This window comes from Rhinolophus sinicus, linkage group LG03, assembly GCF_036562045.2.
Source record: "Rhinolophus sinicus isolate RSC01 linkage group LG03, ASM3656204v1, whole genome shotgun sequence".
Taxonomy (NCBI): domain Eukaryota; kingdom Metazoa; phylum Chordata; class Mammalia; order Chiroptera; family Rhinolophidae; genus Rhinolophus; species Rhinolophus sinicus.
In genome coordinates this window covers 39,473,837-39,762,194 of record NC_133753.1, presented here as the reverse complement: position 1 = coordinate 39,762,194, position 288,358 = coordinate 39,473,837, and the positions used below count along the sequence as shown (strand labels likewise).

The following is a 288,358-nucleotide window of genomic DNA, read 5'->3' as shown; positions in this document are numbered from 1 at the left end:
CGATGAAAACGACCTCAACTTTTTGCCAACAATTCATGGCTCTTGCATCACAACAGTGCAACAGCTCACATGGCACTGTCAGTGAGGGAGTTTTTAGCCAGTAAACAAATAACTGTATTGGAACACCCTCCCTGCTCACCTGGTCTGACCCCCAAAGACTTCCTTCTTTACCCGAAGACAAAGGAAATATTGTAAGGAAGACATTTTGATGATATTCAGGATGTCAAGGGTAATACAACAGCTCTGATGGCCATTCCAGAAAAAGAGTTCCAAAACTGCTTTGAAGGGTGGACTCGGTGCTGGTATCGGTGCATAGCTTCCCAAAGGAAGTTCTTCAAAGGTGACGATAGTGATATTCAACAATGAGGTATGTAGCACTTTTTCCAGGATGAGTTCGCAAGCTTAATTGTCCAATCCTATATCTTTTTAAATTAGTGTTTTGGATTTCTTTGGATAAATACCCAGGAGTAGAATTCCTGGGTCCTTAGGTAGTTCCATTTTTAATTTTTTGAGGAGACTCCATACTGTTTTCCATAGCTGCTGCAACAATTTGCAATCCTATCAACATTGCACAAGGGTTCCCTTTCTTCCACATCCTTGCCAACACTGTTGTTTGTTGATTTATTGATGATGGCCATTTTGACAGATATGAGGTGGTATCTCATTATAGTTTTGATTTGTATTTCCCTAATGATTAGTGATGTTGAGCTTTTTATGTGCTTATTGACCATATCTACATCTTCTTTGGAGAAATGTCTAAAATATCTACTCAAGTCCTTTGCCCATTTCTTAATCAGGTTTTTTTGTTTGTTTGTTAGTTGCTGTTGAGTTGTAGGAGTTCTTTATATATTCTGAATATTAATCCGTTTTTAGATAATGGTTTGCTGGCTAACCTTTTTAATTTTCTCTTTTTTGTATTTTAGTTTTAGTGATTTTGTATTTAGAGAAGAGTATATTGAAGTGTGAATTCACTGAATTATCTTAACTGGAAGTCCTTACTACTTTTTTAATTAAAAAATTCACTATATATATATGTATATATATATATATATACATATATATATGCCTTTATTTTATAATTACAATTACTTTTACTAGCAAAAAGGCTATACTTGAATGCAATAAGGTATTAACAGTACATTTAACTATGAGTGATTTTTTTCTACTTATCTGTATTCTTCATATAAAAATAATAAGAATGAATTTCTATTATGATGACATAAATAAGCATTATTTCAAGAATAAGTAGTTTTTGTATGAAGGGGAAAGTGAGAGGGACAGGACAAAGGTTAAAACAGATTTCCTAGGTTGCATGAGTGTTTTATTGTAGGGTTCGTTTTTGTTTTGTATTAGTTTTATTATTTTTTGTCAGATGGGAGATCATTGAACATGTTAACAAGTAGAGGAGAAGAAATTAACAGCGAGGCAGGCTGAAGAAGTGAGAGGGATAACACAATGGCGGCCAACTGCTGGCGACCCCGTTGTTTAGGAAATAGGAGATAAGAATCCGGAACATTGACAAGGGAATTGACCTCAATCAGGAGGATCAACAGTGTCAATCGAGGAGAGTATGTAAGTCAGTACACCTGTAGGTTGGGCAGCCTTGAGCCGAGAGATGGCCTCTGCTTTGGTAAGTGGGGGAAGTGTCGTCTGTTCAGAGAGTGTGTGGGACAGTGAGCAGGAGTGGGGAGGTTATTTTGACAGCCACAGTGTGAGTGGGAGCGTGAGAAGAACAGGGGTAGGGAAAAGGTATTTCTGAGTGGCACTTACAAGGCTGCAGTAGGAGATCATGCATATATTCTGGCAGCAATCCACCTGGCTGCCGCACGTAGGAGCATATAGGGTAAATAATTGGTTTTATCTATGGGTGAAGAAAAGTGGGGCTGAGAATTCTGTCAAGGGCATGGCTGAACTGAAGAACCATTGGGTCCATCTAGGCGGATGTGAAAGTAGACAGCTGATAAATTAGTTCAAAGGAGTGGGGCTGTGGGATTGGAACTCTCTGTGGGAGGGAAGATGTAATGAGGTCAGAATAAAGGAGTGTAGAACTGGAAGAATAGTGGTCAGAGAGAGGGAGATGAAGGATTTGATCAGAGTTGGATAAGAATTCTGAAATTATAAATCTTTTCAAAGTAATAATCAGAAATAGCAGTGTTAGATTATAGGAGAATTGCTATCTTTTCTCATTTCTGCTTCTGTAGAGAAACATCTTAATTCATTTCTTTCTCCTTAGGGATTTCTGTGTTTTGAATTGACAAAATTAATTATTTATTTTCTAATTCTGGTGATGAAAACTGGAAGATACTAAATTTTACATTACTGAATTGAAAATGTGAAATAGATCTTCTCGTTACACTGCTAATGCTAATTACAGCAAATGTTCTACTCGACATTTTATTATTAATACTTTATTTCTTTTATCCTTTATAGCATTTAAAATGACTTATGTCATTTTATATCATTTATCAGCATTTTGATAATTAGAATGACACACTAAGTATTTTCACAAACTAGATTAAAATTGGCTAATATACCTGTATTATAAAGGGGAATTTTGGCAAATATTTGACTGTCATTAAATCATCTGAATTTGGTTGTTTATCTTGATCAAATAGGTATGATTGCTCTGTACTTCCTTTCACCCTGAATTTTATGTATGTTGGCAGAGCCACATTTCTTCAGAAAAGGACTCTGGATTAAATCTCCTAAAGCTGTTTGGTAGGCAGACTTTCCATGTTTACTCCCCATCTTCTCTCCCTACCAACAATGAGAAAATGGTTATTCTACTGGCTGCCAACTAATGCTAGACTGACCAACCATTGAACTCGTTCTACCACTGCCACCTTGGAGTCTCTCTAAAGCAGTGCCATTTAATAAACACCTTATAGTCTATAAATACTTAGCCATTCTTTCCCCCTTATTTCAAAAGCTCCTGAAAACAAAGCATATTGTTGAGGCCTTCCCTGATGACCTCATCCCATTTGACCTATCCAAAGTATCTTGCTATCCAGTTAAGGGTTGACTTAATGTTCCTATTCTGCCTCTCATGTGACATTTTAAGTTCCATGATGATAGGGACTAAGTCTATTCAACTTTTTAAGAAACTATAATCCTTAAGTATGTTGACTTTTGCAATTAGGCACTTGCTTTTTCATAAAGTTGATGACAGCAATATGGTATCAGAGAAACAAAATCCTTATTTATTTTCTATTGCTCACCTCATTCAATTATACCAGTAGACTGTTAGTAAAACTGGGGTTCTAAAATTTATATTTAGAATGCAATATATGTTCCTACTATTATTCGCTTTTGGAAGTGAGATACATAATTCTAACTTTCCCTTGAAAATGAAGAAGATGGAGAGAAAATTAAAGGCTGTTTTTATTTCAGTTATAGTGGCTTAATTACATGCTTTTTATTCTAAGATGCCTCAGAAATGTACATTTATATATAAAAAGTTTAAATAAATTCATGAGGGAAATGATATGTTTTTCTCCCCTGTATCTCTGAGATTCTAATCCCTTATGCCTCAAGTCTTAGAAATCTTATATCCTGATTTTTTCTCTTTTGCAGAATGGGCAACAGTTTAGACCAGGGGAGTGATAAAACTTGCTAACTTATTTCATTTTATCATATTTGTGTGTCTTAAGAGGATGATGAGTAAAAGGAGAAAACATATTTGTAATAGTAGCTGATTATGCAGCACAGTTCAATTCATAGCAGGATTTTCTTTTGAGATGATAAAATGCTTGTGATGAAATAGTAGACGAAAAAAATTAAACAAAAAAATCTTTTAATCAAAGTGCTTAAGATATCTTTCACTAGGGAAAAAGAGTAATTTACTGAAATCAAAATAATTCCTTATTTCATAAAATAAAAATCTTATTTGAAGGCATTCAACAATTCCTTCTATAGTGTCCGGAACTTGTCATTTCTCTCTTCTTTCGATGTAATTACATAGCCTTTTCTTCTATTTCTGTGTGTTTTCTTATCCTCATTTCACTTCTATGGCCTTTGTACTAAGAATCAAATAGACAAGAATAAGAAAGAAAAAAAAAAAAAAACACAAAACAAGGACTTATCTCTGTATAGATGCATAAATAATTTAATTTTACTTTCTTGGAATTTTTATTATAACATCATAGGTTTTGAATCACATTGGGGATCTTCCTGCTTAAAGGGCTTAGCAGAAAGGCCATTGATTTTAGACATAGAAAACTACATTTGAATATCATCTTATAAGTTAGCAGTTATATGAACTTTAGCCAAGTCATTTAAACTCTTAGTTCCTTATCTCTAAAATGGGCATATTTATCTAACCCACTTCCTTTTATATATAGGATTGTTATATATAAAAGAACCTTGTAACCATGAAGTGCAGTATGAATAAGTTATTGTCAGCACCATCATTTTACATGTGAGAAGACCAAGACTAGTCAGAAAGGCAAACTATTTTCCCTAAGAACACAAGCTTGTTAGTAGATCAGGAACTAAAAGATGGGTGTCCAAATTCTTAGTTTGAATTCTTTTCCATTGACTCTTTCACTTGTTGGAGTTGTGTTTTTCTTTCTCATTCTGTATGATTGGGATTCTTGACCAGTAAATATGGTAAAAATTTAAATTGTATCTTTCGACTTTACAATTCCAGAATTGGACTTAAGGTGCATATTAACTCTGAATTCAAAGGAAAGAGACAGAGAGTTCACAGGTGCCATTTCTGTTTTGCAGATTATTTATTTGGTTGCAGGAGCTTGATCGCCCTTCTCAGCAATCTGAGGGGCATGTCTTTGTATCTGGGAAATTCACCTTCACCATGGCTTCTTCTCTATAATAGGTGGTGGTAGAGGATATGTAGAAGCCTGTCACATAGTGTTTGATTACATATCTCCAAAATACCCAACAGAATTCTTAATTTGAAAGATCATCACAGATGAGGCCTTCCAAAGTATCTCCTTGAGGTTAAAACATTGGATTTAAACACCAATGTGTCCGTTTTTTTTCCAGATGAGCAAGATAATTTCCTCTCTCCATGATGTTCTGGCCTCTCATGTGCTTATTAAGTGAGAGTAGAAATTAAATGGGAACAAAAGATATGTGTGCCACAGAGCCCTGTGACCAGAGGGAAAAAGTTTGTTTTATGTAGTCATAAACTGAAAAAAAAGTGAAAAATGTGTTACATGGACACAAAGTGGGTAGGGATCGGAAGGTGATTTTGGCAATACAGACAGTATTTCAACTGTACTTCTTGTTGCCATTTTAGATTTATATCAGCTTGTTTCCTTTTTTAAGGAAACAGCTGGAGGATTTCAAATGGGAAATAAAGGGCTGCGTTGGAGAAAGTGTAGTTTCAAAACCAAAAGTATATAGTGATATAATATGTTGAATAAAGTGAAGGTTCAAGTAGAATATGTTGAACCTCATGAAACCAAGTGATTTTTGACTCAGTCAGAAACAAGCCCAGAAAAAGTTACATTTTGGGGGATACCACTCCTTTCTCAAACATCTACCTACAAGATTGCTGTCTCAAGAGCAATGCCAAGAAGGAATAATATTTACAGACATTTTGGAAACACCTGCAGCAGAACACTTCTGTCAAATTAATAAGAGAAGTTGATAGGCATCTAAGAGTAACAAGGAGAGAAAAATGATTCTGTTGGCTATGGCTGCTGAAAGTGTGTGTGTGTGTGTGTGTGTGTGTGTAGCATGTAGGAAACAACTTGCAGGAAGAGCACAAGTTTTCTTTTTCCTACACTACTGTGTGTGTGGGGAGGGGAGAATGCCTTGATTTCACGGTAGTGGTGGAGTAGAGCCAGAGCAACCTGGGTTTCTATCTCAGTTCTGCTTCTTATTAGCTGGCTGTGAGGCCTGTAAAGTAAGGACAAAGTATCATTTGGGAATATCTTCAGCTAAAAATACAGAACTCCCAGTCAAATGTGTCTTAAGTAGTAAAGACATTAAATTATATCATTTTAAAAGAAATCTGAAGGTGAGCTACTGTGGGACTGACACAGCAGCTTGATAATGTCTTTCTATGTTATTTTATTTTATTTGCTATCCTGAGAATATTGGCTTTTCATTATCAGACTGGTTAAGTCATGGCCCCAAAATGGACACCTTAGCTCAAAAATAATGCCTCACACAATCATATCCATAGCAGAAAGGCTATGCATGGAGCGGCAACAGGAATCTCTCCTTACAAGCTTTTATTTTTCACATGGGAAGAAACTCTTTCCTCAAAGCTCTCTGGCTCACTTCCCTTTATGTCTCATGGTCCAGAATTGGATCATATCTGGCCCTATCAACCAATGATTTAGTGTGGGAATGGGGTTGGGGCCTGTCTTCTCTACTGAGATCTGTTAGCAACTAACTCTGTCTGCTACAGGTAATATCTGCCTTACAGTGTAGTAGTAAGCATTGAAGATAATATGTGTAAAGCGGTTAGGACTTTGCTTAGCCCATCTCAGGCATGTGTTAAACGACCATTATTATTATTATAACTTTTTTAGTTATTAGGACTTTTTCTATAATCTTTTATTTTCCTGTGAACATTTGAATATAGTTTATAATCAGTATATAAAATTTTGGACCTTGTTTTTATTTCACTATGTTTATACTATAAACTTTCCCAGTGTTTCTACATAGTTTCAGTAATACCACTTTTAAAATATAACCAAAAGGTGAAGACCTATACACTGAAATGATAAAACATTGATGAAAGGAAGTAAAAAAGATACATGTAAATGGAAAGATAATTTGTAATCATGAATGAGAAGAATTAATATTGTTAAAATGTCCATATCACTCAAAGCAAGCAATGCAATCTGTATTAAAATTCCAATGGCTTTTTTTCACAGAACTAGAACAAATAATTCTAAAATTTGTTTGGAACCACAAAAGACTGACTAGCCAAAGCAATCTTGAGAAAGAATTACAGAGTTGGAGATATCCTGCGCCCTAACTGCAAACTATACTATAAGGCTATAGTAATCAAAACAGTATGGTATTGGCATATAAAAAGACACAACAGTCAATGCAACAGGAAAGAGACCCCAGAGATATATGGTCAATTAATGCATATATAGTCTATTAATTTACAGCAAAGAAGTCAAGAATATGTAATGGAAAAAAGAAAGTCTCTTTAGTAAATTGTGTTGGAAAAACTGAACAGCCACATGCAAAAGAATGAAACTGGATCACTATCTTACACCAGACACAAAATTAACTCAAATGGATTAAAGACTTGAATATAGACCTGAAACTATAAAACTAGAAGAAAACATAGGCAGTCAGCTCCTTGACAATGGTCTTGGTGTTGAATTTTTGGATCTGACTCCAAAAGCAAAAATAAACAAGTGGGACTACATCAGACTAAAATGTTTCTGCACAACAAAGAAAACCATCAATAAAATGAAAAGGCAACCTACTGAATGATAGAATATATTTGCAAATCAGGTATCAGATAAGGAGTAAAGATCTAAAATATACGAAGAACTCAACAACTTAGTAGTAAAAAAGCAATCTGATTTAAAAAAATGGGCAGATGGCTTACACAAACACTTTTTTTCCAAAGAAGATGTATAGATGACCAATAGGCACATGAAAAGATGTTCAACATCAACTAATGATCAGGTAAATGTAAATCAAAACCACAATGAGATATCACCGCACACCTGTTAGAAAGGCTATTATCAAAAAGACAAGAAATAGCAAGTTTTGGAGAGGATGTGGAGAAAAGGGAAACTTCGTACACCATTGGTGAAAATATAAATTGGTATTGGTGTAGTCACTATGGAAAACAGTATGGAGAGATCTCAAAAAATAAACATAGAACTACCAGATATCCACTTCTGGGTATTTGTCTGAAGAAAATAAAAACACTAAATCAAAAAGATATATGAACCCCTGTTTTCATTGCAGTATTATTTACAATAGCCAAAATATGGCAACAGCCTGAGCATACATTGATGGATAAATGAATAAAGAAGATGTGGGGTGTGTGTGTGTGTGTGTGTGTGTGCGTGTGTGTATAGTGCCAAAAAAATGTATACACACTTTAAGAAAGGAAAAAACTGTATTGAAATTGTAATACTCAATATGTACTGATAACAAAAGATGAATACAAGTCATGTGTAAACATTTTTGTCATCCTCAGTGTGTGTGTGTGTGTATGAATATTAGCCATAAAAGAAGAAAATTTTGCCATTTGTGATAACATGATGGCCCGTGAGTGTATTATGCTAAGTAAAATAAGTTAGATAAACAAAAATACCATATGATTTCACTTACATGTGGAATCTAAAAAAACAAAACAAATGAACAAACAAAACAAAAGAAAACCAAACAAAACCAAACTCATAGATACAGAGAATAGACTGGTATTTATCAGAAGGGAAGGAGGTTGTGGGGTGGGTGAAATGGGTGAAGGGAGTCAATTGTATGGTGACCGATGATAACTAGACTTACTGTGATTATCACTTTGTAGTGTATACAAAGATCAAATTAATATGTTGTACAATTGAAGTAATATGTTATATATCAGTTTTACCTCAATAAAAAATAGTATGCGTACAGGAAGAAAGTAAACTCACAAATGCAAATTGCTTGGAATGATCCATAATTAATGTTACTAAAATAAATTAATAAAAAGTACTTACCACAATAACTTCTAAGCAATGCGTAGTCAATCATTTTAGTTTGAACTTATCAATTAAGTAATGAATTAATAAAATACTTTTAAATCCTGCTGGATGTTTCTTATTTAAAACATTGTAGTGCCCGATGACTGGGGCATATTATAGTCACTTGGGCAGGTCATCCAGGATATATGAGGCTATTTAGTAACCCTGGTGTGCATCTCCATAGGTAACACCCTGCAGCTGTAGTTTGGGCCCATTCCAGCAGAGGAGATTGCTTTAATATAGACCATTGGGCAATCTGGAGGGCCTGGGGAGACTGGTTAGATTCTGGGTCCATTAGGCAGCTAGGGTAAGAAACAATGGCAGAGATTGATACATTGACTATTTTTCCCTGTGGGAGGCATAGCCTGAGAAGGATAGCTGGGGAGACTCAGGTTGTCTGGAAACTCATTTTGGTAGAGAGTTTGCCTGAGTCTCTTGGCCTATAATTAACTAACCATGCTCAATAGCTCTGAGCCAGCCAGGTATTTCCCAATCATTCAGTGAGGAAATATACATCAAGGTATAATTCCATGCCTGGTGCACCATTGTGACATGATAATAACTAGGCCACTGGACTTTTCTGGTAGCTTTGACTTTCAACTGCTGGTAGCAGGGAGTCAATCCTGAGTTTAAGCTGTGTTCCTTGCTAGGGCAGGTATGGTGGGCCCTGCCCTAGTCTCAGTGGGGAACTGAGATGATAGCTGGGGAAGTTGGGGGAAGAGAACCAGGCACTTGAGTCTGATGTAGTAACAGTGCTTTACAAGGGTGTGAATTGCAGCTCTATGTGTTTTGGAATACAACTGAACTCTCTTTTCCTAGAGTGCTAGTTAAATAAATTGTTATATTGAATGGAATGTCATTTGGTAGGTAGAAAGAATGAGGGAGATCTATGTGTACTGACTTGGAATGTCTCTTGGATGTGGTCTCAAGTAAAATAAGCAAATCTCAAGCAATATATAAAGTAAGATAATTACTTATGAAAAAATTGAGTACGAGAAAAAAACACAATTCAGTCAACTTAGCCCAATGTAATAACTTAAGGACTTCCTTCCTTCCTTCCTTCCTTCCTTCCTTCCTTCCTTCCTTCCTTCCTTCCTTTTCTTCTTCTTCTTCTTCTTCTTCTTCTTCTTCTTCTTCTTCTTCTTCTTCTTCTCCTCCTCCTCCTCCTCCTCCTCCTCCTCCTCCTCCTCCTCCTCCTCCTCCTCCTTCCTCATAAATTGCTGGTCTTTCAGATTTCCTCTGCTTTCCCTTCTCCCTCCCCAGGTGGTGATTGTGTGTATACAGGCACTTGACAGGTTCTTGTGAGGAAGAGAGACAGTGGTCCTGGAGTCCACATGGTGCCCATGGACCTCTCCTTAGTCCTTGCTGATCTATGTAGAGAAAACCTCTCTTATGTTCCTGGTCACTGCTCATCCTAACTGATGAGCAGTGTGGCCAAACTCGACAGCTGGGGAACTCTGGATCTGTTCTTCTTGCTTACACAGTGCCCTATGGTTCTCCCTACTGTGTTGAGTGCTGAATGTCCCTTGAAGTCTGGCTGTGACTCGTAATTGGTCTGCAGTCAGGGATATCTACCCTTCTGCTCCAAGCTACAGGGTCACTTGGTCCTGTTAAGACAATTACGATAGTCCTGCCAGCTGGCACCTTTACTCTTCAAGGGCAAATGGAAACTTTTGAACTTTTGGGTAGCTTCCATATCACATGGCAGCAGAGTGAGACACTGAACTCAGGACTTCCTTCGGCTTTAACCATACTGCACCCACTAAGGGGGTTTCCTTTCAGAGTCCTGTTTTAGGAAGTGGGGAAAAGGTCCTCATACTCTGTTCACAGCTTCTTTCTCAAGCTAATACATCTCTCTCTTTTCTAGGATTTTTACTACGAGTGAAATGGTCATCATACACGTTTTAACCACCTGTTCTTCCTATAGCCACACCTTTCTCCTTTTTACAATCTTTTGGCAAGAAGGGACAGGATTTCTGTTTCCTCTACATTGTGAGTTTGTTTCAGTAAAAAATGTAAAAAGCTCATGATTTAGTGCACCAAGGTTGAATTTTGAACTACTAAAGGAGGCTAAAACAATTTAAAGTTCTTTTCTTTTGTGAATAATAAATTCTAGCTTTAAGACTACTGTATTTTATCAATTTAAAAATGCCCTGATTATAAGATGCACTATTATTTTGTATATCATTAAGACGGTGGCACAATGCCTTAATGAAGTTCTGTGGAAGGCATGAATTGATCATACCAGCCTCCTGTTGAAGTGAAGTCTTTTATCTACACTGAGGGACTTGAATTCTCTTGCCTCACTTTAATCATAGTGTTTGGCAAGTGATGGGCAATCCTGTAGCAAGTATGTTAGTAAAATAATGTAACCTAGTTTCAATGACAAGTGAGTATATTCCTTTCATAGCTCCATTACAGCATTTTGTTTTTGTTTTGCAACAAAATAAGGATAGCAATCATTTATACAATTATAAAGTATTTGCTTTCCTTATGTCAAATTTACATTCTGTTGCTTTCTTTCTGTGCCTTTCTGTATATGCAATGACAAATCACAGTGTAATCTTTTTGAAGACAATTAAGTTTCAGTCAAACTCAACCTGGAATAAGATAATTAGATTTGGGAAGGAAGGAGGTCATGAGTGGAGTCTTGATATTCTCTTGCGGGTGGCCATTGGGAGCAGAGACCAGACTGAGGCATCCTACCAGGCTTGTTGGACAGCAGAAACCCTGAAAGTTAACACACCTAAAAACAGACTGAAGAAGAGGAAAACCTGGCCCTGCCTGGACCGGTCTCACTTCTGTCTTCCTTTAAGGCTTAGCTTGATTGTCCTGTCTGCCGTAAACCTTTCCCTGGTCAAATTGAGATTAGGTCAGGTCTGCTGTCACATTCTTCTATCATGCCTGTAGTATAGTTTTTGTTTTGTTTTTTTAAGAATGACTGGTTTAACTGTATATCTTCTTAATAGAAAGGAAACTCCATGAGGGTATATCTTGTTCACCATTGGATCTCTCTGCCTAGCACAGTGCCTGGTATGTAGTAGGCATTTAGTATATATGTATTGGAAGGAAGGAAGAAAAGGAAGGAAGGAAGAAAGGAAGGAAAGAAAGAAAAGAAAAGAAAAGAAAAGAAAATGTAATTATTGAAGCTGCCAATAAATAATGGGTGGGGTTAGAGACATAGAATGAGACTTTTCAAGTTCCGGAGTCCTGCAATAGCAGAGGAGGACTAAATTTTTTTCTTGGAGTTTTCGGATACTGACTGTGTCCAGATGACAAATCAGAATTACTCATATTCTCTAATGATATATCTATACTGGGACAGTTAGGCTTGTCCCTATGACCCATTAGTGTGTCTAGAGGTCCTTTGGTTGGGATGGAAGAATTAGGAAGGGACAGGCGTGGCTTTGGCAGAGATGTGCTTAAATAGTCGTCCTCCTGCCAGGGAGGGTAGATTGTCTCCATGCATACAGCAATCTAAACCCAAAACAGATAAATGCACAGCAAAAGTTGTTCATATATTCTTATACTTATCAAATCAATTAATAAAAATTAATAAGGATACTGCAAATATTCTTACACAGTTGTAGTAAGCAGAATAATGGCTCCCCAAAGATGTCCATGCCTAATCCCCAGAACCTGTGAATATGTTACCTTTCATGGAAAAAGGGACTTTGCAGATGTGATTAAAGTGAAGGACCTTGAGATGAGAGATTATCCTGGATTATCCAGGTGGGGCCAATCTAACCACAGGGGTCCTTAAAAGAGGAGAAATTTTCCTGGCTGTGGCAGGAGACAAGACTATAGAAGAAGGGTCAGAGACATGCAATATTGTTGGCTTTACAGATAGAGAAAGGGGCCCATGAGACAAGGATTGTGGACAGCTTCTAGAAGCTGAAAAAGACAAAGAATCATGCCCTAGAGCCTCCAGGAAGGAATGCATCCTTGTCGACACATTGATTTTAGCCCAGTGAGACCTGTGTTGGAGTTCTAAACTATAGACCCATAAGATAATAAATTTGTGTTATTTAACCACTAAATGTGTAGTAATTTATTACAGCAGCAGTAGAATACAAATACGATAATGATCTATAATTTATAATTTTATTCTAAGGTACTCTATATAAAGACAGATGCTTCAACAATCTTGTATCTGCTAAGTCTTTCTTGTTAAAGACCAAAGGTTCTATCAGGGTCACTCAAGAGCTAACTCTTAGACCTGGTGTAAACTAGCTGCTCAGGGAAGTTAATACCCCAAATGCTGACCCTTCACCAAAGGGGAATACGAATAGGTAGATTAAAGCCTCACCTTTCCTGTCTTCTGCTGGGATAGTCTGAGGCATGTTTCACATGGTTTCTCAGAGGGTACCTCCTGGGGTTGAGCCTCAGTTGCCCACCGCAGTAAGTCTTTCCCGTTTTTCCCAATTTCCTCCTTTGAGTAGTAAGTGGAATTAGGCAGAACTGAGCTGAGATTGGGAAGCCATGACAGAAGGAAGGAGAACCACAGACCAGAATGCTGTGTTCTGAAAGGCCAGGTATCCCCTGGTCTGGGGAGAATAATTGGTAACCCCGGGGGGAGAGGCTTTTGTGAGTAATCCTGATGATGGTGATGCATTTGGTTGCCGGGTAGTGGCTATCGACCAAGGTCCTCAACCGTAATCAGCATGGACACTAGCAGCAGGCCTAGGCTGTGACCTCTGCCTATGAGAGGCTGGGGTTCCCTGGGAGCTCCAACTCTCACTCACATACTTTGGGAATCAGCTGGGAGAGAAAAGGAGGAAGGGAGAGTGAACAGTATATGCAAAGGCATGGAGGCCTGCAGTGACTGGGGAAAGACTTCTCATTCTACTTGACTGGAGAAGGGTGTTTAGGATGAGGAGTGGGAAATGAAGCTGGGAAATCCACGCTACACATATTCATAACTACAGTTTACTGAGTATTTATACAGGCCCTGGGCCAAAGGTTTTAAGGGTGATTCCATGTTGTTCTCTGACCACATTGTTGGTTATTTGCTTTTTTGCTCTTAGATCCATTCCTCTCCTCTCCCCACCTCTGTTCAGTATCACAGGAGATTACAGTTCCCAGGTTTCATTGCCAACTCGTTGCCAGTGCAATTGGTCGTAAGGAAACACTGGGAATTAAAAGGAGGGAGAGAGGAGAGGTCAGGGTATTTCTCCTTCTCTCCCTTTGTCTCTCATTGTGGACAGCAGCTCATCTCCTCTCTGTCCCCAGCTTCAGCTCACAGCCTGCTCCTCTCTTCTGCTTGCTGGTTCAGCTCCTGCCCAGGACTCTTAGCAGGATCTGAGCAGGTGGATCCTGTACTCCGGAACTGTTTCTCCAGTCCTAGGAGTGGTGGTGGCTTTCAATTGTTACAAACCTCTGGGTTGCCTTACTGTCCCCTGTTTGACTTCTTGGCCCTTCCCTCACCTGTTTACCCCAAGTGCTGAATTAAATTTTCCGTTTGAAATACTGGAGTGGTGTTTGTCTTCCTGATTGGACCCTGACTGACACACCCTCCAAAGGAGGCTGGCAAGATGCTGTTTCCATGCGCCCCTAGTGGCCTCTACGTGGCTAAATCCAATGGGTGGTTGTCAGTCCTCATTTTACAGTTGATTATTCTCTCCTCATTGATAAACTTTCTTTGTTCGGCTACCAGAACACTGAACACTCACTAATTGCTCCCTCTCTTTCTTCTTTATTGCTTTTCTTCTTTTATTCCCCCCCTTTTTTCCCTCCCTCCCTTCCTTCCTTCCTATCTTGGATTGACCCAGTGCTAAATTCTTGATCTTCTCTTTTTTAGCTGCACTTACTACCTTGGTGATCTCCATCATAGTTTTAAATTCCGTCTATATATTATAACGCCAAAATTTATATCTGCAGCCCAGATCTTTCTTCTAAACTCTAGACTTATATATTCAACTCTCTACTGGATGTCTGTACTTGATTGTAACATAGGCACCTCAAACTTTACCTGCTTAAAGCTACGTACCTCCTTTTCTTCACCCAGACTTGTCTTCCCCTACAGATTTCTCCGTCTGAGTTTACGATCTTCACTATTCCTGTGTCTTGGGCCAACATGTTCAGTCATTCTCCTCATTCCCTTTAGTTAATTATTTTTTAAAAGAACTTTATTAAGGTATAATTTATAACTAAAGTTCACCGGTTTAAAGTGAACAATTTAATGATTTTCAGTGTATTTACAGTGTTGTATAGCCATCGCTGCAATCTAATTTTAGGGCATTTTCATCATCCCCTCCAAAATCTTGTATTCATTAGCAGTCACTCCCCATTCTCTGCAACTCCTCCACTCCAGTCTGTTTCTTTTACCTGTTTTTTTTTTCCCTTCTTGGGTTTCAGTTATGTTGTATTTTTGTATGCTTATAAGAACATGAATGTCAAAAGTTGTATATGAAAACTCACTAAAGATAATTTCAGATTCTATGTAATGATATCTTACTCCAGAGAGAATTTACTTTTCTTTCTGGCATTCAGCTAGCTATAGCACTACTAATCAGTCCCAGTTCACCACACTCTAATCAGCACCGAATGATTCAAATCTGGTTTACAGTTCCTGTGAGGACTGGTCTATTTATGGTTTATTCTTACCCTGGAGTATAGTTCTTTGGTGTCACTCATGATAATCCATTGTTCTTATCAGGATCTCTCTTCTTTGTGGCCTCTGACCCCTTCTTTTGTCTTCTTGCTCCTATTAATTTATTTAGGTTGTGGGGGAGAGAAAAAAACAAAACTTTTCCTCTACCCTGTAAGGTTAAGTTCCTGGGGGCCTGTGAATTAACTGACAAAAGACAGATTAGCAGGATAAAAAGTATATTTAGGTGTGCAGCGTGCGTGCATATATGCAGGAGTGCTCAGTGATAAGTAACTCAAAGGGGTAGTTAGAATTTGTGGCTTACACACTTAGCGTAGTAGAAGAAAGGGAGTGGGGAGAAAAGGTTCCTATAGAAAGAACAAATAGGAGTTTAGAAGATAAAAGTTGGTGGTGTTTGTTTATGCAGGTGCAAGTGGTCCTTCTGTCTCCTTCATAGCCATTAATCTCTCCTGGAGAGGGGATTTATGATAGGTTTACTCTTGGTCTTTCTCCTGGGAATAGACCCTTCCTGAAAAGGGAATTTATAGCAGCCTCATTTCTCAGAAGTTTCTGTTTTCAGTCCGATAAATGAAACTCCAAGAAAGCTTTTTTCTGCATCTGTTGAATCTCAAATGTATTCATCTTAGAATAATCTATACATCAGTTCTGGGGTTCTGAGTCAGTCCCCACAGAGTTTTTATTCAGCTACTCAGACTCTCAGATGCTGCTTTTAGAATCAAAAAATTTGGAGAAGCATCCCCAGTTCTATACTACTCTCCCTTGGCTTCCCTCCCTTCTTGGATTTTCGTTTTACAATTCTCACTGTCTAGAGAGGTCTCCAATGCCTTTCAGCAAATTAAAAAAAAAAGAAAAAATCATTTAGCTTTTTTAGTTGCTCTTTGCAGGAGGGTAAGTTTAAAAATGGCCTATGCTGCTATTGCAAAAAGTAAAAATTTTAGGTATCGTTCCAAAGACTTAAAAAAAAAAACACACCCAATAAATATGCAACAGTTTTCAGTCCTGCTATGCCACTTTATACCCCCAAGTAGGTGTTAGCAATCCCTTAAAGTCTACAACCTCTAATGGTTAAATATGTTGTTTGAATTCTGACAAGCTTTGTCAACTGGAGGTAGTATAGCTAATCAATATCTCCTCCTCTGGTTAACCTCCCAGTGTAGGGTTACAAGACAGGGGATGGGACTTGTGAAACTTCTTTGTCGTACTTATCGCAGATGAACAAGACAGTCAGGCAATAGAATGAAGGTTAGAATGTGGGAGGTTATCACACACTTCTCTCCATCCTCTTTTTTATTTTTTTTTATTTTTTTATTTATTTATTAAATTTATTGGGGTGACAATTGTTAGTAAAATTACATAGATTTCAGGTGTACAATTCTGTATTACATCATCTATAAATCCCATTGTGTGTTCATCACCCAGAGTCAGTTCTCCTTCCATCACCATATATTCGATCCCCCTTACCCTCATCTCCCACCCCCCCCCCGCTCCCCCTTACCCCCTGGGAAGCCCTAAACTATTGTCTGTGTCTATGAGTTTCTGTTTCTCATTTGTTTGTCTTGTTCTTTTTTTGTTTTTTGTTTATATACCACGTGTCAGTGGAATCACATGATTCTTTTGTATATATACCACAACTTCTTTATCCATTCATCTATCGAAGGACATTTTGGTTGTTTCCATGTCTTGGCCACCGTAAACAAAGCTGCAATGAACATTGGAGCACACGTGTCTTTATCTCTAAATGTTTTCAGATTTTTTGGGTAGATACCCAGAAGAGGGATTGCTGTGTCATATGGCAATTCTATTCGTAATTCTTTGAGAAACCTCCACACTGCCTTCCATAATGGCTGTACCAGTCTGCATTCCCACCAACAGTGTATGAGGGTTCCTTTTTCTCCACAGCCTCTCCAACATTTGTTGCTATTTGTCTTGTTGATGATAGCCATTCTCCATCCTCTTATAAGACAAACTTTACTCCACTTACGTCTCTGCTTTCCTCTTATTCTTCTTGATCTTTGTTGTCTACCAGGATTTGGATGCTTAATATATTTGAGTTCTATAATACATTCCCCTTTAATTTAACCATTTTCTTAACATCTTCTTTCCTCTTAAATATGGGCCACTTATCATGGACCTATTTTGTATATTATTAATAAGTCATTTTGGAAGTTATTATTTTTATAATATCATCAGAAGATCTATTTTATCACTTAACCCCATTTGTTGCTTTTTCATTCCTATTGGAAGCTGATTGCTTTGAAAAATCTACCTTTTCTCCTGCTATTTTACTATTTTTTAATGACATTTGTCCAGGCAATCTAATTCCATTTTAATTGCTCGGAATAACTTACCTTTTGATATTGCCAGATACATTGTTTAAAATTAAGTAGGTTAATACAAGTATCTAAGTATGTCTGACCTTTTCAGTATCTTTTCCATCAGATTTTTTACACATCACACAAACGATTTTAGATTTCAAAGTTATAGATCTAACAGTTGCTAAACATTAAGCAATTCATGTTATAACATATTCCCTTGAAGAAAAATGTGAAGTCTTCTGTTATATTGCAGAAAACTTTATTTCAAGAAACAATAACAACTACCATTTGTTGCTGGCCATGTTTCATGTTTTACCCTTGATTATGCCTCTGGTTTCAACACATTCCTTGTGGGTTAAGGGTGTCCTCTAGGACCTAAAATGATCCTGTGCATGTGTGTCCATAGGTGTAACGATGCTTCAAATAAAGTATGTCTTAAATGTATTCTGCTTATTACTGACCTTTCATTTTCTTAAGTTTATGATGAATTCGTTTAAATTTATCACTGTGTTAAATGTTTTACCTACATCATCCTGTTTCATTCTAATCATTATTTACTTCATTTTACAAATGAAGAAACTGATAAAAGGTCATGTTGTTTCAACAAGATAAAAGGTCATAATTGGAAAATAGTGGAAAAGGGATTTAAAGTCCAGGTCTTTTCATCTCTACAGCCTTAGTATCTCTGCTATATTGCAAATTTTTAAAAATAAAACTTCACCTTTGTGTTTTGCTACCACCAGTTTCATCGCACATCCCTCTCCCCATAGTAAGTTGCAAAAACAGTGAAGGAATCTTAAATAAAACACAGATCCAAACCAGAAGTATTACACTATCCAAGGGAAAGAGAAGTGGCAGAAAGATTGAGGATACACCTATAATTTCAGAAAGTCCAAAAGAATCTGAAGATTTCAACCAGATTAGTATTAACCTCAAAAGAGAAAAAGTAAGTAGTTACTATCTATAGCACAATAAAGTTGGAAAATAAAAGAAGTAGTTCCTATGAGAAATGTATATTCTATAAGGCTCAAAGAATATTCAAAGCTTGAAAGCACAATAGAGGAATAAAAATGTGATTGAATGCTATAAAGAACATGCTTTATTCAGAACAAAGATGAAGTTATAATAAAAATATATCTATAAAGAAATATTAAGTCATAACTAAGGAATCCAAAGATAATGCAAAGAAATTGATTTATTCATATAAATGAATACTTTATTTTAATGAATACTCTTTATTGAGTGCTTACTATACTAAGTTCTGGGTGCTGAGGCTATCACAATAATCAAAACAGCTAAAGCTGTTTCCCTTATGGATCTTATATCTTAAAGAGTGAAGATAGATGTTAAATAATTTAAATATACATACAAGTATGTCAAATATTGGGTGATAATGAGTGATTTGTGAAAAAAGATCATGAAAAGGAAAACTTTTTCTTTGGGGTGGAGATGAGGTCATATTTTATACAGGTTGGTCACAAAAGGCCTTGTTGATACCCCCTTTGAACAAAGAGCTGAAGGAAGTGAGGGAGGAACCCTGAGGATAATGAGGGAAGAATATTTTAGCTGAAGAGATCAGTATGTGCAAAGCATGTGATCTGGGGTCATGTGACCTTTTTTCTGGAACGACAAGGGGAACTAACTCCTATAAATTACAAGAAGTGAGATCAGATACCAGCAACACCTCATGTAGGGCCCTGAGGTCATTGTAAGGCTTTTACTACGAGGAAGATGGGAAGCTTTGAAAGGTTTTTAAGCAGAGGAATGGCACACTCTGATTTATGCTTTTATAGCATTATTCTGGCTGCTATATGAAGATTGAAAATAGAGGGCAAGGGAGGAAGCAGGAAGATCATCTAAAAGGGTATTGTAAAACTTTGGGGAGATTGTGTTTTGTGACTGATGGAAATAGGGAAAAACTGTGATCTGTGATTGAATTTTAGAAATATTTGAGATTAGAATAGACAGATTGCATGTAGATTGTGAGAGCAAGAGAAGGGCATAGGAATATTCCAAGTTTTTAAACAAGATCCTACTAAAAGAACAGATTTTCCATTTACCAACATTGGGAAGACAATGGGAAGAGCAGTTTTGGGTGTTGGACACCCAAAGACGAGATGGCTCTGCAAGCTGGGAACCCAAAGTAAAAGCCTGGGATTGAGGGAAAATGGGAGAATTGTCAATATGCACAAACTATAAGATTATGGAACTATGTGAGATCATTGAGTGATAAGTGTAGAGAAGGAAGGAAGTCCACGGGATGAGTCTGGGAATTCTAACATCTACAGGTCAAAGAGAAGAAGTTTCCAGCAAAGGAAACTGATACATAGCCATCAGTGAGGTAGGAAGAGAACTGAGAGAGTGGTGTCCTAGAAACCAAGAGAAGAAAGCAGCTATAGAAGGAAGGCATGACCAACAGGTCAAATGTTATTGTGAGGTTGAATAAAATTAGGTCTGAGAATTGACCATTTGATTTTGCAATCACTGTTGACCTTGACAAAAGCAGTTGCAGAGGAGGTGGGGAAAGAAGTCCTGACTGGAATGGTTTCAAGAGAGGAGGTGGAGAAAATGAGTGCAGATAACTTCTTAAGAAGTTTTTATGTAAAGGAGAACCTAGAAATGGGGTGGCAACTAGAGGGGAAAGTGGGGTCAATTTTTTTTCTTTTTACGATACGAGATATTATAGTATATTTATGGGAGTGATCCAGTAATGAAGAAACCTTTGATGATTTAGGAGTGAGAGGGGACATTTCCTAGTATGATATTCTTGAATAGGTGAAAGGGGATTTGAAGTGGTGCACAAATTAAGTTTAGCTAGGAGCTAAGGTGGATTAGGAGCATGTATAATCCATCCACAGTAACAAGAGGACAGAGTACAACGATGGGGGGATGGGGTCGTGAAATTGTATGGAAATTCTCACAGTGAAGTTTTTCACTGAAATAGGTATCAAGGTCATGAACAGATTATGTAGAGAGGGAAGGAAGTTTAAAGTAATAGGATTAAAGTGTGACCACTAGTCGGGAAATGCAGTATTGTTGCCCAGAAGCACTAATTATCTACTTGAGGTTCAAGTATCAAGAACTTAAATTGAGACTAGTGAACATATTTATGTGCTCTTCTCCACCCACATTCAGCTGAAGGTGCATAGTGGGTAGAGAGTTAGATACACTCATAGTTGGAGTTTACTAGGTGTGATGGTTAATTTTGTGTTAGTTATCCCTTGATTGGGCTAAGGGATAAAGAGATAGCTGGTGAAACATTTCTGGGTGTGTCTGTGAGGGTGTTTCCAGAAGAGACTAGCATATGAATTGGTGAACCCCAACATGGGTAGGGGTCATCTAATCTGTTGAGGGTCTGAACAGAACAAAAAGGCAGAGGAAGGGTGAATTCACACTTTCTCTGCTTGAGCTGAGAGATCCACCTTCTTCTGATCTTAGACATCAATGCTCCTGGTTCTTGGGCTTTTGGACTCAGATGTGGACTTGCACTCTCAGTGCCCCGATTCCCAGGTCTTTGGACTTGGACTGAATTACATCACCAGCTTTCAGGGTTCTCCAGTTTGCCGATGGCAAAGAATGGGGTTTGTTGGTTTCCGTAACCATATGAGACAATACCTTGAATAAATCTCCTTCTATATCTATCTATATATAACCTATTGGTTCTGCTTCTCTGGAGAACCCTGACTAATACACTAGGGGAGTGTAATGGGGGCAGAGAGAGCCAAGGAGGTTGAGGTTGTTTGATAGGGAGTGATTACAATAATGATGGTCCATGGCAGCTAAGCTAAGCAAGGGCAAAAGAAGCAATGCAATTATGGATAAAAACATGGTCTAAGGTATTTCTGCAGGAGTGCGTGACTGAGGTAGAGTGGAGAATAAGATTGGAAAGTGGAATCTAAGGACTTGAAAAGCTGGAGATTGGACAAATTATCAACATGGATATTGAAATTGCCAAGTAATATGTCAGGAATAGTATAGAAGAAAGTGATAGTGGCCCGGTACTTATATTCTTTAAAGCATGCGAGGAATGGTCTAGGTCTGTAGATGCCTAGAACAAGGAGGAATAGGATGTAATGGAGTCTGAGGATAAACTTTCAAGAGGAGATTTTTTTTTTTTTTTTTGAGGAAAGTAAGGACAATATTATAGAAGTGGCACTGAGGAGAAAGCAGTGCTCCTCTATCTGTATTCCAGTACAGACCCAGACAATCTAGGCTTCAATATAGTTTGTGCTCTACCTGTACTCCAGACTCTGGAACAAGGACTGTGGGAAAGGAAACAGCCACCACATGAGAGGGCTGAAGGGTAAAAGGTGTCCTCAGGAAAGAGCGAATTTTAACTAGAGCAACAAGATGAAAGGATTATTCAGAGAAGAGGTTGTGTTTATGGTGGTTCAGTTGATGGTGAACTGAGTTCCACAGGGCACAGGTGAAGGTTTTTGAAAGTTGGAGAAAGGTAGGAAATGGAATTCTATTAAGGAATGTACAGAGCTATGTGGAGATGAGGGTGGTGGGAGATGATCTTGGGCCTTAGGTGGTGACTCACATAAATAGAGATATTGGGAATGATGGCATTGGTCCTTGTGGTCTCACAGCAAACAGAGCATGATGGCGAGGATCTGAGAACTGAGGTGAAAGGAGGATAGAGAATGTGGCTGGCTTGTGTGGAACTCTGGGCCTATTTGGAAAATTCACAAGCAAATCTATTGCACCTTGGAGTTTCTTTGTTACAAGAGCTTAATTATGGATTTAACTTCTACAAGATTTAATAGATACAGGACTATTCAAATTTTAAAAAATTTCTTCTTGTGTCAGTTTAGGTAAGTTGTATTTTTCAGGGGATTTGTCTATGCCATCTAATTTTTCAGATGAAATTACTGAATATTATTTGATATTGGCATAAATTATTCATAATAGTCTCTTTTCAGTGCCTGTAGATTTAATAGTGATGTTTTCTTTTTCATTTATTTTCTTGGTAATTTGTGCTCTTTCTTTACTTGATCAATCTTGTTGGCAGTTTATTAATTTGATTAATTTTTTCAAAGAACCAACATTTGTCTTTGTTGATTGTCTCAACAAAGTATATTACATGTACTTATCACTTTCATTGAGGTTTTCTCTTATTTTATTATTTCCTTTTTATCTACTTTGGGTTTAATTTGTTATTCTTTTTTTTATTTGGGAGCTATTATACAGATTTTCAACTTTCCTTCTTTTTTCATAAATGTATTTAGAGTTATACATTTTCCCCTAGGCACTGAGTTAGCTGCATTCCACAGGTGTGGATATATTGTGTTTCCATTGTTTTTCTGGTCAAAATATTTTCTAATTTCACTCATGATTTCTTGTTTAACTCATTGGCTATTTAGAAATATGTCACTTAATTTCTGAACATGGCATATTTTCTAGGTATCTTTCTGTTACTGAGTTCTAATTTAATTTAATGAAGTCAAAGAACGTATACTATATAATATAAATCCTTTGGTTATTTTGCCTGGATTGGTTAGTGAAGAGTGAGGCACATGAAGAAGTCAACTTCATAAAAGTCATGGCTTTGGGTTTATATGGTCCTTGGAACTTTTTATCATTTATTAGAATTACTTATGACTCTCTGGGCCAAAAGTTATTTGGCTGTGAAATTTTCAGAATACTTTGGAAAACTCTATGCTAGACTTTCTCTTATACATATAGGAATAGTATCCTGTATTAAGAGTAGTTCATATATTAAATTCCATAGTTATGAAAACCTCCCTTTAAAACAATTTGCTTTTTCCTTTAGGGGAGAGTGTGTATTTTTAAAATAATTCTTCACTTATATATAGCACTTACATAAAATCAAAAAAATATTTGAATTGCCATTAAGTAGAGTTTAATGTTTAGAATTTAGGGGTACCTTGTAAAGTTGCTTAGATCCATACAAAAGCAAATAAGAAACACAAAATATGGATTGTAATTTCTATTTAATGTAACAGAACTTATAGATCTTAATATCTACTAATTTGTTTACATATTTCAGTTATATGAAATAAATACAGAAAACCCTTAATACTTAAAGATTCAAGATATATTTTTTTATAAACTTTTATTTTTTAAAGATTTTATTGCGGAAGGGGAACAGGACTTTATTGAGGTACAGTATGTACTTCAAGGACTTTTTTCCAAGTCAAGTTGTTGCCCTTTCAATCTTAGTTGTGGAGGGTGCTGTTCAGCTTCAAGTTGTTATCCTTTTAGTCTTAGTTGTGGAGGGCGCAGCTCAGCTCCAGGTCCAGTTGCCATTGCTAGTAGCAGGGGGCACAGCCCGCCATCACTTGCGGGAGTTGAACCAGCAACCTTGTGGTTGAGAGGACACGCTCCAACCAACTGAGCCATCCAGGAGCTCAGCAGCAGCTCAGCTCAAGGTGCCATGTTCAATCTTAGTTGCAGTGGGCAGAGCCCACCATCCCTTGTGAGACTCGAGGAGTTGAACCGGTAAGCTTGTGGTCGAGAGCCCACTGGCCCATATGGGAATCAAACCGGCAGCCCTCAGAGTTAGGAGCATGGAGCTCAAACCGCCTGAGCCACCGGGCTGACCCAAAGATTCAAGATATTTAAATGGAATTTTCAGAAAACATTTTGGGAAGTGCTGTCCTCAAATTTGGGGAGAGTGTCCTACATTTAGAATAGGTCAAAAAGTTAAAGACCACAGTATGGAAACATCCTTTTAAGGCAATTTGTTGTTTCCTTCAGCTGTTCTCTTTACATTTTATCTAAATTACTTTCTTGAATCTTATATTTTATTTTTTAAGATTTTTATTACAAATATAGCTAGCATACAATATTATATTAGTTTCAGGGGGCACACCATAGTTATTCAACATTTATATACCTAAAGAAGTGATCACCATGATAAGTCCAGCAACCATCTGATGCTGTACTATGCTATCAAGTATGTTGGTTCCGGGGCCCCTTGGGAGGGGCTCTGGTGCAGGCTCAGGTCAGCCACTGCCTGTGACTGGCTGGGAGCTACCCAGTAGGAGCTACAAAGTGATCCAAGGTTGTTTGCTGCCTGTGTTAAACCTGGAGGCACATGGGAGAGGCCATGCTATGAACTGAGGACAGCTGCCACCAGTTCCACACTTGGGGTAACTCCACATAAAAACAGGACACCCAGAGGCCTGCTGCCACCTGCCAGCTCCCTTAAGGTTCATTCAGCCATTGATAAAGCCTTGTGCGGTGCATGAGTTCGGTGAGGTGGGGTCTCAGGATGTCACTAGACTGGGAAAAGTTGTGGTCACCAGGTTAATGTAGACTCTGGTTTGATAATAGTATTGAGCCTGACGTGACTAGCAAAAGTCTCAGAGCACAGTGAGGCCAGCCACCACTTGCCTAGGACCCATGGACTCTGATAGTTTTCTAAGTAAGACTGCAATGTGGGAGGGGCTGGCTGCTCAAGGAGCAAGTGCCTCCGGCTGTGTGCGAGTTGGGTGGGGCGGGGTCCCAGCTGAGTCAGCAGGGAGGAGCAGCAGAGACCAGGCCAATAGGATTCAGAATTGGCCTGTGGGGGCGGGATCAACATAGGAAAGATGGCGACTGCCTGCCGGCTGCTCAATTGAGGATCCTTCATGGGGAAAATGCGGACTGTCCTCCAGTCCTCCCCCTGCAGCCACACACCTCAGTCTACCCTCCATATGTCTCCAAGACCCCCGGAGCCACCGTCTATCTGCTAGAGCCCAACGGGCATGCCTGGAAATAAGTGAGTCTGTGCGCGGGCAGTTTAATAGGTGGTCTGGGTTTCCCTCAGCCTCTCATCCCACCTGAATGGTTGGAATCCCCACTGGTTTTCACAGTCAAATGTTGTGGGGGTTCCTCTTCCTGGCACCAGTAATCAGGGCTGGGGAGCCTGGTGTGGGTAGCTGGGGTCCCTGGCTCCTGGTGGGGGGGTGCGGAAACATCCATGGGCAAAAGATTTCTCCTGATTCTCAACTGCCACAGGGAGGTTTGGGGCCCGTTCCACGTCTCCACCCATCCTACCTGTCTCAACATGGTTTCTTCTTTATGTTTTTAGTTATAGGACTTCTGTTTGGCTAGACTTCAGCTGGTTCTTCAGGTTGACTATTCTGTAATTTAGTTGTAATTTTAATGTGTTCATAGAAAGACGCAGGCACAGTGTTTATCTGCTTTGCCATCTTGGATCTCCTAAACTCTCATATATTAAATAAAATTTTAGAAAGTAGGCTTCTGTTGCCAAATAACATTTTTTTCTCACCCACAAGCATCATCATTAATGGAATATACATGTGTATTTCTAATGCTGTACTTATGATGCTTGTTTTTGGAGAAAAGCCACTTATTTGGCAATAGAATTCTACAGTGATAGCTATCTTTCAGTACATAATGGACAAACAGTGCTTTTGTGTTTCAAGATTAAAATGTCTCTGTTTCCCTGAAGTAAGTTTCCTTTTTCATTTTAATGACATGATCCAATTGTTTTAATAATTAAGGTAAAAAAAATAAACTTTTTTGTGTATATCCTATCAAATGTAAACCTTCATTGTCTGCATTTTAAAATGTAATGCCACCATTAAATTTTTCTTTTAAGCCACTCAAGTACACTAGCTAATAAAAAGTATGATGGTTAGGCTCATGGTAGAGCAGTCACGGGCAGTTGAATTGGAAATCAATTGGTTTTGTAAATTACTTCTTTATCAAATAAATCTTTATAGTTTTCATATATCCGGTAGTGAGAAGACACAGGAAACATCCTGAGGTCTCTGAAAGATGGGAACTTCTATACAATTATTTAGGGTATATAATATATGGTTCTATGTTTTTATATATTGCATGATTTAATTTTATTACCCAATATATGATAATGGTCCTGTTGTGGCTTGGCTTCTTCTGGGCACTTACTTTACACTTCAGCTTTAGAACCCAATATGCCAGGATTAGATTCTAAAGGCAACATGTAGGGCAAAAGTAAAAGGGGTTGAAAGAAATCCCTTAAAACAGTTCTCAAAATGTGACCCACAGACAGGCAACATCAGCATCACCTGAGAGCTGCAAATTCTCAAGCCTACTGAGTCAGAATTGTGGTAGGGCCTAAAAGATCTGGTTTTAATAAGCTTTCTGGGTGATTCTGATGTACGCTCAAGTTTGGGATTCTGCGGCACTCTCCATCCACCTCTTCCCACCTTGAATAGGGTTTGATGGTTATCTTTATGAAAAATTGGTTTGCAGGCTCAGAAATCCAGACATTTCATAGTATTGCAGAATCTCAAGCTTGAGTGAGCATAAGAATATATGTGAAAACAAGATCATATTCATGAAATCATACTTACTGTATTTTATGGACAATTTAAGGGATTTTCTCCAACGGTTCATTTCTTTTGCCATCTATGTTGCCTTTGCAATCGAATCCTAATTTAATCTATAATCTCTCTCAATCTGTATCATTCTTAAAGCAACATCATGATTTACTAAATGATTAAAGCTTTCTGGTACATTGAAATATTTCTAGTTAAACTGAGGAGTGAACTGAAGATGCTTTTAATGTCAACCATAATTGTTGAAAATTTTCCTAAAATGTTTTCTCCTGATTTATTCAGTAGACTGTAGCAAAAATGACTATTTTAGATCTTTGACAATTTGAAATCTTAAAATATTTTAGGATGATTATTATGGGTTTCATTGTGCACAATTGATAAAAAATATTTACATTAACAAACTGAATCTGTACAGATTAGGAAATATATCAAGGATACAGCAAGTGGCTTCCCAGGGCAGAGACTGGGAGGGGTGAGAGCTGTTTGCTTAGCTGGGAAGAGTCTTTTATTACTGATACTGTTAAAATTGCTAGCTGGAGGGGATATTAAAAACCAGAAGAATTTCTGGTTTGTTTTATTATTGTTTTTAAATTCTCTACAGAAAATATACCCTCTTTTATTGCCTATACCCATAAGAAACCACTCCTACTGGCTCACTGTTTGTACAGCACTGGGATACAGAAAAGCAGACAAAACAATATAACAAATAGCTATCTACTGTCCAGCTTGGTCAAATCTTAATATTTTATGATATTCACTTCAGATTGCTTTTATTATGTGAAAAAGAACATTACAGATATAACTGAAGCCATTTGCATAATCCTCTTTCCTCTGTTCTTTTCACACAGGCAGTTGCTATATTAAACTTAGTTTTCTTCATTCCAATGCATATTTTTAATCTTGTACCACATATATGTGTTCCCCAAAACAATGTGGTTTGTACATATCCATAAACAATATATTATTTTTACATGTTTGAAAACTTAATATAAATGGTATTATATGTTCATATCTTGTTTTTCTGCCACTCAGATTTACAGTTGTGATATTTGTTCATCTGGAGAGAAGTAGCTCTATTTCACTAATATTCACTGCTATGTAGTATCCCATTGTTTAAATATACCACAAATTCTCCTCCTGAGATATGTAGGCTGCTTTTAATTTTTTTTAAATCACAAACAATGCTGCTATGAATACTTTTGTTCATGTGTTTTTGATACAATGGCAAGAGTTTCGCACTTGAGTGTATACTAGGAAGGGAGCTGCTGTGTCAAAGATATGAATACAGGTATTTAATTTGAAAGACATTACCAAAATCTGAAAGATGCTCCATGGTGGTGGGACATCCATCACGGCATGATGACTATGACTTGCTCTACCGGGTGATGAGCACAATAATGTATACAGATGTCATATTATGAAGTTGTACACTTGAAATTTATATAATGTTATTAACCAATGTTATCCCAATAAGTTCAATAAAAAATTTTAAAAAGGATTTACATATCATCTGGGACAAGACTCATTTATAGACTTGAAAAGATGTTTCCTCCTGTGGTTCTTTGAGTGTTCCTGCATCTTGTAGGAACAACTTCTTTCCTTCTACCTTGGCCCACCTCCTAAACATTTTGAGCTCTTTGTAATTATCCATCATCACCATCATAGCAGCTAATACTTACTAACCCTTACTATTTTCCAGGCATTGTGTGGAGTACTTTAAATGCATTATTTGACTTATTCCTCATAACAATCTCATAGGGTGCTATAAATTATTTCCATTTTTACACTTAAGGAAATGAAAGCCTAAAACAAATTAAATACTTGTCGAGAGCAACTAGCCAGGTTTCAAACTCAGGCTGTTACCTAGCTTCCAAGTTCTTAACCACTGTGTGATATTGCATTTCTCTATCACTTCATGAATAATACTGCATGCTTATTACTTCATTTCCTAATTTACTAAAGGAAGAGATAGAAGTCTATTATGAGAAAATTACTTATATAGCATCACAGAAAAATCAGGAAAGTTTTCAATAAAAATCACTATATTGTGATTTGAAATACTCATTGATTTGGGCTCAGGACAGTGTACACATCCATTTATCTTTCTTCTTACCTTTAAAAAAATTATTAATATGGAAACATTCTTAAAAGGGTGGAAACACACCATAATATACCTCACATTATTTTTGCACATTCCCATCTTTGTTCTTATGAATGTCTTTTACATTTTACATGTTACAGTTTTAGTGTATATGTAATTAATCTTTCTTTTCAAAGATTAGCATTATATCATAAGAATTTTTCCATACCATAAAATCTTCATAATGACTATTTGAATAGTTGTGTTATAATTTATTTATCTATTCTCTTATTATTTTCAAAGAACATTTTCATATGTATTACTTTTTCCTTCATCTGGATTGTTTTCTCAAGATAAATTCCTTGGGGGGAAATTACTAGGCCAATGGGCCGGACATTGCTGTGCTTTCTGAGACTGTTGAATGTTAGGTGCATGCTTACAAATGGGAGAGCTGACTAAATTGGAACCAGATGAGGTCATCATCGCAGCATGATCTCTGTGGAGATACCTTCCTGACATTATCAATTCATTGCTTACAATTGATGTTAATTAGAGGTTTATTTGCCTAATGTCTTAACTACTTGACATTTTCTCTGGTTGTTCTATTGGTCATTGTGGTTAAGTCTGGTGCATGAACCTGCATTCATCTGAAATTTATGGTCTTTGAGTTGTTGTTATATACTGTTCAGTGTGCATTTTAACCATTGAAATAATCATAGGTTTGTTTATTCCTCTGGCAAACAATCATTTGTTAGGATTCAAAAAAATTGAGAGGACAAAATCCTATTAAATGGCAGAAAAATCTAATACAGAGGCATGGACAAAGGGAAGTGGCATAGCCTGCTTGGAATTTTTGTCTCATTGTGCCCACCCTACTATGCTGCTGACCTAATCCATGAGCTCTGCACAGTTGAGCTCTAAGTGAGGTATTCATGATTTACCAAAATGATTTCCAGGAGAGTTTGGATAACGTACAACTCCATTAATAGTATATGCTTGTGCCAAATTATTCAAACCTTCTCTGGTTTTAATTGGAAAGTCCAACCTACCTATGTCATTTTTTTTCTCCTGCCCTTCTTCAGCTTAACCAGCAGGCCTTGAACCCAGATGCAGCACCCTAAAATGAGCTGCCCTCTGGATGCTGCAGTGGTGGCTTGTGCTGAGGCCCTCCCACTTCTCATCACTTATCCTCTTGCCCCAGAACCTTGATAGGCACTTCTGGTTCATTGGGGGAAAGGATGCATCACTAAGCTTTTGGTGGGGACTGAAGCCAATATCCCATTACATATTTATACAGTTAACCCTTGATCGAGATGGATTTGAACTGTGCAAGTCCACCAAAGGGCCTTTTGACCCTTTGTATTTGCAGGTTTGCATTGGGGGATTCAACGAACCATTGCCGAAAAAAGTATTTTTGCATTCACAAACGTGGATTTCTAACCGGGCATCCAAAGTACTGTTTTCCATCTGTGGTTGGTGGAATCTGCTGATGGTAAAGGACTGATTGTAGTTAGGTTTTTGGAGAGTCAAAAGTTCTATGTGGATTTTTGCCTGAGTAGAGCTTGGAACTCCTAACCCAACCCCCACCATTGGAGTTGTTTAAGTGTCAACTACAGTTTTAGAAATACCAAACTTAAGATGTTAATCAGTGATTTGAAGACTTGGAATTTCTGGCCCAATATCAGATTTCTCCGGGAGACATTTTGAGTGTGGGTGTTTGGCTATTTCCTCATATTGTACGATGTGAAGGTAAGTGTCACATGTTGCCCATGCTTTACCTTAAGCCCAGTGCCCCTTTTCACTGCTGGTTTGTGGCTTCACCCAGCCTCCATCAGGTGGGGCTGAAAAGCAGTGGCCCTTGCTGGGCAGGACATGGGCTTGATTGCCAGTTCACCTCAGGTACCGCTCAGCCCACATTGCTCATTTACGATACTAGTTTGGCCACAGGTATTTAAAATTGCAATGCTTGGACAAGCTCCTTAGCCTCCACCTGCATGCCTGCAGGCTCTCTGTCTACTTGTATTTTCCAGAGTCCCCAGGACTGTGTATCTCACATTTGCTAAACTGTGGCTGTTCTTGTTTTGCCACTCTGAGCTAGGTGTTGCCTACTGTGTGATCCAGAGCCAATCATTTAACTTCCTTATTGTTAGCTTCCTAATTTTTAAACTGATATATAATAAGGCCAACTTGATATGGTTCTTGTGAGGATTAACTGAGGTAATATAAGTCACAAAAAATATATGCTGTTGGCCTATAATAAGTATTCAATACATACAAGCATGTTTGCTGATAAGTTGACTATTATCAATTTATCACAAGATACTATCTTAGGCATTATTTCATTCCCTTTATGTCTTTCTTTCACTTATTCATTTAATAAACTTTATGACATGGATGAGAAAACAGCCCCAGAGTGTTTAAGTTACTGGCCCATGATAAAAAAACTGATAATAAAAAAAAGCTAGAGCTGAGATTTGAACCAGTATCAATCTGATCTGAATATTTCCTCCAGTAGCTCAATATTTCACAGGAGTAAGTATTAATAAAGTATTGATTGTAATTATTTATTTTTGGTAATTACCAATGATGTAGTTTGACTAAGTTCTCAGTAACTGATTCAACTATGATAGGAAATATATTTATATGACCACCAGGTGGCGCTTGATCAAGGTTCTCCAATTATATTCACCACTCAGAACCCCTCACGCAGCTACATTCTACAGTGAAATAATTTGCCAGGTTCCATGTAGGTGAAATAGCAAAAGGCAGCAGTCCATAAAATGATGTAAATACGTTTATTTTTGAAATGGAGCCTATTTTATGTAGTCTGTGTGGAAAAATACGGGAATAACCCTTTGTACTAATTGGGACTTCTGTCGTTAGGCACACAATTTATTCAATGAATGTAATCCACAGTGATATGTATTAAAATAGCATCTGGTTAATACTTTTCATGGTAACTTTCAGTTTAATATGATTTTCATGTACTTAGTTATAACACTTGAAACTTGAGATTTATGGTAGACATGGAAGGTAGCCATTAATTCTGGTTACAAAGTGGAGCAAGGCATCTATTTTATTGTCCCTGAAGGAATTGAACAGGCACGCACCTATGTTCCATAAAGACAAAGTGTGATTAAATAAAAGCAAGTATGTTGTCATTTAACATGCAGTTTACAACTGAGCATTTGTAGGGAGTATTTTCACTGTCAGTCTTGATAATTTCTGCAGTTTATAAGTCTACAAAATCTGTTCTATGCACTTAATTAACCCAGAACACTTTGTGTCAATTGTAGTTACAAGAACATGCAGGGTCATCCCATTTTTGCAACCTGTTTAGAACATTTGAGGTTTAAATTTGGCCCTGGGGAAATTATAACAAAGAGTAAATCTGAAACGAAAAGGATAAATTCTGAGTTATTAAGAATTGAATTATTCAGTTTTTAGATTATGTGAGTTATTTTGCTTCTTATTCTCACAACAATTTTGAATTGGCACATATGTAGTTTAACAGATAAATGCTAGAGAGTTTAATAAATAAATGCTGAATGGATAAGTAGTAAATGAATGAGTGCGTCTCACGTGCAAGGCACAGATCTAGGTGCTGTGGGGGGATACAAAATAATCGCTTCCATGGCCTTTGATCTCTAGGAAGTTTATGATATGTTTGGAAGACCAGAGGTATATAACAAACAAGCAAACAAACAAATGAGGAATACCATAAGAATTAAGTAACAGTGAAAGGTATCACATGGTAGCTATAATTATATTCCAAATGAATGTGATATATGATGAGTGCCATGAATTTGAAAGAAGGATTTCTTTGGACAGCTGTGGTCAGGGAAGGCTTTATGGAGGAGGAGGGACATAGTTGTCCTTCAAAGGTGGGAAAATTGGAGGAAGAAGAAGGCACTTCCAAATGGTGAAGGAAATAGAAGATGAAAAAATGAAGTGAACCAAAGCAGTGAAGATGAGACTGTACAGCACATGGGTTCCTGTGGTGTTTGAGATAGCAGGGATGCTAGCAAGTTTATATAGGTCGGTGCTTTGCACACTAGGGCACTCACCTCCCTGATGGAATACTTGACCCCAGAGTATAAATGAGGAGTGTTTCCTCCAGTGCCAATTTCAACTTGAAAATGTGAAGAAGAAATATTAAACAATTTAACAGGCAGGTAAATTAAGTGTTTAATGTTAGAAAAAATGTGGAAGTATTATAGAGGAGAATTGTAGAGACAGAAGCTTGTCCAAGGTTGTCTAACTTGTTCAGAGGACAAGTCCAGCTGGAATAGACCATGGAGGAGGTTGTTCTTAGCTGTTGAATATCATGGTTAAGTGTTTATTTTGCTTTTCCCCACTATTATTTCTTTTTATATTATATGACTGCTCTGCCAAAAGGTGGTCAGGGAAAACAATAAAATAAATTTGAATAAACTTACCATTTTCCCCTTGTTGACAGCTGTCGTATAAGGATTAAGAGAAATTATATAAAAGCCAAAATGAAGTTTGGAAATCATTTATTCGTTGTGGTCTTTTGTGTGTTCCCTGATCTCTATTCTTATCAGAGATAATAGAGTCGGATATAAGTAAAATGTAAAATAATGGCTACTAATAAATAGGAAGACTATGTACTTTGGATCTAGGGCCATATTTGATTTTTGAGAAGTGACAACTGATCCATTTGGCAGAAAGTATTGGATGAGTACAGCCAATTCAAATACTTTTCTGAAAAGCAGCCCTCAACCTTTAATGATAATCTGGCTGAAAAGAGAGTCTTGAATCTCATGTGGGTAGTTTGGATTTCTTTTATAGTCATAGGGCAAACTTCTGAAGACATTTCTAGAATGTCTCATTAGCAGAATGCTTTTAATGGTTGTACTAAAATCTAGAGCGAGTGCCTGAGAAATATTATGTTAACAGTATCCAGAAGATATGTATGGGCTTTGCTCTCCGGATTTCAAATGACTTGTGAACTCATTTATGGACATCTGTGGTATTCTTGAGGTTCTCATGGCATAACTTGCCTCTCAGTTCTTGAAGGGAAAGGAGGAGAGCAAAGTAATGCATGCTTTGGTTTGGGATCTTAGAATGTTGCAGAAAACAGATGCTGATGGTTTGAATGAAGGTTCAAGGTGAGATCTAAGATAAAGTGTTCTGCTAAGGAAACTTGGAATGTAAAGCAGACCTGTGGCTCTAGTCTACCCTACTCTAACCTGTATCCCTCTATTCACACAAACTATGAATGAGAATGACTCCCAAACCTTTTGGCTCTGCTTTCCCTTGTTCTGTGGGAATTTGAGCCTCCTTATCCTCACAAATGACTGTGAAAGCTTTTGAAGGAGAGTATATTATCAGTGTATTATTTTTCCCATTGCTGCTTTAACAAATTACCGCACACTTAATGGCTTAAAACCACATACATTTATTATCTTATAGTTCTGGAGGTCAGAAGTCTAAAATAGGATGGCAGTGCTCTAGAGGAGAACCCATTTCCTAGTTTGTAAACGCCACCTGCATTCCTTGGCTCGGGGGCCCTGTTCTCTATCTTCAAAGCCAGAAGAGCAGCACCTTCAGGTCTCTCTTTATGACCTCTGCTTCTGTTGTCACATCTCCTTCTTTGATTATGACTCTTAAGCCCTCCCCTTGTAAGTACCCTGTGGTTACATGGACCCACCCAAACAATCCAGGATAATCTTCCCATCTCAAGATCCTTTACTTAATCACATCTGCAAGGTCCCTTCTGCCACGTAAGGTAATGTATTCACATGTTCTGGGGATTAGGACACGGACATCTTTAGTGGCTCACTGTTCAGCCTCCCACAACCAGTTCTCTGAGAACTAGTCTTTTGGTTACAACATGAGGTTTGTTATTTTCTTCTTCCTACACTGGGCCATTGGAATGTGGCTTCACTTGCTGCTGATGCCTCTTTCCCACCAATGACAAAAGCAGCTGTGGTACCACAGATGTCTTTCTACCCCCTAAGGCACTGTGTCTCTATGGGTACTGCCAATCCTCAAGACTGTGGTGATGGTGTCAGCCCTGACATTGCCTAAGGCCACTGCTGCCCTTATTATTGCCACCACCATCCACATAGCCCTACTGCAAAGGGGACCAATAATGTCAATGTGTTTCAGGGTCTTCTCCATCCCCTGGGGAATCAGATGTGAGTCTTGGGAGGGGGGCTACAAAGTAAGCTGAGTGACAGGCACTGTGCTCTGTCAACAATCACACTCCCCATTTGTCTTGAACCAGCTTCTTTCTTTCCCCTTGGGGTCAGTCTGTCCCAGCACGCTTCTCTGTCCCTCCTGCCAGTTCTCCTTCCAGGCCCAGATATTTTGGAATCCTAGTATAAACACAGCTGGGACTCAGGCTGCTACATAACACATGCTTCTCTTAGGCTACCTTCCCAAGTGTTTACATTCCATGTTTGAAGAACTCTCACTCCTTCAAGAAACTCAGGGAAAAAATCAGTACAGTTCTTAATTTTACACCCTTTCTACCTAGTCGAGGGTTAACCATCTGGATCCCATTGGAAGCCATTTGTCCTAATTTAGCACTTCCTATTAATTGTGTAAGGGATTACTATTGCAATACATAATTTAGTAACTTCAGATTTTACAAGCCATGTCAAGTGCCATACCAAATAGGGTTTGACTGGATTTATTACTGCTGAAAAGGAAATCTTTGATTTCGCTCCTCCTAGCTACTATTGATTCATTTCATACTAGAGTGTGTGAAATTGGAGCTATAGAAAACATTTTTTTCTCCCTTGATCTGGTTGGAATAAATGTTTTCACTTCATGAAATAAACAGTGACTTTTTATGAATGTCTGTGTATTTTAATGAGTTTTGTTTCTCACGATGGACTGTATTAATATTTCACATGTCCTCCCAGGAAATTGAGGAATCTGAGATCCTACACCAGGTTCAATTTGTCCAACAGGAATCAATATTCATAATGTTCAGGGTGGTGGATAGACCTCAGGTCATGGAGGTTGACCTGACGGAGGAGGCAGGCTGAGGAGAGGTTATGAGTCCTTAAGCAGAGTATGTCCCTGTACATCTCCCAGCTCCTTCAGCTTAGTGGGGAGGCCGCAGGTTACTGATGACTCAGGAATGAGTGTGAAAAGTTTCAGGAGTAATGAAGGTAAGGAAAAGGAAGGGTAGGCGTGCTGCAAGAGTGGAGGGTCATGGAAGCTCTGCAAGTACATGAACAGGGTACAACTCCTTGAGCTGTAGTTCTATCAGCCATTTCATTGATGGCCAAGATTCGTTTTTTAATTCTTATTTCTTCCTTCAAAAAGTGATTGCCAATTGAGGTTTGGCTTATCCATGTTTGAATATAATTCCTGATCTCCTGAAAAGGTATATTTACATTCATATATCTAGTTCTACTCCGATATACTTACATTAATTTTGAGGGTGGAGCTGTAGCTGTGTCCCATACACTGAAATAAAGAACGCTTCTGCCACCTCCTGGACACTCCGAGGAACTCAAAGGATTTTTCCACAGGAAGGGGGGAATTTGATGAATTTCGTTTTAAATTTACTTCAACAGCTGAGAATTTAGCCAAGTATTAAACAGATTAATTTTTGCCTTTGTGAAGGCTTGCACGCCTTTGATCATTCAGTCGTTTTAATGAGCTCAATGTGGTTGTTTCCGATTTGGCCTTGCGTCTTGGCACGTCGCCGTGGTCTGAGTGGTGGAGCCTCGCTGCCTCCAGCTTGGGTTCTCAGTTTTGGCAGGGTTTGCCTTCCCACTGATGGAAAGTTTACAAAGAAAAAAAAAATCATTATATCTGAAATTCTGCCAGGACACATCAGTATATTTCCAGGCTGCCATCTATCGTGTAACTCTCTGAAGACTAAATATTAGAGAGAAAAAAATTGCAATGCACCTGCTCCTAAGGAAGCTACCTTATCATGTGACAGCATGCTTTTATTAAGTGACAAATTTAAAATTTTATTTATTAGGTTTACAATGTGGGTTTCTTCCCTTAGGTTTCCTGATCTCTGTGTTAAGTACAACTTGCTTGCACGGTCACCCTCTCACCCTCCATAATTAGCACAGAGATTTACCAGGGGCTTCTGATACCAGCTTTACCCAGCGCAGAGTGCAGCACTATTTGTGGTCATACTCTAAGTGATTCAGCAGCTCTGCTATCTTTAGAATCTTGTCTCATCCCACACAAAGCTCTTTTGAGACCGGTTTGACATTATTATATTGTACCGTGGCCCCCGCAGGGTCTGAGAGTATAATGTAGCGATTCATTGTCTGTCTCATAACAGAAAAAGGGCGTTCAATGGTCGGCTAAAGGATAGTCTGATGACAAGCAGCGTGCAAAAGCAACATTCAGTGGATTATGTCACTTTGTTTGAATAGGAGTAAAACACCTCACCCTGAAAAAAAGTGGCTCCAGAAGCACATGAATTCTTTTCTGTTGTTTTTTAGCTTTTTGGTTTCAGAACCTCAGACCTAAGGTGGTTTTGTATGGCTGTAGAAGAGGCTTTCTCTGTAGCATTTCTCCCTTGGTGTACTGTTTTGTGGCAAGTCAGCTGAAGCAGGATTTGTTTAAGTCAACTTAAGACGTTGAGAAGTCTGCTTAAGTTGTTGAATATTAAAGTCTTGGTGGTGTGCTTGGAAGCTTAAATCTATGTCAGGCTTTTCCAAATTTTATCCTCTACTCTTGTTTTCTTTGATTAATTTCTGTACCTGGTCCAGTTTCAAAAAGCTATTTGTGGCCATCTCGGAAGTGAGAATAATAGAACACCCAAGAAAAGTGGGATACTGAGTTTGCTCCCTGGAATATTTCATACCTAGAGTAGCCATTCATTTCAGAGCTATTTTAAAGCTGAATCCTCACTTAGACAGCAAACTGATGGGTAGTGACTGTGAAAAACAGTAAGTTCTTGTGGACATGATTTTCATGTTAATGATTTACTTTTCAGGGAAAAAAAGAAATGACAGCTATAATTTGTTCCTTGCTGATTAACATACCATTTCTCACTATTATTGACAAGCAACAACAACTATAATAAACCCCACTTCTTGCCATGTTTCTCAGACTTGGGAAACTTGTGTTAAGTAAAACTTTCTTCCAACTTGACTGTCTCACTGAGGACAACTTGAAGGGATGATGATGTCTACATTATCTGGGTTTTCCTAATTCCAAAATTGTGATTATTTACTTGGGGTAGGTTGAGAAGAAGTTTATCTTTGCATCATTTGTGAAGGTCTTGTTTGTTAAACCATTTAATATCAAGGGAGGTGGGATTGTATTGTGGAGAGATGCTTTCCTGGATGTCAGGACGTTTGAGATCTGGTTTCATTTTGCTGCTCACCAGTTCATGATCCTGGCTAAGGAATCACTTTAGCCTGTATTTCCTTATCTGGAAAGTGGTTGGTGTAATGATTTCTATAGTCTCTTCCAGTTTTAGAATTCTATAATCTGCCTTTGAGGAAGATGAGTCATTCTTGAGACACTTATAGCATATACATAACATTTTAACATATTAATATATCTGCATTAAGTAGTCTTTGAAATATTATGTGAGCAGTTAAAATATATCCTCTATCCATTTATATCTTTCTTTTCTTCCATCTATGCACACATTATGTTGGGTTATCAAGTACACAGCTTAATCTGTTCTTGAGCAGTGGTACCAAAAGTGTTTCAGAAAGAATTTGATATTTGATATATGGAAAAACTTGATTAAAATGATCATCCTGAGAAAAATTAGCTTTATTAAATGTCCTTATACTTATTTTAGTTAATAGTGTATATATTGGAGGCTGGGGTCCTATAACTCTAGTTGTTAGGGCTTCTATGGGTCTTAAATTGGAGATAATACCTCTATCTTGAGTTCTGTCTCTGGGTCTCTGGTCACACACACACACACACACACACACACACACTTATTTGACATTTATCTGCCAGGGAGCTACTGAGCATTTTACATACTTTACATATGCAGAGTCCTCAGATTAACTTTAGGATATAATACGATGACCTTGGGAATTGTGGTTGTCTTCTCAATATCTGCTCTGCCCCTCTCCCCTTATGTTTTGCTCTGATTCTCAGATCCATCACTCTTGCTAAAATGACTGTGGTCATTTGAACAAATACAGTCCAATTAAAGGAAAGTCCAAAATTTTTGTTAGATGGCTTTTTATTGAATCACTTTTTATTGAATACGAATGAGAAAACATAACGTTCCAGAAATTCCTCGCAGCCATGTTGTCATCACAATGTACCCAACTTTAGAATGATATGGATGCTCCAAAGCACAGAGCAGACAATGGGAAGAAGCTGGGTATTTTGTGAATTTGTTGAGCCACTGAAGCCTTCTCTACCACTGGCCTTTTCAGTTATATAAGACATGAAATTCCATTATTTATTTGGGTTTGAGACATCCTAACTGACACAGGTCAACATTCTCCGCATTTTACTGATGAAGACCCTGAAGCTCAGAAAGGTTGAGCATGGCTAGATACACCAACCCTTCAGAAAACATTCATGGTCACTAAATGCTCCAGTCAAAAGAGATAGCGTAACTGAATGAATAAGAAAGTAAGACCCATACGTATGCTGTCTATAAGAGACCCACTTCAGATCTAAAGACACACACTGACTGAAAGATATTTCATGCAAATGGAAACAAAAAAAAGCTGGGGTGACAAGACTTATGTCAGACAAAATACTTTAAAACAGCCTACAATAAGAGACAAAGAACAACATTTCCTAATGATAAAGGGATCAATCCAACAAGAAGATATAACCCTTGTACACATTTATGCATCCAACATAGGAGCACCTGAATACATAAAGCAAATATTAACTGACATAAAGGGAGAGATTGACCGTAATACAGTCATAGTAGGGGACTTTAACACCCCATTAACATCAAGGGATAGATCTCCCAAACAGAAAATCAACAAGGAAACTTGGCCTTAAATGACACTTTAGATCAGACGGATTTAACTGATATTTTTAGAGCATTTCACCCCAAAGCAGAAGAATATACATTCTTTTCAAGTGCACATGGAAAAATTTCCAAGATAGACCACATGTTAGGCCACAAAACAAGTCTAAATAAATGTAATAAGATTGAAATCATACCAAGCATTTTCTTCAAACACAATGATATAAAACTAGAAATTAATTACAAGAAAAAAAAAACCCTGAAAAACACACAAACACATGGAGCCTAAATAATATGCCACTAAACAATGAATAGGTTAACAATGAGATCAAGGAAGAAATCAAAAGACATCTTGAGACCAACAAAAATGAAAACACAACCCAAAATGTATGGGACACAGAGAAAGCAGTCCTAAGAGGGAAATTCATGGCAACACAGGCTTACCTCAAGAAACAAGAAAAATCTCAAATAAACAATCTAACTTTACACCTAAAGGAACTAGAAGAAAGAACAGCAAACAAAACCCAAAGTGAGTAGAAGGAAGGAAATAATACAGATTAGAGTGGAAATGAACAAAATAGAGTCTAAAAAAGAACACAAAAGATTAATGAAACTAAGAACCAGCTCTTTGAAAAGATACACAAAATTGATAAAACTTGAACAGGTTCATCAGAAAAAAAGAAAGAGGACCCAAATAAGTAAAATCAGAAATGAAAGAGAAATGATAACTGACACCACAGAAATAAAAAGGATTTTAAGAAAATATATGAACAATTATATGCCAACAAATTCAACAATCTAGAAGAAATAGATAAATTTCTAGAAACATACAATCTTCCAAGACTGAATCAAGAAGTAACAGAAAATCTGAACAGATCGATTACTACTAATGAAATTGAATCAGTAATCAAAAACTCCCAACAAATAAAACTCCTGGACCAGATGGCTTCGCAGGTGAATTTTACCAAACATGCAAAGAAGAATTAACACCTATCCTTCTCAAACTATTCCAAAAAATTCAGGAGGATGAAAGACTCCAAACCTCATTTTACAAGGCCACACTTACCCTGATTCCAAAGCCAGATGAAGACATTATAAAAAAAGAAAATTATGGGCCAATATCCCTGATGAACATTTATGGAAAAATCCTCAACAAAATATTAACAAATCGAATTTAGCAATACATTAAAATGATCATACACCATGATCAAGTGGGATTTATTCCTGGAGTTCAAGGTTGGTTCTATATTCACACATCAATTAACATGATACACCGCATAAAAAAAATGAAAGATAAAAAATCATATGATCATATCAATAAATGCAGAAAAGCATTTGACAAAATCCGGTACCCATTTATGGTAACTCTCAGCAAAGTGGAAATAGAGGGAGCATGCCTCAACATAATAAAGACCATATACAACAAACCCACAACTAACATCATACTCGATGGTGAGAAGCTTAAAGTGTTTTCCTTAAGGATTGGAACATGGTAAGGATGTCCACTTTCACCACTTTTATTCAACATAGTATTGGAAGTCCTAGCCACAGCAACCAGACAAGAAAAAGCAATGAAAGACATCCAAATTGGAAAGGAAAATGTAAAACTGTCATTATTTGTAGATGACATGATACTTATATAGAGAATCTTGAAGATTCCACCAAAAAATTATTCAAACTAATAAATAAATTCAGTAAAGTAGCAGGATACAAAGTTAATATTCAGCAATCAGTTGTATTTCTATACACCAATAACAAATTATCAGAAAAAGAAATTAAGAAAACAATCCCATTTATGAATGCATAAAAAAAAGTATGTAGGAATAAATTTAACCAAAGAGGTAAAAGACTTGTACTTGGAAAATTATAAGACATTGAAGAAAGAAATTGAAGAAGATACAAATAAATGGAAGCATATACCACGTTCATAGGTAGGAAGACTTGACATCATTAAAATGTCCATACCCTGTTTCCCCGAAAATAAGACCTAGCCAGACAATCAGCTCTAATGTGTCTTTTGGAGCAAAATTAATAAAAGACTCGCTATTATTATATTATATTATATTATATTATATTATATTATATTATATTATATTATATTATATTATATTATACCAGGTCTTATAGCAAAATAAGAACAGGTCTGATATTAATTTTTGCTCCAAAAGATGCATTGGAGATGATTGTCCAGCTAGGTCTTATTTTCCGGGAAACACTGTACTATCCAAAGCAATCTATAGAGTCAATGCAATCTCTATTAAATACCAATGGCATTTTTCATAGAACTAGGACAAATAATCCTAAAATTTATGTGGAACCATATTGAACCCCGAATAGCCACAACAATCTTGAGGATGAAGAAGAAAGTTGGAGGTATCACAATACCTGATGTCAAACTATACTACAAAGCTATAGAAATCAAAACAGCATGGTGCTGGCATAAAAACAGACACATAGATCAGTGGAACAGAGTAGAGAGTCCAGAAATAAACCCACACCTATATGGTAAACTAGTTTATGACAAAGGGGGCAAGACTATACAACGGGATAAAGGCATTCTATTGAATAAATGATGTTGAGAAAACTGGATGGATACATGCAAAACAATAAAATTAGACCACCTTCTTACACTATACTTGTATACAAGAATAAACTCAAAATGGATTAAACACTTAATGTAAGACCTGGTTAAAATCCTTAGAAGAAAACATAGGCAATAAACTCTCTGACATTGCTCTTAGTGATATTTTTTCTGAATTGTCACCTCAGGCAAGGGAAACATAAGAAAAAGTAAAGAAATGGGACTACATCAAACTAAAAATTTTTTGCTCAGCAAAGGAAACAGCCGACAAAACAAAAAAGCAGCCTACTGAATAGGAGAAGATATTCACCAATGATACATTTGATAAGGGGTTAATATCCAAAATTTATAAAGAACTCACACAACTTAACACCAAAAAACCCCCCTAACAATTCAACTAAAAAAATGGGGAGAGCACCTGAATAGACATTTCTCCAAAGAGGGCATACAGATGGCCAATAGATATATGAAAAGATGCTCAATGTCACTAATCAACAGAGAACTGTGAATAAAAACCACAGTGAGATATCACCTCATACCTGTCAGAATGGCCATCATTAATAAATCAACAAACAAGTGTTGATGAGGATGTAGAGAAAAGGGCACCTTTGTGCACTGTTGGTAGAATTTCAAATTGGTGCAGCCATTATGAAAAACAGTATGGAATTTCCTCAAAAAGTTAAAAATAAAACTACTTTATGACCCAGCAATTCCACTTCTGGGTATTTGAAGAAATCCAAAACATTAATTCAAAAAGATACATGCACCCCTATGTTCATTGCAGCATTACTTACTATAAGCAAGATATGGAAACAACCTAAGTGCCCATCATTAGACTTTTGGATAAAGAAGATATACTCATATGCAATGGAATACTACTCAGTCCTAAAAAAGAATGAAATCTTATCATTTGCGACAACATGGGGGTACCTAGAGGGTATTATGTTAAATGAAATAAGTCAGACTGAGAGAGACAAATACCATATGATCTCACTTATATGTGGAATCTAAAGAACAAAATAAATGAACAAACAAAACAGAAACAGACTCATATATTCAGGGAACAAGCTGATGGTTGCCAGATGGGAGGAGGGTTGGGTGCAAAAGGTAAAGGGATTAAGAAGTACAAATTGGTAGCTACAAATAATCACGGGGATGTGAGGTAAAGCAGGGAATATACTCAATAATATGGTAGTATAGTGCCAGGTGGCACTTTATGTATGGCTAGTCAGGTGTATTACTTCCTAAATTATATAAATGTCTAACCCCTATGCTGTACACATGAAACTAATATAATATATTGAATGTTAACTGTAATTGAAAAATTTAAAGGGAGGAAAATAGGTGAAGGGGAATAAGAGGTTCAAATTTCCAGGTATAAAACAAGTCATGGGGATGTAATGTACAGCATAGGGAATATAGTCAATAATATTGTGATAGCGTGATACAGTGTTAGATGGTTGTTGGACTTATCATGGTGATCACTTCTTTAGGTATATAAATGTTGAATAACTATGGTGTACCCCTGAAACTAATATAATGTATGTTAGATATATTTTAATAAAAATCTTTAAAAAGAAAATATCCATGGTCACACAGCTAATGAGGGTGACACAGGGATTGGCAGCCAGGCTGTCTGATTCCAAAGCCGATACACTGAACTGCTACATTCTATTTCCACTTCAAGAAAAGCATTGTATAATTCAGACAGCAGCCATTTAACATTGGTTTACTCTCTACTTGGGGACTAAATCTAGAATCTTAAAAGTGAAGCCAGACAGTGTTTGGGAAAGAATGAGACTTGGGTTGCATGGTACAGGAGCTATCTTTCTGCCTACCCAACACTTATTCTTTCCCTCCTTTCTGCTCACAATCCTCCCACCTTCCACTCTCCCTGACCACATACCCTTGGCCATTTGGCTCCGCTGCCTGATCAGATTCCTGGCCCCAGTACCCTCTAATCTTAAGCTTCCCTGCAGGCAGAGAATGGATGTAGCTGTCATCTGGGGCCGGTACCTCAGAGAGAACACCCATAAGCTCCTGCAGGAGCGCCCAGGTGCCTGCTCTTCCTAAGGCCTGGTTGTTCATCTGTTCTTACAATCCTGTGAGCTTCTGCTATGCCTTCACACATCTCTTTTGGCCTTCAGTTAGCCACACTTGGTTCCTACTGCTTGTAACAATATGTCCTAAGTTATATTTATGGCAATATTCAGGGCTCCGTTCCCAAGGCTTCCTATATATTTGTTATTTGGCTAATGGGTGAACTAAAGGGGCATGCAGTTACTTCTATGCACCCACCAACAAGAGGATGGTCTCAGATGGTTAGTTCAGCCTGCCTATCTCAGGAGTTTCCATTTTAGCAACATTCAAAAGGATTCTTTTAAGAGAGACTGTGAAAAGTTCCAATTTATTGAAAAAATATCAAATCATAATGAGTAAATTATATTCTTTTACTTAATTAACCTAGGTGTACTGTAACAAATTATAGTATTAGGAGTATTCTTATTTAATTACCTGTCCCCAGTCCCACTCAATTAAGGACTGGTAAAATCTTCTTACTGCTGGTTAAAGGCAAAGAACTCTAATCTTCATCCTGATCTTGGGCTTTTCTTCACATTGCTCTCCTTGAGTTTCATGGTAAAGATATCAATGATTCCTTTGCTTTCTGCCCTCAGAATGCTTGGAGGGATCATTAATTCTGCCCCTGGAGTTTGGGACCAAAAGAACCATTTCTGGGCAAAGCATAGCTATGTATGCTGAGCCCTTGGAAAACAGCAGGATTCTTTCTCTGAGACATTCTCCCTTTACTTCTCTCCCCCACCTTTTTTTCATATTTCCCTCATTCCTCAAATTTAAGATGGATGTCAAACTTGCCCTAGTGTTTCTCAGATGCCCATAATGTAACCCACTGATGCTCAGTTCTTGAGAAGTTCAGGATGTGTAGCAAGAGCATCAGCTGCCGCAAGGGAGGAGGTAAGGATTCAGGATGAAAGTGTACTAGCTGCTACCAGGCTAGATACCCGGTGAGCAGGGATGAGCTCGGACAGCCTGTTGAGTCTTCTTATTCGCAGCATTTCTTTGCTGCTTTGTTCAATCTGTTCTAACCTCCTACTCTCATAGAGGATTCTTTTTCCAGGAAGCTTGGTGTCCTTTACTGCCATCTAGCTTCCCTAAGGGGTCACTGTGGTCCCCCAGAGAGATTTTAACCACTTTAGACCTCAGAGTGAAGTGGAGTCTCTGTTTTCTTTCTCTTTCAAAAGGTCCCTCTAATTCTACATAAGTTCTTGGATGCAAACTAAAACCTAGGTGGTGCAGCTCTGTTAAACTTACCCCAGCAGCATTGATGCTCTAAACTGGATCAAAAACTCCTCTTATACCAACACCTTACAGGATTAAGTGAACAAATTAATCTTTACTATACAATTCAATGATACAATTTCCTATAACATACATGCCTAGACTCACATAAAAGAGCTAAATCCTATTTTTTTTAATGTAAAGAGATCAGTAGATGAGATCTAAAACTGACATATCAAGAAATATTAGTATAATCATATTAGGTAGAAATATGGAGGTAACTATCATAAAAATAGTTATTTTTATGTGTCTTATAGAATTATATTAGTTTTTAACCTTAAACTATATACCTTTGAGGAAAATTAACTTTTTAAAGAAAGAACATCTTTTCTTCCTTGGATGACTACAAAGTTTGTTTTGTTTCCAAGGATTGTGTATGTGGTATTAAAGTCCTAATTTCTTTTTATTTGTTTTGATCTCATTCTTTCATGTTAGTACCTTTCCTCAAATATATGATATCCATGGCTATTGGGCTCCTATTGTAGCATATGACACTGAATGTTAAAAAAAAATAAAGCTGAATGTATGGGAAGGGTTTATTGAAAGGTATTTATTGAATTGTTATTTTTTTGTTTTTTAAGATTTTTATTAAAAATATAGCTAACATACAATATTATATTAGTTGTGTATGCTATAGTTATTCAACATGTATAGACCTAAATAAATGATGACCATGATAACTCCAGCAAACACCTGGCACCGTACCACGCTATCACAATATTATTGACCATATTCCCTATGCTGTGTATTACATCACCATGACTTATGTGTTTCATACTTGGAAATTTGGACCTCTTATTACCTTTCACCTCTCCCTCCTTTTTAATTTTTCATTTGCAGTTGACATTCAATATTATTTTATATTTCAGGTATACAGCATAGTGGTTAGACATTTACAGATTTTAAGAAGTGATCCCTCGGACTAGTCAGTCTAGTACCCACCTGGCACCATGCATAGTTATTATCATATCATTGACTATATTCCCCATGCTTTACTTTACATCCCCATGACTACTTTGTAACAACCAATTTGTACTTCTTAATCCCTTTCCCCTTTTCTCCCACCCCTAACCCACCTCCCGTCTGGCAATCATCAAAATGTACCTTGTATATATGAGTTTGTTTCTGTTTTATTTGTTTAGTTTGTTCTTTAGACTCCACATATAAGTGGAATCATATTTCATCTGTCTTTCTCTGTCTGGCACTCCACTCAGCACAATACCCTCCAGGTCCATCCCCCCTTCCATTCATGGCCAAACAGTATTCAATTGTATATGTGCACCATCTCCTCTATCCATTTATCCATTGATGGACACCCAGGCTGCCTCCACATCTTAGCCATTGTAAACAATGCTGCAATGAACATATGGATGCATACGTCCCCTCAAATAGCATTTTGGGTTTCTTCAGATAAATACTCAGAAGTGGGAATACTGGGTCCTTCTTTGTCTCTTATTATATAGCCTTTGTTTTAAAGCCTATTTTGTCTGTCTGTATTGCTACTGTAACTCTTTGTTTATTTGTTTGTTTCCATTTTCATGAAATACCTTTTTCCATCCCTTTACTTTCCGTCTGTGTGTGTCTTTCAATCCAAAGTGAGTCTCCTGTAGGTAGCATATGGAAGGGTTTTGTTTCCTTATCCATTTAGCCCTCCTATGTCTTTTGATTGGGCCATTTAATCCATTTACATAGAAAGTAATTGTTGATAGATATGTAGCTGTTGCCATTTTATTATTCATAATTTTGATTTTTTTTTTTTAATCTTGAAGAAGTCCCTCTAACAGTCCTTGTAATACTGGTTTGGTACTGATGAACACCTTAGGTATTTCTTGTCTGGGAAGCTCTTTATCTGTCCTTTGATTTTCAATGATAACGCTGCTGGGTAGAGTACCCTGGTTGTAGGTCCTTGCTTTTCATCACTTTGAATATTTTGTGCTAGTCCCTTCTGGCCTGCAAAGTTTCTGTTGAAAAATAAGTTGACAATCTTATGGGAGCTCCCTTGTAGGTAACTAACTGCCTGTATCTTGCTGCTTTTAGAATTCTCTTTGTCTATAACCTTTGCCAATTTAATGATAATGTGTCTTGGTGTGGGCCTGTTTGGGTTCTTTCTGTTTGGGACTCTGCACTTCCTGGACTTGTATGTCTATTTCCTTTGCAGATTAAAGAAATTTCAGTCAATATTTCTTCAGATAGGTTCTCAATCTCTTGCTTTCTCTCTTTTCCTTCTGGTACCCCTATGATGCAAATGTTGTTACACTTGATGTCCCAGAGGTCTCTTAAACTATTCTCTCTTTTTTTTTAAGATTCTTTTTTCTTTTTGCTGTTCCAATTGGGTGTTTTCTGCTACCTTGTCTTCCAAATCTCTGATTTGATCCTCTGCTTCATCTAGTCTGCTGGGTATTCCTTCTAGTGCATTCTTCATTTCAGTTATTGTAGTCTTCACTTCTGACTGGTTCTTTTTTATGGTTTCTATGTCCTTTTTTGTACTTGCTATCTCTTTGTTGAAGTTCTTACTAAGGTCCTTGAATATCCTTGTAACCATTGTTTTGAACTCTTTCTCTGGTAGATTTTTTGCCTCCATTTATTTTAGATCTTTTTCTGAAAATTTCTCCTGTTCTTCGTTTGGGATGCATTTCTAAGTGTCCTCATTTTGGCTGCCTCTCTATGTTTATTTCTATGTATTAGGTAGATCTGCTATGTCTTCTAGTCTTGGCTGGGTGGTCTTATGTAATTGGTGACTTGTAAAGCTCTGGCACAGTCTCCCAGGTCACCTGCTCCAGGACTGTTCCTTGAGTGGGTTGTGTGTGCTCTCCTGTTATAGTTGAGCCTTGATTGTTATTGGCACATCAGGAGGTGGAATTGACTCTCTGGCTGATTGGTTGTGGGGTTTGGCCACATCCAATGCTTATGGACTGCTATGTGGAGAGCTTACTCCATGGAGTGGGATTCACCCAAGTGGCTCTGGTGCCTGTTGAAACTTCCCTTTGGGTATGCTGCTTGTAGGGCTAGTTGGGTGGTGCTCTGCTGTGATCTGAAGTCAATGTCCAAGTATGTTGGTTCTGAGGCCTGTTGGGAGGGGTTCTGTTGCAGGCCCAGGTCACCCACTGCCTGTGACTGTCTGGGGATTACCTTGTAGGAGTTAGAAAGCAATCCACATTTGTTTGCTGCCTGTGCTAAACCTGGAGATGTGTGGGAGAAGCTATGCTGTGAACTGAGGATGGCTGCAACAAGGACTGGACCTGGGGTAGCTTCACAAAAGACCAGGACACCCTGATGCTTACTGCTGCCTGCTGCTCCCTTAAGGTTCAGTCACTGATAAAGACTTGTGTGGTAGGCAAGTTGGGTGAGGCAGGGTCTCAGGCGGTCTCTAGAGTAGGAAGAACTATGGTCGCCAGGTTAATGTAGATTCTGGTTAGGGGCCAGTGCTGAGCCTAGAGCTACTCAGCAAAATGCTCTGAGTACACTGAGGCCAGCTGCCACTCATCTGGGGCCTGTGGACTCTTATAGTTTTTCAAGAAAGAGTGCAATGCAGACAGGGCTGGTTGCTGGTGGAGAAAGTGTTTCTGGCTTTGGGGGAGTCAGATGGTATGGGGTCCCAGGAAGTCAGCAGGGTGGAGCAGTGGAGCTCACCATACCAATCATATTTATATTTGTCCATGTGGGGGTGGGCTTAACACAGGAAAGATGGTGTCTGTCTTTTGGCTGCACAAGAGAAGGACCACACACAGGGGAAAATGGCAACTTTCAGGCCTTACCTGAAAGCCTGTCTGACCCCTCTATGCCTCCTATGCCCCCTGAGTCACTGTCCCTCTGCCAGAGCCACAGGTGAGTTCCTGTGAACAAGTGAGTCTGTGCACCATGCCTTTAAGAGGACATGTGGATTTCTTGCAGCCTTCCATCCCACCCACATTGTTGGAATCCCCACTGTTTTTCACAGCCAGATGTTGTGGGGGCTCCTCTTCCTGACACTTGTATTCCAGGCTGGGAAGCTAGGTGTGGGGCTGGCGTCTTTTGCTCCTCCCGGGGAATCTCCATGGTCGTAATAGCCCTCCGAAGTCTCAACTGCCACACTCAGGTGTAGGGCCCATTTTGCATCTCCACCCCTCTTACCAGTCTTGATGTGGCTTCTTCTTTATATCCTTAATTATAACACTTCTGTTCAGCTAGACTTTAGATGGTTCTCCAGGTTGATTGTTCTATAATTTAGTTGTAATTTTAATGTATTCATGGAAGAAAGTAGGCACAGTGTTTATCTACTCTGCCCTGTTGGATATCTACTGAAAGGTAGCCTGAATTATTGTGTCACTGGAGTGGGCTTCTTCATTAGGTTCCTCAAAATGATAGTATCTGTAAATTTTCTTTCCCTTTGGGCTTGTCACTTGTTTTTCAGAGAGGTTTTTCTCTACTGTCTCTCCTGAGGGATGTAAGCCTAACTGCTAGTATTCTGGGAACTGAGAAGAAAAAGGGGCTATGGGTTCTCCTGTTCAGTATATAAACTTTGTTTAATTTTTGTCTTCATCATTGCAGTTCTGTCTTCAGCTGAGTCCACTGTCCCAAATGCAAAGACTCTTTCCAGAGAGTATCTCCCATCCTTTCCTTGGATGAATGAGAGGTAATTTCCTCACTACAGGGGAGGGCTCTAACTGCCTGTGGCATATGGTCTTTTCCAAAGATCATCCAACTATATTTCTCATTCTACATACTGTGCATTGCATGTTGGGCATTTGTGGGGGAAGAATTCTTATCTCTTTAGTTCACAAATCTTCAGGTTAAGAGGAACTGAACTTGAGGAGCTATATATGAGGAATTGTGTCCAAAGAACATCTGCACCTGGACCTCATTTAGATGATGAGATCCTAGATTTGAGCTGATGCTATAATGGGATGTGACTTTATATCTTTTGCATGGGGTGAATGTATTTTGTATGTGGGAAGTATGTGAACTATTGTGGCTAAAGGGGAAACCATGGTACATTGCGTTTTCCAAAGATGGCCACAATTATATTCCTCATCCCACCTGCTCTTCTTCTAATGTGACCTTGCCCTCTCTCATCAGGAGGTGAGTCTGTTATTTCTCCACTCCCTGAATCTGACGGGTCCTGGGGTTGCTTTGACCAACAGCATGCAGTGGAAGTGGTGCTGGGCCAGTTCTGGGAATGGTCTTTAGTCTGGTAGCTTCTGCTTCCTACATCTTAGAAGCCAGTCTCCATGTAAGAAGTTCATCTATCCTGAGACCACTCTTCTATGAGAAACCCAAGTCACACTGAGAAGCTCTGGAGAATGGAGAATCCTTGAAGAGAAAGAGAGAATAAGAGCAAGGGCGAGAGTGAGAGTGAGGCTAAAGGTCATTTAAGAGCCAGAATGTGAGTGATGAAGCCATCTTGGAAGTGGATCTTCCTGCTTCAACTGTTCTAGCTGGTGCTCCAAGAATCGGAGGTGGTGTGACCAGCTGAGCCCTTCCTTAATTTCTGACCCATAAAACCGTGACCAAAACAACATGGCTATTTTAAACCACCAATATTTGGAGTAGGTTTTTATGGAGCAGTAGATAATAGAAACACCATGTTATATAGACTTTGCAAAAATCCTTTAGTTTTCAGGCATGTGCAGATACCTTCTTTAAGAGGGGCCGGGTATCTCTAGTTCTTGAACTCTCTATAGTCCAGATCAGCTTGCTTCTGGCTTTTCCCCACTGCCTGCTTAGGTTTTATTTTCATCAGGTCTGCTAAGTCAGTTATCATCAGTCCATTTTAGCTACCAAATTTAATTAATTTCTCTTATTGTCCTCTTCCTTATGGGTTTATGTATTTTATTCTCTCCTTACTATAATTTTTGTAGCATTTGGCAAGGACTGGAGATAAATAAACCCATTTAATCTGCCATGTATAACTAAATGTCTCTTAAAAGTTTTGTTGACTACTTAGAATGACAATGGTAATTTGGGGCTTTGGGAACAGAGAAGTAATAGTTTTTGTGAATTTTCTTGGCCCAGGCAAATTCCTCCACAAAGGTGGGAACTCAGTAAGGCTGATTCAGCCTGATTCTGATTCTGGTCAGAAATTATTATTATGGGAACATAGTAGGTGCTACAGATGGCTCTGGGAAATAGATTCTTGGTTGTCAAGGAGAGAAAGGAGACACACACACACACACACACACACACACACACACACACGCTCCATTATGCTTTTGCATTGGGTAATTTCATGAAGATTCTTGAAGAAGAAAGCTGTATGATGAGATTTTTCCAGTATGAAGATCACTTACCTTTCATAAGTCAGCTCACTAAAAGGGGAGGGTGACATGGCATATGAAATATTTCTGTAGGAAAGAAGAAAAGCCATTCTCAGTTAAAAGAGGGGGAAAAAGACAAACGAAATTAAAATGGGATTTTCAGATCATAGAAAATCTTAAAACAAAGACTCTGTCACCTGGAGATTTCCAAGTTCTCAGGTGAGGATATAAGAAATTCTCTGACAATATGGGTTAGAGTTCTGAGAGAAAAAGAATGAATCAGGCTTTTGTTATTGTAATGAACAACTAAAGATCTAAAATTAGTCCCCTCTCAAGCACCCCGCCCTTTTAACTTCAAAAAGCGAGACTGAATCTTCCATTGAATTTATGTCAGAAAGTACTTGACATTGCCTGGTTGAATTACCCCAGATTAAAAAACAAATCTGCCAAAATGAAGACACTTGCAGCCCCATTGTTATTAATTTTTCCCTGATTTGACTCAGTCTTGTCTCCAACATGGAAGCTGTCTAGCCCTTACTTGGACTAGAACAATTTTAAACCTAAGTATTAAGTTTCGAAGGTGTCATTTCTCAAGGGGGGAACAAAAGTAACAGATTGCAAAACAAAGCCTGAAAACAGAGTTTGAGGGAAAAAGTGAAAGGAGAGATTTGTGACATCTGAGGGTTGAGGAGAGGAGTATGAAAAGCAACAGGACATTTTTGGAGAAACCTTCTTGTTGGAAGAGCTCCAAGGGCAACAAAAAGTACATTCAATGACTTGAAGCAAATTCATTAGGAAAAACTTGGGTGTGAGAAATAGCCCCAGGGAGCTGACCTAGGAATGTGCATCCAAGAAATGAGAGAGCCCAGTTCATGGAGATTTTGGTGAGTGGGAGATCCAGGGGTCATTAAATAGAAAGGAAGAATTAGCTTCAAAGAGCAAAGGAATTTTATAGATCCTAGACAATTCCCTAACTCATGAGGAGTTCCAAGTTTTGTGGTGAGTAGGAACTTCTCTGGCAATAAGATAAACAACTCAAAGAGGAAAAAGCTAATCAAATAACTAGAGCCAAACTTATGGGAAACAGTATGAAGATGGTGCTTAAGATCACACACTTTATGGTCAGATGTTCTGGGATTTTAGTCCTTGTTTCTCCCTGGTTAGTCATGTATTTTTAGAAAAGTAACTTATTTTTGCTGAGCCTCAGCTTTCTTATCTTTAAAAGTGGATTAATAAAATATATTTCATAGGGTTTGTCTGAGGATTCAATGAGAAACTATTTGTTAAGCATTTAGCAGGGGCTTGGTGTAAATGGTAGCAGCTGCAGCCACCACTACCATCACCACCGCTATCATCTTCCTTGTAGCAGAGCTGGGTTGCTGTCAACAAATGATTCATGCTTCTCTTCCATAGACAACTGTTTCTGGGAAGTGGCTACCCAATCACTTGTTTTCTCCTTGGGACTATATTTCTCAACCACTCTTGCATTCAAGTGGGAGCGATATGACTGAGTTTTGGTCAATGGAATGACAGGCTTGGCGCATAAACACTTCCTAGGCGATTTGCCTTCACTCTTCCCCCTCTGTTGTCTGTCTGTCAGTGGCCAGAGTGACCTTGGAAACCATGTGCTGAAGATGGCAGAGCCTTTTTTCATTTGGTTCCTGAATGACTATGTGGAACAAAGATTTCAGGGTTTATCTATTATAGCAGTTAGCATTACCTTAGCAACACAAATGCCATCATGTGGCTCAGGATTCCAGTAAACTGGTCAAATCTTAGAGAAACAGACTGGGAAGAATCCTACCATAACCATGGCTGGGATGGCAAAGAAGGGGCTGCGGCTCAGTTGGAAAGATAAACTATGGCTGATTTGTGTACGTGTAAATTACTCATCACATTCAGTGTTTCATCATGAAATATATTTACACTTTGTCCTAAACTGCTGACGGGACATTTGTCTGGTTGATCTGTCACTACAGACAACCCACCACCCCTTACCCCCCACTTGCAGAGGATAGTGAGAGGAAAGGCCATGGCCTTTGCAGGAGAAAGCCCAATTTCCTTAGGTGTTGGAGCACAGATTATTAGTGACTAATGCCGGAGAGACTTTGGTTTCTGGATTTCTCTTTGGCTGGTTTAATCCCAGGGCACTGCAAGTCTTTCTGCTACTCTGCTGAAGGTTCAGCTTCTCTCAAAAATTAAGCAACTTTTAAAAGTTGTTGAGTGTGCAGATTCTATATCCAGGATCTAGCTAGGTCAGATTATCTCAAGGAAAACATAGTGGCTGGGAAGACTGAGCCATTCAAAGTATTGTATTGCTTTTTTTTTCTCTTGTTATTTCTAACAGCTATTCTCTCCTCATTACATTCTGAGAAAAAGTCGGAAAAAACCACCAAAAGTATAGGTCACTTCACAGAGTCAAGTGCCCAATTACCCTCTTGTATAGTCTGAACTATGTAGCAGAACAATTTGAAATTGTTCTCTAGGTGGGAGTAGGTGGCATTCCCTAGCCTTCATTTGGGAAATGGTGGTGAGGATGTGGGGAGTGGGTGGTAAGACATGGAATGCCTGAAACTGTGCCAAAGAATTGTGTCATGGCTGGAAGTCTTGGCGTGTTTTCCGAGTCCATTGTTACTTGTTTCTCATCTTCCCGTCACTCTCACCCAAATCTACTCCACCTTTTTGTTTTCTCCTTGGGCTTGTGTAATGCTGGTCTCAATGGCAAAGAAGTAGAGGTGGGAGGGAGGGAAGCAATGGCATGGGCATCTTGGGCAAGGGCTCCCACTAGCTGGGTCTAAACTTAGTCAGTTAGAAGGGGGCAGAGTGTCCCAAGAGTGGTGGTCAGGATCTTGGAAGATCGATGAATCAGGAAGTGAGCCTGTGATGCCCTGACTCAAGACTCCAGAGGCCTGAACATCAGAAAAGCCAACTCTATTCTTTGATCTAACCCGGAGGCAAGAGGTATTTTTACAGCTGTGAGTGCTGCACCACAGTCTTCACCAGAACCTGAACCTTTAACTGGGCTTTTAGTTGGGAGTCAGCGATTTGAGGTGTCTGGTAGAAAAAAACTTCAGACGTATTTAGCATCTTTTCGTGAGGTCACTGCTAATGCAGACTTTGCTTATGGACTCTGAGTGAAGATGGTGAGGGAGAAAACCCCTTTTAGTGCTTTTAGAAAACAATTATTGTCAGCTCTTTTGATTTACGTGACTTGGAAAAAAGTAAAAAGTACTGGGGGCTATTTGGGAAATAACCAGAAGTGCATGATACTTGAATACTGTTGTATATCATGGTGGAATAACAACAAGATGGTACTGCTTTGGATTTCTTCCTTCTAGTCAGTCATATTGATTCAGGGTGAGACTCACAGCCTGGCAGGTCCAAGCAGTCAAGGTAGCTGATTCTATGTGGAAGGCAGAATTTCAAGATGACCGTTAATGACCCCCACCTTGTATAATGCCCTCTCCTTGAGTGTGGGATCGACCTGTGAATGTGATGGGATATCACCCTTGTGATTAGGTTTCTAATCAGCTTTGAGTTCATCAAAAGGGAGATTATCCTGTGTGGGTCTGACCTAATCAGATGCACACCTAAAAGAAGATGAAGCATCAAAAAGCTTCTCCTGATGGCTGGGAAGAAGCAGGTTGTGAACTACCTGTGGAGGGCCACAGGGTAAGGATCCAAAAGACCTCACAGACAGCAGCCTCTAGGACCTGAGGGTGACCCCTGGCCAACAGCCAGCAAGAAAATGGGGAACTTCCTGCCAACAAATTGGATGAGCTTGGAAGAAGACTTTGAACTCTAGATGATTATGTGGACACAGTCACACCTTGAATTCAGCCTTGTGAATCCTGAGCAGAGAACCCAGTTACACTATGTCCAGACCTTGGATTTGTAGAAACTGTGAGATAATAAGTACTGTTTTAAGCCAATGAATTTGTGGTAATTTGTTATACAGCAATAGAAAGATAGAAAACTAGCACACTCTGTGATCAGCATGTATATATTTTTTAATTTGGAAAGTCAGCATTTGATTTATATAGGGCTATAAGTCATTTCACTGCCAAGACTACACTGTGGGACATCACAAAAAGAATAATACACTTAAAAAAAGAATACTAACTTGTTTATCTCTGAAGAACTCACCAAAGTTCTGCATGTCTTATTTAATTATACACATACAAACACAAGGAATTGCCTTATGCAACTTCTGAGAGCTGGCTAAGCAAGTCTGAAGGGCACTCAGTCGGGGAGGGAGTGAGACAAGCAGGCTGGACACCAGTGGGCATGGGCTGAAGCTTTGTGTCCATAGGCTGTAGCCAGGAAGGCAGGTCCAGGGGGAAGGGAAACAATTGAAAGGCAGATCCTGCTTTTATCAGGACAGGCCTGAGCTGCCTTATTATTATTATTATTATTTTAATTAATAAACTTTGTTTTTCATAGCATATTTAGGTTCACAGCAAAATTGTGCAGAAAGTGGAGACAGTCCCCATATGTCCCTGTCCCCACACATAGACAGCCTTTCCCACCATCAACATCCAACACTAGAGTGATTCATCTGTTACAACTGATGAACCTATATTCATGCATCATTATAATCCCAAGTTCATAATTTACATTAGGGTTCACTCTGGTTGTTGTACATTCTATGGGTTTGGACAAATGTATAATGACATGTATCCATCACTGTAATATTATACAGAATAGTTTTATTGCCCTAAAAATCCTGTGCTTTGCATATTCATCACTCTCCATGCTCCCTACCCATAGCAACCACTGATCCTGTCTCTATAGTTTTACTGTCTCCATAGTTTTGCCTGTTCCAGAATGTCATGTGCAGTCATGCACCACATAGTGACGTTTTGGTCAACAATGGACCATATGTGCTATGGTGGTCTCATAAGATTATATGGTGCTGAAAAATTTCTATTGCCCAATGATGTCATAACCATCATGACATCATAACACAGCACATTACTCTCATGTTTGTGTTGATACTGATGTAAACAAACCTGCTGCGCTGTCAGTCGTATAAAAGTATAGCACGTACAATTTGTACAGTACGTAAGACTTGATAGTAAACAACTATGTTACTGGTTTGTGTATTTACTATACTAAACTTTTTATCATTACTTTAAAGTGTGCTCTTTCTGTTTGTTAAAAAAAAATTTGCTGTAAAACAGTAGGCTGTGTTACACTAGGAGTTGCCTCATACATCTTGTGTTTACTGGGCCTTTTGATTACCTCATTTTCCCTTGTGCTTGATTTAATCTCGTGTTGTATGGTAACATGCTGTACAGACTTGTAGACTAGGAGCAATAGGTTAGGTTATATGATATAGCCTAGGTGTGTAGTTGGCTATATCATCTAGGTTTGTGTAAGTGCCCTCTGTGGCATTCACACAATGACAAAATTGCCTGATGATGCATTTCTCAGAAACATCCCTGTCAGTAAGTGGTGCATGACTGTCATTGGAATCATACAGCATGTAGCCTTTTCACATTGGCTTCTTTCACTTAGTAATATCTTAAGCCCTCACTTAAAAGCTGTCCAGTTGATTAAGTCAGGCCCTCCCAGAATAATCTCCTTTTTGATGAACTTAAAGTCAACTGATTAGGGACTTTAATCACATTTGAAAAATTCCTTTACAGAGGACTCTCAATATAACCTCTGCACACACACTTCATTCATTTCCACTTGCCTCTCCTCACTGTCTTGCTTCCTAGGCTGCACTCTTCAATGCCTCTTCCTTGGATGCTGAGATCTTTGCACACAGAAAGGAAGGAGAAGAAATGAAAGATGTCATGGGAAGGAAGGATACGAAGGGAAGGGAGAATGGGGAGGGATGTAAGGATATTACTTTAAAAATATTTTAAATGTATTTTCTTTTTCACACTTCCTTGTGTTTGATCTCACCCTTATTCAATCAGAGGCATCCATTACCTCAGGGAGACTTTAGATAAAGCAGGATTGCAGAGGGAAAAAGCAAGTCCATATTCTGCTTTTGACTTCCAACACAAAAAGTTCTCAGTAACACAACAAGTCTTTACACTTTGGCTTTAAAAACCTAGAGCAGTGTTTTCTAAATTCCAAATATTCTTAAAATAGTAAGAGCCCAGCTTGGTGGACTATGTTAACGTGTGGAGGAGACAGTTGAGATCACATAAGGGGTGCTCCTGTCCAGCAGAAAGAGAAAGTGGAAAGCCCTCTTCTATGGGAAGGCAGGAGTTGTAAAAGAATGGAGAGTGGGGTGAAGATGCTGCCTTGGGCCTCAGGCTGGGAGGGGCGGGGAGTTGCTGGAAAGAAAGCAGAACCATCAGATAGTTGAGGGAATAGCTAGAAGCAGAAGTTAACTGTGCCCTGTTTCCCATTTATAACTTTAAGAGGAGATTTCATTTTGGGGTTCCCCCTGGCTCTTAATGGGCAAATGCAGTAGAGCAATAATGGCAGCATGGCATGCTTAAGCAGAAGGAGGCCTGAGACTGAGCCCCATGTTCTCTGGCTTGTGTGTGGCACATAAGGATACAGATGTTCTTATGTTCCCTCACTGTGTCCCCTACCCCCTCTATGAGGCATGCAGGAAGCAACTAAAAGTGCTTGCTGGTAACCTTGCCAAATAGATGGCTGAAGCAAAGGAAGAAGGGAATGTGTAGAAGAGGACAGCAGGTGGCCTTCCCAGGGTGGGGACTGCGTGTGAGTGACAGCCACACCATAAGGATGCCATGTGCCAGAAAGAGTGGAGAGGGGGCCTGTGAGCACTCGAGGAGCAATCCCCACCCACTGCCTGTGCTGAGAGTCCAGGGCCTGAGTGACACCAGCTGAGGGTGTCTGCACAGGGGCAAGAGTGCAGACAGAGTCCCAGACCCAGAGACCTTGAACACTGAGAGGGCAGGGGGTACATCAGGGTATCCTTTAGCCAGCATCATGAGGATAGTTAAGCTTAGCTCTGCTCTAAGATGTCATCTTGGTGTGATTGGGACAGGGTGAGGGAAATCCTTTAAGGCTCAGGGAATCTAGTCTGTTAGGGGGTTTAGGCATGGAAAAGCCATGGGCTAAAAGGGATTGAATTGACTAAAGAGTCTTTTATATGAGAGAAGATGATTAAGTTACCTTTAATGGGTAATTTTAAAATCTCCTGTTGCTACCTCCTTTCCTTAACACCAGCACCACTCCACCCCCATCGTAAGAAATCAGGGAATGGATTTGCTGGAGCACTTTGAGATTGGTAACAGAAAATAAAAGAAGGTACGCTTTAGTTGTGTGTACATTTGGACCACAATACATTGCTGAACAGCTGCATACCCCAGGCCCTGCCTCGGGGAGTGAAAGCCATATGGACACCATGTTGTTCTGTGCTGGAAACACACACTTAAGCGCACCAATTGGAATTCTTTTGGCCTGGCTTTTGTTGATTCAGCAAATTATTTAGGAGAAGATGATCCATTGTCAAAGAGATGATTCTTGTAGGGAATGCATGTCTGGCAAACATAGCCCTCAATTTGCAGATTGTTGCGGTACCTGTGGTAATGAGGATTCTGTATCTTTTTCCAATTTAAGAAAATTTCTTGCAGTTCTATGTGATGATGATGTGTGGTTCTTGACATCCAAATAAACTGATCTAATTCTAACAGTGTGCTACATATTCCTGTGGCACTGGCGGGTGTTTTGTGCTATATTGCTTCGTAGTTTTCAAGATGAACTTGATATTGTGGGGTTACTAGTAAATCTGCTTTATATACCAGGAAACTTTTCCTAATATAGATGAAAGTTTTGGTTACTTCCTGGTTGTTCCTACAATGGCAGTTTACAAGCATAAAATCTGAAGTATCCCTCTAGAGGTGGTACTTCAAGCATCTGCCCGTATCTTGTGATGGTTTGTGAAGAATGTGATCCTTACCATGGGCATCTAGATCAATTCCATGGATATTTCCTTACCATTCCCAAAGCCACAGAGAGCAGGGACCTTTTAATAACTGAAAGTCCCTAGTACATTAGGAATGCCTAATAATAAGAAAAAACAATGAGACAGGTGAACATTGCCCAATACTTAAGAAAACTCAGTTCTGCTACCCCACCAAATTCACTGCCAAAGTCTAAATGGAAGATGTAGAAAAATCGAAGAGGAAAATTGTTATGGAGTGCTTCTCTCCCAGACCTATAATGGAAATGCTTCTTTGGAATTTGTTTTTGAATTAACCACTAAAATGCTGTCAGTTTAATGTCTTAATAAAATAGGCACTGTTACTGGGAGATGTCTTAGTAGGTACATCACCTGAAACTTAAATTGTATCTGTGAGGAAAAAAAAAGGGGAGGAAATAGATCTATTAACTTCTGTTGTGTTTGTTTCTCGACAAGTCCAAGCCCTCTTACCAATCCAGTTTCAATGACTATGAGCTCATTTTTCTTTCTGATATTTTCCTTAAAGTCTTTAATTTTCATAGCTGAAATCACCTTGAAGAAGATAAAGCAAGTATTGGATAAAAAAAAGATTGTGAAGGCTTTAAGAGGGAGGGGGAGAAGCTTCATTTCCCTGGAGCAGACATTGTTAAGAGTGTTTATGAAGGAATGATAAACACCGCGGCAATAAAACAAGTAATGATTTGTACCCCAAAGGCTGTTCCACGTAGTCATGGTTTAAGCCATAAAAGAAAAAGAAGAAAAAAAGAATCAACTAAACTTTCCCTTGGAAAAGTTCAAGAGGCAGACAGAGTAAGATCAGAATCTATTATATAGCTCAATGGAAAAAAAAACAGAAGGTATGAAAATTTCTGAATTTTATTACATACCATTAAATCCATAGAGGAGAATGCAGAGTGAGGGCTTCCATGTGTCTCCGTGTCCAGGTCTGTGAGGAAGGAATGGTATGTGCTAGTCTATGGTGGACAAGGTCATGCTTAGCTGGAAGGAGTTTGATTCTCTCTGCAATAGAGTGAAAAAGTGGAAACAATGTAGTCTCAGAGGGTTATGGTTCTTGGCTCCTACTCTTCACTGTCCTGTAGCTGCTCTTTCACCTCAGATTTTCACCCGTCACTAAAGAAAAATAATCACTACTTTTTGTTGAGCATTTAATACCCATCAGACACACTGTTCTAAGTGTTTCACATGTTTTTCTTTAATAAGATATTAGGCTACTAAGATATGGACATGTTAAATAGTAATTGAAGACAAACTTTGAAATCGTGTAGGGTCTTTTCTCTATTGGTTATTGCATGAAGAAAATGGGATGATCAATGAGAGTAAGCTTCAGATCTTGAATTGTTTAAATCTGAAGTTGTTAATCAACTTTATTTCCTAAGGGACTTGAATTCAAGGGCTTACTACTTATTTGTGTGGTAAAGTCATTGGACAGAGGGCAAAGAAATGAAACATCTGAATATATGGCCACAACACTTTTGGGAAGGTGGGGCAGAGATGGCTAGCTGTCCGCAGTTGCTAGAAGCAGCTGTTCAGCCAGAGTCCACCTAGACTTCCTAGGCCACTATGCATCTGGGTGGGGCCATGTGTCCAATGGAACATCAGTGTAAGTGACATGTGTCACTTTCAGATTGATGTGGTTAAAAAGCATGTGTATTTTCTTTATCCTCTCTCTTCCTATCTGCCCTTTTTCTCCCTATTTGCCAACTGGATTTTGATGCCCAGACTCACTTTGGGGCCCTGTGTTGAAAATGGCAGATATTCTGGAGCCCACGTTCCCAAAAAACTGTAGAGCAGAGACCCCTCTTCCCCCTTTTCCCACTTCATATGCCCTTGGACACTGAATAGGAGCAGGTGATTTGTTTTATACATGAAATAAACTCACATAGATAAAATTTATGAAGCCCCTGAGATTTGGGTTTGCCTGTTACAGCAGCTACTCTCACTAATAAGCAAGACTACCTTGCACTGTTGAAATTATAAAGGTTTATGTTAGTTTCCTAAACAACAGAAAATTTGGTTGCAAAAGAGACAAGTTGGAAAGAGTTCCTTTTTCGATGAATATAAGGCAAATTTTAGAAATCACAGCAAACAATCAAAAACCCAACAATAATCTTCATTTTTTTCCCTTGGAAAACCAGTATTTAAATATTTAATCATTTCAAAGAAAAACAGTATAGTATGGAGTAACACAATTTGAGACTGAAAACCAATGGACAAAAATAATTTTCATTTCCATAGTGCTTTATAGTTTTTCTGTTCCTCAATTTTTATAATCTTCACAATAATTCTGGAGAGTCACATGACATAATAATATTTGTAAAAAATATCAGTAAAGGTTGTTGAATGCTGTGTTCCTGGCTCTGGGTTAAGAGCTTTACATGTATCTTATTTAATTATGACAGCAAAGTCCCAGAGGTTGGCACAATAATTATTCCTATTTTAAAAATGAGGACTTTGAGACCTAGGGAATTTACAGAACAGTTAAAGCTGCACTCTAGTAAGTGGTAAAGTCAGGAATCACACCTGAGGCTGTTAAGCTCATGGCTCTTCCTGCCGTGCCATGTGGCCTTTTGTTTCACGCATGGCATCGTCGCCACTTGTGGATGAAGCTTTCAGGGCTCAGTGATGAAATGAGTAGCTCAGGTTCAAACTGCCAGGGTTTGTCAAAGTCAGATTTTCTGACTCTGACTTCAGTACTCTTTCAACTTGAAATACCATAAATTAAAGCAAACACTAACTTGGTTATGGGGCAGACAGTCAATATTTTTAGAGTGTTTATAGAAAGGAAGTAATTTTGGCCTGGCAAAAGAGCAAACTGAAGGTAGTTTTACATTCCTATTTCAAAAGGAATCATTCAAATTGGGAAAATTCCCATGGTGCTGGATCACTCTGTGGGATATTCAGGGAGAACAAGCCCCTTCTGCTCCAGTTCCAGCCCTTTTAAAAGCAAATTTTATAGATTATCTCACTGGGCTTGTTGCCTTGAGTTGGAGGCACAAAATTGCTTGGTGTTTGGCAAGACTTGACTGGCAAAAAAGCATCTGTGTGGTTAGCTTTTGTGTCTGACCCTTGCTGGGAGGTTAAGGCCAGTTTTTACGTCTGCACCCCTGTAGCTCATTCACCTCCATTGTCCCTGGTGCAACAGGAAATGCAGCCAGGAGGAGAGGAAGCAAGGTGAGTTGGACTGTACAATTAGAAGAGTTCCAGGTTCAAGTGCCATCTACATCATGCTCTGGTAAGTGACTTTGGACTCCATGCTTACTTTCCTCCTCTGTAAAATGGATGTCTTAAGTTTGGGCTGCTGTAACATAGTACCAGAGACTGGGTAACTTAGAAGCAACAGAAATTTATTTCTCACCGTTCTGGAGGATAGAAGCCTTAAGATCAGGATGCTACCATGGTCAGGTACGGGTGAGGACCATCTTTCGGGTTGCAGATTGCCATCTTTCTGTTGTACCCTCACATGATTGAAAGAGGGTGAGAGAGTCCTCAGGAGTCTCTTTTATAAAGGCACAAGCCCCTGTCATGAAGACTCCACCCTCCTGACCTATTTACTTCCCCAAGACTCTGCCTCCTAATACCACCACAGTTAGGGATTTGGATTTCAACATACAAATTTTTGGGGGATGCAAAAAGTCAGTCCATTGCAATGGGGCAAAAGGGTTTTGCTTTTATGTGGATTGACAAGATAATGCATGTCAAGTGCATAGCCTTAGAACTTCAAACTTAAGTGCTTGATAGAATTTAGCTATCGTTATTAAAGAAAATGTCTGAAGGACGGAGTGTCTAAGCAAAGAAAAGAAACACAGTCTTGTTTGTTGTGAATTATTTAGTCATATTTTCATCAGTGCCTGCTAACACTCAATTTGGCCTAGCAACAATGGCTTGAAGAAACTAGTCAGCAATAAGGTTTTGAAGAAATAGGTCCAAGTCTAAGATGCAGACTTTGGCTCCAGATTTCCTGGGAAGCAGCAGAATCCTTGGATGGGACAGCTCATTAAAAGTGTAGTTACAATCATTCCCCCCCCCCCCCCCATTGTTGGAAAAAGCCACAGGTGGTTCTTGGGGAATGTTTCACACCAAGTTGTTCTTTCTTTCTTTCTTTCTTTCTTTCTTTCTTTCTTTCTTTCTTTCTTTCTTTCTTTCTTTCTTTCTTTCTTTCTTTCTTTCTTTCTTTCTTTCTTGTTTCTCCTCACTCTCAGGTTTTTCTGCTCAGAATTAAAAACAAACAAACAAGAAAACATACAAACAACAAAAAAAAACCATGCTGCAGTTATTTTGATTTCACCACATTATTTTTGGGTGGGGTTGTCAAGCTAGTTCATTCAATATTGTTACTGGTGAGAAGCCAGCTGCTTCTCTAGGGAAGGGGTGCCTTCTCAAGGCTCTGTGTGCACCTCCCTCTCCCCCCAATTATGTGGTCCTTTATCCCATGACTGCCCTGGAGGAATGTGGCTGTAGGCACTGAGAGTCTCTAGGAATCAGGGTGCTCAGGGGGCCTGACAGGCTGAAGGCAGGAACTAATAGGTCAGACAAGGCTGAGAAGGCTGGTGAGAGAAGGTGGGTGGAGGCAAGTGAGTGATGAGGCCAAACGGTTTTGTCTGAGAGGTGGGTGAAATGCTAAGCTACTGATGGGCCTAGGAGAGCATTTCTTCTCGGAAAGAACTGGCAAGAGTAACATGGTGAAAAGTCAGCACTGGAGCTTTACTAGGCAGGAATGCAGCTGAATCCCAACAGGTCTTCTCTTTTCCCTGTTCCCCTTCCCACATCTATTTCTGGAAATGCAAATCCTTGTGCCTTCCTTCAATTTCCCCTTGGCTGATGAATTTTAATAGAAGTTTAGAGTCTCTGAGCCCTCTTCTCTGGCTTCTTTCTGAGCTCATCATTGTGGTCTGACTCGGTCTGTTATTCTTGCTTTTCAAGTGTGTAAATTATAAATAGCCTTCCTGAGAACAGAGCATTGGGCTGGGAGGCAGGAGCTCTGGCATTGTCTCCAGTTGTGTGATCTTGTCATCCCTGTAGTGGAAGCTGTAGTATGTCACCCAGACCACCTCCCAACTGAGACCCCATTGCCTCAACTGTTGGGAGTATTGGATGCTGATGGCTTATAGCTGAATCCATCTATCAGAATTGCCCTTGGCCTAAGGTAGTGATACTCAATGGGGGCGATTTTACCCCACAGGGAACAATTGGCAATGTCTGCAGACATTTACATAGATAGATAAATAGATAGATTTTTAAATAATTGTTTATAATTGTTTTATTTTTCAGGTAGAGTTGAGATACAATATTGTGTTAGTTTCAGGTATACAACATAGTGATTAGACATTTATATAACTTATGAAGTGATCACCCTGATAAATCTAGTACCCACGTGATACCATACATAGTTATTACAATATTATTGACTATTCCTGATGCTATACCCTACACCCCCATGACTATTTTGTAATTACCAATTTTTACTTCTTAATCCCTTCCCCTTTTTCGACCCCCTCAACCCCAATCCCAGATGGCAACTATCAAAATGTTCTGTATCTTTGATTTTGTTTCTGTTTTGTTTACTTCGTTCTTTAGATTCCACATATAAGTGAAATCATATGTCATTTGTCTTTCTCTGTTTGTCTTAATCCACTCAGCACAATAACCTTTAGGTCCCTTCATGTTGTTGCAAATGGCAAGATTTCATTCTTTTATATGGCTGGGTAATATTCCATTATATATATGTACCACCTCTTCTTTATTAATTCATCCACTAATGGAAAACCAGGCTGCCTCCATATCTTAGCTATTGTACATAATGCTACAATGAACATATGGATGCACATGTCCCTTTGAAGTAGTGTTTTTGTGTTCTTTGGATAAATACCCAGAAGTAGGATAAGTGGGATTACTGGGTCCTTCTTTGTCTTTTGTTATAGCCTTTTTTTTTTAAAGTCTATTTTCTCTGGTATAGATATTGCTACCCAAATTGTTTTCTTTTTTCATTCTATTTTCATAAAATATCTTTTTCCATCCCTTTACTTTCAGTCTGTGTGTGTCTTTCAATCTGAAGTGATTCTCTTATAGGCAACATATGTAAGGGTCTTGTTTTCTTATCCTTATTCAGCCTCCCTATCTTTTGATTGGAGCATTTAATTCATTAACATTGAAAGTAATTGTTGAGAGATACGTAGTTATTTCACTTTTATTATTCATATTTTGATCTTATTTATTTTCCATCTTAAAGAAGTGCCTCTAACATCATTTGTAATACTAGTTTGGTGTTAATGAACTCCTTTAGCTTTTTCTTGTCTGGGAAACTCTTTATCTGTCCTTCAATTCTGAATGATAGCTTTGCTGGGTAGAGTAATCTTTGTTGTAGGTCCATGCTTTTTATTACTGTGTATTTCATGCCAATCCTTTCTGACCTGTAAAGTTTCTGTTGAGAAATCAACTGACAGTCTTATGGAAGCTTCCTTACAGGTAACTACTTTTTTCTTGTTGCTTTTAAGATTCTCTTTGTCTTTAACCTTTGGCATTTTAATTATGACATATCTTGGTGTGGGACTCTTTGAGTTCATCTTGTTTGGGACTTTCTGCACTTCCTGGACTTGTATGTTGATTTCATTTACCAGGTTAGGAATGTTTTCTATTATTTCTTCAAATAGCTTTTTCATTCCTTGCTCTCTCTTTTCTCCTTCTGGTACCTTTATGATGCAAATGTTGGTATGCTTAATGTTGTTCCAGAGGCCCTTTAAACTATCCTCATTTTTTGGGATTCTTTTTCTTTTTGCTGTTCTGATTGGGTATTTTCTGTGACCTTATCTACCAAACCACAGATTCAATCCTCTGCTTTACATAATCTGTTGATTTACTCTAATACATTCTTCATTTCCGTTATTGTAGTCTTCATTTCTAACTAGTTCTTTTTTATGTTTTGTATCTCCACTTTTATGTTTCCTATCTATTTGTTAAAGTTCTCACTGAGTTCATCTACTCTTCCCCTAAGTTCACAGAGCATCCTTATAACCAGTGTTTTGAACTTTGCATCTGGTAGATTGGTTGTCTCCATTTTGTTTACTTCTTTTTCTGGAGCTTTATTCGTTCTTTCATTTGGGACATGTTTCTTTGTCTCCCCCATTTTGGCTGCCTCCTTGTATTAGGTAGGGCTATGTATTAGGTAGGGCTGCTGTGTCGTCCTGTCTTAGTAGAGTATATTAGCCCTATGTATTAGGTAGGGCTGCTGTGTTGTCCTGTCTTAGTAGAGTTGGCCTTGTGTAATAAGTGTCCTATGGAGCTCAGTGGTGCAGTCTTCCTAATCACCTGAGCCAGGAGCTCCAGGTGTGTCGCTTTTTTGAGTTGTGTGTGACCTCCTATTATAGCTGGGGCTTGATTGCTGTTTGCACATCAGTAAGAGGGATTGACCCTGAGGTTGATTGGTTGTGAGGATTGGCTGTGACTATAGTAGAGGAGCTGTGGTGCAAGGGCTGACTCTAAAGAGCAGGACCAGTTTAGCAGGGCTCTGCCCAGTCTGCCCTTTGGGTGTGTCATCCTCAGAGGCAACTAGGTGGTGCTCCAGCTTGATCTGCAGTTGGGCATCAAGCATGCCAGTCCCAGGATCTTCTGTGAGGGGTCAGCCCCAGGCCAAGTTCAGCCACAGCCTGTGCCCTGCCCAGGGCCACCTGGCATGATCCACAAAGCAATCTGCAGATGGCAGCCACTGCGCTGGGCTTGGAGGTACCTGGGAGTGACCAAGCAGAGAACCAAGGTGGGCTGCCACTAATTCTGGGCTTGAGGCTGCTCAGAAGAGTTACGGGGCTCATCAAGGCCAGATGCTACTTGTTTGAGTTTTGTGAACCTTTGAGAAATTTTTGGAAAGTCCGCAGCATGAGCCAAGACCAGCCATTTGTATGGAAAAGCCACTGGAAGAAGCTTGGGTGAGCCCACAAGTTGTGGGGTGGGGTCTCAGGGAACCTCCAGGGTGGGACAAATAGTGTTAGCCAGATTGATGGAGACTCAGATACGGTGGCTACCTGCATCTGCAGGGGAAGCGGGGAAGGCTCAACAAAGGAATGATGGATTCTTCCAGCAGTTCTGTCTGGGAGAAAGCTGCCCCTCAAGTTCTTGCCCTGAAGCTGGACAATTCAGTTCCTCCCTGTATATCCCTGGCACTTTTTGAGCTGCAGCACCAGAGCTAGAGCTCAGAGCGAGTGAGTCAATTTGTGAGTAAGTCCCTGCATGGGTTGTGTAAGAGGAACACCTAGGGTTCCAGCAGCCCTTTGTCTCACTCAAGCACAATCTCTGCTGGTTTCCACAGCTGGAAACTATGGGGATTTCTCTTCCCAGCATGGGAACCCTCATCTGGGGCATCTGGTGGAGGGCTGGGGCTCCTTGCTCCTCTGTGGGGACCTCTGCATCTGAGCTATCCCTTCCAATTTTTAATTGTGACATGTGGGTGTGGGATGAGCTCATTCCATATCTCTGCCCCCTTACCAGTCTCAAAGTGGCTTCTTCTATATGTCCGTAGGACTTCTGTCTAGCTAAACATCAGGTGATTCTCAATGATGGTTATTTTGTAGTTTAGTTGTAATTTTGATGTGGTCATGAGAGGAGGTATGCCTAGCATTTACGTACTCTGTCGTGTTGACCGGAAGCATCTGGAGACATTTTTGACTGTCACAGCTGAGGGGTGGGGTGCTATGGATGCTGCTAAACATCCTACAGTGCACAGGAAAGTGTCCTACAATAAAGAATCAACTAACCCAGAATGTCAGTAGTGTTCAGGTTAAGAAATGCTGCCCTAAGGGAGCCACTTACCCAAGATTAAACTCCCTAACCAGAGGCAGCCTGCATCCTATAACAGGTCTATGGTACAAAATTCTGGCCCCTTGTTTCAATTTAGGGCCAATTCAGAAAGGCCTTCCCAGCTTTAGAGCTCTCTGTGGGATTGGCTGAGGTCTCTGCTATGACTGCATTACAATTTAACATCTCCCTCTGCCCAGACCTGCTGATTCCCTTGTGGCTATAGACTTAATATTTATGTGCCACCCCATATGAATATATGTTGAAACCTAAAGCCCGAGGTGATGATATTAAGAGGTTGGGCCTTTGGGAGTTGCTCAGGTCATGAGGGTGGCGCCCTTGTGGATGGGATTAGTGCCCTTATAAAAGAAACCCCACAGAGCTCCTTAGTCCCTCTCAGAGAATTCAGTGTTAGGGCTCCACTACTATTTCACTGTACTGAGATGCAAGGTGCCTCAGACTGCAGCTGTGGGAGAGGAAAAAATCTTTTTACTCTATCCTTTTAGGTTCAGTGACTGAGGTCCTGGAACTTAAATGGACACAAGACAGATCCATAAGAGAAAAGAAAAGAGTTTATTTACATGTGCAGTACACATATACATGGGAGAAACTCAGTGATGAGTAATTCAGTGGGGTGGTTATACCCCAGTGGGGGTTTATATACCATTTTAACACAGAGAAATAAAATTGTAGAGAAGTGATAAGACAAAGGAAAGGGGGTTTAGGCTCTCATGGGAGGCAAATATGGGAAGGTAAATATGTGGGGGAAACAAATCGAAAATAAGGGTTGTTTCGTACGTTTTGTTGTGTAGATTCCTCTCGGTGCTGTCTCTGGGAGGATAAGAGCCTAGGATCTCCTGTGAGTAAGAGTGCAAGGAGGGGAGGACAGGGTGTTTGTATGTGTGTGTGTGTATGCATGTATGCCATTTCTCAATTGCTCTCAGCTCAGTATAATTCCCGTGCCAGAGTGACACATCTTGGGGTGGCATATGCCAGGGGGCAGGAGATGGATGGGAGCTCAGGACTTTGAGTTTGTCCTTTGTGATGAAGCCCTCTTCTTCTTCTTAACATCATCCCGCTAATTTCTTAGGCTTTTTCATGATCCTACTGGATCCTCTAGGCTGTTGCTCATTAATATTTAGCTTCATCTTCTCTTCCTAAAAGCCCAAATCTTTTAGTGTTTGAATAAGTTCAAAATCTTAAGAGAGGGAAATTAGCTCATCTTTGTGTGCCAGACTAAGGCAGGAAACATAACACCCTGATGGATTAACTGCACTGCATCAGGGATCACCTGGCTTGTGCTTTCTCCCCCATCCCGACTGCTATTTCCCTGAGAACAGGCCAAAGGAAGGGCAGTATTAGTTTGGAGGGGAAGTTGGGCACTTCTAATGATATGTGCAGTTCCCACAGACAGGCATTCCTATTTTTCAGAAATCAAATTCCTTTGTGTCATGAAGAAAACTATTTATTAAAGAGTCTGCCTTTGAAAGTTATAGCAGTTCTGTAAGAGGTCTGTAAAAGTTGTTCTTTAGTTTAGTTGAAGATGGTCTTTGTCGATTTTGCATGTATTTATTGACTTCAGAGTAGATTTAGATATAAATTCCAGACCTCTGTTATGTATGAAGAAATCCTAAGAGGGAAAGCAGAGTCAGTCAGCGTTTTAGAATTTTAAGAATGTGGAATGTTGATTGGGAAAGGTATCAGTTTAAGAAATTCCACATTTTAGGGATAGTAAGAGTAGTCCCATGGGGTTGTTGTGATTAATGAAGCAAACCGTATAATACACCTGGCATTTAATAGATATTAATGCATAATGGTGGTTATTATTCTTTGTGGGATCAAAAGTCTTGAAATTTTGAACACATTTATCCTTGAATAGTTTGGTTTTTCTGTTTTCGTTGTTTTATCTGGTCAATTTCTACCATGAAAAGTATAATATAATTTCTATCATTGAGATGTAAATATTCAATATCCAAATCCAATAACCAAAGGAAGCTGAGCATTCCCAAAGCTTTTAAGTTGCCCTTAGGTGCTTTGCCTTTACTGCTGGAAGCTTCCACTAGATGATTAGTGATGCCTCATCAAATTACTTTAAGTATAGGGAGTATGTGCCAACTTGAATACAACTGGGGATAAACACACTTATATGTTTTATCAAAAAAATTAAGTGGGCGTAAGTCAATCTCACTTTCTATTTTGAAATTGCAAAATGCATAATATCATGTGGCCATTCAAAGGAATGAAGTTGTAGGGGAGGGAAAATATATTTTCCTCTACCCTTGTAGGTTTAATAACTGAAGCCTGTGAATTAAATTCACAAAAGACAGATTAACAGGAGAAAAGTTACACAAAGATTTTTTTTTTTTAATTTACATGTACAGGGTCTCCACAGAAAAGAAGTGAAACCCAAAGAGGTAGTTCAACTTGAGGGTTTATTTTAACAAAGAACAATACATTGTGGAAAAGTGACTAGGCAAAGGAAAAGGGATTTGGGCTTCTAGGGGCAAGGTAAATATATGGGAAAAACTAGTGGTGGATAAGGGTTTTTAAATAACATTTGTTTATACAGACTCTTCTCAGTGCTATCTCCATCCTTTTGGTATGGGAGAGGAGGACATCTTCACAAGGAAATTTACATCACCTTTACAACGGGAAATTTATGCCCTGATTTTAGGCAGATAGGGGGAGGGCAGAAAGCCTTCTTTGCCTGCTATTTCTAAGTTGCCTTGGGCTCATAATTATTCTTATTTCAAAGTGGCATATTTTGGGGTGGCAAATTCTGATTCCTTTCAAGGTGTAACTGCTATGTATTGACATGGAAAGATGTCCATGAAGTATTGTTAAGTTAAAAAGCAAATTACCTAACAGTTTTATAGTATGTTCCCATTTTTATGAAATTGTAATAAGTATAATAAAATACATTGTTTGTGTACTGTAGAAAAATACTCAAACTTCATGGTAGTTTTCTCTGAGGGCATTATGAAAGACTTCCACTTTGTATTAAAATAGTGAATATGATTTAATTTTTGCAATGAGAAGATGTTTTTGAAATTATAAAAATGACAAATATTAAAAAGTAAGTGAAAAACATACAAAACAATCTATTTGAAGCAAATCTTATAAAGTGTATAAGATGATTCAACATAAATAGGGCGTTTTTGTTACTGACTTAAGTTATCTCTTCTACCTCTAGGCTTAGTGTTTCCAATATTTTGGCTGCCTCAGGCAATTTTTATTGCTTATTACCAGCTTTTCTGTTTCAGTTTATCCTTAGTTTCTAGAACACAATTGTTAAATACCACATTATTGCTCTTTTGGCTACTCATTCTCCACATGGGTGCTCTCAAGTTAGCACTTAATTTCCTCTTAAGCCATCTACTTCTCATCTCTGGGCTCTCCTCTCCCTCAGGACAGTTTTGAGAGGACTTTAAAGGGTTGTAAGGAACTCCTTTCTTGTGAAGCTATGGTTAATTCCTTGATTCTAGATTGCTGCTCTCCTTTACAGATGGTGCTTCTCAGAGCTCAAGACAGTGTTGTAATTCTCAAACTTTAGTGTGCATGGATATTAATTGGGACGTTGTTAAAATGCAGACTTCAGAGCCTAGCTCCAGTGATTCTACTTCTGAAGGTATGGGATGGAGCCCAGGAATCTGCATTTTAATCATCTTGGATGATTTTGTTCTGTCCCAGAGGTTCTGTGGAGATGTTTCAGGCACTACACTCGGAGAGGGCTCCAGGGTCCATTTGTTGTCAATCAAAATATCTCTGCTTTTATCTGTTTTATAATTAGGCATCTGGCAAAATTTTATTTGAGGAAATCTGTCTACCCACATCTACAGATTCCAATCTACCAACCATCCCCTTTGTATCATCATTTGAAAGTCCTTCCCCAACCCATGATTCCAAAAATAAAAAAGCAACAAGCAATAAGCTTTCCACAAAAATTCACTTACACTCTTTTCTAGCTTTGTTATGGCTTCCTTTTTTTATACTTAAAAGTATGTCTAGGATTTTTTTGTTTTGTTTTGTTTTTGTATTAGGTGTAAGGTAAGGTTCCACCTTAATTCTTATCCTAAATAATTTACTAATAAAGTTAGCAATATTTATTGCAAAGTCTGTCTATTTTCCCACAGATTTGAAATGCAGCCTTTGTAATATACCACACACTTTTCTGGGTCTATTTCTGGGTGTCTTATTCCCTTGATGTAGCTTCTATTCTTTTCCTGCTATCATTCTTTCTTAATTATGATACCTTTATAGCACAGTTCATTATCTGGTAGAGCAGATTGTCTTCTATTATTCTTTTCTTTGAATATTTTTTTTATATGTTGACTTCTATATTGAAAATAATAATTTTTGCTTGCTTCTAGAGAACTCTGTGACATCTTAATTGGGTTTGATTCAATTTACAAATTAATCTGGTAGAGGTAGGAAGGAAGAAAAATTAGCATTGAGTATTGAGTACTCCCTTCCGGGAGTATAGTGTGGTTTTCAGTATAATCAACCTTCTCTTATGTCCCTCAGTTAAGCTTTGTTATTGTCTTCCTATAGGACCTGTGCATTTCTTGTCAAGAATTCATTATAGAAGTAGCACAAGTGCATGGTAAAGCATGTGGGCTCTGAAGTCAGATGCCTGGGTTTGAAGCCTGACTCCTCTTACCACCTATGAGGCTTTGGAAAAGTTGCTTACCCTTGCTTGCCTCAGTTTTCTCTTCTGTAAAAGGGGAATGATATAATAATAATAATAATAATAATAATACCTCATAAAGGTGCTTAAGAAATAAATGAATATATAACATTAGAAGCACTTAACACATTAAGTACACTATAAATTTCAAGTTAAGTGCTCTTTTCGTAGCTGCAGCTTTCGTCCAGAAGTTACTTATGTAGTGGCTATAAGTATGTAGAACATAAGTGAAGACCTTGAAACGAGAAATACACCAGCATGTAAAATAGATAGTCAAAGAATATTTGAGACAACCGCTTAAAGCACTGAGGATTTGTTGGTATGTACAAGAGGGAACAGCCTCTGCGAATGCTGTCTCCTTGAGCAAAGGCAAGGACAGGGTTTATAAAAAGCCAAACACTGATCATTTCACAAGAAAAAGGCAGCAGCTGATTCAGGCAAGTCTAGTTCAGGATTGGTTAGTCTACAAAGAAACAGGCTGATGAGTGTGTATTAAGTTGTGGTTTCTCTGGGAATTATGTGTTCCCACTAAAGCTCATCCTCTTTATTCAGGCTCTCTCCCAGAACTAATTTTCTTTTATTTTAGACAGTCTTTAGTCACTCTCTTCTCTGTACCCCACTGTATAAATAATTATCATCACATATTTAACTGTAATTTTATTTTGCTGTTTTAACCCTGTAGACTCCGAACTGCCCACCACTAAATACCATGTTTTGTTCACCTTTGTCGCTGAGGTGCCTTAACCAGATTCTAGCACATACCAGGAACCCAACAAATGTTCCAGTGAATGAAGTAATTTCCCAGCCTGGGAAATTTGGGGACTGGGGTCTTTTAAACAGGCACAGTAAACTGACTCCTGGAAATTAAGTGATTTTAGTTCATCTAACCTCTGTGAATCCATGTTTCCTCATCTTAAATGGAAGAGTTTGGGCCGTATCAATGGTGCTCATCCCTACTAGCACATTAGAATCACCAGCAGAACTTAACACTCTCTAATGCCCAGGCCCCACCCCACACTAATTAGATCAGAATCTCTGGTGTCTTGGCACTAGTACTTTTATCCCCCACCCTCTGTAATTTGATTATACAGCCAAGATAAGATTCTCTGGGCCAAGTGTTCGCTCACGTCTGTGACTATGAGGAATATCTGATAATCTTAAAATGAGGAAGAAACAAATTAAAAACCTCTGGTCACCTGGGATTATCTTGTGTAGTAGCAAATATTCATATTCATTTTGCTAGTCCTTGAAAGGATATCATTATACTATGTAGTCTAGACTGTCATTGCTGTCCCTAATATAATTCCGCAAGTAGAGAGTTGGTTAGTATATTTTAATAAGATTTACCCAAAAAGCATGAAAATTTTTAAAAAGATATGATGCTTAATAGAATAGAATAAATTGTCTGGCAAAGCCAACTATGTGACATACTTCATGTTTTATGAATGCCTGGTCATTGAGCTTTACTCTGGTTGCTTTCACATTTAAAGTAGCCTGTTATGTTGTGAGGCTTTGTGATTTCTTGTTAAAGGATGAAGATTAAACAGCAAACAAACAAAAAACAACCAAAACCATATATCACCAAGATGGCAAAATAGATCATTCTAGGTATTCCTGACTTTTCTCTCCCTCACAAGAAAAATTAACTACTCAAGAATAAGACACCTCTGAGAGAATCCTAGCATACAGAGGTGAGGCGGAAGCACCCCCTGAACCACAGAGACCAAGACAGACTGCATTAGAAGGGTAAGAGAAGTGGCTACACATTGACTGCATTACCTCTCCTCCAGGCCAGCACAGCTCCACATGGAGAGGTCTCCCTTGAGCTTCTGGCTCCTCCAGAAGAAAAGGAGAACCCAGAGGCGACAACCAGCAACCCCCAAAGTATTGAGGTTGCTTTGTGGGAGCCCCTCTTCTGATCTGGCATCATACAGATTCCAGGAAAATTTGCAGGGCTCAACCACTGGGAATCTGACTATGATGGAGAAGGGAGGAGGGGCTTGCAATAACCAGCATATGATCTCGGCAGACCAAATTTATACCTGCAGTACCCAAGTGGTAAGCCAAACCAGCAGCTTTACTCATCTGCAGAACCAAGCTGGGCTTTGTTCTGACTAGGGAGCTTGGTGGGTGCAGATCTACCTGGTTCTGATCCTCAAAAGAGTAGTTCTACTGGTCCAAGGGCCCGGTTTGTCCACAGCCAGGCAAAAAATGGAGTCACAGCTCCAAACTGTGGAGAGTATCTTCTGGACCCAACTCACCAGAAGGACTGGTGACAACTCCTGGAAGCTGTGCAGCCCAGTTGTGCTTGAGTCCAGGAAGGGGCAGGAAGAGTTGATAATTTGCAAAGCAAAGCCACTGGCCTTTTCAAACTCTTTCAGAAAATGAAAGAGAAGGTGGTACTCCCAGCCTTGCTTTGCAAGTCCAGCATTCTCCTGATACCAAAACCAGAAAAGGGCACTACTAGAAAAGAAAACTACAGACCAATAACCATGATGAATATAGGTACAAAAATTCTCAATAAAATACTGGGAAACTGAGTTCAGCAGCACATTATTAATGAATTCAGTTAAGTTGCAAGATACAGTATTAACATATTATAAAAATTAGTAGCATCTCTATATACTAATGACAAACTTTCTGAAAAAGAAAGAAAGAAATCAATCCCAATACAATAATATAAAAAAAAAGATAGTTGGGAATAAATTTACTAAGGAGATGAAAGACCTCCACTCTGAAAACTACAAGACAGTGGTGAAAGAAATTGAAGAAGACACAAACGGAAAGGCGTCTCATGTTCATGGGTTGGAAGAATTAATATTATTACAATTTCAGTACTACCAAAAGCCATCTAGAGATTCAATGCAATCCCTATCAAGATTTTAGTGGTATTTTTTACAGAAGCAGAAAAAACACCCCTAAAATTTACATGGAACCACAAAAGACCCCAAATAGCCAAAGAAGTCCTGACTGAAAAAGAACAAAACAGGAGGCATCACACTTTCTGATTTCAAGCTATATTATAGAGCTATAGTCATCAAAACACTTTGGAATTGACATGAAAAACAAAGAAATAGACTAATGGAACAGAATTGAGAGCCCAGAAATAAATCCGAGCATATACAGTCAACTAATATTTGACAAGGGAGCCAAGAATATTCAATGGAGAAAAGACATTCTCATGAATAAATGGTGCTGGGATCATTGGATATTCACATGAAAAAGAACAAAACTGGACCCATATCTTACACTACTCACAAAAATTAACTTGAAATGAATTAAAGACTTAAATGTAAGACCTGAAATCATTAAATTCCTAGAAGAAAACAGGAATAAAGTATTTGACATAGGTCTTGGTAATTTTTTGTTTGTTTTGAATATGATACCTAAAACATAAGCAACAAAAACAGAAAATAAACAAGTGGGATTACACCAAACTGAAAAGCTTCTGCATTCTGCACAGAAAAAGAAACCATCAACATAGTAAAAAGACAGCCTACAGAATGGGAAAAAAATATTTGCAAACCATATATCTGATAAGGGGTTAATATCCAAAATATATAAAGAACTTATACAAGTCAATAGCAAAAAAGAAAAAAGAAAAAAGAAAAAAGCAAACAACAAAAAAATACCCAACCCAATTAACAAATAGGCAAAGGACCTGAATAGACCTTTCTCCAAAGAAATTTACTAAAGGCCAATAGTTGCATGAAAAGATGCTCAACGTCATTAGTCATTAGGGATATGCAAATTAAAACCACAATGAGATATTGCCTCACATCTGTTAGAATGGCCATCATCAAAAAGACAAGAGATAACAAATACTGGCATGGATGTGGAGAAAATGGAACACTTGTGCACTGTTGGTGGGATTGTAAATTGGTACAGCTATTATGAAAAACATATGGAGGATCCTTAAGAAATTAAAAATAGAATTATCATATGATACAGCAATTCCACATCAGGGCATATATCCAAAGAAAACGAAAACACTAACTTTAAAAAATGCCTGCACCCCCATGTTCATAGCAGCCTTATTTACAATAGCCAAGACACGGAAACAACCTAAGTGTCCATTGACAGATGAACAGATAAAGAAGTTGTGAGATACACACACACACACACACACACACACACACACACACACAAACAATGGAATCTTATTCAGGCATAAAAAGCGAGGAAATCCCGCCATTTGCAACAACATGGATGGACCTTGAAGGCATTATGCTAAGTGAAATAAATTAGGCAGAGAAAGACAAATATTGTATGACCTCACTTAAATGTGAAATCTGAAAACAAAAGAAAACAAACTCATAGAAAAAGAGATCAGGATTGTGGTTAACAGAGGAGGAGGTTGGGAGAGGGGAAATGTAGGAAGGTGGTCAAAAGGTACAAATTTCCAGTTATGAAATAAATAAGTACTAAGGATGTAATGGACAACATAATGACCGTCGCTAACACTGATGTATGATACATAGGAAAGTTGTTAAGAGAGGAAATCCTAAGAGTTCTTCTCTCAAGGAGAAAATTCTTTTCCTTTTTTCTTTTCTTCTTTCTTTTCTTTTTATTGTATCAATATTGATGGATGGTAGCTGGACCTACTGTGATAATCATTTAAATATATATAAATTGAACCATAAAAAACCAAAAACTTCCTTGTTTCTATGACCTCCTCTGTCTGTGGCTCCGTTTCTTTCCTCTTTACAGATAAACATCTCAACTGAGATTTCTGCCCTTCCTATTTCCACTCACTGTTTCACTTACTTTAATTTGGCTTCTTGCCTATCATAAGATGGTAACTGCACTTGCAAGGTCATTACCAATGACCTCCAAACCAGCAGATACTTTTAGTGAGCTTACCTGACATTTTAGCAACATTTAAGTTCCTTTAACACTCCTCTCTTCTGGTTTTCCTCCCACCACTGGCTGCTCCCCTAAGTCTATTTGTTGGCTTCTCCTTCTCTACCTGATGACTAAATGTTGGAGTGCTTTGGGGCACCACCCTGGATGTTGGTTCTCTGAATTTTTATTAGAAATTTTGTTAGAAAAAAGCTGAGTATCCTGACTTGCCCTACCACCCAGTAGTTCAAAGGCTTAGCAATGGCATGGTTTTATTTCAGTTTTACAAATTGTAATTGAAATTTTTCTGAATGAGAAGTGTCTTCAACGACTATTATTGAGCACTGAACGGCTTTGAAAATTTTGTTGCTGACACAATAATGTTTGTTAAGTAATTCAACCTAAAATTACAATATAAAACAATGATTACATGTGAAACTTATATGTGGAATAGCCATTCTGATGACAACTGATGCTGTTTGAATCACAAGTAATGTCAAAAGCTAAAACAAGAAGCAAAGTTTCCATTCTCACACAAATTTGTGGCAGATTTCTGAACTCAAACTACCATTCCAGCAACATTTTTTTCAGACCTCAATGTAAGTATGAAGGAAATTTCCATATTCTGAAATCCACTTAACTGTGAATTTGAGGGGCTTCCACCTAACCTTCTATTGGAAATGATTAATCTGCAATGCAATGACATGCCGAAAGGCAAATATCAAAAGAACAGAATTCCATAAATGCCTTTCGAGTGATGAATATGCTCAATGAAAATCATATGCTGGTGAATTGATGTCAGTATTTGTCAGTATCTATCTCTGTGAAAGGCATTTTCAAAGATGAACTACATAACATATTTTTACCGGTCAGTATGAACATAAACATTTCAACTGATTTTGATAAGGAACACAAATTTTGAACCCCAATTAAGCAAACTGTTGTCCTTCCTGAAGTAATTCTATTCTTGTTAGACCTGTATTATAAAGATTATTTTTTTATATTTTGAATTTTATCAATAGAAAATTTGTGGAACTCTTCCCTCTCTTGCTGTATAAGTACATGCATAATGTTCTTAATTTTGCCTCTTGGTCCTTTACAGTAAACGTTTGCCTGACACATCATCACAACTTCCATGCACAGATTTCAGGCCATGAGAGATCTAGCTTCTGCCTGCTTCTTCTACCACCCTTACCTCTCTTCCTCACACACATCAGAGTCTTCCCTTCCTCAGGACTTTTATACTTGCTGCATCCTTTGCCTGGAATGCCTTTAAAGCTTCATTCATTTGGGATTGAAGCCTTAACCTGTGGGGTCTGCACTCGCTCTAGGCAGTTGGTGTCAGAATTGCTTAGTGTGGAAAATCCACACATCTGGTGTCAGAATGTGAGTGTGGTAATAGCGTGAGACAAAATGAAACTACAGTGAGTTTTTCCTAAACAAGCCTTTGCACAGTCTAGCAAGTAAGTCTTAAAAGATGATAATTTTCCCTCTCCTCTGCTTTTGAGATGCTTAGATATTTATAAGTGTAGATATGCCCATTGTTTAGCCTGGGGTTGAAAACTCCCCACCAAACGTTTGTTCTCCAAAGTACAGCAAGTTAGAGTTGTTTCCCTAATCAATAAGGACCCTTGCTAGTCTTCCCCTGAGCCCCTCTCCATATGAATAATAGCCATAGTCGTCCTTTCAGTCCTGGTTGTCCTTCTGCTTGCTGATGCAGCAGCTTCTCAGACATGCGTGTCAAGGTGAAAAGGCTAGACCTTTGTTACTTACAGGTGTGGGGAGGACTAGCAGCATTGGCTCTGGGAGCTTGCTAGAAATATAGAATCTTGGATGTTACTCTAGACCTTCTCAATCACAACCTATTTAACAAGATCCCCAGGTCAATCTTATGTCACATCCAGGCCTGGATTCTGATTGTGGTTGCTGCCACCATCATCTCTGAGAATCCTCCAGAGATCTTTGTCATACACTGCAGCTGACTCCTGATGCTGACTGCTACATCACTGTCAGATGAGAATCGGGGACAATGCCATATCTCTTCCTAGTCCAAGGTATTCCACAGGTGCAACGTAGCTCAGTAGAGTCTGAATGCTAACTTTTAGCAAAACCTAACCATTGATTGGGGCATATTATAATATCATAGAACTTTCCTGCCTCTCTCTTGGCTTGTCTCTACCATGGCCTGCAACGGTTGATGCCTGTTGCTGGAACAGTCCCGGCAGCTCCCTGCCCCAGAATCCTGATCAAACCAAATCCTGGATTCAGAGACAGAAGAAAGTTTTCCCTTACTTCATTCTTGGGACTGCTTGTCAAACCCTCATTTCCTGACCCAGTATTGACCCTTCTCCAGGATGATTGACAGTGGGAACATCCATTCCCTTTAGGGGAAACCCCACCCCCACCCACAGGGGTGTGGTCTGACATAGCACAGTTTGACATAAGCACATTCCCCAAAGTCCAGGTTATTTGGTCTTAAATAACACCACATGTGGGATATCAACAGTCCTGGAAACGTTCTTTTCAGTTTCTTCTCATAAAGGTTCTAAAACCTGGGAGTCTAGCCTCATCCTGAGTTAGCTGGTCATAAAAGGATTCACTTGACATGTAGTTTAAAGCTTACGGAGAACAGTTAATATACTTACATAAAGATCTAAGGAGGAAAAGTTGTGATTAAGAACTGGCCGAGATGAATAGCAGTAGTGGTGAAATTTTCCCTGATCTTTGTAAATAAAGTTTTAGAAAGTATTAGAAAAACTATCTCCCATTTTTGAATTACATATATCCTGACTCTAAAGAGATTGGCTATTGTTGATATAGCTGAACAGAGCTTCTAGAATGACTTTGGATTGCTGAATGCTGTGTTGAAAACCCTACTGAATGGCAAGTTTTAGCTTTGCTTTTCCATTTTAGAGTTTTTATATGAGCTTTAAAAATAACCCAGTTATACTGGCTGGAAAGCAGTTTTCGTGCAAAAGATTTTTTTAGGGGTTGGAAAGTAGAAAGAACAATGAATAAGAAACACTTGCTGTTTATTGAATTGAATAAAAACACCTTATATTTGATTAAGCTGCAAAGTGTTTTCTCATATACTATCTCATTTTATCCTCATAGCAGCCCTGGACTTATACAGAGCAGCGTTATGACTCCCCTTTTAAGGATTTGGAAAACTGGAGCCCAGAGAAGTTCCTGGAAAGTACTGAAGTCAGGTCTCATACCTGACTCTTGACTCTAAATTCAATCCTCTATGGTTAAGAAAAAGTCTGAGTTCAAGTTAAGGGTATAGGAGTCAAGCAGGTAATGTGCTTGAGCTGCCCAGGCCTTCTATGGAACCATCAGTTTATTTTAATAGGTCATTTCTGACTCCGTCTTCATAAGACACTGAGGAAAGTATCTAGAGCAGAGCTCCTTCCCAAACTTTTTTTCTTTTTTCCACTTGCTTTTTTCTCCTTTCTCCTCTCTCTCTTTCATTTATTCCTCAAGTAATAGCTTTTTTTCCACTTCACTCCCTCTGGCTTAACTTGATTTTTAAAGGACTTTACTATTAACATCCGAGAATGACTCAGTGTGAAGGAAACCGCAGCAGATGCAGAGAAGGAAGCGGAGGAGGGGGTGTGGAAGGAAGGGGGAGCTGAGGGCGACGGCAGGTGTGGAGAGCAGCTTAGCGTAGATACACGAATTTCTACGTCCAGACTGGTATTCCGAGATGTTCCCTGCTGCTCTGGAATCTCTGTAAACACAGAGATTTGTCTGGAATGACTTTACAGCTCAGCAGGAAGCTTGCTAAGCGCCAGGATTCTCAAACTGCGAGCGGAGCGCTGCTCAGAAATCAAGGGAGGAGGTACTCTCAGCCTGGCATGCGCCCCCTTCCCTGGGCCTGCCAGTGCCGGTTGAAGCTGGGAGACGGCCACGGAGGCTTGTGCAGTCTCCCGATTTCCTGTGGCGCCTGCCGCACCAGCAGGGCGGTAGGGCCGAAATGAACCTTGCAAAGACATCAACTACATCTTTGTGCTGTTATGGTGAGCCACACCTAAAATGTCCCAGAAAGCCATTAAAAAAAATAGCTCTGTTCTTACTTTTCTTTTTCAGCGTAGGAACATTCATGATTTTACTTAGCAATACGTTTTCTTCTCAAAAAAAATCTTTTTTATGAGTAGAGTTCAAATCTTTCCTGCTGCAATTTAATTCTCTTTCCTTTTTCTTTAATCGTACATGTTCTTCAGGAGCCACAGGGAGCGTGTCTATCTCACCATCGTGATGGAGACCTAGGGCTTTTGAGGAAGAGGAGCTTTTGAGAGGGCAAGAGAAGGAAAGTGTCAGTGACTGGTGTCTCTGGGAAATGACATGCAGAGAATTCCACTTTAGTCTCTATTCCTTGTGGAAAAGGGCACTGGACAGGGATTATGAACCCAGGGTTAAGCCACAAGGAAGCACTGTTGTGCCGAGGGAATCTCAGGGAAGGCCATGCTGAGCTTCCTGCTGTTCAACAATGCCAGGCGCACACTGGCCTGTCCTTTTCTCGCCAGATGGCCTCTCTGTAGGTGAGCTCTTAGATACACCTTGGTCATCTGTCTTGTTTTGGTAATAGTTCTGAGTAGTGGCTTTACAGGATTCAAATCCTGGTAACACTAATTACTAATTAGGGTTTTTTAGAGAAACAGAACCAGTAGGTTATCTATGTCTCTATCTCTATATCTATGCCTAATTAGAATACCAGTCTGTATATCTATCTATTGACTGATCAATCAATTTATTTTTAGAAATTGACTGATTGTGGGGCTGACTAATTGTGGGGCTGGCAAGTTTATAATCCATAGGGCAAGCTGGCAAGCTGGAGGTTCAGGTGAGTTGATGCTGCACTCTTGAGTCAGAAGGCTGAAAACTCAGGCAGAATTTCTCTTTTAGTCTAGAGGCAGAATTCTGTCTTCTTTGGGAAACTTCAGTCTTTGCTCTGAAGGCCTTCAATTGATTGGATGAGGCCCACCCATATTATGGAGAGTAATCTGCTTTACTTCAAGTCAACTGATTATACATGGTAATCACATTTAATAAAACCTTTAGAGCTACATCTAGACTAGTGTTAGACCAAACAACTGGTCACGTGGTCTAGCCAAATTGACACTTAAAATCAACCATCACTCTAGCTTTTAACTTATTAGCAAGTTTAATCTCTTTAAACTGAGTTTTTTTCTTTTGTAAAATGTAGATAAGGTAAAGCTTAAAGAAAAGAATAAGATAAAGAAAATAATAATAAGATAAAGTGCCTAGACGTAGTGGTCAATACATGTTGGCTTTATTATTAAGATTAATTGCAAGTTCATAAGTAAATTTACATCATCAGTCTCATGGGAGCTCTATGTATTGGAAATCAGATAGAGCACTTAGTTCCACCTCTTATGTTTATTGATTTCCCATCAGACCCAATATTTAAGTTGATATATAGACATCAACTGCCTAATGTGAAAAATATGTATGAATTATCACGAACAATAGTATGATAACAATAAAGATAAAGTAACAAAAGGTTAAAAATTATCTATGACCCTATCACTCTGACAGAGCAACTGGGTTCTAATTTCCATTATATCTGCCAGTCCATCATTACGTATTCATGCATAAACATTCGAGTGTTCTTTACAGAGTTATAGTCAGGGTGGATCAATTTTTGCATTTTGCTATTTTTTCAATGAACACAATAGATATTAAGATATTAAATGAGTCAACTAAATTGTATGCTGGTTAAAAAATACAGTTATCCTCTCTCATCCTACCAAGGAGCCTGAACTGCTGGGTGAGCATGTTTTCTCTTGCTGTGCCAACTTGGCAGGTAAACTGTCTAGATATTTTAGATCCCATTGTTTCCTACAAAAAAGGCCAATGAAGAACAAAAGCTCATTAACAGATTGTAAGTGTGATGTATTAAACTTGAGAAAAGGTTAATCCAGCTCTGCATTATTGTAGTTTTTATTTTTGCCATTCTTTCCTGTATTTGAAATGTATAGAGTTCCTTCACTGTGAGGTGTGCCACACGCTGGGGATATATGCAAGCACAAAGCAGACTACAGATCTGTTTTCCCAGAGTTGCAGAATAGAAAGTGAGACAGGTGGTTAGAAGACACGGAAGGCCCACAACAGGGTGGAACATCTCACCCAGGCTTGGGGCTGGGGGTTGGGGAAGCTAGAGGGAGGCATCCTAGAGGATGTTCTAAGCTGATCTCTGCAGGATGAATAGGATTTAGCCAGGTGAAGAGGGAAGAAGAGGTTAATGGCATTCCTTTAAAAGATTTGATTTGGCCAGAAAACTGAGTCCAAGTGTTTTTCTATTTATTTAGGCAAACCTCTGAACCTTAGGTAAGGCTGTGGGAACAGCATGTGCAAAGACCCATTGTCTGCACACTATGGTTTGGGGAGCTGGATGTAGTCTATTCTGCCTGTAGGAAGAATATGAAGGTGAAAGAGGTCTATATTAAGGAGATAAATTTCACTCTGTATTCAGAGTGAGCCCCTGGGGAGCCAGCAAAATGTTTTAAAGAGGAGAGTGACATGACATGATTCATCCTTTAGGAAAACCACTTAGAGTACAGCATAGAGAATCAGTGGTTAGGGCAACACTGGTTGCATGGAGACCAGTGTATCATCATTGGGATAATCCAGGTAAGAGATGATGGGTAACAGCAGTGCAGATGGAGAGAAATGGATGGACTCAAAGCTATTTAGACGATAGAAGGGCTGGAACTTGATTATTAATTAGGTGTATGGGAGAGAAAGCAGTAAAGGATAAAGCCCAGGGTTCTTCTATATTTCCATGTTCTTGAAAATGAAGTTTTTTAATCTGAAAAATTTTTTTTGCTTCTAAGGGCAATTGCTGTCATGTCCTTTATTGAAATATTTTATCATGTCACAGAAAGCACCATGCATGGGGAAAAGAGCATTTGCCTGGAAGCCAGGTACAGGTTTACCAGAAACCCAAGCGTGACCCTGGCCAATCATTTCCTTGCAGAGAGTGTGAACAGCTGCAATATAAGAGAATGTGATTACAAACTGGGGTGGGGTTTTGAGTTATGGCACATATACAAAATAAACACATTTATATGGCACTTAGGGTAAACTGCTGAGGCTACTCATGTCTTGAAGATACTGGCCTGGGGTTCTGCTTGCTCTAGGTTCTATCTGGTTATACCAGAGAGTGAGAAGAACCCCTATTTTGCCACATTTCTAACAAACTCAGTACACTGAAGAACACCTTTTGAGAAGCTCTGGCACAGTGGTTTAACTCTTGAGTCAGATAGTCTGAACTAGGGTCCTTATTCTACCATTTACTAGCTGTGCGACTTAGAGAAATGAGTTAATGTTTCTAAACTTCAGGTTTCTCATTTATAAAATGGGAATGACAGGACCTATCCAAGCAGGTTGTTGTGAAGGTTGAGTAAGAGAACACGTGTAAATACTTTATTAGAGCTCTTGAATGCAGAGTAAATGCTTAATACATGGGAGGCTTTATTGTTTTTATATAATCTTTTCTTTAAACTGTACATTCCAATGGTTTTTAAAGTAAATTTACAGAGTTGGGCAAGCATCACCACAATCCAAATTTGGAACATCTTTACCACCTCAAAAAGATGTGCCCACCTATGGTCATACCCTGTTCCTACTCAACCCCAGGCACCCATAAGTCTACTTTCTATTTCTATAGATTTGTCTTTTCTGAACATTTTTTATAGAGTCATATAGTATGCAGTCTTTTGTATCTGGCTTTTTTAATTGAGTATAATGTTTTTGAAGTTCACCTATAGTATAGCATGGATCAGTACTTTTGTCTCTTTTCATTGTTGAATAGTAGTCCATTGCATGGGCATACCACATGTAGTCTTTCTGTTTGTCTGTTGGTGGACATTTGGATTGTTTCCACTTTTTGGCTGTTAGGAAAATGCGGTTATGAACACTTGTGTATAACTCTTTATGTGAACATATTAATATATAATCTTCCAGTTCTAAATAAAAGTACAAAATTCTAAGAAACATTGAACTTGTGAGGAGGATGACTATTGAAACAGGCCTTTATTCTTATCCTTATACAATAAATATTTTGCCAGGATATTTTGAAGAAGCATGACATTTTATGTCCGTTATAGAAATTTAACTTTTCAGTTAACAAGGGAAAATGAAAAAGTTAATTTTAATAAAATATTTAGTCAAAAGGTGATGAGAAATTAGGTTTGAATTTTAATTAAAATTTCAATAACAGTTAGACTTTGTCATGCTGCACAACCACAAGGGGCATCATTTCATTGGAGTTTTGTGTCTGGGTGAGCCAGTCACTGGGATATAATGAGAATGGTGCTGTCTGGAGCTGTTGGACCAAGTGTCCAGACTGCTAGTCCTTTTGACTTTGGGTCAACTGCATTCTGCCCTGGAGATGTGGCCTGTTCTGATTGTGGAGGGCAGTGCCACATCAGAAATGTAGCTGAGGCCCAGGATGCCACTCTGCAGAGGGCTGTAGCTCCAGACTGTAGGGAGACCTAGGAAGGGGGCTTGTTTGAAGCCTAGGAAATCTCAGACTAGAATTGCCAATGGTGCCCTTGAATTGCTGATGGGATATGCCACAAGCTCTGACAGACTCACAGCTGAGGCAATATCCTGCATCTTCCTTTCCGGAGAGATCTTGAGTTAAATGTTCTTAGGTTAGTTGAGAACTTAAAGGTTTGTTCTAGAATGGTTTAGATCTGTGGTAAAGTTTGGGGGTAAAGGAAGCCAACTGGGATATATGTCTTACTAGGACCTGTGCTTAGTCCTATGCTTCCCCTAAAAGTACTGGGCTGAACCCTCTCAGCAGAAAGTTGTGGAAAATTAGAGACGTTCTGTGGAAACACCAAGTTAACGTTCAAGTCTCAGAATCTGATCTTAGGTCAAATATCTCTTGCTTTTGCCAGTAAAAAGAGCCCAGATGTTTTTCTATTTACTTAGGCAAACCCTTGAAACACAAGTTAGTGATATAAAACTTTACATTTGCAATGTTAAGAACCCATATTTGGAAAGTCACAAGCATAAAATATATGCTGTGAAATGGGAGGTCAGGATGGTGAACTCATTTTAGAACCATAGTTTTGACTCAAGAATTTTGATGGGGTCTTCACATTGGTTGAGCTTCTTGGTCCTAATATCATTGAGAGAATTAAATCATGATATTAAAACATTGAAACACTAATGCTTTGTTTTTATTGGCAAGAACCAAAATGATCTAATACTAATGCCATGAAACATCAGTCACTTTTTTCCTGATGAATAAGATGAACTTTGGCTGCTTATGATAGTAAATTTAATAATGTCAGTGATTTGAACTGTTTCAATTCTAAATGTGCAGAAATGTGTTTTATTGCATCTCTCTCCCCCCTCTTCTTTCTTTCTCGTACAACTACTGTCAGGAACTTTTGTGGCAAATAAACCCAAATACATAGATTAGAGCATATCATTCACATGTGCCACGTGTGTGCCAAAGTTTGAGTACCCACGGCAAGGCTTCCTCTCACAGGTGGTCTGAATTTGCTTCTAGCTGGTTCTGTAAGCAGATTCAATATTTCATAAGCACTGCTCCATCTCATGCCTCCATTATTGACACCACATGGAAGTCAGGAAATTGGTTCTTTCTGGGAACAGTTTGCAGAAATATGCAGCCTGTCAGCCCCTTTCTCATGGGTGCATTAACAGAGCGGCTCACGATTACAAGTAACGAACCTTCTCCAGATGTGTGTAGCAACTCAGCTCCAACTTTATCTTCAGTCCCGAAGATGGACTTGACAAGATGGATTATTTGTGGCCGTATTGTAATAACTTTGTGAAATTGGAATTCCCAACGATTGTAATAGAGAGTGAGGAATCAGCAGCAGAGGAGCAGAGAATTTCTCCTTGCAGTAAACAATACAATAGGACAACAATAAAGAGAGCAAATCAGCTATAGCATTTTCCTGCCTTGGACACTGACTCTTCCAGACTTTTCTAATTCTTTCCCTTTTATGATTCTGTTTATGCTACACACATTAAAGTTAAGTCATGTCTTTAATAAGATGGAAACTGGAAGTGAGATTTGGAAATGACTGAATCAGGCTTCTTAACTTTTTTCTTTTCTTGGAGAGCTCAAAAACAACTGACAGAAAGGGATATACCAAAGAAAACAATTTTAATTGTCGGCTTCCATGGAAAATTCAATCCAGTCTTTCATTCATTCCCTCACCAGTACAGTGCCAGCACACTTCTCTCTGTATGGCTAGGGACTTAATTTAGCTGACAAATTTTTGAAGATACAACTAAATTTCTAAAAGGAATAGTCTAACTATAAATGATGCATACACTCACTCTCAGTCTCAAAAGACAGAAGGATTGTTCCAGGATAAAGTAATTGGGAGTGAATTTCTCTTGCATTGTATTAGCAGTGATGATTTTAAGTGAGTATTCTCTTAAAAACAAGGCTGTACTTAAATCTTTTTTTAAAAGTACAAGTCCCCTGAGTGGATAGTTATAAAACTGTTCATTTGGGAGTTATTTGTCCATCTTCAAGGTTGGCATTCTTAATTGTTTGATGTAGATGTTCTAGATAAAATTCCTCAAGTCCAGCTGCTATGATTTAGCTTAATGTTTGTACAGAGGGATTTCCTTTGTCATCGAAGAGATGGAATCAAAACAGAATTAGTCATTCTTGCATCTTCTATTTATAGCCCAGCTCTTATTCAGATGCATTGTAGAAGAATGATGTGAACAAGAAATTTTTCTTTCTCTCTCTCTTTTTTTGTAAACAAAACTCTTTTTTTTTTTTTTCAACCCGGGGGATTTAACTTTGGTTGCTAACTTAAACAGACAGCACTTAACAAACATATTCCTATTTAAGTGAAAAATAACCTAAATCATCCCATCTCCATTTGCAAATTAAATGTTTGCCAGTACAAAATATGTGGGATGACCGGAAGTCATGGATGACTTACATGGAAGTAGCAGGAGTAGAAAAGGTCAATTTGAAAAGTTGTTTGTATGTATGGGTTGCTCGTGACTAATAGTTCAAATCATGAGAGTATTAAAATAAAATTCTACTCTATTTTTTCAGTTTAATGTCAACATTAAAGCTGCCCCCCAAATTTAGTGAGAATCATGATTTAAGGCATTGTTATTTAGGGGAAATTTTAATGTATTAATTTGTTTGTTTGGAGGTTGTGGGATGGAGATAGGAGCCTTGGGGGGCTGCATTGACATGAATAGAGCAGTTAGATAAATTGGTTATATAAACTGATAGAAAGCTGACTTGGGAATGACCTATAATAGCTTGCTGGGTTGCTGGGTAGGAGGAGGTAAGAAGCAAGACTACTAGATTTTTCCTGACATGATCTATATGGTAATTAGGCACATGTAATTATATGAGATGAACCATGGGAAAAGTGCTTTGTAAATTCTCAAATCCTCTACTATTATTGATTACTGTGGCATCTGAAGCAGCCTCTGGTATGTAATAGCACTCAAATCAGTGTTTGCTTATTGATATTAAATTGAATCAAAGAGTAGTTGGACAAAGTCAGGTCATAAGTACAAGTAGAAGGTTGAGGAAGTTGACAACTAGTGTTCTTCATCTAAAACTTTTCTAATAGCAGTGTTGGGTCAGCAGATGGCTTATTTTTTTGGCAACAACATGGAAAAAAATTGCTAGATTCAAGAACAGGGTATTCTAGAAACACGGTCTATTTTTTTTTTTTTCTTCCTCTTCTTCCTATTTCTAGAATTTAATGATTTTCTTTTTTCTTTCTTTTTTTAATTAAAGTTTATTGGGGCAGCAATTGTTAGTAAAGTTACATAGATTTCAGGTGTACAATTCCGTAATACATTATCTATGTCTCACATTGTGTGTTCACCACCCAGGGTCCGTTCTCTTTCCATCACCATATATTAGACCCCGTTTACCCACTTCTAGAGCCCCGCTTCCCCCTCTCCCCTTACTCTCTGGTAACTCCTGAATTATTGTCTGTGTCTATGACTTTTTGTTCTTTCAGTTGTTTGTCTTGTTCTTTTGTTGTTTTCAGTTTTATATACCACATATCAGTGAAATCATATGGTTCTCTGCTTTTTCTGTCTGACTTATTTCACTTAGCATTATGATCTCAAGATCCATCTATGTTGTCACAAATGGTCCTATTTCATCTTTTCTTATGGTCGAATAGTATTCCATTGTGTATATATACAACAACTTCTTTATCCATTCATCTATCGAAGGACATTTTGGTTGTTTCCATGTCCTGGCCCCGTAAATAAAGCTGCAATGAACATTGGAGCACACTTGTCTTTATGGATAAATGTTTTCAGATTTTTTGGGTAGATATCCAGGAGAGGGATTGCTGGGTCATATGGTAATTCTATTTGTAATTTTTTGAGGAACCTCCACACTGCCTTCCATAGCGGCTGCACCAGTCTGCATTCCCACCAACAGTGTATGAGGGTTCCTTTTTCTCCACAGCCTCTCCAACACTTGTTACTATTTGTCTTGTTGATGATAGCCATTCTAACCGGGGTGAGGTGATATCTCATTGTGGTTTTTATTTGCATTTCTCTGATGATTAGTGATGTTGAGCATTTTTTCATCTGTCTATTTGCCATTTGTATGTCCTCTTTGGAGAAATGTCTCTTCAGGTCGTCTGCCCATTTTTCAATTGGGTTGTTTGTTTTATTGTTGTTGAGTTATATGAGTTCCTTGTATATTTTGAATATTAACCCCTTATTGGAGGCACTGTTTGCAAAATCTTCTCCCATTCAGTTGGTGGCCTCTTTATTTTGTCGATGGTTTCTTTTGCTGGGCAGAAGCTTTAAAATTCGATATCATCCCATTCATTTATTTTAGCTTTTACTTCCTTTGCCTTTGTAGTCAAATTCATAAAATGCTCTTTGAACCCAAGATCTATAAGTTTAGTACCTATGTTTTCTTCTGTGCAGTTTATTGTTTCAGGTCTTATGCTTAGGTCTTTGATCCATTTTGAATTAATTTTGGTACATGGTGACAGATAGCAGTCCAGTTTCGTTCTTTTGCAAGTGGCTTTCCAATTCTGCGAGCACCATTTGTGGAAGAGGCTGTCTTTTCCCCATTGCATGTTGAAAATTATCTGTTCTTATTTATGTGGGTTTATTTCTGGGTTCTCAATTCTGATCCATTGGTCTATGTGTCTATTTTTCTGCCAATATCATGCTGTTTTGATTTTTGTTGTCCTGTAGTACAAGCTAAAGTCAGAGAGTGTGATACCGCCAGCACTGTTCTTTTTTTTTTAAGATTGCTTTGGCTATTCGGGGTCTTTTGTGGTTCCAAACAGATCTGATGATTTTTTGTTCTATTTCTTAAAAAATGCCATTGGGATTTTGATGGGGATTGCATTAAATCTGTATATTGCTTTGGGTAATATGGCCATTTTAACTATGTTGATTCTTCTAGTCCATGAGCACGGAGTGTCTTTCTATTTCTTTGTGTCTTCAATTTCTTTTAAAAATGTCTTATAGTTTTCAGCATATAGGTCTTTCACATCCTTGGTTAAGTTTATTCCTAGGTATTTTATTCTTTTTCTTGCAACTGCAAAGGAATTGTTTTTTCATTTTATTTTATTTCTTTTTCTGAGATTTCATTGTTAGGAATGCAATGGACTTTTGTACGTTGATTTTGTAGCTGGCAACTTTACTGTATTCGTTTTTTGTTTCTAATAACTTTTCGATGGAATCTTTAGGGTTTTCTATATATATAGCATCGTGTCATCTGCAAAGAGTGACAGTTTAACTTCTTCATTCCCAATTTGGATGCCTTTTATTTCTTTCTCTTGCCTGATTGCTCTGGCGAGGACTTCCAACACTATGTTGAAAAGCAGAGGTGATAGAGGACAGCCCTTTCGTGTTCCTGAACATAGAACAAAGGGCTTCAGTTTTTCACTGTTAATTATGATATTAGCTGACGGTTTGTCATATATGGCCTTTATTATGTTAAGTTATTTTCCTTCTATACCTATTTTAATAAGTGTTTTAATCATAAATGGATGTTGTATCTTGTCAAATGCTTTTTCTGCATCAATTGATATAATCATATGATTTTTGTCCTTTATTTTGTTTATGTGATGTATCACATTGATGGATTTGCATATGTTGAGCCATCCTTGTGCCCCTGGGACGAACCCCACTTGGTCGTGATGAATAATCTTTCTAATGCATTGTTGCATTCGATTTGCTAGAATTTTATTTAGGATTTTTGCATCTCCATTCATCAGAGATATTGGTCTGTAGTTTTCTTTTTTTGTGTTATCTTTGCCAGGTTTTGGTATCAGGGTAATGTTGGCCTCATGAAGTGAGTTAGGGAATATTGTCTCTTCTTCAATTTTTGGAAGAGTTTGAGTAGGACAGGTATTAGATTCTCTTTGAAGATGTGGTAGAATTCACTAGTCATCTGGTCCTGGACTTTTGCTTTTAGGAAGGTTTTGGGTGACTAATTCAATTTCGTTACTGGTGATCGGTCTGTTTAGGTTTTCCAATTCTTCATGATTCAGCCTAGGAAGGCTATATGTTTCTAAGAACTTGTCCATTTCTTCTAGGTTATTGAATTTGGTGGCATATAGTCCTTCATAGTATTCTTGGATGATCCTTTGTAAGAAATATGGTCTTAAACAAATGAGAAACAAAAACTCATAGACACAGACAATAGTTTAGTGGTTACCAGAGGGTAAGGGGGGAGGAGTGTGGGAGATGAGGGTAAGGAGGATCAAATATATGGTGATGGAAGGAGAACTGACTCAGGGTGGTGAACACACAATGGGATGTATAGATGATGTAATACAGAATTGTACACCTGAAATCTATGTAATTTTACTAACAATTGTCACCCCAATAAAGTTAAAAAAAAAAAGAAATATGGTCTTGAAGGTTTATTCTTTTCAAGATGTTGACGACCAATCAAATTATTGAACGGTAACCAGTTGTTGAATTTGAATGTCAATCCTGGTGATTATAAGGTGAGTGTGTTTTTGTTTCCTAGGTGTGCTAAACATGCATAGAAGTTCCATTATTTTGAGGAGCTATTTAAGTGGCCTTCAGGCCAATCTGAAAATCATACAAATCCAGTATATAAACATGAGAAGTTTGAGCTGGAAACAACAAGTACCTTCCCTACAACTCTTCAGGCATCTGGCCCAACCTTAGGCATTGGGGCTTCTTGATAGTCACGGGTAGGTGTTCAGTGTTTGGTACCGAGAGGGTGGGTGAAAATTTCAGAGCAAGAATTCTCAGGTTTTGGGATACCCCAAGAAGGTGAGACCAAGATTTTTTCCCTCTCCCATAACCTAATCTTTCTAATTATTCTGAAGCTTTTGGGGAGGAGAGTAGAATCACAGGGAGACATACATCACCTTGATGAGCGGATAAGCGTCTAGGCAGGAGGAAGCTCTCAGAGAGCTTGCCCTCTGTGACTGGTGTGGTGTCTCATTCCTCATGCGTTGGTAGCTAGGCTAGAACTAGAGGGGATAGATTAGTGATGATTAAGGTCCAATGGGAAGAACATAGTACTAGTGAGACATTTCTCAACTTAGTGCAGAGGGAGACCCAAAGGACCCAGGGCCAGGGGATGCCATGAGAGGTGAGTCAATGGCAGCCATCCAGGACTTGGGGTTCTTGGAAGGATGATGTCATGTGGACCACTATCATTAGGCAGAAGAATGTGGCCCTGAGGCTCTGACGCATTACATCTAAGGAATCCTCAGAAATGCTGGGTAGGTTTTAATTTGGTGAGTAGAGGTCAAAAGCAGAGATCCCTGGGTAGCAACAATACTCATTGAAGCTAGCACCCTTGTCAAGGGAGGGGGAGGGACGTATCTAGAGGCCTGGAGGAATAGTGACATCATCCAGGCCCTTATGGCGAGGTGCCTGGTGAGGACTAAGTCATTTGTAGACACCCAATTAAAAATGTGACTCAGGGCAGGAAGAACTAGAATGCAAACTGGGAACTGGGGAAGAAAGCAAAATCATATAAATTGGGTAGAGTTCTAGTAGGGTGTGGTAAGGAGACTATAGTCAGCAGACTGGTGGGCCCCAGTGCCTCCCTTCAGTGTACAGGATAGCATGTTTACGACAGCAGATCTAATCCTGGGCCCTACATATTGTTGGGAGTAGGATAGTTGATAGACCACCATGCTGAACGGTTAGCATTAGCTCAAGGTCTAGTTGGGGCTGAATGTGCAGATTAAATCTTTTAAGACATTTAGCTGGATGGAGTTGGGGCGGGTACTCTTTTCTTGGAGGTAATAAAAGGTCTTTGTGATATAGAATAGTTAGTGCTAATACAGAAAGCATTAGATTATTATTAAAGGTATATTTGTGATATTTCTGGGTGGTTCTTATACCAAAAGAAGTATGATAATATCCCAGAATAAATCATGGTTTATTTATTTTAGGAAATGTTATGGTCTGGATCAAAAATTAGAAAAAATGGTTTGACAAATATGAGTAGACTGATGAGGACAATTGGATTAAGATATCTACAATCATTATTGTTTTGGAAAATAGGAGACCATGTGGTCACCAAGATATGCCTTGTAGTTAGGGGCTTACCTCAGAACAGGAGGGAGAAGGGTTGCACATAGGAGAGTAATAGAGGCTACACATGATAGGTGCTTCCAAGAGGAGTTCAGGAAAGCGAGAGAGCTTGTCGAGTTGGGGCAATCAGGGAAGACTTCCTAAAGGTGTCAGTGCATAATTAGATTTTGGTGATTGTATAGGATTTGAACACGGAGCTATAGATATAAGGCCTTTCAGATGGAAGCACTGGATGAATGAAACCCACAAGTTTGGAAGCAAAACCTGTAGGAAATACAACTGTCAGTACGTAATTCATTTGGAAGAATGGGGTAAGGCAAGACTAGTAAGGTAGATTCCACTGTCTTGTGGATCCTGTTGAATGGGAGATTTGAAGTCAGAAATGAAGACATGTATTTGGGAGATGCAGATTTAATAGGAATTAATGTGGTTACTGAAGGCATTTATGGAAATAGGTAAGGTAAATTATGTCCAGAAAGAGAGAACTAGGACCAAATCTTAAGTTTCTATGGATGTAAGGAGATAATGAAGATTTATTTAGGAGGAAACTAGTTGGTTCAACATTAAGACAGCTAAGGGAGGAGTAAGTATCAAAATGAAATACTGTTGAGAGGCTAGGGAGAATAGAGATGGAGAGAAGACACTAGAGTTGCTTTTGTAGACTTCAGAGACCTTAGGAATGTGGTTTCAGGTGAGCAGGGGTTAGGTATAAGAGTGAGGATGGAATCAGGAGTAGAACAGATTGTAGCAGTGGTTCTCAAAGTGTGGTCCCTGGACTGGCAGGGTCATCATCACTTGAGAACTTATTTCTGCAAATGCTTGGGCCCCAGCTACAACTAACTGTATTAGAAAATGTGAGTATGGGGCTCAGCCATTGGTGTTGTATCAAGCCCTCCAGGTGATTCTGATGGCTGCTAAACCACTGTGTTACTGGGGAGGCATGGTGAGGCTGTTGAAACTTACAGCCCCTAACTGTTAAATTCGATTGTTAAAGAGTCTCTAAACCTAGGGTACAGTATTCTCAAAGGGTTCCTTATTTTATCTTGGCCAACAGAAACTGCCTCTGCATTAAAATGGTTTGATTTGAGGGGAGATGTGTCAACCTTGCCACTTGTTATTTTGCATATTGTCCAAGTCTGTTGAGTCACTGGAGACTTTTGGGATTCAAATTTTCCTGCCCAGCCAATTCTTTTGGTTTGTGATGATACATTAACCAGGGATGGCAAACAGATTTTATCTTGTGTGCTATGTTTGATTAAGAATGATTGTTTGGAATTCTGTATTGGGATAAACTGGGAGGATACATCCATTGGGGAAAGGATCATGATTAGCAATGTCTGCCATAGGCACAGCAGGCAAGGAGTAGGGCCACACACGGCATATATTTACCATCCATAACATAAACCTGTATCAGGATCCCCAGGACACGAGCTACTTTTGGAGGAAACAGAAGCCTGGAGGAAGGAGAAATGCATTGAGGAGGTGCTGAGGTGTGGGAACGCATCTCACAGTTTTTCCTGGGGACTACCATGTTTGTTTCTTGTCTACGTTCCTGATACTTGACACCAACGTGAATACCCACACTTTGGCGAAATTCTAGGAAATGTAGGAAACCTTGGCATTTAGGACTAGAGAGGAAAAACTTGCTATTGTTCATTAGAAATGTGAGAAATTGTATAGCGAGGGTCTGCTGTTCTCTTCTGGAATCTACTTCTGGCCTTTTGTTTTGCGTGCTGCACAGACAGACATAGCATCCAGATGAGACTGTGGCCAGGAACAAGAGTAACTTTCTCCTGCAGGTCCTCTGGGCTCCCCAAGACACAGCAGAGCCCTGTACCTGGGAAGCTTTGTATATTTATCCACTTACATAAACAGTTGAACTGGCTCACTGAGGGTCTTCCTTCATAGATAGCCTGTTATCCTACTTACTGTCCTAGTCAGGGCAGTTAAGTTATTTTACATATATTTCCTTGCCATATAGTAGCATAATGACAATTTTAAAACAAAAATAGTAGAGGCTATCATGAAGAGTAATTAACTATGACACCTGGCATAGGGAAGAACCAAAAAATGTTATGTAAAGCATAAGGTTTAGTTGTCCTTTGAGCTAGATATGAACAAATGTTTTTCCTATTTAAGCTTAAAAATCTGAGTCAGTGACAAGTCTTTGGGTTTATATAGAAGATCATCCACTCAACTGGCAATATAAATAATGAACCTGGGACATAACTGGAAGAACATGGTATTGGGGGGGGGACAGGAAAAGTGTATTTTAGTTTTGGCTTTAGTACTACTTTTGTGTTATTGGGCAATTTTTTTAACCTTTCCTGGTCTGAATATCTAGATATGGAAAATAAAGCTTTGAGCAAAATAATCTATAAGGTCCCCTCTAGTTCTAGGGTATTAGTTGTAGATCTAGGATTATCATTTATCTGACCTGAACATGCATGCCACTGTCCTGGGCTCATTTGGTTGAGTATCTAATCTTGCTGCTGATTCTACTTTGCTTTTTTCCGGGGAATGCTTATTCTTTAGGTCCAGTTATCTGAGCCAATGTCTGGCTCCATATTCTCCTAAACACTGCTCTGTGATACCCTACCTGTTAGGAGAGCAAAGACAAATTCTTTGTAGTGTAATTTAAAACAAAATGAAAAGTCCCACTCATTTCAAAAGGTCACCGAGAATGCCTGAACTTTCTATTATTTACTCCTTTGGTTTAAAGCATTCAAGTCTTTCCTGTACATTAACTTAACCTTTCTTGAGGCCATAGTATAAGAAATGCATTGTGTTAGGAAGCACAGACTCAATCTATGCTCTTAGGGGCTCACAATCTAACAAATACATTATCTGAAAGGAGCCACATGATGATAATACCTCTAGAGTAATTTTCGAGCAAAGGAATGACCACTGAAGGCAAAATGTTGAATGAATGTAAACCAGTATAGTAGGAGATGGATTCCATTTTAGGATCCTGGCTTTGTATCTGTGGTTGGAACGTAAATGAATGACACACATACAATTTTTCCAATGCTGTAGGAAGTAAAAAAAATCTCAATTTCCACTTGAAAAGAAGCAGTCTTCTCTGTTTCATACATAACTCTCATTTTTTAACTCTTTCAAGGGGAGATGCTACCAAGCCTTCTTGAGTGAACATGTAAGATGCATTCATGGAGAAAATACCCAATGATTTGTGTGTTATAGCTCTCAGGCCACATTATTTCTTTAGATGTTCCATTGTACCAACCCTGACCACATACTACTTATTTGCTTAGGGAATATTTGTCCATAGGGCAATTTCGCCCATAAAAATCACTAGGTAGAAGCAGGTGCAAAATGCTCAGTCATCAATAGTTTTGAGAGGGTGCCTATGCGACTCTTACACCCTGTGTTAGTACTAGTACTTACTGTGTCCTAGTACATTCTTGTACTTGTACTTACTCACCATCGGAATCCGAGAACTATTGTCCTTTCTAGAGAACAGCATTTTAAAACTTAGATAGAGATTATCTATATTTTCAGCTGTGTTTTTAAAAGCATACAAAATAATCAGACTTGGTGCTTGTAAATCTGCTAAGCCATTGGGAAGCACCTAAAGGTATAGATTGGCCTCAGGATTTCAGAAATAGGCAGAGAACACTAGCGGGACTCGGAAAGAACTTGTGCACTTGTAAACTTGGCAGGTCAGAGCTGTGAATGGTTGAACCAGACTAGATGAACTGTTGGGAATGTTGAGAGAGCCAGAGAAAGAACTTGCTTATTTCTGCCGCCCAAAAGAGGGAAAAAAATAATCCAACTGACAGACATCCAACAGGATGGTGGTTCAGTACTTGGAAAGCAGTGAGACTGAAAACCACCTGTGGTTGGTAATGGAAAGCAAACGTCTTTATTTCTTTTTATTTTTAAGTACTATTTTGGGCTTCATAGCTCAAATAAAATGGCAGGGACACAGAGGTGGACAGTTGCTTATATGACATCAAGAGAGAGTCCTTATGACACAGTTCAGGGTCCCCATGAATTAGAAAGAGTGAATGTATTGGTCTAAATTCAAAGAGCAGAAATTCAAAAGTATAATCTCTGGCTTAAGAAGACAGATTAAGAGGCCTAAATATGTTTGACTTGGATGAAGAATGAAAAAAGGGGATATAATAGCTTTCTGCAGGTCCTTGAGGAGCTGAAACTCAAACTAAATAAGGAGAGGAATTGTTTGGGGTAGCGTACAGAGGCACAGCTATGCTTGACATGATGAAATTGAGAAAAGGAAAACTCAGCCTGAATGTCAGGAAAATATTTCTTATACAAGTTCCATAAATCTGCCAAGGGAAGTGGTAGAAGTCTTGTTATTTGAAATCACTTAAGACTAGATTGGAGAAACCACTCATATTTTTTAGTTCTCTCCCACCCCACCACCTCTCTACCTAAAAATTTATGATTTCTTTGTTCTTACTGGTATTTGTGAGTTCTCTTACTGGTATTTGCAAGTCCTCTAAATTAAGTGTTCTCTATGAAAATCTTGAAGGCATTTTATATCTATTTTTAATTTTATAATAAGTAATAAGGGTTACAGTCGCCAGAGAATAAAACATCACCAGGGTAGTTATTATATTTTTCCTGTTTCCAGAGTCCATTCCTTAAATTGCTTTGTTTAAGCTTTTTTGGGTACAGGATTTAGTTGCTTGTTTTTACATTTAGAATGAAATTGCAACAAGTGTAATTTTGTTTTTTTAATTACAGTTGATAATCTTTTTTATATAAAGATTTTATTGGGGAAGGGGAACAGGACTTTATTGGGGAACAGTGTGTACTGCCAGGACTTTTTTTTTCCAAGTCAAGTTGTCCTTTTCAGTCTTAGTTGTGGCAGGCGCAGCTCAGCTCCAGGTCCAGTTGCCGTTGCTAGTTGCAGGGGGCGCAGCCCACCATCCCTTGCAGGACTCAAGGAGTTGAACTGGCAACCTTGTGGTTGAGAACCCACTGGCCCATGTGGGAATCGAACCGGCAGCCTTTGGAGTTAGGAGCATTAACCGCCTGAGCCACCGGGCCGGCCCCGCAACAAGTGTAATTTTGATTGGATACTTCAAAGTACTTAAAATTAAAGAACTCCTGTGGAATTATTAGTTTGGTGCAAACGTAATTGCAGTTTTTGCAATGATTTTTTAACCTTTTAAACCGCAATAACTTTTGCACCAACCTAATAAATCAGGACTCAATTACAGAAACTTGAAATGAACAATAGGAACTTGAAAATTCACCAATATGTGGAAACTAAAAACAGACTCCTAAATAATTAATGGGCCAAAAAAGAAATATCAAGAGAAATTAGAAAATACTTGGAGATAAATGAAAATGGAAACAGCAAAATGTATTGAATGCAGCTAACATAGTACCCAGGAAAATTTATATGTGTAAATGCCCATGTGTAAAAAAGAAGAAAGATCTCAAGTCAATACCTAACTTCTCCCTTAAGAAACTGAAAAAAAGGAAGAACAAACTAAACCAAAAGCAAGAGGAAAAAAGGAAATAACAAAGACTTGAGTGAAAATAAGTAAAACAGAGAATAGAAAAATCAACAAAACCAAAAGTTGGATCTTCAAAAAGATCCAAAAAATTGATAAACTTTTGGTAGATGGGTTAAGGACAAAAAGAGAGAGAAGACTAAAATTACTAAAATCAGAAATGAAAGAGGGAAATCACTACTGAACATACAGAAATGAACAGGATCAAAAGGAATACTATGAAAAACCAAATGCCAACAATTAGGTCATTTAGATAAAATGGACAAATTCTCTGATAGACACAGTTACTGAAACTGCCTTAAGAAGAAACAAAAATTTAAATAACCAATAATAAAATAAAAGAGATTGAATTAGTAATAATAATAATAATAATAATAATAATAATAAAAACTTCCCACAAAGTAAAACCAAGAATTGGATGGCTTCACTGGTGAATTCTACCAAACTTTTAAAGAATAATTAACACCAATCCTTCACAAACACTTCCAAAAAGTAGAGGAGAAGGGAGCATTCATAACTCATTCTAAGAGACAGGCATTATGGACCAGACAAAGAGACTACAAGAAAAAAATAACTGCATATGAATAGAGATGTAAAAATCCTTCCCCCAAGATCAGGAACAAAACAGAGATGTCCACTTTCATCACGTTTTTAAAACTGAAATATAATTGTCAATAATATCCTATTTGTTTTAGGTGTACATCCCAGTGATTCAATATTTATATACATTACAATCACCACAATAAGTCTTGTCACCACACAGTGTTATTATAATATTATTGACTATATTCTCTATGTTGTACACTACATCCTCATGACTTACTTATTTTTCTTATCACTTCCATTTAACGTTTTACTAGAGGACAATTAGGCAAGAAAGACAAATAAAAGGTATCCAGATGATAAAGAAAAAAGTAAAACTATTTCTATTTGTAGCTATTATGATCTTGTATATAGAAAGTCCTAAGCAATCCATTAAACAAAAAAAGACTATTAGAAATAATAAGCAAGTTCAACAAGGTTGCAAGATATAAAATCAATATGCAAAAATCAATTGTATTTCTATACACTAGCAAAAAACATTCCAAAAATGAGATGAAGAAAACAATTCCATTTACAATAGCATCAAGAAATAAAATACTTAGGTATAAATTTTTAAAAAATATAACATTTGTGCACTGAAAACTATAAAATGTTACAAGAAATTAAAGAACTAAACAAATGAAAAGATAACCCATAATCATGGATTGGAATATTTAATATTGTCAAGACAAAAGTAACTCCCAAATATGGATTACATTTACAGATGCAATGTAATCCATATCAAAATTGTAGCTTACGTGTTTTTTTGGCAGAAATTGATAAGCTGACCCTAAAATTCATATGGAACTGAGACCCACAAAAACTAAAACAATCATGAAAAAGAAGAGCAAAATTGGAGAACTCACACTTCCCAATTTCAATGCTTACTACAAAGAATTACGGTAACCTAGACAGTGTAATACTAATTAGGATAGACAGGTCAATGAAACAGGATTAAGAGACCAGAAAAATACCCTTATGTTTATAGTGAATTGATATTTGACAAGGTGCTAAGACAATTGGATAGGGAAAAAATAGTCGTTTCAACAAATGATATTGAGACATCTGGATATCTACATACAAATGAATGAAGTTGGATGCCTGTCTTATACCATATACAAAAATGAGCTCAGAATGGGTCATAGATATTCATATAAGAGCTAAAACTATAAAACTATTAAAAGAAAGCATAGAAACATGATAAATCTTTGTGATCTTGGGTCCTTAAAATAAGACACAAAAAGCACAGGCAACTATAGAAAAAAAATAGATAAATTGGACTACAATAATATTAAAAACTTGTGTTACAAATAATACCATCAGTAAATTAAAAGAGAACCCACAGAATGGAAGAAAATATTCGCAAATCATATGTGTGATAATGGACTTGTGTCCAGAATATTGAAAGCATTCTTGCAACTCTATTATAAAAAGACAAATAGCTCAATTAAAAATGAACAAAGGATCCAAATTGACATTTCTCCAAAGAAGATATACAAATGGTCAATAACCACATGAGAAAATGCTCAACATCATTAATCATTAAGGAAATGAAAATCAAAATTACAATGCGATACAACTCACTTGGATGGCTATAATAAAACACACAGATAAAACTGTTGGTGGGGATGTGGAAAAATTGAAACCCTCATACATTGTTAGTGGGAATGTAAAGTGGTGCAGCTGCTGTGGAAACAGTCTGGCACTTCCTTTAATGTTAAATATTGCGCTAGCATATGACTCAGCAACTCCACTCCTAGATATATACTCTAGAGAATTAAAAACATACAGCCACACAAAAACTTATATACAAATATTTATAGCAGCATAGTTTATAAGAGCTAAGAGTGGAAACACCTAAATGTCCACCAATTGACAAATAAAGAAAATGTGCATATATATGTATGTATGTATATATATGTATGTATATGGATGTATACATACATATATGTGCACATTTTGTTTATATATGCATGTGCGCACCTGCCTGTGTGTGTATAAAATGAAATATTATTTGGCAATAAAAAAGAATGACATATTGATACATGCTACAATGTACATGAATCTTGAAAACATGCTAAACGAAAGAAATGCTCATGAAAGACCACCTATTGTATAATTACATTTATGTGAAATGTCCCAAATAGGCAAATCTATAGAGACGAGTTGATTAGTGGTTGCCAGGGGATGCAGAGTAGGAGGTATGAGAATGTTGTACAGTTAGATTGTGGTTGCACAACCCTGTGAATATACTACAAACTGTTGAATTGTACACTTTAAATGGTGAAATGCATGGTATGTAAATTATATCTCAATAAAGCTGTTTTTTAAAAAAGACTCAATGATACTGGGCATCGCTAAAGCTAATTTTGAAAATATTCTCTGGATCTTAAAACAAAAGAACTTCTCTCTGTCTCTCAATCTCTGTCTCTCTCTGTCTCTGTTATGACTTATTCCACAAAAAACATAATTTATGACTCATAAGTGGCTGACGTTTAGATGAGTGACTTGATGAAACTGAGAAGAGGAAAACTCAACCTAAAAGTCAGGAAAAATATTTCTTACACAATTTCCATGAATATGCCAAGAGAAGTGGCTGAAGTCCTGATAGCTAAATTCATTTGGAACTAGACTGGATAAACCACTCACCTACTTTGGTGGGTGGGATGGGGCGAAGGATGACAACATGATCCATTACCTTGAAATGGGGTGGGAGGCTCAGACTGGGCCATTGGTCCAGAGGTTGGTCCAGGGATAAGACACTGCCACCCCTATCAAGAATAGATTCTGAGTTCCTTTCTGTGAGGCAGGGTGTCAGGATGGAATTCAGTATAGTGGCAGCTCAATCCCCAGTATTACCATGAGACATTCGAAATGACATCCCAGTGTTCCAGAAATGGGGGGAAGCTTTTTTGTTACTACCCAGAATATAACACTACATAAAAAATAATGATTTATTTAAAAAAATAACTCTGTAAATTATGAAATGCAAAATGACAACGGGGAGGGAGGTCAGGACATAAACTAAATAAAGGGCCATCTCCTCCCTCCGTGGCTCAAACTGTGCTTCACTAGGCAATTTTTATACCACATATGAGGTCACAAAGTCAGAGAGAAGCTTTGCTGTCACAAAATCTTTCCTATCTACTTGCTGATGCCTGACATTCCTTTGATAAAAAAAAAAAAAAATAAAAGTAAGGTCATTCACTCCATAATTAGAGCTAATAAACCTGAATGAGTGATATACTTGGGCATGAATATTCAAGAGTATTTTTTCATCAACAGATATAAAAGGTGGTACAGTTACTTCTTCCCTGCTGTGCCTGAATGGTTGAGAAAGCATGAAAACATTAAGGGCTGAAGGGGCAGAGGTGGGAAAAGAAGATGGTGGTTGGCCTTGAATGTTAGGACAGGAAATTTGTTCACAGATAAGAAAAGAGGAGCATTCTTGAGCAGGATAGCAACATGATGAAATCCATGGCTGAGGTCATTTTGATAGCATATTTAACAGATGAGACTGGGCAAAGTGACAAGGCAACCACTTTGAAAGAGGCTGCCACAATCTAGACATGAGGGGGTTAGGAATGTTGGAACAGGATTGGTTCTGCAGAAGTAGAAAGAGAGGGACACGTTTAGGAGAGCTGGTGGGAAAAGAATCTCCAGTTTGAAGGTGGTTCTGTCTGAGTAGCACAGACCCATAATAATGGGGAGAAGGAATCACTCTGCTCATTTAGTTCTCTTCCCGCCTTCCTTAAAAAGCCTTCAGTATTTCCTCAGTGTCTTCAAGATAAGGTCCAAATTCTACAATAATGTAAGGTCTTTACAGCCTGGTTTCTGAGTACCTCCCCAACCAACCTCTCCCTCCCGCGTAACTTGAACTCAATGTTTTAGCCACCCTGAATGGCTCTTTCCACTGCAGGGTGTTGTAAGAAATGCCTCTCCTTGGGGTATTCCTTCTTGTTTTGCACATATCCTCCACCTTTACCCCCCTAAATCAGGAGAATTCCTTTGCACACTTGAGATCTCAATGTAGACATTACTCTGTGCAGGAAATCTCTCCTGACAACCCTCTTTTCCCTCTATCTGGGCTGTCTTTCTCCTGTAACATTAGCTTCCTACTTTAGCACAAACTACTCTATACTGAATGGCTCTCCAAATTCTGGTGGGCACAGAAGTCACCTCCAGTGCTTACTAAATGTGCCCTTCCAGGCCCCAGACCAAAGGTTCTGGTTTAATAAAGCTTGGTTGAACCCACATTTTTAGAAAGTCTGATCTGATATAATTGATTGTTTACTTATTAGAATCCTAGACTGCCCTGTGGTTCTCGGAGGGCAGAGACTATTATAATCCTAACACCCAGCACAAGGTATGATATGATACAGACAGTCATTAGGCAATTGTCAAATAAGTGAATAAATGATGTGAAAACAGGACGAGTGAAAATGACTCCAGACAGCAAGCTTAGGGAACAGGGAGGTAATGGAAAAAAATGGGAAGGGGTGTCTATTTGTGGGAGAAAATGATGAATGCCTCCATGCTAATTTCAGACAACAGGTGGGGACTCTGAAGTGGTACCCCGCCTTCCATGCCTCCTGTCTGGCACGGACTATGAAGTGGAAAATGGCCCAGCCCTGTTTACACTACCTATGTACTCCCAAGGACTCAGATGTATGTTTTCCCCAAAGGCAGCATATAATTTTGAGAATGGCAATCATTTTTTCCATGTCCTTTTGAGGGCTATAAAATAATTTTAGATGCAATAGTAATTCTAGGTCCTGGTTTACCCTTGACCTTTGAAGTTTGATTCAAAACATCACACACCTCCCAGCCCAGATGTTGGCAAGTTAATGATATATTGCTGTAAGAAATTGCACTGTCTCATTTGCACAAGGAGCTGGAAATTTTTGGTAATGTTATCTTATCTCGATTTTTTTGTGGGGGGATACAACTGAAATATAGTTTTGTCAGTATAGAGGCAAAAGATGAAGAATTAGGAAAAATAATGAAGCTGCCTAGTGTTTATGAACTGGGCATTGTCATGTATGAACTCTTCAAAACCCATAGTGACTTTTCTAGCCCAAGAATAAAGAGGATAATTTCCAGCTAAGAGAGTCCAAAGGCTTTTTTTAGAGCGTGAGCTCTTTTTACTCATTTCCTACATCCAGTCCTCATCCTTGGTTTCTAAATGATAGGATTCACACAGAACTAATTACTAAACCTGCTCCGCCAACCACTCTTAAAAACCCTTTAGCCTTGTAACTGGCAAAATTGACTTTAAGAAGAATAATGTCTTTATAAGGTAAGCAGTCAACAAATCCAGCTATGCCCTCTCACAGTAGTGTCCGTGATTTGAGTATATTTCCTAAGATTCCCTACAGGGTTGTAAGCATCTGGAGGATAAGGGGCAGGTATTCTTCTCAGCACCTACTACAATGTTTGTACATTGTTTAAGTGCTTAACAATTACCTGTGAAATTGCTCATCTGTAGCACCTTTCTGATTCTGATTAGCTAGTTAGTGTGCAGTGCAGGGCATGTAGCCCAGGGGACACTGGTGGATTAAATGTCAAGGCATACTCTCCTAACACCTTCCTAGTATTTATTTTTCTGGGGAAGAGCAGCTAATCATGGCCAGAGTCTTAGGCACCTTCTCCTGGCAGGCGTGTTGTCTTCAAGCATGGACAAGGCTGGTCCTGGAAGTGTTATTAGCTTTTCTGAGTAAGTGGAGAATCTCCGGTTCAAAGAGGCTGAGACGACTACTCCTGAGATTCCATGACATGCTGGTGGCAGAGTGGAGGCCAGAAAGTTTCCTGAACAAATAGATGACTTCTTGGAAGCAATTACAAGCCGCCAGCTTTTTAAGGAGCAGACATTTTCTTACATGAAACTTGGCCTTTATCTTCTTTTTCAGTTTTCTGAATTGGAAGATTTCTTTTTTTCTGTCTTCTTTCCTTTCACTGGCTTCATATGGGAACCTCTGCTTACGAACCCTCCGTTTTTTTTTAATAATAGTTTTCCAGTAAGGTTTCTTCATGTGCTCTTTTTAGACTCTTGCCATCGCCCCTACCTTCTCCCTGCCACACATTGCTCAATGTTAACACTAACTGCAGGTTCCCAGCCAGAGGGAGGTGCTGTTTCATCTGTGTGTTTGAAGATATCTTTTCTTCCCATAATAGCTTAATGTTTTCTCCTTCCCACTGTAATTCTTTATGTATGACCTCCTCAAACTCAGAAAGTTTTTCTGCTGATTCTACAACATATTTATTTAATGTGTGTGTGTGTGTTCTCAGTGATGTTTTCTTGACTGAGAACCATTATGAGAAAGGCATTCCCCAACCCTGATTAGGATTGATGCTTAAAAGAAGCTCACAATATCATCATAACCTAGCTCTTCTATATAATAACAAAATGACAAGACACATTGGTGTAATTGCTGTCCTAAGTTGAAAATATGTCCGTGTAATGTTCTTTTGCACTCTCCTATTCCCCAGAGTACTGGGGCAGCAGCCAGTGCAGCAGCCAGCAATTGCAGTCACTGGCAAGGTGTGCTTGGCAGCTCTACCAGCCAGACGTCAAGTTTTATCCTGTTCCAATAATAGGGTCTGGGTGGCAAACTGGCTTCCTGCTGACACATAAATCTGCCACTGCCCCTTGGAGTGTTCCTGGAAGCCTGGACTAGGGCTGACTGCTAACCACTCACCTCTAGGGAGGGGAGTGAACTAGCCCTGACCCTTCCCTAGGATGTAGTAACTCGGTGGTAGAACTCTCTATTAGGATTGGAGAGATTTTCTGAAGGCTGAATACCTGCTCCTTTTGGTGACTTCTGTGTCCATCCAGAGCACCTCGATTCTTCTCTCGGTGTCATTCCATCATCTTACACAGAAGTATCCTCCAAATCCAAGCCAATCCTCCCATATCTCTTGTAATGAGATCAGTTGGAGCCCGTATTCTACCATCCAAGTGGCTTTGGGAGGGCAGGTGGTTCTACTTCACTTTGGGTACAGAATGTGCTGAAGGGTCTAAACCAGCTCCTGTGCAAGCCAAATCAGCGTGAACAGTTTAAAATTTTCATTTCAACTAGAGTAATTTCCCCTGCTTAGTAGATACTCAAAAGAAGTATTCTTATTGAGTTCCTTTGCAGGTAGATACTTGTCAAGGCAAGAAGGTCCTCTTTAAATAGAAAGTGAATGAGGTTATCTCAAATTCTACTATGGCTATACTTTTGGGAGATTGGGCAGATAATAAGGGAAGTCTAGCCCTTTAGTAGAGAAATGTAAGGCTTTGGAATCAAGAGGAATCTTGTGTCTATATTTACTAGAAATAATATAGGTAATAATATCATTATGATATAATGATAATAAAAATAATCATAATAATAATAATCATAACTTTTGAAAGCATTACTTTTGAAGATCAAATGTGCAAATGCATGAAACTCACTTAACACAGCACCTGACATGAAATTTGTACTAGTCAATGCTTTAAGAATATTTTTTCTGGTCCCTTTGCAAGTCATCAGCACAGATGTATGTCTAAACTCTTCCGTGCCACTGGCCATTAGCATGGATGATAGAAGTGCCGTAAGTAAATTGGTTTGAGATTGAACTCCCTTGCTTGAGTGGCTGCACAGGCCTATCTTACTGTTGTGTAACTTAACATTTTTCAGCTTCAGCCTCGATGACAGGTTTGTGTAACATGCCACAAGGCCCCCTGTAATTGTGGTTGGACGAAGAGAATATATGGGATAATGATATGACTTTTCCCCACCCTTTGCTCAACACTGTGGTATGGAAGGAAGAGGCCTCTCAGAAACCACTTTCAGAATGGCAGGAGCACGTGTGTTGGTTTGTCTTAGAACACAGCGTTCTTGGCTTCTGCTCCTGGTGGACTTGGTCAGGCCTGTGGGGCTGAGGTTCACTATGGGAGATGGTTAGAACTCGGTGCTCTGCAAGCAAGTGCGATTCACGGCCACTGAAGATTTTGCAGAGATGTTAATGTTTGTGGAGTCCTCTAAAGTTCATATTTTCCATGCATCTGGAAATTCCAGTTACCAAAATTGATTTGTCGCTCTTTGACTATAATTTCCATTCCTTTAGTGATAGCTAGTCTGGGACTGCATTTAATTAAGATCTCATACCTTCTTTCCAAATTCCTCCTTCACCAGTCTTCATTTGCCTAACAAGCTGAGGAGCTTCTTGGTTTTTTTCATTGAAGTCTAAGAAGAGAGTTTAGGTGTCTGTGAATTCTGTCATAGTCTGGTAGTGACCTAGTCACCATTTCCTTTCCTTTCACCGACTTCATCACTGATACTATTAAGAACAACAACAACAAAAAGAGCCCACATTAGAGCTTCTCAAACTTTAATATGCATACAGTTCACTTGGGGTCTTTATTAAATTGCTTTCTGATTCAGGAGGTCTAGAGTTGGCCTGAGACTCTACATTTCTAATAAGTTTCCAGGTGATTTCCATGCTGCTGGTAGGCAGATCGGAGCTCAAGTATAACTTCCTTCCAAGTTATACACAAAGTTCTGTAGAGATTTCAATTCTCCAAACATTTACTGAGCCTTTCAGCAAATCCAGCTATTTTTTCCTCTGAATCCTCATGTGGAAGTTTCTGATCATTTTATATTTCAGCAGTACTAAACACTGTAGATTTATGCAGCCTTAACGTAGCTCCATTTTTTTTTCAGTTAGTTTATTTTATGTCAATATTTATCATCCACTTAGAATTTCAATCCTTGCATATGTAGTTGTTGCTGTAACAAGCAGTATATACATAAATAGAAATGTATAGTCAGCTGCAGTGACTCTCTTGGGGTTGTTTGGCTTTTGCTGGCCTTTGGATTTTGAGTTTCCTTTGGTTGATTTCACCATCAGATTTGGCTTTGTCAAACTCACTGATAGAGTCCCTTTCTAGGGTGTCTGCTAATGGCACTTTCCTCAATAACCCTAACCTGCATGAAAATTACTCTTAATTTTTTCTGTCATCTGTTCCATTGTAAAATAGGCACACAGAAGCAAGCTAGGATTTCTTTGGCCACCTTGTGTGATAAAACAATGAACAGACAAACTCAGACAACATGGTTAAAAACATCTTCCCAACTTCCTCTGTTTGAAGACTAGGAACATATCTAAGACCATGTGAGAGATGAAAATTTAGGATATACCTATTTTTTGGAATTGAATGAAGTGATCTAAAGTGTAGCAAACATTAGGTCTTTCGGTTAGAAGCACAAACTATAGCATTGGCCATGCTTTCCTGACTCTTCCTCTTTTCCTGGTTGTCTATTCATAATTCCCATCTCATAGGCACATTATTAGATGATTTAAAATTAATAAATCAAGCAATTAAAAGTAGTTTACTACATTATTAGATTGTTTATTTGAGATCTTTCTTTTTTCTTAATATAGGCATTTATTTTATACTCCCCCTTAGAACTGTGTTTTCTGTATTCCATGTTTTGGTGTGTTGCATTTCAGTTTTCGTTTGTTTTAAGATATTTTTTTATTTCCCTTTTGATTTCTTCTCTGACTCATTAGTTATCCATGAGTGTATTGTTTAATTTCCACATATTTATGATTTTTCCAGTTTTTCTTCTGTTATCACTTTCTAGTTTCATAACATGGTCAGAAAAGATACTTGGTATGATTTCAATTTTTGTAAATTTGCTAAGACTTTTTTGTGACCTAACATATGATCTATCCTGGAGAATATTCAAAGTGCACCTGAGAAGAATGTATATTCTGCTGCTATTGAATGGAATGTTCTGTATATATCTGTTGATTGAAAGTATTGTTCAAGTCCAACATTTCCTAATTGATTTTGTCTGGATGATGTATCTGTTGTTGAAGTTGGGATATTGATGTCCTTTACTATTATTGTATTGTTTATTTCTCCCTTCAGATCTGTTGTTATTTGCTTAATATGTCTGGGTGCTATAATGTTGGATACATATATATTTGTAATTATTATATACTCTTGATTAATTGAACCCTTCTTTGTTTCTTGTTACAGTTTTAGACTTAGAGTCTATTTTGTCTGATAAAGTATAGCTGCCTCTGCTCTCTTTTATTTTCCACTTGCATGAAATATCTTTTGCATCCCTTCCCTTTGTGCTTAAATGTGTCTTAAAGCTGAAATGAATCTACTGTAGGCAGCATATAATTAGGTCGTGTGTGTGTGTGTGTGTGTGTGTGTGTGTATGTGTTTAATTCATTTGCCACTCTATCTCTTTTGATTGTATAATTTAATAATTTACATTTAAAGTAAAAATCATTACTAATGCCATCTCATTAGGTGTTTTCTGCCTGTTTTGTAGTTTCCTTGTTCTGTTCTTCCTCTCTTGCTGTCTTCCTTTGTGAATTGATGAGTGATCTTTTTTAAAAAACAAGTCAGATCATATCTCTTCTGCTCCTCTGGTTCTCCATTTAACTCAGAGTAAATGTCAGACTTTTTAAAAAGACCCACAAGACCCTACAAAATCTCATCTCTCTTACATCTCCAAACCCATCTCCTACTCCTGCTATTTATTCCCTGTACTCACTCCACTCTAACCACAGTGGGCTTCTTGCAGGTCCTGGATCATGTCATCATGAGTGTCCAGCCCCGGGACCTTTGCACTTGCTATTTCCTGTGACTGTAATGCTCATTCCTAAAATATTTTAACACTCACATTCTCATGTCAGATCTTTGCTCAAAGGTCATCCTTACAAAAAACATCTTCCTTGGACTGCTTGTAATAAATTTCAATGCTCCCACCCTAGAAAGACACATGAACTTTCCCTACATTATTATTTTTTCTATAACTACACATGATCATTGGACAAACTATATATTTTACTTATTTGTTTATCACTCCAGATTAGACTATAAGCTCCATAGGACAGGGATTTTTGTTTATTTTGTTCTCTGCTCTATCCCCGATGCCTGGCATATACTAGGTAATCAATAAATGTTTATTAAAGGAATAGATGAATTAAAAAATGAATAAATGAGGGAAAAGGGATGGATTAGGGGAGGTCTGAGTATCCAGGTGGGAGTGTGAATTGGAAGGAAGCAGGGACAAAGTTAAAATCCAACATCTGCTTCTGTGTTCTCAGACTTGGCTGGTCAGAGGTGGCTCAACTCTTATCACCTGGCCACTGACATCTGACAACATCATAAAACAATATGTTGGAATGAATCAGGTTCTGGAATGACGGAAAGCCTCCACATGTCAGGGTGACCTTGAAATGGGGATCAATGATCCCTTGTTGCATATTCCCCCAAATGCTTAACTCAAGGCTGCCAGAGACTCTCTCTGGTATTATCCCCAGGTCTCAAAGAATACATATGAAAAAGGGTGGCTTTCCAGAAACATCTCACTGTAGAGCAGAGTTGATTTCTCTGTTTCCTGTCTTTCTGGATTATGCTTTTGCTCGCTTGAAGGAGGCAATCGACTGTGTAGGTTTAAAATGTTCTTTTGAGGTTCTATTCTATGTCAGAGAGTGAAGAAAGGATTAATTAAGCAAAGTAGAACTTGGAAGGTGGTTTGACTGCAGTTAGTCATCATCTTTAACCTTGGTGTTTTTATTATGCTCAGGAAGTGCACTTCTCTGGGTCACTTTGTCTTGTGATGGCTCACTCCTCATGCCATTATTCTTAACCCCAAAGGATATGGGCAGTTGGCTCAGATCAGCATTGTTGGACTACTTCCTTCCTTTGGAGAGTGGGCTGGAAAAGTTCTCTCCTCTCAGAAGTGCCTCTAGGGGTGAGGAATATGAATCAGATTGCACGCAAAAACCAGAAAGAGAGAGATGGGGTGAAATTGGGGAAGAGTCACTTCTTAATTTAACTTGACTTACCCTTACCCTGAAAGAAAGTCTTTTGTGTTTTTTTGGAAGGAGTAATGACTGATTCTCCTCCAGAATTTAAGACCCACTGGGCAGACTTTCCCTCTGTGGACCCAGCTTCTGCTGGAAACCCCCTTTCTGTTCTAGTTCCCACTGGATAGACTCTGGGAATACCATCTCCTCCTGTTATCCCTTTAGCCCAAGGAGTGGTGGGTCTTCCTGCTTTTGCTCATCTTGGGGAAGTCTCGCCGTTCTTTGTTTGGATTCTCAGCTTTTCCATCATCTATGTAACCAATTCTCTGTTCCAATTTTATTTCGTTTTGAAGATACAGAATGTTTTTGGGGTGTTTTTTTTGACTGCACACTCACTGGTCTGCTGAGCTTAAACGATTTTTAAGTTTTATAAATATAAGACCATTTGTCACATTGTTTCTGAGAGTTTTTCACTGTATAAAGCTGAAAATATTGACTTTGATTTGTGTAGATGTATATACCTATCCAATCATGTCTTTGTTTAGTATTTTTATACCACTCTGTGGGGTTCACGAACATGGGCTTTGGGACATTGATTTTCTGTTGTAGGCTGAAAACTCCTAGAGAATGTATGAATGTTTTTTTTACTTAGACTCCTATTGTGTCATCAAATATCTGCCACCAATGAAAGGTATAGTGTTTGGAATTTTGTTTAACTTCTGTGGGCCTCAATTTCTTCATCTGTAAAAGAAGGAAGTTGTATTTAGCAGGTCATTAAAAATTTTGAATTTAGCCTCAAAGCCTCTTTTTTTCCAAGTAAAATTTGACCTGAAACTCAGCATATAAAGTGAGAGACCCTAAGTTCACTTTCCTGACCTTCAGATGACCTCTCCTTGTCTCTTGCAGCAGCCCTGAATCACCACTGCCCAAACCTGGAATATAAAATGAGTAAATCACAAGTGCTCAGATTCTGGTCTAACAACTTTTGATTTTATGCTTCTTGAAGGAAGCCAGTGACACTGTTTTGGCAGAGTTTTAGTTTTCAGTTTTAAGTCTAAGTTGTAAGAAAGCAAACATTTTTAATCCTGATTTTTTTATCTTAATTATTTTTCTTAGTGAAAACATTTTTCAGCCTGATTTTATTTATCATTACTTATCTTACAGTGAAGGAAAAAAATTCATATTTCCTTAAAATAGCTAAGGTTTCATTAGAAAAAGAACCAGCAGAAAGTATCTTATTAAAAGAAATAAAATTGGGCCTGCACTCATAAGAGTATGTTCAAGTTTCCAAAATGCAGTATTGCATAGACTGTCAGGGCCTGCCCAAGTCCATGGCCACACTTAGTCTTCCTCACACTAAGATAGCATCTTAGCCTTACCCTGTTCTCCCTAAAACTCTGGGTCAGTGCCCTCCTCAGTGGGCTCTAATGCAATATGCCATGCCTTACTTCAGGACATTATTGCTGGAACTCTGCCTTTGGTTTTGCTCCCAGTTTAGCTGTGTCCCTGACACCAAACTCCCCTGAGCCTGGATATTGAAGCAAAAGCCACCTTATTTCCCTGTGCCTGGTTCCCAGTCCTGATAACTTGCTAAGAGTCCCAACCCCACCAGGAAAGGATGCTTTCAGGGAGTCTGGAGCTGAGCCTTGAAGGATCAATAGAAGCTTATTGCTGGTGGATATCACGGAGGGAAATTCAAGCAGAGGCATTAAGGCATATTTGAGGAAGATCAAGTTAGTGGATATGGCTGTGACACCAAAGAGATGAAGGTGAAGGCCTTATATGCCAGGCCAAGGACCTTGGGCTATATTTTTTAGCAATTTCAGTTATGGAAGAGTTTAAAGTAGTAGAATATCACAATCAGATTTGCATTTTAGGAAAATTTTTGGGAGGAAGTGTTGGTTGGAAGGAGGTGAGACTGGAAACAAGAAGGCCAGTGGAGAGGTTCTAACACAAGAGTTTAGGCAAGAAATGACAAGTGTTTGAATAAAGACAATATCAGTGGAGATGCACTAGGGTGGAGGAAGATCTGAAAGTGTTTTTGAAGCAGAGCAGACAGTATCAATGATCAGGTGAAAAGACAAGTGGTGGAGAAAATGGAACTACTGAGGGTAACTTTCAGAAAACTGGGAGGTAACTCCTGGGTTTGTGTTTTGGGAGTTGGGTAAGAATGGGGATGCCATTCCCTAAAATGGAAAATGCAAGATGAGATGATATTGGACATGTCATGTAAGAAGTGTTTGGGGGATGCCAAGTAGAGATGTGCCATAGTCAATTCATAGTCTGAAAATCACATCTAGCTCAAGAAGGACTTCTTGGCTTGAGATTAATTTGGAAACCATAAATATACACAGGATGACTATAAATTTTGAAAACATAGATAATAATATTTTGTCATGTGTTATAATATAGTACCAATAAATCATTTCTTATGTATTCGCCTATGTTTCCAGACTTTATAACCATCCTGTAGAAATGTGTTAGAGCCAAACAGAATATATAAAGTGAGAAGAGAAAGGGACTGGACATGGAATCCTAGAAACTATAATATTTATGGGGCAAAAGAGACTGAGAAGAAATAGGGAGGAGGTAAGATTTAAAGCCCAGAGAAAGCCCAGAGGAAAGCAATACTTTTTTGAGATGGAAGGAAAAATGGTAAGGATGAATAAGAATGTGCAAATGTCAGCCCACTGGCCATCAAAAGTCATTTAAACCTCTTCCCCCCTCTGGTCAAAAGTATTACTCTCTCTAGAACAGTGGTTCTTGACTTTTATACGGTAACAAGTTCTTTGAGAATCTTATGGAAGCCATAGGCCCGCTTCCACACATGACTAGCAGGAATAGAATGAAGTATGTGGGTAACAGTCCCGAAACCTAACACCTAAGAATTCCAGGTTAATACTCCTAGTATTTTGTAAAACAACTTCTAAATATTCACAGGGTAAGTCTTAGTTTCCCCGCACCTTGGAGAAACGCTGGTTTATTTTCCTCTGAGAAAGCAGAGGAAAAAGAATAAATGTTATACAGTAGCATGATGTCATTACATTTATCAAAACCCAAATCTCTTTTTTTCCATTAGAGGGACATTTTTCTTTCTTTTCTGTATGTTGTCCCTTACTTAACAACTTAAAAATGTTTTTCTTAGCTAAAATTGGCTTTAGCTTTATTTACATAGTTGTTGTTGATTGTCGTTACCATAAATTGCTTTAGCTTATGAGTCTCAGCCATAGTTTTCAGACCATATTAAGGATCATATTCCTTTCAGAGAACATTTTCCCCCAACAGATATAACCTAGTGTCCTATATTGCTTCTTTTCATTTGATACTGGGACCATGTCTTTTAAGTATTCCTTTTTTATCTTTATTTTCTCTCATATCTTTAGTATTCCACTTTTAGTCCTGCTGTTTTTCTGTTTTCTATTATTTTCTTTTGTTTCTTTCCCTCTTTACTTCTTACTTTTTGCTTCTTGTGTTGCAGATTCTTCTGTGTCATTATTCTATGCTGCTGGGTCTCGCATTGCTCTCCCTTATATACTTTTGTACAAACATATTATATGTGTGGACTGTGCCCAATAGATGTCAATCTTTCTATTATTTTGCACATGTTTCACATGTTGATAATTTAATATCAGGCATTGAAATTCTCTGTTCACTGTTGAAATTTTTTTTATCCAACCGCTCTTCAATACCATCTGGTAAAGCTTGGAAAATTTCAGATGGGAAAATTAAAAAGGTCTATGATATCTAACTGCAGATTTGCTTGCCAGGTCATAGGTTTTAGAAGTTTTATGTCACAAATCCATTTCTCTTCTTCTTGGTTCTATGATTCTCACTCTTGGAGTATGGCAAAGTTGAGATCAGAATCAGATTGTGAATCTTCTAGGCCAAACTGAGATACTCTGACAGAAAGCACACCCACTCTCAGCATCCTAGTCAGCACAGTAAGGGTTTGATAGCCTGAGGAAGGGCAACCTTAGAAAAAGTGATCAATGGTCTAGAGGTGACTGTGGTTCCATCACTTAGTTTGGCTCTGGCTTTTCACTAAACTTTTTTTTTTTCCCCCTGTAAGGGTATTTATCATAATAGACATATGTTTTTAATGCATCAGTCAGGAGGATGTGTGGTCTTGTTTATTCTTGATTAAAAAGCCTATGTCAAATAAGAATTATTTCAAAGTTGCAGTAATAATTGGAGCAATAAGATGGTAAGGGGTAATTAAAGGATGCGGATTTCTTTCAGAAATAAAAAGGAATCTGGTGACCACATGTATTCATCTTCTCTTCCTTAATGAGTGTGATGAAAGATGTCAGGGTAAGAAACTATACAGATTGGAGATACACCACCTCCATGCTAACGTGTCAGATTCGAGCCCAGATTCCCTCTTTGACTACATTCAGGAATGTGCACCTTTAAGACTGTACACTGACCGGCAATGTGCACATTTCATACCGTGATGATGCTTGGCCATAGTGACACCGGGAGTGCAGATGTCAGGTCCCTCCTTAGTCCCCCAGCCCCACACACATTTTGGATGGGAAGTAGAGTTGCTTACCCTTTCCATTTTGAACTCTTGGACTACAAACCATAAACTACCCAGGTTATTGCTCATGAAGTATAGCTATCTAAGGATTTTCTATTTCAGCTGGTTTGACTTGGAAAACTCAGACAATTGAGAATGAGAAATTATCCTGGGGAAAAACTGTTTTTACTATACATAGAACTGTTTTCTTCTTTTTGCAAAACTCTTGTTGGGTGTATTGTCCAGCAAGAAAAAGACATTCAATCCTTTTGGTCATTATTGAACAATTGGACCCATGTCTTCGTGTCTTTTGAGAGTTGTCCATGGGTCCATCACAGCACGTTAAACATCTGTCCTATTTTGTGCTTTACTGGGCCAATTCCCATTGGTTTCAATAGTTTCTGTACCTTTAATGGGACACTCTCAGTGGATTAATATTCATGAACACAGTCATATGATAAGGACCATCTTCTATTTAAAATTCAGTTCATGTCAGTTGCACTTGAAAAATGTGCTCTGAGATCTAATTTAAGGAAAAAGGAAAAATAATGTGATAGTCTACATATTGTGTCACTCATTAAGGAAATAAAATATGTAAACAGAAAAGTAATTCAACAAAAATTTAAACCATGCTGTATGTGTAGCATAGGAAATAAATGCTGTGAGGACAGCAAGAGTAGATTATAAGCAGTAAGTCTGTATTTTTCCTGAGAGCCTTATAGGAAGGGTTGGAAGTAAACTGCCACTGCACAGATGGGAAAGAATTAAGGGAACCTTAGTTTCCTCTTCAGAATAGAGCGTTTTGCCTCTGACCAATTGCTTAAGAGGCAAATGATTCTCGTTAATTATTCTGCTAGTGACTAGAGTACACTTTTAACTAGGTTTTAACATTTATGTCATCTAAAAAATTGTAAAAATTCACCTAAGCATTTAATGAGGCCAGTGCATGCTTTTGTTAGAGATGTTTCAAGATGAGTTATCTGACTCATGAGAGAATAAATATGAATATTCTTAGTGGGATGTAAGAACTGTGTTCTAAGATTTTAGATGTTGCCTTTTTTTACAATCCTGCTTCATTTTGGTATTTTGTGTAGAGAACATTATGATTCTTTTCTTAAATGTATGAAGAGAAGGATGAAGGGTCATGCTGCTAGAGTGGTAAAGTAGACAGAGCTCAGGCTCCAATGTTAGATTCTAATTATGGGATATCCATTGATTCCATTTTATAGATAAAGGCACAAGTCAGGCTTTGTCTAGATTGACCTGTCCTTGAACAAGTTATTTCAACTCTTAAGCTCATTTTTCCCATCTATAAAGTGGAGATAACACACCACTTTGCAGAGTTTAAGAAAATTGAAATAGGTTAGTGCTTGGAAAATAGTAGATACTCCAAGAACTATAGCTACTATTAAGACAACAGCAACAATAACAATAATAGCTAACACTTTCAGAGTCTTCTATTTAAAGTCTCACTATAATCAAGCTATAGTTTTAAGAGCTTTCCATGTGCTACCTCATTTAATCCTTACAACAACTTTATGGGATATCCATTGACTCTGTTTTATAGATAAGGCACAAAGAGTTTAATATAACTTTCCCCATAGTTATTTGCCCCATTGTGAAGCATAACAGCAAAAGTATCAAAAACACTATACTATACTGATTCCAAAGGTCTGCATTGAAAGCAGTCTAATGAAACATTTTAGAAAATGGTGCCTATTAACAGGACTCAAAAACTCAAGAAGATTTTCAATTCTTTACCTTTGTTCAGCTCATCAATTTTCAGTACACGCACTTTGAGAAGACTGATGGTTTAACATTTGTGGACATGTTTTAAACTCAGTTGCTATATTCCTTTGGTGAACTGTCTCTTTCTAGGTAGCACACTATTTGTCTTCATAAAACCTAACAATATCTGAAGCTAATTGTTATTAAAGAATTTGTTTAGAATTTGAGGAGAGGCAAATAGGTAACTATTGACTGATATTACAATTTGAAAATAATTTTATATTTTATGCTCATTATTATACACAAATGTCATTTAAACCCATGGGACAATGCTCTTATCTGCTTCTTTTCTTACTACAAACAAAACAAAACAAAACAAAACCACAAAAAAACTCAAAATTACAAAACCTGGCTTAGAAGTGAAGTCATAAAGCTATCACGTAGTTGCACTTTTTTGTTTGTATTTTATTTATTGTTGAAATAGCAGAATTAAAAGCACACAGACCATTATGCATTTGTCAAAAAGCTACTTTAGTTAGGTAATGATCACAGCTTCTTTTTGTTCTTCAGAATCAATTTATAGTCTGAAACATCTAAAATTTCTTACCATAAAATTTATATAAGTTCTATTTTTGGAAGAGTTTGAGAAGGATTGGTATTAATTCTTCTTCAAATATTTGGTGGAATTCACCAGTGAAGCTGTCTGTTCCTAGACTGTTATTTTTTTTGGAAGGTTTTTAATTGCTGATTCAATTTCATTACTAGTAATCTCTTTGCTCAGGGAAATTAAGAAAACAATTCCATGTATATATTATTATAAAGAATAAAAAACCTAGGAATAAATTTACCCAAGGTGGTGAAAGACCTGTATATTGAAAACTGTAAGACATTAATGAAAGAAATTGAAGAAGACACAAATTAAGGGAAAGATATTCTGTGCTCATGGTTTGGAAGAATTAATATTGTTAAAATTTCCATACTATGTAAAGCAATATATAGATTCAATGCAATACATATCAAAATTCAATGACATTTTTCACAGAAATAGAATAAACAATTCTAAAATTTGTATGGAACCATAAAAGATTAGAAATAGCCACAGCAATCTTGAGAAAGAAGAACAAAGCTGGAGGAATTACACGCTCTGATTTCAGACTATATTACAAAGCTACAATAATTAAAACAGCATGGTATTGGCATAAAACCAGACACCTAGATCAATGGAACAGAATGGAGAGCCCAGAAATAAACCCACACATATATGGTCAATTAATTTACAACAAAGGAGCCAAAATATACAATGGGGAAAGGACAGTCTCTTCAATAAATGCTATTGGGAAAATTGGACAGCACATACAAAAAAAAAAAAAAAAAAAAAAAAACCAAGCTGGATCACTCTTATACCATACACAAAAATTAACTCAAAATGGATTAAAAACTTGAATATAAGACCTATAACTATAAAACTCCTAAAGGAAAACATAGTCAATAAGCTTCTTGACATAGGTCTTGGTGATGACTTTTTAAATATGACACCAAAAGCAAAAGCAACAAAATCAGAACAAGTGAGACTACATTAAACTAAAAAGCTTCTACACAGCAAAGGGAAACATCAGCAGATTGAAAAGGCACTCTACTGAATGGCAGAAATTATTTGCAAATCATATATCTGATAAGGGGCTAACATCTAAAATATATAATGAACCCATACAACTCAATGGCAAAAAAACCCCAAACGCCCTGATTTAAAAATGGGCAGAAGCTTCTGAATAGACATTTTTCCAAAGAAGATGTACAGATGGTCAACAGGTACATGAAAAGATGCTCTACATCATTAATCATCAGGAAAATGCAAACAAAAACTACAATGATATATCACCCTACACCTGTTAGAATGACTACTGTGAAAAAGACTAGAAATAACAAGTTTGCTGAGGATGTGGAGAACAGGGAACCCTTGTGTACTGCTAGTTGGATTGTAAATTGGTGCAGCCAGTATGGAAAAGAGTATGGAGGTTCTTCAAAAAATTAAACCTAGAGCTATCATATGATGCACGAATTTCACTTCTGGGTGTTTATCCAAAGAAAACAAAAACACTAACTCGAAAGCTATATACAGCCCCATGTTCATTGCAGCGTTGCTTATAATAGCCAAGATATGAAAACAACCTGAGTGTCCATCAATGGATAAATGAATAAAGAAGGTGTGATATATATATATATATATATAATATATATATATATATATATATATATATATATATATATATATATTATATGATTATAATTGTATATAATTATATATATATATATATATATAAAATGGAATATTATTCAGCCATAGAAAAGAACAAAATCTTGCCATTTGTGAAAATATGGCAAGGGTATTGGCATAAAAACTAATACATATATCAATGGAACAGAACAGAGAGCCCAGAAATAAACCCACACATATATGTTCAAATTATTTACAACAAAGAAACCAAGAATATACAATGGGGAAAGTACAGGGAAAAAAGTCCAACAGAGAAAGACAAATACCATATCATGTGTCTTATATGTGGAATCTTAAAAACAAAACAAAACAAAAACCAAGCTTACGAAAGAACCCCAAACTGATTAAAAAACAAAAAAAGGCTCATAAAAAACCCAAACAACCCCCCCACCCCAGAGAAAAAACCACAAACCATTTACAAAGTCAGATAATCCTACATGTGACAAGGAGCTATTTTAATTAGGTAATGATCACAATTTCTTTCTGTTATTCAGAATCAATATATAGTCTCTAATACTTAAAATTTCCTACCATAAAATTTAGATAGGTTAATATAACTCACAGTTTTATAGTGACTAAGCAGATAAACATGATTAAAATTACAAAAAGGATAATGGAATTCCAAAGGAGGAATTTGTCTAAAAATATATTGAGCAATTAAGTGTACTTTCATAAAATTTATTAGTAGGTATAGAGGGTTATTATTATTAACAATGTGTACATTTTTAACACATAAGCATTTTAAAATCTTACTGGAAGTGAAGAAAATGAAAAGTTTGATTTCACTTTTCTCTTTCTGAACATTCTGGGTAATATAACCACTAGAAATGGTAATATTATAATACTATCATGTTAAATGAAGTTAACAAAAAATTTGTTTCTGATAGTGTACTAATGATAGCTTGCAATATTTGGTCCTTTGTTTCCTTATTTTGACGGATCAGAAGTTTAATGATTTTTAAGTGGGTTATTAGGTTTGTAGTTTTTTGGGGGATGGTGTAAAGGACTCCTGGATGCATTGTTTCCTGAAACTTGGAAGACTAGGTTGAGAGAACTCATCTGTCTTGTTAATTACAAAGGTATTGCAATTGGAAGAGGTGTTGGCAGAGGCCAACTCCTCTAAGAAGAATTTATCATACAAACATTTTACTGACATTCCAACTAGTGGTTTTACTGCAGGGGAAAAGGTTCAGGCTGTGTGATCTTGACTTCTTTGAGGGAAACCCTCTCAATTCCATAAAAGCTTGTGTCAGTCTAATGTAAATGTTCTTGCCACTTAAATTCTTTGAGGGAAAATACAACAGCCATAAATATGCTAGATTTCTATCTGAACTTAGATACATATTACTACAGGCCAATTACGTGTATTCACGTGCAAGCAAAATCCATATTCTCTTGTTACTGTTAGAGTTTATGTTTCAAATTATTCAGGAGTTTTTAATTTTATTTTTAAACCAGCTTTAGTGAGGTATAATTATGTAGAGTGAAATTCATCCATTTTAGGCATACACTTCAATGAGTTTTGACAAATGAATACAGGTGTGTAACCACATCCACAGTGAAGATACAGGTAACCCCCATATAACACAGCACTTCTATAACACAGTTTTGCTCTAAAACGGTTCGAGAATTGGGGAAAACCCTCATACAACATGGCATCCTAGAACATGGTTTCACTCTACCACAGTTTGAGAATTAGAGAAATCTCTGAACAACGTGGAGTATAATAAGAGCATTTAAGAGTAAAAGATATCTCATTTGAAATTTTTTATTCGAGCATGGATGTCGTATCAGATTTGACTGCAGAATTTTAAAATTTATTAGTATTTTAAATCCATTTTGTTCATGGAGTATTAAGTTTGGAGGATGACGATATCTTGTCAAAAAGAAAACACCCTCGATTAATAGTGCTTAGTAATGATGACAAAATGTTTAATACATATTAATATATTATACTTTCAGTGAAAGTTGCTTTAATACAGATATTTCTCTTAATTATAAAAATATAATAGTATTTTTTTTTAAAGTTTTAGAACCTAACCCCCTTTTTTGTACTAGTTCTTTGTTTTGTATAACATGGATTATCATAACACTGGCATTTTTTAGGAACCTAACAACTGTGTTATACGGGGGTTACCTGTACAGAATATTTCCATCACCCCACGAAGTTCCTTCAAGCCCTTCTGTGGTCAATCTTCTCCTTCTACCCTGGCCCCTGGCAACCATTGATTTGACCTCTCTTCTTATAGGTTTTCACTTCCAAAACAAATCTTATATAAATAAAATCATTCAGTATGGGAGGCTTTTTAGTTTCATCAATGAAAACTAATCTAAATCCTTACTTCTCCTTCTGCTTGTGAATATGTTCATCTTCATTTCTTAACTATTTTTGTTTTGGGTGCCAAGAGAGCATGAGAAAGGCAATAAAAAGGAGATTTTAAAAAAGAATTTTTTACGTGAGACTTGAGAAGAGTGATAATTGATATGAGAAGTGAGTAGGTGGAAAAAATTCATTCAGTCTGCTTCCACCTGTGGAAAAAAAGTAGATGCTCATTTTTTGCAGTGTCCACCTAAATAGCATTAGCTTTTTCTCTAGTGAGTTTACAATAAAGTAATGGGATAACATATTTTCTTCTCTTGTTTATATAGAAAGGGGGTTCTTAGTTAACTGAGGATTCCAAAATATTTGGATCTTGCAATATCCTGGACCTCTCTAGTTGAACTAAGTTCTTTCTTCTGTAATAAATGGCATTCACCTTCTTTGAACTTTGTTAAAGAGGAGAAAATGAGGGACAACAGAAAGACTGTGTTATTAGCTGTGTAACTTGAGTATGTCTCTTGCTCCCTTTGAGCCTTAATTTTCTCACCTGGAAAATGTGGATTAATAATAATAATATCTTCCTCATTGGGCTGTTATAAGAACTGAATGAGGTAATGAAAATAAGACCCTGTGTCTGAGCATAGAAATAACAGACAAAATATTATTATCCTTTGTTCTTTTCTTTTTTTCCATATAATGCAAGGGAAAATATAATATTTTAAAATAATGTGTGACTCTTGTTGGTATATCATAATAGCAATAAGATGTCACAGTATTTATTCAAATAAGAAACATTAGCTGGGGGTGAGGAAAATTAGAAAATATGGTACCTATTGTTATGGTGCAGCCGTTTTAACAGAAAAGAGAAAAAAAACCTTCTTGAGATAATCAAAGAACGGTTATAAATCAACATAAAATAAGAGGAGGATAAGTCAGTATAAATATGTAACATAAGAGTGAAGAAATGGGGCTAAAAGAGGCATCAGAAATTTACCTGTCACAAAAGGTTTTTGGATGTTAAGCCTGAGTTTTTGAGGAGGGGACTGGCTCAGACTGGCAAGCAGGCAGGCCAAGGAGAAAGGATGGCATGAGTAAGGCAAGGAGGTGGGAATAGTTCAGGCCACTAGAGCAGCAATGAGGAGATCTAACGTCTCATGGGGAGGGGTTATATTGTAGGCAGCAATGGAAAAGAAACTGAGAACCTAATTGGGAAGGTGAGAAAGGGAAGAGGTAGGGCAGTTAGAAAATGTAATGAATTCACATAAGACTTTAAATAATGCTTATAGTTGATCTGAAGTGCAATCTGGAGCTACTTTAAATTCTGGAAGGGGATAGTGACGTGATGAAACCTGTGAGAGGAAGCCTGTGCTTCCATCACCATGCATAGTGGTTCAGGATACAGACGTCTGTGGAGATGTGTCAAGACGCGCAGCACGCTGCAGCCACTCCAGCCTGCCTCTCCTATGGTAGACATCAACAATCAATCAGTACTCAGGTTCTGGGTGGAGCTTCAGCTCCTTCTCAACACAGCGTTCGCGAGCTTACTGTTTGTTGGTCAGAACTAGCGAAAGAGATGAAACTTATTGCCATCTCACTGTGTTAAAGTCCATAACAGTTGTTAATGAGGCATCACTGGGTGAGTATGTTTTGCAGGTCTTAGAGTCAGTCACTATTTTGAATTTATTCAGTAGCAAGATCTCCATCAGGACGTTGGCAGTCTATCACCAGAAATGCGTTTGAAGGGCATTATTTGAAGTATGACATGACATTGCTGCCTCTAAATATTTTATAAGCTTTGCAAACTTAGAGGATAAATTTACTAAATCCTGTAACTTTTGTTTCTCATTATTTATGTGTTTTTTTTCACAGTCATTAAACATTCATTTGTTAAGGGCTTAACACATTCCATTACTCTACAGAATTTATATTTGCACCAGAACTATGTTTCAGAGCAATTCAGGATTAAATTAATGTGACAGGTCCTATTTATCAATACGGCAGTCCAACTGCTGGAGGACATAGGATGATTTACATCCACTGCATGTGTGTGTGTGTGTGCATGTGTCTGTGTGTGTGTGTACATAAGTGTGTATGTGTATATGTGCCTGTGTGCATACACATCTTGCATAAACTTGTGGGCTCTGCCCTGGTGTTTCCTTCAAACTAGAGTTTTCCTGATAAAATAATCCTCTAAATACCTCAACATATGGTTTAAATCATCAAAGAGAAAAAACACTTGTAAAAGCACACAGAGGGCACCCAAAAACACGTACATCTTACCAGTTAACTCCCTGTGTAGTGAGTGTAAACCATAAAAGTCAGTTATTTTGATTCAAATTCCAACATATGTGTATTTTCAAACTATCTTACGAGTTTGAATTATGGGAGGTGCCCCAAGAAAGGACAACATGGGAAAAGCATTGTACTTATACTGTGTGCGTACAATGAGAATGTTTTCTGGTAAAAGGTCAAAATTATTTTGAATGCCTCTGTTGTTATGGATTTTGTTTGTCTTCAGACCTGGTAAAATGAAATAAGAGTGGCCAATCATTTCAGATGCTTGCATGTTCCTATGACATTCCAGTGGCCCGGAGACACACAAAATAATAAGAATTCCAAGTTCAGTAGATGGTGACAGACAAAGTTGTTAGTACTTTTAGCATTTTTTGTAAGAGAAACATGAAATCACCGAATGTTAGACCTGGAGAGGCCGCAGAGTTGATCAGTTACCGTCCTCACTTTACCGGTGTGCACACCAAGCAGCAGAGAGGGTGTGGGAGTTGCCTAGTTACTAATTTAGTTAGATTAGAGTTGGTACTGGCATCCTTGTCTGTGGACTTATCATTCTATGAGTTTAAATATTTACTTATTTTTGGTGTTTCCCCCCTTGTTTTTATCCTATTTTTAAGCTTTTTTTGGGGGATGCTTTTTAAAAAGCTTTGCACTTGAAAATTCTGCAGCCATTGGGAGATTGCACCTGTGTTGGTGGTACTCCTCCACGGGCCGGCAAGAAGAGCTAAGAGGAGGTGAAGAACTCTTTTCCAGACCTCTGTGGTGAACTGGCATATGGGGACATGGAATGGGGGGGTCCCTTTGCTGAGATCAGAGCCACGGAGGTTGGAGAAGGCAGGTGACTTTTCCTTTCTCTGAATGTATCATTCATTGTTCATTTGGAATTCAATCATGCAATGACTAACCTTGTTCTATTACTTGACATTATTAATAAATGTTGTGATTTCCTTTTTTATGAGTGTTGTTTTGTTTATGCAGCACAGCAGGGACAATCAAGGCAGAGCCAAAAGGGGAGCTGTAAGACCTCCCTTGACATTCCCAGAATAGGTTGATGGACTCAGCGTCTGGTAGGCTGAGGTAGAGCAGACCCAGGGAGATACTCTTTTGACACTGTTATTGTGATGTTTTTACCTGCCTATCTCCTCCTTGTTCACCTGGTGAACACTTATAGATCTTTCAAGACTGAGTCCTAATGCCTCCTCCTCCTTGTATTATCGCAAGACGTTCTCCCTCCTGCTTGTTTTCTGTTCCCAGAAAGATATATTTGAAATAAGGTATTTGGGCTGGATGGTTTCTGAGATCATCTCTGGTATTTAACATTTCCTAGTCCTTTTGACTCTTTTAAGCATTTGAGGATACTTGACTTGGTATCCATACTGGGTTTTTGGGTGGATAAGTCATTGGAACAACTTGCGTGTCTCCTTGGTTGGCCTAGCACTACCTGTTTCCAGTGACCAAGTCCTTCAGCTGGTGGCCAGTCTGGCACTGATTTGAATCAGGATTGGGGGGGGGGGGAGCGGCTTGAAGATGCTGTGACCTGCACATCCAGAGCACTGCCTACTGAGCGCTCTTACTACTCACAGCTGGTGTGAGAGGAGTCGTGTCACTGCTGCTGCCAGCTGTGTTCCTTCTTTGCCAACTGGACTGCCAGCTTCAGAGCCATTCTTCTCTCTTCCTTCTTATTTTCATGAGATGTGTACTAAGTATAACTGCTGCTAAATCTGGGAGCCAACCCTGCATCATTTGTTTCTCTGGAGAGAAGGGTTTCTTAGGTTTCTAATCTTCAGATCCCTTTCTCCCTCAACACTCCCCACCCCCAACACACACACACACACACACACACACACACACACACACACACACACACACACACGGGGCATCTGAGGTGTCTATAGTTCTTTGTACATTCTAACTATTCACTAGAGAATTGCTGAAGAGTCTTCAGTTTAATTTTTTTGTGAGCACTCTGACTAAAATATACCTCTGTCACTCTATATACCCTTTTTGGCTTTGCTTTTTCTTCTTGGTGCTTATGCCAAGCTGACCATGATATATATATTTTTTGTATATAGGCTTCTTAACTCTCCACCAAGACTAGAATGTAAACTCCAGGAGAACAAGGACTCGAATAGTTTTATTTACTGCTGTACCCGCCGACCCTAGAAGTGTGTCTGGGATATAGTAGGCTGTTCAATAAGATGTTGAACACACCATCAGTTCCCCTGAGCTAATTATTTTGTACCCACCATCTCATTCCTCTGTGCCTTGGCTCAGGGTCAGGGGGTGGGAAGAAGAAGTGGCAAAAAGGAGGCAAAACTCCAGATAGGTGGTGGGTGGAACTGAAGCAGAAGGAATTTGCCTCTTACTTCCTGTCTGGAACTCAGTGAGAAGACCATCTTGCTGAGACTCTCAGGTTCGCACAGCCACTGCAGCTAGAACTGGCTGCTTGGGGTGTACAGAAAGCATCCTGATGAGTCAGGGCCTCTTAGTTTTCTTTGTTCTAAGTGTGGAAAGCACATGGAAGGGACCTCAATGTTCTTGCCTGCCTCGGTGAGATGCAAAAGTCTTGAGAGCAGAAGAGCTAGCGTTAGGAGGCCATAAATGGTGGAGACTTCCATCTGGAGTGTGACTTCAGCAAAGGGGGCCAGGCTGGGGGTCCAAGAGCCATGGAACCCGCTGCACCTCCAGGCACAAGACGAGCCTCTCCTCTGTGGACAAGGTCCAAGCCCTGCGGTCCTCCCAGCAACCCCGCACCAAAGTTATATAACTTTTCCTGTACAGATACAACCTTGAGGGAAGAAGGATGAAGGAAGACATCCTGAGAAAAAATAATCAGCCCTGCTAAAGAGTTTGAACTTTGAATTGAATAAATATTTAATTCAGTAGAGACTGAATGAAACCAAACAAGGCTGTGATTGCTTTAATTGACAAATGTAAGTTGTTTAATTTTTTTTTCTTTTGCCGTCATTGGGCATGCGAATTTAAGGGTGAGAGGAACACCACTGGAGGTGATAAAGATAATGCCCATTTATAAGTCTAAATATGGGGTAAACTTAAGCTGTCCCGCCTCCTTCCCTACCACATCAGCCCCAAATGATGTTTCAGAAACAGATTTAATGAATAGAAAATACGATTGATAAGCCTAGACCTGCAGATTGCATCGGGAGACAGAGTTTCACAAAGTCTCAGAAGCTTGATTGTCACTTTTATTCCCTAAGTAGGGACAGGGGCTCTTTCTTTCTGTCTTTGGAGGTCTTGAGTGTCTAGCATCTCCTCTGTGTCAGCACTTCTGGACTGGGTACCCCCCTTCCTGGCCCTCCCCTGCTGCACTCTTCGCAGTCTTGGCTCCCCAGACCAGACGGCCTCCACATCTCTAGAAAACATTCCATTGATTAGAGACACAGAGAAAATGCCCTCTTCTGGGGACACTTCCACTCTCTTTGGTTCTTTGTATATCATGGTGACAAACTTTCTTAGCCTAGCACTTGAACCCCAAATTCCTCTTGGTTGCTTTATGTAGGCAAACGTTTGATAAACTCTTGAGGGTAAATACTGAGAAGTGCAGGTTAGCTGTAGACAAGTCAATGAAATAAATAGATGGCTGGCTCTGTACTGAATGGGGCCATGGCTGAAGAGATGGGGTGAGGGGTAAGGGGAAGGGGGAGCAAATCGGGGGATTGACAAAGGACTTTAAAGAACAACTATGTGCATTTTATGCTTACAAATTGCCACACTCCCACAGCTTTTTGTGAGTGTTTTTGCTTTTGCTTGTTTGTTTGGTGTGGAAATCATGAAAAGTGGCTAATATCCCTATCTTGATTGGAAGAGGAGAAGATGATCCAAAACTGAAAGGAATTCTGCAGGTGAACTTGAGAACATAAGGGAGCCAGAAATTCACAGAAATTTGGGGGACAGCATTCGACTGCACAAATGATAGAGTGGGGGTTTCAAGACAATCTTATCTAGATTTTAGACCAACATCTGGATTACATTAATTGGAAATCTTGGCCAAACCTAATACCTCTCCCTCCTCTCTCTTCGCCAATCTCAGTGAGCTCTTGTTTCAGAGGCATTTTAAGTTTTCATTCCTTAGGTGGAGCTGTTTTCTATTCTCTTCGGAAAACATGGAGTGAAGGAGGAGGGCCCACATTCTCTATTTGGGTTTCCCAATTCCAGGGTGGAACCACTGACCGGTTCAAAGAAGGGTACATGAGAACCAGAAAATTCTCCACACAAGTCCACATCTAAAAATCACATTTTATTGATTTGGCAGTGCAGATATTATGTGTACAAATATTGAAACAATTCTCTAATTGTGATTTTAAATCTGGCTGTCCTTTTCTCATTAAAGATATGTGTCTGCTGCACACCCTCACCAATTGCTCAGCACCCAGATTGCTACAGATTTGATTTTTCTCTGTAACAAAAATGCAGTTGTTTCTGTGACTCTTGCAAGCCTCTGAAGCTAATGTGTTGTATTCCACAAAACTTTCACTGTGTCACACTGCATCCAATAGTCGTTAGTGACACTGTACTAAAGTAAGGACTTTTTAAAACTAAAAACCCCACAAAATTTAGATACCTTAGGAAAAGAAGGAACATTTTTTGACTTGTGTAATTGGGATAGAGCCCTGTTTCATGTATAGCGGTATCCAATAATTCACATTACTTCAATTTTAAGTTAGTCCTCCATATACTTAGAGTTAACATGAGAATGTGCATTAAAAGTCCCATCAAAACATTCTCTCTCCCTCTTTCTCCCATTTGATTATGTACGAGTATGTATCTTCCTATTTCTTCATGATCTGCCTATAATTTTTCTATTGTGTAGCAATAGGTCTCTCCCTCTCCCTCTCCCTCTCCCTCTCCCTCTCCCTCTCTCTCTTCCTCTCCCTTCCTCCTGCTTGGTGGAGTTATTCAGGAACCTGCTCACAGATCTGTGAATTACCCAGTTGGCCCAACTGGTTTAGAGTTTGATATAAATTAACTCTCCCACCTGATAAAATGCAATAGATACTTGTGCTGGTGCACACAGGTGCTGGTGGAAAGTTGTCTTCCCAGGAGTTGTGCAATTGTAGCAAAGAACCAAGGCAGAAGATGAGACAGACAGAACACTTTATTAGTCAAGTTCAGCTGTGTGCCTTCAGGCTTCATAAATGAATTTCTTGTGGCAGATAAAGAAAATCTGTTACTTAAATAACAAAAGCAGATAACACATGCAAAATCACTCATCCAGCTAGTCCGATATCTGAGGCTTAGAGCCTGCCTGCTTTGGTTTTGATTTCCAAGAGATACAAGTTTAAAATGTTAAAGATTTCATCTGGCTAACCTTCCAGGAGAAGGGAGCCCCAAATGAAACTTCCACTACAATACTTTCCTTTTGATTTTTAATTGTAGCAGATATCATACACACATGTGTTTAAAGTGTGTATGTACAATTTAAAATGAACAGTAGTGTACCCAACACCTAGATAAAGACATAGAATATTAGCAGTAACAGAAGCTTACTACGTGCCCCTTGCCAAATACATCTTCCACTCTCTTCACCAAGAGGTAACTACTATCCTCTACTTTGTGTTAATTATTCTCTTGCTTTTCTTCATATTTTATCACCTTACTTATGCATCCCTAAACAATGTATCACTTAATTTTGCCTATTTAGGAGCTCTAAATAAGTTGAAAGAATGGTGAATATATTCTTTTTAGACTTGTTTTTTTGTTTGTCATTGAGTTGAAATTCATCAGTATTGATGTAGGTAGCTGTAATTCTTTCATCTTTCACTGCTATGTAGTAACCCATTGTTTGAATACACAACAATATGTTTATCAATACTATTGTTGATGGATATTTTGCCATTTGAGACAGTGGTGTTGTGAACATTCTTGTCTCCTGGTACATATGTTTAAGTGTTTTACTTGGAGTTGCTAAGTCATAGAAATATATGTTCTTTTATAAAAAAGATTTTTATTAAAAATATAGCTGATATACAATATTAGTTTCAGGGGCACACCATAGTTACCATAGTTATTCAACATTTATATACCTAAAGAAGTGATCACCATGATAAGTCCATCAACCGTCTAACACTGTACCACGCTATCACAATATTATTGACTATATTCCATATGCTGTACACCCTGAGTCACCATCCCTCTGCTGGAGCCTAGTGTGAGTACCTGCAAGTGAGTGAGTCTGTGCATAGGCTGTTTAAGAGGACATCTGGGTTTCCTGCAGCCTTCAATCCCACCCAGATATTTGGAATACCCGCTGTTTTTCACAGCCAGATGTTGTGGGGTCTCCTCTTCCCAGCAGCAGTACTCTACTGGCTGGGGTCTCTTGCTCCTCCCAGGGGATCCTCCGTGGTTGAAATATCCCTCCTGATTCTTAACTGCCACACAAAGGTTTGGGGCCCACTTTGCATCTCTGCCCCTCCTACATGTCTCAACATGGCTTCTTCTTCTTCTTTATATTTTTGGTTATAGGACTTCTGTTCAGTTCCACTTCAGTTGGTTCTCTAGGTTGATTATTCTATAATTTAGTTGTAATTTTAACGTGCTCATGGAAGGAAGCAGGCATAGTGTTTATATACTCTGCCATCTTGGATCTTTCTCTGTGTTCTTTGCGAGGTAATCCCAATCTGCTTTCCCATGTAATTGTTTGATATTAACCAACTTAAAAATGGATTAGAAAGCACAATTGGTAACCACAGGGATACAAAAGTCAATTTGGGAAATATAATAAAAAATGTTGTAAATATTTTGTAGGGTATCCGATAGACACTTGTCTCATTAGGGAGACCACCTCAGGGATGCTGTAGATGCCTGATCACTGTGCTGTACACCTGAAGCTGAATAATAATGAATGTCAACTATAATTTATATATATATTCACAAGAAGTGGAGTACAGCATAAGGAATAGAGGCAGTGGCAATGTAATGATTGTATGTGATGTCAGAGGGGTAGTAGATTGGGGGAGTGGGGTTATCATTTTGTGAGGGTTATAAATGATAAATGTCTAACTATTACAGTGTTTTGCCGGTCCAGTATGTGTGAGATAGTATTACATTGTAGTTTTAATTTGCCATTGCCTGATTTCTAATGATGCCGTTATTCCTCTCTCTCTCTCTCTCTCTCTCTCTCTCTCTCTCTCTCTCTCTCTCTCTCTCTCCCCCTCCTTCCCTTTCTCTCCCTCTCCCTCCCTCCCTCTCTGTCTCCAATTTCTTTTTCTTTGTTGTTAGGGTTTATGAGGCATTTGGATTTCTTGTTCATGTCTTTGATGCATTCGTCAATTGAGTTGTCTTTGTAGGACTTCTTTATACAGTCAAGATATTTGCCTTTTCACAGTTACATGTACTAGATATATCTTTTCCCAGTATGTGGCTTATATTTTTAACCTTTATGTGGTGTCTTGGGATGAACTAAGAATTTTAATTTTAGGATAGTTAAATTTATCATTTTTTCTTCTGCATCTTTATATATTTTGTGTTTTAAGAAATCCAAGCTGAGGTCATAAGAATTTTTCCTTATTATCTTTTAAAAATTTTACAGCTTTTCTAATCATATGTAAGATTTAATCCACCTGGAATAGATTTTTGGGTTGTGAGGGGTAAATAATCAATTTTTTTCCTATATTAACAGCCAATAGTAATCCATCTTTCCTCTACTTATCTGCCATGCTTAAACATAGATGGAATTTCCATTATTTTAATAATGTTTCATTGGTCTACTTGTCTATCCTTGCACCAAAATCCTTCTGTCTTAATTAGTACAGCTTTATATTAAGCCTTGATATCTGATAATATAAGACCATCTTCTGTGTTATTATTCAGGAGTATCTTAGTATTTTTTTTTTGTCCTTTGTTTTCCATATACACATTAAAATCAGATTTTCAAGTTCCATGAAAAACCCTGTTAAGAATTTGATTGGGATTTCATTGAAAATATGAATATGAATACATCTGGCAATCATTGAAATCTCTATTATATATGGTTTATCTGTCCAATTATTTAATGTTTTTCAATGAGTTTTATCTATAAAGAAATATCTTTTGTTAGATTTATCCCTAGATACTTAATATTTTGTGTTTTGTAGCTAATGAGCATGGTAGATTTTTAAAATTTATATGTTCTAATTGATTGTTGCTGGTGAGTAAAAATGCAATCAATTTTATATGTATGTATTTTAAATCCAGGAAGCTTGCCAAACTCTTAACATTTCTAATAATTTATAATGTATAGACATTATGTAAGTAGCATAGTATTAAATGTTTTTGCTGTTTCACCACCTTTGTTTTTTAATTGAAGTGTTTAGTCCATTTGCATGTATTGTGATTAATGATATTTTTATATCTTATGCTTTGAATTTGTATTACCATTTTTGTGTTCTCTCTCTCTCTCTCCTTGGCTTCTTTTGCATTGAGGCTTTCTCTGCATCTCCTTTTCACTCCTTCCATACTTAACAACTATAAAATTAATCATCTTTATCCTCCTTCAAAATAAGGGCAGGTATCCTTATAATTAGTCTTTTTGAATCAAATTTCCTAGGTACATGGTGAGTCCTTTCAATATGTTATGTACATTTTCTCTTATTTCTACAAAGTGTTGTTTTTCTTCTTCAGGGGCTCCAATTATATATATGTTGGATCTTATTGGCCAGTGTTCTATTTCAACTACTTTTTCTCTGATCATTTTTCCTTCTCTCTTTATCTTATCGTCATCCTCATTTTTTGTTTTCCTGCCTTTCTTCATTTGAAAATATTCTTCTGTAATTTATTCTCCATTTCTTAGTTTTCTTTTTTTCTTCAACCCCTTTTGTATTCAATAAACTTTTGTTTTATTTCTTCCCCTTTTGTACCTTTCTGTTCATGGTTTTCAGATTTCAGAAACTAGTTCTTTTTTTTAATTACAAATAAATGAGAACATTTAGTTCCATTTATAGTGTTGTGTTGCAATTTTCTTCTGCTTTGTAGTTTTGGGGAGGGTTTTCATCAGGTGAAATATTTTGATTTGCATATTCTGTTTTCTTATTATTTTGTAGCTTTGAATAGATTTGTTCTGATTTCTCCTATTTTTAGGTGTTTCATAGAGAGTTCCTAGTTCAAGGCCATCCTCTTCTGTCAGTATAGTAAAGTGCTATGTTTAAATGGATGACATTGTGATCGTGGTTGGGAAATGGAGCTGTGAGATGTCTTGTGATTCTCTTTTATTTATGAAAAATCATTATTTTTCTTCTCTTACTTCTTTTCCTTCACTTCTACATATCAGAAGGGTACTTTCTCCCTATATGTATCTTTTTTCTTCCACAATTTATGCTTCTTCAAGACTATCACCTCCAGTTTTGCTAAATTCACTGTAACTTGCTGTGATCCACTAAGTTACAGATGTATGTTTGCCACTTTTGAGCTTAGTGTTGAACATTCTTTTTGTGAGAATGATTTCATTTTTGTCTTATTTATGTTCTCCATTTACCTTTTCTCTTTTCTATGGAGTGTCTTAACACTGCCTTCCCACTGCTTTCCATACCAATAGGCTTGTAGTGGCAGCAGGAGAGCTAGTAGTATCTCCATTGGAATTTAGTATTTATTTCTTTACTTGTAAGTAATTTGAAGTATTCTCTCTCTCCTGGGATGTGTGTGGATTATTTGTTCTCCTTTTTGATTTTATGATTTTTGGTAGGATGTGTGAAGAGATTTAGATTCAGACAGCTGCCATTATCTTAGTATCGATAAGAATTCCTGTGAATATTTTATTGTGAAAAAAACTCTCATTTATATATAATATCAACACTCATATAGAAAACTGGGCAAAGTCAAGTTATAAAGGAAAAAATTCCAATGGCCACTAAATATATGAAAAATATTCAATCTCACTAATAAAAACAATATCATTTTCTCATTCTCAAAATAGAAAAATATCTATTTAAAAAAAGATCTACTCTTGACAAGGACGTAGAACAGCTGACTGTCTTATATACCACTATTGATAGTATAAGTTGGCACAATCTTTCTAGAGGGCAATTTTTCATATAAACAAAACAAAAATCTTTAAAAAAGATACATGTTCTTTTGTCTAACTATTTCACTTCCAGATATTTTATTTTGCAAATGAAATAATTATCAAGCTACTAATAGCATAAATCAGTTATTTATTAGATAATACTTTTAATTTATAAAAATCAGTTATCAACTTAAATAGCCATCTACAAAGCCTTCTCCAAGATTAAAAATGATGTGAATCTGTGTGTATTGACATGAAAATGAGTTTGTGTGAGTCTATTGTTAAGTTAAAAGCATAATTACAAATTAGGATTATTTGTTAATTTTGTATTTAAGTAAGTGTTTGCAAATTCACACCAAATGCACACACATATATATACAGAAAAAAGTCTGGAAGGGAATATACCAAATTATAACTGTGGTTATCTTGGCATGGTGAGATTACGGGTTATTTTAATTTTCTTTTTTCTAAATACTTTTATGAATCATTTTCTTGTTAAAAAAAAACAACACTTGGCATATATTACTTCTGTATAAAACATTATTTTCATTTGAAAATTATGCTGAATGTCTTGAGACCAGCACCAAATTATGCTGATCCAATTCAAGAACAATCTCTGAGGCATGGTTATCTATGCTCCATTTATCTTTGAAATGATCTTAAATGGATCTTTAAGGCAACTTCTTGAACCTAATAAATCCCATAAGATTCTTGACACATTTAGGATTAGTTGTATGTCTGCCCTTCTTCCCCCACTCCCATTTCTCTTATTATGTAAGCCAACTTGTTGACTGAAAATATTGCTAGAGAGTGGCTACAAGCACAGCAGTATAATTTATCAACACTAGTACTTCTGGAATGTACCAGAAGTAACACTGTGCTTACTCAATAGTGAAATACAATCTACCAAACGTACCCCCCCAAAAGAAACATCATCTTCTGTGACACTTTACAAGCCAAGATTTCTCTCCTAGTTCAAAAACATGAGTCAACTAAAGTCAACATTAATAAAAATAACCTTGTCTTTCAGCTAACACATAGAAAAGTAGAGAGTGCTATCAGGCTCTCTATGACACAACTCATTTCTCCATTGTGCCCTGTGGCTTCTTCCCTCTCTGATGGTGCTCTGGAAGGGGTCCTATGTGGGAATCAGGAGACCTGCAGTCTAGTGGTTCTCTCATGGTATGAGACTTGGGACAAAGCACTTAATTTCCCTGGGCAACTGTTTTTTGTTTTTGCTTTTTAAAATTTTTTAATAAAACAATGTATAGGAGGTTGATGAGTAGATGTTTTATATTTCCTAACAATTCTAATATTCTCTGAGTCAATGAATCTCCTTTATTTACCAATGTCAATTCTATAATCCAGGCAGTTATAACTGTTGGATTTTGGTTTTCTTTACTTCATCTGTGTGGAACTTAAGGTTGGTAATCATCAATTGTTTCAAAAATTACTTCTTAATGCACACTCATTTATTACCATGTATTAAAGATTTTTAAAAAATGCTTTGAAAATAGCTTTTGAAATGGTTTTAGCATCACTTTCATATTTACAATAGAATGAAAGTTCCCTTTATCAAGTAGAAACAATGACAGAATATATGTTGATTTCTTGCTCTGATAATTCTTGCCAAGATGTAGTGTGTAGGTACAGCAGAATCTACGAATATGTAATTTACCACTACGGGAGTGGGAGGCAAGAAGCAGAAGGTTGATTTCATTGCTAGATGGCATCTTTTCTAGAAACATATCCCTATTATCAGACTGGGAAGGAAATGTTTGGCTATAATTTAAAAATTAATAATGGTCAGGTTTTGTATTGATTCTTTCTAGTTATTTCACATAAAAGTATTTGTACAAAATTTTTGTGTCCCCTTTAATTATTCCAGTTGCTTCCCTGTGTACCTCAGAGAAGTCATTTGATCTCATGAGGTTTCTTTTAGTCATCTGTTAAGTCTGTGGGTTGGGTAAGATGATCTCCGATAACTTCTTACAATAAAATACTTTATTTATATGTCAAAACCAATGATATTGGTAAGAAGGAATTTCTACTTTTGTTCTTATTGCATATGTTCATTGTAGGAGAATTAGAAAACAGAGATAAAGAAAAAAGAAAATGTATCTATAATTTTTCTACCCAGTGATAACCACTGTTCATGTTTTGGGTATAATCTTTTCCTGTGCATATTTTTTCCCCAATGCAACTCATACTATACATGCTGTTTTATGACTTTTTTAACTTATCAAAAAAGCTTCGCATATCCTTAAATGACTTTGACACTTTAAATTATTTTGTACATATGAATTACACAAATAGAAACTTTTAAAATGTTTATTCTATGTAACTTCTGAGAGGAAACATGAAACTGAATACTCTCATTTATATTATTACATTTTTTAATGAGTTATGATTTATAGAGAATAAAATTCACCCTGTTTGGTGCACAGGTTGGGAAAAGCATGCAGTCATATAACAATCACAAAAATCAAGATATAGAGCATTTCTATCAGCTCAAAAAGTTCTGTCATGCTCCTTTGTCATCAGCTCACCTCTGACACCCAGATCTTGACAACCATCAATCTTTATTTTGTCCCTATAGTTTCCGCTTTTCCAGCATGTCATAGATTATATAGTTTTTTGAGTCTGGCTTCTTTCACTCAGCAGAGTACAGTCACCCATGTTGCTGAGGTTACCAGTACTTTGTTCTTTTTATCGCTGAGTATTGTTCCATTGTTCGGATGTACCACAGTTTGTGGATCGACTTACCAATTACATGATATTTGACTTGTTTCCAGTTTTTGATGATTATGAATAAAGTCAACGATAAACATTTGCATTCAGATTTTTGTTTGAACATATGTTTTTATTTCTTTTGTACCTAGGAGAGTGTTGCCTGGTCATATAGTAGGTGTACGTATTACTTCCTAAGAAATTGCCAAAGTGTTTTCCACAGTGGGTGAACCATTTTTCATTTTTAGCTACAATGCAAGAATGTTCCAATTGTTCTGCATCTGTGTCAGCACTTGGTATTGCCAGGTTGTCTTTTTTCCCAGTTGAATAGGTTTATAGTGGTATTTCATTGGGGCTTGAATGTGCATTTACCCAATGACGAATGATATTGAGTATCTTTGAATGGCTTATTTGGCATTTGTACATCTTCTTTGGTGAACTGTTTAAATCTTTTGCCCACTTTTTAATTAGGTTGTTTGTTTTGTTATTATTGCATTTTGAGAGTTCTTCATATAGTTGCTTTTTTTTTGGATATGTGTTTTAGAAATAGTTTTTATTAGTCTGTGGCTTATATTTTATTTTACTTTTTTACATTATCTTTGGAGGAACAAAAGCTTTCAATTTTGATGAAGTTCAATTTATCAACTTTTGTGTATAGTGCTTTTTGTGTCATGTTTAAGAAATCATTGCCTAACCTAAGGTCACAAGATTTTCTCCTATATTTTCTTCCAGAGGTGTATGGTTTTAATTTTTACATTTACGTCTCTTGTCCATTTTAGGTTAATTTTTATATATGATATGAACATGGGCCAAGCTTCATTCTTTTGCATATAGATGTCCAATTTTTCCAGTTAGGTATCATTTGTTGAAATGACTGTCCTTTCTCCATTGAATTGGCTTTGTAACATTATATTTTGGTAAATAATATAAACCAGTGATTTGCATATGTTACCAAATGCTAGTTCATAGGCTCTTTATGGCTATATCTCTTTTTTGTATCACATGTGTAACTGAGATGACAACTGTGCTTGAAGATGATCAGTGCTTCCTAGAGCAGGTTGAATTTTAACGTTTTTCTCCGGTGTATCAGCAAACAGCTTCCACTCAGTTTTGTGAGCAGACCCACATGTAAGTCCTGGCCTGCAGTAGGAAAAAAATAGAATGTACTTTTTACCTTTTGGTTCATTTACTTTAAAGTTTTGCATAGTTTTAAAACGAAAACCAGAAGAAATTGTCCATTTATACTTCTTTGAAATTTAGAATGCATTTTTGCATAGAAATAGTGTTTGTAAAGGATGGCTACATACCTAGGCTATCCCATGAATATTTGATTCAGCCATCATGAAGAAGAAACGCCATACATTTATAACAAGGAGAAGAACTAGCAAGTAGATGGAGGCTAGTGGAGATTTGGATGGGAACTTATTTAAAATGTTTAGTGTGTTATATGTCAATTATGTATCGATTGAAAATATAGTATTTTCTATTTGATCTTATCTTATGTTTCAATTACATTGCAAGAAATGTCAGAATAGTACAAAATAAGAAACTTTACAGGCTCATATTTCATCATGAAGTCAGCTTGTACAGAGTCGTGGAAGGGACTTCACTAAAAAAATAGATTTTGAGTATTACAGACACTGGTTTTTCAGTAGAACCAATTTATCCTGAAACGTATGACTTTCCTTTTTTTGATTCAATAGCATGATTATTTTATGTGTTATTCATGATGGCATCAAAATGTCAAAATGAGGGATATTCATTAAATACTTACTATGTGGCCAATTAGTGCTTTGCTTGAGTTATTTTAATTAATCCTATAACAACTCTTTGAAATAAGGAATTCATTTTCATTTTATAGATTTGAAAACTGAGATCTAGAGAGGTTATGTAATTTACTCAGGATCTCACAATTAATAAGTGATAGATCTGCAATTCAAATCCAGTTCTGTCTTACTCCAGAGCCCCACTATCCCCTGATGATTAAGTTGACTTTTTGACTAGTAAATAAATGAGTGGAAGAGACATATTCCTTCAGAGAGAGAGAGAGAGAGAGAGAGAGGGAGTTGAAGGGAATGAATGTATAGGAATGAAAAAGATTATTTAAGGTAGAATTGAATAAACTGTGAGTGATGACTTAAAAGATGCGAATATGTTCTGACAAAAAAAAAAAAATCTTGCATAGAAAAATAGGATCGGACAAAGAAAAGGGATGTCAAATAAATGAGTTTCTCTTTCTGACCACTAGGTGACACCATTGACAGAAAACACCTTGGTTGCTGTGGGGAGGTGGTGCTGGTGGTGGTTGTGGTGGGGAGCCTGAGGCCAGGAAGGTGGGAGAAGGACACTGAAGATGATTGTATTGGAAAGTGGCAGTTCATCTCATAATGGACATTCGAAGCAGTCAGATGTCATGTCAGTCTTGTTGCGAATGCTTTATTGAGCAAAAAGTAAAGCATATGGTCACTTCAGATGTCATTTTGATCTAAATGTACATCATTGGTGTTTTTGACAGAGCACAGAATCTTGAGCTTGGCTTTATAGGTGTGGAGACTGACTCTGCCACTACTAGCTGTATTTTTTCAGGCAAGTCACTTAACCTTTCTAAGCTTCGGTTTCATTTTCTGTTAAATGGGTATATCTACCTCAAAGAAATATTGTGAAGATTAATGGAATAATAGAGGTAGAACTCTTAGGATGGTGCCTCCCTCAAAGTTCTTGTTAAATGCTATCATTGTTATTATTGTCATTGGGTAGATTCTCTAAAAAACAGTGGCAGCTAAATTAAAATCAAAAGTGAACAGGTTAACAGTTTGAAAACAGTAAGAGAGAGGCTTTTTAGTTAAGATAATATAATTTCTTTTGTTTTTGTTGAGTGTAAATAAAATGTTGAAAGGTTCAATGAGCAATGCAGTTTATCCTCCTGTGTGCCTTTTAATTTCTTACTAGGAAAAAAAAAGTTTGTATCCTTGCATGTTTTGCTAAGAAACCATGTAAATACGGTAATATTCGTGGTCAACTTCAGGCAAAATTTCAAGATGATAAAATTTGTCCTTGATGCTTTCTCAATTCTCACTTCTATATTGATGACCTTCATTTTCTGTTTCCCTCCTCTTTCCTATCATGACCTTCTCTTCTCTCCAAGTTTCCAGTAATCTGATTCTGCTCGTTAGCTACCCCAAACACTCTATGAAACACTTAGCATGCTTTTCCTCTCATGTCTTCCCAAATCCAAAATTTGCAAAATTACTTCTCACTCATTCCCTTTTCCCCACAAAATTCCAGTTCAGTCAATCCCTCTGTCTTTGGAGATCATAAGTTGGATTTCAGCAATTCATAGTAAATTGAGAGTGAATGGATGTTCTTACTATCCCCAGGAATGTTTGCATTTTGTAAAGACTTGTTAATGGAAGTAACTCTCAGTTGGTGGCATTTTGAGCCATCTGAGAAATTCAAATGAATAATTCTGAGCACTGAGGAGAAGAGTTTAGGAGTGGAGCGATCTTCCTTGAAACATAGCACTTAGGTGGCCACCAAGAAAACACACATCATTGAAAATCACCAAAAACTCAGATTTTCATTTATTCAATACTTTAAAATTTTTCTTCAACTTACTACCAATATTCCTTGCACTAAAGAAAACTAATTCTCTTTAATCTTTTTATTTTTCCATTTCTACACTATTAGTGTGGCAGAGGCTCCTGGTGACTTTCCAGTAGTCATTCTTTTTTTCCTTCCATATTAATAAAACCCTTACTGTTATGGTCACCAGAATAAAGACCACATTCCCCAGCTTCCCTTGCAGCTAAGAGTCGCCATGTGTTTGCATTTTAGACAATGTAATGCAAGCAAGAACATTGTTTGCAACTTAGAAATTATCCTTAAAGGAGATGGCCTATCCACCTCCTGGCCTTTTCTCCTTCCAGTTCGCTGGGAGACACCCACGAAGACTGAAGCTCTAGACAATACTGTGGACCAGGACAATGAAGTTCATCTCCTGGGGATGATACTATAGGAAGTGGGAAGGAGCCAAGGCTCCACATGAATTAATCCAATTACTGCACTAATTTTGTATTTCTGTTCTCTGTAACTTGGCATAATAGAAAACTATGAGTTTAAGCTACTTTTAATTTGTGCTTTTCTCACATGCAGCTGAATTTAATTCTAGCTACATGTAGCTAGTAGAAAGTTAGAGTTGAACTAAGTAACCAACTCATGGATAATTGTGAATCCATGAAAGTATAACTCAAATTTACTAAGACAATCAGGTGGTATTTTTTGCAGTTAATATCTTAATACACAGCCTTAACCTCTTAGCAGTGGAATCTCTTCTTCTGATGATCTAGATTACAGAACATACCATTCAACGGAACTTTCTATGATGATGGACTATTCTATATCTGGGTTATCTCTGTGGAAGCTACTTGTCACATGTGGCTATTGAGCACTTGAAGTAGGGCTTTTGTGACTGAAAAACTAAATTTTAAATTTTATTTTTTTAAATTCATTTAAACTTGAGTGACTACGCATGGCTTGTGGCTACTGAATTGAATAAGACAACTCTGATTCTGAGCATTTGATACATACACAACACATCCACATTTTCTCTTAATTTGAGCTACATTTTAAGCAAAGAAACTGAATACTAAAAATGATCGATGGATTGGTGAAGCCAGGTACAGTTGACTGAGGCAGCCTCTTAGAAAGTTAGAATGAGAATTGAAGGAAGGTAAAAACACTCCTCACCTTGCCCCCACAATAAGAACATGCCCAAATACATTTACCTTAAATGTATCTCACTAGAATATTTTAGGATCTTAAAAGGTTGAAATACAGATTTGTTTCCTTTGGTAGCAGCCCTCAGAAGCCATAGGTGGTGTGTGGTATATTTGTTCCTTGTCTAACCTCTTTCCCCAAAGTTGACCCTTGACCTTGCTTGTGCTATTGTCTCAATGGCTTCACTGATATCCAGGCTCATTCCCTCATTTCTGGTAAATAACAAAGCTTTCTTGTATCTCAGGTGTTCACTGAGATTACCAGGCTCTGCCTACAGGTGGCATAGTGTGAGCATAGCTGGGTATTCTGGAGCCTTTTCCATTCCAGTTCCCTTGCATTTATTGTAAAGCTATAAATGGCTAAAGCAAATACCCTTTGCTGGTGGCTTAACTGCCATGTGTTCAATTAGCAGACCTCAGAGCCAGGGCTGGTATTAGCAAGGCGGTCCTTGCTTATTTTCTAACTCTGCACTGTAAGCAGAAGATCTGCAACAGCTGGTGAGGGGAAGCCAGGGATTTTGGCTTTCGGATGTATATCAGGGACCCTGCCTTTAAAGACTGCTTTCAGGTTTAGAAAAGAAGTCTCCCCCAAACCAAGATTTTCATTAAGAGACTACACCTATTATGTATAGACAACATTGTGCTGGATGGTGTAATTTTCTGAGCAAATTGATTTTCTAATTTATGGATTACTCAGTGGAGGGGTCTCCCTGACTCTGCTTGGATTCTAGAGACTAATGCTTGACAGATAATAGCTCTTATCATTTTCCAAAGGTGAAAATGCAAGTTTTGCACTGACCTTTTTTTAATTTCTTTCCCATCCAATTCAAGGATTGACTGTATAGTTCAGACGACTACAAGTAAGGTACACCACCTGGAAACTTTCCCTTCCTTTTGTGTGCTCAAGAGTGTTTTGGTGCTATCCAGACTTACGATCAAATCTTGATTCCATCAGTACTAGTAGTGTGATTTTTGGCAATTGTTTTTAACTTCTTGGTTTACTCATCTACAAAATGTGGGTAACAATAGCTTCTGCTTCATAGAATCATTATATGATTGAACTGTGATAATGCAATTTAATGTGGATAGCATTGTCCCGGCAACATAGCAAGTGCTCAGTAAATGGCATAGGTCTTATTACTGTACCATTTCAAATCAGTGAGCAATGTGTCTTTATTCTTTTTATTAAAAAGCATTAAAGTGCTCACTTATACATTCTTATTCTAAGCATACATAGTTACTTATATAGACCCATAAAATGTAAAAAAGAGATATGAGCTACATTATGCTATAATTCAAATCAGGTTTTATTGAGGTAAGAAATGTTGGGGGATGCTCATTTAGAAAGTCATTTCATAGGAGAAAGTCAAGGCTGTAGGGCAAAAGGGGAATGTGCTGTTTTGAAGGAAGACAAACCAGGTCAAATGCATTGTTAAGTACTAGGAATACAGTAGTGCCTCCTTATCTGCGGTTTCACTTTCTGTGGTCTCGCTTACAAACGGTCAACCACAGTCTAAAAATATTAAATGGAAAATTCAAAAAATAAACAATTCATAAGTTTTAAATTGCATGCCATTCTGAGTAACATGATGAAATTTCATGCTGTCCCACTCCATCCCGTCCAGAACATGAATCTTCCCTTTGCTCAGCGTTTTCATACTGTGTATATTCCCCATCCGTTAGTCACTTAGTAGCCATCTTGGTTATCAGAGTGACTCTTACGGTATCACAGTGTTTGTGTTCAGGTAATCCTTATTTTATTAGGTTGCTGCAAAAGTAGCTGTGGTTTTTGCAATTATTTTTAACCTTTTAAACCACAATTACTTTTGCACCAACCTAATACTTAGTAATGGCCCCAAAGCTCAAGAGTACTGATGCTGGCAGTTTGGACATGCCAAAGAGAAGCCGTAAAGTGCTTCCTTTAAGTGAAAAGATACAAGTTCTTGACTTAACATGGAAATTAAAAAAGCACATGCTGAAGATGCCAAGATCTACAGTAAGAACAAATCTTCTACCTGTGAAATTGTGAAGAAGGAAAAAGAAATTCATGCTAGTTTGCTGAGAGACCACATTCACATAAATTTTATTGCAGTATATTGTTATAATGATTCTATTTTATTATTAGCTTCATTGTTAATCTCTTCTTGTGCCTAATTTATAAATTAAACTTTATCATAGGTATGCATATATAGGATAAAACATAGTGTATATAGGGTTTAGTACTATGCTCAGTTTCAGGCATCCACTGAGGGTGTTGTAATAAATCCCCATAGATAAGGGGGGACTACTATATGCAATAATTTATTCTCCCCTGGAATATTAAATAAAACCCAGATTAACTGAATAAGAACATGAAAAAACTCTTAATTTTTTTAACCCTATGTAAGGTTAGAGGAAAACCTGCCCAGAAGAGGAATTAGTCACACTGGTTCCTGGAAAGTGGGGGCCCTACTTTCAACTGCGATCCAGAGAACTATGGAAAAGTATCAGCACAAAGCGTCAGAGCAGGTTGAGGGTCAGTATGGAATGAGTAAAAGGAACAATGTCAGAGGGGTAGTAGACTTGAGGCGGTTATCACTTGGTGAGAGGTCTAATAATGATGTTGTTTTGTAAACCTGAAGCTAATATAAAAAAATAAACAAATAAAATTAGAGAAAAGAAAACTAGCACAAGAGGATCCCAAATAAGTGTTGGTTAAACGAAAAATTTGTGGTTGCTTATTACTAGATTAATATTAATCAAAACTACCATGCCCCTCCCAAACAACAGCTTAAAGTAAATGTTCCTCTCTCATGTAAATGAAGTTTTCAGAAAGAGACTGCTGGATGCTTTAGCAGCTCCCTGAATTTAGGGATCCAGTTCCTTTCCCGTTTGCCACTCCACCTCCCTAAGAAGTGGCCTTTGCCTCACGGTCCAATATGGTGGCGAGAGTGCTCATCATCACAAGCATGTTCCAGACAGCAAGATGGAAAAAAGGGAGAAGAGGGAAAGAATACATGTGAACTGTCCTTAAAGGGCATTTCCTAGACTCTGTCGCATAACTGTTTTCTTTATATCTCACTAGCCAGAATTTAGGCCCATGTCCACTCTTAGCTATAAGGGAGGCTGGGAAGTGAGGTGTTTAATATGCCAAGCAAAATCTAAAGTTCCATTATTAAAGAAAAGGAGGAGAATGGATATTAGGCTTGACAACTAGCAATCTCTACCAGCATCCGTTCACTCTCATCCTATATCCTAAGAGAATCTAGAATTTTCTTTAGGAAATCACCCCTCTATTTTGTGTTGTGTATAGCAGCCTTGAAGTTTGACCAAGATTGACTTCCCTATTGTACACCTGAAATCTATGTAATTTTACTAACAATTGTCACCCCAATAAATTTAAAAAAAAAAAAAAAAAAAAAAAAGATTGACTTCCCTTTAAGCTCCAGAGGTAGATTCTGATTGTTTAATGGTAGAAGGCTGACACTCCTGCTCTTTGCGAGCACTTGTGTTAATCATTTTCTACCTGCAAAAGAAATCTCCTAATTGACCAAGGAACTCCTTCTGTTGCCAAGGTAGTGAAATATGCATATTATAACATTATGTTTATTAAGTATATTTTATTTAATATACATATATAATATGCAATACATATGTCTTTAACATTCATGTTTAACAGCTTTATTTATATTATATATATCATATATCGTATAATATGTGTGTATACACACACACACACACACACACACACACACACACACACACACACTGTGTTTCCCTGAATATAAGACCTAGCCAGGCAATCAGCTGTAATGCATCTTTTGGAGCAAAAATTAATATAAGACCCAGTATTATATTGTATTATATTGTACTCGGTCTTGATATACATATATATATATATATCATATATCGTATAATATGTGTGTATACACACACACACACACACACACACACACACACACACACACACACTGTGTTTCCCTGAATATAAGACCTAGCCAGGCAATCAGCTGTAATGCATCTTTTGGAGCAAAAATTAATATGAGACCCGGTATTATATTGTATTATATTGTACTCGGTCTTGATATACATATATATATATATGGTCATGATATAGATAATATAAATAATGCTGTTAAACACGAACGTCAAATATATATGTATTGCATATTATATATGTATATTATGTAAACATGTATTTAATAAACATTTATATATATATATATATATATATATATATAGAGAGAGAGAGAGAGAGAGAGAGAGAGAGAGAGAGAGAGAGAGAGGAGAGAGCACTTGCTTGGGCCAATGTATTGTTTTCCTTCTCCCTCTTTTCCAAATAGGATTTTAAAAAATTGCAGTTGTCTTGTTCTCTGTCCACCATTGTATATTGAGTGCATTGACTGAACTTACATCACCACCTAGCCATGTGTCACTGAGCCATGAGGGGTTAATGCAAGATTTGTCAGAGTAGTCTGACCAACGGCCACAGTTCCTAGATTAAAGGTGGACATAGTAAACTACATGAGGTGTTGCATTGTGTCCCATTGGGTGAGCTCATTTACACAGGTGTGGTCAATTTTGATAGTACATGTATGGGAAGGTGAATGTGTATGAATCTTGGTAGCCAAAGCAGTAGACTGTTGAGAACATTCATTGATTGCCTACTCAACACTTAGCCCCCTTTTCGTCCTTCCTAGCACTCTTCAGATTTTCATTTGGGGAACTACCTCTCTACCACTGTGTTGTAGCTTTATGGAATGAGACAGGTTGACTTTAGACATTTCAGATAATCCTATGCCCCCACTTTGCACAGTGATTAGATTCGGTAACCCAGGCCTAAGCCATTCAGTGCACTTGTCTGTTCTCTAGCCTTGAGCTAGGTTCAGGGGAGGTCTAATCTGCACAAAGCTCATAATTCTCACTGAATGATTTTGACATTTAAGTCAAAATCTCCATCTCTCTCTCTCTCTTTTTCCCTCTCCCTTACCACCTCTCCTCACCATGTGCTGGATATGAACAAGGAAACTGCAAGCTGAATTTCTACTGACAGCCATCTCTCAGTCAGAAGAGGAGTCAGCCTAAGAAACAATCTGACATATAGAGAAGAATAAATCTGAGAGAAGCAGAGCCGATGTCCTGATCAAACCATACCCAAAGCCCATGTTACCACTGGCTTTTTCACTTAGTCAACTAATATATGTTTTTATTGTTTGTCAGTTTGACTTGGCTAATCGAATCCTTGCAGCCTAAACTGATACCTGAGTAGATGAAGAGAAGAACCAGTTATTACACAGAAGCTTGAGGTCAGGTTGAAATCAGGGGCTCAAACTAAATCAATTTCTACAATATAGAAGTGGTTCTAGTGCTTTTTGAATAAGAAACTCTACTTCAAACAGGAGTTGTTTCTTTTTGGGGGGGGCGGGGGACGGTTATGTAACAGAATAAAAAAATAGTCTTCCAGGGCTTGGTCAGCAAAAATCTGAAAGCTCAAATTATGGCTGGGTTGCAAACTACTGAGTGGGCAGAGTTTCCATAGAAAAGTCTGACATTTGAATCCATTCTGATGCTATGAATACCAATTCAAGAGCCTTCATAGCAGGTGCTAAGAAAATAAAGAGTAAAAGAAGGAGAGATGATCAGTCAAAAACCCTCAATTATTCTCAGAAAAGAAGTAGTAAAATACTACAGTTTAGAGTATGGACTTGGTGGACAGAACTGGTTTTAAATGCTGGCTGGCTCTGCCACTGATAGCAAGTTATCTAACATGCTGAGCCTTATTTCCTCATTTGTAAAATGAAGGAATAATACTAACAATGTTTTGAAGGTTGTTGCAAATATTAAATCATGTATTTCATGTAAAGCCTGGAACATGGAAAAATTCAATTAGTGACAAACTAGGATTGTGCATATTAGCAGAACTTTTGAAAGGCTGTTTAAAAGTTGGGTGGGCTGCAAAATTTCGTGACTATCAGGAAGTCTGTCTTGGTGTATAATGATCTGTTGGTCCACGTTTGAGATTTTCTTGGTAATTTTTATAACCCTCTTGCCAACCTTTGGGCAGGACAGAAACCATCCTCACTCAGAGTAGTTTGTAACTTCCACTTGACCCCAAAGTTGCAATAGTTATTTTACTGGAGTCACACTTGGGTTCTCTGGAAAGGAGATCTGAGCCAGTTCTGAAATCACAGTGCATAGCACCAAGTGGCTCAATAAAAGCTACCTGAAGTTTAGGTGCAGCAAGTTGATTATTTTCCACCAGACATGATGATTAAAGGATAATTTGGAAAAGGATAACTTGAAATAGATAAGTACTCCAGATTTTCTTACTGCTTGTGCATTTCAAGACCTTCGGGCACGGAGTTCATTTATGTTCTCAAATGGGGTCTAAACTTAACTGTGAAAAAAAGAAACAAGTTGGCTATACCTTACTTCATCTAGAAATGATTCTATTCGCTGGGGACTGATCTCAAAATTTCTCAGAGCTCAAGAGGGCAGAGGGTTAGTGGAAAGTTTTGCCATTGTTGTTAGCTCACTCTGTGGCCTAAGGCAAGCCATTTAACCTCTTGGTGTCTGGATTTCCTCATCTGTGAGCCAGGGATAATAATACTCCCCTACCTCACAGGTGTGTTGGGGGCATTAATTAATGTTTGTCTAGTGCTCAGGGATCTGTGATGAAAGGCAAGCATCATTATTGTCGGTTTGCTGCAGGCAAGACTAGATTATAGCCCTCCAGATGGGTTGCATATGGGAAGTGGTTTTAGCAAAAGATTTTCCCAAATGAAATGCAGGCTTTAAGGTTTGGGGCCACTTCAAAAGAAAAGGTGCCAGTGGAACTTCATCCTTTCCTTGCCTTAGTTGGCTCAGGTTTTATTATCATGTGGAGTTAGAAACTGGCATCCCAGTACTTTATTTTAATTTATTCGACAAGCAGCATTTAGCTAGTTTGTTTCAGAGGTCTCTGCTCTGCATAGATTTAAAATATATATATATATTTTTTTATTTTTATTTTTTTAAATTTTTTATTAGTTTCAGGTCCCGATTAAGTAGGTAAGGTTAATGTTGCAGAAAACTCATAATTTCTTGTGAAGGGTATTTAGTGTGCAGGGGTCACTTAGTGTGTCTATCTCATGTGCAGGACAGACAAAGCCATTGTGCTTTAACAGCACCAAGTGGACAAGTCAAATAGGCAAACTATTTCAATCTTTTCATTTTGTGTTGTTTAACGCCCCCCTCCCCCCGTTTTAAAAATAGCCTTCTACACTAAAGAGCACTGGTATGTTCTTGAAAGCGTTTAAAGAGGAACATTTTGAGAATGGACTTCTAGGCAAACAGACAACAGAGAGGCTGGATACATTAAGGCCTGGAAGGAAAGAACAAAAAAAATTCTTTTGAGTACTAGACAAATTCTGGTTTTCCAAAAATCAGAAAAATTGATTCAGTTTAGTACACTGTCAAATTGAAGGGTAAAGATAACATTTCTTTCCCACGAGCAGAAGTGTATTTTCTCATAGAAATACAGAAAGAAGAAAGCAAAATGAATTATTTTGTTAATATTCAACCCAGGTAAGAGGAAAACAAATAGGAAGAATCTTGTTGTTGGTTAATTCATGGTGCTGCAAATCTGCTGAGACAGCTATTCTAAGGCAGAAATGTGAGTGAGAATGGTGCTTGTTAATGCGTTTGCTTCAGGTACAAAGCAAGCAGCACATTCATTCATTCATTCAGCAAATATTTATTGAATATTCCAAGTGTTGGGCTTTGTTGTGGACACTGGGAAATGACTGATAAACAATGCAGACAGGGTCCCTACTTTCCTGGAACTTACATTTTGGTGGGGAAGACAGGACTACACAGCGAAACAATTGCAAACACAGAGAACTGAAATGAGGTAAGGGGCTAGAGTTTCGTGATAATGTCATTTGGATGACTAGAAAACTCTCTCCACGAGTTGGCTTTAAGCTGTGAAAGATGCACGGTGGGAGCAAGGAGTAAGATGTAATGTCAGAAAACGACTTTGTTGTAGTAAAGTAGCCTTCAGTAGGTATGGGATGCAGCTTGGGATTCTAGCATGTCTCTCCAATGCGGTGTGCGATGATTTATTCTCTCATTTAGATTCTTCCATCATCTATTATATGAAAGGAAAGTGAATTATGTTTGGAACCATCAAACCTCATGACTGGTGTTTTCGAACGGTTTGAGGACCATGCCAGGAGACATGCTTGAGTCTGGTTTTTCAAACACCTTGCTGGGTTAGTTGTATAGTCTCTTTACACCTCAGTTTCTTTACCATAAAAATAAATAAATAAATAAAGGCGGTGTTGGTGAGGTCCTTTTCAGCTATATTTCTAGGAACAATATAGAAGCACGATTCAATTATTGTAAACCATTGGTTTTCAGAAATCTACTGTAAAGATGACAGAAGAAAGTGGCAAAAAATTTGAAATGTGCTTCTATTAGTAGTTCAAAAATTTAGGATGATTAGGTAGACAGCTGGGTGTAAAAGTTAGATATCATGAGTATTTTTGTAACAAGTCTTTTCAAATTCCTTATTGCTTTTTTAGAAAATGGGAGTTGTTGTTTAAATCCAGCAGTAGAATTTTCAGAACATTAGAAAATTAAAATAATTACTACTATAAAATTTGTGGTTTTGTTACATTTGCATTTTCCCCATTTTTCACAGACTACCAGAAATTAATAAATGTGAAATGTCTTAAAGTTTTGTAGCTAAAAAATTACACTTGCACCAAAAATTATATTATTAAAAGTAAATTCCTTAAGTAACTTTAAAAGAAATAATTTTATACTCTAATGTCTCAAACTCTTCACAAGGAAATAAGAATTTCTTTCAGCAATAGTATCCCAAACAATTTTATGAGCAAATGAAGTTATGCATCATATTACATTCTATCGTGCTCAACACTTTTCAGAACAGTTTCATGTTTTTTATTTCATTTGAACTTTCAGAAGTAAATTGGGTAGAATTTATTATTTCCACTTCACATATGAAGAAAAAGAGGTGTGGAGTTGGGATTTTCCTGGAGCTGCATAGTTATTAATTTAAGCTAGAATCCAGGATCCTGAATAATGTCTAGTGCTTCGATCTTCCAAAAATGGGTGTATACGTGAGTTTCTTTTCTGTGCTTTGCTGTTTTTTCATTTGTTTATTTTTTCGTTATTAATGAAGGACCTCAAAGTTCTTTCAAGAAATTCTAGAAGATTTTGAGGTTGTTGTGTAGCACATGAGCTTATAAACAAATTTGGGCAGCAATGATGAGTCTGCCAGGGTCCCTTTTTCTGCTGTGACCCTGCTCCTTTATGTCCTGCTTATCTGTTGGGCATGGCTGTCACTTTTGTCGGACCACTCTTTTCTGTTGCTATGGTGAGATCTTGGTTGTGTTTCTCTTGTGTTAGGCAAAATCTAGGCAAGAATGGTCCAACTCATTCTGAACTCATTTTAACATATTATGGTGACGCAAAACTGAGATAAAATCCTTAAAAGTGTCTTTTTTTTTCATGGAGTAGAAATTTTTTAAAACCTGGTTTTAAGTATCCAATTATGTTTTGCCTAACATCAGTTCATAACACTATGATCAGTGTGACGAGGAACAAAGAACTTAAGACTTTGTGCCATCCTCCACAACGTACATTCTACTGGAGACACAAAATATTAAGCCTTTCAATTAGAATATAGTCAAATGATTATATGAAATATTGTGCTGTATCATTTGGAGATACTGTTATAAGATCTGCTAAATACATCTACAGGTCAAAGAGATTGAAAGCGGCAGAGTAATGTACTTGAAGGCTATGGAGAAAAGATGGAAGAAACACAAGGGAATAGAGTTGAGTTTAGAGAGAATAACCAGATATTATTTTGTTCAAAATTTTACTCTTTATTAGCAATAAATTAAAATAAGGTGGTGTTTTTTGATGACTCATAAGATAGATGTTGCATGAAAGGGTACTGGAATCAACAGGCACAAATAAGATGGCCAAACATGGAAAAATGATCATAGGTAGACCATTTGTTCCACTTGCCTTTTATCTTTTACACCTGTGTTTGAATTCATCCAAACTTGCATAAATCCTTTACACAGCTGTCGAAATTGCACCTGAAAAAAGGCTGAAGTAGTCTCAGACGGGCTAACATTTCATCATTCTGAATACTTAAACCCAAACAGGTTTAAACACTTTGCCAAACCCAAGGATAACGGGCTTCCCATTGATCTTTGCTCTGTTCAAATGTTCAACTGTGTGTGCCAAAATGTACACTGCAGACTGCATTGGATAAACTCCCACAATTTTTAACTGCATAAAAGCTCAAAAATAAAGTTTTGAGGATGGCAGTTCTCTTTTGAAATCTACACAGAAATACATATATAATTAGACAAAGAGCAGTTGGCTGGTTGGAGAAATCAATCTACTAAATTTAATTTTTCTTTTCTTGAAAATAATTGGTTAAATATAGCATATCCCTGAAAAGAGCTAATCAAGTTTTTGGTATTTTCACTAGACTGTTTCTGATGTCTATTCTGATGTCCACAATTTCATCACTTTTAACTTGGGGTCTATCATTAACGTTTTTGTAAAAATTGTAAACATATACATTGGCATTGTAAACAACTCACACAGTACAGAAAGATATTGACTGAAAAGAAAAGTTCTCCTGTACTCTCTTTCCCCCAAATTCCCCTCCCCAGAGATAACCCCTTTAATAGTTTGATGTATATCCTTCTGGATATTTTGTAAAATGCATTAGTTTGTTTGTGTGTGTGTAATTATAAATAAACAGAATCATAGTATAAACTCTGAAATGCCATTATCTTTTCTTTAAACTGGCATAACATATTACCAATCTTTAAAAACTTTACCAGATTAATGAATGAAAGTTCCTATATCTCAGGATATAGGATTTGCTCTGGGCAAGGACTGGATGCATTTAAACTATATTCTTAAAACTTAATTCAACACTCTCTGCTTGTTTGTTCACACTGCCAAAAGTTAGAAGGCTTGGTAGACATGGTACCATGAAGAAATGGTCTGAAAGCTGACCTTAAAGAAAATATAGGGCTTACCTTCATGGGTGGGAGGGGGGAAAAAGGAAGCTCCAGGTAGGAAGATCTGTGAGCAAAGCCATAGAAAACCAGAGTCCCTGGCTTGTTTTCTTGGTCCAACCTATTCATGGGTATGATAGAGGAACACTTGGGCCATCTTCATGTCTCACTTAATGAATATCTGGGCTCTCACGAGCACTGTATTTAGTTCTATGTATCAATGGACTTCCCATTTAGCATGCTTTCACACCCCTGCTCAAGTATTTACTGCTCTTCCTAAAAAACAGCTCCTATCTAAAAGAAGAGATGGATTTCCCTCAGTATACCAGAGGAAATCCCAGAGTGGGACCTTACCTGAGCTTTCTGAATTGATTTGAAAAGAACTACAGAGGATTTTCACTGCTGGGGGATCTTGACTATGACCTAGCTGGCAAGATAATACTAAAGCAGTCGCAAATGGCACTGGTGGATCGACTAGGGTTTGTGAGTAAGATAGAGTCAAGAGACTAATTGATTCAAGCAGAATATCTGTGGTGTTGAGTAGTAAGGTTAGAAACATGAAAGGAAGTGTGGATACAGTTAGTTCTAGGGTTTTGCACTTGGACCTGAACCAGAAGAAATTAAAATCATGAGAGTCATGATGAAATGAAGTGACCTTCATTCATTATGTCATCATGTACCATTTTTAGCCTTTTAGCTTCAAGCCTATGCTTCTGCATTCCTTTAGCGATGCTGGGGTTGGGGCTCTGCAAATGTTTCAGCTTTTCCAGCTGGTTCCCTGTGAGGCTCTGACAGTAAAGACAGAACCTTTACTGTCTGGGGATGTTGATGGAGAATGGAAGACTTGCTCCTTCCTGTTTCCTGTGGGCTTTCTGTTTGCTTCCTGTTCCTGGGAACATCAGCCCAGCCTTGCTCTTTATAAAACCTGGCAGCAGTAGTTGGTTTCAGGAGCAGCAAATGAGTCCAATTATTAGGTTTCCAACATTGATGAAATCCGTTTGCTCATGGTCCCACCTCTCACAACACCAGCCACAGCCAAGCAGCACCCTCTGCTCAGAAGTCTGGGGGTCCCAACCCCATAGGATACCCTATAGCTCAGAGTTACCAGGCCCGGCAAATAGGACCCCTCTTCAGAGGTCTGAGTTTTTCAGTTCTGTGCAGCCCTTCTTTCTAAGTTTTAATCATCCTAGCCACTTCTCTTTGTTCTTACAGCCTTAGAAATAGTAGTTACTTCCTTTAATTGTTATCTCTGTGATACCTTAAAGTTGTTCACCTTTATGAGTTTCCTGTTCTTCAATATCTAGTTAACAATTCTTTATATTATTTCTCTCTGTTTACTGGACCCCAACTGACACAAGATGGAGTGTAAATAGGAGAATTCATGAGTTCCTGTACCATTCAGAAATGGCGCGAGGCCTGCCTTGTATGGGGACAGAGAGATAGAGGGGCAAGGGTACATTTGACAAACTGAGTGTGGGAAGGAACCAACAGGACTTGATTAGAAACACAGAGTGAGGAGAGGCAGCAGTAGAATAGACAAAGTGTCTATCCTGATGGTGGAGAGAATAATGATGCCATACCAGGCTGGGAACGTTGGGGAGAGAAATGAGTCCAGGCACAGGGAGATGCTAATGGAGATATTTTAAAGGCATCTGGTAAAATGGAAATGAAATTCAAGTGAGAACTAGAGCGGTGGCCTCAGCAGTGAAGATGGAGACTGTGGCTACATTTCCTAGACGTGAGGATGGAGGGACAGGAGTTGCTGAGTAACTCGTAAGAAGAGGCTGAATGCAGAGTCCAGTGTGGGACCTCCTGCCCATAACAAATAGGGAAGGCTTCTTTTATAATTTTCTGCACAGGTTAAGAAGAATAAGATCTATCAGTCCACCATTATAAGAAGTAGAAGAACTTATTAGTGATTATTTGAGATTCTGTTACTGTTCACATAAACAAACTTCAGCTCTGGTTGATTTAATCGAGTAGAGCATCAATGAACAATATGGCCTTTAATATTTTAAAATGGAAGCAGATAGCAAGCTACGTAAGCAGGCAATTTAAATGAGCAGCAGATTATGAAGCCTGATGTGATCAAATAAAACACACAGCAAAGTTAATCTGACACACGTTTAATCATATTCTCAGTCATTATTGTGCTACACTGTAGTTAGGCACAGGTGGTAAGCAGTTCTTATAAAATATTGTAACTCATATGATGAAAGTCAAATTAATGTTTTTCTCTTATTCCTTTCTCAGTTCATTATCAAAATGGATGTTTAGCAGTTTTCATTGGTATCATGTACCATCAATTAAAATACATTTGTCAACTATTTATTGAGTTGTATTATGTTCCAAATACTGTCCTGGGCTCTGGAGGATATAAATATAAACAGTCTTGGCCTTAAAATTGAGAAGTATATGCGTACACTTTAATCTGAATGATACAGATACTACACAGTGACTCACACATGTTCCTGCCTAATGATCCTGTATCCCATTCTGTTATCTCCTTGATTAAAAATATGACTTCCTCAGAGAGCTTGTCCTTTTCAATGGGCAACATTACTCCCCCCACACCTGCCTGCTTTCTGCCCTCTCTTGGGCACTGAGAGGTTCTCTGCCAGCATTTCTCATTCTAAGTTTCTGGGATGGTAAAGGTCTGAACACCAGGGAACTCTGGTGCATGGTCCTAGACTGTCTTCCTCAGGGGAATAATAGATACATAGTAGAGTGGATGGACAGGGCATAGAGAAAAACAAAGGGAAGGGCCCTTTCTTCTTTGGAAACTGCCAATCTTAAGGAAGGAAAAGTAAGTGTTAGGAGGAAGACCCCATGATCTGGCTGGGAAAGTAGGAGGAAGGATCTTGTGGAGGAAGGGGACATGCTTGAATAGAATGGTTTTGGGACCAGAGGGACATTCCTCATTCAGCAACTCTAGGGGATGAGCCCTGAGTAACAGAAGCTGGTACAATCTCTTGCCGGTCCTTTTGAGTAGGACGTAAAGCATACTTAGTAAAGAGACCAAAGAACATTGCCTCCTTATGCTGGCCCCTAGTGCTCAGTCAGGATAGATTAAGTGATGTTGCTATAACAAACAACCATCAGAGCTCAGTGGTGTAACACTACAAAGATTTATTTCTCCCTTATTCTGCTTGTCCATCATGGGCTGGCAGGGCACTTTACTCTATGTCATCCCATTCAGCACGCAAGATGACAGAACCTTTACTGTCTGGGGACATCAGTGGTTGCTAAGCAAAGAGGAAGGGAAGGGAAAGGCAAATCTTATGCTGGCTCTTAAAGGTTCTGCCCAGAAATACCTTTTTTACCTACTCAATGACACTTGAAATTCCTTTAAGAGCACATAAAATTGTGTGCAATTAAGAAAGGCTTAAAAAAATCTAATAAACTAATAAAACCCTTTCCTATCAAATACAAATCTAGTCCTTTGTGTTTTGACAGCTGGGAAGGACCTTAAAGGGGGCAAAAAAGGGAGATGCTCTAATGCATACTGGGCATCTACCATATACTAATATACTTTCATGTAAGTTGCCTGGTCCAACCCTTTTAGTAAGTCAAGATAGTTTAGTGGTTAAGAGCATAGACTCTGGAGCCAGACTGCCTGGATTTGAATTCTGGTTCCACCATTTAGCACTTCTGTGATGTTGGGCAATTTTTAAATTTCTCTGTGCCTCAGTTTCCTTATCCAGAAAGTGCAGATAATATTAGCTACCTAAGAGTTTTGTGAAGAGGAGTCAGTGTTTGCAAAGTACTAAGAATGGTGACTGGCTAAAGGTAAGCTCTCTATGTAAGCATTTGTTAAATATATAAAATAAACTCTGTGAAGTAGCCCCATTTACCAAGAGAAAACTAGGGCTCATAGAAATTAAATAACTTGCTTACAGAAGGGAAAGAGCCAATATTTGACCAGTTTCTCTCCAAAGTCCATGCTGTTTCTTTTACATCAGATTGGAGAACAACGTCAAAAGGGGAAAAGGACATAGAAATGAAAGACAAGCTTTTCTAGCTTCTCAACATTGCTTTCACTTGTGTCCAGCAGTTTTTATCCTCTGAATGGCTCTTTCGTAGGAATAGGTCAGTGAGCAAAAATGATTGCCCTGCATAAGGCAGATATCATTCAGTGCTATAGGAGAGGGCCATTGTCATGGACATTCCTTTTTTATTGAGGTATAATTGACATATAACCTTATATTAGTTTCAGATGTGCAATGTAATAATTCATATTTGTATATATTGCAAAATGATCACAATAACTCTAACATCTGTTACTATACATAGTTACACATTTTTTCCTTGTGATGAGAACTTTTAAGATCTCTCCTCATTGACATTCTTTATGCCAATGAACTGTCAAGGGTACAGTGGCCTGGAATACACATCAGCTGTTGGTCAAGTCTTGAGGATTTTATAATCTTATGTGACTATGCATAATTGCTCCAAATATAAAATTTTGAAGTATGAGTGACACACTTTCTCCTCGAAAGAAAAGTCCTCGTGAACATCAGCAGGACAGTAAAAGTGCAAGATAAATTCAGTGTGGTTCAAATGTTAGGTATGAAAAATGAATGAGTGGGAGCAAAGGATGACCTTCCCATGATAAGCTACCAAGAGCAAAGAGACGTACATTCTAAATTCTTACCTTCTTGTTTTGAAGAACCCAGATATTTATATGGAGGAACTATACTCACTAGTGGTTAAGAGCTAACTCTGAAGTCCGACAGACCCAAATTTGAATCCAAACTTTATCAGTGACTTGCTTCGCAGCGGTCATTTTTCTCATGTCAACAATAAAGCCCATGAGATTATAGTTGTCTTTCAATAGTTATTCCATTTCTCCCCCATTGTGTAACATGTGCTTTGGGTGAAATTGACCCCAGCCCAAGCTTCAGAAGTGGGCTCTGATTAGTCTTAGCCCATCATTGTACTCCCACCTCCTATTCCAATGATGGTGTCAAAGATGGGCAGATAACTCATGCCTCAGTACGCAGCTCAGTCTAAAGAGCCGTTTTTGCTCATTGGTTCTAGAATGATGTCCATCCCTTTGAATGTGAAGAAGAAAGCATATAGGCCTGATGATTCCTGGCAACATTTTGTGATTGTGAGGGGAATGAACCTGATGACAGATCTGACACATGGAGAAGAACAGTGATGAGGGAATTGCAGAGGGATGGATCCCGAGCACAGATCAAGCCATGCCTGAAGCCCAGGCTACCTCTGGACTTTTCAGTTATATGAGCAATAAATATTCCTTGTTTGTTAAACCAGTTTATTTCCCATATAAATCAATTTGTATGTTCAGTTCTAGGGTGGTTGCGTGTGAAGACATGTCTTAGCAGAGTGCCTGGTGAGTTCTAAGACAGCATCCATCATGACAGTATGATTATTGTCGCATGGTGTGGGGGGAGTGGTAGTGCTACAGTTAATGACATGCCACCAAGCCCCAGGACTAGGGTGGTGGTGATTTTTGGTGCCGACAATAGGAATTAAGAATAGAAACAATCACTTAGAACTTCCATTTCATCAATCTCTCGGGCTAATTACTAATTAGTTTACTATCTAATTGGTAACTACAGCTATTAATTATGTTGGCAAATAAAAAGTTTTATAAATATACAGTCTCATATATTCTATAATTTAGTCATGAATCAGAAGGAGGTACATGATTTGCTTGTCATTGAGAGGTCCCCAGCACTTCAAGACGTAATAAGGAATGGAATGCAGCAGAGATCTTAACTATTTGTCAACACTGGATGAATAAGAAAGTAGATTTTAAAAAAAATAATGAAGGGAAGTCAATTCAGATCGCAATGTTGTTCTTTCAAAGTCCCTTTCTGAGATTCTAAGTGAAGTTGGTAAGTGCAGTCTTCAGCTGTGGGGGCTGAAATCTACCTTTCTGAAGCATGGAGGTGGGGGATGCACTGCCCTGTGCCCATCTGGGATTTCCACGGGTTGGAGCCTGGCGAGAGGGTGCTATTGACAGCCATGGAGAAACAGGGAGAGAACGAAGGGGGGTGTGGAGAGATAATGAGCTCCGTTTCTGACATGTTTAGTTTTAGGAGGTGGTGGGACACCCAAGTAGAGATATTCTGCAGACAGAAAGAAATATGGGACTGAAGAAAGGGTGAGAGGTCAAGGCTGGGGCTGGAGATTTGGGACTCATCTGCATTCAGGTGGTAATTAAAGCCATCTGACGGGAGCTTCCAAGAGGAGTGTGCTGTGAAGGAAAAAAGCCCATGGCTCCGAATGGAGCCTTACTGAAGGAAAGAAGGAAAAGTGGGGGGAAGCCACTGGCAGGAGGTTCAGGAAAGAAATTAGGAGAGGGGAAGGAAGAAATCTACAGAATATGGTCCTTTCAGGCGAGGGCAGAGAGGAAATGGATGAAGACCCATTAAAAAGGCTCGTAGAAGTTGAAAAAGCTATAAAGAGTGATTAGGCAATTGGAGGTTTCCATCATTTTACAAACACCATTCAAAAGGAAGCAAAGGTCATTTACCCTTCAAAGAACTGGAGAATCATTGGTATAAAATAAGTGATTGGGGGGAGGCTAAATTCTTAGTGCTTTCCTTTTCTACCTAGAAAGGAAATAATATTTATCAACTTGAGGGGATTTATGGAACTAGTCAGTACTCTCAGAAGAAAAATAAATAAATGAGAAGTTCTCACTCATAATACCATGAAGACTATCATCATAATGTTATTAATGTGTTTTTTTTGTTGTTGTTTTTTTAAGATAGTTCCTGAAAGTTATAAGAAAGAGGACAAGACAAGGAAGCTTGGCTCGCTAGGATAAACAGTACCCTAGGAACCCAAGCATTAAGAAAAAAGGAAACCAATTGAGAAATATTCCCTCATAAGTGTAATGTTCAGTGAAGTCATCCACTGCAATGGGGTTGCTGAAACCACCTAAGCAAGCTGAACTATAGGAAAAGCTATGGGGTTATGGCCTAGAAAACAGATACCTGAGCATGTATTTTTAGTTTTCTCCATCACAGAAGTCAGTGGGGAGTCACATTTTATACCCTGATATATCTTAATAATGCCAGGTGTGATAATCCGCTGATTCACTCAATTCATAGTCCCAAAGGAATTTCATAGTGACAAAGAGCTGAGAATCATGTCTCTCTAATAGCTTGGTAAATTCCTTTAGGCAAGGTATACATTAATAATGGGGTGATGATAAGATCATTTCCTCAGAATCTCCAGAGCGGGTGTGTTGACTAAGGTGGTGCAGGGTGGCTAAGATGACTGCAATTACAACTCTTGCCCAATCATCAAAGCAGCATGTAACATGCTGGATCACAGCACTGCTGGCAGGGTTAGTATTTAACCCCCAGCGGTAACCAATAGCTGTTCCTTGGGAGGAAGGCAACCATAGTTCCCTAATAAATCTAAATGACTGGGTAAGTCTGAATATGGATATTTAGAGGAAGGTTTAGATTGGGGACATGGACAGGATTCCTTACACAGTAAAGTATAAATTTTTGCTCTGAGGCATGGAGTTTATTTTCCTCAAAGTTTTTGCATTTATAACTTAACATAGCATTGATTTTCCAGGCCCCTTCAAAATTCCATTGAGTTTAACTGAATTATGATAAAATTTAGACTGATGCATGGAGGCGAAAGGAACAGTATGACAAAAGAGACATGTAGGGACAGAGAAGGGGAGAGGCTGAAGAATGGAATGAAGGTCAGGGATGGTTGGAAGGAAGGATCTCTGCCCACTCTTCAAGGTCGCAATAATCTTTGTCGTATTTCAGAAAGAATAGGGAATGCAGGGAGGGAGATGGATCTAATATTTATTAAATGCTTTTCCTAACCCAGACACACATATGTTAATTCATACAATTCTCACAATAACTCTTCACGGTATGTATTATTGTTCTATGTACCCATAAATCAATGGAGGCACGGGTTAGTGTAGTAGGAAGTTGTTCGAGGTAGTGGCAGAGTCAGGATCTGATACAAGTCCCCTCCCTCCCTTCCTTCCTTCCAATATATTAATACCCCACCCCTTTCTTCTTTTTTTTTTTTCTGTGTTTTGGTCCATTTATGCGTAACTCACAGCAAAGAGCTTGTATTTCCCCATCTGTCTTACCTGTAGCAGACGCCCACTTGCGCACGTGTGCTAACTCGTTTAACTGTATCTCCCTGAACTAGCAAAGCAGCATGATTTGCAGGTGGCAGTGGAGTACTCGGAGGTGCCCAGGCATCTTTTGTGGTTCCAAGGGATTTGCACACACTATGCTGCACCCAAGTCAGCATACAGGGGAAATAACATACTCTTAAACCTGACAATACCAGGTGGAGTCTGAAGGCCCATGTCTCAGATCAGAAGTTGTGGTTGAACTCCGGGTCTAGGGAGGATATCCAGAGTACCAGGCAGAACTGGTCAGAATTCAGGAGAAGCAGGAGGCCAAAATCCAGTTTTCACCACTAGGCTAGTATAGGAGTGGGGGTTGGAAAGTGAGAGTTATGCCTGGCTTACCCTGGCCATACGTCCCAGTCTTGGTTATAGCAAAGGGATGGGGGGATTGGGCACCTAACACTGGGATCCAGGGACAAGGCTGGTCTGATGATCTCAGAAAGTGGGGGAGAGATCGAAGAATACAAGACATGGAGGTCGTGGAAGAATGAGTCAGAACTTTTATGCTAAAGGGGGAAAAAAACCCCTAAAATATAAGGCAAGTTAAATGGAGAGTGAGAAATTAAGAAGCTCATTAACACCAAGAAAAAAGGCCAAGTGATTTTCATGTCCCAGAAAAGATTTCTAAGAGGTTGGAACAGAAGCTGAGAAATATCTGAACTTGGCTGAATAGGGATATGTGTGGCAGTAGGTGGGGATGAGATAGGTTGATCCTCACACTTCACCACTTTACTGGTTAGAGCATTATATGGGAGTTCAACACAGAAGGGTAAGACATTTTAACCCTGTTCACTCACCAGAGGTCTAATTCTAGTTCTCAAGTAGGAGTGATTTTATCTTCCAGGTAAGGTTACCAGATAAAATACAGGATGCACAGTTAAATTATCATTTCAGGTAAACAACAAATAATTTTTAATGTAAGTATGTCCCAAATATTGCATGGGATATACTTATCCTGAAAAATTATTCATTGCTTATATCTCTAAGTTCAAATTCAGCTACAGGTCCTGTACTTTCATCTGATAAATCTGGCACTGCTATATCCAGAGGATTGGCAATGTTTGGGGACATTTTTATTGTCATGACTAGGAGGGAAGTGCTGCTGGTATTTAATGAGTAGAGGTCAAGGATGTAATCCAAATGTCAACAGTGCCAAGATTGAGAGACAAGCCTGCAGGCCAGTATCTTTGTGTCTAGCTCCAGGAGTCAAACCCAACCAAAGTAAATTCACCTCTCCAGCATTACGTGTGTTTGTATTTAGGTAGAATTCTTAATTAGCTGCTAATAGCGTGGAGTGAGAAAATTAGGCACTCTCTTATCCCACCTCCACCACTTACTGACTATATGATCTTGCATAAGTCACTTAACCTTTCTTTACCTGAATTTTCTCATCTATGAAATGAGGAAAATATGAATACCAACTTATCATTTCTGTGTGTGCCTGTGAGAATTGAATGATTTGTTATACATAAATGCTTAGAACAGTGCCTGGAACATAGAAAATTCTCAATAAGCGTAAACTATTGGTACTGTTAACTATTGTTATTAATTTTAAAAAGAAAAGAAAGAAATCTCTTACTACTCTAAAAATGCTTTGAGTATAGTGCACAATTCATTTCATATTTTTTTATGAGTGCCCCATTTTACAGTTGACAGATAAAATATAAAATACTGCAGTTCAGTTTGAATTTCAGATAGTAATTTTTTTAGTGTAAATATAGCCCAAATAAGTATGCATGGGGCATACTTACACTAAAAAAACACACAAAAAGACTTTGTTTATTTAAAATTCAAATGCAACTGTGCATCTTTGTTAAATCTGGCAAGTTTACCCATTTTGGAATGGAAAGGATTTGTGTGTACACTTGCCCTTTGGTGAGCATGTCTTAGTGTGATCACTTCTGGAGGGAGCTTCTAGATGTGAGCTGAAGATGTGCAAAGGGCCTCTTCTCCTTACAGATAATGAAGTGGCAGAAATGGCGAAGCTGCCATTTGTAATATTGCCTAATAACTTCTTGTCACTAAGCCCTGATATTTCTTTCCACCATTTAATAATAATAATAAAAAAGTCCGGTAGTTAAAAGAATCAACCGGCATGCCAAATATTCTAGAAAACCACCTTGTTCTCAGAGTATAAGGATATTCTTATATTTCAATACAAGAGTTGGCAAACTTTTTCTGTAAAGGGCCATATAGTAAATATTTTAGGCTTTGCGTGCCATGTTTGGTCTCTGTCACATACGAGTATTCTTTCCCTGCTCTTTCTCCTTTTCCTCCTCTTCTTTTTTAAAACAACCCCTTAAAAATGTAAAAATCATTCTTAGCTGTGAGCTGTACAAAAACAAGCCAGGGGCTGTATTTGGCCAGTGAACCGTAGTTTGTGGACCCCTGTTCTAATACCAGGAGAGCACTGAGGTGTTATGTGGGGGGTCTGATGTGGCATATTTAATCATAGTTATTATGTTTATAATTTATAATGGGGGAAACTAACACCTGATTTTAATTAATCATTACTTATTTAACATTTACCATAAGTAAGACACTGTTATATGTTTCTTAGACATATTAACCTCATTTAAACTGATTAACTCATTTAAACTGAGACACAGAGAAGTAACTGGCCCAGGGTCATATTGCTAATAAGTAATACCGCTGGGATTTGAATTCAGGCAGTACAATTCTAGAACCCACAGTCGTAACCATGATGCTATGTTGTCTCGTATGAGACTAGTAAATACTTGTAAAAATGTACAATATTCTTGTCCTCATTTCATTTCATCTTCTAAGTAGCTTCATATCTAATATTTCAAAGTTACTAAAATGATCAAAGAAGGAGCACTCTTGTTTTACTTTACCTGCCATTTAGAACTTAAAGACTTTTCAGACTATAGGGGAAAATCAAATTAGATGATGTCAGCTGTGGGTACGGATCATATAATATCCTGGCACAAGCAATGCAGATATATTGATTTCAAGTACTAAGCATTATAACTGCGTAGTTTAGGACTCCCCAGACATGGGAAAAGTCTCCATGGTTCAGGGAGCTTGGAAGTGAGCTTTTCATTGGATTTCCTAGAAGTAAGAAAGGCTGAATGTATTAAAGAAAAGGGAACAGCTATTGGAAACCTCTTGCCCACCAAAAGAGTATTATCTGAGGGCATGTAGAGAATGATGCTTATGAATATTCACTCATTTTAGCACCAGGTGAACCTTGGAATATTAACCAGACTGAATGGGGGGGGGGCAATTTTCTTGTTCTCCACGAGCAATGTCTTGCAAGCACTCTTGGAAAGAGTATATCAAGAGGTTTAAAAAGCAGAAAAACAATAAGAAAGAACATTGTTAGTTGAAACATGAAGATGACCAGCCCTTCCTTCGCCAAGCTTGCCAGACTGTGGATGCTCTTCCTTTTACTCACATTTGCTGGATATATGGAGTGTCTTCTGGCTCGGGTTCTGCTGCTTCTGCCACCGACTCTCAGACATCCAGTGGGGTTGCAATTCAGCATAGCACCTGTGCCTTTCTGGAATCCCCAGTCTGTTTCATGGCGTCTGGCAGGTCCTCAGCTGGGTGGGTACTGGCTTCCCTGATGGAGCCTGTAGTCACACTGCAGATCCAGACTTCATGGAGGGTGAAGAGGCAACACCTGCACCTCTTTCCCTTACCAAATTCAGTTTATCTTTCTCCCTTGATCACATACCTCAATTTTCTGGCTCACCCCTTTGAGTGTGTGGACCACATTTTTTATTCTGTTCCTTCTGTGATACTGGATCCCCAATAGTAGAAGTCCTAGATAAATAATCAGCTTGCTATGATATATTTGGACATTTTTACTGAAATGAGACATAAATGCAGAAAAGCACGTCATATTAATTTTAAAGTGTGCTATATTTATCACGAAATAGTGTAATTAGCCTAGTCCCTCAACAGAAGTGATTTTAGTTTTATCTATTTTACTCCTCTCACCACCAGGACAAATCTTGTGAATTCACAGAATTTTAGAGTTGGTGTGTATGTCTATGGAGATATTTTTTTAGTCCAGTTTCTCTTTAAGTGATAGAATACAGTTTAAATAACTATGTTTTGACTGAAGAAATGTTTGATTTATTTCATGCGTCACTTTAGTGATTTAGCTGCATATTTGTTATTATCTAATGATGTCACAGTCTCTTGGAGTGGCTGGAAGCCCTCAGTGTGTCTATAGGGTAATTCTTTTCCTGTGGATCTGTCTTCTAAATAACACCTCTTCCATTTATCTTGTTTTTCTCTTAACAGAGGAGTGTTTAACCTTCAGCCTCTGAATGCTTCAAGAGTGTGTGTGTGTGTGTGTATCTGTGCGAGCGCTTGCACACACACACGCACATGCATACATATGTGCTGGAGGGAGTTAGTGGAGCTGGAGTATAAAATAACCCCATGGCCTTTCTTGCACTTTTATTTAACACTGGAAACAAATTACATCAGGAGTAAAGGAAATATTAGTACTCACAGATGTCTCACTTGGTATAGCAAAGTTTCATGGAATTGAGAGACTTAATTCGAACACTTTTAATATAACACTGTAAAGAATTTGAGACGAGGAAATTAAAGCATTTATGATTCTGGAATGACTTAATTAAATATGGAAGAGCTCCTAACATTTTTTTGGGTTAATTCATTTTGCTTATTTTGGTGCCCTCATCCACATCATATATTCATTTTGGTTTCAAGAAAGTAAACCTGCAGATATACAGTGTAATATTTTCTTTCAAGGCCATCACAAACCTTGAAAGAAAAGCTAAAGTTTAAATGAAATTACTTTGTTCTCAATAGACTCACCTCCTATAGTGCCATGCAAACAGTCAGTACTCAATGCATATAAGTTGATTTGATTTGTAAGAAAAAGCCCAGATAATATTTTCCAATATTGATGCAGAGTGCATACTTGGCCCTCAGCCAATAGTGTTTGTCCAACTAAGATTGAACTATGGGGTTAGGACAGCAGGAAGTGATTAATTTTTTTAGGTATTTAACATGGTCCTTTGAAGGGGATCGGCTTTGAATCTTCAAGATTACCTTTATTGCAATGGAGCTTCCTTCTATGTTTAGACATGAAAGTGAATGTCATTGTTGAACGGTAAACACAGGGGAATGACTTTGTGAGAGAAGTATGTAAAGTGTCTTGTAATTCAGTAGGAGAATCAAAGTCTGCTTCAGTTCTTTGCATTCTCGGGGATTCAGAAAGGATTAAGGTAACAATAGCTAGAACCTATGCAAGAGAGTAACTGAAGGATAGCATTCCTTGAACCTCAGAAACCTGGGTGAAAGGAATTGGGCAATTAAGGTCTTTAGGAAATCTAATGGGGTCATTTGTGAATGCCTTCTTCATGGAACTTGGCAAACTGTCATCTCAAAGATCAAGGGAGGTCACTGGCTTAAGAGTTGAGGGAATGAAAGTGGAGTGATTGTTTCCTGCAAAGTTTAAAGACTCTTAGCTCTTGTCTGACGGTAGCTACAGGATTTTTTTGTTCTTTTTTGACAATATCAGGGAGTTGAAGATACAATGCCTCTGTAAAGTGAGCTCTCTTGATTTTCTCCCTGTTATATCATATCCAAAAAGCCTAGATTTTTTCCCCATGCATCTACTCCACCACAATTATTTATAACTAATTAGTCAATCACCAAATTTTAAGTAAATGTAAATGATGTGCCATGCCAAAGATAAAAGTATGATATAAAAAATAAAATTTCTTACATCAGTTTAAATTCTCAAATACATTCATGCTATTCCCAATTTTTATCAAAAATATTATGGGGGGATTTCCTATTACTCTGGGTGGGCATGGAAGAATTTAAAAGGGGGAAAATAAGATTATAATATTCAACTCAAGAGTGTTGTACATTTAAGTGGCGCTATGACAGTGGGTCTACATGAGGATGACAAGGGATCTGAAAAAGAGAAGTCATCTGAAAAGAGGTGCAAGGAGTCAGGTTGAAGGAAAGAATATTAAGCAGAGACATGAGAGTTGTGTTCAAATATCTGAAGAATTGGCTGGTAGAAGAAATAATTAAATCTTCCTCTTTGTTACAAAACAAATGGGTAGGGGTTTTAGGGAGATAATTCATTTTATGTAGGAAACAATTGATTTGACATGGGAAGAGTTTTCACATATTTCCATCACAAAGTATGAAAGGATGCTTGCATCTACTAAAGACTTATGATCAAGTAGTGATGTGTTGATAATAGTTTTGTAGAATATGTTTTGCCTGCATGTGCACCGGAGCCCATTTCAGATCTCCACCTGACCACCAAGCCTTCCACTGGGGTAACTGCTAAAAATCGAATTGATATATTAGAAGCAAACTCATTCATGCATACATCTTCCTTGACTCCTCTCTACTTCCTCCTCTCTCTCAAAAATACCTAAGATGATGTGTCTTCATCCTGTGACTTTCCTGACTTTGTCAATGGTATTGGTAGTCTCCACAGGTTTGGAGCACAGGAGAGCTTGTCAGGAGGGAGGTCACCTGGCAGCTATTGTATAATAACTTAGATGTGGAATGATGGATACTCTTCTAAAATGGTGAAAGTGGGAAGGAAGAGGAAGCTTGGAATTGAGAGACAATTTCATGAAACATTAACAGGACTTGTGAAGTGACAGATGCAGGGAATAAATGAAGAAGAGGAGGGAGTCTAACGCAACCCTAAAAACATAATCTGGGTGACTGGGAGATTATCCATATCATTAACAAATCAGGAAAGCCATAGCAGGTAGACACATCAGGGGTATTTTTGAGGGAGAGGAGGAAGTGGAAAGGAGGCAAGGGAGATATATGCATAAATGAATTTGCTTCTAGATATGTCAGTTTGACTTTTGACAATTATCCAATGGAAGACTTGTAGTCAGTTGGAAATCTGGACTTGGCTCAGGTGCAGAGGCAGGCAGCTGTAGAAGAAAGATCCTGGTGGAAGTTCCTACAAGAGAGATGGGAACATAGGGCTGAGGGGTGAGCCTGTGTAAACCCCATAGTAATAGGTACTTTGGGTCTTTTGGTAGTTTGGAGAAGTTTCTATATCTGTGCGTGTTTGTGGGGGGGATGGAGGGCTTCAGGGGTTCTTATTTTAAAGTTATACTAGAGATCCTGACAGATTCCTCTTTTGTGTCAGATAGAGGCTAAAATAACAACAATCCCCCAAAGCCCTAGTTTGCTAATCACAGTATTCCAATGAGCTAGGGTACATCTGAAGACCCATTACTGTTATTAATACTTTTATAGTAATTCTCACTCTTCATTCTTAACAACTCATAAGAAGAAAATATATGGTGTTTCCCTGAAAATAAGACCTAGCCAGACCATCAGCTCTAATGAGTCTTTTGGAGCAAAAATTAATATAAGATCTAGTATTGTATTATATCATATTATATTATATTCTTGGTCTTACATTAAAATGAGACCTGGTATTGTATTATATTATATTATATTATATTATACCCAATCTTATGTTATATTAAAATAAGACTGGGTCTTATATTAATTTTTGCTCCAAAAGACGCATTAGAGCTGATAGTCCCGCTAGATCTTATTTTCAGGGAAACATGGTAACTTCAAGAAAACCTTACCCAAAAGATGTCTAACAACAAATACTCTGCTGGATCATTTGTTTCATGCAAAAGTTTGCATCCGCTTCTGTATATTATCCTCACAATTTCTCAAGAATAAAGGAGTAATAACAAAACAAAGGGTGACCTTCCCTTTGGTTCTTTCTAACCATAAAAATTCAAGTACATTAGTGTTCAAGTGACTGACAAGTTGTGTAAATGGAAATACATGAAACGTGGGGAAGCAATAATATACCGATATTCATTTGATTACAGTTCCTTGTAGTACCTCTTTATAAATCTGTCGAAAGGACTTTGAAGATCGAAAAAACACTTATCTATAAAGTACGAACTGCTCTTTCATTAGTATTACTTGGGGTATGTCCACAATGGTTTCTTCCCTTTAATGTAAGTTACGTTCTCAGGATTGGAGCATAAGTGTTGACTAAGTGTTGAGCAATTGAAAGCCATTGTTTATAGCATAATTTTACCTCGGGGACTGAAAAGTTCTGTTTTTCATGTTTCTGAATAATCATCAGGTGATTAGCAAAGTTAAACACATTCCAATGAGTTGATTTACTCATCAGCTGGGCAGATATGAGCCATGCTGGTTGGGTAATGATGGATTTAGAACAACCGGCACCTCCCTGCCAATTTAGGAAAAATGCTAATTTCAAAAAGCTCCTGTTCTATCCACAGACAGTGTAAACATTGAATTCTGTGGTGGCAAGATTTCTCAAAAGTCTACTACAGTTACTCAAAATATTTATGAATGTGTACAGCTTGCCTTAAAGTTGTTTTGAAATATAATTCTTATAAGTTATTATAAACAAAAGGCTTTGGGTCAAGCATCATGCTCTTTCAGATGATCATAAACCAAGCTGGGGCTGTTTAAAAAGAAGAGTTTTATGTTTGCAGCACAGGTATTTTTGTTTTCATCATAAAACCCACTCCCAGTTCTTCAGGAAGAAGAGTAGTAACAATTATAAACCTCTGCGGCCCAGGTGGCTAAACTATAAAGACAGGGGATGATGGTGTTTTTTTCCCATGTTATTGTCCAAAATATTTGCAGATGGACTTTTTAGATGTCAACTAAAAACCATTTGGATGGTAAACTTCATTTACACAACTGGACATATCATGGCTCACGTCCATAACCACATGCAAGTGATATCCAGAGGTGGCCCCTTGTGTTTTTTGATCTCACTGCAACACAACTGCACTTTGCTCTAATATTAGCAAAGAAGACCTGCTTTTGTAAATGGAGGGTGATTTAAGGCTCTATTTTTGTTGTTCAGCAAATGCTGTTAGAAGTAGCAGAAGGTTACCCTTTTCCCATCACCTTAATTCCAGAGATATTCACAGACCTGACATTAGGCTGTTGGCTACTCGTCATAAGACTTCTCTGTCAAAGTGAATTCAGCTGATGAACTATGAACACGCTTACAGTCAGATAATAGATGAAAGAGTCTCAAGATAAACGAGGTGCTTACAGAAAACCTGGCCGAAGTTGTTTAAAAGAGGATGGCAAAGGCCGTTAATTCTCGTCAGGCAGTTTCAAAAGGCAGTGGGTACTTGACTTCTTACTCACAGAGCACATTATCTTACCTTTTTGCAAGAGTGCGGCGTCCGATATATGTTGAAAGGGAGAGCGTGCCTTTTTAAACTGACATTAAACACCGTGTTCTTCAGAAGGAAGAAAGGGAAATTTTCCCCCCCAAGTACGATAAAGGACTTTGTAGCCACCCTTACCGGCTAATATTTCGACCAGGTTATATCACACTAGCTACTCTTGTTTTTCCATACTCCACTCACTCTGTTTCTCTTTCCCACCCAGAATGCTCAAATTATATCTGTGGAAGATACTAATATGAACATTGACCACCTTTTCTTTTCAGGAACTAATCATATCAAGATTCAAATTGTACACTGTTCTTAGTGATCTCTCATTTCTCGCTTCACCCTTTACAATGCAGATTTCAAATGTGGTTATAAGATATGTTAGGTTGTCCATACTTTTTTCCCCCACCAAAATAGCCAATATGCTTCCATTCATAAGTAAGTGGAATTTTGTGTTGTATCTGTTAGTATGACTTATTAATAGCACTAAAACTTTAAAAATATTTTTTAAAATTTAAAAACATTGATAATTGGATTAAGGCATTTCTCTTATCTCACAAATGTAAAACTTTGCCTCAAGTTCACCAATGGAAAGACTTCACAGCTTTTCCTTTTTGTTTTGATGCATGAGTTTTAAAGCTCAGAAGAATGTAGTCAGAATCACATTTGAAAGATAATAAAGAAAAGGTGTTGAAACATAACTGTCCAAAAAGGAGAGCAGAAATCCATATATAGAGATCCGAGATAATTCAGAATGCCTCACACAGTGAGGTTTTCCTGCATACTCATTTACTTCACCATTATTTATTCCTTCATTCAGCAAATATTTACTGCGTGTTTTCTGCGTGCAGATGTTGTGCTACATGCTGGAGTTATGAAGAAAGCTCAAACACTACTCTCAAAGAGTGTACAGTCTAGAGATGGAGACAGATGGGTATCACCATTCAGCAGTGTGGTCTGGACACTCAGGGAATCTGAACAAGGTCCACCCAGCCCAGAATGGGGGAATCAGAATGGGGTCCTGGATGAGGCAGCCCTGCTCAACTGGAATCTTGGAGACAAAGTACAAGAACAAGATAGCTGTGGAGTTAAGGGGGGGGGCAATCATTCAGGCAGAGGCTGCTAAAGAGCTAAGGCAGGGAAGTGAAGGTGTAAGAAAGAGTCCTCCGGGAACTGCAATTCCAGTGTGAGGCAAGGGGTGACAGGTGTAGGATAGGGACGGTCTTCAGTTGCCCTTCGGAGGCACGTAGTCAGACCATCACACAACTGTGTTAAACCTTCAAGTGGCTTCCCACAGCACTCAAAGAGCAGAAACCTAAAAGCCCTGCACAGTTGGCTCCCTGCCACCTCTTGGATCTCTCCCTACACTTCAGCTACCTTCGGCTCTTTGTCATTCATTCCTCAAACCCTCCAGAGTGTAAGCCCTGAGCTTTTCTTTCTTATAGGAACAGTCTCTACTGGTGGCCTGGCTCACTCTCTCACCTTCTTCAGGTTTTTTCTCAAAAAATTCCACCTTCTCAGTTAAGCTTTCTCCCTTCTCCACCCTGCCCTCAGCATCTTTCCCTCTGCCCCCCTTTTTTTTTTTTGCCTTGGCTTTCTCCAGTAGCGCTTATGCCATTAGACTTTCTAGTATTTACTATTGGTTTAGTGAATGGAAACTCCATGAGGGCAGAGGTTTTAGTCTGTTTTTTTCCTTGATGTAGCTCTAGTGCCTAGAACAATTTCTGATATATAGTATGCTTTCAATAAATATTTAGCAAATATATTCTAATACATTTGTACTTCTAGCAGAGTTGAGTAATTGGTACACATGACTTGAGAATTTAACTTTGAACATGCAGTGAAACAAAAAATTAATTACAATACTATAAAGTATATTTTATACATTTTTTCATTTTATACACAGTACATTGTTACATACATCATATTGTTATATGCATAATATATTTATACACACCTTTTTCCTATATAAGACAACATACATAAAGTTGTGTACGTTGTATCTTGTCACTCAAGGAACTTTCCAGGATAATTTTGACTGTACTTAATTTATGCTTTATTATTTATTTTTAGAAACTAATTATCATGTAAGATGCAACTCCCTGTAATTATGAAGGCAATACAGAGGCTCTGAAGGGTTTTAAACAACAGCTTGACACAATTAGATTTATATATTTAGAAAGATCACCCTGTGTGCAGTGGAAGAATACTTTGAAGGGGAGATTAGATTAGAGGCATGACAATCATAAAATGCTGCCAAATTCTCCTCAATAAATGATATGACCTGCACTGAGATAATGGCAGTGGAAGTGGAAAGAAGTAGATGGATTTGAGAAGATATAATTTATACAACTTAGTGATGAACCTATGGACTTTAGATAGGTCTTTATACCCTGTTTCGTATAGTAAAATAAAACCGGGTCTCATATTAATTTTTGCTCCAAAAGATGCATTAGAGCTGATTGTCTGGCTAGGTCTTATTTTTGGGAAACAGGGTATAAAGACTTACCTTAGTGATATAGTCTATTCACCAAGCCAGAAAAGGGGTCCATCATTTACAAAATTGCATTTATCTATAAATACTTTATGGTTACATGAATACAAACATTGGCTAAGACTAAAATTAATAGTTTTGAATGGAGAGTGATGGCAAGTAAACACAGTTAAGATTGAGATAATGTTATGACTCTAATTAAAACAGAAATGTTAATGAAAATTAAGGTGCTCGAGTCAACTTAAGCCTGTAGTAAATCATCTATTCAGAATAAGGCAGGTTATGCTTCCAAAAATCATTTTGGGTTTATTGTGTGGAGGTTGGAATATATTTCCTGAAGATACAAAGTTCTAAAATGTGATTAGGTTTATCCCAATCCATTTAAGTCAAGATGTAGCGCAAAAGGTATGTACTAACATAAACAAACAGCAGAAAGAATACTGTTGCAAAAATACTGATTAAATAATACAGAAAGTGTGAAATGCCAATAAGATATTTAATGATATTAATTTTAACGTAGGTGCTTGAAGACTGGCAGATTTGATTAGATGAAGATGAGGACATAAATGGAGATTGGAGATCATGAAGGGAATTTCTGGGTTCTTTAAAAGATTATAGCACTGAACCCTTAGCTTATATAGTTTAGAAGATTAAGAGTTTTAGTTATGCAGTGTATGTCAACTGAGTGGTATTGCTGCCAACAAAGGTAATGTCTTCTTAGGCTATCTTAGTAAATGTATTGTGTCTGGTCTGGGAAAAGTGGCAATCCTTTTCTACTTTGCTCTGGTCAAACTACACATAGAGTATTGTAATCAGTGTTGGACCGCACACTTTCAGAGTGACATAGACAAACTAAAGTGTGTTCAAAGTAGATAAATAAAGATTCTGAGGTTATGGGATAACCAGGATATGTTTAGCTTGGATGAAAGGGAACTAAAAGATATAAAGGCCATTCTGTGCAAGAGGAATTAAAGGGTTCTACAACTCCCCAAGAGATAAAATTAGAATGAATGTAAATTACAGAGAGAAAAACAGAGTAAGGAAAGAGACCAATATGTACATTGTGCATGTGTCATATATGCATCATTCTGAGAGTGAAGAAAGCTAGTGATGAAGAAACCATGTTGAATGATACTGATTCTTATGCTAACCACTGGATGGGACCATTCAGGGGAGTGTAGGGCAGAATGGTTCTCTTCAGAGTAAGATTAATGGTGGCAGGGTAATGCAGGAGCTGCACCTTAATAATAAGGAACACTAATGAGCTACCAGCTTGCCATTGTAGTCAATTCATACATTCTTCTTCCCATGGATATGGTTGCACCTAAACTATTTCAGGAAGTTAGTTACATGTCACATTCTTAAATGTCTTGAGGAAACAAAATCTAAAAATTTTGACACCTATATTAGCCTCAGACAACTTTCACAATTTGGAAGTTTTTCATGTGTTTAGCTTGATTATTTCTTTTATCACCGTTAAAGTATTAATAAGAAATTGAATGGAACCATTCTTGAACACAACTTCTGATAGGTTGATCTTCTGTGTGGGAGAAAAATTACTGATTATTTTTGATTAAATGGGATGATGGAGGTGAAAAAATATCTTTGGAAAGTATTAAGTGCTATAACAGCACAATCTATCATTATTATGGTTTAGATTATATGACTGTTATTGTTAATTTGTTCTTTAGAATTTACTCTGTAATCCCTTAGTCTGTTTTTTAATCTTTCTGTATAGAATCTGTTTTTGTTTGCCTCCTTCAGAATACATATAAGATCTCAGTCTGAATAGTAGTAATTTAAACCAAAAATGATCATGAAACATTTTGGTCCCCTTACCATCTAGCTCTGGTCTTTTGGGGCTACTTTACATAAGGTAAACCTAACAAATAAACTTGATTTTTTTTAACATGTGTTGATGATGTTCTTAGGTATGTGACAGTAACATGCAGTATGGAAATACTCTTATAGCTTTTGGATTCTAAGATAATATGTTAATAAATACACAAAGAACAAAACTATTGTAAAACTTAGTGAATGAAAAAAAGGTAGGCACTTGCTAAATCCCATTTTGTTTTTCATTAGGCTAGTTATGTGTGGGGTAAGATGATGAGAGAGGGAGTAGGGAGAAGTCAAGGAGTGACCGAACTAAAAGATGAAGTTTATTAAAGGAGATTAACAGAGTGTAAATAGGTGAGGAAGTTACTATTAGAGAGATGTGAGGGAATGCATGAATAGTACTGAAATATTTCTAGTCAGTATTGCCTCTACGAGCAGCTCTCCTTATGTTCCCTTTTACTTCTTATTTTAAAAATTCAGTTTATTATTCAGTTTCCAGCAATCAAAGATATAAAGAAGGTTGTTTTCAATTAAATGAGATGATTATGAGTCTTTAATTAAAAATGGAATGGCCAGTACTTACGAAATAGTCGTGGGGATGTAAAGTACACCATAGAGAATATAGTTAATAATGTTGTAACAACTATGTATAGTGCCAGGGGGGTACTAAACTAATCTGGGAGATCACTGCATAAATTATGTAAATGTCTAACCACTATGTTGTACATCTGAAACTAATATAAAATAATATCGAATATCAACTGCAACTGAAATAAGTAAATAAATAATTTTTTTTAAAAAATGGAATGGGCAACAGGTCATGCTGATGTTACAGTCTTACTTCTGTTCTATATAACTTTTAAATAATTTAATAACAGGTTCATTTTTTAAAAATACAGTAAGAGAAAACACCTGACCTTCATTATTGAATTTATTTTCTTGATGTTGATTCATTTGTTGGATGGATTACTCTTCTACCACACAACATAAGTTTATTTGCCCAGACAGTGTATAACCATGCCTTAGGAGAATAGTGCCATCTTGGTTCCTAGGACCTGAAGGGATTTCTTATTCTCTAAAAGTTCTTAGCATCTGGGCTGACTCAGCAATCTCTAATCCTAGAAAGCAAGAAAAATGAATCTGTTGATCTTAAGTCAAGTAGTACTTTGTCCTGGTTACTCTCACATGTTTTGGATTCGAAAATGAATTCTTGAATTTCCAAGTTGGGCCTCGTCTCTGTACCACAGGCTTTTTTAGATGTAGTTCTTGGAAGGGCTTGTCTTACCTCTTTCCAGAGATAGATCTTCTCGTGTGTATAAGAAAGGTACGTGAAAAATAAAGGCTCAGAGAAATTCCAGCTATGCCAAATCCCTCTTCATTTGCTTCAACTTCCTGGGAAGAAACAATTTAAGACTATACTTCAAGATAATCTATCCTAAAGAGATGCTTTTCATTGAGTAATGCTTGGCCTTTCATTCCACCGAGTCCTGTTTGCTTGGAACCATCTCTGCCTGCACCATTTTGAAGCAAATCATCTTCTCTGACCATACTGTTAGAGAACCCTGAAGGATGCCTATTTGTTTACCAAGTCTTTTTTTTTTCTTTTTTCAAATCCGAATGTGTGACAGGGCTTTATAGGTGTGACAAGAACATAGAAAATTCAGGGGAAAAAAAGTTCTAAGGAAAGAAAAACAGTTTACTTGTAAAGGAAGGCTAGAATTCAGAAGTATTGGCTTCCCAAAGGATACATGGCTATATACAGCATAAAACTCTCAAAATTATTAAGGTTAAAATTTGTCTGCACATGGTAGAAAGAAAAAGAGCAGGTTCTTCACTTGATTGTGGTATTGTATCCATTACGAAAACATCAGAGAAAAAACTGTTTTGTTAAGGAGATAGTAATTTATTGAAAGGAGGAAGTTTCCTCTATTTTGGGGACTAGTGGTCAACACAGTATTCCTGTTTCTGTCTTTGGTTTTGTTTCTTTATCTCATGTGCAAAGTGTTTTTTTTTTCTTTTCTTTCTCTGAGCATGGGACATGGTGTGATTTGCTCAAAATGGTGGCAAGGTTCCTCTATTAATGGAAAACTAGGCTTTTACCTGATAGGCAGCAAAGCCCAATTCCTTTGAATTATTAACTTAGAGTGATATCAAGGAGGAAGATGTTTCCTTATCCAACTCCCATAGCTCCTCCATTTGCCTTAAGAATAATAGTTTATTGAGACACACTTATCACTCTGTGGTAACTAACCACTTCTATCCATGGGCATAAGGTTTCTTCTTTACTATGATTCTTCAGATATTCAATATTCAGCACCCACACTGGCTAAGGTTATGTCCACCACACCAGAGAGCGGGCTCATTTTGTTCAGTACTTGATTATATGCAATGTAGTTTTAAAATTGGTTGGTGAGAGAAGCTTATTTCTTTAACAAGATGGCTAACTGTATCCGACAATTAAGTAAATAGTACTGTTCATTTCTTAGTAAGTGAAATTGATCAAATGAAGAGATGAAGTGTCTATAGCTGCTTGGCATAGGAATAGTTATTGTTAATATTGCCACTGGTCAGTCTGGAAAACCAATGGTTAGAAAAAGGTCTATAGTCAACCACCAAAAATTTGCCGCCATTGTCTCAAACACAAAGGAGATTCTATGGCAGTTTAACCACAGCTGGTGAATTGCTCCAGGAGTCCTCTCTAGTGCCTGTAGTTTAAACATTATAAAGACTGTAACTTCTGGCCCATGATTGAAAATGCACTGCTGATATGGCTAATGGTATGACTCTATTGCTCAGTAGGAAGGACTTTGAAAATATTTATTTTCTATCTAATCATATGAATGATTAACTTTTGAATGGAAAGATTAAAAATATAGTCCCAGGATACCAGGACAGAGAATCTGAATAGCAGTCATTATTCTGAAACTGCTATTTCATATTCTCAATCAAGTTTTTAAAAATTAAGCTTCTAAGCTATAAAATATTTAGTTCACTTCTTGAGTGTCCTTAGCCATCGGTCCTAGTGTGGGAAATACAATGGACCCTTTGACAATTTCCCAGCAGTATGTATAGGAATTGCTTTTAAAAATTCAATTCATCATTTGTTCCTATAAAATTTCTTTCACAGACACTTGCCTCTGTAAAAATGCACTTAACATTAAGAGTCTGACTTTTATCTGGATTTTTGGTCTTAAATTGAACTGTGTGAAAGACGAAAAGGTGAGCAGAAAGAGAAAAAGAGTTAGGTTTAGTTATGGGTGTGTTGTATCCATGCTATTTACTTATAAAAGGAATAGATCTCCTTTATCTCACTTAGCATAAAATACTAAAGAGCAATAGAAAAGATAATTAATAGATTTGATTTCACTGCTCATAAAATCAGGCATCATCAGTATGATTTAAGAGGGACTTACCAGAGTGAAGCTGCCAATATTGAATGGTGGACTGAATACTCTATTGATAATTTGCACCTGGGGAATTTATGTATTTCTGTTGCCATAAAAACTGAGATCAAGGACTCTTGCAGCTCCCTCAATGACTGGAAGGGAGGGAAGCCAGAAAAAAAGGATAATTAACGTTCACAAGTGCAAGATTTCATGAATAGAATCAACCCTTGCTTCTATGATTCAAAAGTTTTGCGGTAATTAACAGCAGTCATCAATGAAATAAGGCCTCATGTTTACCTTACTTGAGTAGCTTACCCATTAAGGTACTCACGTAATGTTTATTAAGCATGTGCTATGTGCAACGCCACTGCTCAGTACAGAAATTTCAAATATGACTAAGATACATTTGCTACTTGCAAGTAATTGCTTGTGTAAAGTGATACGATGAAGATTTGTGGTTTTTAGTTAGCAAAGTAGTTTACCTATTTCCACTATTACATGGATTTTCTAAGTTTGACAAAAAAACAACAACAAAAAAAAACCGGCAAAGGCTTCATTTGGGGTTGGTTCACTCAAGTGGGTAATCGTACATTTACTCCAGGCCTCACACGTTTTGCACATTTTCAATAGAATCCAGGACACAGAAGCCTGCTCCCTTTGAAAATACTGCTTTAGAACATCTTGGCATCCTGGAATTTGGCTGCACCCTGCTTTATAAAGGTAGAATAATTGCCATTCAACTTTATATTATTGCCAATAAAAAGAAATTTGTGTCATCCCCTCCTAGCCAGAAGATACCAAGTACATAAAATGACTACTACTTTTCAATTAGTACACCCTGGGAAAGGTGAGAGGCCAAAGAACCAGTTGGGAACAGCAGGACAAGCCAAGTTAGTAGGATATCAATGCCAATATCATCAAGCATGAGAGCGAGGCTAACGCAAAAGCTAATCAATTCTGTGCCATCCAGTATGACTCACGCTGCTTCATGGATGAGATCGAATTGAAGGTATTAGCATTTCTGCCTCAAGCACGTGCCAGCCAGAAGTGAAGCTGTTCAACCATGGAATCATAAAGAAAGGAGAGGCAGTGAGGCCAGCTCTCAGTGCCCCCAGCACTGCCCAGAGACCTGGCCCATGAACCTGAATGCCTGTCCAGGCAGTAGGTGGAGCCTTGTGATGAAGGAGGATGCCACAGACGGCCATGATTAGAATGATGAATGGAGGGCACTGCTTGGTGCCTGGCCCGTATCACGTGGTCACAGAAGCCCTGGATGTTTTGGAGTTGTACGTAGTAGCTCCCTTCTTCCTAACTCCATCGTTTCCTAATGGTTCAGGGACCATTGGCTATGAGACGAACATTCCTCAGAGCTTTGTTTCTGAGCACTGGATTTTCTACAGCTGCCACTTTTCACCCTTGATTTCACTCTTCTCCCACTTTTCAAGTCTCCTTTTTATGGCTAGATTTTCTTCTACGAATTTTTCTCAGATTCTCTTTGCCATGTCCTCTGGCTGTCTAAATACCTCGTTGCCTCAAATCATTTTATAAATTAGGTAGGACATAAATAATAGGCCCCACATGGACTCCTATCACCCACATTTCTCCCAATTTACCACCAAATTTCCATGGTTGAAATATGGCTTCCTTCTCTCTCATTTTCTACTGACTTGTGGCTGAAAGACATTGGCACATTTCATATCAATTGAGTGAATACTGAATAGGCAAGATATTCTTACAGGCATACTTTTTCTTTAGTTTTAGAAATTATAATATAGAAACATATAAATGTATATTGTATATAAAGTAATTAAAATATAAAAATGAAAGTTTTCCTCTTTTATAATATCTTCCATATTCCCTAGAGGTATTCATAGTTAACTGGTGTGTATACTATTGGACCTGTTCAGCGCCCTACAGATAACATACTCATATATTTACATGCGTGTATAACTGAGTGGGTTTTCCTCATAAGTTCCCGCCTGCTATCAATGGATTAAAAAAATAGTGTTCTGGTTTAACATTAGTCCCCAAATGTTTTTAGCTAATGTTTCTCAATTTTTCTGTTGTGACCCACAGTAAGAAACACAACTTATATCACAATGGGTACAGAGGTACATGTGTATGTATGTATGTATGAAAACGGAAACAATGGATTTATGAAACACAACACTTACCCTTACTATGTTTAATTCAGTCTAATTCTTTCTGTTCTGCTCTGTTTTATTCTGTTCTTTTAAATTAAAAAATATGTCACTGGCAACTCCCTGGATTGGTTACTACCAATGAATGGATTGTGACCTACAGTTTGAAAAACACTGATTTAAATGGTTCACCTTTGAACTTATTTTTTCAGATAATTTCTTAGTTTCCCATTTCTAAATACCCCTTACTTTTATTTGGATGACGTCTAAGTGTATGGAAGTGGCTCTCAGGACTTCAGGTGGTGAATGTAGGCGCCCCATAGCTCCTTGCTGAACATTCTTGCGCATACAGTTTTTGTGTACTTGTATATTTCTATAGGTTGTGTATTACTAAAGGTGGAACTGTGGGACCAAAAAATATGTGCTTTAGAAATTCTGATTTGCACTGTCAGGTTGTTTTTCTAGAAATCATCTCTACATGTTTTACAATACATAAATGCATGCGGGAACTAGAGATGCCCAAGTAACATAATAGAGCACGAAGGCAATATTCACAATCACTCTTGTCTAACCAGTCCATAGATAGTATTTTGTAAGTGTCTTTAATGTGCACATAGCTATGAAATAAATGTTAAAGAAGATATAAAGCGGTTGCCATCTGCTCCTTTCATACGAGCTCTACCATGCTTGGGCAGGTCTGGATGGACACCCTTCATGTATGTGTGTTCCACTGAGGTGTCCATTTTTAGAACAGAATTTTATGATCTCACATCTCTCAAAATGACTTTAATGTGGTTTTTAAGTAAGTACTCATTTTCTTTTTTAATGGTAGTATGAGGTAATATTTTTAAGGGATAAATCATAGTGTGGAGAAATGTTTACTTTTGTTGTGTGTCCCATGTTTAATGTTGAATGTGTTTGTTTTTGATCCTTGGTCTAGAACTGACAACTCGGCAGGAAGCTCAGGACTCTGCAGCCACCACAGGGCATTCCTTTTGGTCCTTGAGCTCCAGCACTTGGAATTGGGCTTTGGTGCAGAGCAAAGGCCCCAGTTCACTTGGCAGGAAGGCTTTTTTTGCTTTCCAACTTCAAAAAATTTTTCAGAAAGTCAGGAGACTACACACACACACACACACACACACACACACACACACACACCCCACAACTGATTTTTCTTGAAAAACTGAAATATACAGCAGCACTGACTCACATTCTCTGTGGTAAAAAACCACCAGAGCTGAGTTGCAGACACCTCCTTTACGTGGAGCTTGAACTCGCTCCTCTTTGCCATACTGGGGACTCCCTATTTTTTCTTTAATTAAAAAAATTTCTTGTTACCTCCAGCCCCTCTAGAGTTGAGTTTGAGACTCCTGAGGGTTACTGGAATTTATTGGCAAGTCTTCACCCTGTCTAAACTGACTACATTCTAAACAGTATAACAAAATGAATTGATGGTTTTAGTGCTGCTCTACCATCCCTACATCATCTGGGCAGGGTTATTCATCATTATTCCACTGCCTGGTTCTCAATCCAGAATTCACGTTTGAATCAGCTGGCAGATTTTTATGATGCTGGGACCCAACATTATAGTTTCTGATGCTGTCTAAGCATCAGTTTTATAAAACTCTCTCCTGGGGTTTGGAATATGCAAGTTGGGTTGAGAATTGCTTGTCTAGTTGATACTTTGTATAAATTTTATTTTCCTGAGAAATTCAGCAAATAAAAACAATGAAAAATTCTAGTGTGTAAGCAAATGAAACCAAAGGGTATAATTATCACCAGAAATAGCCAGATCAAAGCACGGGCTGGTGAGCAGATAGACTCTAAGAAATATGATGGAATCTTACATCCCCCGTCCTGTAGCATCCTTGAAATCCACATCAAGGTTTCCCAGTTGTCCCAAGACTGTTGGCTTGTCTTTGATTAATATTAGAATAAAGAGTCCCTGATGGTGCTGAAGAAATTTAGTTGCCTTTCTCTGAGCATGAGCCTCTTTTTATACAGTGTACAAATATAAAAATTTCCCACTTGGGGGAGAGTTTGCAGAAGGTTTCACTATAATTTTCCTGTAAATTGCCAGCTCCCCAATATTTGAGGTTATATTTAAGTTACAGATTTTACTTTTGAACTTTTAGGTCTTTACCACTACCTATAGAGAAGATTTTGTAAAATTCTGTGCTTGTGAACAGATATTAATTTTCATGGTTGATATTTATTATGGATAAAAATCTAACTTTAAAATACAGCTGACCCTTGAATAACATGATTTTAACTGCGCAGGTCTACTTATACGCCGATTTTTTCAATAAATACTGTAAATGTATTTTCTCTTCCTTATGATTTTCTTAACAACATTTTCTTTTCTCTAGCTTACTTTATGGTAAGAATACAGTGTATAATACATATAACATACAAAATAAGCATTAATAGACTGTTTGTTATTGGTAAGGCTTCCTGTCAATAGTAGGCTATTAGTAGTTACGTTTTGGGGGAGTCAGAAGTTATATGCAAATTTTTGACTGCATGAGTGTTGTCACCACTAACTTTCTTGATGTTCAAGGGTCAATTTTAATCGCTTGTCTTTCCAGTTATTATAAGAAACTATGTTGAATCAGCATATGCTAATAAATGGCTTACCATTAAATTCTAAATTCTTGAAATCGCACATTAAATAAGTTTTATATTCTAATCTCTAGAAAATATAATTGACCCATACAAATATACAATAAACTTTTATTAATTATAAACAATAATTCATTTTAATATCAGTAATATTTCTATCACAAAATGTGATTTTATTAAATAAAGCACTCTAAAGTAACTTCAATCCAAACTTGTTTTCTTTATCAATGTAAATAGCTTAGTAAACTGAGTTTCTGCATTTATTAACTTTTTATGTTAAAGAAATTTTATACTTATGATACATTATTATATGATATCGTATTATTATAAATTTTAACATTGTCTTTACATTATACAGTTATATTTTAGCTATTCCTAAAATAGTAATATATATTGAAGAGTATTTGAAATTCATACAATTTAAAGAATTCTATAATTCATATTTTCTACTTAGACTAGTCTGCTCCAATTGTTCCAGTTTGCTGAGGCTTTGTTACATTTTTATTAATCAGTCAATGAATCAATATTTGAAGGGGATTTTATGCAGACACAAATAATATAAACTGGCCTTCAAAGAGGATAAAGCCAAAAATCTGTAGAAAAAAAATATAAAGATATGTTAAGTGGTGAATTAATACAAATACAATGTTATTTTCCTGGATTTTGTGATGCTTATGGCATGTCAGCTTTTTAAAATTTGTCTTCTTTTTTCATCCTAAATAATACTCAACTTTGTATGAGTAATTTTGTATCTGTAATTTTGTATTCATTTCTAATGCAATTTCTGCCCCCTCCCTGACCCACCTTTCCAGTTGTATAAGCTCTAGGCCCCACACAATCTAAATCCATCCCTATCTGTGGTCAAATATTTTATTCACTACATGCTACTGAAGGGCCTGAGGCATACTACTCCTGGAGATCCTCACCAGGCTGATACCAAGTTGAGTTGTTCAACTAGTTAAAAAGTAACTGCACAACACAGTCCCACATCTACCACATACCCCCATAGGCGCCATTTTATCCACATGTACATTATGGGAGATTTGGTTAAATCTAGTATTATTTGCTAATATCCTTATACTTTTTATTGTTACCTTATTGTATAAAGCTGGCACTATTAAGGAAAATAAAAACAAAATTATTACAGCATGACTTGCAGTAGTTACTCCATTCGTTTTAAGCTCTTGGCAAACCACACATTACCCGTTATAGAATTTTGCTAAAGCTGGCTATCTGGAGTGTTTATCAATATTTAGGATCTATAGTCTATTTATTTAGAAAAAGAAAAAATACAACAAATTATAAATCTAAAAACCTGAAAACACTACATTATATAGGGAAATACATAGCAATTTTATTTATAACTTTTGGACACATCTTCCTAATACCCTTTCCCCTTCATTTTTTGGCTGCTTACTCTTGGTCGCTTCATATGGGAATAGTTTTATAATGTTTGTCTTGTGAGAGAATGTAAAGATAATTGTCTCTAGCATGGCTAATTGAAATTTATTTTGGTAATACTGTGTACATTTTTAGAATTGTCAAATTTGGAAAAACTTCTATAAGTTTATTTCATAATGAGCTGTGAGATTTGGAAGAATTTTCTATGGATTAACTTTTGGCTCTATATATTTCACATCTTATTTTCCTCCATTCTCACATACTTCTGTGCTGAGTGCCACAGTACACATGTGACAGAGGGGAAGATGGAGTGGAAAGATCAAGAACTGATTATAGTTAAAATGTCTTACTTAGGCTAATTCTACAAAAACTTATGACTACATGCATTCATTGCTTGGGCCTCTCCTAGGATCTGAGAAGGTATCTGCACAAGTGAGGGTCCCTGAAAGCTTCAATTTTACTACTTTTGTTATAAAATTCACATCAAACAACAGAATTAAAATTACAAAATAATCTCAAAATTTGAGACCAAGATATGAAATTTTATTCGATAAATGTAAAAATCAAATAGTTAGGGTCAAAGTATTAATTTCACAAGCCCGAGTTAAAAGGCCTATGGTAATAAGTCAGGAGTTTTCATTGACCTCCATTTTGATTACGAATCAACAGTAAGATGCAAGCATAGAAATGGCTAGCATAATAATTGGCCACAATTCTGATGCCATAATTTATTGACTGATTAAATTGTATCCAGAATTGGCCACTTAAACTGGCGAATACAGTTGGAATTCATGGCACCAAATCTGTGGTTAGTGAACCTGAGGATATCGGATGAATACTTAAGGGAACAAGGTATTACCTTCAAATATCTAAATTGCTGTCCTACAGAAGAGAATTTTATACAAAAGTTGTTTTATATTGCCAAAAGGGGCAGGGAGAATACCAAGTTGTATTTTATCTCAATGTAAGAAATAGTTTTGTGACATAACAGTTCCTTACAAAGGACTTGGCCACTGTGTCTGAAGGAGTTGAGGTATAAAAAAATCTGACCAGATACCTGTGTCAAGGAAGGGATTTGTGTCATGACAACACTTGCATAGCACTCACACCTTGCCAGGTACTATTTTAAATCCTTGCAAAGGGTAAAGAGTGGGAATACGTGCCCCTTTGGCTTCTCTCTCTAATATTTGGTGAGTATAAGGAAGTGATTTTTAAAAAAACATTTGCTTGGTTCAGACATTAAGACATTGCTATTTTTCCTGTTAATAATTCCATTTTCATGTCTATAAGTGAGCATTTCCAATTGAAATAACCCACTTGAGTACTTTAAAAATGTTATACATTCAAGGTATATTTTTAGGGAATGAAGGGTCAGAGTTCCTATAACTTTTTATGTCATTAATTTTAGTTTAAGATTTTCATATAGCATGCATGTAAGAGTAAACGTGTAGACTCTGAAATCAGACTTCCTGCTTAACTCCACCACTTAAGCTGTACGTCTTTCTGTGCCTCAGTTTCTTAAACTATAAACTGGGGGTAATAATAGGACCACTTCATAGGACTGGTTTTAGGATGAAATGACATATTCCATGTAAACCATGTAAAACCGTGTTGGGCACATTGTGTTTCATAATTTATTTTAAGTTCTTAAATTCAATTTGCTTCCAAGAATGTTACCTGTTTTTCTTTTTCCACTCATTCATTCATTCCACACATATTTGTATTGAGTGCCTAACATGAGGATTTAGCTGTGGACATGGCAGACATTGTCACTGACTTCATGAAGTTTATAAATTAACAAATTTTCACACAGCCAATGTCAAAACCAGGGGAAGACACTTGTTAGTGTCTCAGTTAGCAACTTGTGGATAAAGCTTATTAAGGATAATGAATTGCACTTTAAAAGCTTTAGTACTGTTACATGCTTCAATCTCTGTGGTCCTTAATTTTACTAAAATTTTTTTTCTCTCTGTGTGTGTGTGTGTGTGTTTGTGTGTTGTTTCTTTAAGAAAGTTTTCAATCATGAGGCTGACTGAAAGACAACAGAAATCAAGCATGGCTACCCAATCTCTCTGTGACCATCAAATATCTCTGGTTATTTTTATTATTGTTGTTGTTGTTATTTTATTGGTAGGTAAAAATTGGCTAAGAAAGTGGAAATTGGGAGAATTGGTTTCTATAACTTTCTTTTTATTGGTGAACTTCTACCAGAGAATACTGCTAGTTATAAGCAATTGAGTAAACCCCTCTGATCTATCAACAGTGAAAGATATGTGAGTAATAATGAGAACATTGGGGTTTATAACTTCTTGGTTAACCAAAGTCTTTAGCAAGCTCTCCAAGGGCAATCTCATTTTTGGTAGAGACTGAACCTCTTCCCAGACTTTAAAACACGGTGGAGTCTTTAAACTATTATTGGCAAGTTAAGGGATTTTGAGGTCTTCTCAAAAAATGTTACATGCTGTTAATTGAACTGTCCTCTGTTAATAGTTTAAGTAGAATAAATAGACTTATGTTCCTGGGATTTGAGCTTGGAATTTCTTGGACTTGTGTAAGTGTTAAAATAGCTACTCAAATCTTAGAGCCATTTCTTTTGTGTTCCGAGTTCAAATTGGAAGCTCACTTCTAACATGCCTTGGCAAGTGTTTCTTCTCTGCAATTAACACGTTCCATTTAACACCAGTTAATCAAATGTCATATTACTTTTTATGCTATTAACTTTGTTTTGCTACATACCATGAACATGTGTGCTTAACATTGAATTTGAATTAAAGTACTATTTCTAAAAGAGTTTTTTCCTCTTCTTTCCTCATTTCTTGAGTGAAACCATGATTTTATGGCAAAACTACTACGACAAACCAGTGATTTTCATTAAAAATTTTAGTGACAAACATTCTTTCCTAATTTTAAGTATAGAGTGAGTGGGTCCAAGAAGTTGTGTACCAATTTTAAAATGTCAGCTACACCCTTGTTTTTATCTGTTTGCTCAAGCCAGTTGGATTCTTTAAGGTCTTGAAAGAAACACATTTTCTTTTGATTAGTAACAGTGCATCAGACTTGTTAAATGTAGTCAATCAAGGAAGCACAACCAATCCAGGTCCCAACTCCAGAGCACTAAGGTACATATGAAGAGTGTTTTAATTTTAAAAATGTCTTATTGTGGTAAAGTATACATAACATAAATTTTACCATTTTAACCATTTTTAAGTATGCAGTTCAGTGGCATTAATTAAGTACATTCACATTATTGTGCAGCTATCACTATCATCCATCTCCAGAACTTTTTCATCTTCCCAAACTGGTGTTCTGCATGCGTTTAGACAGTAACTCCCCACTCCCCTTACCCCTAACCCCTGGCAGTCACCCTTCTACTTTCTGTCTCTATGAAGACAGAAAGGTGCCTCATGTAAGTGGAATAATACCATATTTGTCTTTTGTGTCTGGCTTACTTCACACAGCATGTCTTCCAAGTTCATCCACGTTGTAGCATGTCAGAATTTCCTTCCTTTTTAAGGCTAAACGATTTTCCATTGTATGTATATGTATGTATATATATGTATATATATACATATATACATATATATATGCATATATCTGTTCATCTGCTGATGGACATGTCTGTGGCTTGCTTCACTTTTTGGCTTTCATGTATTCATGGCTCTGAACACGAGTGTATAAATATCTGCTCAGATCCCTGCTTTCAATTCTTTTGGGTATATACCCAGAAGTAGAAGTATTGGATGATATGGTAATCCTATTTCTAAATTTTTGAGGAACCATATTTCCCATAGTGGCTGCACCATTTTTTGCATTCATACCAGCAGTGCACAAAGCTTTTAATTTCTCCTCATCTTCCCCAACATTTATATTTTTTATTAATAGCTACTCTGATGCATATATACAAAGATTAAAAAAATATTGGTATGCTATTGTAGCTCTTTATATACAGATACAAACGATAAAAAATTAAATATTTTTACTTGTTACATACAATAACATAAAATTTTCTAATTGTGTGTCCCTGTTTTAAAGTTAACTTCAAATGGAGTATTTTAATAAATAACACATCTTAAGTATAATAGGATAGTAGACAATTGGATAAAAATGTCTAACAAGTGGAGGAAAGATAAAGTAAAGATGGACAATGGAGGACTCCCAAATTGAACTAGAAAACCCTTCCCAACTGGTATTTGAAATGTACCAGTTAATGGTTGGAGTGTTTGGGTGCTTTTCAAAACACATTAAATATGTTATGATGATGAAACTTTGTAAGTTCTATTAAATAAAAAGAGAAAAATGCTTAATAACACATTTTTTTGGAAGTCAGAGTATATACAGCAATGTTTGTTTTTTTATGAGCTATAGTTAAAACTCCATAGCTTTGGTTTTACAAATACACTCAGTATATGACAACACATTCCTATGTTTATACTCTTTTTTCCCTCAGGCTTTACACTGTTTTCAAGGTTCATTACTCTGACCTGAACTCCCAGTTTTGCCCTGGTAGAAAGTGGATTACTTCATTAGCAATCCAGAAGTGCCAGGTGAAAATCTAACATCCACCTCTCTGGAACGAATATGCCCAGGTTACTGGTAATATACACATGTGGTATCGTTTTTCCATTATTTGGAACATACAGAACTAAATTAATAACAGTTCTTACAAGACCCTGGGGGTTTGTGTAAAAGAATTTTGATCTCCTTAGGAAGGGCTCACCAGTACTCTCCGGAGAGATGCACTTGACTTTTGACCTCTTTTCAAAGGCACCTGTGTGAGCTTTTAAAATCCACTACCACCAATTATCCACTTTCAACCTGAAGTGTTTAAACCTAGGGCCACATTAACTGAGCTTAGCACATAGCCATGTCATTGTAGACTTCCTGATGTGAGGCGATGTCTTGACATAGTTAAAAGGCAGTTTAGGGATGGGGCGTGAGATTAATCAGGTCCTCCTACTGACAGCTTCAAACAAAGAAGCCTTTTAGCCACCTGGTTTGTGTCTCTCACACCTGCATTCAGATTGCTGGGACAAAGCTTTGTACCATTGCCTTGATCCCATTCTTTTCAGGTACTTGTTTGTAGCTGCTTCTTCGCTTAATGGGTCTTTCGAAAAGACAGCCTAGAAGATGCAAATAAACAGCTTCCTCTTTCAGGAAAAGCAGTGCTGGTAGAATTGTAGCCATTTAGAAAATCGGTGCATAATGCACTCATGAAATCCTGTGTGGACTTCTTCAAGACTTTTGGGAAGGAGACCACAGCTCACGGGATATTGGAGTTAAATACATCATTCTTTCTTCTGCTATCATTTTCTTGGAAATGTAAACCAGGGTAAATGTAGATTTCTCTCTCTGTGCTTCACATCGTTAGTTGGCTCCTTTGGCAGTAAATGTGGCTTTGATTTTCGTCTCTGAACTTATTAAATTTATTGTTTTTATTTTTCACTTATGGCACAGAAGACTTGAGCATTGTAGTACTAAGTTATCCCAGCATGCTGGGAGAGTAACGCTGTGCGAGTGACGTTCCAGTTGTCCTGCACAGCCCTTTAGCCTCAGCGTGCTGCAGAGTTTCAATAACAGCCAGTGACTGCATTGCTTGGTATAACCAAGTAATGCAGAAATATTAGAGGCCTAGTTGAGTTCATATTCTATGCCTGGTTTAAATCACTGATGTTGTAAGATCTGGCTGTGGACTAAAAAAAAAAAAAAAAAAAATTCCAAATGTTTTCTGGTTCTAGTTTTTGATATATTTTTTTTCATATGAAAAGAAAAACCATACAGAATCTCTTGATTGCACAATGAAGCACAGTTCCAGGGCCATGCTAATAATTTATCCCAGTTTAGCCTTAACGGAGTTATGCAATGGCTATTTCAAGTACACTCATCCAACCCATTTGATCTTAAGGTTCAAGAGTCATTTTGCTGAATAAAGAGTGGAGTCTGCCCTCCAGTAGGTGTTTGGCAAGTGAGGCAACCTGTTACTCACCTATGGAGAACTGGATTTCTTTAAATTTCTGCTTTCGATTGTTTTAACTGCTTTTATTTCCTTAGTAGCTATGTGATGCTCTGTCAGTGGTAACTGTGGTGGTATTAATCGTAACAGAAACAATAGCAACAAAGAATGTGTGTCAGTGTATGCTATGTGCCAGGTACTATGCTAAGAATTTTATGTATTTTAGCTCATGTACTTCCCTAAGTAAACCTAGGAGAGAGATATAAGACCCAATTTAATGAGGAGGAAACTGAGGCACAGAGAAAAAAGTAACTTCTCCAGAGTCATACAGCTCTCAGTAGGAGAGCCAGAATTTGAACTCTGGCACTCTGATTCTGGAATACATGCTCTTAATTAGAGTCCTATAATAAAAAAGTCCCACATCTGTGCTAATTTTTTTAAAATTAGAACTGGCGTCTACATTTTACATTTACAAAATTAGCAGAACAAGAGGAAAGTGCTAGAGATGTGAGTGCAAGAGTTTGCTTTCTATTTTTGATGTTTGTTTTTGTTAACAGTAAAGAGATTATATGAAGTGAGGAAAAGGGGATGTAATATCTTCTCCCACCCCCCACATACCTTTAATGTTGATGAAAAGTTCTAATACAGTATATTTGAATTAATAGTACTAAAATGTTCATTTCTTTTCCATTGATTGTGGAAACGCATTGTATATGTAACCTTTTATTGGAGCATAGGTGATGTTCTTAAAAAGGTTGCCAGAGTGATGTTTGCAGATTGATGGTAACAATAACATATTTTTAAGTTGGTGATCTATCTTATCTTATAGATAATGTCTCCCATCTCAGTAACTGAGGAGTTTCTGCACTGTGTGTCGGAAGCCTGTTGAGAAAGAAATAGGTTTTGTGCATGTGTGTGAACATCAATCTGTTTTCAATATTCAGGCCTGGGCTCAGCTCTTTCTACTTCTGTTTCACAAAGAAAATGTGGTGGGAAAAGAACACTTAGTAATAAACAGGTGCACCATATCTGTGGCCTCCCAACCCGCTGGGTCATTTAGCAGATTTGCCTTGTGACACGCTCTTCCTGGTGGAGTTGTTGTGCAGACACACATGGGTATCAAATGGACACTACAGAAGTTCCCAAGAGAGAATACACACCAGTGTCACCAAAATGATTGTGTCACCAAATGGCTTCAGGAAGCCAGAGGAGCAGGGAGGAGATAGCCATTTCATTATTGCCACAGATTGAAATTTGTCCTCCCAACTCTTCCTTTGTCTGCCACGCCCACCTCCATCAGCAAATTACTGCACCATCAAGAAAGGGGTTTAGAAACCAGAGCTGGAAAGACCTCCAGGTCAAGTCCTCCATTCCTTTGTCAAGCCTGGATCAGCCTCACCCCCTGAACCCTGTCTACTTTTTCCTCAACTTGAAATGTCTCAAGCCTCAATTTTTCTTTCTTCCCTTTATCCCATTACTTCTAGTTACAACCTCTTTGTCATGCCAACTAATTCCCTCTGTCCTTTGCAGATAATTATATCATCGTTAGTCCTTCCTTGGATTTCATTCTTTTATTCCCTCCTCCCCATAAGTCAACCCCTCTGGCCATTCAGTAGTTCTTTTTGACTTGCTCTGAATTCTGCACATTGTGCATCTTTCTCACTGTCAGGTCCCCAAAGTTTGAGTGTGGTCTCATCCTGGACTGGATAAGGACGCCAGTCTTACCTCCCTTTCTTAATATGGGCTACTTTTGTCTGAACCTTCAAAAAGTGCTATGAGATTACCTTGTCTATGAGATTGCCTTTATAGAGAGAATTCTTCTTTAATTAGTTGTACGCTTTCATCTGTGTCTGGGAACATACTACTCTAAATTAGACTGGGCAGTAAAAATGAAATGTGAGCCACACTTGTAATTTAAAATTTTCTAGTAGTCATACTTTCTAAAGTAGAAAGAGCATATGAAATTAATTTTAATACTATTTAAGTTAATTTATCAATAATTATCATTTCGGTATATAATAAGTATTAAAAATTATTAATGGGAGATTTGAATTTTTTCTGCTACATTCTGGAAATCCTGTGTGTGTTTTACAGCACATCCCAATTCAGACACTATGTAGTCATCAGAAATTCAGTACCGGAGCTGTATATAGATTTCTTAAAATGTACTAGTAGAAAAAAAATTTACTAGTAGATTTATATACCAAGTTGTTTTGAACATACTTAAAAGTTCTCCAATAACTAAAGTATCAGTTTTTAAATTTAAATATTAACTAATAAAAATGAAATAAAGTTAAAATTCAGTTCCTCGGTTGTACTAGCCACATCTCAAGTGCTCAAATGTGGCTAATGGGTACCATTCTGGACTGCAGTTCCAAATCTGTAATAATTCTAAGTGCTTCCATCTCACAGATATAATAGTTCAGCTTCCATTTCCCTAAGGTGAATCTTACCTTTTGGATTCTTGATCACTTGAAGTTTTTTGGGGGGAGGGGTTTTCCCCCTTTGCATTTTGATGAGACATCCACTGTGTTAAGATTTTTGTAAATACATTCTTACATGTTAGGATGCAGTGGTATGGTTTTTAAATTCATTTACATTCAGAACTACAAAATCCATACATCATCATGAAAAGAGCTGAGAAGTCAGAAATTAAAAGACTTATAAGACAAGTGGGCTTTAAAATAGTTGCTAAATTATGGCTTTTTACTGAAATACAAATGTTTTTTCTTTGCTTTGTCATAGAAATGCCAGGGAAGCTTATAGAATAAATTAGGTTACCTCACAGACTGCATCAATATCTATGTAGCTTGGGCCAAGGAGGCCAAATCTCTTTGTTTTGTTAATCTTTGCATTACACACTTAGTACCGTAATAATTCAGATTGTGTTGTAGGCCTTCTAATCCTGAAGGGTAAGCCTCAAGCATTCCAAACCATACCTGGAGTGCCAAAAAAATGTGTACACATGACTTGTATTCATCTTTTGTTATCGGTATATATTGAGTATTACAATATTAATACAGTTTTTTCCCTTTCTTAAAATGTGTATACATTTTTTGGCACCCTTATTTCAAACAAATGCTTTAGAGGAAAAGTAGTTTAAAGTGGCGGGGATCCCTAGTGACTGCAAAGGTGTACTCTAAAACACATTACAGAAAAGAGGTTGCCTCAAAAAGTGGGGCTGGGCACACATGCTGGAGGGGCTTAATAAATTTGGGTTGATTAGGCTAGTAACAAAATAGCTGATTAATGCTATTATTCGAAAGGGTTCTCTGCTCCAGTCCTTTCTTTCCCTGAACCAGGGTCCAGCTTTTTCAAAGGACATTCGCTAGTTTCAAAGTGAGGGAAATTTTTGGCTTATCTATTTTCTTAAGTACTATTTCCCAACTGCCCCTGATTCTTTTTCTTTCTGCTCTTGCATGCTAATCTCCTTCCTTCCTATTACACAAGTGCGCACATTGCAAACACTTTTCCTGAACTGATATTTTACTTGTTTTCTTTGTAGTTCAGTGGCTCCCATGGTCTTCATTTTATCCACCTGCTTCAAATTTTAGGTGTTAAACTTGTATTAAATATATTTCACAAGGTTTTCTTGATTAAAGCTCAACTCATCAAAATAAGAGGAAAGTAAGGAGAGAAGGTAGCCAATGGTTACACAGTGAATTTTGTTCATAAGTCTCTGTCAATGCATTTTGGAGCGGTGTGCATTATCTTGAAGTACTCTGTCACATTTAAAGTGGGACTTGAACAGGAAAACATTTATTATGCATGGTCACCTCAGTATCTCTGTGAGTCTTTAAGTTTGGAACACTTTGGATTCCTTCAGCAAGTGCCAGTTTTACTGCACACCTCTCCCCTCCCTTCAAACTACTCTGACTCAGTTTCTCCCCAAGCTTCCTGCTATATCCTTGGAATTGTCAGTGTTTTAGCTAATAAAAACACTACTTTATATATTTTTTCTATTTTATGATTATGAAGTTACCCTAAAGACATCTCATTTCAAATTCACAGCAAACTATGAAGAAGGGAAGATAGGGTTATTTCCATTTGTTAGGTAAGAAATGGAGGCCTAGTAGTAAATTAACCTGCCTAAACACATCAGTTTAGCCAAATTCCCAGGTCCTTTGATAACAAGGCCATTCATTTTTTCATCTATCAATTCACCCAGAGTTTTTCTCCAAAGAATCTGAGATGACTATTTTCCAACCTCACACTCTTTTCTCTACTGTACTGCTAGTAAAGAGACCCCATTCCCCTCCTATATAGTAGCCTTGTAGTATAAACCCTACAATCCAGTCTAACGGATGAGCCCAGAATGTCTCCATTTTACTAGGCTATCTATTGCAGGGACCTACTAGAAGTTCTTTTTGGTAGATATGGATCAATTCAATTCTATACTGAATTAGTTTACCCAAATATTTTTGAAGATGTCAAAAACATGTGGCTTGTCCTAGTCGTTGCCATAAATTTTCTCTCTGTGCTTTTAGTTCAATATAATGTCTGGAGACATTTGCATAATATTTAGCAGCAGATTAAAAGCACTGGCTTATATTCACTCTGTAGTTCTACCCACAAGCAACACAGATTTGTGTAGATCATTGCTCAGTAGGTCATCCCTCTATATTTACTTCCATTTTAGTGTGGTGAATCACATAATTTAAATTTCTGTTACCCTGACTTATATATGATATGGAACAAAATTCTTAATAATTTTGAGACTAACTCCTGCCATTGTCATCACCAAAGAGGCAAGAGAGAAGAAAGAGGCTTAAAATCATTAGCCATGAGAAATGCAAATCAAAACCATAGTGAGATACCACTTCATACCCACTAAGAAGGCTGTAATAAAAACACAGATAATAGTAAGTACTGACAACAATGTAGAGAAGTTAGAAGCCTCATATATTGCTAGTGGGGATGGGGAATGGTATAGCCACTTTGAAAACAGTTTGGCAGTTCCTCAATACATTAACATAAAGTTACTATATTACCCAGTAATTCTACTCCTAGCTATACACCCAAGAGAAATGAAAACATATATGCACATGAAAACTTACACATAACTGTTCATAGTAACATTATTCATAGTAGTCAAAAGTGGAAACAACCCAAATGTCCATCAACTGATGAATGAATAAATCAAATGATGTATTCATACAATGGAATATTATTTGGCAACAAAAAGGGAGAAAATTCTGGCATGCTATAACATGGATGAACCTTGAAAACATTATGCTAAATGAAAGAAGTGATTTACAAAAGACAACATATTGTGTAACTCTATTTATGTGAATGTCCAGGATAGGGAAAGCTATAGAGACAGAAAGTAAATTAAGGTTGTCTAGGGTTGGGGCAGTTGGGCGTGTGGGCTGGGGACTGGGGAGTGACTATTAGTCCATACATGGTCTTATTTTGGGGTAATGAAAATGTTCTAAAATGGACTGCTCTAAAATAATGGTTGCCAAACTATGTGAGCCTACCATAAAAATTTGAATTGTACACTTTAAAGGAATTATAGTGCATGTGAATTATATCTCAATAAAGGTAAGAAAACCAGCTTTTGTACATATGGCAGATAGATTAGATAGGTTGATTCAGTTCTACTGATTTGAAGCATTAGATATGATTTATGAAATGAAACATTTTCTCAGAAAAGTTTAACTTTTGGGTAGGAGGGGACATGAAAAAAAAAAAAGAAAGAAAGAAAAAGAGATTCCAAATAGTTCAAATAGCCAGGGAAGGGGGTCACCTTAGAGGAAGTATGTGGAATTAAGGATTAAGGTGCTTAAATGGGTAGAGGAATGAGGAAGAAAAACCTAAAATGAATGTGAACGTTTGCAAAATAAGTTCCCCAAGACTCTTGAATGTGAGTTGCAGGAAAGAAGAGAAATGAATTCTTTGCCTTGGAGAAAGTGTACTAAGCCGGAGAGGGGGGGAAAAAAAAACCAAAACAAAACAAAAAAAACAATACAAAAACACGTGAAGAGAGTGTTTTCTGCTTGTACTTTGCGTTTCTGCTAGGGCCACTCTATCTCCCAACTTGATTCTAGACTGGAATTGCCATTCCTGTGGCCTCGTCACAAATATATGGGCCTCTTGGAAGATGGGTGCTCTGAGAAAATTCCTGGGGAGTCTTATAGAGACAATGCTCCTAAATACACTTGAGAAACTGTGTTTCATCAGCAACACTTTGAGCACGCGGGTACAAACTATGGATCGATGTTGTGCAAATGTTTGGCAGAAATACGGACTTTCCTTACTTTTAGGCATATCTGTGGCTTTTTGATACTGTAAACAACTGACATAGCCACAAAGGAGTAGTGTATCTGAAATTGTTTATACAAAAGAATTCCATCCGTCAGTTTGTTTACAGTTCACATGTGAATGGGCAAAACCTTCATAATGAAAGACCCAGCAAAAAAAAAAAAAAAAAAAAAAAAATCTAGGCTTTGCTGCAAATAATTGTTTCAACAGGGTGTATTGAGAGTTTTCCTCCTCCGCTAAGAGCAGTTTACATAGAAATTATGCTCCTTGATGACTCTGTGGCAATTCAGTGTCCCTTACAGTCAAAAACTGGGGAGCTTGAGCTTGCATTTGGTATCTCTGTGTGTTAGGTTGTACAGAGCTCTCCAAAAGTGGGCAAGAGATTTGGACCAGAAAAGTGTTTCACCTGAGGCAAGGTCAGATGCTGACCCAATACCAGAAAGGATGTCCTTTTCAAGAGCATTGAAATATATTCACCATAAAAGATATGAATCCCTGGCATAAGGAGTCCTACTTAGTTTGTCCTTTCATCCTTATTTCTCTTTGAGTAGCATTTTACTAAGAATTTGCAGACCTTACTTTACCCTCTGTCGCCCAAGCACTTCATTTGATTCATCCAGCAGATAAGGCTTGAGAAGTCGGCAAGAGAAAACAGTAAAATAACAAGAGTGTGCGCATTGTGACTTGCTAATGTTGTCCAAGTTCTTATTTTGAAGAACATGTTCTTGTAAACGGTTCTATAGTTGCTGAAAGTGGAATATCATGATTTCAAATTTCATTTGGTACTGATTTTTTTTTTAATTAGGCCATTCGGTGAGTAAGATATAAAGGTTTTCAATTTTAAAATTTTTGTTTGAAAAGATGAATTGATCATAGTCATAGCTCATAATCATAATCATTTGACCACAGGAAAAAAATAATTTTGCCTGAAAAATGGAACACAGGGGCACACCTGCCTTCAAATTACCTTCAGAGTTACTTATCTCTACATCTCACACCATACACCTCTGTCTCTCTCTGGCTTTTCTATAAATTTTCTACATAGATTTGAAAACTTCCCTTAGTGATGTTTTCTAGCATGTTAGTATCTCCACCATCAGGGCATTTTTCCTAATATCTAATTTAATAGCCATGTATTACACAATTGGCCTATATTTTCTTCTTTTTATCAATATAAAATTATTTCTTAAATTATTTAATTTATATTAGTTCAAATCTTTCTTTCTCATCACATTGCAACCTTGGTAGATTGTAAGTCTTTAACTTGACACCAACACCAACATAGAAGAGAGTTAGACAGATAAAACTCATTTAGGTCAATGAGTATTTTTCCTGGAAATACCCTTTGAATCAACTGGGTTATTATAGTGCCAAAATATTTTTATCTTCCTCCCATTTTTCTTTCCTTTCTTCTTCCTCTTACCTTTCCCTTCTTCTCCTTTTATTTCCTTTCTTTCCACTCTTCTTACATTTCATCACTTTTCAATTACACAGAGGGTGCCAAAAAATGCATACACATTTTAAGAAAGGAAAAAACTATTAAAATGGTAATACTCAATATATACCAATAACAAAAAATGAATACAAGTCATGTTTGACTTCTGCAATTACAAGAGGTGCTTAAAGTGGTTACCATCAGCATCCAGACACATTGCGAACTACTGCTTGAGCAACGCTCAGCATCTCTTAAAATGTGTATACATTTTTTTTTTTGGCACCCCCGGTATATCAAGTCCCTATCATGTGTTAGGAATTCAAAGATAAATCCCACAAAAGCTACAATCAAGATATTCCCAATCTGATGAGTTACACACTCCAGAACATGGATGATTACAACAGCATAAGTAAAGGGCTCAAACATATGGTGACAGAGATTTGACTTTGGGTGATGAATGCACAATGCAATATACAGATGATGTATTATAGAATTGTACACTTGAAACCTATATAGATTTATTAACCAATGTTACCCCCCAAGATTTAATAAAATTGAAAAAATAAAACATAAGTGCATCCACAAGACAAATGGGAGGAGTACCTACTTCAACCAGGCGGGTCAGGGCAGTCTTGTAAGACATGGTGACATTTGAAGTGAGACTGGTAAGAGGAGTAGGAATTGGCCAGGCAGATGAGGTTGGGAAGGGTGTTCCTTGCAAAACACATAGCACCTTCCAAAGCCCTGAAGCATGAAACATGACTTCCTCAGGAAAACGCCAGTAGTTCATATGCCAGGGGAACAGATTGCAGTGTCCGCTGTGATAGGAGGTGGAAAGGGGACCTGAATACCATTTTGGAGAATTTAAACTTCACCTGTCAGGTAATGGGGACCCACTGATAAATGTTTAGTAGGGAAGTGATATAACCAGGCTGTGTGATGGATAAATGGAGAGAAGGGGCAGGAGAACAAATATTTGTTGAACATGTACCACGTGTCAAGTTCATTGCTAAGGACTTTGAGTATATGGATTCCATTTAATCATCTCAACAATTCTGTGAGTGGATATTATTGTCTCTGTATTACAGATGAGGAAACTGAGGTTCAGAGTTTTTTGCTACGTGTTTTCATCTCTCATCTGCTGAGTGTCAGATTTGGAATGATAGTAATTGGGTGCCAAGTAGTCACTGAGTGCCATGCATGACTTCTTTCTCTCTTTTGCTCACCGAGAAACTCTACGCCATCATTCCATCACAAATCCTGACAATTTCACCTCCTAAAATTGTTCCAAATCGCTCCTCTTTAGGTCAATCCTGTTACCACTTCTAAATTTAGGTCTTTCATATGTGTTTTTTCAACAGTTCCCTAACTGTTGTCTTTGTCTCAGTCTTGTTCTTCTTAAGTCCATCTTTCACTCCTTTGCATAAAACACTTCATTGCCTATAGCAGGGTTTCCCAATCTTTTCTGACTTATTTTCCCTTTTAAAATTATGTAATCTCTTGATCCTCCTTGAAGTTTAATTTTTATGATTTTATTATGTGTGTTGTGTATAGCAAAAAAACAATTTTAGGTAAATCAAATATTTTAAATTATTTTATCATTAATTATGTTTAATCTAGTCTAAATAACATTCATTATATATTGACCCATTTTGCCTGTTCCCCATTTCACAAGTAATGAATATGATTTAATTTTCTCACAATAAATTATGTAGTAAAAGCATTGAAGATAAGTACATTGAAAATATTGATATAAAAATAGACAAAAATGCTTTTACTATCTGATGTTTGTTATTCTTGCATTTGGTGCTTTAAAAGCTTAACTGGTCTGGTTTTATGATTTTCTTGGTTTTCTGATTTTCTAGTTTTCTTTCTAAATAGGAGCCGTTTCGAGGTTGCTATATGCAAATGCGTCTGCACAGATAATACATTTCAAATATGGATAGTCTTTACTATCCATATTTGCCAGTAAATGAAAGCTAAATCAGGTAATAATTGTCACTAAAGTATTTTGTCATTTTGATTTTTGAAATACCAAGGATTTCTTCACATATATAAAAATTGTGGTGAAAGGAATGTCCTTTGTCAATATGATGAAGATAATATTGAGGTGATTTTGCAGAATTATGATTTCTATGCTCCTCATTGTTACAATTTTAGTAATAAACATTGGGTTTTCTTGTGCTTTTGAACTTTAACTGAAGTTAAAGTTATAAGTACATGAATAAAGTTAGGAGCATATGAAGTATATAAAGTTATAAGTATATGAATATATGCATTCATATCCATATAAATTATGAATATGTGATTAAAATTAATGAGAAATTATAAGCAGTTAAGGTCCCCCCCATAATGTCAGAAGTATAAGAATAATAACGGCTAATAATTTTTAGTGCTTTCATGGAATAGCTCAATTATTGCTCACAATAACCTCAAAAAGAGATATTACGATTATGGGCATTTTGTAAATAGGAAAACAGGTTCAGAGAAGTCAGATCATTTGCATGAAATCACAGTGCTAACGTGATGGAGCTGTGTTCCCAGTTTGATTTTAGAACCCACATTCTTAATTATTTTGTTGTATTGTCACCTTTGAGTAAGTCCTAAGCAGGCTCACTTGATACATACTTGGAGGTTCCTGCTGGGTGTCCCAAAAGGAGTAGGAGGAGGCAGAGGCCTAAGGAAAATTTTATAAAGGATAGAATCCATTTCCAAATTTTCTTTCATTTCAGGCTAATAAAGTCAAATAGGTTTATTTTTTTCCTTCACTTGTTTAGTAATAAGATACATTTTGGGGTGGGGGATGTAGTGACTAGAAAAGTTAGAATGGTTTCAACCAAAAATATTAGAAGATTTTTCAAGATGTATTTTGTTGAACTATAATTTATTATAAGATTTGAAGTTTTTGTGACTAAATTCTCACCACTGGAAAACAAATGGTTTTAGATGAACTGTATTCTTTTATAATTTTAATCATTTGTGCAGACCTCTTGATACTTAGGTAACATGCTCTCCACCAATGATGAAAGAGAACGAGAAATTTGTTGTACTCTAATATTGTTTGTTTTTCATAATACCTGACTTCTATCCTCCTTCAAGGAAAGAAGCTGCTTTCCTCCTTTTTGGCTCTTTTCCAAAGGGAATAAAAAAAAATCAACTACCAAACAGAGAACAAGTTGAAATCTTTAAATAGATCAGGATACATTTAAATTCTGTAGGAAAAATAAATGTTTTGCAGAATGTAGGTTACTTAATTTTCTTTATATTCAAGGATGGTGTGCAGACTCTGCTAAGCCATTAGGAAAATATCATCTTTAGTAAAAATTTTTCACTGAAGTTGCTTTCACATGAAAAAAAAAAAATGACTTTACAATACTAAATGTGTTGACATTTAATGAAGTACACTGGAGAGTTTAAGAAATTACATGCAAAAGTTTATCTATGTACATCAGTTTCATTTTTTTAAGAAATTGTACACTTAATTCTTGAATGTAAAATAATTCTCAAATAGTAGGAAACTGAAAACCAACAGAAAAAGTAAAGGCATTAAAGAGATGAATTGGGAATGAGAATTGTGTGTGTGTGTGTGTGTGTGTGTGTGTGTGTGTGTGTGTGCAGGGGGTTGTGATAAATGGAATGCTTATATTCTTAATTTTATTTAAAACTTGCTCTCTGCCCTGGTCTTCCTTATACGTATACAGATACAAGTTTAACATTGAAAGTAAACCAGGCAGTTAAAAAAAACACAACAGTCCCTCTGAGAAGATGACAGAGATGCCTTAGGGAAGGCCAGAAGAAGATCCTGGGCTGTGTGTTTCAGACTCTGAGCAGTTTCCTCTTCCCAGGGAGGTGAACCTGGGTGTATCGAGCCAACAGGCACACTTAGGCTGGGATGTCATCGTTTGATACTACATAGGAAAGGAGGTGTGGCTGCTGGAACCAGCTTCAGGAAAGCCGAGCTCTCTGGGGATGAGTGATGAACTCTCAGGGATGGATGGTCTTGGAGGGGTTTGAGTGGGGGAGTCTGGGGCCAGTCGTGGGGGTTAAAGAGAAGGAGAGACAAGGTGAACTTTCCAATACTCAGTGTGAGCTGTCAGTTTCTTCTACAACAGGCATCTGTGCTCTCAGGCTTCCTCTCTCCCTGCCATTCCACCAGTGCTGGGCAACAGCCTCCCTCCTCCTGGCGAGGACCCTCCCTAGCACACTCATCAGAAAAACACAGCCTGGGTGCATTACATCAGTACAGGGTGGGGCCTGGAGAACAAAACAGCCCCTCGCTGCTTTGAGTGGGAATGATTCAACTCCATTCAGGAATGGGTCAAGGGGGAAAATCCACAGTTCAAACCTAATAATTTTTGCCTCTTGTTTACAAAGAGTTCAAAATGTGAATGAGGTAGAGAGCCAGAGCTGTCACAGTCTTTTGCTTTAAAGGTGCTTCTTATGAGAATGCCTTTGATACTCCTTTGGATTACTTTTTGCTTTTCTATACTCATCTTTCAAAAAATAAAAAATAAAACTGCTTTAGTTTTAATAGTCCTTGTCATGAAGCAAAGGGCCAGACTCCAGCTGTTCTTCCCAAACCTCTGGGAGAGGCCTGGTTACATCTCGTTCTCATAAATCTTGAATCCAGTTCTAGCAAGTCTTTAAGCCTGACCCTGACATGCCCAGGCAATGGATGATTGGAAACAGGAGAGGTGGAAAAGTCCAGTGCCAATTTGTGTCCACTTAAAAAATACGTCATCTGGCAACGGCCATTACAACATGTGGAGCAAAGTGGCACATGTCTGTCTGTATGAAGTAAGGCAAGGTTAGAGACTTGTAATTTTACTTTTGTATTTTTATACGACTTTACCAAGAAGACCAAAGTTAGAGCAAGCCTGCCGATTTGCTGACAATATCTGGGCCCATTAAGAGAGGCCTCTGCTATCCATAAAAGTATATTTACCTGTGTGTTTTGTGACAGAAATACAATTTAATAGATATTAAGTAATTTATCACTTTTATGTATTTACTGACATATTGCATGTCTATTAGTGTCAATTATTGAAATTAATATTAATAATTAATTAATGTTAATTAATAATAATAATTAATTAATATTAAATGTTTGCTGGTATTAGTTATTCAATATTTAGTAAAGTTAAACATTTAATTAGTAATTGAATGTTCACGAAAAATGACTTGTTTTTGTCAAGGCACATTAGAGTGAAATGATATATGTCAGTTCCTGGCTGAGGTAGTTAAAAGCTCTTACTCAACTCTTTAGTTCTCTCTTCTTCTGTACTTCAACCAGGATACCACTTGTTGATCTGTTGGAATCACCTGATATCTGAATCACCAAAGGAAGAAAAGCTGTTATGGAGAGGCTTCAAAACCTAAAATGGACTTTGTGTGAGCAAGAAATAAGTTTTTATGTGTAAATCATTGAGATTTATAGTTTTGTTTGTTACTGCAGCATAACTTAGTCTATCCTAGCTAATACATCCTTCACCAACATCTCCTTAACAAAGAAGAAAAACTGCACAAAGTAGAGGCATTAAGTAAAACATGCAGTTATGGAGGTTATATCTTAAGATCATCAAATACCTGACTGGGAGATAGTGAAGGAACACTGGGGAATAGTCCATGAGAATGTTCTCTTATGTTGTGGAAAAGTGACATATTCAAACATTTTAATATTTTTTATTAAACTTATTGGGGTGACATTGGTTAATGAAATTATATAGGTTCAAGTGTACAATTCTATAATACATCATCTGTATATCACATTGTGTTCACCACCCAAAGTCAAATCTCCTGTCACCAGTTATTTGACCCTCTGTACCCTTTTCTACCTCCCTCCTCCCGATTCCCTCTGATAACCACTAAACTGTTGTCTGTGTCTATGAGTTTTTGTTTGTTTGTTTGTTGTTTTGAGTTTTATATCCCACATATAAGTGAAATCACATAGTTCTCAACTTTTTCTGTCTGACTTATTTTACTTAGTATGATAATCTCAAGATCCATCTATGTTGCTGCAAATGGCAGTATTTCATCTTTTCTTATGGCTGAGTAATATTACGTTGTATATCTGTACTATATCTTCTTTACCCAATCATCCATTGAAGAACACTTCAGTTGTTTCTATGTCTTGGCCACCATGAATAATGCTGCAATGAACATAGGGGTACATATATCTTTACAGATAAATGTTTTCAAATTTGGGGGGTAGATATTCAAAAGAGGGATTACTGGGTCATATAATAATTTTATTTTTAATTTTTTGAGGAACCTCCATACTGTTTTCTATAGTGGCTATACTAATTTACATTCCTACCAACAGAGTATCAGGGCTCTTTTTTCCCCACAACCTCTCTAACACTTGTTATTGTCTTGTTGATAATAGCCATTCTAAAAGGTATGAGGTGGTATCTCATTGTGGTTTTGACTTACATTTCCCTAACACATTTTAGTATTTATTATTTTAATGTATTAATCAGAAATTGTTGAGAGGTAAATTGGTATAACATTTTTGGAAAGCAATTTGGCAACATATATGAATAATTAAATTGTGCAAATCCTTTGACCCAGCAATTTTACTTCTAGAAATTGATCACCCAGAAATAATTGAAGAAGTGTAAAAGTGTATGTGTTTATTGCAAAATTAGTGGAAAATTATAAATATCCTAAATATTCAATAATAGGGAATTGTTCAAATAGCCAGTTATTTCATTTCTACCTTAGAATACCCTACAGTCTTAACAACAAAACAATAGATGTATGTATATTGATGTGGAGTGACACTCTGAAATGACCCCCAGTGATCTTTGCCTGTTGGTCTTCATGCCCTTGTTTAATCTACTCTCCTTGGGCCTTGTGACTTGCTTCTGATGAATAGACATGGCAAAAGTAATGGGATGACATTTTTGAGATTAGGTTCCAAAAAGGCAGGCTTCTGTCTTGCTCTCTTACTTGTATGCTCTTAGGAAAGTCAGTTGCTATATTGCAAGCAGACCTATTGTGATATTGTGATTTATAATAATAATAAGAAGAAATATTTATTTGGCACACAGCTCTGAAAACCATTGGAATTTCTAAGTGATGAGAACGATTGAGGTGTCTTTTGTTGTATTAATGAGGTGACTTTTGGATAGCACCTAGGAAACCTAAGGATAGAAGCTGGTTGCCAGGGGACCCAACCGTGTGATGAGAGGGTTGGAACTTTCAGTCCCACTCCCTGACCTCCAGGGAGGGGGGCCTGGATGTTGAATCAGTCACCAGTGGTCATTGATTTAATCAGTCATGACTATATAATAAAGCCTCCCTAAAAACCCAAAAGGATGGGAGTTCTGAAGCTTTGAATAAGTGGAGATTGGTGAACAAGTGGAGATTCTGGGAGAATTGCTCACCCAGCTGGGACATGGACGCTCTGAACCCTTTCCACATAACTTGCTTTATGCATCTCTTCCAACTAGCTATTCCTGAGTTATATCCTTTTATAATGCAGCAGTAATCTAGTAAGTAAAATGTTTCTGAGTTCTGTGAGCCATTCTAGCAAATTAATCAAACCCAAGGAGGGGATCTTTGGAACTTACAGTCTATAGCCAGTGGATCAGAAGCACAGGTGACAACCTGGACTTGCAATTGGTATTTGAAGTGGGGGCAGTCTTGTGGGACTGAGCCCTCAGCCTGTGGAGTCTGAGGCAACGTCTGGGAAGATAGTGTCAGAATTGAATTGTGGGATACTCAGCTATAGTCAGAGAATTGCTTGTTGTGGAGGGGGGAACCCCACACACTGGATTTGGGTGCAGAATCTTACATATGGAGAGGTCCACATGTCTCTCATCATACCTAATGCATAATAGATCTTCAAAAGATATGTGTTGAATATATTTTATTCTTGTATTTAGCAAATATTTACTAAACACCTATGCCAGGCATTTGTGCTGGCACTGTGGATACAGTATTGAGCTAGTGAACACTCATAAAGGGTATAGCCTACAGAGGGAGGCCAATATCAAAAGAACAAAGAGAGCAGCCTATGGGAGAGTTCTGAGGTAGGGATGGTCTTGGGGTGTTTGGGGAAATGAGTACTGGCTGAAGCAGGGTGAGGGAGTGGGAGGTGAGGCAGAGGTGGGCAGAGGTGACATGAAGATTCTCAGTTTTATCCTAGGTGCCATGTGAAGCCACGGGAAGGGTTTTGAGGAAGTCAAGAACCATTTCATTTTGAAAAGATTATTCTGATTGCTTTGTGGAGAATAGGTGGAAGTTGGACAAGAATGAACGCTGGAGGCTGGCTACGAGGTGATGGCATCTATCCATGGGAGGGAGGTGGCTGTTGAAAGGGAGGGTAATGGCAAGTTTGCTATACATTGTGGAGACAGTATCGACAAGGTTGATGATGGATTGGGTATAAGAGTTGAGGAAAGGGAGGTGTTAGAATGACCTCTATATTCCTTTCATTATATTGCCATTTATTGAGCTGGAAAACACGGGAGAGGTGGCTGTTGAAAGGGAGGGTAATGGCAAGTTTGCTATACATTGTGGAGACAGTATCGACAAGGTTGATGATGGATTGGGTATAAGAGTTGAGGAAAGGGAGGTGTTAGAATGACCTCTATATTCCTTTCATTATATTGCCATTTATTGAGCTGGAAAACACGGGAGAGGTGGCTGCTGTATGTGGTAAGATGAAGAGTTCAGTTTGAGATGCCTGAGAGATATTCGAGAAGAGTGGTCAACTAAGCCATTAGATATTGGGTCTGAATGCTAAAAAAAAAAAGGTCTGAGCTGGAGATAGCAATTTGGGAATGACTAGCTTCCCTTCTAAATCCATGGAGGGAAGTGAAGAAGAGGAATAAAGTGAAAAGTCAGGGCTTAGGACTTGAGCTAATACGTGGAAATCTACTTAGCATTATATCTGATATAAAGGAAGCACTCAATAAATATAAGTTATCATTATAACTTATAAAAACTATTGTTGTTGGTGCTGGGATTGTTGTGAGTAGAGACAAAGATGAAAACCAGGAGAGCATGGTGTCACAGAAGCCAAGAGAAGAAGGCATGTAGAAGCAGAGGTGGCCAAAGCCCATTCAAGAGCTAGACATATTGCATTAACTGTTCATAAAGTGATGTATCTATGGGGATCTAACTTTCTCTAGGTTCTGAGAGTACAGCATTATTTCTGATTCACTTACTACCATTAAACCACCAACAGCTCGTTGCCATTTAAGCAGGTTTAGGAGACCCCCAGGGTCCTCAGTCATCTGGGCACATTCTCATCTATAACCAAACCAACAGGGTAAGATGAGCTTGTTCCTATTTTGTCTGGGGCAGAGGAAGACCTAGACATAGATGGACTAGGGATACCTACACAGTGTGATTTGTAGGATCAGAGCGACCTCCCATTTTGCCTTTGATTCTCCTCTGACTGAGTGAATTAGGAGGAATAATAAAGTCAATGAACACCTGAAGAATGGGATGGTAATGCTCAACTTATTGAAATGAGGCCTCACTGTGGAAACCCTGAGAAAACTGAGAAGTGCGGCCCATTACACTGGAAACTGTGTAAGTGTATGGTGTGTGTGTGTGTGTGTGTGTGTGTGTGTGTGTGAGATGAGGGAACAAAGGACATTAAGGCATGGGAAGACAATGGAAGGAGGAGGGGGAATGGTTAGTCAAGTTTCCTTAGTAGTTGATCACTTCTAGAAAAATTGTTTTTGCAAGCTGGATGGTTCAAGATATCTGAAGTTCAGGACTGTCCCAGCTATGAGAAAGGAGCATTATTTGACCACAAGGCCTTATCACAGGTTGCTTCCTTGGCACAAGGTGAGATTGGGATTTCTTGGATGCTGTTTATTGTACCAGTGACCTCATTTTAATAAAATTTAATAAATGAAAATCTAAATTTGTGAAACAATTCCCTGGATTGGATTCTGATTGAGGGCAAAGATCATCTCTTACATTTCTTTTGTATCCTTCATCCATTAGGCCCTCCAAAAATACACATTGCTTCTCTACTAAATAATTGATCTCAGGGCTCTTGGAAATGAACTCCCCAGCACTCTGAAGATACATTTCTATTTTCAAAGATTTCCTGGCAACTCTTTAGGGGTGTATCTATTTTATAGTCAAAAATACATCTGTAGACAATTTTAGTTCAAGTGCACGTATAACCAAACAGAATCAAATTCATGCATTCATAATGACTTATTATCACATTACTCAGTTTGGCAGCTTTATTTTAAGAGGCAAATATGTACTTTATAATCAATAATAATTGTATTCCTAGGTGCATAGGAGGAAAAAGAAGCATAAGACATACTGCTTATAGAAAACTGGGTACTTCCAATTTAAGTTAACTTTCCAGAAAAATAGTTATAACCTTTTAAGAATTCTCTTGGCTTTTAGAAAAACAAGTTTGTGGGGCCCCAGGACCTACTCAAAAGAGAAAAATGGATGTCCTGAATTTGAAGAGCTTGCATTAATTCCAGGTAACCCAATTCCTCTGCCTCTGTTCCAGTGAAACAGAGGTGAGTCATGTGGTGGTAGTGGTCCTAGGTTTCTGGGCGAGGCCTGGGGTCTGCTGCGGGCTGGGCTGACTCGCTCTCCTCCATGCTCAGCTTCTGATGCACAAACACCGCTCCAGCAACACCCTCATGGCCAGTGAGAGCCTTTCTTCTCTGAGTCTGAAAAGGATGAGGTCTTTCCCCTCTAGAGGTATCTTTATTTTGTGCAATTAACCAGAAGTTAAGAGACCCCTTTTCAAAAAGAAAAAAATCTTTGGAAATTTATTTTTTATTCTTTTTGAAAATCTAGATTGTAAGTTCTTCTACTGTTGGGCTTATGGTCGGGTTCACAGACATAACTTTCCTTTGGCATTTCTGTTGAATTCCAAGGAGCTAAGATGTTTCAGAGGAGAGGAGGGGAACTAAAGGATCCTATCCTATAAAGAGCTGGATTTATTTGGCTCTTTGGTTTCCTAGCTTCTCTTGGTGTGTGTCTCCTTGTACCACTGCTGTCGTACATTATGACCACAAATATGCCTCTCCCTGAAGGAGTGCCATGTAGCACGTTCCCAGAGAGATGAGTTGTTTGAAGTGAATACGTTCACCCCTTGAGCCATGCTAAGAACAGACTTTTATGCACTTATACCTGTGTGACCACCCAGACTGTAAGCGTCTTGGAACTTTGGGGCTCATAATTCAAGGAAACCACTTTTATGCACAAATGAGAAATACATCCCTGGTTCGTGCATCACTGAGGGCTGGGCCATGAGGAAATGGCAGCCACAGCTCACAGAAGGAACAAGAAAACCACAGCGTTGCCTGCAAAATTGGCTGCTTAAAGCAAAGTGTGCTAGCACTTTGGACAGGTTATATGCTCAAATTTGCTAAATCATTTATAGGCATCTCTTTTAAAAACAGAAATCTTTCCTTAAGCGTCTGTGTTCTGAATTAGACACATCTCTATTTAAACTTCTTCAGGCTTTATTATTATGGTGAAGTGCAGGTGCAAGGGTGGAAAAGCAAACATTTGAGAAAAGCTGTGGTCTTTATAGAGCAGCAGGGCTCAGTTTTCAATCACCTGATGCTTTCCAATGGGTGAGCAATGAGCTTAAAGAATTACAGTCTCTTCAGGACAATGAGATTGTGAAACAGTCCAGTATTTAGACTTGTGAAAACAAGTAATAGAAAATTATCTCACCAGTTCTCTTTAGGCACAAGGCTGTCATGGAAGTCCTTTCTAATGGACTCTGCAGTATAAGTGGGAGGTTGCTACAGCTGGCCAGGAAGAAGCTCTTGAAATCCAGCTAGAAATGAAGAGCTAATCAATTCCCCAGGGCTGGGCAAGTGAGTAGTAAAGTCCAGAGAAGGCTACCTGGGCAAAAGGAGCAGGTAGATCACAAAAAGGAGTACAGGTGTTAGAGAGTTGAGTGCTGGTCCTTGGATGAAAGTCAAATTTTCTTTGCTTGCTTGTGTACTTTCTATTGGGTGTGGCTAGGTCTGAGGGTATAGGTTCTGATTCCTGGCTGAAAGAAGACGAGAGATCTGTGAGTGATGACAGTGAAGAAGATGATGATGATGATAGCAAGCCCTTGCCTGCTGATTGCTATGCTTACTATTCTAAGAATTTTATGTATTTTTACTCATTAATTTTCACAGTGACTCTATGACATAGGTGCTAGTATTATTTCCATCTTGCAGATGCAGAATATGAGGTAGAGAATTTACATAACTTGCCTAGGCACAATAAACAATGGAGCCAGAATTTGAACCCCAGCACTTTGTACCCAGAATATAAGTCCATACTCATAACTCTATTTCTTGGCATATATTGTCCAACATAATTTGGCTTGCCTATTAAATGCTTTTTCTGATGAATCCACTATACAAGTCAACTTGGAAGTATAATGCTTCAAAATACCAATGTTCTTTCAGCAAATATCTCCAGCAGCTGGGAAAATATGAAAAGAGTCAGCCTCTATGATTTGATGTATAAATTGGTTCCATTCTTATTTGCCTCAAGAATATTAGAACACTTCTTTTGCACTTTCCTGAAGCATGCACTGTGGCTTACCGGGGAAAAGAGATCCCTGGGAATCTCTTCAGATATTTTATTCTAATGTAGTTAGCTCTTAAGAGTGCATGGCAAGCAATTATTAGAATAATAACAGTTATGACTTCCAGAGTACTGGTTACATAACAAGCTCTATTCTAGCATTTTGCCTGTATCATCTTCCTTATTCTTTTATCTGACCAATGAGGCAGGTATTATAATCCCAGTTTTACAGATGAGGAAACCCAGGCACAGAGAGTTAAATAATCTGCTTGCTCAATGTCACAAAACAAGAAAGTGGTAAACCTCGGATTTGAACTTGGGTGGGGAAGACTCTAAAGTTCTTGCTCTAAACTGCTGCAGTACCAGTACTTTAGAACTTAGTGACATTTGTATGAATAAGAACGTGAAAATTGCTATGTCAATTTCCCAGTCATAATCAAGGTATTTGTTTATGATTTTTTGGTGTGTCAGCTTGGCTTGTCTGAACTACATTTCTCAGAATTCACTGTCTTATGCATTGCTGGTGACATAGGAACCACAAGGAAAATCCTTGGGAGGTTAGGAGGGGAAGGGAAGCAACAGCCATCTTACAGCTCACACATGTTATTGCTGACTTGCTGAGTCACCCTGTGATTCGTGCGTAACTGACCCTGTAACTGCTCTACTTTCCCTGGACCCTGCTTCAGGTTCTCTGACTCCTGGGCCAGGTGTGCATGTGGTTAGCACTGTGACGAAGGGTCCAGCTTCTGTCTGTCACCAAGGTCAGATACAGGTTTTTATCTATGCCTGAGGAATCCCACCTTGTGCCTCTGGCTTCCATCCTGCCCTTGATATCTTTTACTTGACAGCTATCTTCTTCCTGTCTGCTCTGTGGACATCAATCTTTAGCATCAGATGTGGAGACAACAGCCTTACAGAGACTGTTTATCCAGCTCCCACAATTGCACAAAGCCAATTCCCTGGAATAAATCCCTACTGGTGTTGCTTCTCTGCTTGAACCCTGACTGATATGGTTCTGTGTAGGTCACCTCTACTACATGGTTCATGCCCCAGCATCAACACCATTACTTGTGCTCTATATTCTATAATGCTCTCTTCTTGGATTCTTACCTATGAGATAAACAAGGTAGGAACTCTTGTCCCATTTTACAGAAGAGGATGCTGAGGTTCTGTGAAGTTTGATGACTTTCCCACTTTAGATTGCCTGGGTTAGAACCCAGACCACTGAACTTTGGTTAAGTGTCCTAAACTTATTCTGAGTTTCAATATCATGATGTTGCAAACCCATGCAAGTTGGTGTGAGATCTTTTTGCCAGGGTCAGCCTTTTCTGTGTGTAGTGTGAGCTAAGATTTATCAGTGAAAGTCAAATTATAATAGAGCTTGATTTTTTCATTTTCTTCTTTTCGTGTTTGAAAAGAACCTGCTGTTATGGACTGAATGTTTCTGTCTCCCCAAAATTCATACTTTGAGATCCTAACCTCCAATGTGACAGTGCTAGGAGGTGTGGACTTTGGGAGTGATTAGGTTATGAGGGTGGAGCCCCATGAATGAGATTAGTGCCCTTATAAAAAGACTCCAGAGAGCTCTCTCACCCCACCTACCACGTGAAAACACAGTGAGAAGACAGATATCTATGACCCAGGAGGCTGGTCCTCACCAGACACCAAATCTGTTGGCACCTTGATCTTGGACTTCACAGCCTCCAGAATGGTGAAAAATAAATTTCTGTTGTTTATAAGTCACCCAGCCTATGATATTCTGTTATAGCAGCCTGAAATGACTGAGATACCTGCTCCTGAATTTTTTTCAAAAGGGCTCATACATACTGTTCACATTTTCTTGTCTTTCATAGTCAAGGTGTCACCATCTAGGGTAAGGGACCCTAATGGTACTCTCTCCTGACCAGGTACCTTGTAAAGGAAGCAGACCGATGGGAGGAAAATCACTAATACAAGTGATGGCTTATAAAGCAGAAGTGATGTATTTATGTAGGAATGCCACGGTCAGGATAAAGCTCTAAAGGATAATAACACATTAACCTTTTGCTTGTGGACAGAGAAAGCTGTGGTTTTTCTTCTTTAAAATGGAATCTGTTCTGAAACAGTTTTGGCACACCTGAACCACAGATAGTGCCCAGCCCCCTGGGACATAAGCTGCATGAGACTAGAGACCTTGTCTGTCTTGTTTGTGACCGTCCCTAGCACCTGGTACATAAACAGTATTTAGTGCGTAGTAAGCACTACAAAGCATTGACAGAATAAATGGTTTTTAATTGAGCTGAATGAAGAGAAATCTTTGTAGATGAGCATTTCTTATTATCATAGCTAATACTGGCGTAATATTTTATAGCTTGTTTCTTCATTTTGGAAAGTCATAAGTTCATGACAGTGAAAACTATGATGATAACGATGGTGATGATAATGGTAGCAAACACAAAGTAATTACTATGTACTATGAACTGTTTTAAGCATTTTCATATATTAACTCATTTAAACTTCATAAAAAAACTTATAAGCAATATTGTCACCCCAAATGGGGAAACTGAGGCACAGAGCATTTAACCGGCTTACTCAAATTCACACAGCAGGTTGATCGGTAGTGAAGCAAGGTCTGAATCAAGATCGTCTGGGTCTAAAGATTGTGCTCTTCACCACTATGCTGTATTGCTAGCCTATGATTATTGTTCATAACTCAATTGGACTGTAAACCCAGTTTAAGTGACGATTATGTTGATACCCATCATGAATTTGTGGCATTTCATCCCAATTATTTTTAGAACATACGTGTATTAGACATGTCTACACATGCACACATTTGTTATAGACGTGTGTATATACACGTGAGTATTTCCTCCTTATGACAATGTCTTTCCCAAACACTGCGGAATAATCACGTAGGAATTAGTCATAACACGGGTGAGTGTTTCTTTATTAGAGCTGTCCTTTCCTGTGATTACACTATCGCCCTTACTATTGACTAGAATTCCCAACTGTTTGTTGGAAAAAACTGAAAAATGTGAACAGGAAAAGAGTGGGTGGGGCCACACTAAGGCTTTTGTGCCACAAGGGTGAGAGGAAAGAGGAATAAGGAAGGGGTATTTTGAAAAGCTCCCAAGTTGAAATCACTCAGTACACATCAAATCCTTAGAGTTTTAACAATGGAAAGGGAGGGAAGGAATTTTCAAGACAGAAGGGTCAGGACTACTCTGGGTACAATAGATATGTGTAAGCACAGGGTTTTTAGGAAAGGCAACTCTCCCGGAGTTAGCTGTCACATTGAAATTAATTGAAAAACTCAGTCAAGGAACAATTTTGAAAAGTTGGGAGCTGGCTAGTCTTTTTATCTCATTGGTTTCATTCCCTCCCAGTTCCCCTCTTTCCCTATTGTTTGTTTCAACTACTCTGCTTTCTTGCTCAGCAACCTCTGAGTGATCTGGGTTCTGCCACATTACCTCGGTCATCACACACACTGACCATGAGCCAGAGTCCAGCTCATTGAGCCCAGTCATTCTCATTTGTTAGAAATAACAGGAGTTTCTAGTGCTGTTATAACACTTACCTGTTCATATTATTTCTCAATATCAAATCACAGTAGAAAAACAGAATTCCCCCTGCTTAACACAGGTAGGCTTACACTTGGGAGCACTGATGACTTAAGCAAAGATTTTCCACCTAGAGCCAAGTGATTGATGGCTTATCCATCTGCACATAAAACCCGTGTTTAAATCTTGGTTCGAATGGTTCATATCACCTGCAGTTTCCAAACAGCTGCATATTTTCTCCCAAAGTAAAATACAGAACAATGAGAGTAAATACTTGCAAGTTAGCTTTTTTTTTCCTTTCTCCTCTGTTGAACAAACCTGGAGGAGTGTATCTCTTATTAATTGTTCTGTGTGGCTCTGTGATAGACCATGAGAAGACCTCCAGATTTAGTCTGTGGTTTGTTCCCCTGTTGTCTTCTCATCGCTGGAGAAGGAAGATCATCCCAGCAGGTGTCAAACACCAATTTCATTATCATTTAGATCTAATTATATAATAGCACAATGGGTTTTTCACTTCCCTTGGAAAACTGAGTGTTTTTGAGGCAAATAAAATAAGACCATAAATTTTTTGTTGTTGTTAAATTTGCCACCAATTTGAATCTTTGAAATATCAAAGATTGAGTCTATTTAACTTCTGTTCTCAGTTTTAAAAAAATTATGTGTATGAGATCTGACAATGAAGTTCGCGAACTCATCCTAGAAAAAGTGCTACATACCTCATTGCTGAATATCATTATGGTCACCTTCGAAGGACTCCCCTTGGGAAGCTGTGCACTGATGCCAGTGCCTAGTCCACCCTTCAAAGCAATTTTGGAACTCTTTCCCTGGAATGGCCGTCAGAGCTGTTGTCATATCACCCTTTATATCCTGAATGTCATCAAAATGTTTTTTTTTCAATATTTCCTTCATCTTTAGGTAAAGAAAGAAGTCATTGGGGGCCAGGTCAGGTGAGTAGGGGGGTGTTCCAATATAGTTATTTGTTTACTGGCTAAAAACTCCTTCAGACAGTGCCATGTGAGCTGGTGCATTGTCGTGATGCAAGAGCCATGAATTGTTGGCAAAAAGTTCAGGTCGTCTAACTTTTTCACACAGCCTTTTTAGCACTTCCAAATAGTAAACTTGGAAGTGTTACTGTTTGTCCAGTTGGTACAAATTCATAACGAATAGTCCCTCTGGTATCAAAATAGGTTAGCAACATTGTTGCAAAAAGTTCCCAAACTTAATTGTCAGGCCTCATACTATCCTCAAGATTTAACATATACATACATGGACACGTTCGTATAGATATAAATGTATACACACACACTGTTAAATCACTTTTGTTTTGAACAGCATTCAGACTGTGGTCTGTCTAAATGTCTAAAGAATAGTCAACATGCCAATTGAATTATGCTATCTCCTAAGCCCTCCTTAGTCCTCACCTAGACCACTGTGATAGATTCCTAACTAGACTTCCTGCTTTCACCCTTGACACCTGACAGCCATTTTCTACACAACAGCCAGAGTAATTTAAAAAAGTATATCAGGTTGTGTCGCTCCCCTGCTTTTCGTTTTCTGGTAGTTTTCTACTGCAATAGGAGTAAAATCCAAATGCATTACCATGGTCTACACAGTCCTACATGCCATGGATTGTGTCTTTCTCTCTGACCCCACATCACAAGGACAGATGCTGTTCCAGGATCAAGATCCTTTCTGCCTCAGGAGCCCTTCCACTTGTCCTTCCCCTTACCTAAACCTCGCTTTCCCCAGATCTTAGCATGGCCAGCTTTTGCTCTTTATTCAGGTCTTAAACTCAAATGACATTTTCCAAGGGAGGAATTCCCTATTCACCCTCGCTAAAGTAAATACCCTCCTTCACTCTCTATCATATTACTTTACTTTTTAATAGAATTTATTACTGTCTAAAATTACCTCATGTATTGTTTGTAAAAATGTTTATTGTGTGGTACCCCATAAGACTTCAAGTGCCATGAAGGCAGTGCCCTCCTCTGCTCTTCCATCCCTGTACCACACTGACTAAAATCATACAGACATATTCTAGGAGCCCAAAGAATTATTTGATGAATGGATGAATAAGTGACTAAGTCTACTTTAAAGGCAGTTTGTGTAACTTTGTTGACTTGGTGCTAAATTTTTTATTTTGAAAAACTTTAATATTATTACAAGTGCTGATTTGTACTTAGGGAATATTTTAGTTGGGAATATTGTTCAATTATTATTCCAAGGAGACATTCTTTTAGCAACATCCCTGACAAGGAGTCATCTAGTTTCTATGAAAATATTTCCAGTGTTGAAAAGCTCACTCCTTATTTACGCAGCATGTTCAAATGTTAGACAATTTTATTTTTTTTCTTAAAATAATCTAAAATCTTCTTCCTATTATGGTGAATCTTACTCTTAGTTCTGTCTTGAGGTGTTACATGAAGTTAAATCTTTTTTCTCTTCCACATAGAAGTGCTATCCCATATAGTCTTCTCTCAGCTAAATTTCTTTTCTAACCTCAATGATTCCTTTCATGACACTCTTACCAGTCCCTTCACTGCTGTAACATTTTCCAAAAATATTTGCCTCCTTCTCCTTTCTTCTGAATGCATTCTTCTTTGCCAACATTCCTATTAAGTTTTGCCATTCAAAGTGGAGCACAATATAAAGCCATTTGAATATGGAAAAAAAAATCAGGGGTCAGAAAAATCATAAAGAGTTTGAGCATTGTGAGAGCTCACTAGGAAAGATTGGTCATTTTTAGCAATAAGACTTTTTTCCCCCCACTTTGTCCTTCTTTTTAACCATGTTGGTGTTTCCCTAATTATAGACTTGAGAGAAAGGAATCATGGGAAATCACTGAATTTCTCCTTTTATACCACAATACAGCTGGATGGGCTTCGTAGGTGTCACTTCCCCTGGACCCTCAGTAGGATAGCGTGTTCTCTGGGAGAAGGGGTCTTTGACTCCTTGACTTATGGTTCTCCTACATCTTAAATCTAAAATCTCAACAAAAAATAGATTATTTTCCCATCACTTAGTATTGCCTCAAAGGCCACAGTTCATTTCTTCCTGGTCCCCCCTCTTAACTTCAGTAACAACCACAGTACAAAAGCTGGTTTCACAGGAGGAACAAAGTGGTGACTCTCCTTCAAACAGTGATCAAATGGATAATCTCCCCACCTCGGATTTCTCTGAAAGTACTTTGGTCTGTACACTTTGGATGGCACATGTTGAAATGGCTTGAATATATTTCAAGAAACCATTGAAGTTAAAGTAAAAACAAACAAATTAAAAACAACCCACACATTTAAACATTTTTTAAAAGTAGGCCAAACAAAGGTTTATATTTTTTTCTTAAAATCTATTTTTGTATTATCAAGTTCTCTTTTGAAAGCCAAAATCCTTTTGATTCTATTATCTCAAGCAGTAGTGATTCTTTCATGAAGAAAATAAGAGTTCTTTAATGGACAAGTAGTCCTCTATAAGCAGTGTTGTCCCAATCATGTGGTGATGGAGCTTATGAAGGTCCATGGCTTGGGGACCTATCTGCTGTTGGCATATGGGCTGGGAGAGAAGGTGGTCTCACAAGTCTAAAAATGACATGATGCTCTCAGACATTGTTTCAGTCACTGAAGTACTCATAGCCAGCATATTACTCAGGGCACAGAGTTGGATGACACTTTCTACTTCCATACATACCTCCTGGCCAACCTCTTGGACTTAGACAGGTGACTTCTTTTCTATCCAAAGCTGCCCTTAATCTCTATTGCAACCATATAAAATTTTACAGCAAAAGTCATGGCAGATTGAAGCTATGAAATTTACCTGAGTGATGCCTCTGAATACCTCATTTAACTAGTTTTACTAACAGACCACCTCAGCTCTCCTGGTACTGACTTGAAGATTTGAAGGTCAACCGGTGTGGAACCCAGACTTCACTAAGCTAGAAATTTCAAACGGATTCAATCTAAGATTTTTTCCTTAAAGTTACTCATTTGCGTACATTTGCAGGAAAAGGAAGATTTTAATACCAGGCTTATTGATTCTAGACATTTGTGGTTAAGGTTTCCAGAAGGGAGAGTTTAGATATTTTTGGTGTTCTCTAATGCTCATGGTATTTTTATGTGGACAATGACACTCCTCTGTGACCTTTGCATTGTCCTTGATGGAATGAAGGAAGTGGGGGAGGGGCATATGCAAGAGGATCAATAAGACAATGAATCTACTGCCTGAACCCAGACATGTTGTAGAGACTGGAATGAGAATTCAAGGAGATGAGCTGGAACGATTGGTACAGTCCAAGGAAATTACTGTATCATCTGTTTAATAGTACTACAGGGAGAAGATGCACAGTTTGCTAGAAGAAAACCCAGAGCAGAGTTATTTGGTGATGTGTGGCCCCTCTTCCTCTACTGAAGAAAATTATATCTAAATCTATGAAGTAGAGCTGAAAAACGTACGTTGGAGATCTTTTCTTCATTACTGGAATATCAGTACTTAATATAAAAATCTAAAGCTCCTAAAGGCAGTACAAGAAATCAAAATATATACATCTTAAAAATCACATCTCTTTGTTAAAGATGATGGACTTTTCCAGAAGAGTGTTCTATTGTTATTGCACATATAGAGGATTTTTTTTTACTTAAATGTTCTTAAAGAATTTATATATGAAAAAATGAAAATATAATAAGTGTAATAACAGATACAAAAATTGTGGTAATTGGTGTTTTGTCGTCAAGATCCTTAAATTGAAGTCTTTGTCTTAAAATCAAAGAGCTAGTGTAAACAGTTTCTTGTGAAGTAACCAATGACGTTTTGTACCCATTTTAGAGATAGTGCACTAGAAGGAACTTAAAACAGAGTGAAAATCATACATAGAAACCAATTTCTGTTATCTTCATTAGACAATTTCTTCTCCTGGGATAAACCAAGACCACCAATAACTGAAACACAGCATCTTGTGATGGAAAGATGGGAGACAGAAGACATGGTAGCTTTAACTTCTCTCTTGATGCAGACAGACAGAATTACAGAATGTGGCACTTGTTCTTCCAGCTTTGCTCACTCATTTCTTGTTTAGAGATTCAGACAGGCCTACCATTGTTTTTTCATTAGAGTCTGACTCTTTCTTTTGTCTATATCATTACTTGGGTCTCTATTTACCCGTGTATCATAGTTGAACTTGGCTTGGGTTCAAATCTCAGCTCTGTCACTTACAAGTTGTACAGCATTTGGGATGTTACTTATCTTAGCCCATTGTTAGCTTGGAAAATAGAACCTGAGGCAAAGTGTGTGTGTTATCACTTTAATGGGAAGTGTCATCCCAGAGAAACAGTAGTGAAGGGAAATGAGTGAGGCAGCACAGGAGGAAGAGCAAATACAAAGGGGTACATTCCCAAGCTGGCCACAGTTTTGTCGCCAGTGCTGTGGATCACTTCATCTTTCAGGCCATTTTCAGAGAAACCACAGGAATTATCTTGTCTCAGAACAGTTTGCTTGTGAGAAGGGAGAGAGAAGATTTGTCCATGAGCTTCTATCTCCCACGGGCAAAAGTTTGCCCTATGACTCCTTTGCACTCTTGACCAGCTGGTCCTCCTACAGCCACTGTGGAAGGCTGGACCCAAGATGGCAGCTGCCTCTGTAATGTGAGCCACAGTCTACAGGACACATGGCAGGGTGTAGCAAGCCAGGAGCCCTACTAGCCAGCCTTTGTGCACACTGCAAAGCCAGGTGAACCAGTCCATGTACGTGAGCCCCAAGAGGATCTCATGGTAACTCATACCACAGTGACTAAAACAAAGCCTTTTGCAAGAGTCAGGAGACTCTCTGGTGTGAGGTGGGAGGAAAGATGCTTTCAGTCATGTCCACAATGATCTCAGATTCCAGTAATGCCCCGCTGGCCTAGCACGCAGATTGTCACCATGAAGACAGAGATGAATCTTCTTTTATGAAAGATCAAAACCTCTCCTTGTGGCCTACTAGACAGTACTTAGTACAGGGCAAGCCTCCTGAAGGGTCATGAGCAATAGGAAACCAAAGTAGGGAGGTAGCATAACCTTGGTCCAGAACAATACCCATCCTTTCTAAACCTTGGGATCTTTATGGGTAATGAGCAGTAAGTAGCTACTATTATTTCCTCTTCTTTCCCATTATATGCCTCCCTCCACAGCATCCTCTCTCTCCAGCCATGTGCCCTCCTCAACTCTAATTCTGTGTTTGGGGTGTCTTATCCTTGGGATCTCCTCCTTTGCCAGGCTTTCTAAATTGCTTCACATTTATTTTTTAAGGATTCTAACAACACATCCTCTTGTACAACGCTTTCTCTGATTGAACAGGAGCAACTCTCGCATATCCCTCAGCTTCCATGCAAAATTTATGAGCATGTTGTTTAGGGTCTCCTAATGCTTTATTTGTTTGTGGCTTGGCAATGACAGTATTTGGAATGTCCCTCTGAAATATTATTGTTTTGATATTGCTAGTATTATATCACGGAAGGTAGAGAATATTTAAAATATCTTTTAGGAAAACAACAGAGTTTTCTGCACGGGGACAGACTTATCACAGAGTTTGGCTATTGACAATGAGGAGATAGGAATGCTCCTTACTGCTACTGTGTTTTTTGGTATTTTTTAAAATTAATATTCATTAATGTTTCCTTATTTCCTCTGACACTCCTACTTAAGAAGGGTACTCTTTCTGCTTAATCTCATGACGTGAGACTCCTCAATAATGTAATAAGCTGACCCCCAATAGAGTAATAGATGATATGTGCCACCACACCCCCAATTCCTAGGGGACTGGGCCTTGACAGGTCAGGATTGCAGTTTGGGTCCCAAGGACCAGAGCTGGATAGGGAGAGGAGGAAGTTAAAGTCTGAGTGTCTAAGAGTGGAACAAGTCAAATGATGATTCAGATCCGTTTTCTTGGGAAGCACGGAAGATTAACACTAGCACACACAAGTGCAGCCATTAACGACAAGGAGTTGCCTTCAAGTTGGCCGAGGGAGACAAAGTCAAGAGTTAGGAGCTAGGTGACACCAGATCAGGTGCAAGATCAGGAGCAATAGAAGAAATTTTGGACAATTGCAATACTGAAGCTGGAGCATGGCAACCTGCCTTTAATGGCCACTGGCTGGACAGAAGGGAACAGGTGAGTGTGGTGAAACTGTTTAAAGGCACGGCATCTGATCAGAGAAGGTCAGATGTAGGACTGGGACTGCCCATAGGGAAGGGACCTTTTAACAAGAGACACACGTGCCCTCATATCTCTAGCTGCACACAAGCACTGAGTCATACATTGATGGGAAATAAATATATGTGTAAATAATTCCAATTTGGTCAAGGAAATGATGCAGCATGTGGAATTTTCCCTCTCGCCTTGGCATTCTCCCTGCTGGGTGATGTACATATTTCATAATTGGTAAATTGCAAAGTGGCGTTTACCACCCTCCTACGCACACACCTTGGCCTGTTCTTGCAGTAGGCAAAAAGCCAAAGGGCCCTTGTTTCACACCATCACAGAGTATTTCATGTTCCCTGGGGTAGGGAGCCTCCTTTTCTAGTTTTCGGCTTGATGACTTTTCAGCTCACCGCCTGGGAAGAGAAGCAGAGTTTGGTTAATGTCAAATTTACTCTGAACTCTGCTGGTCTCAGAGTTCATGCCATGGAAACTGTAGCTCTTCCCATGGTCTGGATATTTTACATCTACACATTTCATTTAGAAAGCCAGAGTTTAGACTCATGGAAAAAAGTCGCTAAATTGGTGACTAATTTTACATCAGAAGCTTTTCAACCAGAGAAGTAGTGTGCTACAGAGTAAGCAGAGCCACCCCGCCCCTGGCCCCCTGCCCTTTGCTTGGAGGAAAGAGATTTTCAAGTGTCTCTTTGAGAGAGGGTGGAGGAACAGCAGAGCAGAGCCGAGCAGAGGCCCAGCTGCCTAGACCCACACAGCAGATGGTTCTGTGGAAACACAGGCGGCCTGAAGTTACTCTCCACTGGGCACTACTGACTGAGGCTATTGTTATGCTGAAGAGGATTATTTAGGAGGAAAATGAGGTGGTTTTTCTTGCTTAATATATCTGTACTAGAAGGTGGTGACCCATCTTTCTCATTGCCCACGCTTTTATTTATCCACCATAAGGAATAAATTCCAACTCACTCTCTCCACTTCACTCTTTCGCCAGAAAATATAGAAATGTCCATGTTCAAAATAAAAGGCTCTTGTTTTCTTGGCTGAATATCAAGATTTTTCCAGATTGTCAACTCCTTAAGAGGGGAGAAGCATAAAATCCAGCTGTAGAAACTCAGAAGTGACCTAACATGATCCAGGTGTTTCTAGTTTTCTTAGGAAAGATGGTGAATGTATATGCAATGCCTGATGGACTGTATCTAGAGGCCACTGCGTGATAACACGAGACTGCTGATCACAGTTTTGATAGTGGGTTTGAGTGAGTCCACAGTGTGTAACAGCTGTGTCTGATGTATCAAGATTGGTTTTGCAGTGGTATTCTGAAAGTTTGTGACCTTGTATTTACCCTCCCCCCATCTTATTCAATGCTCATAAAAATGGATCTGAAAGCAGTGAACTTGTAAAAACAACCAGGGGGCATCGAAAATGCAGGGAGTAAGGAGAAACGGGTTTTAGCCTCAGTTCTGCCAATTGTCTGTGGGGAAGTCTTCAATTTCTCTGATCATCATTTTTTATCCATAAAACAAATGAAATAATACTAGCCCTGCATGCCCTACTATAAAATGAAAGCATTGTGTTGGGGACAGATTTATTTATATGAATAATTTAGACAAAGTCATGGATAATACGTGCATTCAGTTTTCTTCAGGCTTATTGGTTCAGTCTGTAGTAACATTTTGACCCATCCACTGATGTGAGATACAACCTACTACAGTTTTAGATGATACGTTTTAGTGGTTAAAGTTGACCTAGTTTGGCAGAATAAACTAATTCTCCAGAATGAATACCAAGCCACTTGCCATAGTCTTCTTCATCCACTCCCAAATGCCACCTACTTCTCAAAGCACTCTGATGTCTTTAACCTGGTACAACTCCCCCTGAGCTGCCGGGCCTTCCCAGAACTATTTCCATGGCGGCTCTTCTGTGAGGTTACAAACTGTGGCTAATAGTCATCTGGGAACATGTTTTCCTCCCAAGGACAGAGACCCAAACCTTAGTGAACCTTGTACCTGCCCACCTTACCTTCTCAAGTGCCACAGGTATAAGTACACAATAAGTACTTTCTGAGTTGAAGCACTACATTTCTCCAGTAGAGTTTGCATGGGAGGGAAAAATGGTGATGGCTGCTGAGCAAGATCTGGTATTGGTAGAGGATGCCATAGGGAAAGAAAATCAGTGTCAGAGTCAGAGAACTGGACTGCGGTCCAACCTTTGCCACTGCGTCGTTGTACATGGCCGTGGCTGAGTCACTGAACTCTCTGAACCTTTGTTCCTTCCTCTTTATAAGGAGAGAATAGGATGAATTGGCTTTTAAGGCTCCTCACAATACTAAGATACTAAGTTTCCTGTTTTATGCTACCTTCATCTAAGGTAAGGTGCTGAGAAGAACTTCAAAGAAATTGAGAGGTGTTTTAAAATAGCAATCACTCAATACGGTGATTCCAAGGCAATAAGAATCTATTCTATTTTGAGTGATAAGGATTATTTTACATAAATATGGGATTCAGAGTAAGGAATTTGTCAAGTTTATCTGTGGACAGTTTAAAATAAAAGCCCTAGCATTAGAGGAGTAATCCAAGATTATCTCCACTTGGACTATTGTGTGGATTGCAAAAGTCATTTACGTACATTGAAAATAAACATGGATTAGAATTTTAAAGAGTCTTTGAATTTTGGTGGTTATTATTTTTAAAATCTTACCACATTTTTTCACATTAGAACAATTTGGAATTATCCTTGAAACTTTAAATATCCTTTAAAATAGCACTGTATGAAATGTATCTTTATTTATGGAAAAGGGTAGAACTCTTTTGCATGTGTTGGGTTAGTTTCAGTTCCAAACTACAGAACCTTCTCTTATGGAGTCAAAGCAAAGTTAGTTGGTGCTTAATTGTAGTCTTTGGGTAGTACGCACTGCACCACATTATTTTATTGCTGAGTACTTTGTAATTTATTGAGACCACTGTAATATGATCTTGTTGGATCATGCATATATAAACATTTCACTTCTCTCTATATCAATTGTACTGAATCTGCAATATAAATTTGGCAATCTAGTCAATTTTACAATCCTTTTGTCAAGATTGACTTTCCATCTATCTTCTTGAGGACCAAGAAAGAAACTCAGTAAGTTTCAAGGCTCTTTTTTTCTTCTTTTTCTTTTAAATGCAGTGGAATCTTTACCCGAGGAGGTCAACTCTTAAATGAGTGAACTATTTTCATTGTCCAGTTGTCCAAGTAAATTTAAAGCAGAGGGGTTTTTGACAGCTTTGTTAATGTAGCTTTTTTTTTTTCTTGCTGGTAATTCAAGCATAATTGAAGTCTAGTGTTGAGCTTTAAATATGTTCTTGAGACTTGAAAAGGAAGCTTGATGAGGCGTGTACTACAGCATAACCTCTCAATTATTCACACATTTATATGGCTGTAATCACTAAGGCCTCTCACTATAAACATTAGGAACACTTTTATAACCAGACATTGATATGAGCTAATAGGCAGTGAAATGATGAAACTACAAATAGTAACGAGAATATGGTCAGGGTCATCAATCATAATCAACATCATTTTTGTTCATTTCTAAAATGCCTGATGCTGTATCAAGCTACAATCTGAGTATTAGCCTAATAAATTCCGAAACATCAACTCAAAAACTCACACGCATTTGACAATGACTCTAGAGCCCCCAAACTGCTCACTGGGTTAGTCGAAGACAAGGAGGGCTGCCATTTTTGAGTTTTGCTCTTTAAGATTCAGGTAACTTAAAAGGTCTTGGACTATCATTCAGCATGATCTAACAGCTGTGTTCAGTAAAGTGTCCAAATTTGGATTCTGCCAGTATAACAATATCTAACAAGATGGGAGGAAAATCCTCTAAAGATGTTATTAGAGACTCTTACCTCCCTTTGTCCTTTCCTCCCTTCCTGCCTACTATCATTAATTAATTGAATCATTCAACAAATACTAATTGAGTTATTATCTTGGGCCAACAGTGTACTAGGCACTGGGGGAACAATTCAGGCATACTCTCTCACTGCCTTACTAGAGCTTAGTTTCCAGTGATATAAAGGGAGATTTTGAGAATTTTTTAATTACTTTATCCTGGATACAACTTCTAAGTCCTTACCAAAAAGAGCAACGGGTTAAAGTGTTTTCTGTTAGAATAAGTCTGGGTGACTCACTCCCTTCTCTTTCTATGGTGGATTGAAAATTGAGTTGTAAACTAGAAGATTGCCGGTCTTTTTGTTTCTTTCCTTGAAACAGTTGGAGAGATGGCTGAGAAGATAATAAGTGACTAGGCAATTGCTTAAAAACAACATTTTGAAAGAAAATACTCCAGACTGCCTTGCTGTGCAGTTTTCCTATTTCTTAAAACCTCTTAGGATGAGCAACAACAGAAGTATCTATTTCCAGAGTAAATGAACAAGAGAGATGCATGTTTAAATTCTACTGTGGATTAAAAATTGTATATAGTTTATTATACGTCAGTTAATGTAAGTATAATTATGGGTAACAAATGGTCAACAAGAACACAACGAGTTTAGACATTCCTTTCTAATTCCCTCCTCACTAAGGATTGTTGAAAACACAGACCAAGGATAGCTAATAAAATACATTGACATAGATCCTGAAAATAATGACAGATACTAATAGCAGCAACATCTTCTTTACATTGTATCTCTCCTCTTGGGTCCTCTACTGGCTGCTGTCCCTCTTCCAAGTGTCACCCTTACTCTTTTGCAGGCTCTTCTGGCATGATCATTTGATTGTATCAGGGCTCTGAGAGTATTTTCTCCATGTTTATTTGACGTACAGTTATTATTATTGTTATTGTTTAGTTTTAACCAATTTTGTTTTCAAAAATACTTTGCTTCACCCACTTTAGTCTAAAAAATGCTTGCCTCTAATTACTTATTAACAGGGAATGCCTTCTTTTTTTATGTGCACTCTTATAGTCTCAGATTTTTTCCTTTTAGCCAAAAAAAGAAAAAGAAAAATGCCAGGGAGAAGACTTTTCCTTTGAATTGTTTCCAGATGAAGTGGAAACAGTCTCCCATTAGTTGGAAGCACCGCGGCAGTCACCCATCTGTGTCTCCTCCTTGGCAGCAGCAATGCCCCGGTGTAGAGTTTTGCCATTTTCATGCCCTCAGTGTTGTGAGCTGTGCGTGGATGTCTCCCCTCACAGCTGAGGCTCTGCTGAATCAGTGACTCCATTGCCCGACAAGATCAGATTGAGTTGATGGGGCACATATGACCCAGCGATGGCCTATCACCCCTCCAGCAGAGGTGTCTGGGTGCAAAGGAGGAAACATTCTATCTCTGATCTCTTGGAATTTAGATTTGAGGAAATTCAGAGCCTGGGAACTGAATTTAGCTTTGGGAACTGAATTGAAATACCATGAGTTAGACTTGGGGCCAGGGCAGCAATTACAGGCTGAAATTATAGGGATGAGGAGCAAGAGAATGGGGAGAATAAGGCAGTGATACCCTGAGTAGGTTTGAATGGGGGTCCATGCATTCCCTGAGAGAAAGGGAGAAAGACAGACACACTGCAAAGACACCTCAATTCCTGACTACATTCTGCTTCCAATTTCAGTTCACCCCTGCCTCTTATTTTAAGGCACTTTGAATGAGCCATCTTTGTCCCTTATAACCACATGGATCTTGAAAACATCAGCAAAGTTTGATGAACTTTAGTTGAATTTGCAGCACTCTAATTAATAGTACCACAGCAACTAAGGTAAGCTAACTAAAAGATATCCTATATAATTGATGCCCTCCTTCTACCACCTGACAATTGTGAAAATTTCTTCTAAATGCCTTGACATTAGGATGTAATTGGAAAACCACTGGAGATTGTTTTCTCCCTTGTCAGTGTTCATTAAAAAAAAATCAGATACCGTCAACATCAGAGGTCTATATTATGTAATCATTTATTATTTCATTTTAATACATGCTTTTTGGACCTAGTAAGTTGTTATACATGACATAAAAATAGTCTATGATGAAGGTTTTGGCTTAATATATGCTCTGGAAACCACAAGACATTTTTGTTTCATTCTCATGGTGTGATGGTTGCCATTAAATTACTGTTGGTGGGGAATTCCATGTTCTGATGGCAGCTGAATGTACATCTCTGTCCTCTTTGGGATAGAGTGAAAGATGTTCACTTGGGAGCATTTACATGTATAAATATCATACTGTTCATTTGTGTGATTGCTTCTTTCTGTAGGATATGGTCTGGCAATGGGTTATAATAAAGCTTTAATTTTCGCAATTATAGGGTATCCCTCATTAGTAAGGTAAGTCTTCCCAAACAAGTTGCTATGTAAAATTTACAGCATCTGTGCTCACTTGCATATTTTTCTGATGCGCTGTGCTCATCTTTTATTGGCTCTCCATGCTTTTGCCATCATTTTTCTTTCCTTTTGTCATTCCTTCAATTGCTGTGGAAAGAGTGGATACGTTAGGTTGGAGTGGAACATAATGCCACCAGTAAACAAAAGATGGTAAATAACTTTTAGGGACGTAACTCATGTGGTCTATTGGATAACAGATATATATGTATGTTATTAATATACATATATTTGATGATCTTGGTCTGTATTCCCTACTCAACCTCTTTAAATACACACACACACACACACACACACACACACACACACACAGAAAAAAAACCTGTCATTAATTGAGTTAGAAACTATGTTTTTTTGTTCAGACAATGAGAAGGAAAAAGTTCCTGGGGTAAGATTATTCTAATGGTAATTTTTTTTTCCTTTAGAATTTTAACTATGGTAGGCAAGCTGAATTCAGTGCTGGAGGCAGCCATCATCCTGTGAAGATATATTATTTGTCTCATTAGCACTGTGGGAGTGCCATGAAAGGGTCCATGACCTAGAGCCCATCTTGCTTTAATAATGGCTTAACACTCGTAAAAGGTTTTTAATGGCTACATGAGACATATTTAAATATTAAATGCCATTCCTCTTTGTTGATTCACAAACCCCAATGAATAGGACTCCTTCCTCGCTTCCAAGGTTGAAGAAATGTGCCTGGCTTCTCACGCCAATGAGCGAACAAAACAAACCCAGGAAAGGACCACCTCAAGTCTGCCCTGCTAACCCATTTGCAAACCTGAGAACTATGTGTCTCCAATGCTCAGTGGCTGCTTTGAGTTCTCTGACTCAGGAACTCAATTTTTATCTGTTTGAGACCCATTTCTAATTCTGCTTTAGGAGAATGAGGAAGGTGGTCACATATATGTAATAAGACATTTTCCCCAAACACCACTTTTTGGCTTTCATCACAATGTGGTTCATTTGCTTTGGTCCCCCAGCCACAATGCTGCATACCCCTACTCAGAAGAGCACTTGGAGCTTGTATCCAAATTTGAACAGACCAGCACTCATGGGTTCATCTGTGTATTTAGATTTCAGTAAGGACTCATGAGCCCAGTGACAACGTTGCTATTTTTCCAAGGCCTTGCGATGGAGTGTAACATTACATGAGAATTGGTGCTGTTTGTTTAATCAGAGAGAGCCCCCCAAGGTCAGCACCTGGCATCTACTTGCCTAATTGTGTGATAATCCTGTGTGGATGACAAGACCCGAAAGGATTGTATTTGCCTTTTTTTTTTTTCTTGCCTTCTGGTGTGGATGTCAGACCTATACTTTTGGTGATGCTTTTATTTACAGAAGAGAAAATTGAGTTACAGACTTCCTGTCGTGAGCAGAGCTGCTTGGGGAAAACGATGGTGGAAAGGTATTCTCAAGCAGAGAGCTAGGCTATGTGAGCCCAGAAGCACTTGGGGTTTGGCAAGCCTTGCAGTATATTTTAAATATTTGGGGTACAGCACAGCCCAAAATGCATTTTGCTCAAAGCACCATTTCCCTTTCATTTTCCAAAACTGTATATTCTTAGGAAATTTAATCTGTGTATTTTGGAATCATTTACCCTTCATTCATCAAAATATTGCAAGGTAAATACTAGGTTTGGGTTCGAGAAATCTCTTGAGCTCTTTGATAAGCGGCGTTTTCCTTTGAACTTAAAAGTAAAATTTTGCCAACTTTGAATGAACCCTGAACCCAGAGCACTTTGGAGCTTACTTCTCAAATTATCTCCCCGGCTGTCTGTTTAGAGGTTTACATGTGTCCAGTACAAAGCAATGGTAGGGACAAAGCTTTGGGGGGCAAGGCCCATTTATGGGCATCTCCACTGAGGCCCCCTGGGACCCAGTTGACTTTGTCTGCACTGGATTCCCTCTTGGTATAAACACAGCCCCAGGTCAGACCCAGCCCTGCCCATGCCTGGTGCTTCTGAATCTGTGATCCTATCTTTATTTAAAGTGATATTTTGTTCATCGTAGGGTTTTATGAATTAATTTTTAAGACTTGGCATTGAAGTATTATTTATCTTGATTACTGAGTTTTTGGCGCCCTTTAAATCTTCCGCCTGAAGCACATGCCTCCCTTGCTTGATCTTAGTCCCCGCCTCACCTCACACGAGGGGCTTTCCTATCTTTTTCACTATGCATCTCATGTTTAAAAAGTATATGGCATCTGGACAAACAGACAAACAGCTCTTACTTGGATGGGTTGGTGGGGGGCGGGAAGGGTTTGGCAAAGGTTCAGTTAATCTGGAAGTGTGACTCTAATCTATTTGAGGCCACCCCCGTGTGCAGTGTGGGTGGGCATGGTGGCTGAGAAATTCTGTGCCAGCCCACCCTTGACTGTTGGTTCAGCTCGGCTTTCCCTTCCTGGGACCCAGAGAGCCTGTACCCAATGTGTCCATTTGTGGGCCTCTTCTCCCATCTGTCTGAGTTGGTGCTGAAGCCACAGGTTTGTAATTTCCCTATTGTCAAGAAGTTATCTGTGTAGTGCAGAATAAGAACCAAATAAAGACACTTGCTCCTAGGACAAAGTCCTTTCCCCCAGATTTCATTTTAATTTCACACAGATTGGAAACAAACAAACAAAAAAACCATTGCATCTACTCTATTGTCCCAGTGATACCTAAGGGAAGATTCTGAGACAACGGAAAAGGAAGAAAATTGTTTTGAGTTCACACAGAATATCGTTGTCAAGATCGGCTTTAAATTTAAGGCCTGCGTACTCATAGGTGATGGCTTAATTCCAGTATTTCCTGCCAGTAATGATTAGTAATGCCAGACCCTGTGTTGAGTATCTTCTTTGTTGCATTGTGTCATTTAAGCCTTACAACAGTATCAGGTCAGAAACATTATTGTATCTATTTTACAGTTTAGAACACTGAGGTTTAGAGAAGTTAAATAACCTCCCCAACATCACCCCGATAGGTAGTAGTGGGATCCAGACCTTTCTAACTCATCGTTCTGGCTCTTACCCATCCATGTGCACATCTCCTCTCCTATAACCCACATATTGTAAAAAAGTCAGTTTCCCCTCTTTTATGGGGCATGCTGATTGCAGTGGGTAACATGCTGTCATTCTGTCATTAAATTTGAATTTCAATGTTTTTTCAGATTATAATGAAAAATCCTCAGTGTCTACATCACAGCGAAGCCAATTTCTTTTTCTTCCCCATGTTCCAGCCTTCACAATGTGTTTCTTCTAGAGTTCAGAAGCCAAGGTCCCCTGATATGTTTCTAAACAGCTGCCCATGATGCGGTGTCTGTAAGTCTAGATGGAGTCAGACAGATAGCAATTCACTGTAAAAGTTTTTGAAATGGGTTGAGGGATAGGAAGCTCTAAAGATTTCATCTTAATCTGGCAACAAGAATGCCTGTCTGTTCTCCTTAAAACCCTGAGTCTAGACTACTGTGTGTTGTTTACTGGCTCCTGTTCTGGGCATGCCACACACCCTGTGAGGAATTCCCAGATCTGCTTCAGTCATTCTGTTCTGGGAAGGCTTTTTACCTGGCCTCCAAAGCTCCACTGAGAGCTTCCCCTAGACTATTTCACCAACCAAGGCCCCAGTCCTTAGACACAGCCTATTTCATAGACATCTGATTTAGAGAATGTGGTGCCCTGGGAACCTCCAGGTCCCTCCCTCATGTGGGATACCACCCCCACCATCCCTACCCCTGACCTTGTGAAGTTCACATGAGGAGGCTTTTAAGGAGGAGCTCTTTAGCTCACAAGGCAGCTTAATGGGTCTGGTATTGAGAGCATGTGTCCGGGACTAGTTATGTAAGAAAGCCTCCAAGAGAGGAAAGAACATGGTTTTCAACAAATAAATAAGGCAAAAAGGCAACACTCCCCAGTGCCACAGCTGGGAAGTAACTATGAGCAATGAATTTCTCATGGTAACAAATCCACGCTCTTTGGAAAACAGATGCTGAGCCCTGGGACTGGCACTGGATCTCCCCTGGCAGGAGCTGCAAGTCCAGAGATGCAAGGGTATCTAGAGACCATTTGTTCCTAAACACAGCAGAGGGCCAGCACCCTGCTTTTACGCTCCGCCTGGGCTGCACTGATGGACCCCTTCCATGCAGTATTTCCACAAGAAGAAGGCAGACATGCAAAGAAGGTTTCTGCAGCCCACGCTCTAGAGAAATAATTAAACAGTTTTTCTTAACCTCTTGAACTTTTCATTTATTATTGCCATCCATTATGTCTACCTTCTCAAATCGCAGAATCACGAAACTGAGCTCTGGGGTCAAGGGTTTATTGTTTAATGGAGATAGAACATTTTGTAAATTGCACGAAGTCACAATGTTTATAATAGAAGCTTCTGGTGTACTGAATCTTTTCCATTTAACAAACAGTGAGCTTTGACATGTGTTCTTCCTACATAGCAAGAAATTTAGGGTAAGTGCAGTACTGGCATGAACACATTACCCAATCTTTCCTGTAAACCAAGTGACATCCGCAGTCAAATAAAAACATTCCTTCCACCAAATACCAGGAAATGCTAAAAGTATCACTATTCTTCTAAGGTCATGCTAAAATGAAGTTTTGGCTTTTAGAACACAGAGTAAGGATGAAGAAGGCCAACATTTTTGTCCAATACACATTTGCTGCTACAAGTCCTCAGGGACAACCTCCTGGTTCAAATATGAACACGTGTATGGAGAATTTTCCTAGGATTTAACCTTCAAATGAAAAGTGTAAATGTTTTAAGAAAACGTACGAATGTTAAAAAATAGTCCTGTTGTCTTTGTTTTTACTAGACTTTGTACTTTCAAGTCAGAGACGGATTTGCTTAAAACAAAGCAAACATCCTCAAAAATGTACCCAGCCAAAATAACCAATGTATAAATACCTAGGATTAACAAAATATGAATATTCTTCAGTATAGAAACTGAACCAAGAATTGGAAGTTCTTGGGCAGTGATAGGAAAGAATGTCTTAAACCTAAACTGTTAACCCTTTGTGTTGAAGATCTAATCAGTATTTTTAAAGGAAACAAATGTATGTGCCACACATCCCCATGTGTTTCTTTGGGTATTTTATTAAGTTAATGCTACACAAAATCTTTGGAACCGTAAGTGCAGTTGATAAAAACCAATGTAAAAAGAGACTTTCCATGAGTAATTAGTATAACAATTTTCTTAAGGCTTAATAATTGGTTCATAGTATAGGATGTATTTTTGGCTCATTTTTATGGGGTCAAACACTTACAGTCCTTAAATTTTATGTTTGAAATTGTTCAGGCTGATTTCCTTTCAAAGTTCCCTCCTCTCAAGCTTCCCTTGGAAGGCAATTCACAATTTTTACTTACTAAGTTTCTGAAATAATTTTATAGTATTTAATGTTTGTTTCAATATACTCAGTTGCTCACCACAGGCCAGGCAAGGCCTTTGCAGGGACTCAGTCCCGCCATTCCTGATTGGCCAGCAGGTGTCACTGTGGGTTTGGGTGGTAACCCAATTGACCATAGAAATGAATGATTGATGGGGGGGGATTAAAAAAGGGGAGAAAAGAAAATATAAAAGCTGGTTCATAGAGGAAGAAAAAGTTAATTAAAAATACATTATGTTTACATAGAACTTTTCTTTAGGAACTCAGAGTTCTTTGTACTACCTTCCTAGCTCCTATAGACACTTGGCATTGAAATGAATTCACTTGCATGAGATATCATGATGCTTAATTAGTCTCTAAAGATAACTTCACTGGGTAAAACAGCCATAAAGATGAGCAAAGTTGAGAAGAAGTGGATTCTCACTTTTCGAACCATAGGAACTTTTGCTTAACCTCAGAAATGTGCAGTCTTCCAGCTCTTTAGTAGGTTACAGACTCGTAGCCCAGAATAAGATGTTGGCTATCACTAAACTCAGTGGTAAAATAAATTCTGCTGTTTCATTAGTTGAAGGGGCACCTTGGTCTGGAAAGTTGGTTTTTATATCTCCCCAAAATCTGGATTGCTCATTTTCAACAAAGCTAGCCTATTCAAGTCATATATCTTTCTGAGTACATGGAATTTCTTAATAAATAAAATTTCAATTGGTAAAATTAATACATATTTCTTGAACAACTGTCAACTTTAAGAATGAATGGTCATAAAACCTCCCTACGCAGAGAAGAATTCACAGCTGGCCTAATTTGAATAACAGGCTGTAAATTGATTTCTTTTTTGGCTTGATACATGAAAATGACATCCATGTTGCTGGGGCAGAGAACAGAAAATTTGTTAAGAAAAGATACAAGACTTGACTTTTCTAAATAACTCTTAGCACATGTGTGAAACATCCAATTTTAGCTGAGTTCTGAAGATAACAAAGCAGAAAAGGGTTTTGAAGGAAAATAGAAATCTCTCTACATTCTGAAGAGCTTCTGTGCCATCACAGTTCTCTAACATGTACTCTGTGCCACCCATCTCACATCATAGACTATCATCTCATGATGAACTTGTAGTATCTCATTGCTGGAGATACTACAACCCAGGAGGGTTGTGGAAAAAAACAAATTTCAATTCTGTTATGAACCTTCTACAGTTTCTATCTGGTTTTATTTCCCTCAAGTTTATGTATCTATAGGTTCTTAATGATATAATACATTCTTCTAGTGCTGGTTCTAATTAATAATTAAAATAATAAAGCCCAGGGGAAAAAAGAAATTGATTAAGTGTGCAGGTTCAGAAATATTTAGAAGACTTTGTTTCCACCTAGCTTAGTCATCCAGACAACAAAGATATATCATTCAGAAGTAAACTGATTTGGTTCCATGGAAGATAATATAAAAGATGGCTTATAAATTTTAGTAAAGGTTCTTCAGAAAAATCCATGTATTTTTATATATGCCCCTTTCCTGACTCTGAGAAAGCCATTTCATTTTGTACATAAGAATGTATCATTAATATCATATCATTTTCTCTGGTGCTTAGAGGTTCAGATGTGCTTTTGCTTAGGATTTCTGGCAGAATGTGTAGCAATCATAGCAACACGCACTGAGCACAAGTGGCTGATGGGTATGGAGTGGGGAGAAGAGAAAAAGGAAGAGGGATGTGAAGGTATAAAACTATTTATCCAGGGTCACAGAGCATCAACAGAATTTTCTTTTCAGTTAGATGTATACATCTGTGAAGAATGGAATCATTGGCCATTGGTTTATCCTTTGGAAAAATGCCCACCATTTCTATGACAATGTCTTAGACTGTTAGAAATAATACTGATCACCATTTCCTCTGAGCAATTATGCCCTTTGTGTACTGTGATTGCTATTGAACCCATAATCACATATGACTGGGTATTTTGTGTATGTGTAAGTGTGTGTACACTCATACTTGTGTGTTTTCCCAACTGGAGTGTAGTTTCTCTAGGACAGGAGTTATGTATTTCATATTCCTTAAAATCTCTGCCTTGATACAAAGCATTTGGTAGGACTTCAAGGAATCTTTGTTGAATGAATGAAAATTATAAAGGATACTTTTGTTTGGCAAGCATTGGTATTAGTAGATTACTTGTATGTAGCCTATATAAATAATTCATTTCTTGTGGTTCCATATCCTGATGTGAAAATTATGCATTTACTGTGTTTTCATATATATTAATGGGAGCTATTAAAAACTAGAAATTGTTTCTAGGTTGGTGGTCTTATGACTGGTATTGAATGAAAAGACTTGAGGTAAATTTTAATTGTGAATAGAAAAAAACTCTACACATTGCTTTGTTGTTCAGCACTTTGTGTGCATGATTTCTATTTGTTTCACAGAGAACAACAATAAATACTAATTTTCTTTAATTTCAGTATTTAATGTAAAAAAGAAAATAGAGTAGAGAATAAAGGGATAGAAGTAACCAATCTGACATGGTGATATTTCCCTTTCTTAACATCAAATGTTTTCTTTCAAAAGTATAGCTTAAAGATGAAAGTATAAAAATGATGATCTAAATTAAAAATTTTAAGAGAAAGTATTATATTTATGCTTTGATACATCAGGTTTAGTTACTATAAACTAGATGATATTGTGTTTCTGTTGGGAAAATATTTTTAGAAGCTATTTAAAGAATTATAGAATGAAGCAAATCAAATCATTATTTATGCTTTTTCGGGAGGGGGCAGTGTAAGGAAAATGTGCAGAAAAGACTAATGTTTATATATAATGATTTCATTATCATATTTCTACTTTCTTTGTCATCCAGGGTAAACTCTAAGGATATGTCATGAATTCCTGAGCCACAATAAATCTGTGAGTGTCAGACTCTGTGTGTGGGTAAAACGGATAATTTTCTGACCTTTAGTAAGATTTCACTAGAGCAAAGGAAGTCCCTCCACATAACGTTTCTCCACTGCAAAGTACTGGCAGGAAGCCAAAGTATGCCCTTTGGCAAATCTCCAGTCTGGATGGCTTTCCTGGAGCTAGAAGACATTCATGATTTTTTTTTTTCCTATGCAGAAAGCCTCTGGAAAGACCCTTTCCAATGTGCAACCTGCTGAGGGAGATGTGAGAACACATTAATCATGGATTTCTTCAAAAGAAACTTGGGGTTATCCTTTTCTAATTCAACAGGTCCACCTTCCTGCTCAGTGTAGGCCACAAGACTGTCACAAAAATGCTGGCAGATAGCCTCGACATGGATCTAGCTGAAAACTAAGGTTAGATAAAAATAAAAATAATAATCAAATGTTCTCACCCTTGGATATGAAGTTCAGCCATGGTTGGTTTTACTTCTGAAAGACAAAACTGATAGCAACTAAAATATGTTAGTAAACATATTGTTTACTCTTGTTTTCCTAAATTTGATCCCAAATCTCAAATTATTTCCATCACTATTTATACTTAAAACTGTTTTCATTTTATATCATCACAAGATAGAACTATCTTTGAAAAGTAACGTATTGTTAATGTAGTATTTACCAACCTTAGAACTTAATATATTTCTCGTTTGCTTTTATTTCATCACTTCTTCTATTGTCAGTTGGTTTGACAGTGTTTGAGAGTGGCTGTTTAGTTATTAGCTGCCCAACAAAATTTTCTGAAAGTTTTTTCTGTCTTAAGTGGGTATTCAGAGCATGACTCTTCCCCTTCCAACATCAAAACAAACAAACAAAAAATTAAAAATCTCTCAAAAATACTTAGGTAATATTTAAGACTTCGGGTGGGTGTAGGACATTTCAGAATCACCTTGGTGTTATAAACCAATAAATTGCTGAGATGATTTTCACACATACTTATGAATAACCAATCCCCTATCACTTGAAAATGAAAGAACCACATGAAAAACAGCCTGGCCCACAGATGAATTAGTGGCCTAAAATAGATCTACTTCTGGATAGAACAAAATTAAATTAAGAATTACACTAAAGAATACTAGAGTGTTTTCCTCTTAAGATTCAGGTCTCTAGGTAGTTGAGACTGGCTTGGACATTTCCAGAAGCTGACTATAAAGCTATATTCTGGCATTATCTCTTGCTATTCCTCAAATCTATTCTATTGTCCAGCTAATTCACATGACTTTCTCTTCCTGTGCCCATGACATTCCCTTAGCTTTGACCATCTCACTAACTTGATACCAGCCCAGTTCATCCTTCAGAGCCCAGATAAAGTATACCACCTCCCCAAAATTATACCCCATCCTGGGTCTAATAGAGGCTCAAGCTTCCCAAGTCATGGGGCAATTTGGGTGAGTCCACTGGTGGTGACACAACCTGACTTGCATTGGAATTATTTATTTGTATGACTTACAACTAGAAGGCAAGTTTTTTGACACTAAGGATCATTACTCATTTGTGTTTTTATCCCTAGAATATTTAGTACAAATTACTTAGCCAACATTTGTTGAAAAATTATCATGTGAAATTAACTGAAATATTGGCAATGAAATGATCAGATTCCTTCTGATCATAAACAGTCCTGTAGAGAATATGAATTATAGTCTTGTTTTACTCCCTTTAATCACCAACTATTCACTTGTTTATTCACGCTTTCAATAAGCATTTCATTGACTTTTAAGGATAGCACTTACTCAGGGCCAAAAGGGCTTGACAATAAATAGAAAAGACTGCAATTAAAATTAAGATGATAAAACGAACTTTAAACAATATGAGTATTGCTGATAACATACTAGCAAAGAGATAGACCAGGTTACCATGCTCTGGATATAAAGGCCTTATTCTCTCACCCCATTTCAGAATAAGTCTTAGGGGCCATCCCATCTTCAGAACTCTCTGCAGGCTTCTAAGGCCTCCATTAGGACTGCATTGTAGCTCCCTTCTCCCTCTACCCAACTTCCTTCCCTTCTCTTCCCTTTCTTTCTGCAGGTGTTGCCTTCAACAGCATTTCCTAATAAGCTACTGTATGCCTCTTTCTGTCTTAGAGTCCACTTCCTCATTAGACGGACTTTGCCTCCCTGCTCCACCCTATGTCTGCCCCTATGATTTCACTGTCACTCCCAGTATAAAATAGTCCTTTGTGGAGACAGAGTCCTAGAGAGCAGTTTCCAGGCTCTCGGCCTCATGTGTAAAGGTGCTGGCTTGGTTATTAGATGGCCATCAGCTGTAATCAGCCGGCCATCCGCTGTGGCTGGGTGGCCATAAGCTGTTACCAATGAGCCATTAGCCACTAATATAACTGCCGTGGCTACGCTAGGGAGTTAGGGGGTTGGTTGGTTCATTGGCAGAGAAGCTGATGGCGGATTGCAGCTAGCAAGTGGGGTTAGCAAGCGTGGATGGTGGATTGCGGATCGTGTGGCTCCTGCTTCCTGTATCTCCAACCCAGCTGCCAGTGAGAATATAGTGGTATGAACCCCCTATCCATGGCTCCATTGGTGTTCCTTTTTGGCCTCACCATATCCTGCGTTCTTATGCGGGGAGCGGGACCAGATTCAGCCCTGCTGAACTGGCCAGGCAGAATATAACCTTCCCACAAACTACATATGATAAGGGCAGGCCGGGTGTTCTCAGGAAGGGAAAGAATGAGCAACTGAGCAGGATTCAGGAATTGAGCCGAGGAGCAGGCAGATAAAGTACCAAGTGATACCATTTATAAAGTGGCTGCGTTGGTTTCAAGTAAGTATGTAGGTTAGAAGAAGGAGGCAGTGAGCTAGGCTGCTACTGACAGTCTGTGAAAGAAAACATGGCCCCAGGACTCGTAAGCAATGTGGTTTTATAGGTGTGAGGGACCTAAGTGTTAGAAAAATGATTTCTAAGGTGATTGTATCTCTTTGTCACACTGGAACAGAGTTTGTCATGTTACCCAGAGTTACTTCATGGTAGAGAAAATGATGGGCAGGAGGAGTGGGGATCTGTAGGATAAAGATGTAAAACTAGAAGCCCCTTGTAGTGATTTGCTTAGAAGCCAGTGATGTGGTTCATATTCAGAGCATATAACCTCTCAAGGTAAACAGTTCCTGTAGTATGACCATTAGGTTTTAGGCTGAATTGTGGAATTGCCCATATTTGACTGTATTTGACCTACAAAAATGACAATTTTATGTAGTATACTCTATTTATTGACTATCTCGCCCCACTTGAATGTACACATTATTTTAATACTGCATCATAGTATCCAGTACAGTGTCTAGCACGAAACTAGCATCAATACAAGTTTTTGATGCATTAATTAAGAAATGAATTTTTGAGAAAAAAAAAAGAATTACATAGTCCCAAATACTTTTTGGCCATAATTTACTATATTTCTTAGGACTCCTTCAATTATAAATAACATAATCCCAAATTATGTTAGTTAAGCAAATAAGAGAGTTTATTGGCTCACACAATTGGAAATTCCAAGGGTTTCAGTGATTGGTTTCAGGATCAGCTAGATCCAGGGGCTTGAATAATGTTATAAAGATTTGATCTCTTGGCCCTGTTCAACTCCGATATTTCTGTGTTGGCTTTATCCTCAGGTAGAATCTATTTGATGATTCCTACTGGCTTCAGGTTTATAGCCATTAGCTTCATAAACTCCAGTGAAAATAAAAGTGCCTCTTTTCCAATGGTTCAAATCAAAACTCCTAACCTTGACTCTCACAGAGTCTCCTTCGGTAATATCTGAGGAACTAAGGGATGGGGGTCAAGTCCACCTTAGTCGATCAGGCCGAGAATGGGAGAGATGGTGGTTCCCTACAGGAGAATCATGTTGTTGTTACCAAATAATAATTATAATACAGTTAACACTTATTGAAGACTTAAATCCCAGGCACTCTTCTAAAGGCAATCCCCTCAACAGCAGTATTATCTCTATTTCATTCATGAGTAAGTTGGAGGATGGAGGGGTTAAGTAACTTGCTCAAAATCACATAGCTGGCAAGATAGGGCCAGGATTGAAAGACAAGCAGTTAAGTTTACAGCCCATTCCTGGATCCAACACTCTGTCACCAGAAAAGGAGTTTCAGGATAAGGGAAAAACACGTCTACTCTACTTTCCTGTCTAATTTATAGATCCCACGGTTTTGTAGCATCTAAATCATGATGGCAAGTGGAGAGTTACTGGTTTACTTGTTGACAGAATGTTGCCAGGGAGTTTTCTCTAAGATGGTCCCAGAAGTTGTTTTCTGGCTACTAAGAAAGTGATTCCTGACAACCACGGGTTTCTGATTTTTAATTTCCTCCCACATCCTTCTCCCCAGTTTGATGACTTCCAAGTCAATTTGATTCTGTTTGGAGTGTCTTCAGTGTACTCAAACACAGGTTGTTTAAAAATATTATAAAATCAAATATCTCAGTTATATTATGTTTAGATCCTTTCTAGCTTTGAAATTTCAGTAACTTCTGGATACGTGTGAGTCATATTCCAGTTGACCTTTTGGGCACTGGAGTTGATTCCCTGGTAAATGCCAAAACTCCCTTGGTCCCTCCATCCCCTACCCATCACCTTGAGAGTAATTATCAAAGCTTATTTCTAACAAATAAGGAGTAGAGGACTCTCAGATGTTCAATTTTCCTTTAAAAAAAATGGTGGGTAGTGTTTGGTTGAAGGGAGCTCTGGAGAACGGAAGAACACAAAGGCCTGAAAGTCAATCCTTTTGTCTCCTTGTCTGGTGTTGATTGACCTTGTCTTTGAGGTATTGTAGAATGTCTGATCAGCTTTATTTTCTGTACAATGGGAGTGAAGTTAGGTGAAGGATTTAGGCTAAGGTTCTCCCAGTAAGGCTCCTGCTTGGCTGACTCACGCATTCACAACTGTTGGACTGTGGTTGTGACCTTGGCACCTTTCTGCAGATCCCCTGCAACTTCTTAGTTTCTGCTTTCTTATGACATTAGCTCTGTCTTGCCCTGTTTCTGCCTCTGTCGCTCACCATATCTAAGTAATCCCATCTCAGTTAGTTCAAAATCATAAGACTCTTATTGGTTCACCCAAAATTATAGATGAGTTCAACCTTAGATCAAAGAATTTTCCTCATCCTACACACTGGCCAGAGGGCAAGATTGTGTGGCACTAACGTGGATCTAGGACCACTCATTCAGTAGGGGCCATGTGTGGACAGCCATTTCGTGGAAGAGTGTATGTGTGCAAGAGTGGAAGTGAGATGGAGGAGCATGGAAATTATCAGTATGTTTGCTACATTATCCAAAATTGTTCCTTGTAATAAAACAAAGTAATTTCTTAACTGATCTATCCACAGGGAAAATACAATAAGAGCTGCTTTTCAATTTTTATCCAAAATTGTTCCTTGTAATAATACAAAGTAATTTCTTAACTGATATATCCACAGGGAAAATACAATAAGAGCTGCTTTTCATGGTAATGATCTATAGATCACACTTAATCCTGAAGTGACTTCTGAATTCTCATAGACTAACTATGGGTATGGAGGGGATTTTACAGTTATAGGCAGCTCATTTTCTGCTTCTTTGAAAATGGTAATCTGGGGAGGTCTTACGGATAGCTCTCCACTAATCAGGACATTGAATTATTCCAAATACCTAGTCAAATTGCATGAGATTCTCCTGCATTTGTCATTAAATATAATTTCATGAAATAGAAAAATATAACATAAAAATAATGATTTAAATTGCCAAATCAAAAGCCCTGTTATTAACGAGGAGAAAACCCTGATTGGCAATAATTAAAAAGTCATACTATATTAAGTGCTAATGGGGATGTAACAATTCTCCTGTGTTGCAGATGGGCATATAAGCTAGTACAGGCATTCCAGAGGGCAATATGTGCATACGTAGTGAAAATAAGTATACATCTTCCATATGACTCAGTAGTCTAACTCAGATATAGTCCCCAAGAGAAATTCTTCCGTTGTCTAAAGAGGGTGTCTACGAGAACATTCAGTGCAATATCGCTTACAGTAGCTGGGACTTACAGATGTCTGGCAACCTAAATGTCTATCACTGAAAGCCATGTATAAGTAAAATGTTATGATGCAGTCTACATAATAATATACAGCAATCTGAGGTAATAAACCAGATTTACACACAGAAGTATTGATAGATCTTAAAAGAATTTTGAGTGAAAAATGTAACAAACAGAAGGGGCGCTTAATGCAATTTTACTTATGCAAATTAAAGTCAAATACTGCACAAAGCAACACTAAATTCTTCAAGGACACAAGGATATCCAAGGACCTTTAGTAAACATATTAGAAGGGCTGCCTGTGGAGGGGAGGGCAATAGGAGAGGTGATGAAGGGGTAAAATAATCAACCTTTTTTTAAAGAGAGAGAGGTGGCTTTGCAAGGCTAAATGATGATAGTGAGCTACAAACAGAGGAGGCCAATAATTCTCAATATTGCACACCTGAAGTCCAAGAAAGAAAATAAAAGCAGTACAACGGGGAGACATTTAGCAAATTTAGCAAGGAAATCCTCTTGTAAGTGGGGGAAAAGCTAGATGCCAGAGCTCACTTGTTCCTATTTCCCCCTTCTCCTGCCCCCAGCACTAACTGTGGGGCAGAGTTTATCTGGTCTTTGTTACCCCACCTTCTAGCTGTCTAGAGGAGGAGAAATAGAGGCCATTGACGGGGTTGAGTGCCACCGGAACAGTGATTATGAGATATGGGGAAAAGGCAGGTGAATCCTGAGCTGCAACCAAGGCTCTAGATGAAAACCAGCAGAAAGTGGCTCCAATTCTGCCACCTATGACTCTTTCGGATCTTGATTTCCTCTTTGGAAAAGTGAAACAGTCTAATCTCAGCTCTCCACTGCAGCCTTGATAGTCTATGATTTTCCCCATCACAAGTTCGTCGCTGATGAAAATGTCTTGTGGAGAGATGGTACTAAGAAAATGTGAACGCTCTTTTCACTTGTAGCCTGGCTAAGGAAACAGCGGGCTGCCCTCCACGATCCGATGGCCAAATGCACATAGTATCTTGTTCTAGTCGCCTTCCTGTTAAATAGAGGAGTCAGGCAAACACATTTGCTCTGATCCTTTAAAAAATTCTTCTTGGAATTCTTCTAAGGAAATGTGATATGCAGAGATAACAGATGAACTTGGCACATTTAAAGATGCCACTTTTGGGCAGTTTGGCCATTCCCTGGGGTGATTAATTTTGCAGGATCATCTGAAGAATAAGAACTAGGGTAGAATTACACTTTGTATAGAAATTTTGTGAAAGTAAATGCTTCTTTTAAAAGGCTCAAACTACAAAAAGCAACAACATTCTAAAAGAAAGTGCTCTTTTCATCAATGACTCTTTTGTTAGGAAAATATTGGAACTTCTCCTCTCCCTAATTTCTTCTGCATATTTCCATTTCTTCCCTAGGACTTTAACATCTCTTGTCTACACAGACATGGGAATTTATTACATAAATAAAAGCTATAAGGCTAATTAAAATTAATATTAACATGCACCACCTCCTTTTTTGATGGCCTCAGCTCTAAGCTGATTCCCAAAAAGGTCAGTGTCTACCTCCACCATTCTCAGTGACGGATTTCATTAGAGGAAGACTGTCAAGAAGTTATACTCAATATGTAACATGATCAATGTTGCACCAACAGGGAAAAAAATGTCTTTTGAACCCCCGTGTTGAACTGTACATTTGCATTCTGCCTGATGAAGAAACACCCTCATTAAGTTTTCCTGATAGTTTGAGAGCATTTCCTGCAGGGACAGAGGTGTCCTCCCCCATGGAATCAGCACTTTATGGCAAGTCATAGGGTCGGTGGTCAGATGGGCAGCTCTTCCCCCAAGGAAGATCCACCTCTCTATTGGTTATTACTGCAAAGGACCAGATGTTTTCCTTTAACCTCCTATTGGTTCTAATCTCCCTCAATCTTTGATCCCAGCCCCACTTGAAAGTAACCCCTCATTTAGCTCCTCTTGGGTGGTCCTCACTGGAGATTTAGTTAATTCTAACTTCTTGTACAGTCTTCCCCCATGCGCTTCCATGGTAAAATTCTACCTTTCTAATTGCTAAGAGGAAAATTGTTAATCCTTTTGATTCAGGGAGTAGGGTAATAGCCTTAAAATTGGCAACTTAATTGAAAAACTCAGAAATTGCTGACTCCTTGTGGTAGTTCTTTAATAGCATTTCATTTCCCATTCTTGTCTTCATTTTTTTAATATAGAAATAAAATTTGTTATGTCAAATGTGCTTACAAAAGACTGTCTTCTTGTTTTCTCTCTATTCTAAGATTCTGTTTGGATTTCACGCAGTCTCAGGTATTTTATTGGTTGTTACAGATCAGTGTAATGGGTTATTATGGAAAATACTGGAATACGGAAGGGAAATGTGACACTGACTAATGGGAAGTAGAAATTCTTTTCCTCCCTCCTTTCCCCTTATGTAAGAATAAACAACCTAAATTGCTACTCTTAGATTCCAAGGATTGTCTAGGCTGCATATGTCAAATAGCAGCTTTAGAGATTAGGTTATTCTGCATTGTGACTGGTATATATTAGTATTCTCTTGACTACATTATCAAAAGCTAAACAAACAAGCTAGTTTTTTTTTTTTAAAGATTTCCAATTTTGCTTTGGGTTCATAAAAGCAAATTCCCTTTTTAAATTCTGAGAATAGAAAGGTTCCTGGGTTCTTGGCATATTCCATTGATCTTTCTTATGAATAGCGAAAAGGTCAAGGATTTTGCTTATTTGTTTTCCATAGGCACTCTAAATTTTAAAAGATTTGGAGACTTTTAAGGGACTTTTAAAAGACACTTAATTTGTTACAGATGCATTAACATATTGAATTTATGTGAAGGAGTGAAGGCCAGGCAAAGGATATTGGGTTCATTATTTATTAGTGGAGCTAGTCAAAACTTCCCTGTTTTAACCAAGTGGTGGTTTGGCCCCTATTCAAGATGCCATCTTTTAATATTGCTGTCCCCAGCAATTAATGTACACTGTGAGGGTAGGTATGCCTTTATTATTCTCAACCGTATTGGATTTTAGGCTGTGCAGGTGTATCTTGCTTCTGTCCAGATTGGATATGATGCCTCTGAGTAATTATCTCAAAGTATGTGATATCCTTGCTGTCTATTTAAAACGAAACTTGTAAGGGAGTTCTAATTGTACAGTCTGCAGTCTGAGCCCCTCTCCCCATCACATCTAATTTCTCACCATATCCCCCAGGTTTTCTCCACTCCTGACACAGTGGCATTTTTTTTTAGTGCCTCTTACCATGCTCCCACCTCCTGCACGGACAACTGCTCCTTCATGGTCACATGATTTATTTCTGCTTGGGCTCTGCCTCCTCATGAAAGTTTTCCCTTCTTTCGTCTTACATTCGGTTATGATAAGCTCTCACATGACCATGTTCTTCACATCACAATATCAATTTTATATGTATGTTTTATTTTATTGTCTTTCTATTCCACTATTTTGAGAGCTTCATGATGGCAAAGATGAGGTTGAGTGTTGTTCACTCCTATTTCTCCAGTGCTTAGAAACTTGCCTGGCAGTGTTTAATACATATCTATAGAATGAATGAGAAAAATGAGTAGAATGAATGAATGAATGAATCACATTAAGGTTCACTTGAACTGCACCTGACAATTTCATGTATAAAAAGTCAATGTTTTTATTCTGAAGCCCATACTTTTGGGTGTATCTGCATCTCCTCTCTTATATTATTAAATTTCTAGAGAGTGAAGATTGGCTGTCAGTCTCTGAGACAAGTTTATCTTGCCCAGTACACAGTGTAGTTTCAGACAGTAGTGGGGGCCAGGACCACTCCTATGGGGTTCCAGAACAGAGACTACAATAACATATGCCCCTCTTCTTTCTTTACAGAGAAATACTTAAATTAAAGAAGCGCAGAAAAAGCAGAGACAGCATCAGAAGGCAAAAACAGCCTGAGAGGTATGTGGGGAGGTAAATGGCTACGTGGACCTTGGTTAATGACTCATTGGAATCTGGAGGCTGAGTTAGTGCCTAAAAAGTCTTGGGTTTCTCTGAGCACCAGCCTGCAGTGGCCACCTTCCTGCTTTTTCCCCCCAGGGGAGAACATATGTTCTGTCTCTGCTGGAATCATAACATAACTGTCCAAGTCATATGATATGAGCTCTGCATATTGCTAACTATAAACAGTTCTGTTCTGCAATGATAGAATTCAAAAGGAAAATTAAAATTGGCCATCCCATGTTCTAGTTTCCTATGTTTCTCTTTATTTCCAAAGTTAACCTCATGGAGCTTCTGCTCCTTTATAGCTTTTTTGAGTTACACCAGAGTTCCGAGGCCTGTAGTGTAGCCTGCTAAGGACCTGACCACCCTGGCTGGGCCCAAAGTATAGCTGTTGATAAGTGACTTCCATTTAAATCATTGCTCATACCCTTGGAGTTTTCTATCAGATTATCTCTGGCAGAATCCAAAGTTTCTCTTTCAAATTAGCCTTTTGGAACAAAAGCTAGAATCTTTATTAAAACAAATTTTATTAAAGTTTTCCCACTTATTTTTGCTATTAGTATTCATGTTTTAGTTAATATTTTTAAAACTGTGTTCTTGAGTCATTTAAAGCAAAAATTCAATTTCATTTTGTCTTTTACCCACATTTGTCTGTGTAGAGTTTATGTTGCTGCATTGAATAAGACAAACTTAACCTTTTTAAATAAAAAAGTTCATCTTTCTGCTGGTGACTACCAAGGGGGAAACATAATTTTATCAAGTTATTTCTTCTCTACTTTACCCCTTGCTTGTCAAATTTAGAAACAAAAATGGAAAATCTCATACTTTCCAAAAGAATCTTGTGGTAAATAGAACTGTAGTCCTATTTTACCTCACTGCATATGATAGTGCTTTTAGAAAACATTTAAACATAGGTAATAATGTGTCTCAAAGGCTAGAACTATTGATTTATAATGTTAGGTGTGAATAAAATCTAAAGATAAATACTGTATCATTAAAAAGTGAAATAATATTATTTTGATTTATACTTGACAATTTTTGAAAGAATGTTAAGCTCTTACATAAATATATGGCCTCCCCAGCTGTTCAAATAGTATGATTAATTAAATGGATTCTGTCTGAAAACCAACACTGGCTCTTGTTCTCAAGTTGCAAATATGTCCAATGTAAAGGGAAATGGAAATGTATTTCTCTGGTATCTACTGCATTTGAGGTAAAGAATTAATATTGTTGAAATTCCAAAGTATTTCTTAGCATGTATTTGTGGTGTGCACGTGTGTGTATGTGAGTGTGTGTGTGTGTGTGTGTGTGTGTGTGTGTAGTACGTTTTTAATGGCAGGAAACTTCACCTATAAGGAACACAGTCAGCTATTTGACAGTCTCATCAATCCAGAATAAAGCCAAGAATCTGTTAAAAGCTAACAAAGGAGACTTCTTAGAAGCCCAGAAGGGATCAAAGTCTACTCAGTCCATCTCACGCATTTAAATATAGAAAGAAAAAGTCATAGACCTTCAATTAGAATATTACCTTTTTTATTTTTGTGTAAGTTAAATAACTTGCCCGAAGGGCACAAAGCATGAAGGGGTTGCTGAGGCCAATGGCAGTGGTTGACTGGGACGGGAGAGTGGAAGGCCTTGATTCAGTATATATTAGAGAGTCAACAAAAGTTACTGAGTAGGAAAGAGATGTTACAGACACTTCTTTAGGAAAATTAGTCTAAGTGCATAAAATATATTGCAGAAGCTGGAAATCAGTCCGACTACTGTGTTAGCCCAGAGATGATGTCATTAAGTCCAGAGGAGCAGTAATAAGATTCTGAACAACGGTATGGAGAGAAAAGTTATATCTTCAATGTTGCAAAATCAAATAAAAAAGACTTGGGAATTGCTCTGGTTGGAGCGCAAAGAGAGAAAAATCAATGGCACCTTTAAAAAGTCAAGCCTGTGATAGTAAGTTGGTACTACTGGCAGAATTAAGGCACAGGAAAAAGAACAAGTTTGGGTGGATGTGGGGAAGATGGTAAATTCTATTCTGTATCGTAGTTTGATGTAAAAGTAGAATATCAAGGAGGAGATGTCACATAGGATCTAAACGCAGAGGCGGACTATCCCTAAACCAGGCATAAAATAAAAACCATAATAGCTATTGTTTACTTAGCATTTACTAGGTATGAGATACTGTCCTACCCGGTTTTCATGTATTTAATATTCGCAATTCTCCCATGTGGTAAGTAGTATTTTTAATGAATTTTTAAAATTCATTTTTAATTAATTTAAAATGATTTACAAAAATAATATAATCATTGTAAAAACTTAAACCATAGATAAACATGAAAAGTCAAACGAAAGAATAAAGGTGATAAGCAAATAACAGGTTTTCTTTTCCCGTTATAGTCTATAGAAATAATGTCTATAGAAAATTAGAAGCAATTAAAAAGACATTGTAAGAGGAAATTAATAGCTGCATAGAAAAGGAGAGAACATCAACACTACAATAAGTAGGAAAAAGAACTAAAACAAATACAACACTACCAACAACAAAGCAGAAAACCTAGAGCCATCTTGGCCTCTTCACGCAAGGAACTGTCTTTCCCACTTTACAAAGATATAAGGTTCTCACTCTGTAATAGCCTGGTAGATAATTGATGTTAAAATAATACCAAGAAAAAAGTTAAATTATAATTTCATGCAATCTTTTAGGCAGGCAGAAAAATTTAGTTCCTATCATAGTTAAAATCAAAGGCCTTTTGCATACTGGATTAAATTGTAACGTAATCGATAAAGTCAGTAAGACTACATGAATTATTCCATGATGGTTCCATGCTATCAAGTTTCATTTCATGTTTGTAATAAGCGAGGTGGCAGACCTTCCTTCCCAGGCAAGCAGAGACTGGGCCCAGGTTGAAATTCTACTAGCAGGGACTGGTATTGGAGTGGGTGTGGTTTTTCTGCACTTTGAGGGCTCTAATTAAAGAGGAATTAGAATCAAAGTCTGAGATGAGGGCTGGGGTGGGCCCAGGAAGTAAGGGAAGTTCCAAAACATTTAGTCCAAGGGTGAAAGATGACAAAACAAAAAAACAGATTTAAAGCAATGGATCATATCAGAGAACTGCAGGCACGATGGAATAACAGGGTTTAGAGCAGGGAGGGACCAGAAAGATTTCCAGAAAGAATGAGATGTAGAAGGTACAAGACTTTTCTAGGGTAATCAGGGTCAATTATCAGGGGATCCCGAGAGGCGAATAAAAGCAAGCAGGACTCAAGAAACAACCCAGCAGTGAGATTTCTGGGTTTTGTTTTTCCTCCTATATATTCAGGTTGAATGTAGCCAGAGAAAAAAATAACTTTTAAAAAATAGAATAGGAAGGAGTCACTTCTCAACTCACATTATGAGCTCAGCATTACCTTAACACCAAATATTGACAAAATTGGTACAAGAAATGAAAACTACAGACCAGTATCTTTTATGTACAAAGATGCAAAAGTTCTTAACAAAATATTAGCAAATTGAATCCAACAATTTGTAAGTATTATGTACCATTGCCAAGAGGGTTTTATCCCAGAAATACAAGACTTGTTCAACATTCAAAAATCAATCAATGTATTTCACCATATTAACAAGGAAAAAATACATGGATCTCAACAAGAGATGAAGGAACACATTTGACAAAATTCAACAATAATTCATAATTAAAAACTCTCAGCAAGCCAAAAATAGAAGGGCATTAACAAGTCCTACAGCTAGTATGATACCTAACAGGAAGAGATTGAATACTTTCTTCCTAAGATCATGAACTAGGCAAGATGCCTATTTTTATCACTCCTATTCAGTATTGTATTAGATGCCCTAGCGAGTGCAATAGGCAAGAATAACATAAAAAACATTCAGGTAAAGGAAGAATAAAACTACAATTATTCATAGATGACATATTCTACATAGAAAATCCTAACAAATATACATCTAATCATGCAGATTGCTTCCAACTATGATATTCCGTAAGCCTTTCACTGTCAGGATGAAAAATACAGAAATTTTCTTATTGTTTGTGCCTCTTGTCTCTCATTTTTCCAGGCTTTCCTTATAGCCACAATAGGGTTTGAGGTAAAGTATGTTTTAAATCTACTTTGAATTTTTTTCAATGACTGGGGGATTCTCTTGGTTATCCTATTGCCCAATAGGTCCATGAATAATGTTAATGTCATTTCATTCAACATCATTTTGTTATAAAATTGAAGAGAAAAAAATCAGTTTCTGACTGGAGCGACTGTGTAGAGTTTGCACGTTCTCCCCATGTCTGCATGGGTTTTTCCCCAGGTACTTGGGTTTCTTCCCACATCCCAAAAATATGCAAGTCAGGTTAATTGGTATATCTAAATTGTCCTAGTTTGAGTGAGTGTAGGTGTGGGTGTTAGTTACCCTATGATGAGGGGGTGGCTTGTCCAGGCTTGGTTCCTGCTTTGTACCCTGAGCTGCCAGGATAGGCTCTGTCCACCCTCAACCCTGAACTGGAGTAAGTGGGTTGGAAAATAATTATCTTACTTGTGTTTATTAATCTTTCTTAAGCCTATGAATAGCTCACAATGACTTCAGTGGTTAATAATATTAGAAGTGTTTTGGATTTTTACTTAGAAGTTTGCCGATGTTTTTGTGACCAGAAATATGCCAATGGAACTTAAATTTTGTTTGTATCAATTAATCTATGGTGAAATTGGTTTCGTTATAAGTCACTTCACTTAAAGTAATAGTTTCCAAGAACCTATTGATGATGTTAAGACTTCCTATAGACAATCCCTGATTTATGATATTTGACTTACAATTTTTTTTTCATTTTAAGATGGTGCGAAAGCAATATGCATTCAGTTAAAAATTGTACTTTGAATTGTTATCTTTTTCTGGGCTGGTGATATACCATCTGAAACTCTCTCATGATGCTGGGCAGTGGCAGCGAGCAGCAGCTCCCAGTCAGGCATGCGATCATGACTGTAAACAACTGATATTCTACAGTGTCCTATGTTGCCAGAGTTTTTTGGTTGTTGTGTTTTGAGCATGTTCAAGGTAGGCTAAGCTAAGGTACGATGTTTGGTAGGTTAGGTGTATTAAATGCATTTTTGACTTACAATATTTTCCATTTACAATGGATTTATTTGGATGTAAACTCATTGTAAGTAAAGAGTATCTGTATTTGTACCTGCTCCTACTGTAGATACTGTGGCCCTGGTACTAGCTTTAGATTTGCAAATGTCCTTTCCCTACTGTGAATAAAGGCATGGAGCTGGAATTCACTTGCCAGCAAATATTTAATTGTATTAACTATGTTCTTCGACCAGTGTAAGGAATTGGCCAAGTGTAATGAATAAGATAGACATGATCCTTCCTCTTACAGACTTTACAGTCTAATGAGGAAGACAAAGACCAAGAAATTATGAGTATGATGAGTGTAACAAAAACAAGGTGCTCAGGTATGTTCCACAGAAGGCATTGACCTAGAACTGATCATGGCCTGAGGACAGGAAGACAAGTCATACAGGAATAGAAGCCTGTTGTATAATAAAGAGTTTGTCTGGACTTTGGTCACTCGGAGATAACCTCTAAATCCTTGGAATTTTCTGGGCCATCAGTGTCTTTGTTATTCATGGTGAAACCGGGACTTTGGCTGAGTTTATGCTAATAAGATGGCTCAGGATGGGGTTAGCTATTCTGGAAGAACCAACTATGTGATTAGAACAATGGGGTTTAATCCACGGGACACTAGCCTGACTTGCAGGGAGGAGAGGGGTGCTGGAGATAGAGTTCTCTCATGTGGCCAATGGCTCCATCAGTTGTACCTATGCAATGAGACCCCAATAAAAACTACCTGTGGCTCAGGTGCAATTCCTGGTTAATGATGTACATTGGTATGCTAATGGGTAATGAATCCTGAGGACATAGAAGCTTTGCATTTGGGACCCTCCTAGACCTTGCCCTAGGTGTCTGTTCATTTGGCTGGTGGTGATTTGTATCTTTTATATAAAATGATAACCATAAGTATAGTTATTTCCTGAGTTCTGTGAGTAACTCTAATGAATTATTGAACTGAAGGGGTAGTGGGAACCCCTGAATCTGTAGTCAGTTGGTCAGAAGTACAGATGCCTGAGAACTCCAGAGCTTGTGGCTGGAGTCTGGAATGATGGGAGTCTTCTGGAAGACTGTGCTGTTGACCTGTGAAATTTGACCTAACTCTGGGTAGTCAAGTCAGAATTACATTATAAGGCTAGTAATGGGAAATCTAGTTAGATTGACAAAATTGGGCCAGACTATGGAAGACTTAGACATTAGGCATTAGACTTGGAAAGAGAACCTGGTATAATATAATTTATTAAATGATTAGAAGTATCAGGAACACTTCTAAGCACATTTTAGGTATATTCTTTTTACATTTCATCTTTGTCTATCCTATAATGTAGGAAGCATTATTAACTGTTTTATATATGAGTACTAAAAAAACAAACCAAACTACAAAAATTAATGAACACTGGACTCTGCTAGTCTGAGATTTATCATCCATGTGTTGTTGACCTTAGAAAAACCATAATTTTGCATGACCTCAGTTTCCTCATCAGTCCTTTTATCCCTAAGATTTCATGATTCCACATGGGTAAGGTGTATTCTGAAAAATCATAGGTTATTAAGGTAGTCTCTAATTGCAACTTTAACTTTGGATATTCATTTGTATTTTCAACAAATATTTATTGAGCATCTGCCATGCACTACACACTAGGCTATGCTTTGAAGATACAGGGATAAGCCAGATGGGCATGGTTCCTTCCCTATTAGAGCTAATAGACATTCCCTCAATACCTGTAGTATTTGGTAAATTCCCTTTTTATTTCAAATGAGATTACGCTTAGATGAACAACCTGAAGGGAAGTGGGCAGATGACAAGAAGTCAGCAGATTGCATGGGTGTGAAGAAGATTGGGAATGAGCTTTGCCTTGTTAGGAGAATGGAAAATCACACTGGACACGAAATGCTAAGGACAGATGGTGGGCATGTGAGAATCAAGTGATTTTTAGCTTTGGGTAGTGATCTTGTAGAGCAAGCCCCAACAGTTGTATGTGTGAGGATTCTGTACATGAGTGTCAAAGGAGGCAGGGCCATTCCTCCTCTACATACTTATTTTCACCTGACTATATAAAGAATACCACATTAATTTCACAGCCTCGTATAAGAAGAGACCTTCAGATTTTGAGTAGAGAATTCAAGCACAGGAAGAGATGAGACTAGCTGGGCAGGTTACTAGCGTGATATTAAACATGCATAAAGACTGTATCACTATTTCAAAGCTTGGTAGACCTCCAGAAACGTTTGGGGGTACTTTGTAAACGTACAGATTCCACCCTAGACTTTTAAAATCAGAACTTCTAGAGAAGAAGATTTAGGAATAGAGCATCCAAGATGATTCTGATGCTCTTCTGGGTTTGGGAAACATGGGTTTACCTGATGGGCAAACAAGGAAGGTGCAGAAGGACTCAAAAAGACCTGTCATCAACAATGACCACTTTGTTTTGCTTTCGTGACATTATTTTTCCTCATGGGTCAGTTTGGTTTCTAAAGCTATTGATTTATGGATACTGCTTTTTCCTTCTTCCATCTGTGGATTTTTATTCTCAGTTCCTTTTGCCGGTGTCTGAAATCTTGGGAGTTGAGATGTTTTGCATTTTTTGGTGGGGGTACATTTCTGCCTTCTATAGTAGACATAGATTGGTGAAAAATCTCAAAGACGGGGGGAAGGTAGATTTATACTATCAAAATCATTTGAACTAACCAAATCAACAATAAATCACAAACTCCAGATTTTTGTTTAAAGGGGAGGAGACCAAGGCAGTGGATGTGCAAATTAGCCAGGCCACGACTTGCTGGCTCTGGTTCATTTTGTAAACAAAAGCAGGCCTGAATTCAATCAAACATTACTTGTTAAAGTAAACTAGCAAAAAGCTGGTGAAAATTAAAGTAGAACAGAAGATGGTTTCAATAATTTCATTCTCCAGCTTTTAGCTAAAAAAAAAAAAAATCTACCCCCTATTCCATTCTATGGGGCATGTCCTTCCTTTCATGAAAATCAAAGAACATTTTAGTTATGCACATATTGAAAAATGCTACCTGTGGTAGTGGGTAAATTGCCTTGAGAATAAAATTCTGAATACTATCATTGTAGTTTTGACAGTATTTTTGTAGATTTTTAGGAACTTTTTAAATGAGAAAAATGGGACTCAATAGGTTGGATAGCTGAGAGTCTAAATTGTTTGATCAATACCATGTGTCTGGTATACTATACTTGTTTAAAGTGACACCGAGAGATTAGTTGTTTCTAGACATTTTTTGGTTAGGTCTTTAATCTATACAGAGCTGTTGAGTTTCCCTTCAAAACTGAACAAAACCTGAGGGATTTTGCTGTATGAGGCTCAAAACAAGTGGACCACTGCTTTGGCCTGAAGTAGTTTTCCAGTGAGGTGACAGACCTGAGCTTTCTCAAAGGGGGATAGTGGGAATACCATCAGAATCCCTGGATGAAGGGAGGTTCTAATTATTAAGCTTTAACTTAAAAGTTTCAGTAGGAATTTTCTACTTTGCATGTAGAACTGACATTTGGCAGGTTGTGTGGGGTCAGGGGTCCAGAAGATCATTTCTAAGAGTTTTGGGACTAGGTGTAGCTGTCCAGCTGTCTATCCAGGCTGAAAGTATCCTGAGTCATTGCCTGAAGTTCCCTCTATTTGTGAACTCCTGTTATGTTCCAGCAACTGAAAAAGGTGTTGATTCATTTCCGGCCTCATTTGTCTATGGTGAAGTTCAACCCACCACAGAGGGACTCAGCCCAACTACGCTGTGGGCTCCAAGCCTGTGATTTACGTTTTCCCTGTGATTTTATCTATTTTCTCTGCATCGTTCACAATGAGGTAGACATCAGATGTATTTAACCCAAAAGATAATGCACAGTACCTTATACCAGCATAGCACCAAGGTGGGAAAGAAGATTTTGCAGGCACAAATCAACTGTTGATAAAACAATCACCGAAGTGAAACATTGACAACAGCCCTCTTCTGCTCTGGAATCAGAGCCAAGAAGCAAACATTTGTGATGGTCTCCCTGAAGACCACTCACCATCATCAAACCATGGTGAGACAGAACTAAGGCTTTTTCCTACTCAGGTACATCAGCTGATTGTAGAATACTCAGCTTGGAGTGGTTCTAGAAAAGCACGCTCCCTGCCCTGCCTACTCAAAATTCTTATGTACTAGAAGAGGATTCATTTCATATTTAATGATGATTCAGATATAAAATAATTACCAACTAATCTTATTTAAATGCTTTGATAGTGGGCCCTCTTAGAGACAGCGCAATAGATGAAATGACTTCTTACAGTTATGTCTTATCATATGGTCTCATGACGATTTGTTTCAGTGACGTTACAGGGTGGACACCGTTTTCTCCTGACCCTTTAAATATCAGCTAAGGGAGGAGCTTTTTCTATTTCAGGGTTGTGTCATTGCTCTGGGAGTTGATGATTCTATTTTGAGAAATACTAAATTCTTATCTTTCACACTGGTACCCATCTATGTCATTGGCTCAACAACCAGTTACAAAAGTAATTGGGCTTGCAAAAGGTCCTTGGGGGAAAATTCCTGGCTCCTATTCTAACAGTCCTAGGAAACAAGAACAATTTCCTAGCACCCTGACCTTCATGCTGGCCCTCCTGGGGTGATCAGGAATGATGTTTGCACCGTCTTATATCTCAGCTTTTACTCCTTTGTGTTTATTCCATTGCTGAAAGACTCAGAACATCACTTTTTCTAGCACATATTGTTTGTCTGAAAATACACCTGGAGAGTTGCCCAATTTGGAAATGACTTAAATTACAAAAAAAGCACAGCTGTCTTTAACAGCTCTAGGAGTTCATGCAACAAGCCTACAATTTATTGAGTAGGATTAGATGCTTATTGCCTATGACACTTTAAATACCATTACATTGAAGTTTATACAAGAAAGTCCAAGTTTAAAACTGGAATCTTAGCAATAACAGCTGGGCCATTTGTTTATGTGATAGGCAGGAAAGAATGACTTCTGTAATCTTCGTATTTGGCTTCAGGATTCTGCTTAGAAAAAAAGAAAAATGGGAGGGGAAAGAAAGAAGCTAATTTCAGATTGTCAAGCTGAGCTGAACACTGCAGGCTAATTTGTCCCTCATGTTAAGACCTCTGCCAAGGTTCCTCTTGTATCCTCTTGCTCTCTCACACCTGACAAACCAGTGCTTGAAATACTGTAGCCCACCTCTCTGACAGCAAGGGGTATGTCGCTAGCTAGCTTGCAGCTCTCTCCCCCAGGCAGCTCACATTCCGCATTTTGTTTCTAGCATGAAAGACTTTGTTTTAAATCATAATAGCAACCAGGCTGTAATCACATTAGAGAGCACATGGAGAACTTGCAAAAAGTCATGTGTTTTGGATTTGACATTCTGATTTATGGTTGTGTGCTCCAGTTACACAGCTGCAATCTCATTTTCCGACAAAGATGTTTTCTATTTTTCTATTACTTTGCTTCACCCTGTCTTTATGTTGGGGAAAATGAAAGCCACCAGGTGAAGTCATAACATAAGTACAAATGTTTTCGTGTTTGGGTTGGAGAGCGTAATAAATGGTGTATACCGGCATTTCAAACACAGCTTGTTATTTTTGAATAAAAGTGTAAAAGGAATTGCTTACTTAAGGTAATCACAAATTAAAGAGGTACATGGAAATTTGTTTGTAAAACCCAGAATTGTCCTACAAACTTTCTATCTCCATCACCTGATAACAATTTCTTAGGAGGGAAATGGATGGTAATGTTCCGTTTTAGATTTTAGGTAAACTATGCTCCCTCCTTTGCATGTTCATTGCATAAAATACTAAGAAGTTCAGGGTTGGGAACTTCTAAAGATAGTATCTGCCAACCTGTTCATTGTGCAAATGAGGAAAGAGAAACCCAGAGATGTAAAATGACTTGCCCAAGTTCACACAGCTGGTTAGTGACAAGAGCTTAGACGAAAACTCACATTTCTTTCATCCTATTCCAACACATTTTCCATCACTCCATTTAAATGCAAGTTGAACAGCACTTTTTGTGGTAAACTAACTACCAACACAAAGACTATTCCAAACATCTCCTGTTAACATAGGAAAAAGAATATGCCCTTACTGTTTTTTGTTTTTTCCTCAAGTCTAAATATTTTGTTGTTGTTAAGTGTGGTGAAAATTCAGATCTATACCTTTTTTACCAATATACATGGCAGAATATTCTATCTTGTTCTCATACTTGGGGTACATTATTGTCAATAAAGGTAGCAATCTTGAACTCAGATGTAATAAGATTTGACACATTTCGATTCTTCCCAACGATTGAACAACTCCAAATAGAGTTATATTTTTGACAATTCAGTAAAGTCTTAATAAAAGGATACAAAGCATTTGTATGAGAAAACAAATACATATATATATATACATATACACACACACACACACACACACACATATATATATATATATATCCAAAAAATGTATATACATTTTAAGAAAGGAAAAAGGAAAAAACTGTATACTCAATATATACTGATAACAAAGATGAATACAAGTCACATATAACTTCTGCAATTGCAAGAGGTGCTCAAAGTGGTTACCATCAGCATAATTTTAATACAGTTTTTTCCCTTCTTAAAATGTGTATACATGTTTTTGGCACCCTCTGTATATAGTATGAAGGCATCCATGGGCATGAGCAGTTGGAAATCTCTATAAATAATGGAAAGAACATTAAAGCTCTGTTGTCTGGATCATTATTTTGATGCCTATTTTCTTCTCACACAGACTCAGTCTTTGTTTTATGAGAGGATTTTGAATTCTATGGATATGAAGTCACTATATTTTTCCCACAGAGAAGAAAAATCCATGTACATAGCAATTAAATATAACTTTTCTTAATAGGATTTTTCTAAATTGCCAATGAAGATTTAATTTTTCCCTCTTATTCAGGGATTATAGAGAGAATGAGGGACCAACAGTTTTGTTTGTTATTTTTAGTTGACTGCACATGCACAGGTGCTATATCAAAGTTTTAGATTGTTTTACCTCTATGGAAATAATATTCAGCAGGTGTAGTAGACATATTTTTGGTGCTGATACTCCTCTCCCTGAGCCTGTTTGACCCTTTTCCTGCCAACAGCACCAACATTTTCCTTCTCATCCGTGAGATGAGCATCTTATCATCTTACCCTGAGCTCGAAGGGTGAACTGAATCGTTAAGCCAATTGCCTTATCTCACTTGCTTCTCTGTGAAGGTAATAGCATGGGGATGGGAACAGGACATGTGGGCCAAAGAGGTTGAATCCAAGGTCTTCCGAGGACGTTGCCATTTAATGTGCTGTAGTGAGAATGTGAGGCCTGGAACTTAGCAACTTTTTTTTTTTTTTTAAATCTCTAGGGGAGAACCTGGATCGCCTGGGGCAGTTAACATTGAGGAAGACAGAGTGGAAAAACAGAGAAAAGCAAATTTCCTATTACATGGCTTGAGCTGCTGGGTCTAGCTTCTGCTAACGGCGGTTCTACCAAGCTTCTGCTAAAGGTTAGTCATATGAGACTTTTTTTTAAATCCCACTTTAAGGTTTTCTGGCACTTGTAACTGGAAGACTGCTAAGGTAAGGAAATAGTTCTCTGCAGATAAATACTGCAATCTGAGAAATGGAGGAAAACCACACACAAAGGAATTTGGGAGGCTGGACTATGAAGAGGCAGATATGGTAAACAGGAACAGGCAATCTTGTAGGCAACCTTAAGATTCACCCTGCAAATAGATGTTTGTGTTGGATTTTTTGGATTTTTGATGTATCAGGGAAGTGGAAAGACAGTGAATGTTCATTTCAGGCATAGTTATCAAGATGATCTTTTAGGAACATGTGCATTTGTGGGATCTCATCTGTCTCATAGAGAGGATTGTGTGTATATATGTAGAGTTCAGTGGAGTGACTGACCAGAGTATGAGCTCTTATGAATTGTAGTTACTGTTATAATGATGATGACAGTGATCATGATTGCCAGAGTATGGGTTAGGGAAATTAGTTGACAAAAACAGAGAGAAGATGAGGAGAAACTGATCTTTGGCTGACATGATAAAATAGAATAAGATTATTGGTAATTTAAAAATTTTTGCTTTACCAGAATTTTTATGTAAAAACAAACTTTCAAGTTGGACTAAATTTGTCCCATTTAATATTAAAAAGAAGGTCTGCCATTAAATTTTTCTGAAACTCATTGCTTCTTTTATGGGTCCTTAGTGAATGGTGAGTTGCCCCGCCCCCATTATTTTATCATAATCTTAAGAATGGCTAAAGATCCACATTGTTCCAGAAAATACTTTGAAATACAAGCAGCTTTCCTTTAATGAAATACAAACTACTATTTCTATTGTCCATGCATTTTTCAAGGGACTTCAGTGTATGGGAACTCCATCAACCACACTATTAGTACAAGGGAAACAATTTCCATTTTCTATACGTAATCTACCTATTATGAAGTTTGTAAACTAAAAGATGTATAACATTTGTGTTGGTAAGCTCTTAAGATAGTAAAACTCTTGTTTGAATCAGTTTTGTCAGAAAATGGGAATTATCTGTAAACATAAAATTTGTGGGTCCTCAAAAGGCACGATGTTTTTCCTTTTCTTCTTTTAGCATCACAAAGGATCTAGTTTACATTATCCATGACCTAAAGGATGTATGTTTTTATCTTAGAATAATTTAGAGCATAATGTATGTTCATATAGCCTGATTTACCACCATTCTTATCACCATCATCATAAGTAATGTTTACTAAATTACCCAGAGTGCTGTGTGACTCACCTGACAGTGGATATGAAATGATTAAACCACCCCAGGTGTATGGTTACTCATATGACACCTTGAGTAGAAGCAACCTACCAAGAAGCTAATGAAGCCTAAGATTTAGGACCTTGTACTTGCATATCTCTTCCAAGGACCTGGGAGGGACTCTAGCAATTTTTACTTGTAATTTTTCCATTTGTTTTTCTAAATAGGGATTCCCAAAATTGCATAAGCCTCAAGCCTCACAAAAATAGGAAGTATCTTGACCTCTTTGTTTCTTTTGAGAGGTAGGAGTAATGGGAGAGCAAAATCCATGTTAGCTTGAACTCCAAATCACGGTGACCTTTCCAGGAACAAAGAGTTTAAAATATTCCTCTCTTCTGGATGCAGAGAACATAGCATTTAGAAGCAGTGCCTTCAGCTGTGTTAGTGAGAGACAGAGAGATGCAGTGTCATGAAGCCAATCCTGGTTAATGGCAAAGTAGCGGGTGAGGCTATGTTGTGATGGTTATTTTTTTATGTCAACTTGACTGGGCTAAAGATACCTACATAGCTGGTAAAACGTTATTTCTCAGTGTGTCTGTGAGGGTGTTTCTGGATGAGATTAGCATTTGAATCAGTGGACTGAGTAAAGAAGATCATCCTCATCAATGTAGATGGGCATCATCCAATCCATTGAGGGCGTGGATAGAACAAAAAGGTGGAGGAAGGGAAAATATGCTCTCTGCTTGATCTGCGGCATCCATCCTCTCCTGTCCTCAGACTTAGGCACTTCTAACTCAGACTGGGACTTCACACCATTGGCTCCTCTGGTTCTCAGGCCTTTGGATTTAGATTGAAACTACATCACTGTCTTCCCTGGGCCTCCAGCTTTCAAGTGGCATGTTGTGGGACTTCTCAGCTTTCTTAATCACATGGGCCAATTCCTCATAATCAATCTCCTTCTCTAGATCTGTATGTAGGGTTTTGGTTTTGTTTCTCTGCAGCACCCCGACTGACACATATGCAGATATGGAAAATAAGGACTTCTGTAATTTGTCATTCGTTCTGGAATATGAGAATGATAACACAGGTCAAGTGTAGCATGCAGGCATAAGAACATTGAAAAAAGGACCCATGGAAACAGGAAGAAAATGAGTGTAACCAGACCAAACAGATATTTCTGTTTTCAACAGGCTAGTTAAGGGTCTGTGTCAGTCTTTTGTGAAAGGGAATTGTATGTGAATTTCTCTAGGGAAGGTTACAAAACAGTAGAATTACTGTGTCAGTGAGTCCTTACACTTTACATTTTGAAAAGAGGTTATCAGATTGGTTTCCACTCTAGTTTACACTCCCACCAAGAATAAGAACAATACAAAGTTTGGACAGTACATCATCCTTTGTGGCCCAATGTCTGTGCACATGTGTGTGTGCATGTATGTGTGTGCGTTTGTGTGCATATGTGTATGCAAATGTACACACATTAAGAATGGGAGTTAATATAGGAAATAAGCCTGGAAAGTTTGTTTGGCCTGGAATGGACAGTATTTTGTAGGATAGTAGGAAATGCAGATTGCCTACGTCTAAACCAGTTAGTCTGCTTACTAAAACCCACATCCTTATCCTCGTCCCAACAGGATTAAAATATCCAGGGTGCGGTACCAAGGGATCTTCATTTTTAACAATATCCCCCAAGGTTTCTTTTTGGGTTTTATTTTTGTTTAAATGTACATTAAATTTGAAAAACATTCTTTCAGACAAGGGTAAGCCTTTGAAAAAGTTTGAGTCTTCTTCTGGGGGGAGGGGGAGTCTAAGGAAATCAGCCACTTTGGGAACATCCTGCAGGTGGCTGCAGGAAAAGAAGGGGAAGTGACCCTGAAAAAAAACCCTATTGGTCAGGTGCCCTTGGGACATGCTGTCCTGGGGATTGCTCTAATATCAGGATATTTGTTGGTCAGAATAGCCCAGGTCAAAAGCAGAGACCATTAGTACCATTTAAAACCAATGTTAGTCTTACTACTCTTTGAAAGAAGCATAATTAAGAATGTAAAAGTCAGGTTACCTCTGATTAGTGAGGAACAGAGTGAAGGGTGAATCCATTAGAAGCTACTTGTAAGACATTCACACTTTAAGAACATTGCTTTGATGACTTTGAAGGGGCCAGAGTGGGAGAGAAAGGCAGCAGAACCAGTTCCTACTTCAAAGACATATTATAGCCTTTTTAGGGCAAACTCTTAAATGTTTTGAATGGCACTAAAAGGCTCTTAATTTGAATATGACTGATTTGGCCATTTGCAGGTAAATTTTGATTGACCATAAGTTTAACTCCATACTATGTGTCAGCTAATATTTTTGAAATTGTTTGAATTTACCTGCATGTATAATACTTATATTTTCATGTGTATAGTTCCGTGTGCTTTTAGGCACTTGCAAATTACATTAAAGACCCTGATCCTTGCTATTATGAGAAATTTGGGGTAGGGGTCTTTATTCCCTCTTTGGAAATGAGACAAAGGTTAAGTGGTTTCCTTTATTGAATACTTGAAACCAGGTTTTCCAAACTCTAGTCCAGGATTCTTCTCTCTACACTCCTTGAAGACAATTAAAATATGATAGAAATGCACTGTGACAGGTAAGGAAATAGCTCTCTGCAGATAAATACTGCAATCTGAGAAATGGAGGAAAACCACACACAAAGGATTTTGGGAGGTTTGGCTATGAAGAGGCAGTTATGGTAAATAGGAACAGGCAAACTGGTAGGCAACCTTAAGATTCTCCCGGCAAATAGATGTTTGACTTGGATTTTTGGCTGCTGTAACTGAAGCAGACGATGCTCTACCAAAATATCCTTCAATAGGGGAATCATCTTAATGTAGAAGATGCCACAGTGACAATAAAAAGGAAGGACAGAATGAAAGTGGGGATTGGGCTTAGAGAGAGTTTAGGGGGAAGAGGAGATTCTTGCACTAGGCTATGTCCACATTGCAATAAAAGGAACCAAGAGTTTAACAACGTACATGGTGTACCTACCAAGTGCCGGGCACTGTGCTATTTATACACTTGGGAATTGGAAGGACAGACAAAATTCAATAGATGTAAACTTACAGAAGTTGTCTCACTGAAGATGCTGCCAGAGTTTCCATTAGCAAATAACTTTAAACAATTTTGTAAAATAAGAAAGAGATATGGGATGTAAGAAGCATGGTGACTGCCATTAGAAACGGCATATGTGACTAGGGCAATATATGAGAATCATGCTGGTATTGTTTTCAGCGCTCCGGCCCTAGTAGCCTAGTATTTTTCTTTACTGCCTTTTGCACCTTAATATTTTAAAAACATTCTTGGCTCTTCCTTGACACTCTTCTCTGAATATTCATATAGACATTCATACTTTGGGCTGTGAGCACTTAAATGAAATAGAATCCATACCTTGATGAAACTTCATGGGCGACATCTAAGAAAAATCTGCTCTAGGAAATGATTTGGTGATTCAATGTTGGCACGCTTTCTTCTGAACCAGGCCTGTGCCAGCCGTGGTGTCAGTGGCCACTGTTGGAAGGGCTGGCTTCCACCTGAGCTATAATGTGGAGTCTTAATCCGCGCTGGTCAGTAAAGGTCCAGCAGCTTTTTCTACCCACTTAGAGATCTTAACTTCAATCACCTGGCCAAAATCTAGTTTGGGTAATATACCAACCCAGAATTCCTCAGTAATTTCACTTGGGTAAGACATTGCATTTTTTGCTCTCTTTGCCCCCCAAACTTGGGTCATATTATATGCTGTTAAACATGTTTCACCACCAAGTTGGCTGAGGCAGCAGGTAGCACAATACATGTACTTTGCACTTAACAACTCCCATTAGAAGCCAAGTTTATAAACCACTTGCCTATTTGGCAAGAATGCAAAAGGAGAGTTTTTTTTTTCCCATTCTTCCTCATTTCCTACCTTTGAATTGCATTTGTCCTAAAGAATTCCATAAGTAATAAATTAGTTTATATGAAAATCAGTTTAAAACACTATCTTGATTTTGTTTTTAGTTAAAAAACATTTATTAATCTCTCTGTTGCTGGATCAGGGGAGTTAAAACTGTAGTATATGGCTGTAAACCAGCAATAGTTTGCTTCTTAGAAATATCTGTCTAGGAAACAAGCCTTGGAGATCAGTAATATTAATCACTAAAGCACTCTTCCTGGAGTTTTCAGTGAATGTGTAAAACACATTTGACTTGTTTGCTTTCTTTTTAATATAATTGAAAAGACAAATTTATGGTCATCATTCTTAGTCCCTAGCACCACCTTAGAGTTTGTTGAAAACAGGTTGAAGAAATTCAAGGTCTATGCTTGCCCCTCAAGCAACTACACTCTCCCTGGGAAGACTAAACGCATAAAATGGTGACACAACAGATAGAGCAGATAAAACACAATAGAGAAAGATGGTATATAAGTCATGCTAACTGGGTGTGAATCCTCATTCTACCGCTCATTAGTTGTGTGATTCTAGGCAAGTTACTTAACTGTTCTATGCCTCATTTTCCCCATGTATAAAATGGGGATAATAATAGTTAATTAACACATATAAAGTTCTTAAGACAGGAGATCAGTGATAGCTCTTAAATAAATAAAAAGATGCATGTCAACAAAGTGTGAATTTTTAAAGGGAGCGATTACTTTGTGTTAGAATATTTAGGGGAGTTTCCATGGAATGCTTAATGGATCAGGTTGAATTTGAGCTCTGAGTTTCAAAACTAGTAGAAACATTATTGTTTTTGTACTTACTGACTCCTTCTGAAGCTCAGTTTATATCCCACTGACCTATATGACAAGAATGTATCAATAATGGGTCTTTTATTCTATAATCAGGATTTTTAAAAATTGTAAACTAATGTTAATTATAAAACATTTTAAAAATATGCAAATAAGAAAAGATAGTTCTCCCTTATCTCCCGTTGATATATTCTTGCATTTCCTTCCTGTCTTCTTTTTTCTATACATGTATTTTAACCAAAATGTGTTCATGGTGTATATGTAGTTTTGTATCCTACTTTTCCACTTCACTCCATGGGATGGCATTTTCCATGGTGATAAATTATTCTTTAAAAACATTGCTTTTAATGATGATATCATATTCTATCATGTAAAATCCCTTGGTCTTTTATTGTTATAATTTAGGTTATTTACAACTTCCCTCTATTATATAAAAACTACAATGAGTATTTTTCTGCATAGGTCTTTGTGAGGTTCTTTGATTATTTTCTTAGGATAGAACCCCAGAAATGAATGTGCTGTGTTATAGACTAAAGAGTTGTTTTAATTTTTTTTTTTTTAATTTTTTTATTGGGGAATACTAGGAACAATGTGTTTCTCTGGGTCCCATCAGCTCCCACTCATTGTCCTTCAATATAGTTGCAGAGGGCGCAGCCTCAGCTCCAAGTCCAGTTGCCATTTTCAATCTTCAGTTGCAGGGGGTGCAGCCCACCATCCCATGCGGGAAGTGAATTGGCAACCCTGATGTTCAGAGCTCACGCTCTAACCAACTGAGCCATCTGACCACCCTAAAGATGTTCTTTTTAAACTCTTAATGTTTATAGTTAAAATGATTTCAAGAAGTTAAACTAATTTGTACTCTTGCTAGCAATGCTTAAGAGTTTCTATCTCCCTGTACATTCATTACATTTAATATTATCATTTTTAATCTTTGTCGATTTAATAGATGAAGCACAGCATTTTTCTTTAATTTGTAATTATTGGCTTACTAGTAGGCTGAATTTTTTTCATATATTTCTTTGCTTTGGATTCCTCCTTTTGTGATAATCTGTATCCCTTGTTCAAAAAAAAAATTTTTTTTTGGATGAGGGGCATGTTTTGTAGTTCCTATCTATTCGCATGAGTTCTTTACACAGTAGTGATAGTAACGCTGGACCACATTTGTGCCCAATTATTTCTATTTGTTTTTAATGCACATAAGTTTTCCAATCTTATAAATTATAGTCAGTTTAAGAATTTTTTTCCACATGTGATTTTTTACATTGTTTTTAAATTTAGAAAGTCTGAAATTTTGTTTGTCTTAATAAAAGCTGTATAAGAAATTTAATTTTTACTGAGGAGAGGTAAAAGAGATATTTCTTCATCATGATGTCTTTCTCCTCCTCTTTCTCTTCCTTTTTCAAAAGAATCTATGTTAATCAAAGGCAATTCAGTTAATTTTTGGAAAATACATTTTTGTCATTTCCAACCTTTCTACTCTTGGCTCACACCAGTTTCTTGTAAAGTCTGTTGTATATGCAGTAGCCATGTTAAGTAGAGAATATTTCCCATGAGCTGGAAATAAAGCATGGAGCATTGCTTGACGAAGACTCAAACTTTGGAACAGCAGTTTACAAAAAAAAAATCACATTTTGTCCTCGACTTGTGAATCCAATTCTGTTGAGTTTGCTTTTGTTGCTTTTGGAACCCTGCTCCGGGGAGAAATCTAAAATGCACATAGTCCCATAATTTGTTTTCTTAGTGAGACCAATTTCTATCCTTTACCTTGATTTTCAGCTGGTCAGCTGTAAGTGGGGAAGACTAGGGGGAGCTCGTACATAATCATTGTCTCATAGGAGGTTTCATGTAAAAGACATTGAATCCTAGCATTGTTTCTCAAATTATTTAAAATATTAGCTTGAAAGGCTTTTAAGGTGGGTATTTTTTTTTTTTTTTTCATTTTTGAACGGAAGTATTAACTAGAACTGCCAGGGGCAGTTAGTTTGAGAAAAGCAATACTGTGCATCTTAAATTGGGTAGAAATTTTTATGACTCAAATTCTTCATTTATTATACCCAGATGGTAGGAGCAGGCTGCTGTCTCTGATGCTCTGGTGGAAATAAACCATCGAGGGATTCTTTGCTAAGATGGAAACCCCACTAAGAAGCGTGAACATGGTGCCCATGTTGCCTTGTATTTAACATCTTGACTTGTGCTTCATATTGGAGCATCTTTAACTTAAATATAATTCATTGAATTCTCTGAGGTTTAAAGTTCTTCCTGAAAACTGTAGTTGTCTATATGTGCATTGGCTAAAAAATTAACTGAAAGTGTTGTTTTACCAAAGTAACTAGCCAATTGAAAAGATGAAGCAATCTGTTGTTCATTCAACAAATTATTTTTTCATTATCCATAAAGTGTAGTACAAGATATCCTAATGGAGTCAGGAAAAGAAGTTGCTATAAAAAAAAAAAAAGTTAAGTATGAAAACTGAAAAAATATTTAAAAGCACAATTTAGAAATAAAATCTTAATGGAAAACTCTTTCATTTTGAGAAAAACACTTAAAGGTTAGATATACTCGTATAATATATCAGTATTAGCTTAACAATGATAAAATATGTTTAAAATGGTATCTCATTTAATTTATACAACTTTTTGTGATAAATAGGGAAGACATTACCATATTCATTTTGCTCATCAGTGAGTTGATAGCCAAAATTACATGGCTAGTAAGATTTAGAGCCAAGAATCAAAAGTAGATTGTTGAGTCTTAGGCTGACCTCAATCCTTCTCTACTATAATGCTTAAAGAGAGGAAAATAATACGTGGCTATATTTACACGTGTGACACTTTGAAGGTGAGGGCAGCATTTTAGTGGTAATTGCTATCATAGATTTCCTTTTTAAAGGTGAATGTAAATTAGGCTGTTGTTAGGATTTTTATCTCTTTGTAAAAATGGAAGAGTAGCTATGGTTTAACTATAGTAAGACTGTGGAGAAATTTCACATTTCAAATTTAAACATGGAACATTTATTATTACAATTTTTTTTAGCAGGGAGAAACACTAGTTTATGTTTCATTTGAGCATTACATCAGGATTTCCTTTGTTTTTGTTTTTATTCTATTGCATTTGATATTACAGTTTATCTGGAGATGCAAAACTGAACTATCGGAAAAAAAAAATGTAGTCACAATCACTTAATTGTGCTGCACCTTAGGTGGGAGGGTTTCCTCTCTGAGGGTATGTGGGTAGACAATGGCAGGCTGGGTTGCATGCTGCTGAAACCACTGTTGTGTGGGAAGAATGAGCAACAGATCCAGAATTTTGGTTGTTTGACTTAGTATGGATTTCTGTTAAACCCAAAGCTTGAGAAAAATTTTAGTCATGGTACCCTTGCTCAGTAGAAAACAGATGGGAAGAGAACTGTCATCATTTATATTTGGGACACAGTACAGCCTGGATGCAGACCTGGAAAATAATTGTTTAAAGGTCATAAAACCAAGGAACTTGGACATAATCAATTCAATTCGACAAATGTTTATCAAGTAATTCCTCTGGGTCAGGTACAGTGCTCGGTGCAAGGACTATGGTAGAAAACAAGTGAGATACAGCCTGCATAGCCCTACAGGGTAGGGGAATTACTGATATTAAACATGTGATTAATTATCAGAATGATGGATGTTAAGAATAAGAAAGGATAGGAGACTGTGGGAATAGAGAGTAAGGGGATTTAATCCAGTTTAAGGCTTTAGGGACAACTTTAATCTTTAAACAAAATTCTTAGAAATAGAAACAGAAGGATTTAAGAAAACCAAAGTGTGATGGTTAATTTTACGTGTCCACTTGACTGGCCATGGAGTGCCAGATATTTGGTTAAAGATTATTCTGGGTGTGTCTATGAGAGTGTTTCTGGGTGAGATCAACATTCTGAATGAGGTTAATATGAGACTGAATAAAGCAGATTGCCCTTTCTAATGTGGGTAGCTCTCATCCAATCAGTTGATGAATTTAAGAACGTACTATATTAAATGCTTTTGGTTTATAGAGCTTTTTGTTTTTCTCATGTAATTGGGTCATACCTTAAAATTAATATGATTTATCTAAGGCATGAAGTTACCTGTGAAATAAAAGGGGGTTCCATGGAACCCACATCTTACAGGGTGATGTGATCATAAATTTCTAACTGGGCAGTCATGGTGGCTAATCACACCCCAGGCATGTAATTTCTTTAGAAAAAGGCTTATCTTTCCTTAAGCAAGGCCTATCCATTGTTTCTGTGCATCTAGGTTAACACACCTTTGAAATGCTCCCTTTCAGACCCCCACTTTTAATACATGTCCATCCCGTCAGACCCCTTCCTTCTAAAACATGACCACCCTCAAGTATTTTAACTATCCTGTAACCTGATCCCTGCTTCGCTTTCTCCCTCCTTCATATAATCTTCCTTACATTCCTTCCTTAATCTCAAATGCATAAAAGAAATGGCAAACTGTTATTCTCCAAAACATATAGCTCAGTCTGTTGAGATCTTGCTTCCAGGTATATCCTTTGTTTGGCACAAGTAAATTTTTATAAAAATTCTCTACAGGTTTGGATGTTCTTATGTTGACATATTTAACATTAAGCTAATAATTTATTAAAAACTTAAAACAGTTATTGAACTGGAACAACATTGATTTCATGTTGCCACTCAGTTATTAGAAGTATCTATCAACCATATATAACTATATATATACATATATATATATATATACATATATATATATGAATCTATCAACTACATGTAACCATAGTTATAGCAATAACTGGATATTGTCGATAGGATAAATCTTGAAGATAAATAAACAGCTGTCCAGGAAGAGTGTGTTATCAGCCTGCTATTAAATACTAGTGAATATGACTTCATAGTATTAGGAGTAGCGAATATGTGATGAAAACAAAAGAAGTAGAAAATGTGGCATTTTTCCATCTAGAGTTTACTATCTAATCCTGAACCAGATCAAGTGCCTTGACTACAACCACTAAAGGACTTTTAGACAAGTACAGATTTCAGCTGTGCAAACTGAAACTCACATGGGAAGGGATGTGGGGCAAGAGTGCACAGAATTAGGTGGGGTTAATTCATTCAAGACATTTTTATTAAGAACAAACCAGGCTGAGGCATTCCTACCAGCAGTAGGGATTCAGCAGTGAACTAGAGACACAGTCCCTCCTGGAATTTAAGCTTATGACACAACTGGGAGCCACTAAACAAAAGTCATCTCCCAGATTATTCAGTGATGCTTGCGGTAAGTGTCACAAGGAAGTTTGGGGGTGGTGAGGTTGTATGAGGAAGGTTAGGAAAGGATTCTCAGAGGAAGTGATGCTTCAACTTTGATGGGAAGAAAGAATAGGAATTGACCTGATTAAGGGAGAATGGGAGAGCCTTGTTATTGAGGGAAGACCACCATGTAGAAAGGTAATCAAAGAAAAATTGAAAGGTTAGTATGTGTGGTAGGTACATGGTGAGTTAGAAAGTGAAACAAGATATGCTAGGTTATGTAGGAAACATTGTAAGTCCACCACAGGGCTTCAAACAAAAGGATGATACAATCAGATGTTCATTTTAAGAAGATGATTCTGTCTACCACATGGAGAATGGGTTGTAGGAGAGGAAGAGTAGAAACAAGATCAGACTAAGTGTTATAGTTATGCAGGGAAATAGTGGGTTAGCCTGGAGTGTTAGTGCTGAACATGGAGACAGGAGGATGGATAAACACACTTATTGTCAAGGTGGAATCAATAAAGTGATTAGATGCAGAGAATTATGGAAAAGGAGAAACCAAAGTGACTCCAGAGTTTTAGCTTGAGTGTCTGAGGTCGTAGAGTCCTTTATTAAAACTGTGGAGAAAGATAGAGGGATCAGTTTTGAGGACAAGATATGAGTTAAACCAAGGATTCTTCTTGATGGAGATGAGAAGTGAGAAAGCACTCCATAAATGATAGAAGAAAATGGTATAGAAAGGCATGAAGGCAGAAAGCAGGCCATCAATAACTGTGCTTGCAGAGGAATACAGAAGAAGAATCTATTGAAAGAGCGAAAAGTGGAGGACAATCTCAAAGGCAAATATAATTGAATTCAAGCTGTTGTGCTAAAGAAGCGAGGATAATGAAGACCACTGCTTAAAGGTTAGGTTAAAGATGGTCATAATGTCTTTCCTCAGAATGAATCACGTGGGCAGACAGGAGGGAGGCATCTTTAATCTAATTTCACACCCTGAAGAAATCTAATAGTGACCAAAAATAAATAGAGCAAAATACTACTCTGGAATATTCAGTCCTATCCAAATATTGGGATAACAAAAGGGGTTTGTAAATAGTGAAGAGAAGGACTCCAGACATCAGAAATCCTATAAGAGCTGGTTTGAACAGCAACAGTAATAGCAATGATTATGAATATCATTCCTTGTGCTTTCAATATGTGTTCACTAAGCACTTACCATGCCTCCTCTCATTTAATTTGTTTAATCTCTTGATGAGATAAGTATATTTTCAAATCTCCTTTTGCAGTTAGAAAATAGAGCTCAGAGATATAGTTAACTTCCCGAAATTCAACCAACTGAAAATCGGCAGAGGCAAGATACAGGCCTAGATTTGATTAACTCTAAAACCCTTGTGCTTTACCACTAATCACACCAAATCATATCTGGCCTCAAGAAACATCAGGAAGCCCATGGTTTATATAATATTTGCTCCAGAAAGAATCTGGAGATGGCTCTGAAAGCTCCTTCTCTACCAACCTTCTAAAACTGTCTGGGTTCTCATTGCAGTGGAAGCAGTTACTTAGGGGTAAAGGATACATGAGAGGGTTGGACATAAGAATAGGGAAAAAACTGAAGCCTTACTATTCCCTCACCTCCAAGACTGCCACAACATCTGGACTAAAGCGCTCCGCATTGATCACTGTTTGGGTTTTGTTTTCTGAATCTCGAGGATAAGAAAGATTCTTTGTCCAGACAGCCCTCCCCCGCCACCCCTCATGCCTTCTAAAAAGTGGTATCTCTGGGGTTTGAACCCGGGGTTTGAACCCAGGTCTGGTAGAATGTGCTTGGGCTTTGCCACATACTATACAGACCTTTGTGAAGCTGGGAAAAGTAGAAGAAGATAAGAACAAGGACTGTAGAGGGGCCATTTAGCTTGAACAACCAGGAGACAGTGGCTTCCATGGAAGGTTGTGATTAGAAGCAAGAAAGTCTAGAACATAAACTGTACTCCACTGGCCACAGACATGACCTCAGTCCCTTCCTCCTCTATGGAAATCAGGCTTATGGTATATATCACAGGAATGTCAAGAATGACTGTTTTGTGGCCTCAGTGATTTCATTGTTAAAAGCCATGCACAAAGTATAGGATAGTAATTATGGGAGAGACAATGGGTTTAAGTCAATTTAACATTGTGTCTTAACACATCTTGAGTTTCAAACCAATTTTACTCATTAGGGATTCAAGTTCACATGTCTTTGCAACACACAGCTTCCTGCCACTATGGAAAAAGGGCTTTAGAAGACTTACAAGGCTTCATGGACTTCAAATAAGTCTTATGAAACAACATGTTCACGTGTTAAGTGTAAATGAGAAAGAAACATAAGGATTAAATTTCCCTTAAAATACACAGGGGTTTGAAAATGAAGGGAAAAATGCTGAGGGCAAAACGTGTTTTGGAGTTTGGCAAACCCAAAACATTTGAAAAAAAATGGTTTGATGTTTGATGAACCCTAAATACAGCAGAGTTTGCTCATCTCTCATTGTAATGAAGACCAATAGACATTTTTGTGTGAAAACACAGCATCCCACTGGAAACGCCTATGGACCCCTCACTACTATAGAACTTGACTGATTTTCATTTCACTAATTCATAAACTTCCTTACTCACATGATGGTTGGTGGTCTCCCCCACATGAGTTCTCAGCAAAGCCATAATAAGAGAATACTGGAGAAGACGTCTGGGATTACTAAGACTTCATTAGTCCTATAAAATGCACTTCAGGGCATAACCACTGTACAATAAAACATTAACATAAATCATTAAAATGGAACCATGCCTTGTCAAGATAAATAAGAGGAGTGTGTTTTATGTGGCATTGTCCTTATTTCTTTAAATTGGTTTGTTCACTTGCTAATTTGCAAAACTGAATAATAAGATATTCTGTGGTATGAATTAAGGCAGTGAGATTTCTCCATTCATAGATTTCCCATCAATCCCCCTGACTTCCATTGAAGGTTCTGAAATCGTAAAGATGGGAACAGGGTTTGGTGGGTAATTTAGGGGCCATGAAAGTAGCAGGAGCTGAAAAAAAGATGACAATATTTTGTTTCTCCCTGAAGTGCTTTGTTAGGGCCTCTGTGCGATAAGCATTAGAAATGTCATTTTTGCCCCTTCGTTCTTAGATCTGTCATGTGCAAACCGTGGCTCCCTCATTAAAACTATTCTCTCTGAATTATTTAGGTTGGCCTTTGATTTAAACTGAAATTACTTTATCCTTATAACACTCTGGCAGTCTCATGTGTGTGACATGAGCCATTCACTTTTTAAAAGACTCATAATGTGGATCAAGAAATGTTTCAAAGACAGGTTGCTATAAAAATAGCAGCAAGAGGCACCATGAATTGAGTGAGTGCGGTGTGCCAACCCTTGTGCTATGCTCACTGTACACACTACACTGTCGAAAGTTCTATGAGGGAGATGCAATTATTTTCAAACGAGGAAACAGAGGTTCAGTGGATCAAGTCATGACGGTAGAGTTGATATTTCAACCATTCATTTATTTGATGTACACTTGTTGAACATTTGATTAGTATCAGGCATTATTCTAGGTGTTGGGGATATACTGATGAATAAGACATCACCCCTGCCCTCACAGAGTTTACGTTCCGTGTGGAAGAAGACCTTTCTGACCTGAGATCTTCATTCTTGACCACTACACAGTCTTTGTGGTTTCTATGTATAGAAGGACAGGAGTAAAGACTTTATACTGATTTCTCTTGGATTTGGTTCATAGGAGAGTATTTGGTTATGGGAACAAGGCTGTTTGTGGGATATTATTCTTCAGATAGAGAAAAGATGCCGAAGCAGAAAAGAAAACCCCTTAGGCAAGAACTTACCCTTTTCCATTTTGCAAATTAGATTACTATAAATTTAAAATCATTTCTAAATACACTTCAGTGTACACTTGGACTTTGAGTTTTTAAAAACTGATTATAATAGTTGTAGGTCAGAGGATGTTCTCTTTCGATGTACATGCCCAGTTGAAAAATAGCTTTGCTTTAGGTGTCTGTTGGCAAATACTTGCTGGCATCCTTGTGACTTTCCCAACTGACTAATTCAAAATTTTACTGATTTCGTAAATTGCTGGTGAAAGTTGTTTTTTGTTTGTTTCACCTAGAAAACATTGGATTGAAAACTTGAGCTGCTTATTTTTAATTCTCCAGGGTATAAGAGTTTTGTGATGGAAAGGGATCTAGACCAACCTTCTCACTTTATAGAGACTAGGAAACGGAAGTTAGCAATTTGAAATATACACAGCCCTCCTGAGGGCAGACCTGGTCTAAATCTCAAATGAAAGAAGCAATAGTAATCTTTCTTAGGCTAAGTTTTACTTATTACTCACATGTCTTTTGGAGTCATTCTTGCCTTTAAGATTTAGATAATATTATCTAGAAACTCCATACCATGTTTCTGGGAAGTTGAGCATTTTTTCCAAGCTTTCTGCAAATTTCCAAGGGCTCACACTGCCATGCCTACCTCTGGCTCCAAGTTCCAGCTTCTTCCTCGTTAGTTCTGTTTGTGGATGGTCATATCATCCCTCACATTATATTCCTGTCGCGTGCTATGTAGACCCACACTTGGAGCTCAGAGCTTTTACATTATTTCACCCTCTCTCACACACAGAAAAATACACAAGCAAAAACAAACAAACAAAACATAACCAACCAACTAAACAAACAAAATGAAACCATTCATATAGTCTTTATGTATTTGTAATACTTCACTGGGGTTTTGGTAAGATAGAGAGAATTTAATATTGCAACATCTTAATACTGAATATTGGCCATCCTTAATCTTAAAACTATCCTGTCCCTTTCAGCAAGTAAGGCTCAGTGTTCAACTATGTTGCCCCAATAACTTTCTTTCTCTTTCTGCTCCTGCTTGCTTTTCTGTCTCCATCCTCTCAAGAACAAAAGCCAAGTTCTTCTATGTGCTCTATTATTTTTAATTGAGATACAATGCACATACCATAAAATTCATCATTTTAAAGTGAACAATTCAGTGGGGTTTGTGTTTTTTTTTAGTATATTCATAAAGTTGTGCAACAATCACCACAACCTAATTCCAGAATGTTCTCATAACCCCAAAAGGAAACCTTACACCCATTAGCAATTCTCATTCCTCTACCGCCTCCACCCCTACAGCCCCTGGCAACCATTAATCTACTTTTTATCTTTATGGATTACCTCTTCTGGACATTTCATATAAATGGAATCATACAATGTATATATAGTCTTTTGGGTCTGGCTTCTTTCATTAGCATAATGTTTCCAAGGATCATTCATGTTATAGTATGTATGAGTACTTCTCTTCTTTTTGTGACTGAATAATATTCCATTGTATGGATATACCTCATTTGTTTATCTGCTCGCCAGTTGATGGACATTTGGTTTGTTTCCAACATTTGACTATTATGAATAATGCTGCTATGAACATTTGCATAAAAGTTTTCGTGTGAACATATATTTTCAATTTTCTTGGGTACATTCCTAGAAGTAAAATTTCTAGGTCAAATAGAAATATATGTTTCTCTTTGGGGGAAATTGCCAAAATGTTTTCCAAAGTGGTTGCACCATTTTACATTCTCACCAGAAATGTGTAAGAGCTCCAAGTTTTCCACATCTATGCCACACATTATTTATATTATTATAGCCATCCGTTTCCCTAATGGCTAATGATGTAGAGTATATGTTCCTGTTCTTATTGGCCTTTGTATATCTTTGAAGGACTGTCTGTTCAAATCTTTTGGCCATTTTAAAAATTGAGTTATTTGTCTTTTTTATTGTCATGTTGTAATTGTTCTTATATGTTCTGAATGTTAGACCTTTATCAGAAATATGATTTGCAAATATTTTCTTCCATCATATGGGCTGTCATTTCACCTTCTTGATGGTGTCCTTTGAAGTGTAAAAAGTTTTTAATTTTGTTGAAGCCCAGTTTACCTATTTTTCCTTTGATTGGTTTGCTTTTGGTGTCATATGTAAGAAACTATTGCCTAATCCAAATTTACAAAGATTTAAACCTATGTTTTCCAAGGAGATTCTTATAGTTTTAGCTCTTTTATTTAAATTTTTGATTATTTTGAGTTAACTTTTGTATATAGCTAGTGTGAGGTAGAGGTCTAACTTTATTCTTTTGCATGTGGCTAGTCAGTTGTTCCAGAGCCGTTAGTGAAAAAAAATATTCTTTTCCCATTGAATTGTTTTTGCACTCTTGTTGAAAAACCAACTGACAATTAAATTATAGGTTTATCTCTATGTTCTTAAGCAGAGCAATTCTGCAGTCTCCAGCCCTCACCTCCAAATTTAGTTCTTGGATATCCCTTTGCACAGCCAAGAATTTAGCTGAAGTGTGAAAATACTGGTCTTATATGTTCCTCTGACGAAGGTCTTGGACTAGCATTAACCTCCAACTTAGTGGGAATGGGGAGTGAAGAGGAAGGATGGCTTGCCCTTCTGGTTACAGAAGAATTAACAATACTGTGTAATAGCCCAGGAGGTGATCAGAGAGTCATACTAGGTGTGTGACTTGGGCCAGTATGTTAACTTCTTTGAGCCTAGGTTTTACTTTCTGGAGTATATATTTCAGTAGTATTTCAATGTGGGAATTCCTTCCTAGAATTTCTCAGGAAAGGTATATTTTCTTGAATCCTGTATCCAGTGAAAAATCAGTTGAAAAATCAGAAAAACAGGACAAACTATTATAGTTCTCCTATAAGAATTAAAGCTTAATAATTAACACAGAAATGTTATCAGCTTTAAGATAGTCACTGATGTCACATGAAAGTAAGAGAACTACTAATATTCCAGTGAAAGTTAGAGTAGACACTTCCAGAATTGTAACAGGACCATGTAAAGGAAAAACTGCTACAGTCTAATCCTGCTCAGTCCGATACAACATGTATGGCTACTGAGTACTTGAAATTAGGTTAGTCTGAATTGAAATGTGCAGTAAATGTAAATTCTGTATCAGATTTTTAAAACGTAGTATGGAAAAAGAAGGTGAAAAGTCTCATTAATAATTTTTACATTGATTACATATTGAAATGATAATATTTTTAATCTATTGGGTTAAATCAAATATTATTTTTTAATTTTTTAAGTTCATCTAAACTACAAAAAAACAAAAATAGTTCACTCATTTCTCTACTGCCCCCCACCTATAACAACCACTAACCTGTTCTCTGTATCTATGAGCTTGGTTGGTTGGTTTGTTCGTTTGTTTATTTTTCTAGGTTCCACATATAAGAGAGATCATATGGTATTTGTCTTTATGTGTCTGACTTATTTCACTTAGCGTAATGCCCTCGAGGTCAATCCATGTTGTCACAAATAGCAATATCACTTTTTCGTTATTTTTGGCTGAACAATATATATCACATTTTCTTTATCCATTGATCAGTGGACACTTAGATTGTTTCTATATCTTGGCTATTGTAAATAATGCTGCAATAAACACAAGGGTGCATATATCTCTTCAAATTAGTGGTTTGTTTTTTTTTCCTTCTAATAAATACCCAAATGTGGTATTGCTGGATAACATGGTAGTTCTATTTTTAATTTTTTGTGGAAGCTCCATCTTGTTTTCCATAGTGGTTGTACCAATTTATATTCCTACCAACAATTCATGAGTGTTCCATTTTTTTCCACATCCTCACCAACACTTGTAATTTCAAGTATTTTTTATAATAGTCATTCTAACAAGTGTGACGTGATCTATCATTGTGGTTTTGATTTGCATTTCCCTGATGATTAATGATATAGAGCATCTTTTCACATACCTGTTGGCCACCTGTATGTCTTCTTAGGAAAAATGTCTATTCAGATCTTGTGCTGCCATTTGTTAATTAGATTGTTTGTTGTTTTGCTATTGAGTTGTATGAGTTCATTATATATTTTGGATATTAGCCTCTTACGAGATACATGATTTACAAATATTTTCTTCCAATCAGTAGGTTGCCTTTTTATTTTGTTGATGATTTCCTTTGCTGTCCAGAATTTTTTTCATTTGATTGAGTCTCACTTGTTTATTTTTGCTTTTGTTGCTTTTTAAAGTGGTTTTGTTAGAGCATTAATGATGCCAGCTGTCAGGATAATAAGAGTAAGAATTAATAAATTGATTTGGAAAAAAATCTTATTAAAGTTAATTTTTTCCTGGTTTCTTTTCCATTTTTAATGTGGTTTCTGGAAAGTTTAAATTGCAAAAGTGGCCAGCATATGTAGCTTGTAGCTGTTGTCATATGTGGAGGTAAAATTCTAACATGGCTCCCAAGTTTTCAGGCTTTTGGTGTACACACACTTTCTCCCAGTTATTCAATCAAACACTAACCTAGGTGCTCTTGTAAAGGGATTGTGGAGAGGTAATTAAGGCCTTAACTGTGTTGACTTTAAGACAGGGAGATATCCAAGTGGGTGAGCCTTACCCAAGCATATGAGTACTTTAAAAGCAGAGATTTTTCTCTGGCTGGTCATAGGAGAGAGAGAGTGCTCCAGTTGGCCTGGAGGAAAGAGAGATGTCAGGTTGTGAACTGCCTGTGGGGTCACAAGCCAAGGAAATGCAGGAGGCTTCTAGGAGCTGAGAGTGCTCCCTAGCCAAAAGCTGGCCGTGAAATGGGGACCTCAGTCCTAAAACCACAAGGAGATAATTCTTCCAACAATCAGTGAGCTTGGAGAGGACCGCAAGCTCCCCCAATGAGAACTGTTGGTCTCAGCTGACACTTGGATTTCAGCCTGGTGGACCTGACCTACAGAAACTATAAAATAATAAATTTGTGTTGTTTTAAGCTGTTAGGTTTGTGGCAATTTGTTACACAGCAATAGAAACCTAATGAGCCATATTACCAGAACTTGTTTGTGGCCTTACTCTGTGACTAATGGTGAATCATTCTTGTGAATAAAATAAATATCAACAAGTTTGTACGTATTGTATAATTTATTCAAATCCTATGAGTTATATTTTAAGAAATAACATGTTTGGAAGCAAACTAAATTGTTAAGTTAGCAATTTTGACTCATCATTCTGTGTAGTATTGTTAATCTTGCTAGGATATCCAAACGTTAGGTTTTTCTAGCTTTCTCCAATAATTTTTCAGTTTTTGAATATTCATTATAGGATACAGTTCTTTGTAAATACTACTAGAATACCAAACCAAAATAAAGCAGAAAACCTTTCCTTTGGTAAATACTACAACTAAAATACAAAATAAGTTATGATTTCAGGAATTCACAAGAATTCTTGGGAATTCTGATTTCTTGTTTCCAATTCCTAAAGAACTGAAAGAATTGTTTGAAATTTGGAAATATTGTTTAGCATTGCTATAGGGTTAAATTAATCAATGAATGCAGAGGGCTTAGGCCAGAACATGGGGGGTGGAAATTGCCCAATACGTGGTAGTCATTATTAGTCACTGGTCTTGGACACATACAAATTGAATATGAGTATTTATGGATTTAACTGATTGAATTTTATTCGGAATTTATATACCATAGATGAGAGGAGGGTGAGGAAGTTTTAAGCAGTTGTTTAAGAAGAAATCCAAAGTGATTAGTCTTGAAGGTGGGTCAGCAACCTAAAGATTTTTTGCCATGTACAGTATTTTGATGAATTAAAGAATTTATTGAAAAGACTCATCATAATAAGTAGTAGAGACACTTCCTGGAGCTCAAAGGAAGATGAGATAGTAAGAAAGCAAATGATAACCTTCCCACCAAAACCTGCTCTATCTTCTTATGTTATAAAAGAGTGTGAATTAAGTTTGACTGTTTGATCTGATTTATTTGCTTGTCGCTAGCAAAAAAATACTTTGCAGTACCTAACAAGCAATGCAATCTTTATAACTTAATGATCAAAGTGGTATCTACTCTACCTCTGCTTGGTAGGAGGAGGGGATTGGGTTTCAGTCAAGGATGAGGGAATAGAACAGACATGAAATGTATGTATTTCAGAGTCTTAACTTTATTTCCACTGGAATATCTTCCCTTCATCTCCTATCCATTCTGCCATCCTATCCTCTCAAATCTGCCTAAAACCTCAAGTTTCCCTGGAAATGTATCCCTGACTGACCTCTCTTTTTCCTATCAATTTCTATTCAGCTTTCGGTTGTGTATTTTCACTTGGAATAGCCATCTATTTAGATCTGAAGTATTCTTTGGTCCACAGAGTTGTTTCCCCCCGTTAGATTATAAGGTCTTATGACAGAGCATGTCAAGTTTTTTAATTTGTTTCTTTATTTTTGATTCATAATATTCTACACACTGGTGTCAATTAATGGGTGTGGGGGGGGGGATCTAGTAACTATAAATGTGTCCCAGATAAGGGCTAATAGTACAAGGTGAGGTATTAATTTAACAAGTAGGGAATTCTCTTTTTCTGTTAGGTCAAGATTCTCACTCAGTATGAAACGCCCACTTTTCTATGCAATTTTGAGTAAGATGTTTTTCCTCTGCAGTCATTAAATCTTTGCTGTTCTCAGAGTCTCAATCTCTCCCATCGCCCAATACAAATGAGAGTGTAAAGAGAATGTCAATTAATAGATTGGAGATATTCAAACATATTTCAACTCTTGTTTTTAGAAATAGCATAGTTGTCATATTTTACTGAACAAGTGATGGGATTCAGGAATCCCAAAAACTATTTCTGGAATTTTTGAGTTTTCTATTATAGCTCTTGCTGAAACTGAGTGAATTTGATACAGTTTCACCATTTTCAGAGTTTTGGGTTCTAGGAGTTCATTATTCTGTCATTGCCACTCTTTTGTCCTCAAAGAGGGACACAGTGTACATTTTCGCAGGTGTCAGCAAGTCCCACACATGCAGTTTCTTCCCCCTACCCGTTACATGAACAAAAAATATTTCCATTGATATTAATTCAGTCTTGAACTTATTTTAGAAGCAGCTGGAAAAAGCCACATTTATCTTTGTCATTATGCAACTGGCTAAGAATTAAGGAAATCATGTGGTTAGATGATTGCTGAAAAGACCCAGCTCATTAGAGATGGGCAAACCTTGAAAGGATTGCCTAGGTTCTGAGAGGGCTACTGAAGTTTGGCTACTTCTCTGTAAGGTAATCAAATTAATAACCTGTACACAGGATCTCTCAGAAGGTTATTGCCTCGTGAGGTTATCATCTTGTCGCGTGTAATTGTCTTTCCCAGCTAGGGCTCCGTCATGGGAGAATTTAGGCTAATAGCATTATGCTGTGACTTCTGGCAGTCTCCTTCCCCACCCCCACTCCACCTTTCCTTTCTCATAAACGATGGGCTCTTTGTCCGAGGAAAAGCAGAAAATTCAGAACAATAAAAAGCCCACAGGGTCAAACCTTTATTGCTGTATTATGGGGATGGTCCTATGCTGAACTGGTGTAATTAAAATATGACAATGATACTGATGATGACTACTTCTCTGGAGAAAACCATCTGGGTGCCTTTTAGAACAAAGAATTAGACATGGTCTCCAGTGGGTGGATTTTCTAGGCCTGTGGCTGGTGGGAACTTCAAAGTGAGGTCTGTGCACAGAGGGAGGCATTAAAGGCACTGGAGACCAAGTGTTATACGACCTCAGATGTTTCTCTTGCTTGCTTTCTCTCTCTTTTTTTCTTTTGAGCCTTACAAATAGCTTGTAAGGGCCAGTTCTATTAAAGAAGTTCAAGAACCAGTGGATTTTCCTATTACTAAAACCCTCTTTCTGTGCTATTTACCACCATTTATTTCACTTGAGTAAAATGGGTCCAGAGTGGGAAGTAGCCAGGATGTGACAAAGGTCACCAAGTAACTCTGCTGGGCGTGTCCTTCATTGTCCAGGTCTTTCTGTGCTATCATCATCGCATAAAACTGCATATATTTTTCTAGTCTCATAAATGCCAGTGTCAGAAATCAAGGAGACTTTCTTTTAGATGTAATTGTCTTTTGGTTTGCTGGTAGCCTTTATTTTCAGTTTATTTGCTTTAGTTTCCGGATGTGTAGCCATTTGGTCAATGAAACTTCATGCCTGATCATTTTGAAATTCGGTACCTTTATGTACCAAGGAAATGAAAACAACAATGAAAACATTGTCCAATTCTATTCACAATGAAAATATCCCTGTGTAATTTGATTTGTAGGAAATGAAAAGTATTATCAACAGAATATGCTTTTCAAAAATTTATAATCCTTTAAACGGGCAAATCCTTTCTCCGGGATTAGTAGCGTGGTTTGTGTCCTAGGAGCCAAATCCTGTTCTCTGACTCAATCCTCAAATCCTGTCTAACAGTGCCTGTATTGATTTCTGACCCAGTTTTGCTTAAGAATCTGAGGACAAAATTTGGTCCTGTGTTTAGAGATCTTTAATAAGGATTTTTTTAAAGTAGAGTTTATCTAAAACATAGCCTCTAGTTATAAAAGTTAAATTCTGCTGTCTCAATGAGCATAACAGATACGCTTAATTTCTAGGCCATCCTTTATTTTCCCCATGCCTAGCTGAACTCATACTTTCCTGACCCGGAGGAACAACCTAGAAGGTGGAAGATGCTCTCCAACTCTGGGTGCTTCCTTATGCTAAACAGTTGATTTCTCTACTATAATTTTAGTGCTCCAGGGACTTGGTCTTTTTGAACATAGTGTACATGTAAATGTTTATGGTACATATCTGTATTCGTAGAAGTGAGATGCTGTCTGTTACAAGGCGTGTAACTGGTAATTTTGCACATCAACAACAAGATAAAAATAAGTGCTCATAATGATGATGCAGAGGTAATGAAGACAGTAAAAATCCAAAGTTAACTTTTTGAATCACTAAAGAGTGCTTACATTACGAGGATCACAGTTTTAGTAAATGAGTTCTATTGTAGGTTAATTATTCAAAAAATGATTGTGTTTGTGTAACATATGATAGCTGTCTATCAAAGAAGAATATTTGTTTAATCAGGACACATCATTCCTGTAGGCAACAGAATTTGCTGTACCTGTCTCACAATATTTTGTCTGAGAAAAAAAAGAAATATATATGTGTGTGTATATATATATATATACACACACACACACACACACACATATATATATACACACACACACACACACACACACACACATATATACATACACACACGCAAAAGTGCTCTGAAATGGGCTACAGTAATTCAAGAAAACAGGGACGTAGTAAGGGTATCATCAAAATATGACTATGTCATAAAGGACTAAGTAGAAGAGAAGTTTAAAAAGAAAGTTGACAGATTACAGAACAGTTAACCATATCGTACATGCAATTTGCATAAGACCTTTTTATTTTATTTTATTGGGGAAGGGGAACAGGACTTTTTTGGGGAACAGTGTGTACTTCCAGGACTTTTTTTTTCCAAGTCAAGTTGTTGTCTTTTCAATCTTAGTTGTGGAGGGTGCAGCTCAGCTCCAGGTCCAGTTGCTGTTGCTAGTTGCAGGGGGTGCAGCCCACCATCCCTTGGGGGAGTCGAACCGGCAACCTTGGGGTTGAGAGGACACGCTCCAACCAACTGAGCCATCCAGGAGCTCAGCTGCAGCTCAGCTCAAGGTGCCATGTTCAATCTTAGTTGCGGGGGCGCTGCCCAGCCTCCCTTGTGGGACTTGAGGAATTGAACTGGCAACCTTGTGGTTGAGAGCCCACTGGCCCATGTGGGAATCGAACCAGCAGCTTTGGGAGTTAGGAGCACGGAGCTCTAACCGCCTGAGCCACCGGGCTGGCCCCCAATAAGACCATTTTTGAATGGGTACTGTGAGCCAAGCACTAAGCAAAAATATTTATAGGAATTGTGTTGGTTAATTCTCTGAACAGCCATATAATGTAGGTATTATTATCCTGAGCACTTTACTTCTGAGGACAATGAAACAGCTAACATGGAGTAACTTGTCCAAGATCACAAAACTCAGTGACTCAGCCTGGATTTGAACCCACATGCATGTGCCAAACTCCAATCCCCACGATCCTATTGCCACTCTCAATGAGCCCATTCGTTGTCTCCCAGCAAGGTGCTCTGTGCATCGCACCTCTTTGCTCTGCCATCAGTTACTAACAATCTCCTAATGCACAAATCCCACGACAACTTCTTGGTCTCAGTCCTCCTTGAATTCTACATTATTTACCCTGAAACATAATAAAGATAGTTCATGCACATGCTGCATTTGCAAAACTATTGTAATAATACAGAAACTGCTTCAGACATAATATTTAGTTATTAAAGTAGACAGCTGTTCAAGGTCAGGGTTAGGAGCCCATGCTGTGTGACCTTGGCTAAGTTATTTCACACAGCTTTGCCTCATTTTCCTCTGCTATACTATGTCAGTGATAGTAGTACTTGCTTCCTTGGATTGCTGAGGTGGTTTAGGAAGTCAATGCACATAAAACTGTTAGCATTGTGCTTGGATCATAACTAGCATTCAATAATCATTATTACATAGCATTGCATATTTGGATATATTAATTTGCATATTATGTGTAAGTATACTGGGTAAATTCTTCTTTTTCCTTTAACTCTCTTTCTCTTTGATCTCCATAACATGACCGTGTTTTGTTTTTCTACCTCTCTGATGACTTTCTTTCTGAATCTTCTTTACTAGCTTCCCTTCTTTCTGCCCCTTTGCAAATTTCAAGACTTCATTCTTGGCCATCGTGTCTCTCCCACCTCCAGGAAAGACATAGGTGGAAACAGGTTCAGTTCTTGGAGGATCAGAAGGGCATTCAGGGAGAGTCTCTCTACATCATGCACGTCAGGCCACTCCATGTCCTCACTACACTCTCTGATTCCTAGAGCCAAACCTGTTTCCTGTCTGTGTCTTCACTTCAGTGTTTCTAGCCTCGGTTGGCCAGACATAATTCTTCGGTGTGAAAATCCCTCATCTACAAACTTGGCTCTTCCAAGCCTGTGATTGCCACAAGCCCTATCTCTAACCTTTCCAGAAAATGGATCATGACTGGAGGTTGTGTTTGCATTCGCACAAATCCCTGCAATTGCATCTCAGTTGGGTGTCCAGGGATTAACGGATTCTCTTTTTTACACATGTCAAGTTAATGCTATATCATATTCCCCACAGTAGCACTTCTAAATTTTCCATTTTCCTTAAGTCCCCAAGGAGACTTCCCTACCCTTACTCTCATCTATTTCTTTACCAGGAAAATCAAGAACTTTGGACCTGAGCTCCCTCACATTGACTTCTTTCTACCTCACAATTGCTCTGCCAGTGTTCTTGATCTCATTCCCCTTATTCCATTTCTGGAATCTTCTTCATCAACTCTTTCCCTACTTTCTATACAGTTTTCAAGCTCTCCTCCAGGGCCTCCTTTCTAATCATGTGGGTTTCCCATGTGATAAAGATTTTTTCTTTTTCTTTTCTTTTTTTTTAACACTGTTAACATCTATAGGAATCATCCTCCATGTTTCTTTCCTTTGTCTTCAAATTTCCCCAGAGAGCACCCTCCTTAACTTCTCGTAATCTGGCCTCCCTATTACTTCTAGTGAAATTGTTCCTTTGAAGGTCACCAGGGTCTCCTAATCCAGTGAACCATTGTCCCTTCCTTACCTTGTATCCTTCTTACTTTCCTGAAGTCCATGACCTTGTCATGTGTCCCTTTCTTCTATATGTTTTCTTCCATTAGCATTCATGACACCACTTCTTAACTGGTGCTTTGTAAGTTTGGTCAAATTTAATTCAATCAACAATTGTTCACCTTTCACTCATTTCAACTGAGGTCGATGAAGAAGCAAGATATTTTTTGGATAATTCTGCCAGTATGGGCTTCAGCAGAGAGCAGTGTTACCATCACATTTTTAAGTTTTCCTTTCTCTCTAAAACTAATTAACTAAAATATCAAATTATGTCCTCTTCAACTCTTGAACTTGAAGATTTAGTTGATGGTGATGACACAATTTCTTTGAAATAACCTCACAAAAGCTTACCGGTGCACTGTGTTCCAGGCATGGTTATGACTGACACATCTCGTTTTAATTTAACAAATACTACATAATGTATGTTATCTGCCAGGTACTATTATTCCCAGTGCTTTACAAGCACTGAATGCTCAAGACAACCCTATGAAGTGGGTATTAAGATTAATCCTACTTTATAGATGAGAAAACTGAGGGACATTTAAATATCTAACCCAAGGCCATAGAGCCAACAAGTGACTCAGATGGGATTTAAACCAGGCAGTATGATTTCAAATCAGTGCTACGGAGGTACCCAATACATGATTATTAAATTAGAAAACTCTTGGAATTATTTTCTATTTTCGAAAGCTAATTTAAGATATTTTTACTCTCATTTAAATTGTTTATTTCTAGTATTTTACATGTTCTTGCTGCTTCCCACAATCACTTGAGAAAAAAGTTGTCCTTGAATTTGGTTATGGAAATTTGTCAGTGGGACAAACTAATTGGGTCTCCAGATAACAAAACCATTCAGAGCTTCCTTCTGCATGTTTGTTCTTATTTTAGGCAAGCCGTGCATGGAATGTTAGGAGGGATCTTTACAGAAGGTACCATGGAGGAATCGTTGCCTTCTCCCAGCACTTCTCTGTCTGCTACTCCTTCAGCAGGTTTTAGCACACAGACTTCTTCCCTACAGCTGACCTTGGTGGAAGTAGGTCCTGCTGTGTTGGTGCTGCTATCTGTAAAGAAAAAGGTGAAAGCATTCTTTTGTCAAGCAGCCTTTAAAAACAAACAAGCAGGGGCAGCCAGTTAGCTCAGTTGGTTAGAGCGCGGTGCTCTTACCAACAGGTTGCCAGTTCGATCCCCACATGGGCCACTGTGAGTTGTGCCCTCCAAAACTAGATTGAAATAACTACTTGACTTGAAGCTGGTGGGTCCTGGAAAAACACACTTAAATAAATAAATAAATAAAATTAAAAAAACAAACAAACAAGCAAACAAACAAACATGTATTAGCTGCTATTCAATATTGTTTGTGTACCTTATATAAGTACCTGGCAGTTCTCGCATCTCTTATGCATCAACTTTATCTTTGGCTAAAGGAGACGGATCACAATGGCACAACATCTTTCTGCCGATGACAGTTATTCTGTTATATTATTCTAGCCTAGAATTACTTTCTGAGCACACATATGAACAGTATGAACAAGACATCATATGTCTGTGTTTTCGAAATCATTCATGGAATCTTCACGTTTGTTCCATTGACAATGACAGGTACATGAAATTTTCCTTTCTTGATTTTTCCATTGTACCATCATTT

General features: G+C 37.8%; 1 long non-coding RNA gene and 1 pseudogene across 1 annotated transcript; both read left to right on the top strand.

The window, feature by feature from the left end:
* Positions 1 to 63,134: 63,134 nt before the first annotated feature.
* On the top strand, positions 63,135 to 259,848 carry LOC141570352 (uncharacterized). The gene is made up of 3 exons (XR_012494348.1): positions 63,135 to 63,230; positions 247,146 to 247,214; positions 259,745 to 259,848. It is a non-coding gene; the product is annotated as an uncharacterized LOC141570352 (long non-coding RNA).
* Positions 259,849 to 287,647: 27,799 nt separating this feature from the next.
* Positions 287,648 to 288,358, top strand: part of LOC109444431 (small ribosomal subunit protein eS1) — an 8,426-nt pseudogene continuing 7,715 nt past the window's right edge.